We start from the raw sequence: 288,358 nt of genomic DNA on the forward strand, positions 1-288,358 counted from the left end.
TTGGTTTTTCTCCAGGTTCGTATGGGCTAGTTCCCATAGTTTTCCTATCCGTGAGCGGAGATGTTGGGTGTACTCTAGAAGGTCACTGGTTTTGTTGTTCTCCTTTTCCCAGGTCGCCCATGTCATCTCTAACAGGGTCCTAGGTTGCCGTCCATAGAGTAACTCAAAAGAGGAGCACCCCAGACTGGTCGGTACCTGTCCTCGAATTACAAAGAGAGCGAGAGGAAGAATACAGTCCCAGTTCTTCCCTTCACCCGAAAGCATCTTCTTCAAGGTAAACTTAAGGGTCCCGTTATATCTCTCGACTGGTCCATCAGTCTGTGGGTGGTATACGGAGGTCTTTATGTGCTTCACGTCCAACATCCCACAGACCTGGGACATAAGTGTCAAGACAAAAGGTGTACCCTGATCAGTTAAGATCTGATGGGGTAATCCCACCCAGGAAAAATACTCCAACAATTTGTCTGCAATATTAGATGTAGTGGGAGCTATAAGGGGGAAGGCCTCGGGACAACTTCTCGGGTTCCTTATTGGGCCTAAGGGGTTTACAGGGGGCAGGAGGCATCCTGTGGTCCTGTTCCTGTTCCAAGGGTGCCGTGCGAGGTTGGGCACGCATAAAGGAAGTCGCCATCTCTACCGCCTGCTCTGCCTTGAGGTTAGTGTGTTGTTTCAACCACCACTGAAAGGGGTAGGGCAAGGCCTCCAGAAACTGCTCCAGGTAGATGGTGTTCATTCTTTCTTCCTTGGTGCAGTATGAAGGCTTGAGCCATTTATCGGCTGCGAGTTTTAATTTAAAAAAACTGAGTTTGAGGATTGATGCCGGGGGATCCTTTCTTCTTTCTAAACCGGAGTCTGTACGCCTCCGAGTCCATCCTGAGATGATCCAGGATGATGGCCTTTATTTCTTTGTATGGGGTAACACCCACAGCATTGGCGAACTGATAGGCAGCCTAGGCGTTACCTGACAATAGGGGGGCCAGAAAGAAAGGCCACTTCCCCATGGGCCATCCGGATGCGAGCGTGGCTCTCTTATCTACACACACTGCGCCTAGCCAAGAAGCTGGTGGACGGCTGTGGTAGCTCGCCATTCAATCAATCAATCATAGCATTTATAAAGTGTACTACATACCTGTGAGGATCTCAAGGCACTAGGAGGGGAAGCTGCTACTGTTCAAAGAGCCAGGTCTTGAGAAGTCTCCTGAAGGTTAGAAGGTCTTCGGTTTGCCGCAGGCGGATGGAGAGGGTGTTCCATGTCTTGGTGGCGAGGTGGAAGAATGATCTGCCGCCGGCGGTCACTCTTCGGATGCGGGGGACAGTGACGAGGGCACGGTCTGCGGAGTGGAGCTGGCGGGTGGGGGTGTATAGGCTGCGTCGGCTGTTAAGGTACGCTCGTCCAGTGTTGTGGAGTGCCTTGTGAGCATCGGTGAGGAGTTTGAAGGTTATCCTCTTGTTGATGGGGAGCCAGTGCAGGTCTCTCAAGTGGGGTGTGATGTGGCTGCAGTGAGGGATGTCGAGGATCAGGCGTGCAGAGGCGTTCTGGATGCGTTGGAGCCGGTTCAGGAGTTTGGCCAGGGCTCCTGCGTAGAGTGCATTTCCATAGTCCAGTCTACTGCTGACGAGGGCCTGGGTGACCGCCCTTTTTGTTTCGGTGGGGATCCACTTGAAGATCCTGCGAAGCATGCGGAGGGTGTTGAAGCAGGAGGAGGAGACAGCGTTGACCTGCTTCGTCATGGACAGAGTGGAGTCAAGGATGACCCCTTGGTTGCGTGCGTGGTCGGTGGGTGTAGTGGGTGTTCCTAGTGCAGTCGGCCACCAGGAGTCATCCCAGGCCAAGGGGGTAGATCCGAGGATGAGGACCTTCGTCTTGTCCGAGTTCAGTTTCAGTCGGCTGTTTCTCATCCAGTCAGCGACGGCCTTCATTCCTTCGTGGAGGTTAGTTTTGGCAGTGTGGGGGGTCTTTGGTGAGGGAGAGGATCAGCTGGGTGTCCTCGGCATAGTAGATGATGTTGAGAACGTGCCGACGTGCGATGTGGGCGAGCGGTGCCATGTCGACGTTGAACAGTGTTGGGCCGAGGATGAGCTTTGGAGTACGCCGCAGATGAACTTGGTGGCTTCGGAGCGGAAGGGGGAGGGTGGACGCTCTGTGTTCTGCCAGAGAGGAAGGAAGTGGTCCAGTCCAGGACTTCTCTTGGATTCCGATGTCGTAGAGGCCTGTTCGTAGTGTGCTGTGGCAGACCGTGGCGAAGGTGGCTGACAGGTCCAGGAGGATGAGGGCTGCGGATTCTCCATTGTCAAGCAGGGTCCTGATGTCATCGGTGACTGCGATGAGGGCAGTTTCAGTGCTGTGGTTGCTGCGAAACCTAGACCGGGACGGGTCCAGGATGATGTTCTCCTTGAGGAAGCTGGTCAGTTGTTTTTTGACGGCCTTTTCGATGACCTTTGCCAGGAACGGGAGCAGGGAGATGGGTTGTAAGTTCTTGAGGTCCTTGGGGTCCGCCTTGGGTTTCTTGAATAAGGCGTTGATCTCTGCGTGCTTCCAGCTCTCCGGGAATGTCGCTGTCTCGAAGGAGATGTTGATGGTTTCCTGGAGATGGGTTGCAATGGTGTTGCTGGCTTTGTTGAAGATGTGTTGTGGGCAGGGGTCTTCCGGGGATCCGAAGTGTATGGTGTTCATGATCTTGATGGTGTCGTCGTCATTGATGTGGGTCCAGGCGAGCAGGCGGTTGGTGCGGGTGGTGGTTGTGGGAGCGGGGGTCTCAGCGGTTGCCGAGGTGGTGACGGCGTCGAAGCTGTCGTGGATGTCTGGGATCTTGCGATGGAAGAAGGTGGCCAGCGAGTCGCACAGGTCTTGTGCCGGTGGGATGTCATTGGTGTTGGAGCTGGGGTTGGAGAGTTCCTTCACGATGTTGAAGTGTTCTTTGCTGTTGTGTGCGTTGTTGTCTAGGTGGTCTTTGAAGGAGGTCCTTTTGGCGGATCTGAGGAGATGGTGGTTTCTGCGGGTGGCGTTCTTGTGGGCTGTGTAGCTTTCCAGTTTTTTTGGGGGTTTTCTGCAGGTTCGCTTGGAGTCCTGGAGGTCTTCGTGAACCAGCTGGTTCTCTTGCTGGTGTGGGTGTTGGAGGGTTTCTTGAGCGGGGCGAGGGTGTTGGTGCGGTTGAAGAAGACGTGGGAGCTTGCTGAGAAGATGGGGTCCAGCGTGTGGCCGGCAGAGTGGGTCGGTGTTTTGACGAGTTGTCTGAGTCTGAGGTTGGCGAGGTTGTCGATCAGGGTGGAAGAGTTGGGGTAGTTGTTGTTCTCAAGGTTGAAGTTCAGGTACCCAAGGAGGATGTAGTCCATGGAGGTGAGGGAGTGTGTGTTGATGAAGTCGGCGATGGAGTTGCTGAACTGTGGTCGGGGTCTGGGGGGGTCTGTAGACAAGGGTACCTCTGAGGGTGGTGTTGGGGTAGGTGTGGATCTGGAAGTGCAGGTGTTCGGCAGTGCTGAGGGTGTCATCGGTGTTGGTTGAGACTCTGATAGTGTTCCTGTGGACGATGATAATTCCTCCTACTCCGTTGATGCAGTCCTTGCGGGTGATATTGTAGCCATCCGGGATGGCTATGGCTATGGCGATGTTGGGTGCTGAGGAGGGGTTCAGCCAGGTCTCCGTCAGAAAGGCGACGTTGTGAGGTAAGTGTATGTTTGACCAGTAGAAGGGCACATCTGGCTACCCTAGTTCTTCTGTCCCTTAAAAATACAAAGGGCGCAGCCTCCCAGGCGGAGAGGTCTGTGAGTTTAGCGGCCTCGGAGTGTCTTGTTCATGTTGTGCCAGTAGCTGAGGAGAGCAGGCTAGGACCCCAAACTATGGCGGAGGTCTGCAGCCTACGGAGAGTAGCGGGTCATTGTAGACTGGTGGGAGGAAATAACGATTCAGCTGCGTAGGGGTTAAGTTAGCACGGTGTAATACATTTAACTGAATATTTTAAGCCTTGCATTTATATAAACATTATGAGAAAGGTCAGGGCTTCTGTACATTCAGCATCATTGAGTGTCCTACTCATGTCGCCCTCCCACTGAGCGTGTAGGGGCTCCCAGGAGATTTCGGTGTGGCCCCAGATGGCCTTGTAGAGTCAAGTGATTAAAGGGCCCCCTCCCGCACAGTCAGGAGCATTTTATAGACTGTTGTGTATGGTGCCTCATCTTTGGTAGACCCCAAGGTGAACAGGTATGGTGCCGTTGGTGACTGGTGAGGTCTTGGCTAGGTGGGTGGTCCTGCTCTGTTTGGAGTTGTTCGAATGAGAGGAAAGGTCACCAGGAGTGGCGATAAGCCAGCAGTGAACACGCTGTAGTACTCAATAGGGCGGCAGTCTAGTCCGGGGTTTGTATTTCTGGCCAGGGCCTGGGTCACATGCTTCACATCGATTGGTGTGATCATAGCATCCAGACTTTCACTCTGGGACGCTGTGATAGGTGGTAAGGGGAGGTTGGTGAGGAAAGATATCTCAGCGGTGGCCGGTATGGGTGCTTTGTAAATGACGGAGTAATAACTATAGAATTCCTGGAGAGTATTCCATCGTGTGCGAAGAGTTGTCCTCGTGGAGGAGGAGAGTTCAAGGATAGGGGTCACGTTGGGGCTGATTCACAGAACTAACTTAAGACAAAATCCTAAACTTACTACTTTTGGTATTCACAGAAGTTAGGGTTTTGTCTTAAGACAGACTAAAGAAAGACTTAAGACAGAATCCTAACTTAAGTCTGTCTTAAGATAAAATCCTAGGAGGGGCGCTAGAGGGCGCACTGCGGAATGGCTGGCTGAACTGTCGGCTCCGCCGGACAGACGCAACCATAACGGCCCTTTCGCCTTCTTAAACCGCCGACCCCGCTAAACAAAAGGCAGCGCCAGGTGTCGGAAGGTAAACCCGACATGATGATGTGACCTTGGTGGCGATCTACGAGCCACACAGCAAGAAAACAGCAGAAAAGCGGAGCGCCGCCTGAGCGCTTTCAGGATGGCCGCGCCTGGCGGCTGCCGGCTTGGAGCTGACATTTAGCCTGCGGAGCGCTGAACATTGCCACACGACGGTGCCCAGACGAGCCAGTGAAGCTGTGGAGGCAGTGGGGCCGCGGAACAGCGATGACCGGTAGCTGCGGAAGAATGCGGAGACTTGCGAGTTGCGTTCCACCAAATTCAAGATGGCGGCGGCGCTGGAACGCATAAGACCGGCGATTTCGGCTGCCCCCGGGACAGGTGAAATGAGACCTCAGCATACGGAGGAATAGCAGCAGACGTCGGATTAAGCACCAACGAGGTGAGCCAGCCCGGCGCTAGACGCTGTGTGACCAGACCAGCTGCCCCACTGAACAGCGCGCCAATTGCTCTGCATGCTCGGGGGAGGTGCATGGCGATCCGGGGACTCAGAAGCACATGGCGATCCTCCTGAAGCCACGCAGACCAGCAACTCACTCCACAACCAGTGAGCACTCGGCACCATAACGCGCCATTGAACGGTCCCGCTACGGACACTGCCACCAGTCCACCAACGGGAAGCCAACAATAAAGCGTCCATTTCTAGCCGCACCCGGGGTAGATGAGCAGACGTACCCAGAGGTGGGGGGCCCAAACACCAGCGGGACGTAACACGCAGACGGCCAACAGCCCAAAAACGGCCGAGCGCACCTCACCTCTGCCACTGCGGACTATGGGGAAGCCGGACAAACAGCAGTCCAAGCTCCCCTTCGAGACAAGGAAGCAGCCCAAAAATGTGACGACCACCCCTGAAGTCGAGGGGGACGGTGACATGGCGGAGGGGACTGCCATGGAATCGGTGCTTCGCGCAATCCAACAGAGTTTGCAGGAAATGAACGGGAAACTGGACAGTGTGGTGCAGAGGGTGGATAATATGGCGGCTAAAATAGAGAACCACGACGAGCGTCTTGTTGAGGCAGAACAGAGGATCTCCAAGGTGGAAGACGAACATAAGACCACGTCGAAGGTATGTGGAGGATTGGAGAAAACTGTGGAGACCCTTCGCGCGAAGGTGGAGGATCAGGAAGCTAGGTCCAGGCGGAACAACATCCGAATTTCCGGCCTGCCGGAATCCACCAACACAGGGAGGATGGAAACGTATGTCGAGACCCTCCTGAAAGACATATTTGGCGCCGACAAACTATCCTCGGTGTTCCTGATCGAGAGAGCGCACCGCTCCCTGGCGCCTGTTCCGAAACCAGGGGCTGCCCCACGAATGATCATAGCGCGTACACTCAACTACAGGGACAGAGACACAGTCCTCCGACTCGCCAGAGACATGGGAAAAATCACGCATCAGGGAAACACTCTGGAATTCTACCCTGATCATACTATGGCGGTACAGCAGGCGCGGAAAGAATTTGCGCCAGTGAAAAAGAAACTACGGGACCTGGGTCTCGAATACGCCATGTTGTACCCTGCTAAACTCAAAATCACGAACTTGGGCAAGCCGGTCATTTTGCAGTCGGTACAGGCGGCACATGACTTTATCAAGCAGCAAGGAAAGCGACGGAAAGAGCAGAACAGAGCGGAATCGACGAGCGATGTGGAATGAACAGAGGGGCAGAAATGGAGCTTCGAGGCCCAAGAAACGGCTCAGGTACTTCACTGGGCTCCAGAAACATATGGCTGGCAAACATTGACTCACCCCGAGGCACTCGGCTTGACACTATGGGACTACGGCGACGTATCTACTGGACATTGCAGCGGTAGGCCTGGGATGAATGTCCTCGCAGTGAGTATTTAGGGAGCGGGAGGCCTCCGGAAGGCACACGAAGAGACACCATGGTCGAAGGGCTGAGTAGCTCCCCTGACAGTTGTGTATTTAACGGGGGTACAAACACTGGGAGGTCACCGGGCTGGCCCCCACGGCCAGCGCTGCATTGAACTACTACTACCATGTGACACTGGGGTATATCGAATCTAAGGTGTTTGGAAATATTCGATGTCATACTCTTACTTTCTGGTGGCGGTTGGAGGGAGGAGGGTGAAAGACCTCACACACGACATAAAAGTCGGAATAGGCGTCTGTCCACGTCCACTACGTGGATGGAGATGTGTGAACCTGGCGACACCCCCAGGCGGATGCGCCCCACACTGAGTTTTCAAGTGCGGATACAGTTAGTTAAGGGATGGCTTTGGCAAAGTTCGGGTGCTAAAGTGGGTGGGGGGAGTGAGGGGGAACTGGGGTTGTTTGATTCACAAACTCTGTGTCTGAGAAGCATGGCGACCTTCATGACCATACATAACCATCTACATTGTATTGACGGTTTCACCGATTTGGCGTGGATCACGCACCACACACTCCAATGTTTAATGTCTGTTCAGAACCGTGCACAGCGGGTACACCTCGTGCGATATATCAGGATGAGCACATGCTACAATGTCAAGAGTTGATGCGTTGACCCTGCTCACGTGGAATGTCAGAGGGCTAGGCAACCCGAGAAAGATCAGGCAGATGTTTGCTTACTTTGACAGGTTACATGCGGACATAGTGTATTTACAGGAAACACACCAAGCCGCCACGCACACGTCTACACTGGGTACTAGATGGGCAGAATCAGTCACAAGCTCTAATTACTCGACGTACTCTAGAGGGGTTAGTATCCTAATACGTAAAGGGACACACTTTGAAATCACGAATGTGAACAGAGACTCGGAGGGCAGGAGTGTAATGGTAGAAGGGAAGGTCAGAGGGCAGAGAATCCTGTTACTAAACACATATGGCCCTAATGTAGACGACCCGGGGTTTTATAGGAAACTATGGCAGACACTCGCAGACAAACATATAGACCACGTACTATGGGGAGGTGATTTTAATGTTACGCTGCAAGACCAGTTAGACCGAGCTGCACATACCACGGAACACCATAGCAATGCAAGACACATGTTGCAGGACGTGATAGAAGACCTCCAACTGACTGACATTTGGAGGAATAGTAACGCTGGGGTTACAGCTGCGACTCACATTAATGCTGCGAACAATAGCTGGGCGCGACTGGACTATTGGCTAGGTACCCGAGAGATATTAACTTGGGTTCAACACATCTCACATCTGCCTAGGACATTATCAGATCACAACCCAGTTTTGCTAAAAATAGTGGTCCCGAAATATGAGCCGCCGCCCTTCGCTTGGCGTTTCAACGCGACTGCTCTGAAGGACCCGCTGTATGTAACAGCTATACACGCGGCGATCGTAGACTACTTCGACATAAACGGTCCGACAACGGATGACCCATGTCTTCTGTGGGAAGCGTTTAAGGCCACAATCAGGGGGGTATGCATTAGCACGTCCTCGGGTATACTGAGGGACATCCGACAACAACTACGCACACGCGAAGAAGCCATACAGGGGCTGGAGCACATATACACGCACACAGGGGACGCTAAGGTGCTAGGAGACATACAGACCCTTCTGACGGAACACAGACAGTTCGCCTCCGACGAACTCAAGTATGTAACTAAACGGGCGACTGCAAGGCGTTACGGGGAAGGTGGCAGACCGGGTAGGGCTCTGGCAGATAAGATATGCTCGGGGAGGGCCCCTCAAAACATAACAGCCATCTGTAAGGCCACAGGTGAAACGGTGAACGACATTAAAGGGATTATGACGGAATTTATGACGCACTACGGCGCTTTGTACAAAGCGCGCCCCTCACCCACACAGGAAGACTTGCTAGCATATATGTCAGATGTGGAATTAGCATGGCTGTCAGACGGTCACAGAGCATACTCAGCGCGACCTGTCACGGTAGAGGAGGTTACAGATACTATCAAGCGATTGCCAAACAACAAAGCACCGGGGCCGGACGGGTACGTAACAGAATTTTACAAAGAATATGCAGATCTGCTCGCGCCCCACTTGGTGAGGCTCTATGGGGCAGCACACGAGGCCCAAACCCTGCCAGGCTCCATGAGAGAAGCCTTACTCATTGCGCTCTTAAAGCCGGGTAAGGAGGAAGATAAATGTGACTCGTACCGCCCCTTGTCTCTATTAAACGTAGACACAAAAATAATCGCCAGTCTACTGGCAGACAGGCTAAAACCGCTCATGCCTCTTTTAATTAGACCAGACCAATCTGGATTCATACCTGACAGAGCTACTACACATAATACCCGTACACTATTTGCCCTGGCTCATTACCTATCCCCAGACACGAAAGCAGTGGCGGTGCTACTTGACGCTGCCAAGGCGTTTGACACCATAGGATGGTCCTTCATTCGGGCGGTCCTGGTGCGCATGGGATTTCCCCTGATGTTCCTGGGCTGGATTTCTATGCTCTATACCAATCTGTCGGCACGCATCAGAATAAACAGACATATTTCAGAGCCCATTCCGATATGCAGAGGGACGAGGCAGGGCTGCCCGCTCTCGCTGATGCTCTTTGCATTGATCCTGGAGCCACTGGCCTGTAAAATCAGACAGCACCATCACTACTCAGCCATACAGATGCCATCACGCCCCATCCACAAATCATTATACGCGGATGACATGGTGCTTTATGTCAAGAACCCGGCACAAAACCTGAATCTGCTGATGCGGGAGTACATCAAGTTTGGGAGCCACTCCGGACTACAAATCAACTGGGACAAATCTCTCGTCCTAGCACTGACGGACAGCACACGTCCTATACCCCTAGACTACCCACTCGAGTGGCAGGAAGATCCTACGAAGTATTTAGGAGTATGGTTTCACAGGGACCCAGAAATAGTCATACGCACCAACTATGGGCGAGTCATAGCGGCCTTGGAGGATAAAATAAAAAGATGGAATAAACTTCCATTATCCCTGGCAGACCGGACCGCAATTGTAAAAATGGTGCTCCTGCCCAAGTTTCTGTACTTATTCAACAACATCCCAATTAAGCCGCCAGCGGCAGTGTTCCGTAGTATAAACTCCTTAGTGATTAGTCTGATATGGGCTGGAAAGCAAGCAAGAATGGAGCTACACACCATGACACTTCCGTATGCCAGGGGGGGCTTCAAGGTGCCGGACTTTTTTACTTGTGCGCTCAAGCGCAATTCGCGCATTACTGGCACCACGAAGTACCCTTCTTAACACACGTGGCGGTGGAGGCGGGGGATGCGGACCCGATACCGCTGGCGAACATACTGCTACACAAACGCCCCAGGCTACATGAACGAGACATAAACACTGTGGACACCACCACGGAAGCATGGCGATTAATGGCTAAGGCGGCTAACGCTCTGCCACTGTACGCTCCGGCTCTTCCTCTGGCCCATAACCCGCATATCTCGGTAACACAAGAACAGGTTGGCATGGATCAACTGCGATGGGCAGGCATAGATAAAATGGGTGACTTGTATCTGAATGGGGTCTTCCAAACATTAAACACGATGCAATACATCAGCAACCCGTCCCTCCTATTCAAATTTAACTACTATAGGCTGCAGAGGGCACTTAAGGAACATTACCCGACACACCCGGAGGAACCAACGCCGCTGGCGCCACTGTAACTCCTTCTCACAGCACCTACGGCATCTCATCTGGTGTCTAAATTGTATACTAGCTTACAGGGAGCGATAGGGGGAGGCACTGACAAAGCTAGGAACAGGTGGAACGAGGGACTAGTGACACCCCTCACTGCGAAGGAATGGGCATCTGCATGCATGCTAACCGACATGCTGACACCAAACGGTAACTTACGAATCATACATTACAAATACCTACATCAAGTGTACTACACCCCTCAGAGATTACAGCGATATGGGTTACAAGAGGACTCAAAGTGCAAAAGATGTAAACAGGAGGGAGCGGACTTCATGCACCTAGCTTGGCACTGTCGTAGGGTGGCGGGATATTGGGAACAGGTGGTGCAAACACTGAATGACATGTTGGGATCTTCTTTGATATGCGATGCCAAACTGTGTCTATTGGGTATTGAGCCAAATTTGAGAGCGACGAAGCGAAAGTTCTGCGCAGTGGCGCTGTTACTGGCTAAGAGGAGGGTCTCCCTACACTGGAACAGTACACGAGGGCCAGAGGTTAAGAGATGGTTGGAAGATATGGTGTACTGTCGTGACACTCTGAACACCTATGAGGAGGAACTACCAGCTAGGTCAAGGCCCAGAGACTATTGGGAGTACCTCAGAACCTACTTACTGGAGCATGGGGCGGATGAGGAGGTAAATGCAAACAACTAGAAGAGATACATGGAGGGTGGCCAGCGGATGAACACTAATAACGTGGTATGGAAGGGGAGGGAGGATGCTGTGACACAGAGTATTCGTTACTGATAGACACAACTAAGTTGAATTCATGGACGGTTCCATCCAGTTAAAGTTGGGAGAAAATGTTACCAAAAAAGTAAGAACCCTAGCATGATTGTGAATGACTATAGCACTTAATTTTAGAAATATGATTCCGATGTAAGGCGCCGCCGGTCCTACGGATGTCGGCTGATGGGCTGTGTACATGAACAAACGAGCCCGGTCGGGCACACACAACTGAAGCCGGCCAATTATGGTTGTAGGCGAATCACATGTAACGTATTTTCTTATGTGGTAAGTGCAAATAAACTTCTTACACCAAAAAAAAAAAAAAAAAGATAAAATCCTAACTAATACCAAAAGTAGTAAGTTTAGGATGTTGTCTTAAGTTAGTTCTGTGAATCGGGCCCTTTGTTCTTGCCAAATCAAACACACGAGGAGGCAACCTGATTGGTCGCCCTCTCTGTGGATCATATCCACATCCGCTGTGATGTTAAAGCACCAACTGCATGGTGGCGTTTAGATTCCTCGAGTGTTGCCCTATGGGTCACATCCAGCTCAGCCTGGCGTTCCGGTGGCGGTAAGTGTCTCTCCGCCTCCACGATTTCCCTACCTATGGAAACTTACTATCTCCTGCATACAAATGCTGCAGGTTACCACCCTGAAAGCATCCCATTCAAAGGTTCGAGTGGAGGCTGTGCCACCATTCTCAGCAAAATATTTGTGTTTTTGCTTCACTTGGGATTTCCGAAACACGGGGTCTTCCAGGCAGTCGCCATGTGGGGGTTCGGCATGGGAGATTCCGCACTGCTGATCCACGGTGTGGGCATCAAGATTGGAGACCACCCTACCCAAGTAATCAGTGGCATGGATAATCACAACTTAGTGAGGGAGCATAATATGTGATTGAGACGCATGAATAAGTGGTGGAGTGTCTAAAGAAATGAGTATACCCTGTAATTGGGGCAGTATTCTCCATGCTTCAGCTAAAGCCCAGTGTGTCACCCAAATGGAAAATGTTTTGCCTGAGCAAAGGAGGGGGCACAGGGCAGTGGTGTATGAGAGTGACTGAAATGTATTATAAGTAGGGCTCCTGGTTTTATGGTTTTTTTTTTTTACATTTCCGTCTGTATTTATCCAAATTTTATTTTTTGCTAATTTTATCTGTATTTATCCATATTTATTTTGGGTTTTGTGGAGAAATGAAGCTGAAATTTCCACATTTATTTAACCAATAAATATGCACTCATGCTTGAATGCTTGCCAGGTTTCAATGCTGTGAACATCCAAAGAAGATAAATAAATGCACTTATATGAAAATATGCAAATTTCAGTATCAACCTTGTGCATATCTACTGCTTTTAAATCCTCTTTGCTAAAATTACTTTCTTTTTTAACCTTGTTACTTATCAATCCACATAGCTTTTGGCCTGGCAGTCATGGCAGACAGTATTTAGAATTACTCAAAAAGCAACCCAATTTCCGTTTTTATCCACATTTAAAAATAAATACAGACAAGAAAACAAATGTTTTCTGTCTTTATTTACCTGTAAAAATCAGTAAAAACGGAAAATAGGGAGCCTTAATTATAAGGACACAATTATAGTCACCCCCCCAGCACCCAAGGTAAATGTGTCTTTGTAGGAATAGCACTTAGAATATAGAATAATTGTAGCACCAAATAGCAACTGTAGCACACAACCAGTAACCACTGGTAATAGAGTAGGAACACACTACGCAACCCTAACCACCTTAGGCATATATCACGCAGGGAACCATGAACTCACTAGCATAACTATATTAGGTAACACAACCTCCTAAGCATAAACACATTTAGAGGTATAGGCAAAAAGCATTGCATATTATGCACAAATCACATTAGGCAAGTAATCACATTTGCACTAACCGTGGGCGTAGTACTTCGCTACACCCACAAAGTGGGCGTAGTGTTGCCTACTTCGCCATTTGCGAAGTAGGCGTAGCAGGCAACACTACGCCCACCCCGCGGGTGTAGCGAAGTTGCCCGCCACCCGCCTCCCTCCCGCCCTCCCTAAATACTTAAATTACATTTTAGAAATGATTAAAAACCACTTACCTTGTCCACCGCGTCCCCGGGGCTCCCGCTCGTCATCGCGCGATTCGCGCCGCCGTCTTGGATAGTAATTTGCATGCGCGGCCGCCCGCACGTTTTCCTCTGGGGGGTTCCGCACTCCGGTCTTGGCCTTTTTGGCACCATAGGGCTCTCTCACCCTTCTGGGAGCCCCGCTTCGCTTCGGGAGGTGCCACACGCAGGGCTCACACCGCGGCTGTGGGAGCCCTGCCTCTCCGATCCTCTCAGCTTCCGGTGCCACTTCTCCTCGTCCCGCGGCTGCGGGGTGGGACTTCCTGCCTCCTCTCTAAGTCATAGCTCCCGGCGACATCCCAGAGTCTCCCCGTAGCAAATTAGATCAGGTACTGACAGCTTTCAAAAACTCTCGGAAATCTATGGAGACCGTCATTGGATCGCTAATGGCAGAACTTAGCTTGCTAAGAGAAGACCTATTGGAAGCTTACTGACTGGGTTACTGAGGTGGAAAAGGCACTGGCCACGTTACAAGCCCAGACTACATGACCTACAGGAACAGGTTAGCTTACTGGCAGAGAGGGCGAAGGACGCTGAGGGTCGCTCCCATAGGAGGAATATAAGAATCCTGGGCATCACAAAGGGATTGGAAGCAAAAGGGCCCCCTGTCCTTTCCAGAGACATGGTTTAGTTCCTTTGTCCCTGCCTCTGATTTAACTGCATTCTTTTCTTTGGAGAGAGCACACTAAGCCCTAGCCCAGTGTCCCTACCAGGGGCTCTATCACGTCCCATGCTGGCCAAACATTTTCACTTTTGGGACCATGAGGCCATCCTATGTGCAGCCTATCTGGAACATCCCTTCAAAATGTAAGACAAGCACATTATGCTCTTTCTGACTATGTGCTAGCAGTGCAAGAAAAGCGCAATACCTTCCTGGAAGCCAAGCGTCGACTGCGGCACATCAGGGCCAGTAATTTTTATTATTTCTTGGATGCTCCAAAAATCATGGATCAAGGTACATCCCCATGTTTTACTGACACCAAAGATGTATGGGAATGGATTGATCAATATTCTGGCACCTCCCTACCCATGGACCCAGGCAAACTGCCTCATCTCCCCAGACCGGCCCGGAAATGACAGAGCAGCTCCTAACAGGGCCCATCCCCGAGATCACACCCCTAAAGACTCTGGCACTGTAACATATTATATTGCATCGCTGCTGCGCGGTGAAGGGAGTGACCCTTGACCCCGCTTCCAGGTAGGTCGCTCCCCACGCCACGAAGCTCCACCTGACTGCGCCCGTGTTCCAGCCCTGCTGCTGCTGAGTGTTCGAGGCTCGCCTCTACCCGCAGGCCACCAACTGCGCCTCATCCCTGGTGGCCAGTGTAGGCCTTAGGTTTGCTTTTGCCACTCTTACTGTGCTTGTTTTCTGCTTCTGCCCATTTTAGCATTGTTTCATTTTAGCATTGTTTTACTGTGCTTGTGCCTTTAGCATTGTTTTATTGTGCTTGTGACTCCACTACGACGCCAGTACCCTCCACACACTCAACACTGGACGAGACCACACCTGCATCCAGGCTTCCCCCAAGAACACCCAAGGACCCTACTCCTGCCAGAATTGCAGCTTCACCAGCACCAGAACCGCCAAGCTGCCAAACAGGACCGAACCCAACCACCTCCGCTGCAAACTCCTGAACACGCGCTCCGCACGCATACACGCCATCGAACTCTGGGACCTGCTCGACACGTCCTCCATGGATATCGCCTTCCTGACAGAGACCTGGCTGAATGCCACCTCTGCACCCAACATCGCCATAGCCATCCGGGAGGGCTACAAGATCACATGCAGAGACCGCAAATGGTGTGGGAGGAGGCATCGCCATGCACTTCCAGATCCACACCAACCCCAACGTCACCCTCAGAGGAACCATGATCTACAGACCCCCGGACCACAACCACAGTTCAGTGACTCCATCGCCGTCTTCATCAGCATGCACGCCCTCACATCAACAGACTACGTCCTCCTAGGAGACCTGATTGACAACCTTGCCAACCTTGGACTAAGACCACTCGTGACAATGCCCACCCACTCTGCCGGCCACACGCTGGACCCCATCTTCTCCGCAAGCTCCCACGTATCCTTCAGCCACACCACCGAACTCCACTGGACCGACCATCGCTGTATTCACTTCACCTTCTGGAAACCTACCACGCACCATCGCACCCAAGAGATTCCCCGCTGCTGGAGGAGCAAAGTCACCGAAGACCTTCTAACCACCACCCTCGCTCGGGGCCCTCCCACCGACCCGACTTTGCAGCCATAAACCTCAGATGATGGATTGAGGACTGTGCCAACACCATCGCCCCGGTCAAGAACCCCTCCGGTAGACGCACCAACAGGAACGCCTGCTGGTTCACCGCAGACCTCCAAGCAACACTGCTGGAAATAGGAGAAAAAGTGGTGCCACAAACAGATACCGGAGAACCTAGCGCCCCCCAGGAATGCCATGCGACAACACCATCACCTCATCAGAGCCGCCAAAAGGACCTACTTCAAGGACCGCCTCAACAACAACGCACATAACAGCAAAGAGCTCTTCAGCATTGTGAAAGAACTCTCCAACCCCAGCTCGAACACCAACGACATCCCACCATTGCAAGACCTGTGCAACTCCCTGGCCACCTTCTCCCATCGCAAGAACACTGACATCCATGACAGCTTCGAAAACCAAACCACAATGGGCACCCAACAACAACACCCCTGACACCACCCACAGCAACTCCCTGCTCACCTGCACCAACATTAACGACAACGACACCATCAAAATCATGAGCACCATCTACTCCGGCTCCCCGTCAGACCCGTGCCCTCACCACATCTTCAACAAGGCCAACGCCAGCATCGCACCCCACCTACGCAAGGCCATCAACCTCTCCTTCGAGACCAGGACCTTCCCGGAGAGCTGGAAGCACGCCGAAATCAACGCCCTGCTCAAGAAACCCAAGGCAGACCCGAGGGACCTCAAGAATTTCCAGTCCATCTCTCTGCTCCCGTTCCCGGTGAAGGTCTTTGAGAAGACCGTCAACAGACAGCTGACCCGCTACCTCGAGGAGAACAACATCCTGGACCCTTCCCAGTCTATATTCCGCAGCAGCTACAGCATAAAAACGGCCCTCATCGCCGCCACCGATGACATCAGGGCCCTGCTGGACAACGGCAAGACCACGGCCTTCATACTCTTGGACCTCCCGGGCGCTTTCGACATGGCCTGCCACCGCACCCTACGCACTCACCTCCATGACGCAGGAATTCACGGAAGAGCGCGGGACTGGACATCCTCCTTTCTCTCAGACAGAACACAGAGCGTCAGACTCCCCCCCTTCCAATCCAAAGCCTCCAAAATCATCTGCGGCGCACCCCAAGGATCATCCCTCAGCCCGACCCTGTTTAACATTTACATGGCCCCGCTCGTTCGCTCGCGTCGCCAGATGGCACAACCTCAACATCATTTTCTATGCCGACAAAACACAGCTGGTCCTCTCCCTCACCAAAGACCCCGGCACCGCCAAAACCAACCTACACAAAGGAATGACAGCCGTCGCAGACTGGATGAAGGACTGCCATCTGAAACTGAACTCGGTCAAGATGGAGGTCCTCATCCTCGGCTCCACCCGCTCAGCCTGGGACGACTCCTGGTGGCCCACTGCCCTGGGGGCAGCCCCCACCCCCACTGACCATGCACGCAACCTGGAATTCATCCTCGACTCTACTCTCTCCATGACCAAGCAAGTCAACGCCATATCATCCTCCAGCTTCAACACCCTCTGCCTGCTCCAAAATATCTACAGGTGGATCCCCACAGACACAAGAAAAAACGGTCACCCAGGCCCTCGTCAGCAGCAGGTTGAACTACGGAAACGCCCTCTACGCATACAGAACGCCTCAGGCCATTTGATCCTCAAAAGACCTGCACTGGCTACCCGTGAACAAGAGGATCACCTTCAAGCTCCTCACCCACGCACACAAGGCACTTCACAACACCGGACCGACATACCTCAACAGACGTCTAACCTTCTACACCCCGAACTGCCAGCTCTGCTCCACTCTGCCGACTATGCCCTTGCCGCCATCATCGGCATCCGAAGAATGACCACCGGCGGCAGATCTTTTTCCTACCTCGCCACCAAGACCTCCCCATCCTCCAATGGCAGACCGAAGACCTTCTAACCTTCAGGAGGCTACTCAAGACTTGGCTGTTCGAGCAATAGCAGTCCCCCCCCCCCCAGCTCCTTGAGACCCTCAGGGGTGAGTAGCGTGCTCTATAAATGCCTGATTGATTGATTGAGTGTAGCAGCAACAGCGGCTGTGGGTCAGGGCTGATTAGGCCGCCATTTGTCTCTGATGGTGCGGTGTGCAGTTCAATCGCCGCTCACCTAAATCAGCACATGCAAACTGGCTGTAATCAAAGTAGCAGCCTAATTACACTCCCTGGTGCAGGTCAGGTCAAAGATGAGTTTGGATACCAGGCCTAGGGCTCAGATAGTGGGGGATTTTGGATGGACAGTGCAAAGTGATGCTACAGTACGTCTGCCATAGGTGTTTGCTTGACCACGCCCCCAGTGCCAGAAGTGTTTTGCCAAATCCAACATGTTTTTCAAGCTTGTGCCCCGTAAACGGTCTATGTATTTCACCTCTGAACATTGTCCTTCCTCAGGAGTATGCAGTGAGGGACATGATGGCAAAAGAGCCTTCCAGAAGTTTCAGGCACTTCATATGGAGTGACAATTGCTCTTCTGATCGTCTGCTTCCCATCAAGATGTTGCTGCAGCTGACGCCACAACGGCTGGTGTAGATACTAATATCAATTCTGATGATGCTTCGAAGATAGCCCGGCCATTGTAGGCAACCATATGGTCTAGTCACCACTGGATCTTCGTCTTGGCTTCTTGCAATAACGGGATCAATTCCGAATAGTCAATCCCTCTCCTATAAGGGGACGTCTTGAGTCTCTGCAATGCTCTGTAATAAGGCAGGTCCGGAAAAATGCCCTGTTTTATTTTATGATAACAATCTCACTATTTTGGCAAATTGTTGGAGTGATATTCTGTCTCTTCTCATGACCTTCCTCAGTTCTTTCTTCATTTTCGTTATTTACTTGCCTGGAAGAAACAGTGAAGTGTCACGTCGACTGTGAGATGGTGGACACATATAGAGTGGAAGAGTGCCATTACCTATTGCGAATTTCCCCGTGGCGTGGTGTATTTTCCCGGTTACATTATATATAAGGAAAGGCCCCAGCATACAAAAAGTTATAAAAGAAAGGTGACGCACATAAAGAAGGTGTGCTTGAGTCACTAGTCAATGTGACCCCCCAACGCGTGGCCGGGATCGGGTTTTCTTCCTGATCCCCTCAATGATTTGACCAAGCGTGTCCTGAAGAAGCCAAAGAGGATAAGGCTGAAACGTGGTCAAAACGGCATTTCAGTTGGAGGGATCTGCATAAATTATAAACACACTGATTTGTTTTGTGCCATACGAGAGTCAGATTCATTGGTTGTATAGCCATATTAAGGCACACTGGTCAGATTTCCTCTAAGGGGTTTGCCTGGATTTGATAGGGGGACACTTGTGTGTGTTTCATTGTGGGTTATGGTATATGTGTTATTTTTTGCATTGTTTCTATGTATGTGTAAATATTTGTATTGAGTGGTTGGTTTCCACTGCTGATGGGTATCAGTCCCTGTGTGTATGTATAAGATATACTCATGATGAACAAATAGTTATCTCTAAGAGAGTAATTAAAAGTACTCGACTTACTTATATTTTACTGCATTTATTCCTTTGATTCAATTTTTTGCTTGTATAACAATTTGTGCTTTACCCAGGTATTGAAGGGTCATTTGGGTATTCCCCTGTTGTTTGTTCATGGAAGACACAGAGTAGCCTGGGTCGAATCTATCACAAAGCCTATGAAGGACATTGCATGTTTGGAATCAGGTCAGATTTCTTCTTGTGAAGACAAATCACAGGTCATAAAAAAGTGCCATAGTCGTGTCCACATTGGATTGAAAGTTGAGGGCTGCATTGATCCATCAAGAGAATATCGTCCCGGTATGTGATCAGTCTGATGCCTCTCATTTGAAGCACCTCCACCATGATCGTAAGTGTTTGGTGAAACACCCTGGGGCTGAGGATAATCCAAATGGGAGTGCTAGGAACTCTTTGATCTGGCCATTCCAGGAGAATTGGATGACATTCCTTTGGGGGGCATTAATAGGGAAGGTTAGGTAAGTGACCTTTAGATCCAACCTTACCATCCAGTTGCCTGGCAAGAAGACACCTTCTAAGAGGTGGGCCTCTCCATTTGAAATGGCGATACACCAGACATTCTCTGAACTCTTTTAAGTTTATGACGGGTCTAAAAACCTGTAAATCACTTTGGACAGGAGCTTGTTGACCTCATTGTCAATCAGGCTAATTTCCTGATCTGAAAATCTCAAGGGCCTTGGTACTGAGATCTGCACTGGGGAGCCATAGAACTCAAGGTGGAACCCCTATTCTGTTTCTATCATCCACGAATTACAAGATATCGCCCTGCATCTATCTACAAACCTACATAGCCTCTCCCCAAGTCTCAAGGAGATAACAGAATAATCACTACCAAAGAAAGCTCCTGGAGTGTTTGATCCACCTCTGTTTCCTCTGCCTCTGATGGTTCCTCAATTATGGAAGAAGGTCCCTTATAGGCCTGGGCCTAGTTTGTGGAGTTTTGCCATGCGGAACTCCGCCAAGTTACAAAAAAACTCTGCTTAGTTCCGAGAGTGGCGGAGTGCAGTGCGAACTGAAGCTTGTGCTGGTATTCCTGCGCTCGGGTAGAAATTCTACCCGAGCTGCAGCTCACGCTCACGAACTTACTGTTTGCGAACTTACCATTCACAATCGCGAGTGGGGAAAAAACTCCACTGCACATCGCGAAGCGGAGTTTTTATGCACTTTGTGATCTCCGCGGAGTGCAGAAAACTCTGCAAACTCCGCGAGCAGAGCGATGTTCACCGCCCAGTGCTAGTCCCTACCTGGCGTCTGTCATACTATTATATTCCATATAGGTACCCCAATATAGACTCAGGTAACATTGAAACCTTTCACCTATACTCTCCCCTACATTACACGTATAACAGCTCTTGGGGACTGACCTTTTACCTAGATACGACAATGCACACAGAATGCAGTTTTTTCCCTGGTAAAAGCGTCATACGTTATGCATGAGGATTCTTGGAAACTCAGCAGTACTGCCATCTCCTGCATAATATCAATGTATAAAGTCCATTCCTAACGTCATCCTAAGTCGGACAAGTGGCACAGCAAGGTAGAACTCCCGGGTAGACCTTTGGGTATATAAACATCACATCTTTCTGAGATAAGGAGGGATCTGGATTTCCCTGCAGACACATTGATGCGAAACGCTGAGGTTCCTGCATACAGATACTCCAGCTCGCAGTGGTCTAACATCCCTTGTGGGGTGTCCAACTCAAGAACCAAGACGGGCTCCCACATTCTCTCACTTCAGGTAATGGGGTTAATTTTATCCTAGAGGTATTCTTGGCTTAATACCTACATACATGCCAGGTACACCTAGGTACATCTAGTTAGGGTAGCTTCGTAGGAGTACACATTTTATTGTCATGTATTTTATACACTTGCCTGTATTCAGGGTTATAGGAAAATGGTAGAAATCTACCGTCCTTTTACATTCCTAGTGCTTCTAATCATTTATATCTATGTGTCTAATGGTTCTTTCAGCACACCTATTTTACACTAGAATAATGACTGTTCAATTAATGCTTACTTACCTTTTATTCTGTGTATCTCTCTGAGACTAAGTGCGCATGAGTGACTGAGTGAAAAGTAGTACACTGTTTACACGGTCCTGCGGGATCAGGGTTGTCATGTTCGATAGTTGCCAGAACTATTCTCTCCCTGGTAAGAGGAGTTTCTAGTGGCACTGTGAGCTAGCTGGTCCCCAGGCCAACATACCCGGTGTGGGTGTCTAGATTCAGTCTGACACCAATCCTACAGTGTATGTTGTCTAAATGTGCAGATCCTATATAGGTTTTATATGAACTACACGACATGGCGCCACCAATGTTGGTTGAGTACTTATTTAACAGTCAAATCTGAGTAGTTCAGTTGTGCTATTCTCAGAGACCGCTACTCACATTTCCCCAGAGACGTCTGGAGTGGGAGGTTACAAAAATCCGCTGCAGCTGAGTAAGCAAAATACTATTTATTGGCTGTTGGTTAATCAAGCTTGAAGGACACATTGTTCCTATTTGTGCATAGCACCTTATGTTGGTTCCCTTGGAAAACTCTTCTTACTAAAAACAATGACTGAGCAAGTGGATAACGCTCTACATGAGCTAAATCTCTCAGCCAAAGAAGATGCAGATGCAATACAAATTACAGATAATGTTAGAAATGCCATCACCCTAAAACTAGCTTCATATGGTTTAACAGCTAGGGGTGGGCCAATAACCTTCGTAACTTAGGTATTCTATACATGGATTATATTCCCACAGGCAAAGATCTGGGCCATTGTCTGACCTAGGGTGGTGTGGAGTGCAAAAAAAATGATGGATTTAGGCCCAGGTCTTTGTACTGGGGTGAATGTAAGACATTGTTCTGCATTCTGTCCATCAACTGTGTTTTTTGCAATTTTCACCCCGAGTGGGCTGGGTATGCTCAGACGTGAGTCCCAGGCTCTCCACATCACTGGAGTCAAGCTATCCAGGCTGAAGAAGGCTGATAGCCAGAAACCGGTCCTTGGATGCTTGATTCCGGTCTAGGAAAGACATGGCTTGGTAGTTCGGGCTGGACTGTTCCCATGAGGCACAGGGTCAGACTGATTTGCATATGGCCATGTCTGAACTGGGGTGGTGTGGAGTGCAAAAAAACGATGGATTTAGGCCCAGATCTTTGTACTGGGGTGTATGTAAGACATTGTTCTGCATTGTGTCCATCAACTGTGTTTTTTGCAATTTTCACCCCGAGTGGGCTGGGTATGCTCAGACGTGAGTCCCAGGCACTCCACATCACTGGAGTCAATCTATCCAGGCTGAAGAAGGCTGATAGCCAGAAACCGGTCCTTGGATGCTTGATTCCGGTCTAGGAAAGACATGGCTTGGTAGTTCGGGCTGGACTGTTCCCATGAGGCACAGGGTCAAGGCTGATTTGCATATAGCCGTTGTCTGACCTAGGCTGGAGTGGAGTGCAAAAAAATGATGGATTTAGGCCCAGATCTTTGTACTGGGGTGAATGTAAGACATTGTTCTGCATTCTGTCCATCAACTGTGTTTTTTGCAACTCTGAAGAAACTAAGCATGCACGATTGACTGAGTTAAACTGTTATCTATTGTTTCCATGATTCTGAAACTGTTCCAATTCTAAGGGAAACAAAGTTGTCATGTTTATGTGGTTGTCAGAAACTACTCCCTTCTTGTTTATTCGAGAAGTTTCTAGTGACCTCTGAGTTAGCTGGCACACAAAGTAATTAAGTTTAATGTACTCGATAGAGGAACACTGACCCCAGTCCTATGCCAAAACTATAGTGTATATTTTTCCAATGCGCAGAGCCTATAAAAGAAATAGGAACTACACTACACAGAGAAACAGTATCCAATAAAACAGGAAGCAAAAAAACAGGTCAGGGAGATCTTAGATCAACTTGAATACAAGGGTGTGATTGAAACTTGCACCTCTTCAATGAACAATCCTTTGTTTCCCGTAAGGAAACCTAACAACTCATATCGTCTAGTTTTAGACTATAGACATCTAAACTCATACACAAAAACTTTTGCGGTACAAAACACACACAGTGCCACATTGATAAATACCATTGTGTGGAAAAAATATAAAACAACACTAGATTTCTCAAATGGATCCTTCTGCCAAAATATAGCACCTGAGAGCAGATAGTTGACAGCATTCTCAGTGCTGGGGTCCCAGGGTCAATTTTGTTGACTTTCCAGGGGTATAAGAATAGCCCGGGGTTGTTTTCCGCCAGGGTAACTGAATTACTTCAGAACCTGGATGATGAGGCATTGTCCTATGTAGACGGGTTTTATCTGCTGGATGATGACCTAGAGAAACACTTGACCAGGGAGAGCACCATAATTTGGGGACTCGCCTCTGAGGGCTACAAATTCAACTTCAAAAAATCAAAAATAGCCCACCTAAATGTCCTATTTTTGGGATATGAGCAAGTGAAGGAAAAAGCGTGACAGCCAACTTTTTAGAAAGGCGTGCCCTGCTCAAACCTCCAAAATCATTAAAAAAAATTACAATCCATACTGAGATTCCTGAATTTTGGTAGAACATACATTTTGGAATACGCAGACAGGGTTAAACCTTTCTACGACCTCTTAAGTCGTGATTTTTCAGTTATCCAATGGACACAAGCTGACATGATGACGTTTAAACACTTACAAACATGCATAAATGTCCACAACCTAGTGATCTGTATAGCTGCGGATCAATCTGGGTATACCTTCTTAACACAATATGAAGGTGAAACAGTACCAATAGCATACAAATCACACTTATATACGAAAGCTGAGATGCGTTTTTCATCCACAGAAAAAATTCTGACAGCTGTACAGACTGCTGTAGTGAGAGAAAGAGCACTTGCTCAAGGGAAACAAATAATTGTTGTGACTCCAGTAGCAGCCTTAGAGGCTGCTATGAAGGCTAGCATTCCAAATGCAAAAGCTCTGCATCCGAGCTGCATACAATGGGCGAATTCTCTCACTGCATCAGATGTAGAATACAGATACGACCCAAGTCTAAAAACGCAAGCATTTTTGTAATATGAACAGGAATATCCTCTCCTGAATGAAATAATGGCTCGAGATCAGTATGAATACATATTTTACACTGACGGATCTGCTCAGTTGGCCGCGGGAAGTAAACAACAATACAGCGCCGCATGTGCGATTGTAAAAGGTCGTATGCAGGACAAAAAGTTCCATCCAAGCTGTACAAAAACACAGGGCCTTATTTATGAGGCCCCTTGCGCCATCGGAACGCCCCTTTTTGTGACGTTCATTGGCGCAGAAGCCTGCGTGATATTTATCAGGCAGCACTAAGCCACTTTTTTTTGGCTTTATGCTGCCTGATAAATATCAACCCCTTTAACATAGTGTTCTGCAAGGAGCGTGCAATGGGTGTTGCTGGGGGCGTTCCCAGCAACACCCATGGCCTTTTGACACTGCCCCGATTTAGAAAAAATCGTAAATCTGAGGCAGTGCCAAAAGCTTACGCCTCACCAGGGGAGGCGTAAGGGAGGCGCAACGGGGAGAAATATCTTTATTTCTCCTTGTTTTTCCTTTTTCTATGTGTGCGGCATTCTGCAGCACATAGAAAGAGGAAAAGCCTCTAGTGATTATTTTTGTACAGAAAGGTTTCCATTCCTGTACAAAAATAATCATCCTTGCAGCGCAGGCACCCTTGCACCGTAGTGCAAAGGTGCCTGCATTGGAGCGGCAGCCCATTGTGCGCTAGCACAGGGGAAAAGGACAAGAATGCGCCGTATCTTATAGATACGGCGCATTCCTGCCCTTTTCTTTTGCCGTAGGGAAGCGCAGCAGGAAGGCCTGCTGCGCTTCCCTACTGCAAAACCTCATCAATGAGGCCCACAGTCTTTAGGAGACTGCACGGCTCAGCTGGCAGAATTAAAAGCTCTATTACTGACACTGATTTGATAAGGATCTAGAATTCCCCACACTAATTGTGTTGATTCTTTTTAATTTGTACAGTCATACAATGAATATCCACCATTGGGGACAAAATGGGTTCAAAGACTCAAAAGGTGGGAGAGGAAAAGCCAGGACTTAAAGCTATCATTAACGGCTAAAGTATTAGGTGCGTGTGGCAGTTGGATCAATCATTTATGTGGTGTACAGCGGGCCTTAAATAACATGCCAAGAAGTTCTCTAGGGGGTGTAACTCCTTATGGGTGTCACTCCTTATGAGGTCCTTATTAGGACGAGAATGTGGGTACCTGACCCCGATTCTGAAGGCACAGTGGCAGATAAAAAACGTTTTGACATCAATAAAAAAGTGCCTGTTTTACAGGATCTGAATGAATTCAGGGCACTACAGAGTACTGTGCAAGTAAAGTGGACCACCACTGGGGCAGTCAAGTCAGTTACAACAAGACATGTCTGGATTCCAAAAGTCAGGAATCTGGCCAGGGAAAAGATAGTGGACAAAAAATAATTTGGGCCATCCTACAGTGGGTGCCTCGTTACAGGGGTTCTTCTTAAGGGAGCCTTGGGGATGTTGGTAAGGGAGGCAGGGGGTCTAGGGTGATATGGAGGGGAGGGGTCCCTTCTGAATCCGGTGATCACCTGGATTTTGGAAAGAGCAGAGGAGGGGATGAAGTAAGAGGCGGCCAGATCTGCTACTTTCCTCGGGGACATAGCTATTCTAGTTCTGCTTGAACGGTCAAGGTACCTATTTTGCTTTGCAGGGGAGTTGAGGTCACTCTGCGAAGGGGAGTAGAGGAGTGCTCATGGAAAGTAGGGTTGGTGAAGTGGGGATTAGGGAGAGGTTTACGGAGCAAGGCAAGGTTGGAAAGGATTTAATTGAAGCCCCTGATAACAATTGCTAGCTGGTTTTCCAGCGGGGTGAGGCGTTGGCCCATCTCATCAAGGGAGGGGGTAGGGGGGTTCTGAAAGGGGTCCTCCTTAGAGGGGGCTCCTGATGCTGCTGCCTTGATGTCTGGTGGATAGTGAGTTGTCCGAGTGTTCATTGGGTGGGGCCGAGGGCGCAGCGGGAGGAGGATTGTGTTGCGGTTGCCGTGTTCTTATGAGTGTGGGTATAGGGAAATAGCTTGTAGTTTTGGATTGAGTATTGCGGTTGACCATTTATTTATTATTTATTATTATTTATTTAAAATATTTATAGAGCGCGACTGTCACCTGGCAGGTATCCTGGCGCTGTTGGCTACTCCTAGAGGTTCTTAGACGGGGGTTGAACTGTGGTTGGGGATTTAAAGGGACGGAGGAAAGAGCCAGGTTTTAATTCGTTTTCTGAAGGGAAGGAGGTGAGGGATTTGACGAATATCGACAGGCAGACTGTTCCACAGCTTGGCAGCAGCTACTCTGAACGATCTTCCCCCAGTCCTGGCCTTCTTACATCTGGGCACTTTCACAAGGCAGGCAGTTGTAGACCTAAGTGTTCTGGTGGGAGTATACCACGAGAACAGACGTTGGAGAGGCCTGGGTCCGGCACCGTGTAGTGCCTTAAAGACCAGGCAAAGGGCTTTAAAGGCAATGCGTTGCTTCAACGGCAGCCAGTGCAGCTCGGCCAGTGCTGCAGTGGCCGAGGATCTCCTGGTCCACCCAAGGGCCAGTTTGGCTGCTGCCGACTGAACTCGTTGGAGTCTGTCCAATAGTGTCGCAGGGGATTCAAACAGCAGCGCATTACAATAGTCTAGGCGACTAAGAATAGTGCACCTGACTATCAGTGCTCGGGCAGAAGGTGGTAGTAGAGGCAGGACTTTGCGCAATGAGCGCATAAGGCCTGAGCAGGTAGCGACTGTTCTTGAAACCTGCGTTTCCATGCTTAGTTGGTGGTTAAGCATGACGCCCAGGTGGCGAACACTGGTGACCGGTGGCGGGTTGTTAGAGTTTTCCGGGGGCCAGAACTCAGCAGGCAGAGGGCGCGGTATACGGCTCGCAGGGCAGAACAGAACCTCGGTTTTCGAGGAGTTAAACTGGAGGGAGTTTCTGTGCAGCCAGCTTGCGGTGTCTCTTAGACAGTTGTGGAAAGCTTCTAAGGGGATGGAATCTTCGCCCTCCCAAGAGAGAAGGAGCTGAGTGTCGTCCGCGTAGTTTACTGTGGTCATGTTGTGTGATTTAATTAGAGTGACCAAAGGTTTCAAGTAAACATTAAATAAAATCGGGCTGATGGAGGAGCCCTGGGGAACACCGTGAGGGACAGGGGAGAAGGCCGATTGGAAAGGGGGGAGGGATACAGCCTGTTTTCTGTCACTGAGGTAAGAGTGGAACCAGATCAGGGCCGTGCCGTCGATCCCTGCCTCTCTCAGCCGCTCGAGCAGAATCCCATGGTTGACAGTATCGAATGCGGCAGACAGGTCTAATAGGATCAAGGCCACAGCTTGGCCCCTGTCTGCGCGCATTCGAAGCTCCTCCATGGTGGTGAGCACAGCGGTTTCGGTGCCATGGGCTGGGCGAAAACCAAATTGGAATTCGTCCAGAATGTGGTGCTGCTCGAGATGGGTTGAGAGGCAGTTACTGACCCAACGTTCCAGCACCTTCACCGGGAATGGCAGAAGTGATATGGGGCGGAAATTGGACAAGCATTCTGGATTGAGCGTGGGTTTCTTCAGAAGCGGGGTGATGAGCACTTGCTTCCAGGAGGTGGGGACGAAGCCACAGCTAAGGGATTGATTACAAATCATCCGGAGAGTATGGAATAATTCGTGCCCACATGCTTTCCAAATTTTCAGAGGCAAAGGGTCAAGGGGAGATCCAGAGGTGATGCCTTGTGCCACTTTGTCAAATTCAGTTTGAGAGAGAAGGGGGAAAGCGCGGAGCCTGTTCGTGGGAGGGCAGGCTGACTTCAAAGAGTCAGGATTGATGGGGCTAACTTCGGGAGAGGTGGGATGGATGTGTGGCGGGGGCGTGGCTAAGTTATTTATGATAGTCTCAATTTTGTCAGTGAAAAACTGAGCGAGGCTATCACAGAGGGTCTGAGATGGAGAGATAGGGTTTTTGGCGCAGTCAGGATGTAAAATATTGTCCAGGATCTGAAATATGCTTTTAGGACTGTTAGCCGCATTAGCTATGGTGGAGCAATAGTAAATAAATAAATAATAAATAAATAAATAAAACTAGCTTCATATGGTTTAACAGCTAGGGGTGGGCCAATAACCTTCGTAACTTAGGTATTCTATACATGGATTATATTCCCACAGGCAAAGATCTGGGCCATTGTCTGACCTAGGGTGGTGTGGAGTGCAAAAAAAAATGATGGATTTAGGCCCAGATCTCTGTACTGGGGTGAATGTAAGACATTGTTCTGCATTCTGTCCATCAACTGTGTTTTTTGCAATTTTCACCCCGAGTGGGCTGGGTATGCTCAGACGTGAGTCCCAGGCTCTCCACATCACTGGAGTCAAGCTATCCAGGCTGAAGAAGGCTGATAGCCAGAAACCGGTCCTTGGATGCTTGATTCCGGTCTAGGAAAGACATGGCTTGGTAGTTCGGGCTGGACTGTTCCCATGAGGCACAGGGTCAGACTGATTTGCATATGGCCATGTCTGAACTGGGTTGGTGTGGAGTGCAAAAAAACGATGGATTTAGGCCCAGATCTTTGTACTGGGGTGTATGTAAGACATTGTTCTGCATTGTGTCCATCAACTGTGTTTTTTGCAATTTTCACCCCGAGTGGGCTGGGTATGCTCAGACGTGAGTCCCAGGCACTCCACATCACCATAGACGCTTGGGGAGGGCAGTAGGCAGGGGTGTGAACAGGGAGATGCTTGGAGAGAGGAGCCGTGGTTTTAAGAGGCAGCTGAGAGGGTGGTGTCATGTGCCGGGAGGCTAGTGTTATTCTTGGGGCATGCGTGAGAGGTTGGGGTGCTCACCTGGAGGGACCGACTGCCCAGGGAGCGTGGGTGGGTAGGGCGGGGCAAGGGCAGGGGGGCATGAGAGGAGATAGAACGAAGTGAGGGGACGAGTGCGTCGAAAGCCTCACGGTTGTAAGCTTGGATTAGGACTGTGCCTTTGGGATATATGGTCACTGAAGTATTCCCCCTCCGACTCGAGCTATTGGGGAAAGCAATCGCTAGTTTGCAGCTGAGGGGTGAATTTGTCATTTTGGAAATGAGAAGTTGTGATCTAATGATGGACGTCCACTCATCAGGTCTTTCAGTGTGAAAGATGAAATCCAATTTAATCTGGCCTTTGGAGGAGCAGTGATATATGTCCACAAATAATGATTCAGGGTGCTGCCTAATCAGTTTGTGTTTAAGTTTATGTTTTGCGCTTTGGGAGAGAGTTTTGGGGGAAAATGATCGAGTGGGAGTTCGGGCCGTGGGGTTTTAGGTAGTTCGAAGTGGTATACATTATGATACTCTGAGCAGAATATAATCTCACAAATGAGGCCATAAATGGAGGAATTGTTACCATCCACAGTACCTCTGCACACTATAATACTCACAAAAAGTAACCGGTTGATCTACCGACTATACCTAAATAATGGTTGAAAAAATGTGAGACAATTATTTTTGTAAAGACGAGAATCCTCACTCACCCAAACGTGACATACTTCATCATGGGTTCCCTCTTGCACATTGCGACCGCAAGGTACACAGTGCGGGCTTCAACTCTCCAGTAGGAGAGGAGCGTGAGGTTTTTAATCATCCAATGTTGGTAAGAGTGAGGGGCAGAGTGCAAAAAAACAAATAAAGTGGTGAGTTAAAACTATCTCATCAGAGGATAAATTACATTTTAATAGTTGTCCCCAGAGGATAGAACTAAAAAACAGTGTGAGGAATAGGGATATGGATGTTCCCTATTAGACTAGGTCAACATGTTTCTGCCTTGATGACCAGAGGTTTGTGGCATTCTTCAGGACCAAGATCATGTCACTCTGCTGCCAATGTGAATGAATGAAATCACCATACTCAATTATATGGAAAATCATGAAACCAGCTGAATCTCGGCCGGATACAATTTCAGACCAATCGTCGACCTCCACCTTCAGAGGGTCCTTTACACGTGGATCTTGAGAATCAACTTTCCCAACTCCGCCAGCATGCGAGTAAAGGCCGAAGGGGCTGGCCGCCACTGTCCCCTTAGGGGAAGATCTAGGGCATTGAAAATTCAAATGAGCCCTCACATCCTTTTCCATAGGCTGGCTTATTTTATCTGGTTTTTTTAATTAAACTCTTGTTATTGAAGTTTTTTCAATTGTGCACTATGTATCAACAAGACAGTAACATTTGAATGGCAGCTTCTGAGTCCAAGCCCACTGTGGGGGATGGGAGTTCGTCTGGCTTCAGCAGGGCAGCAGTGTGTGGCACATGGAGTCGGATTGTGTCTTGGGGCCATGTAGCTGAAGCCTGGGTGAGTTCCGGCTTTGTGTGAGATATGCGCGCTGCTGGAAAGGTAACTGCAGGGTAAGGGGAGGGGTCAGACAGCAGCACGGGTGTGGCCGGTGCACAGTGTGTTAAAGGGTCAGCGATAGGTGGGGAGGCAGTCTTGCAGCGGCACGCAGGGGTCAGGGATTTTAATGGTCTCTGGGCATTAATTGGGGCTGTCCGCGTGGGCTGTGTATTGCATAGGGAATAGACCACCATGGGTCGTTAAGGAAGGGGGGATTATAATCATGCACTTGCTTTCATGGTGTTCCATGCTGCTGCGACGGGCCATTTTAGAAGGCAAGGCGCCTCCTCGTAGTGTATATTGGTGCTTTCGGCTTCACCCCAGCAAAGGAGAGGCCTGTGCCACAGTACCATGGATGGCCGCAGAGGTGCTCGCCCAATGCAGTGTAAGGGGATGCTTCACAACTAGCAGGGCAAGCTTCACAGAGCGGGCCTGGACTATATGCTTCTTGCTGTGCTTATAAATCCCAAGGGTGACTGCGCCTGGGTGTCCAGATGGGTGAGTTCTGTGACTGTGGCAAGGGTATCGTCAATGGCATGCCAATAGTGTGTCATGGTGGGCATACCCAGAGCATATGCTGAAAATCATCAGTGGGGGAATTGCACCCGGAGCATGTGAGATTGGCTGTTGGGAAAATGCAAGTAAACGTGGACAGTGTTAAGTAGGCCACATGTAGTATTGTGAATTGAATACTCTAGAACCGGGCATTACGGGAACCATTTTGAGGTGACTCGAGCGCCAATGTCAATTCGGAGTCGTCGAAAGGGCGTCCAATGTCACCCTCCGACACCTGCCTGAGAGGTGCAAGGGAGGTGCCAGCGTGCTCCCTGATGGCTTTGTTGAGCTATGTAATCAGGTGCGGCCACAACCCATGATGCATACGGTGTGTATGATAGCATGATGTTATAAATTGAAAGTCCTTGAGCCAGGTGTATACATAGGATAGCTTTATTTAAGTTGAGTTGCAGATCAGGTTCTTAAGATGTAAAGATAAAAGCCCCACCAGGAGTGACCTCCCTGTCACTCAGCCTGCCTGCCACCAACTGCCAGCTCACACACAGGCCAAGCCCCCAACATTCCACGATGTCGCCAAGCATTCTAGTAGTGACACCATGTGAGCCACGGGGAAATCCCAGCCAGGGAAAAGAGACATAGATCAAATATAACACATCTGAAATTAGAGTAAACAACATCAACATCAGTGTACACATCAACATCAGTGTACACCATGCCTTCCGAAAAATAAAGTGATTACATTGAAAGAAATAATTAACATTACATTCTCAGATAATTAATATTCGACATACATTCTCAAATAATTAGTCCCATCCCCTTCCTAGAGAAACACAACAGAACACAGACTGATATTGGAACCAACTATATGTAACAGGGTACACACCACCCGTGAACTAAAATCGGAGTACATACTGCTCCGCTACCAAACATGTAACAGGGTACACACCACCCTGTGAGCTAAATTGGAGCACTTTTCGCTCCGCCACTAGACATGTAACAGGGTACACATCACCCTGTGAACCATTACTAGGACACATATTGCCCCACAACCAAACATGTAACAGGGTACTCCACCCTGTGAACCAAAAATGTAAGCACTTAGCTTCCACGCCACACTGCAAAAGTGCACTCACCACCCTAATAACTAAATTGGGGCTCACAGCTCCCATTACTTCGCACAATCTCATTAATTTTACTGGGGCACACAACTCCCACTACTTCAGACACCACCACCCCATAACCTGTGAAACAAGGAACACCTCTCTATGAGGGCAAAACTGGAGCATTAAACACCCCCAACTTCACAGAGCAATAAGAATCACAAACCTGGTGAGCAGTGGCAGACCTTGCAAGGGGATCAAAGGTACATATGGTAGACATGGTAGACATGTAGCATTAATATGAGTACGCAGGCAAGGCTCTTGCAAGCCGTCCCGACATGTAGCAACTACAAGGGAATCATTTTCACAGATGACTGCAGGATATCAAATGGTAAGGGCCCATTGCCAGTACAGGTCTCGTATAGATTGCTGCCTGCCAACCAATGCAACACTCACTGAAGCTGGACCGCTGAGTAGTATGATTCAAAGGAGCGGGCTCCCAGCCCACCCCGGCCTACCAGTAGCTGCAGTTTATAGAGAGCTATTCAATCAGGGCTCGAGTCGGGGTGCCACGGGGGTGGACGGCGTCCCCCCACTTATTTTACCGGGTGGACGCCGTCCCCCTGCCAAACAGCTGGACTTCACTCTTTGGCCTCTCTGGAACGAGATCGGAGCTCACAGCATGCTGCTCACGCGCTGACTTCTCAGATGCAATCGCATCTAAGGGAGGAGCGAGGGGACGCAATGAGCCCGATGGTACAAGCCACCTTTCGTGACGTTACTTCCTGTTGTGACATCACTTCCGAAGACAGCGTCCCCCCACTTCTTTTTTTTAGGACTTGTGCCCTGTATTCAATGTTGTTTGTCAGCCCAGATGAGCTTCTTCCAACATGGAGTCTAACTCTAGGAAGAACGACTTAGATGGGCAAACTGACACGTTGGCAAAAGAGTATATGAGGTGGGGGAGGATCACCATCTTGGAGAGGCCAAGCAAACCGCCTCCAGAACTTGGTCTGGGAGTTGAGGGCCAAGAGGGCCAGTTTCATATTACCCTCAAAGAGGTCTCTTTGTGAGTATTGCAGTTGAATCCCGAGATACCGCACTGTATCCCCTGTCCAGGTCAGTTGAGCGTCTCCGAGTCGGATGTCTGTTGGGGGACATCACGGCAGAGGGCGTGGGTATGCCGTTTCGCTCAGTTTAACTGCAGGACTGCTGCAGCCTCAAACTCCTAGAGGGAAAGGAGGCAGAGATAAGGCGGCTGATTCCCACTCCAAGGTCGGTATCAAATAACTTGTGTATGCCGAGAGGCATTCACCGATGCCCAGACAATCCTATACATGGAAGAGGTAGTCCCTTGACAGCATGTGGAACGCCTTTTCTAATGTCAAGTATGAGATTTGTGGTGTAGGGGATTCTCAACAACCTGTGGTCCGTCACATGGAAGAAGCGCTGGAGATGCGCTGCGACCGTCGTGAAACCCTTTCTGGTCATGATGGATGATGTTAGGCAGTATTTGGACGTAAGAGTCGGTAAGAGTACAGGCGCAGGGGAGTTCTGCCTGGCTTCATCAGGGAAGTAATGCGGGATTTCCGAAGGGATGGTGGAAGCATTCCCATGACCAGAGCTTCTTTGTAAAAGGCCACTAGTTTGGGGGCTAGGAGAATATAGAAGTGGTCATAATATTTCAGCGGAAGTCTGTCCAGACCTGGTGTTTTGTTCCGGGTCGGGTCGTGGATGGCACTCCTCACCTCCTCCACCATAGTGTGGGCATTGAGCTCTTCACGTCAAACGCTGTGATGTGGGGAAAAGTGAGACCAGCCAGGAAGGCCAATGTCGCTGCCAGGTGTGTTGTGGGGGATGCCCTCTAGAAGGTATAGCAGTATTTGTAGAACACTTGAAGTATGTCTTGTGTATGCAGGGGAGGGGCCTGGCCGGGGCAATCTCCATGATAGGGGGTATGCTGACTTCTTGTCGCTCTAACCATGCCAGGAGGTGAGTTATGAGTATACACTGGCATATAGGCCACTAAACTGTAGCAGCTGTGGCGTTCCAGGAGGGCAGCGAGCGGTCTCTCGCCTCCCTGACGGTCGCACGGGTGTCAGCATCAGACGGGACTCGTTGCTCGAGATCTGCCTACGGTGTCTCTATCTGGGTCAGGTCCCCGTCCAATTCACAGCAAAACCTCACTATATTATGTATGCCGATCCCCCTGGTAATGACCGAATGAGTCCCATTGTATAGTGCATGTGGCGGCTGTTTCATGGTTCTCAGCAAAATAATGGCTGATTTGTGTGAGTTGGGCGTCTTCAAATGGCGGGTTTTCTAAGACGTCGCGGGGGAGCCTCCAAGTGGGGACCAGGGTTGGAGGTGTGTGCAAGTTGATGATGTGTGTGACATGGTCAGAGACTATACACCTAAGTAAGTCGGCGTGTATGAGTTATGTGAGGAAAGGGACAGAGCCCATGAAGTGATCAATATGGATGCATAAAGCGCGGGGGCTGAGTAGTGCCAATATTGTTTAAAGGTAGGATTGTGCACTCTCCAGGCATCTGACAGTGCCCTGTTTCGGGCCCAGTGGCTGAAGTGTTGGGCTGGGGCCTGGGGGACAGGAGGGTGTGGCAGATTGAGATGGATATCTAGGACACTGCTGTAGTCTCTCCCTTATATCCATGGGATACCCGTCTATTGCACCAGGATATCTGACAAGGAGATCCAGAAGTTGGGCTGGTCTGTGTTTGGCATGTAAACAGATCCCAAGAATACATACATACAGGCGGCCCTCAGCAAAGACATATCTGCCTTCATTGTTGATTGATGTGGAAAGAGGGTCAAAGGGGGTACTGGGGCAGATCCAGAGCAGTGCTCCTTGCATGTGTGCCTAATACGTGGCACCGTAAATTGGGCTTCCCCGCACTTACTCCATCTCTGAAGCTCCCCACGGGTGAGATGGGTTTCCTGAAGGAAACATATGTGTGCATGCTACTCCAGCGCCCACAACAAAAAATACAAATGGCTCACAGCAGAGAACATCATAGAGCAGACCAGCTCATACAAATATCTAGGAGTGGTGATAGACTCCAAATTCACACTTAAAGACCAACTGTCATGAGCGCTGGTCTCGCGCACGCTACTACCACTGACGCTGAGGCCATTATTCATTTCTGTCCGTGGCGCTAGAATACAGAAGCACAGCTGCGAACTACATTTCCCAGGGAGCAATGCGACCTTACACATGACGCCGCGCGGAACCGCCCATATAGGAAGTGACGGAACCTGCGAGAGCATTGGAAATTCTGCGTCCTTGCTGTTGTTGTAGTTCCAGGATCGTCGCAGTAGGGTAAGGGTGCTGTGCACCTACAAGCTCTTTGTTCCGTACTGGAATCTGGCTTCTGGCTTCTAAATTTCGTTGTGCCCTACTTTGTTGGACAGCCTCTCCTGACTCATGCAGAGTTATTGTTATTGTTATTGTTAACTGGGACTTAAATAGCGCCAAATCACCGTCAGGTCTCTAGGCGCTCAAGACAGATGGAAACAACAACAACTGAGTAGATGCCAACAAGAAAAACCTGTTTAGCAGCAGTATTTAAAAGTTGCAGAAAGCTTCCCTAAACAGAAGAGTTTTTAGAGATTTCCTGAAGTACAAAAGATTTCCTTCTCTGCGAATAGGCTCCGGCAATTTGTTCCATAGCTGTGGAACCAGTACAGAGAAGGATCTACCTCCTTTTGTTGCCAATTTGTATCGGGGGCAGGACAACAGCTGTGTGTTAGAGGACCTCAGTGTTTGTTTAGGGTTATAGACCTCAAGGCGTTCTTTAACATAGGCAGGTGCATGCCCGTAAATTGCCTTATGGGCAATGCATAGACTTTTAAACTCCACCCTTTGTTTCATGCGGAGCCAATGCAACCTACACAATAATGGGGAAGCGTGGGTCCGTCTAGGCAACCTGAAAATTAATCGAGCTACATCATTCAGTACTACTTGCAGTCGATTAGTCAGGGTTTTTGGTAGACCAAGATAAAGAACGTTCCCATAGTCCAGTCTTGAGATTATTGTGGCAGAAACAATTGTGCGAAGCATGGACGAGGAGAGAAAGGGAACCAGCTTACGCAGCTGTCTGATTAAGTTGGTACAAATTCCAACAACACAAGAAATCTGGCTGGCTATTGACAGCTCCTGATCAATCTTTATGCCGAGACTTTTGACATTGGGGCATTATTTAGGGGAAAGGTCGAGTTCCTGAGGCCAAAGCAGGTCACTCCAGGGTGAGACAGCAGTTGAGACCACCAGGACCTCTGTTTTTTCCGGGTTAATCTTCAACGAATTAGCTGTCATCCACCTCACCGTATGACAAAGAATATTTTGAGCAAGGGTCTGTGCGGATGCCGTATTATCAATACTAAGTAACAACTGAGTATCGTCGGCATAGTTAAAAATTCTACAGCCCATGCTAACCAGGGAGTCAATCAGGGGTTGCAGATATAGATTAAACAGAAGTGGGGACAGTGCAGAGCCCTGCGGGACTCCGCACTGAAGAGTACCCACATCAGATATCTGTTCCCCCAATTGAATCCTCTGAGTCCTGCCAGAAAAAAAAGATTTTAGCCACTCTTGGGCTAAATCTTGTATCCCAAAAGAAGCCAGTCTGTCCAGAAGTAGGGCATGGCTGACAGTATCAAATGCCGCTGACAGATCTAAAAGTATCAGGGCACTTGGTTTTTTACTGTCAGCCATACCTCTAAGCTCATCCAGCACCGAGAGCATCACTAGCTCGGTGCTGTGATGCGCACGAAACCCTGCTTGACGCTCCTGGAGAAGATGGTGTGACTCCAGGAATAGCGAGAGAGACTTCAGGACATGCTGCTCCAGGATCTTGGACAGAAAAGGCAGCTGGGATATTGGCCTATAGTTTTTCAGCATAGCAGGGTCAGCCCCAGGCTTTTTTATCAGGGGCTTGACTCGTGCTTCTTTAAAACTGGATGGTAAGTGGCCAGTGGCCAGTGAATTATCAAGGAGGGAGATGATATGGTTTTCTAAGGTAGGAAGCGCCAGACGGAAAATACTGGGGGGGCATGGGTCCGCTGGGGAACCTGACTTGGTTCGACTCACAAGCTGGCCAAGGATTATAGAGTCAATCTCTGGGAACTTGGAGATGGTACATTCTGGAGGGGTGACTTGAAAGGGCTTTCAGCGGTTTGACTGATTGCAAACCGGCTTTCTATACAGGCACGATACCTGCATTCTGTTCCCTAGCAATGGCTCTCTTAAGGTCACGCAGGGATTCAAAGATTCTACGCGCTTGGCGTGTTGACACTATTCTTGGGGTTCTTTGTGTTTTCTGGTTGCTCCAAGCGCTACAGACTATGTAGTAGTTTCCTGTTAATCTGAAACTGGAAATGTTGGTGAAGTAACCTTCTCATGGCTGTACCTCGGTACTGTTTGATAACGGACTCATGTTAATGAATATCAGTGCGTGTGCTGCAGTAAGCCTTCCTGTTCTACGTGTTTTCTTTCTGGCTCCGTTTAACAGGGGTACACTGAGTGGTAGAGGACTACGCTCTATCCCTGTGAAGTCTAAGAAAGGGTAGGTTCAGGATTTACACTTGTTGTGCAGAGTAATAGGTGCTTACTGTTGTGTATTTGTGTCATGTGTACAATTGTTTCCCTCACTACAGCCTTAATGGAGCAACTGGTACTAATACCGCTCTGCACGTTCTAGATAGAAGGTTCTCAAATAAAAAGTGTTCTTTTTATTTGTTACAGGGATATATGCCTTGTGTATTGGTTATATCCGTTCTGTGCTGGTGCTGTTAGCTAGAGAAAGCAATACTGTATTTACTATGGTTCTTGTCATTTCAGATCTCCCTTCCTGCTGTTCCCATCCTTTCCTTCCTTCACTTGATCGTCCCTTTGAACGTGGCCATTCCGGCTATCAAGGCTAGGGTATATCAAAAGGTGGACCCTTCCGAGCATCAAACCGATCCTGAGGACACACAGATCTGACACCATCTAATAAAAGAAGAGCCCAGGCGAACAAACTGCGTTTTGCACTAGACAGACTAAGACTGAAATTAATGTTCCCATCTAATTCCCATCTTCTACAAGTAATTTCTGCGAAGTATCTTCCAAAGCTTACCTATTGTTCTGAATTTTTCAAAGGCAAAGGCGAAATTTTTGAATTTACAACAATCTTGCCTTTTCAACAAAAAAAAATCAGATTCCGCAATTTACATTCCAGGTGCAGGTTCGTTGGAATTCGGACTATTCAACCAACTCCCGGTAAGGTCAGCAGCAATACCCAGACTATACTGGAAGCTGAGAGCAGCCTAAAAAGAATCCTTGTTAGGTCTCTGCACTCTGCTGGACGGAACTAAAGAACTTGCCCAAAAGCAAGAAAGAGTGGCCTATCGCGCCCGAGCAAGCGTTAACCACCTGAAACATGCATGAAGCATGGGACACAAAAGACAGCTTCCCAGTATTCCCAGTATTAAAAAAAGGAAAACATTGCTGCTAAGCACAAAGCCTGGCTACTGGACAAAGCAATGATTGTAAAGAAGAAACATGGATGGATGGTTCTATTCTCGTATGGAGCCTGGTCGCCGCAGCCGTACTTGTACATCACATATCCCCAACAATACAGTACTCACTGCTCTTGATTCGACTGGGAGCCTTTTGCTCAAAATATCAAGTCCCGTCATGGAGGCAAAAATGGCGACTCGTCCGTGTCGTCTCTGCGGACATGCGGAAGAGTCAGTATTTCATTTCCTGTGCATCTGTCCAGCGGTCAGCATATGGACAACACTTTTTACTTCCAGCCCTCCGTTTTCTTCAGATACAATCATGTTGTCCCGCTGTAATAGCATTACTAAATAGCCAGTTGCTACAGCTTGCATGCAGGACAACAAAGGTTTTGCAACAAGTCAGCAAACTGTTAAAGACCACATTGAATTAATTTGGCTGACTTCAGACCTAAGTCTTGCAGCTGCCCCACTCCAACTTGCACAGTGCAATCTCATTATCATTGGAAAAGAGGACAGCAGATATCTAGAACATCTTGAACACAGATCCAGCTCTACTGTGTCAGATGTAATTATGCTCCATTCCCAACTTTAAGATTGTTGCATGACTCGGTACTCCTGCATATCACTTTCAATCTTGTGGCAGCCACAAATTGCACAGGACAGGTTTGCAAATAATGTGAATGGAGGACAGTGGATACTTGGCATGCACTTGCACATAGTTGCTTTTTCCACCAATTTTAGATGCCTAATGCTTTATTTTTTAGCAGGGTTTCTTTTAAAAGGGAAAATGATGTTTTTGTACATGAGACCTTTGCCCAGTGGCTTTATAATCAACGTAAATGAGGCTAGTGAACACTATGCACTTTTTGTACACTAACAAGTCGTCTTGGTTTTCAGATGTAACGTCCTATTTTAATAAGGTCAAACACACTCGACACTTTGTACATCAAACCCCTGTCTGGATGTATCCCAAATGGCACGGTGTACGCACTTAGGGGCATATTACCAACAACTAGTGATAATTATCGCTATGTTGGCTTAGCGGCAATATTTTTATCGCCGAGCTGCGGCGATTTTTATCGCTTAGGAACCTTGCTATTATCAAAGTTTATCTCCTAAGCGATAAAAATCGGCCGAAATGCATGAATATCGCTGAAAAGTCAGCGATATTCATGCATTACCGAGCTAATGCTCTTAGCCATGTTATCCACCTACCATTGGATAACATGGCTAAGAACTGCTATGGGGCAGGTGTTAGCTTTTGGAGATAATCGCTCTTAGCGCGAATATCTCCAAAAGTTGATAATAGGAGATAGCAATGTTAGCGACTGTTTCCAGTTGCTAACATCTTGGCACGCCCACTTTGCATGTCATTAGTGATAAATATCACTGACATGCAAAGTGGGGCCAAGATGGTCGCTATCTCCTACTAGCTGTCGCTAACTGGTGTTAGCGACAGCTAGGTAATAGGGAGATCATTTTATCTCCGCTTTCTTGGCTTTTAAAGCCAAAAAAGCGGAGATAACCCCCCTTGATAATATGCCCCTTAGACATCTAAAGCCACACAACTCAAAGGGTAAATAAGTACGTCATCATATTTGGCGTATTTTATGCTAAAATTGTAATGGTTTTAATTAACTACAAAATGAAGTTGTTTTACTGTTTAGGTGAACATGCTATCTCTTGAGATATGAGCACACAGAGGACTGACAGCGCGCTGAGTGCATGCCTCCAATGAGGAGTGTTACGAGTCTGGTCTATAAACCATCTGTTAAGGGTATATGGTGATAGGTGCGAGGGTCGGCATCCTCCTTGGGTTGTCTTCCCAACACTACTGGGTCAGTGCCTTGCTTCACTCTTGCTGAAAGGGAAGGGAGGTAAAAGAACTGAAACAGGCTGAATGCCCAATCAATAGTTCAATAAACACTCTGTAGCTGGGGGGTTGGAGTCAACAGGCGGTCCTGGCGGAGGCCCCGAGAAGAGAGCAGTATCTTGAGGAGATGGTGAAGAATCCAAGTTCTGAGCTGGCCTGCAGAAGATCAGCAAAGGTTAGACTGTTGGGTTCATCACAAAAGAGTGGGGACCTAGAGCGCATAACTGTCCAGCGTACATGCTCCACTGTTCATTGTCAAAAGAAAAAGAAATGCTGTTCCTAAAGGGGACAAAGGACAATGGGAGTAGTACCTTTTTGGAAACGGGGCCCTCACACAACCTTGCCGGTGTCATGCTTCTTCATCGGGCTTGCTCCTTGTTGGGCCGACGCTGCAATGCCTGACGGGCACCCTCAAGGGGGCTCTTAATCTGACATCTTTTTCCAAAGCCGTGATGTGAAGTGCACGTTAAGGGCCCAATGTGTCGTTTTTGGAGATGTAGGTGTCGATAACGTGATTAGTGACCTAAAAAAGGCTAGGCATGTCTCAAATCAAATTTTAATAAATGAGTATGCCTGACTTATTAAAAACGTGATGTCACCAGTGGGGACAATGATCTCTGGTGACTTATAAGGTCAACATGTTTCATGCCGTCAATTAGTCAAAATGTAATCTAGGGCAATATCGCAATCATATGATAATTATGGCTCAGACTCAAAAGGTTCTCCTCCAGAATTTTGCCTACGCAATCAAGTTGTTGCAAGAACTGGGATTTGTCCTGAATCACAAGTTAGTTCTGACCCCTTTGCAACAAATGGAGTTTCTGGAATTCCAGGTGGATGCTGTCAAGACTCAGCTGTTTCTTCCCTCCCAAAAGCTGAAGACGATCATGAGGGAGGGAGCTGCGATCTGAGTTGAGCAAACAGACAGTCTTGTTGAGATACGTTGCCAGGTTGGTGGTTCTTTTGGGTTCCTCAGTTCAGGTGATTTCCATGGGTCCTCTACAATACAGACCCCTTCTCTTTGTCATGGACTAACTGACAACTCACAGATCCCGTTATCTCAGGAAGCAAGAGTAGAAGAAACCTGGTGGTTGCAATACATGGAGGCTTGGAGCCATTTTCAGGCCTTCCTGGATCTGATGATCGAATCAGATGCAAGCTGATGGGGTTGGAGAGCCAAGTCTGTAGCTTCTAGCAGGTTCCTTCACAACAAAAATGCTGTGCCCCTGAAAAACCAACTGTTGCATTCTTCTGAGAATGGACAACATATCAGCTATTTACTATATAAACAAGCTAAGCAGAACCAGATCTTGGATGCTGTCGGAAATCGCCAAAGACTTATGCTACTTTCGCCTATGCCACAGGATTGCAGTGGTAACAAAATATTTTCAGGGTCGGAACAAAGTAGCAGACTGGAACTCCAATTTTCTCTTGCATCCCAACAATCGGATGCTAAATTCCCAGGTCTGACCATGGGTCCATGCAGGGTGGACCTGTTTGCTTCCAGCTGAACTGCCAGTTGTTACGGCTTAGGGATCGGTACTGTAAAAGTGTAGAAGGGAGTTTTAGGGCTCAGGGATGGATAGCGTATTCAGGTTGAAAAAGGTCTGTATTAAGTTAACATGGAATTTAATTTAATGAAAATGAAATTACATTAAAACAATTACATAATTGAACTATATTAAATAAATACACATTTATAGGCACACAGTAAATCATCAGCGTGCGTCACCTCCCATAGGATTAATACAGACACAGGATACTGCTAGCAATTTCGTTTTCTTGTACTTGGCAAAAGTACGCAGTAGCGTGTTTCTGCCACCACTCACAGCTTTTATCACACAAGTGCACCGCCATCTTATTGTGTTTATATTCATTACATCAGCATAAAAACTGTCGAAATACTAATTAACATCATTTTTTAGTGGCCGTTCAATAATTTGTTTCTCATCTAGTGTAACATTCCATATATATATACAGCAGAGACGCACTCAGGCACAAAGAGCTTTTACCCCAACAGCTTTATTTTGGTAAGAACAACGCCCTCGCCAGACAATTAAGCATCAGACTGATGTCTGGACGCGTTTCGGGTACTTCCCTTCTTCTGCAGCCTTTCAGTCTTCGAAGCACTCGTCCACCTCAAAAAAGGACTAACATATATCTTGGTAGTACCTCTAAATCAGCGCCATCTTTAAATGACTAACTGATCCACTTTCGCATGCACAATTCATCCGAAAATAAATATAGAAAACTAATCAAGCCCAAGATGGGCAATCGTTAAGTTAATTTAAATCAGGATTGGACCAAACACATCGTAAGATGGTACCGCTTCATCGATGATTTATTCATCGTATGGGACGGACCACTAGCGATGGCTAAAGAATATATCCAGATTCTGAATACCAATATGGTTAATCTTGAATTTTCTGGAGAAGTCAGTTCTACATCAGTTAAATATCTAGATCTTAACATTTATGTAAAAAATGATAATTTGAAGACCAGACTTTTCCGTAAAGCCACTGCAGGGAATTCTGTCCTGCAAGCATCCAGTAGCCACCCCACTAACTTGGTGAGAAGTATCCCCTATGGGGAACTCCTCAGAATCAAGAGGAATTGTTCTGACGATAGTGAGTTTCATAGAGCTGCCAGAGAAAGCATACAACGCTTCCTAGTACGAGGATATAGCCAGGAAACTTTGACTGAAGCCTATGGAAAGGTTAATGTGATAAAAAGAAAGGATCTGCTGAAAGATAAAGTTTCATCTACGAGCGACTCCGGTACTAGTGATGGTAAATTCCGCCTCATCACTACCTTTTCTAGTGATGCAGGGAGTCTATAAAGGATATAAAAAAGAGCTGGCACATACTTAGGACTGATGAGGTGATAGGAGAGGATCTTCCCCCTAACCCCCTCATCACATTCAAGAAAGCTAGATCACTCAAGAATGAACTGGTGCGTGGTTACCCTCAGCCTGATTCATCAATCATATTTGTGCTCGCAAAGGGCCAGATTCTGAGAATCTGGCCCTTTGCGAGTGCAATTTTTGCATTTGGGATTCATCATCCCATATGCAAAAATCGCTATTTAGAAACTCGCAAATTTGCGAGGAATAGCATATAAGGAATCTCTATTAGAGATTCCTTAAATGCTATTCTTGAAACATTTTAAAATTGCGAAATCGCAAATTTCGGCCGCTATTTACCGCGAGGTCAAACCTCGTGGTAAATAGCGAAAACTTAGAAAAATGCTTTTAAAAGCATTTTTCTAAGTTGCATGTTACACACACACATGTCCTTAGGACATGTGTGTGCGCAACACCTGTTGAAATGTGCATTTAAGGGGTGCTACAGGGTGTCCTTTGGACACCCCTGGCACCCTTCAAATCGCTCTTATTTGCGATTAGCAAATTCCTAATCGCAAATAAGGAATACTCCCCATTCATTCCTATGGGCCTTTTGGCCCATAGGAATGAATGGGGAGTTATTCCTTATTTGCGATTAGCAATTTGCTAATCGCAAATGAGGAATCTGTAGGAATCGCATTTAATTTTGCATGAATCCCGTTTTGCGAGTCTGTAATAGCGATTCCTTATGAATCGCTATTTCAGACTCGCAAAACGGGTCTTTCATGAATCTGGCCGCCTGTGTCTAAATCACTGGGCTGGGATCAATGCAAGGTTTTTTCCCATGTGGGAACTGTAAAGCCTGCAGGGCCAGTAAACGTACTTTGTCTTATGAAATCCCGAGTGCAGCCATACGGAGACACATAACTAAATTTCTGACATGTGGAATACCTTATGTGGTTTACTGTCTCGTATGCCCATGCAGGTTACGATATGTCGGCAGCACCATCCATCCTGCCAAAATCAGAGTCCTGGAACATATGAGAGCAATAGCTAAGGGCGATGAGGCATATCCAGTCGCGAGACACTTTGATAAAGAACATCAACGGGATAGAGATGTCTTAGCCTACTTCTGTTTAGATCATGTTCCCGACAATCCCAGGGGTGGAGATAGGTTTGTGAGGTTTAGGAGACTAGAGTCGCGCTATATAATTGATCTGCGAACAAAAACCCCACATGGTCTTAATAGTAGCGAAGAACTGGCTATACATCTGGGTGAATAGTAGGAGCCTATGGTTTCTATATTTATGTGTCTGGATCCTTTAAATGAATTGAATTGAAATGAAAATAGTGTTAAAAAGTATTTAAGTGTTATTGATTGATGTTGAAGAGGCTTTAATCATTCAGTAAATGTAAATGTAAATGAAGTATACTTGTAAAGCGCACTGTTACTCCCTCTCGGAGTGTCCTGGCGCTGTATACCACTGGGGAACCCGTCCTGGCTTTCCCTGTGAGATAGTCCCTCCTCGGCACCCCCAAGGTGAGACCAGGCATCCCCGGGGTAGAAGGGGCCGCTGTGAAGATAAAGCAAGCTATTGCCCAGAGTTGCAGAGTGTAGTCCAAGGTTAGAGTAGGCACCGAGGCGAGAATTATCTAGTCCGCGGACATTGACCCAAGACCCTGCCTCGTTGAGAATTGAAAGCTGGTCCCAGGCCGACCTCTGCTTCTGGGTCTGCCGCCTCTACCCAGTGAGCCACACTCTACCCAGTGAGCCACACTTCTCCACTAGTATTTATTCAATTCTAGATATATGCCCATTCAGGGCTGGATTGATTTACATGAACTTAATAATCATTGCCCATCTTGGGCTTGATTGGTTTTCTATAGTAATTTTTGGATGAATTGTGCATGCGAAAGTGGATCAGTTAGTCATTTAAAGATGGCGCTGGTTTAGAGGTACTACCAGGATATATGTTAGTCCTCTTTTGATGTTCATGTCGAAAGTGATTATGTTTACATACTTTAAATGTACGGTGCTCTGGTAAACATGGAGAAAGGTTTACTCCGAAAAGTGTCTGTTTACTTGATGCTCTGTTGCTGAAATAAATTCATGGTGACAAGTCCTCGTGAGTGCGATTCTTTCCTGGCGGAAGCCGAGGTGGAGAGAAAGTGGAGCTGGAATATTTATGCGGGTGCACCCCACATGTATTCGCACCTGCCTGTGAGTGCGCTGAATTGTTTTGGTGCTGTGGAGCGTATACATATATATATATTCACTGAAAAAAACATAGGTTTCAGGCCTTATATAGTTAGGAATTAGCTTTAAAAAAAACTTTGAAATTCACTCTAAAAAAGTTTTGAGGGTGTTATAGTTTGCTGGACATTTCACTCATACAAAACCATTGAAGTTGGACTAACTATATTTCGCGCACCCGCAATGCACTGCTGATGATGTCACATATTAAAACATTCATGACATGGTCAGTGACATCACTGATGACATCTCAAATGACATCACTGATGACATCATCCAGTGAATTTGGTTTGCTTCTTTATTTAAATATGCATTATATATATAGCAATTTGCATTAAAGAATGAGTGGATATATATATAAATACAAATTTGGATGGAGGATTTAGTAGCAGTGTATTTGACTGTTTACTTGACCAATTTATAGTGTCTCACTAAATATAGTGGATAGTGACTAAACTTTGTGAATATCTGTATCACTTTGTCAGTTGTTGTGTAAACTGGTTCTCCAGTTGCTTACTAGCTATGTGAAAGTCTATATTAGTTATTGATTAGATAACTGAGTATTTGTACGGGAGAGTGAAAGTGTGTGTGGTTCGGTGGGGGGTGTGTGACTGTCCAAAGATGTGTGAATAGTTGATTCAGTAGATATATGAAGTTAAAATTACATGTTCTAACAGTTTTGGTGAGTGAATCTCTTTAAGGGTGTGGTGATGAGCAAATATATTTCTCAATGGTACATGTCCAACAAACTAGAAAAATAAAAGGCAGTGTATGTGTCAGTGCTTGTATATAAATAAGTATCCATAAGACACAATGATTGTGTGAGTGACTGTATGGATAACTATATACTTGTAATAATGATTTTATAATTCACTAAGTATGACTTACTATCTAAAGGAATAGATGAAGTGGTGTTTGTATAAGTGTGTAGCTAAGTAAGTATGTAAGTATGATCCATTGTTTGCCTAAGTGAGTAGGATGACTTCATATGTGAATAAGATGTGTGCTGCTGTGTAATGTTGATATAGGTGTATAAGTATTTTTGATAGTGTTCTATTGTTCATTGACAGCATATATGAGTGAATCTACAGGTAAGTGATTAGATGTGTGCATACATCTAGGAATCACTGAGTGGGTTTTTAGATACTTGTATTGCTGTGTTAGTCAAGTCAAGTCAAGTCAAAGAATTTATATAGCGCACTACATACCCAGAGGGTCTCAAGGCGCTTAGGAAGGGGAGGAGTATTACTTGTCAAATATCCACGTTTTAAGTTGCTTACTGAATGCTAGGTGGTTCTGGGTAAGGCGAAGGTAAGTGGGGAGTGAGTTCCATGTTTTAGCAGCCAGGTATGAGAAGGATCTGCCTCCCATGGTGGTCTTGTTGATGCGAGGTACAGTGGCGAGGGCTTGGCTGGAAGAACGTAGTTGGCGGGAGGGGGTGTAGAAGGACAGTCGTGAGTTGAGGCATTCTGGTCCGATGTCGTAGAGTGATTTGTGTGCGTGGGTTAGCAGTCGGAAAGTGATTCTCTTATTGACGGGTAGCCAGTGGAGGTCTTTCAGGTGACCAGAGAGGTGTTCGTTGCGCGGGATGTCTAATATGATCCTGGCTGAGGCGTTTTGGATTCGTTGGAGTTTCTTCTGAAGTTTAGCGGTAGTACCTGCGTAGAGGGTGTTTCCGTAGTCCAGTCGGCTCGTGACCAGAGCATGGGTGACTGTTTTCCTGGTTTCGGTGGGGATCCAGCGAAATGTTTTTTTGAGCATGCGAAGAATGTTGAAGCAGGATGAGGATACGGCGCTGACTTGTCTGTTCATTGAGAGTGAAGAATCCAGGATGACGCCTAGGTTCCGTGCGTGGTCTGTCGGGATGGGTGCTTTTCCAAGGGCTTCCGGCCACCAAGAGTCGTCCCATGCAGAGGGGGATGTACCTAAGATGAGGACTTCTGTTTTATCTGAGTTCAGTTTCAGGCGGCTGGGTTTCATCCATTCGGCAACTTCTTTCATTCCTTCGTGTAGGTTAGTTTTGGCGGTGCTGGGGTCTTTGGTGAGAGAAAGGATTAGTTGAGTGTCATCCGCGTAGGAGATGATGTTGAGGTTGTGTTGGCGGGCGATGGCCGCGAGGGGGCTCATGTATACGTTGAAGAGGGTGGGGCTGAGTGAGGATCCTTGTGGAACGCCACAGATGACTTCAGTGGCCTCGGACTTGAATGGTGGAAGGCGGACTCTCTGGGTTCTTCCGGTGAGGAACGAGGTGATCCATTCGAGTGCTTTTCCTTGTATTCCGATGTTGCTGAGGCGTTGTAACAGGGTGCTGTGGCAGACTGTGTCGAATGCTGCAGAGAGGTCGAGGAGGATGAGGGCGACTGTGTCTCCATTGTCCAGTAGAGTTCGAATGTCGTCTGTTGCTACGATGAGGGCGGTCTCAGTGCTGTGTTTTGCTCGGAAGCCGGACTGAGAGGAGTCGAGGGATTTGTTGGCTTCGAGGAAAGCGGCGAGCTGGTTGTTGACAGCTTTCTCGATTACTTTAGCCGGGAATGGGAGGAGCGAAATGGGGCGGTAATTTATGAGTCCGGTGGGGTCCGCTGTGGGTTTTTTCAGAAGGGCGGTGAGTTCAGCGTGTTTCCAGTTTTCCGGGAAGGTGGCGGAGTTGAAGGAGCAGTTGATGACGTCTCGGAGGTGAGGTGCTATGACGGAGTCAGCTTTGTTGAAGATGTGGTGAGGACATGGGTCTGTGGGGGATCCGGAGTGGATGGAGTTCATCAGGCAGATGGTGTCCTCAGTGGAGATTGGGTTCCAGTCGTTAAGGGTGTTCACGGGGGGAGAATGTTCAGCATATGGTTGGGTGGGTTGGTCTCCGGGCTGGTTGTCGAAGCTGTTGTGGATATCTGCAATCTTGTTGTGGAAGAATGAGGCTAGGGAGTCGCAGAGGGCTTGAGAGGGGGTGATGTCGTTGGAGTTGGCCGAGGGATTGGAAAATTCCTTGACGATGTTGAAAAGTTCCTTGCTGTTGTGGGCGTTGTTGTCAAGTCGATCCTTGAATGCTGTTTTCTTGGCCTTTCGGATTAGTTGGTGGTGAGTGCGAGTGGCGTTTTTGAAGGCGTCCTTGGTGCTGGTGGTTGGGTCTTTTTTCCAGGCCTTTTCAAGGGAGCGGCAGAGTTTCTTGGACTTCTTAAGATCATCGTAGAACCATGAGGCCTTCTTGTTGCCAGGTTTGCTTTGACGTTTTTTCAGTGGTGCTAGGGTGTTAATGAATTCAAATATGATACTCTGTATTTTACAAAGAGTGATGAAAGATTTTACTAGTGTATGAAAAGGTGTATGTGATTGTCACGTGGATGATGTCATCAGTGATGTCATCAGTGATGTCATTTGAGATGTCATCAGTGATGTCACTGACCATGTCATGAATGATCTAATATGTGACATCATCAGCAGTGCATTGCGGGTGCGCGAAATATAGTTAGTCCAACTAACTATATAGGAGCAATTTCAATGGTTTTGTATGAGTGAAATGTCCAGCAAACTATAACACCCCTAAAACTTTTTTAGAGTGAATTTCAAAGTTTTTTTTAAAGCTAATTCCTAACTATATAAGGTCTGAAACCTATGGTTTTTTCAGTGAATTTCAAAGGTTTATTAAATGCTAATTTCTAACTATATAAGGCCTGAAACCTAGGATTTTTTCAGTGAATTTCAAAGGTTTCTTAAATGCTAATTTTTAACTATATAAGGCCTGAAACCTATGGTTTTTTAAGTGAATTTGCAAGGTTTTTTAAATGCTAATTTCTAACTATATAAGGCCTGAAACCTATGGTTTTTTAATTGAATTTGCAAGGTTTTTCAAAGGCTAATTCCTAACTATATAAGGCCTGAAACCTACGGTTTTTAAGTGAATTTGCAAGGTTTTTTAAATGCTAATTCCTAACTATATAAGGCCTGAAACCTATGGTTTTTTCAGTGAATTTGCAAGGTTTTTTAAATGCTAATTCCTAACTATATCAGGCGTGAAACCTATATTTTTTTCAATAAATTTCAAAGGTTTTGTAAATGCTAATTCTATTAGCGGATAACGTTTATATATGTTATTATCCTTCTGGGACCGCCTGAGCAGCCATCTTGTTTCTCAGGAGAAATGAGGCACAAGAGAGCACAAAACAAGAGTGGAAAATGTGGAAAGGGGGCAGGGTAGAGACCCCCTGACCCCTAGCCCTTCTCAGGTTGTCCCAGAAGGACCCCCAAGGGCAAAAAAATAATTTTTTTTAAAAATAAAATCATGGGGTGCGCGCACGGTACGCGTACGTACGCGGGCCTGTTCGCATACCGTGCGCACACCCCGTGATTTTTTTCGGGTTTTTTTGCCCTTGGGGGTCCTTCTGGAACCCCCTTTTCTTGTTTTCCACTCTTGTTTCGGGCTCTCTTGTGCCTCAGTTCTCCTGAGAAACAAGATGGTGGCCAACTCTTCCTGGTTTGGACAGTTTGGAATGTTGACAGTCGACTGCCAGCCAATCAGGATCGCGCTCGCGCATGTAAGGGTACGCGTGCGGTGCGCAGACCAGTAAGCTCATATAGATATATATGTGTTTTTGAACCTAATTTTCATAAAAACAACTGGAGCAATTTTCACCAAACATAGCAAAGGCACATCTGCGTACCAGTCCCTACAATTTTGCCAAGTTTGGTGTAATTCCGTTCAGCGGTTCGGGCTGTAGACTTGTCAGATCGTCCTATGGAAATTAACATGGGGAAAACACGTTTTGGGACCCCCATTTTTTCTCAGCCCCCACTTCACGAATCCCCCCGAAACTTTCAGGGAAGGAGCGGAGCGCAGCGAGACCATTTTAAGGAAAATTACAGGCAGATCCCTCAATCGGCGCCAAAGTTATTCCCAATAGAATGTTCGGAATTTCCTATGGTAGCCAATCCTAACTATATATACTATCGCCAGTAGGTAATATATATATATATATATATATATATATATATATATATATATATATATATATATATATATATATATATATTACCTACCGGCGATAGCCAGTAGGTATATATAGTTAGGATTTTTTTCCTATGGGACTTTTGAAAATTCTATGTCTAATAACTTTGGCGTTTGTGGACGGAATCGGCTGAAATTTTCAGGAAAATGGCACATTTTGTTTCTGAGCAGCCCTTGAAAATTTGGGGAGGTTTCGTCAAGGGGGGGCCAAGAAAAAAGGGGGGTCCCAAAACGCGTTTTTCCCATGTTAATTTCCATAGGGCGTTTGGCCTCACTTTTAGCTCGAACGGCTGAATGGATTTGCACGAAACTTGGCAAAATTGTAGGGACTGTTAGCCCGATGTGCCTTTGCTGGGTTTCAATATATGTGCTCCAGTGGATTTTGTGAAATTAAAGTTTTAAAAAATTTATATATCTGTGACAGCGTCCCAGATAGCGCTCCAGATCGCGTACTTTTCGCGTAACGGAGCTTTGCGAAGCGATGCTGATTGGCTGTCCGGTGTCTGTCAACATTCTAAACAGTCCGGTGCGGTCGCCATCTTGTCTCTCGGTAGGATCGAGAGACAAGAAGAGGTGAAAAACGAAGGGGGAATTTAATGAAAGGGGGCAAGGTAGACCCCTCTTGACCCCCTAGGAATGATGTTGGGGTTATTAAAGGGTTCTGTGGGGAAAATTAAAAAAATTTGATTTTTCACGGTAGAAGCGGTTCTCGAACCGGGTCGCAAACTAACGGCTGAATGGATTTGCACGAAACTTGGCAAAATTATAGGGACTGTTAGTCCGATGTGCCTTTGCTGGGTCTCAATATATGTGCTCCAGTGGATTTTGAGAAATTAACGTTTTAAAAAACAGATATATCTGTGACAGCGTCCCAGATAGCGCTCCAGATCGCGTACTTTTCGCGTAACGGAGCTTTGCGTAGCGAAGCTGATTGGCTGTCCGGTGTCTGTCAACATTCTAAACAGTCCGGTGCGGCCGCCATCTTGTCTGTCGGTAGGATCGAGAGACAAGAGGAGGAGAAAAACGAAGGGGGAATTTAATGAAAGGGGGCTAGGTAGACCCCTCTTGACCCCCTAGGAATGATGTTGGGGTTATTAAAGGGTCCCGTGGGGCAAATAAAAAAAATTGATTTGTCGCGGTAGAAGTGCTTCTCGGTTCGCAAACTGGTAGCGAAACGTGAATTCGCCATTTTGTGTTTCGATTTCATTAAATTACTAGGTATAAGGGGGTACGGGAGACGTATCCTGACCCCTTTTGTTTTCTGAGGGTGGCTGAGGAGGCTGATATATGTTGATACATGTCTTCCAGCGGCTGTGAGTGAGCGTTTTTTTTTTTTGCTGCGTGACGTCTGTTAACGTTCGATTCGATGGAAATCAGGAAGTGTTGACCGCCATTTTGTCACTGCGAGTAAATATTTTATTTGTTATAAATAAATCATTATTGATAAACATTGTCTGCGCCATCTTGCCTTTTTTGCAATGCCACACTTTTGTCGAGCACAGCAGCCATTTTAGATGCCTTGACCAGACCCACTGTCTGCACCCTCGCAAGCATCTCCCCCACGCACTGGTCACTCCCGCTCTCTTTCTCAGGTATGGGCTAGAAACCTCCTCCCATCTGCGCTGTTCTTCTCTGAGAATCACACCCTGTGCCCGCCCGACACCTGCCTTTCACCCTATTCACTACCGCACCCTCTGACACTCCTCTTCCTTTGTGTCCGATTGTCCAGGCCGGTCCCAGGCTATCACCTAGCCCTGCAGATGTAGTTTATGGCCTCAACTGTAAAGAATCACCCCTCTTCAAAGGAGTTACAGTAGATCAAGGCCCCCACCCGATGAGATCCGTCACACCACACGCGTTCCTACTATCTGATAACCATCCTGTATTGTGATTGGGGAGGGGATTCTCACTGTGAGGGTGTGTGGGACCGAGCCTGAAGCGGAAGATTCCAGGGATGCCTTTTTGTACATCAAAGTCTTCACAATTATGTGTCACATTAAAAATATATAGCACTCCAACAAAGTAGTAGGTTTATAACACTTTAATAACTTATAAATATATACATCGCAACAAAAACAGTAAACACCTTAACATTTTTTTATTAAAACAGAAGCAACAATGGTCAGTAGCGGTCTGTTGTGCGAATAGTTCCAAGGCAGCACAACGTGCTGAGTTGTGGACGGCACCCAGGTGAAGAACCATCCCTTCTTTAAACGCCATGGTGACCAACTATAGTTTATTCTCTATTTCGTTCCCTTGCCATAACAAAATAAAAGTCTTGGGTTATTTATGGAAGGGAAGACTTTTTGTTTCTTCCAATTTTTTTTAAAAAACAAAGGTTTAAGTAAAGGCAACCCTTAATGTGCATGTTTTCCACAGAAATTTGCCCTTGAAAACTAGGGGCAATAAATAAGGTCGAAATCTGTATTTTGTTTTTGGATACACATGTTATTTGTGTCTGTGTATTCATTTTTATGCATGACTTTATATGGAATGGTTAAAATAACTTATGATGCAACTTAACAGGAAAGATCACAAACATTTCAATGAGTGCTATGTCCCAGGTTTACATAAAGTAGTGTTTACCTAGAGTGGTGCTGTGTAGGACACTCTGAATGGAAATTAACCAGAACTATAACCATAACAACAACAACAACTCTGAATGGAAATTAACCAGAACTATAACCATAACAACAACAACAACAACAACAACAATAATATAACTTTTATGCCCAAATTACGCAAAGATTTAGCTAATCTGCTAAAGGGTGGAGTCGCCATTTCTTTTGATAATTTATTCACCCATCCGTAGCCTCTCTAATCTCCATTACAATTTGTTTGTTGCTGTCGCTAGCTGATGAAAAAACTAAAGTGATAACTTCCTCATCCTTAATTTGTCTTTCTTTGTTCCTTAAGATGTCATCTGTGTCAACCTCTTCCGAGAATGCTGATGCGCTAGGGATTTCCTTGTGTTTCTTAATAGCATTGGGGTCTGCACACTTCTTTGTCAATTCTGTGAACATGACAGCTGCTTCATAGACAGACGATATCTTTGTTAAGTCATTAGTGTTAAGTGTGTCTGAAACTACAGTGCCCTTCTGTTTTACTTTCCTCAGACACTACAGAGTTTTGTGTGTTGTTCTTCTGAGCGACAATTATTTCAGAGGTTTCAGGTTCACTTGTTTTGTCCTGCAGTGAGTTAACAGCTTCAGAGACTTCATGTTTATTTGCTATGTCCTGCTGTGCGTCAACTGCTTCAGAGACGTCAGCCTCATTTGTTATGTTTGACTATAGCCTGGACCTGCCCAGCCGCGCCCAAAATGGAGCCGGTATAAATGGGACTCGTAACTCCTTGTTGTGTACTGGTTGCCCAACCTTGATATCACGAGATACGTATGCAGTTTTGAAGCACATGGCGAGCAGGGATGAGAATTGATTGAACATTTTGACATCCCTATTGATATTAAGTTCTGATGTGTTATTGATTACTGTACTATTGAAAGATCGAATTAACGTCACTCATGGTACTTGCCCGCTTTAGCTGCACTGTGCCTCGTCAGTAGCGGTCTGTTGTGCGAATAGTCCCAAGGCAGCAGAACGAGCTGTGATCTGGACGGCACCCAGGTGGAGGCTCGTCTGCTGTAGTGGGGCGCCCCTTTACCGTTTCAGTTGCCATTCCGCCCGCTTTTGCTACACTGTGCCTTTTCCGCCATTCAGCTGTTTACCGCCCGCTCTTGCGGCTACAGCGTCTCGCTCACCATGTAGTTGAGTTGCTCCCACTCTTGCGGTGCAGCGATAGGCGGCTGCCACAGGACTCTTAAAATGGCGGCCGGCTCTTCGGATTTGGGCCTGGTCCACTAAAATGGCCCTGGGACACCTTGGAACTCGGACGCTTGTCTGCTAGGGCTTGGGCTCCATTCTCGAAAGCGTCCCTTCAGCCTTGAAGATTCTACAAAAGTCTTGGGGGCCCCCGACTCCCGCAGGCTTGCGGTGGGGAGCGGCTGCCATGATTGCTTGCGGAATGGCCATGACGGAGCTACGAGATGGTGGTGCTCTCATGCTGACGCCAGCTTTAGTCTGAAACTTCCAGAAACACTGTAGACTATCAATTCGATGAGTTCCTGTGGTGCCCCAACGTGACCCGGTAGGGAAGAACTTGCCCTCCCCTTTTTTGAGTGATGGTTCTTGTTGCCTGTCCCCTCTGTTGTCATCTAACGGAACCTTTTTTGATTGCCGAGTGAGAAAAAAAAAGGTGGGTCTTTCATCGTTTGGGAAAAAAAATGTTTTAATCCAATGAAAAGTGTTATTTTTAGGTCATATGATCAAGCCTTCCATCATTAGGAAACCAAAAGTAAAATGAACCAATGAAAAGTTTTATTAACAAGTCACAGGACCTGTTATGCTTACGTTACACGCTGCGCGCCGCGCTCTGGATCGTTTCCAGGAAGCTGCGCCTTGCGCACCGGAGCACTTCCGGGTGCGCTAACGCGGCGCGTCATATGACGCATTTCGCGACAACGCAGGTCCAGAATATAGTCAAAATGTCTCCACCAACCAGCGGTCGGAATACAACCCCTTTCAGCAGTCCAAAAAGTTCTGTTAAATGACAACAGAAGGGACAGGCAACAAGAACAATCAGTCAAAGAGGGGAGGGCAAGTTCTTCTCTACCGGGTCACGTTGGGGCTCCACCGGAACTGATTGAATTGGTAGTCTACAGTGTTTCTGGATGTTTCAGATTGAAGCTGGCGTCAGCATGAGAGCACCCAATTCTAAAACAGTAAATGCTTCGATAACAATCAATCAAATGTAGAGGGAAGCAGGCACGACGGGTTACAATGGGGGCAAAGGCTTACGTTCCCTACCCTTCACTATCTGCAAAGAGAGAATACTCCTAAAAGAAAAGAGAAGGGGGGGGCAGCGTTCAAAGCACATCAGCGTGCATAAATACGAAAATGTTTTTACCTACCACGTACTTGACATTTTACAGCTTTTGATATTTGCTATTAAAAAACCATTGAAATTCACTGAAAAAACCATAGGTTATAGACCATATATAGTTAGGAATTAGCATTTACAAAACCTTAATTTACTCGCACAAAACCATAGAAATTCGCATATATAGTTAGTTGCAATAACTATATATCGCGCACCCGCAATCCACTGCTGATGATGTCACATATTACATCATTCATGACATGGTCAGTGACATCACTGATGACATCACTGATGACATCTCATTTGACATTACTGATCACATCACTGATAATATAATTCATGTGATAATACGATGAACCTCTTCAGACTCTAATATAACCTTAGATACAATCAGTGTAAACAGACACTCACAGATTGTCACTCATCCATGGAGTTACTCACATATCTAGTCAGTCATGAAAAGAATCAATCACTCCTCCATTTTCTCAACTATACAGTTATACACACCTTACTAATTCAAACATATTCTAACACATATTTACTCTTTTATACAATCTCTGATACAAGTTCACAATGATTCATAAAGCCACTCTCACATTCACTGGCTCTTATGCTCAGTTATTTATATATGTCAACTCTCACATGTACTGTGTTTTACATATGTACCTACTTTGACATGTAGCACTGAGATATCCATTCACTCACCAATACACTCATGCACACAGTCAACTGCCCATACAGCTGTTTCCACATGCACTTTTGAAACCATACATCTAGTGAATCAACTGCTCACACATCTATGCACAGAGTCATACACCTCCCAGCCACCCACACACATACTCAGTCTCCCATACAAATACTTGGGCAACCAATCAATAACCCATATTGTTACTCATATAGCTACTGATTAACACATGCAGCAGTTTACAGAACAACAGACATAATGATGCACAAATTATGACAGTTTAGTCACTAACCCATGCACTCAGTGAAACACATTTAATCACTCTCTCATACAGTCAGTCATGCACCTACTAAACCCTTCATCCAGACACTTAAGACACTTATACATCCACTCATTCTTCAATATGTAAGACATATTTTAACTTTACACAAACATACAAACACTGGTTGATGTCATCAGTGATGTCATCAGTGATGTCACTGACCATGTCATGAATGATGTAATATGTGACATCATCAGCAGTGGATTGCGGGTGCGCGATATATAGTTATTGCAACTAACTATATATGCGAATTTCTATGGTTTTGTGCGAGTAAATTAAGGTTTTGTAAATGCTAATTCCTAACTATATATGGTCTATAACCTATGGTTTTTTCAGTATATATATATATATATATATATATATATATATATATATATATATATATATATATATATACATTACCTACTGGCGGTCGCCAGTAGGTATATATAGTTAGGATTTTTTTCCTATGGGATTTTTGAAAATTCTATGTTGAATAACTTTGGCGTTTGAGGACGGAATTGGCTGAAATTTTCTGGAAAATGGAACATTTTGTTTCTGAGCAGCCCCTGAAAATTTGGGGGGGTTTCGTCAAGCGGGGGCCGAGAAAAAAGGGGGGTCCCAAAACGTGTTTTTAACATTGAGTTTTCCATAGGGCGGTTGGACTCACTTTTAGCTCGAACGGCTGAATGGATTTCCACGAAACTTGGCAAAATTGTAGGGACTGGTAGCCCGATGTGCCTTTGCTATGTCTCAAGATATATGCTCCAGTGGTTTTTACGAAAATTAACTTTGAAAAATATATATTGGGCTACATTGGGCTATATATATGTTGGAGCCCAAATGTAGCCCAATGTAGCCCAATGAAGCCCAATGAAGCCCAATGTAGCCCAAAGATGGCCGCCAGAGACAAAAAAAAACAAATGTAGCCCAAATATCAGCCAGATGTAGCCCAACTATAGCCCAGTGACAGAATGTCCCAGAGTGTTTTAAAGAACAACTAGAACGCTAACAGTCTTACTTATGACAAAAGTATGGCACACCTGAAGTCATCTTGATTGGAATAAAGTGGTAACACTTAATACATTTAATTTGAAAAGGAACAAAGTAAGGGGTTTCATTTTGCCATAGAAATGTTATATATATATATATATATATATATAATATATATATATATATATTACCTACTGGCGGTCGCCAGTAGGTATATATAGTTAGGATTTTTTTCCTATGGGATTTTTGAAAATTCTATGTTGAATAACTTTGGCGTTTGAGGACGGAATTGGCTGAAATTTTCTGGAAAATGAAACATTTTGTTTCTGAGCAGCCCCTGAAAATTTGGGGGGGTTTCGTCAAGCGGGGGCCGAGAAAAAAGGGGGGTCTCAAAACGTGTTTTTAACATTGAGTTTTCCATAGGGCGGTTGGACTCACTTTTAGCTCGAACGGCTGAATGGATTTCCACGAAACTTGGCAAAATTGTAGGGACTGGTAGCCCGATGTGCCTTTGCTATGTCTCAAGATATATGCTCCAGTGGTTTTTACGAAAATTAACTTTGAAAAATATATATTGGGCTACATTGGGCTATATATATGTTGGAGCCCAAATGTAGCCCAATGTAGCCCAATGAAGCCCAATGAAGCCCAATGTAGCCCAAAGATGGCCGCCAGAGACAAAAAAAACAAATGTAGCCCAAATATCAGCCAGATGTAGCCCAACTATAGCCCAGTGACAGAATGTCCCAGAGTGTTTTAAAGAACAACTAGAACGCTAACAGTCTTACTTATGACAAAAGTATGGCACACCTGAAGTCATCTTGATTGGAATAAAGTGGTAACACTTAATACATTTAATTTGAAAAGGAACAAAATAAGGGGTTTCATTTTGCCATAGAAATGTATATATATATATATATATATATATATATATATATATATATATATATATATATATATATATATATATATATATATATATATATATATATATATATATATATATATATATATATATATATATATATATATATATATATATTCACTGAAAAAACCATAGGTTATAGACCATATATAGTTAGGAATTAGCATTTGCAAAACCTTGAAAATTCACTGAAAAAACCATAGGTTATAAACCATATATAGTTAGGAATTAGCATTTAAAAAAACGTACTTTACTCACACAAAACCATTGAAATTCCATATATAGTTAGTTGTACTAACTATATATCGCGCACCCGCAATCCACTGCTGATCATGTCACATATTACATCATTCATGACATGGTCAGTGACATCACTGATGACATCACTGATGACATCTCAAATGACATCACTGATGACATCACTGATGACATCACTGATGACATCACTGATGACAACATCCAGTGACTGTATGTTTCTGTAAAGTTAAAATATGTCTTACATATTGAAGAATGAGTGGATGTAGAAGTGTCTGAACAAAGGATTTAGTAGGTGCATGACTGACTGTATGAGTGAGTGATTAAATGTGTCTCACTGAGTGCATGGGTTAGTGACTAAACTGTCTTAATTTGTGCATCATTATGTCTGTTGTTCTGTAAACTGCTGCATGTGTTGATCAGTAGCTATATGATTAACTATATGGGTTATTGATTGGTTGCCCAAGTATTTGTATGGGAGACTGAGAGTGTGTATGGGTGGCTGGGAGGTGTATGACTCTCTGCATAGATGTATGGGTTCAAAAGTGCATGTGGAAACAGCTGTATGGGCGGTTGACTGTGTGCATGACTGTATTGGTGAGTGAATAGATATCTCAGTGCTACATGTCAAAGTAAGTACATATGTAAAATACAGTACATGTGAGAATTGACATATATAAATAACTGTGCATAAGAGCCAGTGAATGTGTGAGTGGCTGTATGGATCATTGTGAACTTGTATCCAGGATTGTATAAGTGAGTAAATATGTTTTAGTATATGTTTGAATAAGTAAGGTGTGTTTAACTGTATAGTTAAGGAAATGGAGGTGTGATTGATTGTTTGCATGACTGACTAGGTGTGTGTGTAACTTCATGGATGAGTGACAATCTGTGAGTCTGTGTTTACACTGAGTGTATCTAAGGTTATATTAGAGTCTGAAGAGGTTCATCGTATTATCACATGAATGATGTCATCAGTGATGTGATCAGTAATGTCAAATGAGATGTCATCAGTGATGTCATCAGTGATGTCATTTGAGATGTCATCAGTGATGTCATCAGTGATGTCATTTGAGATGTCATCAGTGATGTCATCAGTGATGTCACTGACCATGTCATGAATGATGTAATATGTGACATGATCAGCAGTGGATTGCGGGTGCGCGATATATAGTTAGTACAACTAACTATATATGGAATTTCAATGGTTTTGTGTGAGTAAAGTACGTTTTTTTAAATGCTAATTCCTAACTATATATGGTTTATAACCTATGGTTTTTTCAGTGAATATATATATATATATATACATATATATATATACATATATATATTTACATATATATATATATATATACGCAAAAACAAGTCCCCAAGTACAAGGAGCCTCGACCCTGCAAGACGGCCTCTAAAACAACGAGCATGGGGCAGCCCGTCCATCGTCATCGCCGACAGAAAACACACAGAGGCCCTTTCTGGAAGCAGAGCTTTAATCACAGAGGTTTTGAGCAGCTCACTGATTTCATCCCTTACGTGTTTCATCAACAGCCTTGGTCACAGGTACGAAAACAGTTTAAAAAGGAAAGTGCATTGTGTCCGCTCTTTTGTACTAAGAGTCACATGACCAATAGTTAAAAATACAAGTCCCATATTGCTCTGTACTGCTGTATATTCGCATGAAATCCCAGTGGATCTTATTATTTCACAATATTGCATGGAATTTTCATTTTAGTACCTGCATTAACGTTGTGGCAGTATATTCTTGGTCATGCGTCTTTGATCGTATGCGTTTTGAGCATTTCCGATCTCCTGCTGAGATTACTGCTCGTACTCCAGAGTGGTCACAGTAGGATGTCACCCCACTCCAACGCCCTTCCTGCAGCAGACACTATGTTTCGCTTGTTAGCATCTCCCCAATGGGCTGGTGTCTGCGAGTCGGTCATGCTCCTGATTTGGATACGCAAAACAAGTCCCCAAGTACAAGGAGCCTCTGACCCTGCAGGGCGGCCTCTAAAACAACGAGCATGGGGCAGCCCGTCCATCGTCATCGCCAGACAGACAACACACAGAGGCCCTTTCTGGAAGCAGAGCTTTAATCACAGCGGTTTTGAGCAGCTCACTGATTTCATTCCTTACGCGTTTCGGCAACAGCCTTGGTCACAGTAGGAAAACAGTTTAAAAAGCAAAGTGCATTGTGTCCGCTCTTTTGTACTAAGAGTCACATGATGATATATAATGGCGAAATATTACACTAGCTATATATATATTTTACTACAAGCTTGTTTAAGGGAATTGATTTGATATAGCTTCTTTCTTATATATATATATATATCTGAGAATGAAGCTATATCAAATCAATACCCTTAAACAAGCTAGTAGTAAAATACATATTCAGCTAAAAACATTTAGGGTTTTTTCAATGTGAAGGCATAAACTGAAACTCTGGCATACAAAACAAAGAGTTCCAAGATGTTCGGAATTACAGTGATAAGATCAATAATGACCAACAAAAAGTTATCAGTGTCTAATTTAATTACCCCACATATTATAACTTAATTTACATGAGATTTGTGGATGAAATAAAGCAAAAATTCAGCGTCCAGTAGGGATGCAAGAGGGGCAATTACACAACACACCTTAGTTCCTTTTGCTATAACAGTTGGGAAAACTGTGTCAAAGTGAAATAAATTGCTTTAAATAAAAATGTATAATTAACATTTTCTGCAACCAGTGCAAAAATACTCATAGATAATGAAAAGGAACCAGCCTAGACTTATACATTACAAATGGGTTTAGTGCAGCTTTTCTCAAACTGTGGCTCGGGACCCACTGGTGAGTCTGAGCCGATAATTGGTAAGTCGCAAAAGTTCTGATCTGTATGTAAGTCATATTTAAAATGATTAGCCCAGGTTGTGCACTAGTTCAAAAGTGCTGAACAATACACCTAAGATAAGTTTTAAAACAAACATTTACAAGTATTCGCAAGAAAAATTCTAGGTACACCTTCCAGTATTAGTTGCTGCAGGTATTTTACTTCAGAAAGCCATTTCAAAACAGACTGTGATCACTATACATGATAGACAACCATTCCACATGTGTATGACTTTGTCATAAATTGAGAAATATATATGTGGCCAAACTACTAGAGCTGCCAATTTTGGTTCTGGGGAACCAGGTTTGTGTCCTGGTGTTGACTCAACGTCCTTTAATTCTGGGCAAATTACTTAATCTTCCGTGTATATGATAAAACTAATCTGACCTTCTGTAATGTAATCTGGTGCTCATGTAAAGTGGTCCAATGCACTTGGGCCGTGTTTACACAAGACAAAACTATAAAATATACACATATATATGGAGTCTAACTGCATCACAAAGCCTCATTTGAACACAAAACTAGCTATTAGGTCTTACCTCATACTCTGCCGCCAAAGGGGTTTCTCAAATTTCCTAAAATCATTGGTATCAACCCCAAAATTTTCAGAAGCCTTACGATTTTAGTGTATGGATGCCACAGGTCAGCACCCCGCTTGGAATAGTGTTCCAGCTTCAGACTCCAGTGCAGTTCTCTGTCTATGGGCAGATCATTATCTTGGCCACAGTCCGATATTGAAGGGCTAGGTCAAGGTCATGACATTTAGAAACAATCCATTAAAGCTAGGTAGGTCGCCAAAGTTTGTGGTATAAAAACGGTAGGGAAGCACTGGTGTTACTGGATGATAATCTAGTCTCTAAATATAGAATTGATCATAAGAAAAACTGGCTCAGATCACTTTTAAAAATGTATGGGTCCAATGCACTAAGAGACAGGTCACAAACAGTGGTTTCAAATTGCAAACGAATATTTTGCAATTTGTTTATGATTTAATATCTTATGATAAGATTTCTGAGTGGAAATACAATGGGGCCCAAGGGGACAACTTTTCGAATCTGTTACCACTTCCCCTGAGGTCTGGGCAACTGATCAATGGCTTGCGACTAAAATGGCAGTCATAAACTATTGATACATATCATTTTGATTCAGAATGGATCGCAAAACCCATTTCGAGAATCAGAAAAACAATTCGTAAAATGGGTTTAATATATTGCACAAGTGGTGTGACTTTGTGATTAACGGATTTACACATGTTTGGAAAGCTGGGCCCCTATTTGCGAACATTTTTGTCAGTATTGCTTAATAAAACAAAAAGGGCTGAAATGAATTGCATGTTTATGGTCTTAATCCTGTTTAGCTAGGACAATAATTAGTGCCTCAACAAAAGAACCCAAAATAGTATCAATCTATTACTGAACAAACAATTGTCGCAAACATGGAACCTTTGTGTGAAGAAAAACTTTATCAAACTCAATTGGAATACCGTCATGCCCACGAGTTGGCCACTAGCCAAGAACACCGAGATTAAACTGTCTGTTGTCAGCATGCTAGTACTTGGAGAAGTTTTGTTTTTTTAACGTAATTTATTTTTCCTGATTTACATGTTTTTTCTGTGCGCACAGTAACTATTTTATGTTCACGCCACTATCGTGAACAACCATTATTGGTCTCTCTTCTCCAACCAAGATTTAACAGCTCACTACATAGCCGCTCAGTCATCTGCTATTTGTCAGCATGGGATTGATTTCTTCAAATGATCCTGCTCTCTGAATGTTTAATATGGAAATGCATTGTTTTTTTTCTCAATTAACTTACTGAGTTCCAATAAATCCCTTGTGTCCGGACGATGAGGCTTCAAGACGGAAAATAATTGGGCAGACTTTATTACTCTGAGCTATGACTTTCACTTTCACTCGGAGTAGCTACAAAATTGCTTTAAGAGTTTAATGTACCTTGTATTATATTCTTGTGCTCTCTTACAGGCATTTGTATTATGGTCCAGTTTTCTTGCACGTTGCTTTTAATGTGTTGTTTCTTCTTTTTCTCCTTGGACTGAAGAGTAGTTGTTCATCCTTTGCATTTTGTGACATGCCTCTGCAAGCATAGAGCTACAGTTTGGGCTCGGTTTTTGGTTTTTCTGCAGTGTAGGCTCTTTCGCAGTATAAGACAGTAGCTTTTTCACTGATGTATTTCCAGTTTTCAGGGCAATGATAAGGTACTTCGCTCGCATGGGCTCTTTCATGTACAGTCAGACTGAAACTTTTGTGGCACTCAGAACAGAGGTACAATTTAAGCCCAGTATGGCTTCTCTCATGCACAGAGAGAATGGATTGACAACAGAAGCTTTTCTGACTATCAGGGCTCTGATAGCATTTCTGTCCATTGTGTTTTCTCTCATGCAGAGTGAGACTGCCTTTCTGACTGAAGCTTTTCTGGCATTCAGAGCACTGATAAGCTTTTTCCCCAGAGTGTTTCCTTTTATGGCAAATGAGATTGACTCTCTGAATGAAGCTGTTCCAACAATCACAACACTTATAAGGTTTTTCCCCCGTGTGAGTTCTCTCTTGTCGAGCAAGTCTACCTGTAACACTAAAGCACATCTAGCATTCAGAGCAGTGGTATGGTTTCTTCCACAGCGTGGGTTCTCTCATGTTCAGTTAGACTGACTTTAAACCTGAAATGATTTTGACATTCAGAGCACTGATAAGGTTTCTGTCCATTGTGGTGTCTCTCATGTAGAATGAGACTGCCTTTCTGAAGGAAGCTTTTCTGGCATTCAGAGCACTTATAAGGTTTTTCCCCAGTGTGTTTTCTTTCATGGTAAGTGAGACTGACTCTATGACTGAAGCTTTTCTGGCATTCACAACACTTATAAGGTTTTTCCCCAGTGTGAGATCTTTCATGTCGAGCAAGGCAAACTTTAAGCCTGAAGCTTTTCTGGCACTCAGAGCACTGATAAGGTTTCTGCCCAGTGTGTTTTGTCTCATGTTGAGTTAGACTGCCTATCTGACGGAAGGTTTTCTGGCATTCAGAGCACTTATAAGGTTTTTCCCCAGTGTGAGTTCTCTCATGTCGGGCAAGGCTATCTTTAACACTAAAGCTCATCTGGCATTCAGAGCACTGGTAAGGTTTTTCCCCAGTGTGAGTTCTCTCATGTCGAGTGAGATTGTCTTTAAGTTTGAAGCTTTTCTGGCATTCAGGGCACTGATAAGGTTTCTGCATACTGTGTTGTCTCTCATGTCGAGTGAGACTGAATATCTGATTGAAGCTTTTCTGGCATTCAGAGCACTTATACGGTTTTTCATCAGTGTGAGTTCTCTCATGTTGAGTAAGGTGCGATTTAACACTGAAGCTTCTCTGGCATTCAGAGCACTGGTATGGTTTTTCCCCAGTGTGAGTTCTCTCATGTCGAGTGAGACTGTCTTTAAGTTTGAAGCTTTTCTGGCATTCAGGGCACTGATAAGGTTTCTGCACACTGTGTTGTCTCTCATGTCGAGTGAGACTGCATCTCTGACTGAAGCTTTTCTGGCATTCAGAGCACTGATAAGGTTTTTCCCCAGTGTGTATTCTCTCATGGTTAATGAGATTGCCTTTCTTACTGAAGCTTTTGTGGCATTCAGAGCACCAATAGGGTTTCTGCCCAGTGTGAGTTCTCTCATGGTGTGTGAGAGATATTTTCCTACTGAAGCTTTTTGGGCATTCAGAGCACCCATAGGGTTTTTCCCCAGTGTGAGTTCTCTTGTGTTCAGTGAGACTGCATTTGTGCCTGAAAGTTCTCTTGCATTCAGAGCACTGGTATGGTTTTTGCCCCTCATGTGTTCTCTCATGCTGAGTGAGAGAATTCATAACAAACACGTTTCTGGTAATCTGAGAACTGTAAAGGTTTCCCCCTATTTGTGCTCTTGCATGTTAAGAAAGGTTTTTTACAAATAAAGCTTTTTTGACATTCAGATTAGTTAAAGGATTTATCCAGTCTTAATTCTCTTTAGTGAATCATATTTCTGCCAAAAGAGTTTCTGACATTTAGAGTAATTGTAAGGTTTTTCCTTAGTGTATACTATCTTGGCGAGAAAATGCCATCCTCACATTTTGAGCACTTAAAAGATTTCTTTCTTGGGTTATTGTCTCCAGGTTAGTTTTTTCTTGAGTACACAGCAGATTAAGTCTACCCGATTTCAAAGTCCGGACGTGTTTAAATAATTGTTAACAGAAACCTCTCAATGTGCTTCACGTGTTATTCTTAACACTTGTATTGAGTCTACTAGAAAATCTATCTAGACTTGTAGTGTTGTGACCTCTTTAAGCAAATTAGGCTAATCCATTGAACTTTTCAAAATTTCTCTCAGGGAAATATGGTCTCCATGTTATGTCTATATGAAGTCTGTCCGGCAGAGTTAGGATCACTTTTTGACTGGAGCTTAACAAGCATTTATTTAGCAGGTTATAAAACACTGACAAAGTTATTATCTTGATTTAGTGTAGGCTATTCATGTGCAAAGGAAGGAACATTACAGTACACACTTCTCAGTAGCAGAATATTGTTTCTCTTCAATGCCCAGGGTATGGTCTCCAGAGCTGTGGCTAACACCTGAGCACTGGTGGCGTCACATTTCAACGTTTAGCATGGCTGAAACAAACTTTGGAAAACTTCATTGTTTTTACTAGAAACTGGAAAGGACCTTTTACAATGACTTTCTTTGTACTTTCTTTTCCACCAGGTGTGTTTCTTTTGTACCAGAAATGTCTTAACTTCTTCCGACTAAAGTGTGTTCACTACCGTTGAGGTGATTTGTCTTTCTGACAAAAATTCTCAAGTTCTATGCACAGATATGGCTTGTTTTTCTCCAGGGCTTTCCTTATGTAGACTGAGTTTACAAAAGAGGTTATTTTCAGTCGACCTGTCTGGACATTAATTTACTCATTTTTATTTCTGGAGCTGAATAACCCTAATAACCCACATTTGAAAGTGTTTGCGATAAAAAAAATTGTTGTTCAGCAATGTATAATGAATGCTTAGAATTAGTGATATCAATTTCACATTGAGTAGGGTTCTCTGCTTCTGTTTCCTCTTCGGCTTCTTGGTACTGTTTAGTTATTGGGGCTCTGAGACATTTTCACCTCTTCAACATAAACCTCTTCAATGAAGTGATTTCCGCTTCATGTTATTAAATTACGCTTCCCTTTTTAATCATACTTCAGTGACCTGCAAAATAAAAATGGGAGTTGGTTACTGCATGTAAATGAGTAGAAATATACAATATCTATGAGCATATTCAATGCAGAGCGGCAGCCTTTTGAGACGTGAGAAGGAAAATCAGACTCGGAGTTCAATTTCAGGTTTGGCTGTAAGGACCGTGCATCAAAGGTGTGGGTTTTGTATGTGGAAACTAAATCTACATATATGTTGCAAAGAAATACCACAAGCTTCCAGAGACAGTCAGTGTTCCCAAAATAGCATACATACTTTTGGGTCCTTAATCTTAGGACTTGCATAGTGATGTAGGCGGTTTCTAATTCATTGGAAGGTGTATGTCTGAATTGACTAGGCAGCTGCTGATTCACTCGAGCAATGCTGATCGCATACATGAATGCTCACAAAATAATTAAAGTTTACCGCATGTGGACAGCATCCCTTCATATACCACCAAGCACATATGGAAAATCTCAAATGGCTAATTTCTTAGCCAACTGATCTGCAATGTCCTTGTAGTAAACACATCACCATAAAACCAATAAACTGGGTTCCACCCTTGGGTAGACATTGAATCTGCTCTGATCTCCAACGTGGATGACCACACAACCACAGTTTGGAAGAATGATACTCCTATACTTTTACTACTGGGCTTATTTGCCATGTTAAGCACATTTCATCACACTGTCTTACCTCACTGACAACATGAGCATTACCTGGCTTTCTTTATTCATGTCAACATCATATCAACATCAAAGCCGGAGGTATACCTCCAAAGAGCAATCATTGCTCTGCTTTTCTCAAGCCCTACCTTAAACATTGCAACCGGGCGTACTGCAGCCAAGCAGATGACACACCAATCCCTCTGAAACTGGGGAGTCTGAGTGGTCTGAATAGCTCAAGTCTAGATGACTATGTTCAAGGTATCGACCAATGGATGTGACTAGTGAAGTTAAACGCAACTCATCCACAACAGAGATCCTCACATGCAGACACTGGGAGAACTACCATCCTCTAGGTTGCTCAGACCTCAGGAAGTTAGAGTAACTCCTAAAAGATCGTGGATTTCCCAGGCTCTACGAGTAAACCAAATGATGAGAAGCACTTTTGATCCTATGTGAACCATAAGACTAATCTACCCTGAGCTAGAGTTCCCTCCGAAGGTCCAGGTGACCACCTATCATCCTTTCACATCCTGATTTTGTGAACTGACTCTACTATGGAGCTTCACTCTCCCTATCAATAATGTTACAAAGTACTAAAAACACAGTGGTTATACAACTACTACCAGATCATCTTTGTGACCACATTTCCCAGGAAAGAAAATCTCTTCATTGCCTTCACATCCTTAGATGTTCATCTTTGCTGAGTCTCTGTTTAAAGCATAGAGGCATCTGTGACAAAGAATCATCCACCTTACAGGCTTAAATGTTGTGTACAGAACACAACACTCCGGTCTAGACTGGCGCCACAACTAATCGCCATTTACAAGGAGAATGCAAGGGGCGAACCTCCGCTTCCCTACAGGCAGCTGAGCTTCAGCTCTCATGTCCAAGAACCATCAACAACCACCTGTAATAGAGAAAGACAGTGAAGACCTGCCACTTCGGAAAGTAAAACCATAAGGGCTCGGCCTAAACAACTCTCATGAAACGGATGGCGAATGACAGTCTCTATACTGCACTGGCTAGATCCTGCAGGGCACGTGCCAGGGCTGTACTTTACCCATGAAGCTCACATGAAGCTGGGGTGAAGTCCATACACCTGCTCTGGAGCAAGCAGCTGGCAAGACCCAGGCCATCAACGGTGCTGATTTCTTTGAATGTTATGCTGAACAGTTTGTAACTAGATTAACCTCTTCTAGGGGAAAAGTAGAGCTGCTGGTGTCTCCATGAACTTGACCACAGGGAAAATTTGTAATTACTGTACTTCTTTAGAGCTCAGTTGAAATGTAATTAAACTGCTTCCAAGAACGTGACCACTCAAAACTGATAAAACATATGTGGTACAGTTAATCCAAATAATCATTTGAGTACAAAGTTAGGCTCAGCATCAAAAGGAACTTTTACAGAATGATTACAAATTTAATGGGTGGCAATGGACCCAGCGTTTATTCAACAGCGCAGTCTTAATGTCACAAAACTTGGTGACTTTTGCCTCTCTATTCTTCCTTTTTTTGTAACTTTTGGGGTTCTCAGGCAGTGGACCTAAGAGGTGGGCAACATATGCAAATAAGATTTTGCTGTGACCTTTGTGTATATTGTGGGTAGTGCAACTTGTAAATCCTTCCTGCCATTCTTTGCTTTTTCTGCAATTGATACCTGCAAAGTCCAAATTATGTCTTCCATGGATCCAATATTTATCAATATTAAAATTGGGTGTCTCAAAGGATGCAGGGAGGGGAAAGAGCAGGTGAAGAGCATGGCAATTAGACATTGAATGACAAATGTCCTCCTTCTCTCAACCACAACATCTAAATCAATTGCAGTGAAAAGCAGAATTAGACCATGCCTCATGAAACATATTTGTAGTACATGCATTCAAGTGAAAATACAAATATTTATAGTGGCCATTCAGACATGTTGCCGTAAGGACAAGTCTCATGCGTAACACTAACATTTTTCGATTCATTCTCCCTTTATTGCAAGGTTGGATTGAGCCGAGTGAAAAAGTTCCGCTGTCTCAGTGCTGGCACTACACTCTCAGCCAATGTGAAGAGAGATTACTGTCAGTGGCTTATTTCCCAGAGAGTGCCTGGTTCCAACTGGTTCTGTCAGATCATTGGCCGCTTCTTGTTGGTTATAAATTGCTCAGCATGGCAACGATATGCTTCATGGAAGGGTTTTGCATGGTCCACACACCTGGCCCTGGTTCTGCTTGCGGCTTTTTAGAAGAGGAAATAATTATTCTCATAAATGTCATGTGGCAGTGGGTTCCTCTGAATCTGCTCTGTTCTAGCGAGAACTATCAATCCCGTAGGAGGAAACAGAACCAGTGAGACAGGTGGCAAATTTGGGCATGGCTTAGTATTTGAGACACAGCGATAGTGAAATCAGTGTCAAACCTTACAGATGTCCAAGGAGATGACACATCTGTGGTGACACTCGCAATTCTAACTGACGGATCTGGCCTTCTGCTAACCAGTCAGCAACCTTTAGCCCCTGAAAACAATCCTCAGCACTGGGAACCTCTGAGTCAGCAACTGATAACTTGTGAGTCAGCAATCCTTAGCATCTGAAGGTTTGTAAGTCAGCGATCCTTCACACAGCAGAACACATGTGAAAAAAGAAAACACAAATCATTTCAGCGATTACTTTTTTGCCATTTGCACTTCCCCATTAGATGCTACTTACCTTGCTTGGAATCCTGAAAGTATACATCAGCTGACACTGTTACAATTAGGTGTACCAATCTGCAGGAGAACAATAACAGATACTTTAGCCAGCACTCACATATGGATGACATTGAATTAACTGATAAACCTAATAACAGCAGGACGTAATCAATATAGTTTTGTGAAATTAACAGAACTAAGAAACAACAAACTAAAGTTACATCATCCTGTTTGCAGCAACAAACTAAAGTTACATCATACAACTTAAGATAGACAAGTGGCAATGTCATAGGATTGCACACAAACCTGTGTATCCAATGTATCTGAAAGAGCTAACTCATAGAGGTGCTCCAAGTAGAAGAAGTGGCCACTATACACTCAAATAGGGAGCCAAGGCTTCTGAAACTAAATTATAAGATCCCCTGTGCTCCATAAGTAAGAGTTATTCAATATCCAATAGACTAGTGTAATCAGTAGTGCTTTATTTCATATTACGACATGCATCCAGCAGTCTTGATAACCTTTGAAGCAAAACACGTGTTTCGTCAATATGGTATCTAGTAAACAGAGTAAAACATACTTGATCACATAATCTCATTCTCATGTAGTAATCAACCACCGTATACCTGCTGCACAAACGTTTGTGTTACCCCGTATGCCAAAAGAATATTTCTTGAGATTAAAATTACAGTTAAGAACCGTGCAACCACAAACAAGACAAACCATCATAAGGAAAGAGTGTGAGTAGTGCGTCCTTCGATACCATAGAGAAGACACCTAGTGACCACTCAAGAAAACACCAGTGTTAGGAGAATAGTTATCCAGAAAAAGATTGTAAAAAGAAAACTCGGTGAACCCCTAGCATGCACCCTGCGAGAATACCACGGAAACGAGGGCATAGGATTCCCGGGCTATAAAATCATAGTGTCGATGTACGCAGACGACACTCTGCTGTATATACGCGACCCTGATAACAACCTACCTCGGTGTTCAGGGAGGTGGTCCGATTTGGGGCGCTCTCAGGCTTGAGGGTCAACTGGACCAAATCGTTGGCTTTTCCACTAACACCGATCACGCAACCAACACCAATGGAATACCCTCTTCAATGGACCATAGATTCGGTCCGCTATCTGGGGATTCAGTTACACACGGACGCGGAAGTCCTCTTTAGAGCCAACTATGGTACTGCCGTTAGCAAGCTAGAAGATGACGTGATTAACTGGAGCAAACTCCCTCTGTCCTTAATGGGACGCATATCAATAATGAAAATGGTTGTTCTCCCCAGATTTTTGTTTCTGTTCATGACTATACCAATGGTCCTCCCCAAATCGTTCTTTGCTCGGCTGCAACAACAGATGACCAAGTTAGCTTGGGCGGGCGGACAACCACGTGTCCGGTGGGCGACACTCACTATGCCATATTCAATGGGGGGGCTTGGAGCCCCGGACCTGGAGGCATACTACCGAGTAGCCAAGGCGTCACATCTCCACATCTGGCTGCATGGAGACAGGAACATTCCACATGTCCGCATGGAGACTCTCTTTGACTCTCTTTGCAAGCCCAGACTCACTCCAACTTCCGACCGCTCGATCGCAGAACGGGCCTACTGGACTCAATAACAGCCACTAATCATGCATGGCATAGCCTCTTGCAGATGCAAAACGGTGTGCTGCTATATTCACCTGAGATGCCAGTAGACTGGGCCAGATGGTTGCCCCCGCTCGAGGAAAAGGGAGTAGTCACTGCCTTACATAAACTGAACATAAAAACGGCAGGAGATCTATTCGTGATGGGGTTGCAAAGACATGGGAACAAGCACTGGGAACCTGCGATTGCGAACCCACAATTCTGACACGATTCCAGTTCCACAGGGTGCGCCGCGCTCTGGGCGACCTGCTGGGCGGGTCATGGCGGAGCCCCCTGAGGTCCCTGAGCTTACACATGTCATTAAAACTGCTTCTCCCCAGAAACTGCTGTCCAATTTACACAAACTGACACGGGCAAGCACACGACAATCATACACTAAGGCGCGATTAGCTTGGCAGACTGACTTAGACACCGTACTAGACGATGACACATGGCGATACTGCTGCACTAGCACCAAGAAAGTATCACTCAATGGCCGGCATCGACTGGTCCACTTCAAATTCCTATATCGGGTGTACTACACCCCAGCCCGACTCTGTAGGTATGGCTTGAGGGATTCTGCCGGTGCGAGAGGTGTAGTGCCCCAGAAGCAGACTTCTTACATCTTACCTGGCAGTGCCCTGGCATCTGGGACTTTTGGGACAAGATATTTGCTGACATTAGCGAGCTGACGGAGGTTGCAATTACGCCTGATCCCCTGATGGCCCTACTAGGGTACACTAAAAAACTGCTGAGGGCGATTAGACGTATGGTAGACATGGGCTTGCTCGTGGCCCGCCAGGTGCTGGCTTGTTGCTGGATGAGAGGCCCGTTGCCAACACCAAAACGCTGGGTACTCGACATGCTCAACTGCTGCACTCAATCTGAAAATTATAGTGAGCTGCAGCCCCCCGCTAGTAGACCAAAGAACTTCTGGGGTGTTGGACAGGCCACATGACGGGCCGCTCTCCCCCGGCTCGACCAGGCCCGAGCCCAGTCACGCAAGCACCACCCACCACCATTGCACGCCCTACGTCCCCTCAGGGACCCCTGCCCTCGAACATGATAACCTCGTGGGTCCGATCCACTGCCGACCCATGCGCCCAGCCCGGGCCGCCATCTTGGACACTTCGCCACAAGGCCACCTGGCCCCCGATCGACCTCAACCCTGGGCCTAGCCCAGCCTCCGACACTCCGGCACCACCCTCCACCCAGGAGGTGAGCGGGCTACTTGGCAAGTCAATGGGAGCAAGAGGTGCCGATGGCTCTCCCCCGCCCAGTGCCGCTCGCCCATCGCCTCCCCGGGCGCTGGCTCCACCCCCCTGCTGGGTGTCTGGACTCCCTCATCCCGGACCTCCCGACCTCCAAGTGCGAGGGTCCGGACATCAAAGCACGCCAGCCCTATAACTGGGGCAGCTCCAGAGCAGGAAGGCAGTTGTATCTTGGAGTCGAGAGACGTAAGAGGAACTCATCCTGGACGGACTACTGGCGCTGCCGTAGCTCTGTCCTGTGCACCATCGTCCTGCCTGTTGGCGCTGCCACAGCCGTCGTAACCTTCATCCTTCACCGTCGTCCGGATCTGCTGGCGAGGCCGCGGACCGTTGTAACCGTCATCTTCATCGGGACCTGCTTGGCTTCTCCACGGCCCGTCGACCATCCTTCATCCATCTCGGGACCTGCTTGGCTCCTCCACGGCCCGATCAGCAAACACGCCGAGCTCGAGGATTGAGAGCTATCTTACGCATTGGTAACTAAGACTGTCCCGCTACCCTTTTCCTCAACCAGAGATCAGAACCGAGGGGACCCCTGAGTCCAGACCTCCTTGTATCCTACCAACGTAACCTAAGAATTGCATATAAAGTCTCGTTAACCTTCAATCTTGTGTGGTGTCCGTCTGTGGGGGGGAAGTTACTTATCTGTACAGTCGTTGGAGACGGCTCTCCCTGGAGACCTCTCCCCGTAATCTCGGCCGACCCTCCCGGTCCGTCTAACATTGGTGGCCAGCGGCGCGATCCGAATCACCGCATAACGTACAGAGAGTAGCTCACCCCACAACGAACGACAATGTCGACTAAAGAGAGCGGATCAACTGAGAAGTTCCAAATGGAAAAACTAGAGGAATACAGCCATCGTGAACTAAAGCAGTTCTGCATCGAACTAGGTATCGCTACCACCGGACTAAGTACCAAGGACGATTTTAAGCAGGCCCTAGAATCTTGGGCAGAGACCGGGGATGTCGAAGCCCCTGAGCAAAGCACCGCGAAAAATACCAACACGGCCCCTGAGGGGCAAAGAACCAGTCTCTCGCAAGACGAGATCCAAGAAAGAGAAAAAGCCCGACTACACGAACTCGAAATGGCCCGACTCAAGATGGACATAGAACTCAAATTGGCCGAGCAAAAAATAAACTTAGAGCACCTTCGCCTCCGAGAAGAAAGAGAGGAGAAACAGAGGCAAAGGGAGCTCGAAGAAAAAAGACTAACGTACGAGCACGAGCGGAACCTAGCCGAGATCAACCTGCGCAAACAGAATAAAGAGTTAGGGGTGCCCGACAGACCGTCCACCCCAGGGACCACGGAGAAAAAAGTGCACATCCCCAAGGATGTGGTCCGAGAATATTTTCGAGAAGACGACATCCAGCAATGGTTTAAGGCCTATGAAATCGCGATGACTGCGCACCGGATCGATAGAGCCGACTGGGGAGCCGGCCTATGGGGCAAATTCCTCAATGAGGGCCGCGATACTCTGTTACAGCTCCCAGACCACCAGATGACCTCCTACGACCATATGAAAGCGGCCCTCCTCACCCGCTATGGCCTCACGCCCGAGATGTACCGTCAGAGGTTCCGAGACTGCACACGCATTCCAGGTACAACTTGGGTGGACTATGTAACGTACTTTAGCCGAGCCTTCGAAGGCTGGATCAGAGGGAACAACGTCACGACCTACGAGCAGCTGTTCAATCTGATGGTATGGGAGCATCTGTCCAACAATTGCTTCATTGAACTACGCCAACACCTCCTCGACAGCAAGTTAACCGATCCCCGGCAGCTCGCAGCCGAAGCTGACCGGTGGGAGATCACCAGAGTGGGCCGGAATGGGTCCTACGAGCAGAACAGGAACAACAATGGTCACCACCGATCCAGAGGAGGAGGAGGGGGCCAAGGACGAGGAAGAGACAATACTCCGGCCGCCCCCATTACCAGCACCACCCCCCCGGCCAACCGGGGCAGCACCCCGGCGCGACCTGGATACAGAGCCAATGTTACATGTCACCGATGCCAACGGGTCGGCCACTATGCCAACGACCCAAGCTGCCCGCAGTACCAGAGTCCAAGACCCCGCCAGGTGGCCGCCGCGGCACTAGGGGAAGAACAGATTTCCGAGGAACAAGAAACAGGCGAGCAGGAGTATCAAGAGTGGGAGCCAGCCGCCATGACTCTCGCGTGCTTAGGGGGAAGAGACATGGTCCCGCGGGTCCCCCTACCCGCTAACACCCAGAAGTACAGCCAATGGGTGAGCATCAATGGACAACGGGCCGAGGCCCTTCGAGACACCGGGGCCAGTGTGACAGCCGTCCGCTGTCATCTGGTGACCCCAGAACAATATCTACCGAACGTTCTCTGCCCTGTGCGATCAGCCGACAACTCGGAAAGTCTGTGTCGGATGGCCTGCGTCCCCTTTGAGTGGGGAGGGGTCTCCGGCATGTTGAAGGTAACGGTCCGAGACGACGCCCCCGTGGACTGCCTCCTCGGAAATGACCTGGAAAGCTCCCCGTGGGCAGCCGTGGAGCGAAAAGAACACTTGGGGATGTTGGGCGTCCCAGACTGGGCGTGCGTCACCACCCGGTCCATGGCCGCCCGTGCCAACCATCACCCGGAAGAACCAGAATGGCCGGCGCCACCGCCTCCGGTCGCCCCCGCCGAGACCCCCGACCATGGCATCCCCCTCGAACTTGCTCAACCTTCCGACCTCGCTAATCTTGATCAGTGGGCTCAAGAAGGGGGACCCACACAAGAACAATTTCGTCAGGAACAGAAGACCTGTCCCTCCCTTGAGGGACTCCGACAACAAGCGCTCGCCCAAAGCGCAGGGGATACCTCCGGAACTCATTGGGTCTACTGGGACAATGATCTATTGTACAGCGAGCAACGAATCGCCGAGCTGGGGGCCAACCGAGTACTAGTGGTGCCCCTCCGCTTTAGAGACTTCCTGCTAAATCTGGCCCACGATGTCCCCCTGGCAGGGCACCTGGGACAAGATAAAACCTACAGCCGCCTAGTGACCCACTTCTTCTGGCCCAAAATGAGAAACGATGTGCACCAGCATTGCCGATCTTGCCCCACGTGCCAAGCCAGTGGGAAGAGCGGCCGCAAATTAAAGGCCCCCCTGCAACCCTTTCCAGTAGTCACGACCCCATTTGAGAGGGTCGGGATAGACATTGTGGGACCCCTGGACCCGCGTACAAGACAAGGCCATCGCTTCATCCTAGTACTAGTGGACCACGCCACCCGCTACCCTGAGGCTATTCCTCTCCGGACCGTGACAGCCCCAGTGGTCGGCCGGGCCCTGATGGGGATCTTCTCCCGTGTGGGGTTCCCCCGAGAAGTCGTCAGTGACAGAGGCACGAACTTTATTTCTAAATATATGAAGTCCCTCTGGCAACAGTGTGGGGTCACCTACCGCTTCACGACCCCCTATCACCCCCAAGGAAACGGACTTGTTGAGCGGTTCAATCGCACGCTAAAAGGGATGATCGGGGGATTGGAAGAGCCCCTCCGTCGCCAGTGGGACGTGCTGCTGCCGTGCCTCCTCTTCGCCTACCGGGAGGTCCCACAGAAGTCCCTAGGCTTCAGCCCATTCGAGCTGCTCTATGGGCACCCAGTACGGGGGCCACTCAGCCTGATCAAAGAAGGCTGGGAGATGCCTCCGGCCAAGAGTCCTCCAGATGTCTTCCGGTACCTCCTCACCCTCCGCAACCAGTCCCGGCGGTTCAGAGACCTAGCAAAAGCCAACCTAGAGGCCAGTCAAGAGGACATGAAGAAATGGTATGACCAGAACGCCTCATCCATTGAATTCGAGCCGGGGCAACAGGTCTGGGTAATGTCCCCCACAGAACCGTGCGCTCTCCAAGACAAATGGACGGGACCCTTCAAGGTAATCGAGCGCAAGGGTCCTGCCACCTATCTGATCGATATGGAGTCCTCCCGGAACCCCCTCCGAGTCCTCCACACCAACAGACTGAAACCCCACTTTGCACGAACAGAACTCAGCCTCTTGATGGCCACAGACAATGGGGTTGAAGACGACTCCGAGCCTCTCCCTGACCTCTTACGGACCCAGGAGCAAGACGGCTCCGTGGATGGGGTCCGACTCTCGGAGACCCTCACCAGAGAACAACGCCAAGAGTGCCAAGCCCTCCTATCACGGTTCGCCAGTCTGTTCTCCCTCACCCCAGGTGTCACTTCCTGGTGTGTGCACGATGTGGACACCGGAGACAGTCCTCCTATCCGCCACCGGGCCTACCGCGTACCTGATCGGGTACGGGCCTGCATCCAGGCGGAAGTAGCTAAGATGCTCACGCTCGGGGTCATCGAGCCCTCAGACAGCCCATGGGCCAGCCCGGTCGTACTGGTCCCCAAAGCAGCCGCCCCCGGAACCACACCAGAACTCCGGTTCTGTGTCGACTACCGGGGCCTGAATGAAGTCACCAGAACGGACGCACACCCCATCCCCCGGGCAGATGAACTGGTCGACCGAATGGGCGCTGCCCGCTACCTCAGCATCTTCGACCTGACGGCGGGTTATTGGCAGATCGGCCTCACACCCCAAGCACAAGAACGCTCTGCCTTCTCCACCCCCGATGGCCACTATCACTTTACGGTCATGCCCTTCGGCATGAAGAATGCCCCAGCGACTTTCCAACGGCTCGTCAATCAGGTCCTGGCGGGGCTCGAAGAGTTCAGCGCCGCCTACCTGGACGACATCGCTGTGTACAGCCATCATTGGACCGAGCACCTCCACCACCTCCAAGCAGTGCTGCAAGCCCTTCAGCGAGCTGGCCTCACGATCAAGGCCAGCAAATGCCAAATTGGACAAGGGTCGGTGACCTACCTCGGACACCAGGTGGGAAGCGGCCTAGTGGCCCCTCTACAGCTGAAAATTGCCGCCATCCAGAACTGGCAACCCCCTATCACTCAAACTGAGGTGCGAGCCTTCCTGGGCCTCACGGGCTACTACCGAAGGTTCGTGAAAGACTATGGTACTATCGTGGGGCCTCTCACCGAACTCACGTCAAAAAATCAGCCCAAGAAGGTGAACTGGACCCCAGAGTGTCAAGCGGCATTCGAACAGTTAAAGGCCGCCATGTGTTCCGCTCCTGTGCTCCAGGCCCCAGACTACAGCCGGGAGTTCGTCGTCCAGACGGACGCCTCCGACCAGGGCATTGGGGCGGTCCTGTCCCAAGTGAACACCGAAGGCCTTGATCAACCGGTGGCCTTCATCAGCCGGAGACTCCTACCCCGGGAACAACGCTGGAGCACCATAGAGAGGGAAGCCTTCGCTGTGGTATGGGCCCTCAAAAAACTCCGGCCCTACCTTTTTGGCACCCACTTTCGGGTGCAGACTGACCACCGACCCCTGCAGTGGTTGATGCATATGCGGGGGGAAAACCCAAAATTGCTACGCTGGTCCATCTCCTTACAGGGTATGGACTTCACAGTCGAACACCGGCCTGGGTCCGACCACGCTAACGCCGATGGCCTGTCCCGGTTTTTCCGCCTCGACGAGGAGAGTCCCCAAGAGGATGGGTAACTCTCCCCGCCTTCAGCTGGGGGGGACGCATGTTGGACAGGCCACATGACGGGCCGCTCTCCCCCGGCTCGACCAGGCCCGAGCCCAGTCACGCAAGCACCACCCACCACCATTGCACGCCCTACGTCCCCTCAGGGACCCCTGCCCTCGAACATGATAACCTCGTGGGTCCGATCCACTGCCGACCCATGCGCCCAGCCCGGGCCGCCATCTTGGACACTTCGCCACAAGGCCACCTGGCCCCCGATCGACCTCAACCCTGGGCCTAGCCCAGCCTCCGACACTCCGGCACCACCCTCCACCCAGGAGGTGAGCGGGCTACTTGGCAAGTCAATGGGAGCAAGAGGTGCCGATGGCTCTCCCCCGCCCAGTGCCGCTCGCCCATCGCCTCCCCGGGCGCTGGCTCCACCCCCCTGCTGGGTGTCTGGACTCCCTCATCCCGGACCTCCCGACCTCCAAGTGCGAGGGTCCGGACATCAAAGCACGCCAGCCCTATAACTGGGGCAGCTCCAGAGCAGGAAGGCAGTTGTATCTTGGAGTCGAGAGACGTAAGAGGAACTCATCCTGGACGGACTACTGGCGCTGCCGTAGCTCTGTCCTGTGCACCATCGTCCTGCCTGTTGGCGCTGCCACAGCCGTCGTAACCTTCATCCTTCACCGTCGTCCGGATCTGCTGGCGAGGCCGCGGACCGTTGTAACCGTCATCTTCATCGGGACCTGCTTGGCTTCTCCACGGCCCGTCGACCATCCTTCATCCATCTCGGGACCTGCTTGGCTCCTCCACGGCCCGATCAGCAAACACGCCGAGCTCGAGGATTGAGAGCTATCTTACGCATTGGTAACTAAGACTGTCCCGCTACCCTTTTCCTCAACCAGAGATCAGAACCGAGGGGACCCCTGAGTCCAGACCTCCTTGTATCCTACCAACGTAACCTAAGAATTGCATATAAAGTCTCGTTAACCTTCAATCTTGTGTGGTGTCCGTCTGTGGGGGGGAAGTTACTTATCTGTACAGTCGTTGGAGACGGCTCTCCCTGGAGACCTCTCCCCGTAATCTCGGCCGACCCTCCCGGTCCGTCTAACATGGGGCTTATACCAAATTTACTTGGCGAACAAAGAGGGCACCGATGTGGCTGCACGGAGATAGTGTATGGTGTGGTATACAGACAGGAGTGGCCGGGATGGAACTCAAAGCGGTACCTTTGTATTGCTACTGCGAGCTGTGCAGAATGTCTCTTAATAGAAGTATGATTTGCAAACATGGTGAAGTGCCGCCTGCCCTATTACGGGTTGCTGGCTAAATGGCTGTGTATACACTTCTTAGGAGGATGCAATGATACCGTGTATGCAGAGGAAGTCAGCAATGTCAGATCGGGGGGAGGGGGGACATTGAGTGGGATTGTTGTTTTATATTGATGTTCTCAATGCAAAAACAATAAAGAAATTTAACAAAAAAAAAAAGGAAAAGAAAGCCACACAACTACGCCTACTACTCAAAATAGTGACTAATGTTCAATTTATACCTCTTACCTAGGTGGAAGAAATAGCTCATTCCAAGACAGACATCCTGTGCCTATAGTATCACAAGTATTCAGATATACAATATCTGAAATGAAAACCAACATTTTATATCTTATGATGTGTCTATTAAACTCACACTGTGCTCATATCCCAAATTCTCAAAGCTTTCCACATCAAATTATATAGTTGAAAGTGTATAGGAGAGTTTCACAAAGAAACAAGACTTCCTGTAAAGAAAAACAAGCATTTGCAATGCAATCGGTCTCGCATTTGTGGAAGTTTGAATTTTTGGATTTGTAAATGATTTTGTTTTTTATTTATGTTAGTTGTTTGGAGTGGAGTGGATGTATGTAGTTTGAAGTGGAATTATGTGATTTGAATTGGAACTGTTAGTTGTTGAATTGTGTGAGGTGGAATTTTGTGGTATGTAGTGTATTTGTGTATTGTAAATATGTGGTAAGGTGAATAGATAGGGCTGAGAGCTGTATAATATAGATAGAAAGTTAGAATGATAGGGATAGGTAGTTTGTGTATGAAGGAAGAAAATGAAAGGAGAAAAAAGAAGGAATCAGTGAACGAGAAAGAGAGGGAGTATGAGGCGAAGAGGAGAGTGGGGTTGAGGTGATGTAAGTAATGAGGAGAAGGGAAGGAGGACAGGAAAAGTGAAAGGAGTGAAGTAAGAGAAGGAGAGAGGAATGAAGTGACTGTAAGCAAGTAATAGCTGATGAAGAGGAAGAACATAAGGCATTAGAGAGTGGATGTTGTGGAGAATAATGAGAGAGAAAAGAGGACTAGAGGATTGTATCATAGAAAGGCAGGAAGGGAGTGGAGGGGAGGCAGAGGGAGGCCAGCAATGCTGTGCGAAGTATGCGCTTCATACTTTGATTTTTCTTTGCAGTAAGTAGGCTGACATTATATCGAATCCCCTGTTCTGAATCTTACGTTCACAGAACTAAAGCCTAATTGTAATTTTATGCCATGTCCAAACACTGTTTCTGAATTTCTTTTTTGAAGATCAGAGCCACAACATATAAACCAGCAGACATAGTGGGACTATAGAAACTGTAGAAGTCACAAAGAGATAGACAAATAAATATCCATAGAAAGTAGGTGCTCATCCACAAAGCAGGGAATTTAATTTAATTTAGCATTTAATGTATGTCCTACGTTTTCTAAACTTAGAAGTTATAGGTGAATACTTAGGAAGCGCGCAGCAATGGTGTGGCCTGCGTCATGTTAAATTGCAGCGCCTAGATTAAAATTCCTTTTTTAACTCATTAAGGGCTGTGTTGGATTATGGGTATTTCATGACATTAATTTGGGGTTGTTGTATGCAAGCCGTGCTCACTTCAATGACACATAGGTGCAGTTCAGGAGTGCACAACAGGTGGTGCAGTGACAGGACTGCAGCATTTAAAATGGTGGGTGCCCCAGAGTTGGTATTTACATTACGTATGAGTAGGGTCACTGAAAGTATGCGTCAGGGGAGGACCAAGTTATGCGTTAGGTCTGACTAAATTAGGCACAAAGAAAAGGCAAATTCTGCAGCATAATGTGGCACATTTTGGGTCAGTATTACCTTACAATGTTGGCATTTTTACAGGTTAACATTACCTCATTTGTAACAATGTGACACCCAATAACAGCTAGTTGAAGCACGCCTTGGGCCACTAACAGCTTTTGAGAGCAGCCGGAACCAGTGACAGCATCTTGACGAGGACGGGGTATTATTTCTGAACTTTTGGCTGATCCAGGGGAGAGGGGTGGCTACTGCCTGCGATTGTGTTTGGAGAGCATGGAATACTCTGCAGGAAGTGGGTGCCATGGCAAGTTGTTTGGTGCTGAGGTGAAATGGCACAATGGGGCTAGGGTAGAGGTGCAGCGAGCATTAGGTGATAGAAGCGAATATTGAGGAGTGAACGCGAAGTTGTAGGTGTGTGGTAGATGTAGTGCTTTTATTGTTGAAGCACCAGGCATGGAGCTGCCCCGAAAGAACAAGGTGTGTTTGTGTGGGTTTGGATTCAGTTAACCCAAATATGGTAGCTGCTTATAAGCCTGAGAGCCCAGCAATCTTACAAGGAGTAGACAGAAATAACAAGCAGCCTTGCTTCACAGGGAGCAGCACAAGCTTTACGAGCAGCCGGGCCCCTCCTAGGGCCAGTTTTCATATAGCAGGGACAGTGCAAACAGCCTGACTCCCCAAAAAGTGCCAAAGCATAGGCATCATGGGCTCCTACACCAGTGTTCGCCAGAGCACGTACATAACAAGCAGCTGAGCTGTTTCAAGAGGTCAGCCTCTGCCACTTCTGAGAGGCTGGCACTGCACCTTTCAGCAGTGCCTGAACCCCTATGAGCAGCAGCTGCGCCTCCCCTCCTCTCCAAAGGATTCACGGCCTGAGCACAAGAACGCAGACCTCACACCTGAGCGAGACCTCCACTTTACAACTCTGCCCTCGGGCTAAGGACTCACTGAGCCGTCTTGCCAGCTGGCATGTTTGTTCTTATGCATCTTGTGGTCTGAATTGCATACCATGAAATGTAATGATGCTCAAATGCCTCGACTTTGGCAAAATGAGAGCCCGAGTCAGCATGGTCTTTGTTTTTTCCTCCCACTCAAAGAGGATCCAGCCCAGGGCTCTTCAAGATTTTCAGTAATTAGAGGTAAATATTCTCAATTACCTCATCCCGAGCATCAATGGTGCAAATGTGACAGTTTTTAATGCATTGATTTTTAAACGCTTTTTAAATTTACAACTTAGGTTATCTTCAGGATTCAAAGTTCGTTTTAGTGTCTAAAATTATCTAATAATATAATCTATTTTTTTCTACATTGGTGTCCGGATTTTTTTCGAGTGGCGGTATTTACTTATTGTCAATGTTGACACTGTGAAATGCTCAACACATGTTACTAAGTGTGCCTGACTGCTCTGTGACATACTACCAGGACCAAGCTAAGTGTAATTTAGCGCTCCTCTCCTGTGTATCGTGGTAGTATTGCCCGATAAGGCCTCCCAGCCATATCATACAATACTGCCACCTCACATTGAACCAGCTGCCCCTCCTGCCAGAGCAACCCCAAAGCGCCCCTCCAAGGAACTTCAGCGCTTGTCCAAAGCCACCAACCCTGAGTGGCATGCACTGCACCCTCAACAAGTGGACAAGCCACGCAGCCCACATCCACGCCACCTCCGGTACTAGCACCACAAACATTGTCCACCATCCACTGCGACGTCATCCCTGGTAAGGAGGCAAAGCCATGTCCTGCGCTGCCATCGCACCTGCAAAGTGCCTAGTGCCCGCTACACCAACAACCGAAACGCAGGCTTCCCTGGGCCCACTCTACTCCCCAGCAATGGGCACAGCACCCCCGCGTCTGGCACCGCAAACCCCAACCCAGACGCACCAGAAATGCGGAGGGCGAGGAACCACTGACCCAACTGAACCCCCGTTTCACCGCCAACCAAAGCTCTCCAACCCCTTCCGGGCACTCCAACAACCGCGTCACATGCATTCTGCAAAACAGTGAAGCGTAGCTCTAGGGTGCTACTCTGATTATAAAACATAGACCATGGTCGGATCAAAAGTGACAGTGTTTGCAGCCTGACAGCCATAAGCCACAATGCCACTGCGGGCTTCCAAAACCGCCTGTGCGCCATCTCCCCCATCGTGACACGATCTGTCTGAGTGCCCATAACTCCCCCCTCGCATGTGCCCACACTCCCCATAGCCTCCCTCCAGGCCTACCCCCATGGCACATCGATGCTGCACATCGAGTTCACAGGAATTCATTATCATTTGTTCACTATTAATATACACTCAAATTCACATCATTGTTATTCAACAAGGCATTCAGAGTTGAGAAGAATATCAAACATACCAAGCGGTTCTCAATAGTCACTTAATGGTAATATGCTTCACATAATTGGCCTTTTGTAGCCGCGTAATTTACTGAAATTGGCCACATAATTTGTTACTTTGGTGCTGTATAACTGTTGTGGAAAGCCACATAAATTTATTGAATGTGAGTATACTAAATACGAGCGGCCTGAAAAAATGATCAACACTCCGTCCTTTACGAGACTACAGAAATAACTATATTGCCAGTCGTAAGGCCTTTGGAAACAGAAGACACAATGGACGACAGGCCTAAGCTACGGGACAGTATTCCTATTGAAGTTGTAGGTGTGGCTTAGAAAATACCCCAGGTGCTAAAACCTTCAGAGCCTAACACAATCTATTAATGGGTACTGCAGAAATAAATAACAGTACAGGTTACAGGCCTGGAAGAATGTACAGCATGTCATGGCAGAACCAAACATCACAAGTCTAGCAGAAGCGGATAATATTCTCCAGGTGGGAAGCCTGACAGACGTAGAGTAAACTCTCCAGGCGGCAGAGCCAACATAAGGTGAAACAACTCTAAGCCATTCAGAGGCGGGCGGCTTAAAAAACAAGAAACACTGCACACTACTTTGGACAAGTGGTCCACAAAATACTCTACCTGGGATGCCCCAAAAAACGTATGACATGAGCAGCCACATAAATGACAGCCCTTCAGGTGAAAGGCCTTAGGAACTGCTGGGATATGCTTCCTACAAAAGGGGATGCATGACTAGTAGATAATTTACGGAGTTTGGGAGAAAAACCCGGCAGTGTAGCTCTCTCTGTTGTGTTATCACAAATTGTGCAGCGCCTTCTGCAAGTAGTGTCGACGGCACCGCTTTGGGACATACCAACTTCCGATAACAACCCAAACTGATATACCGCTCAGTACACTTTAAGACGAGACAATGACACGGAGGTGCCTTTACAGACAGTTCTGAGGTTTGCATCTCAGCCGGAATCAGAAATCAATCAATCCTAGCATTTGTAAAGCGCGATACTCACCCGTGAGGGTCTCAAGGCGCTAGGGTGGGGAATGCTGCTACTGCTTGAAGCGCCAGGTCTTGAGGAGCCTCCTGGAGGTCAGCAGGTCTTGGGTCTGCTGTAGGTGCATGGGGAGGGTGTTCCAGGTCTTGGCGGCGAGGTGGGAGAAGGATCTGCCTCAAGATCTGCCTCGTGGATGTGGTCCGTCGGCATAAACGTCCGACGCTGGTGCTGGAAACCAGGGTTCGAGCCTCGGGGTCGCGTCCGCATCCTGTGATTCTAGGGAAATCACTTCATCTCCCCGCGCCTGAATGTGTCATGTAAATATGGTGCTCATGTAAAGCGCTCCAGTACCTTCGGGTTGAGTTCGCGCTGTATAAAAATATCCGCAATAAAAAATCCAGGTTTTCAGGGCCCACAGCCGGCTTTGTCTATTCTTTCAGTTGCGCTGGCATTGTCCCGCTTTAGGCGCCTCCACAGATATTTTACATTTCGTTGGTGCCTTTTCCTGTCACTCTTGAATGTTTGAAAAGCTGTAGACTATCCATTCACGATTGTACTGCGCATGCGCACAGCAGGAACACTAATCACTGATGAACATCCTGTATATGTGCAGTACACGGTTTGGGATCCCTCAGGGCTGTACTGCGCATGTCTAGCGCGGGTATACTATTCATTCACGATTGTAGTACGCATCTCCACAATATGTTATATGAATCCTTCATGATTGTAGTGCGCATGGGCGTAACACGGAATACTAATTATTCACGGTTCTTGCACATGCGCACATTCTACTGCGCATGCACTTCTCCTAGACCTACAAGCGTTGTACTGCGCATGCCCACATCTCAAAGGCCGTGTACATTTCTTCTGCGCATGCCCAGATTGTTGTTTTCACTCTGCCGTTCCATCCGTTCTCGGAGACCTCGGTCTTCCTGTTGTTCTGCGCATGCCCATATCTCAGGGACACTTGAACCAACAGTGCGCATGCGCGGGGCCGGAGACACTATTCTGCACAATGATACTGTGCCTGTCCAAGAGGCTCTGCCAATGCTATCTATTGATGTATGTATTTATTGTATATTTACACGGTGCGGACGTCGCCCAGCGGTGCTCGAGCGCTTTACAGGAGAGTCTCGTGTCACATGGGAGTTACAGTTGTGGTGATATGGTCGGCACAGCCGTGGGAATGACAGAGGCTGGAAGTGCATCAGATGCATCAGAGGTCTGCATGTCTCTTTTTAACTCGAGCCCTCGTGCCCAAAATATGTTGAAGTTGGCCGCTTGGGACCTTGGGTAATCTGGAGTGTTTGGACGGAGCGCAGGGGCAGCCCTGCCAAGGTCACGCATCCGGCGTTTGACTCACGCATTTTCACGCTGGTGACTGGCTCACTGCACTAACATGCATCAGCCTGCCTGTATCGTGCTCTTGACCCCGGCACGAGGCGCTCTCTATCTGCTCAGCTGCACAGTATTGCCTGATCATCCTGGCCTGCGCTGCTATCAGCCTGCTGTCTCGCCTGGCAGTGACAATTTACACTGCAGGGCCTCATAAGGGAATGCTGGAGGGCGTCTGTGTCATAAACAATTCCAGGTCCTGCAGCCAGCACCCCCTTGGATCAGGGAGCCCGCGCCTTCCCTGTTGCTTCCCTGTGCCCGCCCCAGTCAGAGTGGTACAATAAAGTCCATGCACTTCACTGGTGACCACCAGCATTGAGAAGGTCATGGTCACGCTGAAGTGTGGCAAGGAGATTCTGTTTGCAGGCACGATGTTTTCATGAAAGTAATCCTGCAGCCCCACGCCTGAGCAGCTCCCAGCACGGGCAGACAGACTCCCATGCGCTCTCTAGCAGTGGGAGGCCTTTGGTACCCATGCACTTTTCACGTGTCCATTCATTCATGCCCGCTAGGGTCCGTCCCAGTGGAATCTGAAATCAAAACAGATTCACCCGCACTTGGCACGTGTGTTCTGAGGACAGGGATCTTTGTCTCACTGCAGACAGGATATTTTTAAATTCTACAGCTGAGCAGCCCCAGGGGGCCGCACTCATGTTGTTATTCTTGGACTAGACAGGAGCATCATTTTCTGCATCTGTTGAGAGTAAAGAAGGGATCAAATACATCGCTCAGCAAGTCCCAAGATGAAACTGCTTAAGAGTGCAACGTATGTGCATGGTGTGTAGGTATCCCATGTATTATTGTGGCTTCTGCAGGAAAACACCTGTCGTGTCTTCCTTGTAATAACGACTGACTACTTATTCATTTATCTAAGAGCTTTATTCAACAGGTGCTCTCAGGTCCCCGTCCCTACTCTAACTAACTAGCCCATCCCCAGGATCCTCCTCTTCCCCCAGCCCAATAACTCCGCCCACCCAGCTACTAGACCACTCACAATCCCACATCTCCCCCTTTCTTAACAAAATGTGATAACCAGTTAGTTCATAGTTCCTCAATTAGTCGTTTAAGCCGTTAAACATTTCGTCGAGGCCGTTGGGAGCCTCCATCATAGGCAGTCTCACTCTCAGGATGAGTGTCCACATTTGGAGGACCTCTTATTTGGTCACAACCCTCACTGCATTCACCACTGGTTGGTTCAACTGTTCTAGTGAGAGCATCTCTCAGAGCTGGAGTACATCTTTGGAAATGGGATATATTCCTGGTGATTCTCCGGTTGTCAGATTCTGCAGTCACCATGGTGCCCTTCTGGCGCGTGATGGTCAAAGGATCATCTCGGAATCAACAGTCCGTTTTCCTTTGTTGCTCTTGTTTTACCACCACAGTATCTTCTTCCTGCAGGGAGGAGGGTCTGGCTCGCCGGCGTCGATCAGCATATGATTTCATGATCTCCTTGTTCGCACCATCGGCAGCTCGGACTTCGGAATCAATGCGGGCAGGGGACACGGGCCTCAGCGCGCCTTCCCATGTGGGAATTCTGGTCCGGATAGGTCAACCCAGCATTAATGTCGCTGGGCACTTGCCCGTGGTGGCATGTGGGGTGGTTCTATAGGCTCTCAGCACTTCATTGAGAGCCACTTGGAGATCTCACTTGTTCAAAGTTGCTTGTTGAAAAGTCTTCTTGAGAGTGGCCATGAATCATTACACAGTGCCGTTAGCCTGTGGCCACAACGGGGTGACTTTACGGTGGTGGACATTTAAATGCTTTGCAAAGTCCTCAAACTCCTGACTAGTGAATGGGGGACCATTGTCTGTTTTCAATTCTTTAGGAACACCCCAGGCGGCAAACACCTCATCTAGCATTTCAATTGTGCTGGACGCGCTGGTGGACGATACAAATTTAGCAATTGGGAATCATGAATATTCGTCAATCACTACAAGGACATATTTGCCAGATTGCAGAGGGCCATAAAAGTCCATGGCCAGTTCCTGCCACACTCCTTGAGGGAATTTAGTCATTTGCAGTGGCGTCGGCAGATCTCCAGACTTGACCAATTGATATTGAGGGCAATCCCTTAATGTGAGTTCGACCATGTGATCTAGTAGAGGGAACCAGACTCTTTCTTTCAACGCCCTTTTAGTTGCTACAATGCCACGGTGACCCTCATGCGCCAGATTGATGACTCCCTGGCGTAGTTTCTTGGGAATGACAATTCTCTGATTCCTTAACAGGAGTCCCTCAGAGGTGGAGGACAATTCCTCTTTGACGTGCTGGAATGCCTGCAGTTCTTGCCAGAGCTGTGGCTCATTCTCCCCTTCTTTATCAATGACTCTCCACCGGTTGTTTCGCAAACAGCTCATGACTTTTTGCAGCGCTGCATCATCTCTAGTGGCCTTCTGAATGACCTCAAGGGAAACTGCCGGCAGCCTGGCCTGATCCACCACAAAATAAATATACTCCTCAGCCATAGATGGCCCAGTGGTCTGAGACAGCTGTGGATGGCGTGACATATAGTCAGCAGGATTGGCCGACTTCCCAGGCTTATGCACAATGGTATAGATGTAGTCTTGCAGTCTCAAACACCCACCGTTCAATGCGAGGCGTCTTCGCTCGAGGGTTTCCAAATATCGTCACAAGGGCCTGGTGATCAGTCACCATCGTGAAATGTTTGCCATATATGAAAACGTGAAAAATGTTCACACGCCCACACAACCGCCAGGCTTTCTTTCTCTGGTTGTGTGTATGCCTTTTCTGGGTCTGTCAAACTGCGACTCGCATAGGCCAAAATTTACAGGAATTTATATAGCGCAAATCACCAAGCGGTTTCTAAGCGCTTGCTTAGGGAACCCGTCCTGGTATTCCCCTGTGAGATAACCCCGGCAGGGTATCCGCAAGGTGAAAGCCAGGCATCCCGCCGCGAGGGGCCGTTGTGGAGATTAAGCAAGCTATTGCCCAGAGTCACAGAGTGTGAACCCGTGAATCGAGTAGGCACCAGAGCGAGAATTGTCGAGTCCATGGACATTTTAGGACTCAAGACCCCGCCGAGCCGGGAATTGAACGCTGGTCCTGGGCTGACCTCTGCTTCCAGGTCTGCCTCCTCTAACCAGTGAGCCACACGGCTCTGTTCAAAGACACAATGTGTCTTTGAACAGATTCGTTATCATATTGTGCAAGTATGGCACCTAGTCCCACCGGACTGGCATCCACAGTGATTTCTGTCTTACGCTTGGGGTCAAAATATGCTAGGTCGGAGGCAGACTCTACTGCCTTCTTGATCTCACAGAAGACTCGCTCACATTGGGGGGTCCATTCAAACGGCTGACCCTGCTTAGTGAGGGTTCTAAGGGGATGACTGATGGTGGCATAGTCTTTGATATACCTGGCACAATAACTGGCCATGCCCAGGAATTACCTAATACCTACCTAGCATCATTCATGGCAGCTACTTTGTCAGGATCAGGCTTCATCCCGGCTGCTGAAAAGATGTGCCCGAAGAACTTGAGTGTGGACTGGTGAAACTCACATTTCTCACGATTCAAGGTCAGGTTGGCATCCAATAATGCATGGCAAACTCGATCTAGTGCCTTGTCGTGTTCTTGAGTGGTAGACCCATACACCAGTATATCATCACTGTAGTTCAGGGAGTTGGGTACATGGTGAATGGTTTGACAAATGGCCTCCTGAAATATTTCCGCTGCTGAGGATATGCCAAAACTCAATCGCTTGTTGCGAAATAACCCCAGGTGTGTGACAAAGGTTGTGATATATCGCGACTTGTCATGCAGTTCTAAGACCGAGACCGCCCTCATCGCTGCCACCGATGACATCCGAGCCCTGATGGACAACGGAGAAACTGCGGCCCTCATCCTCCTAGACCTCTCAGCGACATTCGACACTGTCTGCCACCGCACCCTAGTGCAGCGCCTCAGCAACGTCGGAATCCAGGAGAAGGCACTGGAATGGATCATCTCCTTCCTCGACGGAAGAACACCGTACAAGTCAGAGGCCACCGAAGTCATCTGCGGCGTCCCTCAAGGATCCTCGCTGAGCCCCACCCTCTTCAACGTCTACATGCGCCCCCTCGCGGCCATCGCACGCCAACACAACCTCAACATCATCTCCTACGCTGACGACACCCAGCTGATCCTCTCCCTGACCAACGACCCCGCCGCCGCCAGAGCCAACCTTCACGAAGGGATGAAAGACGTAGCCGAGTGGATGACGACCAGCCGACTGAAACTGAACTCAGACAAGTCGGAAGTCCTCATCCTGGGTTCCTCGCCCTCCGCCTGGGACGACTCCTGGTGGCCCCCCCGCCCTGGGCACCGCACCCAAACCGACAGACCACGCACGCAACCTGGGCTTCATCTTGGACTCCTCCCTCACCATGACCAGACAAGTCAACGCCGTCTCCTCGTCATGCTTCAACATCCTGCGCATGCTACGGAAGATCTTCCGGTGGATCCCCACCGAGACCAGGAAGACGGTCACCCAGGCCCTCGTCACCAGCCGACTGGACTACGGCAACACCCTCTACGCCGGAACCACCGCCAAGCTCCAGAAGAGACTCCAGCGGATCCAGAACGCCTCAGCCAGACTCATCCTCGACATCCCACGACACAGCCACATCTCCGGACATCTGAGAGACCTGCATTGGCTCCCCGTCAACAAAAGAATCACCTTCCGTCTCCTCACCCACGCACACAAAGCCCTACACGATCAAGGCCCGAGCTACCTCAACAACCGCATCAACTTCTACGCTCCCAAACGTCATCTCCGATCAGCCAGCCACGCCCTCGCCGCCGTCCCCCGCATCCGAAGAACGACAACAGGAGGAAGGTCCTTCTCCTACCTGGCCGCCAAGACCTGGAACTCCCTCCCTCCCGACCTGCGCCTGACCCAAGACCACCTCTCCTTCAGGAAGAAGCTCAAGACCTGGCTATTCGAGCAGTAGCAGCACACCCCCCCCCCCCCCCCCCCCTCCCCAAGCGCCTTGAGACCCTCCGGGTAAGTAGTGCGCTCTATAAATGTCTGTGATTGATTGATTGAATTGGTGATAGCCTTTATTTAGATCAAGTTCGGAGAACACTTTTGCGCCGTTTAAAGCAGATATCATGTCACTCAGATGGGGCCCTGGATGGCGCTCTCGTTCTATGGCCATGTTAGGCACTCGCATGTCCACGCACACGCGTACTCTCTCAGGCGTCCCTTTCTTGGGAACTATCACAACCGGTGACACCCAGGGCGTGGGACCATGCGTACGTTCAATGATGTCAGCTTTCAGTAACTCTTGCAGTTCATCTTCGACGGCCTGCTGGAGATGAAATGGCACCCTGCGAAGATGTTGAGCAACAGGACGGACTTGTTAATTTATGTGAAGCTTAATCTGGCACTTATTCATCTTCCCCAGTCCAGAGAACAACTTTGGAAATTTATGAATTATATCAGGATCATTGTTGACTTGATACAAAATTTCTACTAAGCGAAGGCGTTCAGCGGTCGGCAAGCTGAGAAGGCAGTCCACCTCTGGACCCTCAATAACATGTATAACAGCTGATATGGACGTAGTCTTATATTTAAGGGTCGTAGAGAATTGCCCAAGACAGTTCAGTGGCTCTTTGGCCATCCAAGTGTACACCCGGACATGTGCTGGGCCAAAATGGGCATTGGTTTCATCTTTCTATACTCAGTCACTGGGAGATAGTTTAGCGATGCTCCGCTGTCTAGCACAAGCTTGGTGCTGTGGTTTCCTACAAGGATATCAAGTCGGGGGTACTTTTTCAACTGGTCCGGGTTAGCCACCATGCTTACATATTCATTGGTGTATTTAGGTTTCCAAGATGCTGACCGAACTTCTCAGGACGGCGATCTGCAGACCCATTGAGATCGTCTCGACTCTCTACTAGAGTTTGGGGACTCAGGCAATGATTGAGTGTGATCTTGTGAGGTTCGCACGTGGTGACGCCGAGCGCCCAGCCTGGACGTTCGAGCTGCCTCATTTTCCCTTTCACCCCGATGATCTCCACACATAGTTTCCAACTGGTCCTTATGCTTGCACTTCCGACACTGTTGGTCCATCGCAGGACAGACGTCTGTATGTGGGGGATCATAACCACACCAATAGCATTTCTTGGTACGATCTGCCCTTTTGTCTGGCCGACGGCTTTCAGAGCGCCGGTGTCCGGCTTGCTGGTGCCAGACCGATGACCTGTTTCTTTTGGGCCTTTCTCTGGAGCACTTGCGAGATCTGACGTTCTGAACTCTGTTGGCCTGCTCTCTTTTCTCCGCATGCCCTGACTCCATCTTCTTGGCGTGCTCCTCGGCCTGATCGTGCACCCTTGTCATCTCCTCAATTTCATCAAGTTTGCGACTTTTCTTTAACAGCTTCCTTCTCAGTGCTTTGGATTGACACCCATTAATGATTCGAAGCCGTATGGCATCTTCAGTGGAAAATGTGTCAAAATCGCAATATTGTGATAGTCGGCGCAGTCGTGTTAAGTAAGTGCTCATCAGCTCCTCTATGTCCTGTCGAGCCTGATGAAACATGTATCTCTCGTAATCAACATTATGCTTGTGCAGGAACTTTTTGTTTAAGGCTTCACGAACTTTGGCATACGTCCCGATTTCAGCCGGGGCAGTTCTTTTATCACTTTGCTAATGTCTTTTCCACCTAAATTACGCAAAGCATCAACTGGTCTTCACCACCGTCACCTTGGACCCTTTGATGTAGTCCTCGAAGTCTTCAACCCACTCCTGCCACCGTGGACCCATGCTTTCACCAGCTATCAGAGTCAATGGCTCTGGGGGCCTCAGGTGGTTCATGCCCACCAGGTTGTGCATGGCTTTGCTTTGTGGTGAGTTGTGCGTTGACATGATGAATGATTTATCTAATGTTCCTGTTTCCTGTACCACTCTATCTCTCTTGGATTGTCTTCTGCTTGTTCAGGAACTCTGTCACTGCCCCTGGGCAGTCGGGTGATTCACTGTTCACAGTTTCAAGTGATGCCCTTATTCACGCTGAGCAATCATCTCATGTTATTCATGTATTCATCAGTTCACTACCATGTGGCTTGGAATGTCTCAGGTCTGTCTTCATGCAACAGGGTCACCTCATTCATGTGACTCGTCGCTACACGGTACTCGTGACACTTTATGTCTGTAATTCTGTGCAGCACTACAAACGCTCGTGTCCCTTTTTTTTCTTGCCTCTTGGGGTGATGCGCTCTTGGTATAGTCTGTTATTCGATCATTACTATGCTCGACTTTCTTTAACTGAATGGCGCGCACTGATGCCTGACTCCAAAATGGCCGATTCACTATTGACCAGGGGAGTCCTTCCCGTCTTGCCTGACTTCAAAATGGCCGCTTGACTGGCAGCTTGCACTCTGCGATGTCCGACGACATGCACTCTTCCCTCGCATGATGCGTTGCAACAGGGACTCACCGGCTGCTATCACACTGCTGGCACAACAACCTCTCCAATCGTCTGGTTGTCTCTAGCTGGCCACTTCGCTTCACCAGGTACGCTTGGGCCGCAATTCAAGCTTCGGCTTTTCGCGTGCATGCCACTTCGCACGCTTTTGGGGTGAGGTTCTCTCATGGCGGGCTATCTCATCTGTTCAGTACTTTTCCACGCATTCATCCTGATCTCACACTTCTTATGATTTCGTAGCACGGTGGTACTGGGTGACTTCAGAGCTTGTCAGTAGGCCTCACACCATGCCGGGCCTCTTAGCTTCTCACCGCTTCAGGCGCAGACCGGCGCCAAATTCAAAACTTCACCAATGCTCGACTGCGCTTCTTCTCTGGAGCTCTACGCGATGTCCCGATCACGGAACCGATACAAACTGCTGGCCTCTCTTCTCTGGGCGGCAATTCTTCTTGGGGCACTTGCGTCGCAACAGCGACTTCCTTCCCAATTTCTAGGGACGGGACCAAATGTCGTTGCGGGTTCAGGGACAGCAAGCTGTGCATCCCACCCTCGTCGCCAGTTGTTGTGTCTTCCTTGTAATAACGACAGACTACTTATTCATTTATCTAAGAGCTTTATTCAACAGGTGCTCCCAGGTCCTCGTCCCTACTCTAACTAACTAGCCCATCCCCAGGATCCTCCTCTTCCCCCTGCCCACTAACTCTGCCCACCCAGCTACTAGACCGCTCACAATCCCACAACACCCTATGGAGAAACGAACACTTTCGATTTACATGATAAGCTCCCATTTCGTTCAAGCTAAAATAAGTGCTTTAAATGGGCCGGTGCTCACAGGTACTGAGTACCGGCACTTCTTAGTTTTATCACTCTGAGTACCGGCCCGTCTCTACTGCCGAGGAGAGTACCAGTACTCATGAAACACTGGTGCTGGCGGCCTCTCTGACAGCCAAGGCACTTCTGTAGACCTGAGTCGAGCCCCCACTGAACTAATCAGCTTGGGCTCATTTGCATACCGTCCAAGTGTTCACCATCATGCTGTGTTGCAAACACAATAATCGAGGCAGCCCGGTGACAGCGCTATTAAGAAAGCCATGGGAGGTAACCAGGCTCAAATGGCTTTAATTCCACCTGACTCTTTTGTGTAAGTGTCTGCTATTGTTTGTCTGCTTGCCTGTGTGCTTGCCTGTGATTGTTTTTGCGTGAGAGAAATACGAGAGCAAAGGGGAGTGAATAGAGACACTCTTGAAAAATATATTAAAGGAAATGTGTGGAATGCTTGTGTGTGCACGTCTGCTTGTTTCTTTCTGTGTCGCTCGAGAATATATAGCATTGTGCCAAGCAACAGCAATTAACAGTATTGATGTTGCAAATATTACAAAACAAGGAAATGTAAAAATGTCACTTCGTTTGGCTCTCGTTGTGTAATGAGTAAACAAACCTTGTTTGTTTATTGTAAGGCATTTCTCATGTGTTTTGGTAGGTGCTGCAAGTAGTATAGAACTCAAGAAGTATCGGCATGTCTTCACCTAAGCCCCGCCCCCAAGCCTGCCCACTCACCACATTTAAATGAGTACCTGCTTTCATTTCCCCCCATTTAAAGCACTGGCAAAAAATAATCTAGCTTTATCTTTCATCAATTCAAATGTAGGCTATATTTAAATTACTTACCAAGTCCATTTTGCCTTGTTACAGTCTGCAGCATATGGGGACTCGGAGACAGGCATGTTTCTCCTAATTTATTTTTCGGATTGAGATGCAAAAAAAATCCAGGGTTACTTATTTCACACACAAAATAAACAGTATTAATGTTGTAATTACCAGGAACGATGTTACACAACTTTCATCTTTAGGCAGGCACAAGGGCAAACCTCTTAGCATTCCATGAAATATGCCCTGCACCAAAGACAGTCAAAAATATGTAGTGAAATTCGAGGCTGCGGATACCACAATGCATAAATGCACCCTATGTCACACAGCAGAACAGAAACAACGAAAAATATTCTGAAACTATTTTATTAGTTTTCTTTTTTAGTCAACTACATACAAAATATGCACGCATATAAATGAAAGATGATGAATCGTTCCAATTAAAGAAATTGATGGGAAATGCATGCTGGGAAATTGCAAATGGGAATAGTATTATGTTTACTTTATAAAACAGCAATCGATTAATGCAATCACTGTAGAGATTTTCTGTGTAAGCAGACAGAAACAGACTTCAGGCCTGGTAGGCACAGGGAGGAGTTGTGACTTCTGTATTATAGCGCGCCGTGATTTTGGCTGACCCGGGAGACGTTCATATGGAGCAGGGAGGCTGTAGCTCTCACATCGGATTTTACCCTCAATGTCTTATTATTGCTAAGCAACTTAACCAGCATCGTCAATTATTGAAAACAACGATTTTTAAATGAACAGAGCCAAAATCACGGCGCACTGGTTATGCTAAGTACTGACCAGTTTGTAAGTGGTCTCAATTTTAATTCGATTCACGTCTTTTTCATCGGTGGCTCCTACGAATGCAAACTATAAGAATTATTTACCAATATGAAGGTTATTGTTTTTTCTAAACCAAACAGATGAGAGTCCTCCTTCCGTTTCTATCAAGTAACATAAAACCCTCGATACATTGAAATTCTATTTAGAAAACTCTGTTCTGAAGAAGGTGAAGAAGTTACATCTCACCGAAACTTCGCGTCAACATTTTTGTAGTTTTCTTGTGATGTATAATTTGTATCCATAAGAATGAATAATAATGAACTTCAAAAATGAGATGTTTTTAAATCTATATGCAATTGTATTGTCTAAATTTTATAAAGTTTTGATACTGACAAATACATTTGAATATTGTTTTTATATATCTTTCTATCTTTTGTTTTTAATTGATATCCACTGCATTTTTGAATTTGTTGCCTATGGTATTTTATAGCCTTTTTTCCAACATATGATCCACATATTTTCTTGTGTATAGGTTGGGGACTTTTCTGTTTCTTTTGTTGACCCATATTGCCCTTCCATGTATGTATTTGACTGGGTTGTTGCCGCCAGCACTATTCTTAGGTGTCAATAAGAAATCAAACAATTGTTTATATATTGATGGGTAACGTGCTAATGTCTGAATATACAAAAAGACGCATAAATATTAACGACCCTGGCACGCGTTTGTACTGTTGGTACAGCAGAAGGGAACGGGTTTGTTTCAAATAGTTTCATTTAATTCAAAGCTGCCAAGTTTTCAGTTTGCAGATGAGTGACATTTTCATCATTTTAGTGTGTGCATTTGTGACATTTCAATAAGTGGGTGACACTTTGAGTGACACTTTATCCCAGATATCTGCATGTAATGCGATGGATTTAGAAAAAAAGATGGAATTGTTGCCCTGCACTCTTTAGGTTGGACACAACCCCTGCCTAATAATGTCACAGACAGAGCACTGCCACGTCTCCCACACGGTGTTACTTACAACCACACACAACCTTAGAAAACAGCTGTAAACAACAAACATTCATGCTCAACACAAGCTTTTCAATAAAGTGGAGGCACCCTTGTTGCTGTTCTCAACAGTTATAGCACTGGCTGCCTTTTGTTAAAGAAACAAATGTAAAAAAAGAAAGAAACTGGGTCTTGTATGTGACCCGTGGAAACTACGATTATGGGGCTGTGGAATGAAGCCTTTTGTAGGGGGTTAAGTTGACAGCACTTCAAATCTATGATTATTTTCCATTTTCTCCTTCATAGTAGTCCGTGGGATGCCCGATCTCTTAAAATAGGGAAGGATGTTTTCTGTTATACGTTTCTAATCCAAAGTTCTTTTAGAAAAAAAACAAATTTAGTGGCAAAGAAGAAACTTTTATCTTTTGACAGCAGAAGTTTCTGAAGAAGTAGGGTCTTACAACTGTGGGGAAAAACACAGCTTTTTTTAATGAAACATTTCCATTTGGATATTTTCACAACAGGATACGACGTGACAGACGCACATTTACGTGTAGGAGAGCATGTCTTACGTTAACTGCCACTCAGACCATTGCTCGGGAGGCTGTGGTCTGCTCAGAGGTGACAGATCCCGCCAACTCAGCATCTGCTGTTGTTTGAGGCAGTGCTCTCTGCACAGTGAAAAAATACTTCGGATGGGAACACACTAAGGGGCATATTACCAAGGGCCCTATCGCCGCTTTAGCGGGAATTTTTCCCGCTAAAGCGGCGATAATTTAATCGCCCTATTACCTAGCTGTCGCTAACACCAGTTAGCGACAGCTAGTAGGAGATAGCGATCATTTTGGGGCCCACTTTGTATGTCAGCGATAATTATCGCTAATGACATGCAAAGTGGGCATGCCAAGATGTTAGAGACTGGACACAGTCGCTAACATCGCTATATCCTATTACCTACTTTTGGAAATATTCGCGCTAAGCGTGAATATCTCCAAAAGCTAACGCCTGCCCAGAGCAGTTCTTAGCCATGCTATCCAATGGTAGGTGGATAACATGGTAAAGAGCATTAGCTCGGTAATGCATGAATATCGCTGACTTTTCAGCGATATTCATGCATTTCGGCCGATTTTTATCGCTTAGGAGATAAACCTTGATAATAGCAAGGCTTCTAAGCGATAAAAATAGGCACAGCACGGCAATAGAATTATAGCCGCTAACCAAGCTTAGCGATAATTATCGCTTATGCTTGGTAATATGCCCCTAAATTCTAATGCTGGGTGTAGGAAAGTAGGATCTGCTGCTATGGTTACCACCACTTTTTCCTTGATGCTAAGCTGTTTTTGACTAGTCTGTAGGCGCGGAGCTCACGGCACTGTTCAAAGTAGAGAGGGGGTTAGGCAGGGCTGCGTCCTGGCTCCCTTCTTTTTTAAACTCTATACAAATGGTCTTGAACAGGCCATGTTGGAGGGGAGTCAGGACCTACCTCTGCTTCAGACGCGCCCAATACCCGCCCTACTCTACGCGGACGATGCCGTGATCCTAGCACGAACTTCCCTAGAACTACAACGTGCTCTTAACAGGTACTACACTTTTATGGCAAACTTAGAATTACAAATTAATATTAAAAAGACATTTGTAATGAGCTGTGGGGCGGGGAGAAAGAAGCAGAAGGGCATATTTATAGAAAATGTAAAATTTGAATCAACCGCTACATACCCTTATTTAGGTTTTCTAATTGACAATAAGGGCTCCTGAAAACAAGCAATAAATGCCAGGAAACTCCTCTTCATGAGGACCACCACGTCATTGGTTAGCTTTGCACAGAGGCTAGGCAAGAGGCCCCCGGTAGAACTGCTCCCGATATACCAAGCCAAATGCATTAGTACGGCAATATACGGGGCTGGAATCTGGGGATTTTGTGGGGTGGATGCCATACAGAAAGTGGAAAATGCCTTTTTGAGGTATTTGCTGGCAGTTCCGCGAGGCACTTCAACGTACAATTGCCATGTAGAACTGGGAATACCTTATATTACTGATACAATAACGGTTCAACCAGTCCTACTGTGGCACCGTATCTAGTCATCCCCAAAAACAGTATTAAATCGGGAGCTTCTGGAGGACTGCCTTGCCCTTAACAATGCTGATAAGATTGGGTGGCTCATGTATGTGAAAAAGTTTCTATCTGATCTGGGTCTCCTAAAGTACTATCATAATCCAGCGTTGATAGTACAGATTCCCAGGAAATCGTTTAAAAAACAGTGCATGGGCCATCTGGAGGGGCTCAGATTATTTATTGAAGTAAATAAATGTTCAGTTCGGCACAACCTAATGATTCAAACCACTTTAACAATGCAACCTTACCTTACGAACAATCTGAGTGGATATGATAGGTTTGTTCTAACACGGTTCAGGCTGAACACATTCCATCATCTGACAACCTTTCCTAAAATGAATGATTGGACCAATGCTTTGCCATATTGTCCCTGTGATGATGTATCGGGCCAATCGACAATGCACGTGGTGCTGTTTTGCAAACTGTATAAAGAGTGGAGGGGAAGATGGATGAAACCAATTAAAAAAAAATTGGGTTTGAGATCATGCTGCCCAGCATTTATCGCACTGCAATTTCTGGATACAGAGTGTTTTGCGAATAATATTGCACGATTTTTGAAAATTTGTATTAAGCATAGGAAAAACTTATAATAGTGATTAACACTGTATATCTTGAGGGCGATCAATGTTCGCTTTAGCTATGTTAGAATTAGCTGCCACTTGTTCCCAATTACAGATTTTTAAATTTGTTTGTATTTTTTTGTAATGGTATAATGCATTTCAAATCCTGAATAAGTAGATATTTTAAATTATTTATTGTAAATAGTAAATGAAATGTAAATTTTAAATATAATGTGTATTTTTTTATATTGTACTTTTATGGTTTTTCGAAATTTTATGAAAACCGAATAAAGGAATTGAATTGAATTAAATTGAGTTGAATTGACTAGTCTGACTGGGATCCTACTAATCTGGACTCTAGTCTCTCTGCTTTCTCCCTAAACTGTTGTGTTCAGTACTTAGATTGGCTACTGGGGTACCCTTGTCAGTCCCTAGTATATTGTTATTGTTATTGTTATTGTTATTATGGGTTTATATAGCGCCGGGTCACCTACAGGTCTCAGGGCGCTTTGACCACAGAACATAACATCCGAGAAAGAGAAAGGGTGGAGTGCCTAAGCTGGACTAAGTGCTGTTCGGAACAAGCTGGTCTTCAAGGCTTTCCTGAAGCGGAGTAGATTCTCCTCCTTTCGGAGTGTTTCAGACAGGGCATTCCAAAGCTTCGGTAATAAAACCGAAAAAGATCTCCCTCCCATTGTGGCCAGCTTAAAACGAGGACATACAAGGAGTTTGGCATCAGAGGACCTGAGATTTCTTTCCGGTCTGTATATCTCGATCCGTTCCTTGATGTAGGTCGGGGCCTTCCCGTAAATGGCTTTGTGGGCTATGCAGAGGCCTTTGAAAACAGACCTCTGTCCAATTGGTAGCCAATGTAGATCTTTTAATAATGGAGAGGCATGCGTTCTCCGCGGGAGATTGAAGATAAGTCTTGCGGCGTCGTTTAAGACTACCTGAAGTCTGTTTGTTAATATTTTTGGCAGGCCTAGGTATAGCGCATTGCCGTAATCGAGTCTTGACACTATAGTGGCCGAGACCACTGTGCGTAGCATCGATTGGGAGAGAAGAGGGACCAGTTTACGCAGCTGTCTTAGAAGACCTGTACAAGTGCCAACCACGGTGGAAACCTGGTTGGTCATTGAGAGGCCACTGTTCAGTTTAATGCCCAGACTTTTGACCGTGGCTGCCGGCTGTGGGGTTGGGCCCAGCTCCTGGGGCCAGTACATATCGCTCCAGGAGGTGCACTTAGATGGTATTATCAGCACCTCTGTCTTTTCCGGGTTGATTTTGAGCTGGTTGATGGACATCCAGTGGACCGTGTATCGGAGTATATCTTGCGCGTGCAACTGGGCATGTGTTGTATCATCTATGCCCAGCAGCAGCTGTGTGTCATCAGCATAATTGAATACTCGACAGCCCATTCCCGCTAGTGTGTTAATCAGGGGCTGTAGATATATGTTAAACAGGAGTGGGGATAGTGCTGAGCCCTGGGGGACACCACAGGTCAGACTTCCCACTCCTGTTACACTGTCTCCCATCTGGATTCTCTGCGTTCTCCCAGATAGAAATGATTCCAGCCACCGAAGGGCTAGACCCTGGATCCCAAACCCAGCCAGCCTGTTCAGCAGGATGGGATGGCTGACAGTATCGAACGCCGCCGATAGGTCTAACAAAATCAGGGCGCTCGGTCTTTTACTGTCAGCCATCCTTCTGAGCTCATCCAGCACCGAGAGCATGACCAACTCGGTGCTGTGGTGTGCACGAAAGCCTGCCTGCCTCTCATGGAGTAGATGGTTAGACTCCAGATAGCTTGACAGAGATTTAAGTACATGCTGTTCGAGTACTTTAGACAGGAAGGGCAGCTGGGATATAGGTCGATAGTTTTTTAAAGCATTGGGATCTTCCCCCACTTTTTTTAACAGCGGTCTTACACGAGCTTCCTTGAAGCTAGTTGGGAGCCTGCCAGTACTCAGGGATTTATTAAGTGTGGCTAGAATATGGTTCTCTAGGATTGGTCCTGCCAAGCAAAAAATGCTTGGGGGGCATGGATCTGCTGGGGAGCCAGATTTCGTCTTTCTCATCAATGACTCAAGGGTTAGTGGATCCATGGGGGGAAATGATAATAAGCAGCTAACCGTTGGCTTTAGATCGGTGTGCTGCTCAATTAAACTGCACCCCGTGCTTTTTATTTCACGCCTGATAATGTCAACCTTATCCAGAAAATATTTCTGGAAGGTGTCACAGTCTATGCTGCTTTCTGCATCTTGGGCTCTTTTTGTTAGTTCTTTCAGAATTTTGAATGTTTCCTTTTGAACATTATTCGCCTTATTTATACGGGCCTCGTAGAAAGCAGCTTTAGTTGTCTGGATAGATTTTTTATAACTACGGAACGCCGTTTTGTATTGTTCGCAAGTGGCTATATCCTTATTCCTCCTCCAGTTTCTCTCTATGTTACGCAGGGCCTTCCTTTGGTCCCTCAAAGCAGGTGTAAACCAAGGGGCTCCCTTTTTCCCACTATTTTTTGTCTGGAGTTTCTCAGGGGCTATCTGATCAATGGCCTTTACCAGATAGTCCATCATGTTTTTACAATCCTGGTCTACATCTTGATTAAGCATTATTGGCTGGGCAATTCCTCTAAGTGATGTAGTCAGCGTATCTTGGTCTACGTTTTTCCACTGACGAGTCAGTCTAGTTTTAGGTACTGGACGTGAGGGTATAGTGTCCAAAGGGATGTCACAGTAGATCAGATGGTGGTCTGACCACATACAGGGAAAAATTCCAACTAGTACCACCCTGGGATATGTGGTCCATATCAAATCCAGGGTGTGGCCTTTAGTATGGGTAGGGGCATTCACAAGCTGCCTGAATCCTAGAGAAGACATGGTTGTCTCTAGGGTGTTGGCTGCAGGCTGTTTCCTATCTTTGTCCCAGTGAAAATTAAAGTCTCCTGTGACTATGACGTTTCTATATCTAGAGCACATATCAGATGCGTAGGTCATAAAGGAGTCATTAAAGCCTGGGGTTGCGTTGGGGGGGCGATAAACTGTGAGAACTATAACACACATGTTATCGAACATAATTTTTATCGCCAGCAGGTCGGCTAAATCCGCTGACTCCGCCAGTATTTTAGTCACTGCTAGATGTTTTTTAAAAATTATTGCCAACCCTCCCCCTCGGGTGTTCCCTGTACGATTCTGCCAGTGGATGTCATAATTTTCAGGGACAGCGGCTATAATGTCGGGTAGGGAGTTATCCCCCAACCAGGTCTCAGATAGGGTCAGGATGTCAATGTTTTCGCCCTGTAATAGAGTGCAAATCTCGAGGCTATGACAGCATAGCGACCTAGTATTAAGGCTGACAAGCTTTAAAATATGCGGGGGGGCTCGGGACATACCTATCAGCGGTGCCTGAATAGATAGTTCCTCAATGCGAGTGAGTGTAGGCAGGTCTAAAGATGTCATGGCCCCATTTAGATGGCGAATTTCCTCACCAGAGTATGTAAGCCATTTGGTGGGGGGCCCTGCCCCTGCGCCCCTCCGTGCGCGGACGGGCGCAGACGGGCAGGACTCTGGCACGACTCCGGCACAGGTCCGGCGCGTCCGCTGACCGCGTCCGCTGCGCGGAGACATAGCCGACCGTTTTTATGCTGGCAACTACAGCCCAACCAAAGATGGCCGCCACGTAATCCGGGACCCGGGGCTTCACCAGCCCTGCCGAGCACCTTGGGATTGTGGAAAGAGGAAAATACAGTCCTCAGGTCTTTCACGAAATTCGATCTTTCAGGAAAGCGCGTGGTCAAAAAAGTGCAATAGTGCAAGCAGCGAGGGGAAATTTTAAAAAAGGGTCGGACTCAAGGGAAATACAATTTTTAAAATGCACAGATAAAATAAACGTCCCGCCCGACTCAATCTCGGGGGTGTAATGCAATGCTGATCTCTCGAGTTATGGCTCCCGCCTCCCCTTTTATGCTGGCAACTACAGCCCAACCAAAGATGGCCGCCACGTAATCCGGGACCCGGGGCTTCACCAGCCCTGCCGAGCACCTTGGGATTGTGGAAAGAGGAAAATACAGTCCTCAGGCTATGGTGCCAATTCCCCAGGTAATTTACTGTCTTTCACGAAATTCGATCTTTCAGGAAAGCGCGTGGTCAAAAAAGTGCAATAGTGCAAGCAGCGAGGGGAAATTTTAAAAAAGGGTCGGACTCAAGGGAAATACAATTTTTAAAATGCACAGATAAAATAAACGTCCCGCCCGACTCAATCTCGGGGGTGTAATGCAATGCTGATCTCTGGGTATATGGTACCCATGTACCCAGGGCATAGGTACACCAGGAGTCCCCCATGGGCTGAAGCATGTATTGTGCCATCCATGAGAGACCATTCAAAATGGAGTTACAGGCCTGCCATTGCAGCCTGTGTAAGCTGGTGCTAGCACCACTTAATAAAGAAATAAAAATCTTATATCTAGGGTCACTGCACTTAAAACCTATAAGTCACCCCGATAGCAGGCCTTTGCAATCCTGAAGATAGTGTGCTTGGTTCTAAGTGACAGGGTGCACCTGCATGAGCAAGACACCCTGGCAGCCTACGGAGTCCATTCTCCCGGGTTGTCAGTGAAGCAGCCGTATACTATATAGAGGGGCACCACATAATTACGCAATGACCATCTCAAAAGCGGCTGCAACGAATCCTGTCATGTTTGGTATCAAACAAGTTGGAATAATACCTCCCACACCATAAACGGTGTGGGAGGTATGATTCCAAGCACTGGAAGAGTCCTCCGTTAGTCTCCCAGTGTTCCCAGTACCAGCCTTCTAGGCCCAGACAACACAAAATGGTTGCTGCAACCCAGGGACACGATTCTGCCCTCCTGCTGCTGAGCCAAGCTCGCGCTGGGGAAGGCAGTACAAAAGGCATCCTGTCACAGAGACATGCGGCCACCTCTCAGGCAGGATTTAGTGGATTGGGATGGGGTGGGTGCACTTACCAGCATCACTTAGTCTGCATGAGGGGCACATTTGGTGTCCCCATGCATAGTCCAGTTCAAACCAGTCCTGGGAGCCATTGGCTCCCGCTCTGGCACGAAACTGGATAAAGGACATGAGATTAACCTCCCCCTGTTCAGACCCTCCACTGGGAGGGTCCCCATAATCTTCCCAACCCATTCCCTATGGTCCTTAAGGGCTTCCTGGGTGTAGGTCCCTAGATTTGTCGTGGGATAAGATTCAGATCAGACACCACTTCGACTTCTACCGTCGGGGCCCTCTGAACTTTGCTGGACTTCGTGTGGACCTGACTTTGTCCCCCTTTCAGTCTGCTGCATTCTCTGTGCCTGTTGTGCATCGTACAGGACCCTTCCAAGGATGGTGACGCATCAAAGACACTTGAAGAAATGTCCATTGGAGTGAAGGAGTCACTCTCCTGCATTTGCAGGCACCGCAACTAAGTCGACCTTTCTGCAGTTCCTGAGCTTTTCCGGATACTGTGTGCTCTGCAACACAGGTCATGGTTTTCTACAGCTCCAGAGGCTTGCCCCACCCTCTCACTAAGTTTGAGGCCAGTATCCCTCGTGGGGGTTGCAATAACTGAACCCCTATGCACCGCGTCCAACATGCAGTTGGAAAGACATGTTGGCTTCTTTCCAAGAAGATCTTTGAGCTCCAAATAGTTCCAACCTCAAGCACCTCCAGTAACCAGAATCTTCAGCCACACCGCATTGTGTGCCTCATGGCCTGCATCTTTTGGTGAGCTGCTTGAGGTCCTCTCACGATTCCAGTGCCTCCGGCCTGTCAGTCCACTTGAGGATCACACTAATGTCTTCTGGGCCCCTCCCTGATTGCTCGAGGCCTGCCCGGACTCTCCTGCCTTTGGTGAGTCCCCTGGACCTTGCTAGTCCTGATGTTGCTCCTTCTTTGATTCCTGCGTTACTTGCCATTGCCAAGGCTTGTTGTTGCTCCCGCTCCTTCGTTGGAAAGCTTGTGCATAACCCCTGGTCCTCCTCAGCATTGCCTGGTACTCACAGCTGCAGAGTCAAGGTTATGGCATTCATCTTCCAAGTCTCCTGGTCACTCCTGGGTGACATAGACTCTGTCCCCTCTGCTTTCAGGTGCCTCTCATCTAGAATCCATCTTCGTATTCCACTGGACACTTCCCCCTTCCTCACCAGCGGCACTTTCCTGAAGTCCTCCATTGGGTTCAACAGCGGTTTCCAACACCACTTCACACATATGCACCCGGCTTCCCTGGTGTAGGTAACGTGGGTACTAGGGTATCTATGGGTGGGGTGGCTCTCCAACCTTCTGTCTTCCACAGGGTTTCTTCAGGGTCCACTGGGAAGGATCCTTAATCTTTAAAAATTGAACCACGACTTACACATAGAGTTGTACGGAGCACGCAATTGTGTTCCCACACTGCACACGCTCTCCGTGGGGTCCCTATCTACTCACCATGGGTGGATCCTTGGGGTCCCAGAACTTCTGCGTCCTCTCGACACTGTCTTGACCCGAGTCGTGGTTCTTATACTACTTTCTTAATATATAGTTTGGTCCCCCCCTGGGGGTATGGTGTATTTCGTGCTATTTACTGTGTTTCTTTGCTAAAGTATTGTGCGGACTGTTCATATCACCGGGCAGGGGATATTTTTGTGTGTTAGAGAATATTATATAATAAATACATATTTTTATAAATACTTTGTGTGGTTCTTTTTCACTTAATTTATAATATTAGATTGCTTTCGGGCAAAACAAGCTACTTTACACTCCTGGACTAAGCCTGAGGGCTGCTCTCCACAGCTACCACTCAGAGAGCTTTCTGAGGTTGTCCAAGACCTCTTAAATCATCACAAGGGTTGTCTGGACTGGTGCAGGGTGCCCACTTACATAAGTGTACATCATATACCAGGCCAGCCTCTCACATTGGTGTGCAGCATTTGGGATTCAAGCCTGCATTGTTTTACCAGATAAATCCTTGTGTTGATTAATTGTAAAACCATCACTAATACTAGGCACATATAATACAAGCTTACAATAAGTAAATTCTACTGGGTTAGGGTTAGGTAAGTCAAGGGCACACCCATTCTCCAACCTCAGAGAGTTTAGTTACCACTAGGTTAGTTAGGTGCAACACCACAACACAAGTATGTTCTCCCAAGGAGATGCCAGTGGCTCTCTGCCTTCTAGATCCATTGAACTTTCGTTCCAAGAACATGAACGCTCTGTGTGCCTCTAGAAAGTTGAAGACAGGGAAAGGCGCCAACGCTCAACGCCTCTCAGAGATGTTACTGTTGGATGACCTCCGGAAAACCAGTGGGTGAGATGAACAGGAAAGAGTGGGTGGGGCGGTGCATGAGGATAGGACAGGAGGGAAACTCTCTTTGACCTGCAATCTAACCCTGATCAGGTGGAGGCTGATGACTCCCACCTGGATAATTCAGACCGGCCAGATGAGAACACAGGTGGCTTCGAGGATGACCCTTTGATCCTCCTGGGAAGGTGCAGAGTAGACCAAGGAGGTCTAAATCCTTCTCTGCAGAATCCGCTGCCTCAGGACATTCAGTAGGGACCTCCATTTCTAGTAAGAGGGTGAACTCTCTGTATAGGGGGTACCAATGTCTTGAGCTTGAGAAAGCTAGGCTCAGGCAAGAGTAGTTGGCCCTTGACAGAGAGTCCCTGGAAGCTCAGAGCGCAAGGAAGAAACTGGGACTAGAGTCCCACGGTGGCAGCAACAGCGTCCCTAGAGTTAAAGAACCTTCATTTGATATTAGGAACCTGAAGAAGGTTGTCTCTCCCTACCAGAGCTGGGATGACATCCACAAATGGATCACTGCACTGGAGAGGGCCAGTAAAGTACAGAGGGTCCCTCAGGAGCAGTGGGCAGCGATCTTGTGGCTCTCCTTTGCAGACAAAGGTAGAGACAAGCTCCTCACTGTAAGAGAAGAGGATGCTGATAATTACACTGTTCTGAAGACTGCTCTGATAGATGGGTTTGGCTTAACGACTGAGTAGTATAGGATACAGTTCAGAGATGCCTAAAAGGCACAGACCCAGGACTGGGTACACTTTGTGGCTCGTGCCATTAGGGCTCTGGAAGGTTGGTTGCTTGGCAGCAAAGTGCATGACCACCAAGGTTTGTATAACAGATCCTTAATAATTGTCAGAACAAGCTTTTGCATCAATACCCGGTGGACTCAGATCTGACTTCTCCCCAAGAATTGGGAAAGAAGGCAGACAGATGGGTCAGAACAAGAGTTAAGCAGAGAAACCAGACCAGTGGTGCAGTCCTGTCAAGTATCACGCATCAGACATGACACCAACGCATTTCAGTGTGGTTATCCGCATCACCACACTGAAATGGAAAGTCACGCATAAATGGCATAGCGCCTTCTCGGCTGTCAGCCCGTAGCGCTGCTAATCATGCACCAATATTTAATACAGACTGAAAATAAAGCTACATTTAACAGTGTGCTATACGCCCTGCTTCTGGAAGGCTTCGGAAGTGGCTGAGCTACAGTGCTACAATGTAAAACTAGTATGAACCACGTGGTGCCACAATCCTGATAGATGATTCAGAAAAGGGGGTGGTGATGAACAGAGTGTCTAAATTAAGCAGACCACTCTTACCCAGTCCAAAGATCAGGGCTTGATCCATCACCGTTTTTTAGCTCACTGCACCATCCCAGCTCAGAACTTGGCTATATGCAAATTAGTCTGACCCTGGCCCAGTGCATCATGGGAACAGGGCAGACCAAACTACCAAGCCAATTCTTATACTGGGAAGGAAACAAGCTACCGGGGACCGGTTTCTGGCATTACAGCCGTCTTCGGCCCGGCTTGCTTGATAGATGACATCAGTAAGAGGGCGCCGTCGTGAGCGGGTGGTTGTGGGAGGGAAGCCTCACTTGTATTGGCAGTGCTGCTCGTGGTAAATCATATTGAAATAAAACAAAATGAAAATGCAGACCCCGGCGACCGGTTGGAGCAGCCCCAACCCCACCGACCGTGGCAGCTGCTGGAACTCTCACCTTTTGCTGAGAGTCACGGAAGTGTGCCCGAGCAGATGACATTTGCGGCGGAAGTCGCTGTAGCTACGAGGCGGCCCATACTGAATTGCTGCTCCTCTCCTCTCACAAAGTGAGTAAGTGCCTGCAGTTAAAGTAAATCAAGAATAAGTGTGTAATTCCTTGAAATAGCGAAGCGCCGCCCTTCAGATGTACACCAAAGAGCAGGGATGGCAGAGAGGGGCACTTGACCCGCTGTATGCATATGGGCTCATGGGGCACCGGTTCATGACCGGAGCAACAAGTGTAGCGCACTGCAGCGCACAGGGTCGTGTCATTAAACAACCCTAACCCCCCATTCCAAATGACATATTTGGAGCAATGTTTGATTAAGATGGCAGCAGGTTTGAGCACCGACGTTTTAACACATGACATGACCAGTGTGCACAGCTGTTCCGTGCTCACCCAATTGCTTCATTTGACTTGACAGAGTTTAATTCAAGGCCTTCCAGACATCCCCGCAGGCCACCCGGGCCTTCTCTTGGATCAGGGGTATTATACCCACCTCCTTTTGCACATATACTGGCCTTGGTGAGGGGCACTAACCTCACGTCAGCCAATAAATATCCCACGCCCGCCAATGTGTCTGGCACATTCCAATGGCACCTGACAGTTTTCTTGCCTCCAGTATGTTTCGAGCACCAATAAAACTGTCAAGAAAACTCTGGTGACTAACGGACCCGCTGGGAATCCATCAAGGTTTGTCTAGTGGAAATTTTACACAGAAGGTTAATGTGCCTGCTGCAAAGCACGAGCATGATGTAGCTCACAGAAGTGAATATCATGTAAATAGGTTATTTGGTTACTGCTTTATCGGAGAGATCCTTTTAATAGTTGCCATTTACAAGTGAAACTCTCCCCCGATCTTTTATTATCCAATTGTTGCGAAACGGGTTCAGTTGGGTAGAAATCAATTGGTAATTAGTAATGATAACCCTAATAATCATGGTGGGACATTTTAAATTCTGAGTTTGTGCTTCTTCAGATCAAGCACTCTTAAATTATACCCAGTATGAATGACGTATGACTCCTTTCCTATACCTCTTTTGCAACATTTAATTTACACTGCTTTACAACACGTATGATTTATTGTCTCCATGTTTGATGTACAGTTCTCTGACACCCTAAAATGGTACAAGTAGCTCTAAAAAGCAAAACAAAAGCGTGTGAGAGAGAGTGGTTATGGAGACTTGTGGGTCACTGTTAAAGGGTGGTAAATCGCAATCGTCTTCATTGATGGATTTTGCTGGCAAGAGAGTGTCACTCATAGTCGTTGAAATGTCACTCATAATTACACTGAAATTATGAAAAGGTCACACATAGCAATCTGACACCTTGGCAGCTATGGTGGTGGTGACTAGAAGAAGCAGGATGCTTCTAAAACTCAAGATACGGGTGGGGACAAGGGCAAAGACCAGAAAGAGTCTTCTCAAGGACCCCAAAAACCTGCATGTTGGGGGGGTGTGGGGGGGAGTCACAATCTAACAAGAAATAGGAGGCATGGTAAGGGGTGGCAGTCAACTATTATGTTCTTATTCAGTGTGCGAAGGTCCACACAGAGACGAATTTCGTTATTCTTTTTTTTACGATAACAATTGAAGAAACCTTGGTGTTACTTTTGTAAGGTGAAGCCCATTGGACAAAGGATGCTGATTGTCCAATAGCCAAGTAGAAGACTCCTACTACCACTGCCCCTAAGGTAACTGCACCCCCTAGCAAGGGTACAAATGGTGGTTCAGGAAACAAGGGATTAGTTGGGTTAACCTTGGGTTTCTACGATGGGTTCTGACTTAGTCAGAACTCCAGCTCAGGCTGTGTTGGCCTGTGATGGTGGCATGGATCTTGCCACCTTATTTGTCAGTCCCTGTAAGCTGGGCAAGTACAAAAGGCAGCCTTTGATTAATGGAAAGGAGGCCATGGCCTACAGGAACACAGGGGCCAGTGTCACAGCGGTGACAGCGAAGCTTGTGTCTCCTGACCAAATCACACTTGGCCAGATGCACCAAGTGACCAATGCTAACAATGTTAAGACTGACCATTCCTTGGCAGGTGTTAATTTCAACTGGGGAGGGGTAACTGGACCTGTGCCTTGGTTGTTGGGCAATGATTTGGGAACTGCATTCTGGGCTGAAGTTCAGTTAAGGGCTCATGCAGAAATGTTGGGCATCTCTGCAAGTGTGTTTGCTGTGACCAGGTCACACGCAAAGGAGATTTCCACTGTACAGGACCTGGGTCCTGGAATAATTGACCAAACGCCTTCCAAGAAAGGGAGCAGGAAAGGTAAGGCTGTGCCTTCCCCCAGACTCAGGTTGAGCATCAATCTCTTGAGGGAAATAACCTCAGCATCTGTGAAGGAACACCCCAAAGGAGCTTGAACCTGATCAGGGTGAGTTATTGGGGCAGGGGTTGGGCCCTTCCAGAGCAGACTTGAATTTGGAACAGCAAACCTGCCCCTCTCTTGAACCCCCCAGACAGCAAGCTGCTGCTGAGGCTGCTGGGAATGTCAGTGGGTCCCACAGGATCTACTGAGATGAAGGTCTTCTTTACTCAGAGGATAGAGACCCCAAGCCTGGTGCCACCAGGAGGTTGATTATACCCCAGAAGTTCAGAGGGTTCCTACTCACCCTTGCACATGACATTACCCTAGCAGGACACTTAGGGCAGAGTAAAACTTGGGACAGGCTTGTCACTCACTTTCACTCGCCCCATATGTCTAAGGACACTAAAGAGTTTTGTATCTCCTGAGCAAGCTGCCAAGCCAGTGGCAAGTCAGGTGGCATCACAAAGGTACCCTTAATTCCACTTCCAGTGATTGAGGTTCCCTTTGAGAGGGTTGGGATTGATATCATTGGTCCCATGAACCCTCCAACAGCATCCGGGCACAGCTATATTCTAGTGGTGGTGGACCATGTCACTAGGTACCCAGAAGCCAATCCCCTTAGGACCACTACAGCTCCAGTGGTGGCAAGGGCCCTCTTAGGAATTTTTTCCAGAGGGGGCATTCTCTAAGGAGGTTTTAACTGACAGAGGTACAAACTTCATGTTAAGTTATATTACTGCAATTTGGAAAGAGTTTGGAGTGAATTACAAATTCACCACACCCTCCCATCTTCAATGCAATAGGTTCGTTGAAAGATTCAATAAAACCATAAAGGGTATGATCATGGGCCTTCCAGAAAAGCTTAGGCAAAAATGGGATATCCTTCTGCCCTGCTTTCTCTTTGCCTACAGAGAGGTCTATGTGAAAGTGGAAATTAGGCACTGGAAGCGTAGCACTTAAACCGTAAGTGTTTATTGAACAAGCATGAGTTCAAAGTAATGAGCCCACAACCGACTCCTGCAGCGTCCTCGTCGCAACTGCCGTCATAAACTGTAAAGGCAGTTACAACGAAGACACGCAGACAAGGACATGTTTCAAAGGATAACATTGCATGAGATATGCAAACATGTGAATAACAACAAAGGTATTTTAAATAACAACAGAGCGTGAAGGCATGCTCAAGATGTAAACATAATGACGTGGAGATTGCGAGCCGCTCTAAAGGGGAAAGAGCAACTCCAACTCCAACACATCCTCCTTATTAAAAAAGAAAAGTAAAGAAATAAACAGCAGAATACAAAGTCAATTACATAAATGAGAGTTTACATCAAATAAAAGTCCTTAAACTTCTGGGGAACAGAAACATTGTGATGTAACCTTTGATGACCTAAAGATGGAGAAGAAATATTAGATGATGTTCGGGCTGCCGGTAGAGAATCACAACTTGTGGAAGAAGTTGGTAAAACAGCAGAAGGAACAACATTAGACGTAGAATTTGTAAATGCAACATAATCACTGTCAACATTAGTTGCAACATGATCCCTGTTAACATTAGTTGAAGATGACGTATTAACACAGAAATCCATACCAGAACTTAACTCATCTGAGTCATAATCATGAAGACCTTTTCTTTTGGTAGAGATGATCTTGGAAGCTTGATCATTAGTAATTTTGACCAAACATCTTCTATTCCACCATCCCCTTCCTTTTAACAAAACAGCATTTTTAGAAACCTGTATGACCTTGACTGGTAATGTGAATTTAGACTCTCCTTTTCTAACTCTTGCAGGTTTTTAAATAGAACCCAATCCCCAACAAACAACAAAATATCCTTAGTATTTCTGGTATCCTGATGATGTAAAGAAACAGCATCATGTTTAGACCTAGGAAGCTCCTTAATTTTGAGCAAATCATCTCCAAAAGGAACACTGCTGTTAGTCAAGTCATTCACCCAATGAGGACAAAGGTTTGAAATGGCTGATCTGTGACGCAGCATTTTGAATGGAGAAACCCCTGTAGTGCTGTGAGGAGTGTTATGGTAAGCCCAAAGTTTTTTCCTCAAGAAATCTTTGTTGGACAGGCCACATGAAGGGCCGCTCTCCCCCGGCCCGACCAGGCCCGAGCCCGGTCACAACAGCGCCACACACCACCACTGCACGTCTTCCGTCCCCTCCGGGACCCCGGCCCTTGAACATATCGACCTCGTGGGCCTCGATCCACTACTGGCCCACGCGCCCAGCCCGGGCGCCATCTTGGACACTCCACCACGAGGCCACCTGGCCCCCGATCGACCTCAACCCTGGGCCTAGCCAGGCCTCAGACATCCCGGCACCACCATCCACCCAGGAGGTGAGCGGGCTACTTGGCAAGTCAATGGGAGAAAGAGGTGTCGATGGCTCTCCCCCGCCAAGTGCCGCTCGCCCATCGCCTCCCCGGGCGCTGGCTCCACCCCCCTGCTGGGTGTCTGGACTCCCTCATCCCGGACCTCCCGACCTACAAGTGCGAGGGTCCGGACATCAAAGGGCACTAGTCCTATAACTGGGGCAGCTCCAGAGCAGGGAGGCAGTTGTATCTTGGAGTCGAGAGACGCAGAGAAGAACTCATCCTTGACGGACTACTGGCGCTGCCGTAGCTCTGCCTTGCGCACCATCGTCCTGCCTGTTGGCGCTGCCGCAACCTTCGTAACCTTCATAATCCTTCATCGTCGTCGGGACCTGCTGGCGTGGCCGCGGACCGTTTGTAACCACCATCTTCATCGGGACCTGCTGGCTCCGCCGCGGACCGTCGCTTCCTTCGTCCATCTCGGGACCTGCTGGCTCCGCCGCAGCCCGATCATCTAGAACGCCGAGCTCGAGGATTGAGAGCTATTTCCATCTTTTGGTAACAAGACTGTCCCGCTACCCTTTTCCCAAACCAGAGACCAGAATCGAGGGGACCCCTGAGTCCAGACCTCCTTGTACCATTCTATCGTACTTAAAGAATTGCCCATAAAAGCATCGTTGAACTTTATCCTTGTGTGGTGTCCGTCTGTGGGGGGGAAGTTACTTGTCTGTACGATCGCTGGAGACGGCTCTCCCCGGAGACCTCTCCCCTTATCCTCGGCCGTCCCTCCCGGTCCGTCTAACATTGGTGGCCAGCGGCGCGATCCGAATCACCGCATAATCGTACAGAGAGTAGCTCACACCACGACGAAATCACGATGACAACTAAAGAAAGCGGATCCACCGAGAAATTCCAGATGGAGAAGTTGGACGAGTACAGCCACCGTGAACTAAAACAATTCTGCATCGAACTAGGTATCGCTACCACCGGACTAAGTACCAAAGACGATTTCAAGCATGCCCTAGAATCTTGGGCAGAAACCGGGGCTGCCGGAACCCCCGATCAAACCACCACAGCCCCTGAAGAGCGAAGAACGGGTCTCTCGCAAGACGAAATCCAGGAACGAGAAAAAACCCGACTACACGAGCTAGAAATGGCCCGGCTCAAAATGGATGTTGAACTTAAGTTGGCCGAACAAAAAATAAACTTAGAGCACCTGCGTCTCCGAGAAGAAAGAGAGGAGAAACAGAGACAAAGGGAGCTCGAGGAAAAGAAACTGGCGTATGAACACGAGCGGAAATTAGCTGAGATCGACCTACGCAAGCAGAATAAAGAAGTAGGGGTGTCCGAGCAACCCCACACCCCAGGGGCAACAGAGAAAAAGGTACACATCCCCAAGGATGTCGTTCGAGAATACTTCCGAGAGGACGACATCCAGCAATGGTTTAAGGCCTACGAAATCGCTATGACTGCCCACCGGATCGATAGGAGCGACTGGGGAGCCGGTCTATGGGGGAGATTCCTCAATGAGGGCCGCGACGCCCTGCTACAGCTCCCGGACCACCAGATGACCTCCTATGACCATATGAAAGCTGCACTCCTCACCCGCTATGGCCTCACACCCGAGATGTACCGTCAGAGGTTCCGAGACTGCACCCGCATCCCGGGTACAACTTGGGTGGACTATGTAAACTACTTTAGCCGAGCCTTCGAGGGCTGGATCAAAGGAAGCAAGGTCACAACTTACGAACAACTCTTCAATCTCATGGTATGGGAGCATCTATCGAACAATTGCTTCATTGAGCTCCGCCAGCACCTCCTCGACAGCAAATTGACTGATCCCCGGCAGCTCGCAGCCGAGGCTGACCGGTGGGAAATCACCAGAGTGGGCCGAAATGGGTCCTATGAACAGAGCCGGAACAACAACGGTCAGCACCGTCCCCGAGGAGGAGGAGGAGGCCAAGGACGCGGGAGAGACAACGCTCCGGTCGCCCCCGCTACCAGCACCACCCCCCCGGCCAACCGGGGCAGCACCCCGGCGCGACCGGGATACCGAGCCAATGTTACGTGCCATCGATGCCAACGAGTCGGCCACTATGCAAACGACCCAAACTGCCCCCAGTACCAGAGCCCAAGACCCCGCCAAGTAGCCGCTGCTGCCCTGGGGGAGGAACAGATCTCAGAGGAACAAGAAGAATATGAGCAAGAGCATCAAGAATGGGAGCCAGCCGCCATGGCTCTAGCATGCTTAGGGGGGAAAGACATGGTCCCGCGGGTCCCCCTACCCGCTAACACCCAGAAGTACAGCCAATGGGTGAGCATCAATGGACGCCGGGCCGAAGCCCTTCGTGACACCGGGGCCAGTGTAACAGCCGTCCGCTGTCACCTGGTGACCCCAGAACAGTACCTACCAAACATTCTCTGCCCTGTACGTTCAGCCGATAACTCGGAAAGTCTGTGTCGGATGGCCTGCGTCCCTTTCGAATGGGGAGGGGTCTCCGGCATGTTGAAAGTAACGGTCCGAGACGATGCCCCCGTAGACTGCCTCCTGGGGAATGACCTTGAAAGCTCTCCGTGGGCAACCGTAGAACGAAGAGAACACCTGGGGATGTTAGGCATCCCGGACTGGGCGTGCGTCACCACCCGGTCCATGGCCGCTCGTGCCAACCCCCGACCAGAGGAGCCCGAATGGTCGGCACCTCCGCCTCCGGTCGCCCCAGTCGAAACCACCGACCGTGACGTCCCTCCAGAACCAGCTCAACCTCCAGACCTTGCTAACCTCGACCAGTGGCCTCAAGAGGGGGGGCCCACGCAAGAACAATTTCGCCAAGAACAGAAGACCTGTCCCTCCCTCGAGGGACTCCGCCAGCAAGCCCTCGCCCAAAGCGCGGGGGATACCTCCGGAACACATTGGATCTACTGGGACAATGATCTGCTGTACAGTGAACAAAGAATCGCGGAGTTGGGGGCCAGCCGAGTGCTAGTGGTGCCCCTCCGTTTTAGAGACTTTCTGCTAAACCTGGCCCACGATGTCCCCCTGGCTGGACACCTGGGTCAAGATAAAACCTACAGTCGCCTGGTGACCCACTTCTTCTGGCCCAAAATGAGGAACGATGTACATCAGCATTGCCGATCTTGCCCCACGTGCCAAGCCAGTGGAAAGAGCGGCCGCAAACTAAAAGCCCCCCTGCAACCTTTTCCCGTGGTCACCACCCCGTTCGAGAGGGTCGGGATAGACATTGTGGGGCCCCTGGACCCGCGTACAAAACAAGGCCATCGGTTCATCCTGGTGCTAGTGGACCACGCCACCCGCTACCCCGAGGCTGTTCCCCTGCGAACTGTGACAGCCCCGGTAGTCGGCCGGGCTCTGATGGGGATCTTCTCCCGTGTGGGCTTCCCCCGAGAAGTCGTCAGCGACAGAGGCACGAACTTTATTTCTAAATATATGAAGTCCCTCTGGCAACAGTGTGGGGTTACCTACCGATTCACAACCCCCTATCACCCTCAAGGAAACGGACTCGTTGAACGGTTCAACCGCACGCTCAAAGGGATGATCGGGGGGTTGGAAGAACCCCTCCGTCGCCAGTGGGATGTGCTGCTGCCGTGCCTCCTCTTCGCATATCGAGAGGTCCCCCAGAAGTCCCTCGGCTTCAGCCCGTTTGAACTGCTGTATGGACATCCAGTACGGGGGCCGCTCAGCCTAGTCAAGGAAGGCTGGGAGATGCCCCCTCTAAAGAACCCACCAGATGTCTTCAGGTACCTCCTAACCCTCCGCAACCAGACCCGGCGGTTCCGAGAGCTGGCAAAAGCCAACCTAGAGGCCAGTCAAGAGGACATGAAAAAGTGGTATGACCGGAATGCCTCCTCCATCGAATTTGAACCTGGGCAACAGGTATGGGTGATGTCCCCCACCGAACCCTGCGCCCTGCAAGACAAGTGGACGGGGCCCTTCAAAGTAGTCGAGCGCAAGGGTCCTGCCACCTATCTCATCGACATGGAATCTTCCCGGAACCCCCTCCGGGTCCTCCACGCTAACAGACTGAAACCCCACTTTGTGCGTTCAGAACTCAGCCTCCTGATGGCCACAGACAATGGGGCCGAAGAAGACTCCGAGCCCCTCCCTGACCTCCTACGGACTCGGGAGAAAGACGGCTCCGTGGATGGGGTCCGACTCTCGGAGGCCCTCACCCGGGAACAACGCCAGGAATGTCGAGACCTTCTGTTGCAGTTCGCCAGCCTGTTTTCCCTCACCCCAGGTGTCACTTCCTGGTGTGTGCACGATGTGGACACAGGGGACAGCCCCCCTATCCGCCACCGGGCTTACCGCGTGCCAGATCGGGTACGGGCCTGCATCCAGGAAGAAGTCACCAAAATGCTCACGCTCGGGGTCATTGAGCCCTCAGACAGCCCCTGGGCCAGCCCTGTAGTACTGGTCCCCAAAGCAGCCGCCCCCGGCGCCACACCAGAACTCCGGTTCTGCGTCGACTACCGGGGCTTGAATGCGGTCACCAGAACAGACGCCCATCCCATCCCCCGGGCAGACGAACTAATCGACCGCATGGGAGCTGCCCGCTACCTCAGCATTTTCGACCTAACGGCGGGCTACCGGCAGATCGGCCTCACACCCCGGGCCCAAGAACGTTCTGCCTTTTCCACCCCTGATGGCCATTACCATTTCAAGGTCATGCCCTTCGGCATGAAGAATGCTCCAGCAACATTTCAGCGGCTCGTCAATCAGGTCCTGGCAGGGCTCGAAGGATTCAGCGCCGCCTACCTAGACGACATCGCTGTATACAGCCACCATTGGCCCGAGCACCTCCACCACCTCCGAGCGGTGCTACAGGCTCTTCAGCGGGCTGGCCTCACGATCAAGGCCAGCAAATGCCAAATTGGTCAGGGGTCCGTAACCTACCTCGGACACCAGGTGGGAAGCGGCCTGGTGGCCCCTCTGCAGCTCAAAATTGCCGCCATCCAGTCCTGGCAGCCCCCCATCACCCAGACCGAGGTACGCGCCTTCCTGGGCCTCACGGGCTATTACCGAAGGTTCGTGAAAGACTATGGTACCATAGTGGGGCCCCTCACAGAACTCACGTCCAAAAATCAACCCAAGAAAGTCAACTGGACCCCAGATTGTCAAACAGCCTTCGAACAATTGAAAGCCGCCATGTGCTCCGCCCCTGTGCTCCAGGCCCCCGACTACAGCCGGGAGTTCGTCGTCCAGACGGATGCCTCCGACCATGGCATTGGGGCAGTCCTGTCTCAAGTGAACACCGAGGGCCTTGATCAGCCAGTGGCCTTCATCAGCAGGCGACTCCTACCCCGAGAGCAACGCTGGAGCACCATAGAGAGGGAGGCCTTCGCTGTGGTATGGGCCCTCAAAAAGCTCCGGCCCTACCTCTTTGGCACACACTTCCGGGTGCAGACCGACCATCGACCCCTGCAGTGGCTGATGCAGATGCGGGGGGAAAACCCGAAACTACTACGTTGGTCCATCTCCCTACAGGGGATGGACTTCACTGTTGAGCACCGGCCTGGGCCAGACCACGCCAACGCGGATGGCCTGTCCCGGTTTTTCCGCCTCGACGAGGAGAGTCCCCAAGAGGATGGGTGACTCTCCCCGCCTTCAGCTGGGGGGGACGCATGTTGGACAGGCCACATGAAGGGCCGCTCTCCCCCGGCCCGACCAGGCCCGAGCCCGGTCACAACAGCGCCACACACCACCACTGCACGTCTTCCGTCCCCTCCGGGACCCCGGCCCTTGAACATATCGACCTCGTGGGCCTCGATCCACTACTGGCCCACGCGCCCAGCCCGGGCGCCATCTTGGACACTCCACCACGAGGCCACCTGGCCCCCGATCGACCTCAACCCTGGGCCTAGCCAGGCCTCAGACATCCCGGCACCACCATCCACCCAGGAGGTGAGCGGGCTACTTGGCAAGTCAATGGGAGAAAGAGGTGTCGATGGCTCTCCCCCGCCAAGTGCCGCTCGCCCATCGCCTCCCCGGGCGCTGGCTCCACCCCCCTGCTGGGTGTCTGGACTCCCTCATCCCGGACCTCCCGACCTCCAAGTGCGAGGGTCCGGACATCAAAGGGCACCAGCCCTATAACTGGGGCAGCTCCAGAGCAGGGAGGCAGTTGTATCTTGGAGTCGAGAGACGCAGAGAAGAACTCATCCTTGACGGACTACTGGCGCTGCCGTAGCTCTGCCTTGCGCACCATCGTCCTGCCTGCTGGCGCTGCCGCAACCTTCGTAACCTTCATAATCCTTCATCGTCGTCGGGACCTGCTGGCGTGGCCGCGGACCGTTTGTAACCACCATCTTCATCGGGACCTGCTGGCTCCGCCGCGGACCGTCGCTTCCTTCGTCCATCTCGGGACCTGCTGGCTCCGCCGCAGCCCGATCATCTAGAACGCCGAGCTCGAGGATTGAGAGCTATTTCCATCTTTTGGTAACAAGACTGTCCCGCTACCCTTTTCCCAAACCAGAGACCAGAATCGAGGGGACCCCTGAGTCCAGACCTCCTTGTACCATTCTATCGTACTTAAAGAATTGCCCATAAAAGCATCGTTGAACTTTATCCTTGTGTGGTGTCCGTCTGTGGGGGGGAAGTTACTTGTCTGTACGATCGCTGGAGACGGCTCTCCCCGGAGACCTCTCCCCTTATCCTCGGCCGACCCTCCCGGTCCGTCTAACAATCTTCCACCTGACAACCAGCAGATGAAGCAGTTTGAACTCCTTCCTTTAAAAATCTATTAATACGTTCAACCAGACCATTTGACGAAGGAGAATAAAGGGCAACAGTAAGATGTTTAATTTGTAAATTCTGAACAAAACTCAACATGTGATGGGATCTGAATTGTCTGTGACAATAAGTTTAGGAGGGCCCTCAACATCAAAAACATTCTTCAAAAATTTGATAACAGCAGTAGTATCTGGAACTGAAACAAAACGAAAATACACCCATTTAGAAAAATAATCGATCAAAACTAACATATGTCTCATATTTGCAGGAAGAAGCTCAAATGGTCCCGCAAAATCCAAAGCGACCTTTTCCCAAGCAGAACCAGGAAGTGGGACCATATTGATATGTGGTTCAAAAGTTCTCCAATGCTTGTCAGAGATAAGACAAGTGCTGCAATCAGAGATCCACAACCTGACCTGAGAATCCAGGCCTGACCACCAATAAAATTGCTTTAAATTTCTAATGGTCGCAGACACACCCATATGTCCCTCATGGCTCTTCTTGAACAACAAAAATCTTAGCTTAGACGGAGGAACCAATGAAACATGGCGAAATAAAAACCCAGAGACAATAGATAACTCATCAGAGACCCGAGCAAAGGGTTTAACATTTGAAGGGATATTTCTCTCATGAGGCCAACCAGATCTGACATAAGACATAACACTTTGCAGAAGGGTATCTTCAGCAAGTTCAGAAACCCATGAGTCTTTAGACAATGGGGAATCTTCATGCAACATATCATCAATAAGGGCTACCACGCACTCCACTTCATATTCCACAGTGGATGATGCCTCCTCAACAGGCATCCTTGACAGGCAATCTCCCGAGCATTCTTTCTGCCAGGTAAGTACTTGATATCAAAATTGTACTCATGTAACTTGTTGTGGATCCTGACGAGCCTAGCTGAAGCCTTTCCAGTGCCGTTACCATTTAACATAAAAATGAGAGGCTTATGATCAGTAAAAATCAAAAAATGAGTCCCCCAAAGAAAAGTCTTAATTTTCTCCACTGCCCAAGTGCAACCTAACGCCTCCTTCTCTTTTGTACTGTAATTCTTTTCTGAGGAGAGTAAAGACCGTGAAGTATATGCAATGTTATGTTCTTTGTTATCAAAATGCTGAGATAAGACCGCACCTATGCCCATTTAGCTGGTATCAACAGACACACAACAAGGTTGCCCCAGAGTAAAGGGAGACAGAATGGGTGCAGAAGTAATCAATACTTTGATTTCAGAGAAAGCTCTCTGAACCTCATAAGACCAAATAAAAGCCTTCCCCTTGCGCAACAATTTCCTCAAAGGCTGAACAATTAAAGAATATCCTTGGATGAAACGAGAATAATACTCGCAGAGTCAAAGAAATGACTTAAGTGTATCTTTATCCTTGGGAGGAACAGTGTCTCTAATAGCAGAAATGAGTGACTCTTTAGGTTTGATACCATCCTTGGTGATACAGTGACCAAGGTAGTCTAGTTGATTTACCTGGAATCTACATTTTTCTTTCCTGAGAGTAATTCCAACATCCTTAAAAGCAGATAAAACCCTTTCCAAGGCGAGATTGTAGTCTCTATCTGATTTGGCAAAAATGAGAACATCGTCCTGAAAGGCTTGTACCCCAGAGATATCCTTGAGGATGGTATCCATAAATTTCTGAAACACGCTTTCCGCAGAGGCAAGACCAAATGGCATGCGTAGATACTTGAAAGCACCAAATGGTGTGATAAAAGTGGTAAGGTCTTGACTCTCTGCGGCAGCGGTATCTGATGATACGCTGATCTGAGGTCCAATAAAGAAAACACACTTGCTCCACCCAAGTTTGCTAACAAATCTTGTACCTTGAGTAAGGGGTGGCAGTCAACTATTATGTTCTTATTCAGTGTGCGAAGGTCCACACAGAGACGAATTTCGTTATTCTTTTTTGTTACGATAACAATTGGACTTACCCATTCTGATGAGTCCGAGGGTGTAATGACACCCTCCTTGCAAAGTTTGTCAAGCATAGCTTTGAGATCCTGCCTTGCACTGAGAGGAATGGACCTCACTTTGTGCAGAACAGGCGAAGCATTCTTTTTGAGCTTAATTAAATGCTCAAACCTTTTTATGTTACCAATTTTATCACAGAAAATCTCACTAAATTTACTTTCAATAAAATTATTTGATTTTTCTACAAGCCTAATAGGATTGTCAGACCCAGGAAGAAGTCCAATCCCTAATCTGGCTAAATCTTTCCAACCAATTATGTTTTTTCCTTTGACAGCTACATACATTTTTGTAGTTATTTTCCTACCCAAGCATGAAAGGATGTCAATGAAATAACCAGACATGTCAATGTCTTGGTCCCCAAATGCTTTTGGGTGAACATCAGTCTGAGACAGCTGTCTATCTTTCCAATTTTCCATAAACAACCAGTCAGGAATGATTGTAATGGGTGCGCCCGAGTCAGCCATCACATCAATAAGGATATTAGATATCATAGCCTGGCAATAAGGTCCTTTGATTGACAGTTCCTCCACATTGTCATCTGATAATGCTAAAAACATTTTCTCAAAATCTTGTGAACATGTATGGGGAGTGGCTCAATAGAACTGACTCTCACAGTGCTCTTTTGAGATTTACAAACAGACATAAAATGGCCTAATTTACCACATTTTGAACATTTTTTGAATGAAGCTGGGCAATTGGGGTTGTTTCCCAAATGATTGCGAGATCCACACCTGAAACAGAAATTGTTAGGTTTCTTAAAAGGTACTCTATTAAATCTGTTTCTGGTATCAATGGCTGAAACTTGAAGATCCTCATTAGATAGCAATGCTACTGAGGAGCCTGAGGAGGGAAAATCATTAGTAATAACCTTGGAAAAGACAAAAGATCTTTCTATCCCCATAGCTATGTCAATAGTTTCACTCAAAGTCGGGTTCGCACAACCTAATAATCTTTCTTGTATTTTCTTTGAAGCACAATGGTATACAAATTGATCTCTGAGACAGGTATCTAAGACCGCCCCAAAATCACATGTGGAAGCCAAATGTCTTAAAACTGAAATGTAGTCTTCTATAGATTCATCTACGTTCTGCTTCCTCTTCATGAAATTAAACCGTTCCAAAAGTATACTGGGTACTTCTGTAAACTTCATCGAGAGTCTAGCTAGACCCTCTGAATACACATTCCAACCTTGTTCAGCATCTGCAAGAGCAGGGATTTGAGGTAAATTGTTAAAGACTTTTTGTCCTTCAAAACCCAAGTGCCCATATAATAAAGCGAATTTCCGCTTTGGATCATACTCAATAGCATCATTGGCAACTAGGTAGTTTTGAAATAAATTAAGCCAATGTTTCCAGGGAATTGCAGGTTTACCTGGTGATGGGAGAACGGCAACTAACTTTAAAAGTTAGTTATTAGATGCCATGAAAATGAAAAAGTAATAAATTGACCTTGTAAATTGCACTTGAGTCAAGTAGAGAAATAAGAAAGTCAAAATATACTTGAATATAGTTTTTGCTTCAAAATATTTATACTGCACACTTGTGAATAGCAATGCCTTTGGTCTGTACTAGTCACTTATATCCAAGAAATTAGTTGTATTGCTATATGCTTTTTGAATAAATAAGTAAGATTGAAAATGGTGTGCCTGTCACCGAAGGGCAGGCAAATTTTACCCTTAAAATCTTCCTAAAGTTGGAAACTGGGACTGAATTCCTTTCTTCCTTCAAAAGAAACGACGATCCGTAGCTGCGTTGCTAGACAACTGCTGCCTTTCTTTACCGGAGCTTAAAACACGCCCAAAATGAAAAATCAACCAACCAGAGCACTCATAGCGTGTAACAGGAACTTGTCACCTCGTGAGGGGGCTGATCCAAAGCTCTCCTTCAATTGTGGCGCGTCGAGCGTAGTAAGCCGGCGAAGGGTTGGAGGAAGATTATTTTCTGAAGAAGACTTGAAAAATGGTTTTCCCTCTCCCTGTCAGTCGGTGGGCTGCAGTGACCCTCGTCGCCAAATGTGAAAGTGGAAATTAGGCACTAGAAGCGTAGCACTTAAACCGTAAGTGTTTATTGAACAAGCATGAGTTCAAAGTAATGAGCCCACAACCGACTCCTGCAGCGTCCTCGTCGCAACTGCCTTCATAAACTGTAAAGGCAGTTACAACGAAGACACGCAGACAAGGACATGTTTCAAAGGATAACATTGCACGAGATATGCAAACATGTGAATAACAACAAAGGTATTTTAAATAACAACAGAGCGTGAAGGCACACTCAAGATGTAAACATAATGACGTGGAGACTGCGAGCGGCTCTAAAGGGGAAAGAGCAACTCCAACAGTCTCTCAGAAGGGGGTTGGCTACAGCCCTTTTGAACTTCTGTTTGTTCATCGAGTTAGGGGTCTCTTGTGTTTGGTGAAAGAGGGATGGGAGTTACCTCTCAATCCTCCCAAACAGGGCATAGTGATCTATGTACTTGGTCTGCGCTCCCACATGGCTGAGTACATGAAGAAGGGCAGCAAACAACTTGAGGCAAGCCAAGAACTCCAGAAAGCTTGACATAACCAAAAGGCTGTCCTGACTGTTTATCAGCCGCCAGGTCAGAATCTGTAGGTGTTGGAGCCAGTGTCCCCAGCAGCTCTCCAAGACAAGGAGAGCAGGCCCCAAACCATACTAGAACAAAAGGGTGAGGTCACCTTTCTGGTGGACCTTGGCGCCCCCAGAAGTCCCCATAGGGTACTGCTTGTGAACAGGCTAAAATCTTTTGACAGGGCTGACATGGGCTTGCTCATGACAACTGATGAGGGTCAGGAGGAGGAGAGCGACCCTCTCCCTGATCTCCTCTCACAAAACCATGATGAAGGATCCGTAGATGGAGTGGCCTCGGCTGGCAGCCGCAACAATCAGCTGCAGATTGATTGCAGGAAAGTCCTCAATCGATACAGGCATATGCTCTCTCTGACTCCAAGTCAAACCACCTGGTGTACCCATGAAGTGGACACAAGTGAGAGTCTACCTGTTAAGAATACAATCTACAGGCAACCGGACCATGTCAGAGATTGCATCAGGACAGAGGTCCAAAAGATGCTGGAGTTGGGAGTGATTGAGCCCTCAGAGAGCCCCTGGGCCAGCCCAGTAGTCCTAGTACTTAAACCTCACCCCAAGGGTGGTAAAAAAGAGCGATGGGGTTTTGTGTAGACTACAGGGGACTCAATGCAGTCACCACGACTGATACTCACCCAATTCCAAGGGCAGATGGGCTTACTGACACTTTGGCCTCAGCCAAGTTCTTAAGGGTATTTGACCTTACTGCTGGCTATTGGCAAATCAGACTATCTGAGGATGCAAAGCCAAAAACAGGATCTTCAACCCCTATTGGGCATTATTAATGTATTGTTATGGCCTTTGGCTTGAAGTATACACCTGCCACATTCCAAAGGTTCGTGAATAAAGTTCTCACAGGCCTGGAAGCCTATCGTGCAGCATATCTAGATAATTTAGCTGTCTTTAGCTCCACCTGGGAGGATCACCTGTTCCACCTGAATAATGTTTTGGAGTCTCGGCAGAAGGCAGGCCTCACTATCAAGGCTACTAAGTCCCAGATAGGACAGAGTAAGGTTGTGTACTTGAGCCACCTGGTAGGTGGAAGCCAGGTTCAACTACCACAGAGCAATATCCAGACCATAATGGACTGGGTTGCTCTAACTACCCAGACTCAAGTCAGTGCTTTCTTGGGCCTGACTGGGTATTACAGGAGACGTGGGTCCCTTGCTCTCTTTGCCACTGGATTCAAGCTAGCCTGGCTGACGAGGGCTGCTAGCTCGAAACTGGTCCCAGGATGCTTGTTTCCGGTCCAGGAAAGACATGGCTTGGCAGTTCGGGTTGGAATTCCTATGAGGCACAGGGTCAAGGCTGATTTGCATATAGCTGTGTCTGAACTGGGGTGGTAAAGTGAGCTAAAGAATGATGATGGATTCAACCCTGACCTGTGACTGGGGGTGAGTGTCTGAAAAGTTTCAGCGTTCCGTCCATCATCTACTTGTGTTTGTTTTTTTCCCCCTAAGTTGCCAGGGTATGCCCAGAAGTGGGTCCCTTGCTCACTTTGCCACGGGATCAAGCTAGACGGGCTGATTAGGGCTGTTAGCCTGAAACTGGTCCCAGGATGCTTGTTTCTGGTCCAGGAAAGACATGGCTTGGCAGTTGGGGCTGGACTGTTCCCAGGAGGCAGAGGGTCAAAGCTGATTTGCATATAGCCATGTCTGAACTGGGGTGGCAGAGTGGGCTAAAGAACGGTGATGGATTAAACCCAGATCTTTTGACTGGGTGTGAGTGTTTGATTGATTCAGATGCTCCGTCCATCACCACCCCCTTTTGTACTGCTTTTGGCCGCCATAAGTGTGGCAGGGTATGCTCAGACGTGAGTCCCTTGCTCACTTTGCCACTGGATTCAAGCAATCCGGGCTGAAGACAGCTGGAATGCCAGAAACCGGTCCTCGGAAGATTGTTTCCGGTCCAGGGAAGACATGGCTTGGCAGTTTGGGCTGGACTGTTCACAAGAGGCCCAGGGTCAGACTGATTTGCATATGGCCATGTCTGAACTGGGATGGCAGAGTGGGCTAAAGAACGGTGATGGATTAAACCCAGATCTTTTGACTGGGTGTGAGTGTTTGATTGATTAAGATGCTCCATCCATCACCACCCCCTTTTGTACCGCTTTTGGCAGCCATAAGTGTGGTAGGGTATGCTCAGACGTGAGTCCCTTGCTCACTTTGCTACTGGATTCAAGCAAGCCGGGCTGAAGACGGCTGGAATGCCAGAAACCGGTCCTTGGAAGCTTGTTTCTGGTCCAGGGAAGGCATGGCTTGGCAGTTCAGGCTGGACTGTTCCCAGGAGGCAGAGGGTCAAAGCTGAGTTGCATATATCTGTGTCTGAACTGGGGTTGTAAAGTGCCCTCCTTATTACATTTGTCCCGATGCTCCACTCTCTGGCCTCCTTCTTAACTGCCGTTCAGCTGCGAGACACGCCTCGGACATCGCTGCCCTCATCCTAAGCCATAAAACGGATGTAGCTATCCTAACTGAGTCTTGACTCAATGATTCCTCATCTCCTTACCTTGATTTATTGGTCCCACCTAGCTATAAATAAATTAGAATTGATAGAAAAATAAAAAAAGGGGGCGGCATCACATGCATCTACCGCGCGGATCTTCTTGTCTCAGAACTTCTTGCAGAACCCCCGACTTCTGTGAAGATCTTGCTCTCTCCATTAGTACCAACACTACTCAGTTATGAAAATTGCACATCTTCTACCACCCTCTGGGCAAGAACGACACTTTCACGGATCTCCTCATGGAAATTATCACTGCTAAGGTTTCCCCCCACTCCAATGCCATTTATCTTGGTGACTTTACTCTGCATTGGAACGACCCCAATGATTCCTAAGTCAACGCTATCAAAGTCTTCCTTGCTGACCAATCACTCACCCAGGCCTGCACCATTCCTACCCACACAAAAGGCGCCACTTTGGATTGGATAATCGCTATGACATTATCGGTCAGGCTGAATTCAATTGAGCCATGCGAGCGGTCAGACCACCACTCCATCACCTTCACAATGAAACGTCTTGGGCAACCGGTGAAACCAAAACGCTGGCTCAGAGACACTAAGAGCCTTGACCTCGAGAAGCTGATAGCTCACTGTGAGAGGGACCTTCACCCCCCCCTTAATCTTTCTAAGGTCAACAACCTCACGAGCACTACAATTCGACCATGACTAACATTTTGGATGATCTGGCCCGGTAAAGCTCAAAGGGTCCCAAATCAAAGGCAAAAACCCCTGGTTCAACGGACCCCTCGTTAGCCAAAGGAGAGCTCTCCGACTTAAAGAAAGAATCAGCACCCCTCAGCCTCCCATCTTAAACTTCTCCACCGGGCAAGAAATACTTACAACAAGAATATCCTCATGTCCAAAAAAGAGTTCTTCAAATCAGAACTGGAAAATGCCAAGAACAGACCCTGCAAACTCTTCGAAATAGTCAAACTTCAAATAGACAAACTAGTGAAGTCATCAAAAGAAACAACTAAGGGGCAGATTTACAAGCCCTTTGCAGCACTTTTGTGGCACTTTTAACATGGGAAAATTGATGCAAAAGTTGGGCAAGGGGCTTGTAAATCTACTGCCCCTAAATCCCTAATAACCTGCGATGAGTTCTCCTCCTTCACAACCAAAATGAACTGGCTAGGTAACGAACTCAATGCCACCTCAAACTGCCTTTCTCCTCCTACTGGAGGCCTTCTATCCTCTCGTCCCCTCCGAACAACACCCAAAAACAAGGCTCACTGGTCCAACTTCAAACTTTACGATGACAAGTCCTTAAAACCGAACACCCACTTCAACGACCCACTCCCGGCCAACTGCTTGGCAGCGAACTCCCCACTCATTGTTCCCACCTGAACTACAATTATCAACGCTTCCCTTCTTCAAGGGTCCATACCTGACTCCCTGAAAAGCGGGTAAGTCATCCCCATCCCAAAAAAACCCTCTCTGATCCAGGGAATTCCAGACAGCTTCAGACCTATTTCGAATATTCTGCTTCTTGCGAAAGTGCTGGAGAAATGCGTGCAGCTACAACTAAGCCAACACATCGCTGATTTGAACTTGTTTGATGATTTCCAATCAGGGTTCAGGCCTGGACATAGCACTGAAACCACTATTCTTCACATGGTAGATGATGCTCTCCAAGCCCTTGACCAAGGCACTACCTGTCTCCTGATCCCCCTGGAGCTTTCCTCGGCATTCGACACAGTCAACCATGAGAAACTTCTTGAACACCTCGAACACAGGATGGGTCCGTCATTAAATGGTTTGGTTCCTTCCTCCAGAACCGCACCCAGAGATTCTTAGTCAACAGCAACCTATCTGCGCCTTCCCCGATCTCTATCGGTGTCCCTCAAGGCTCTACTCTGTCCCCTACCCTCTTTCATCTCTGCCTTGAACCACTATCTGAAATTCTTCGCACGGCCAACACCTCCTTCGTCATGTACCCCGATGATACTAAGATTTACATCAAAATCTCTTCTCTTGTGGAGATTACCTATCTGAATGACGCCCTGAAACTGACTGTTCAATGGCTCGCCTACAACCAGCTGAAATTGAATGCCCAAAAAACTGAGTTCCTTCTCATCTCCCCCCAAAATAATCCAAAGACATCCCTGAATGGATTAACTTGATCACAGCACCCAACTGCACGCCAACCACAGTGGATTCTGCCAAATTGCTTGGGATAACGTTGGACAGCAACATGAATATGCATGGACACATCAATTTGAAGGCCAAGACTGCCAGGTTCCATCTGAGCTACTTTATTTACAGCCTGTTTAACCGCATCGCTGCGGCGGCTTTTCCCGCTGTGCGCGGCATTTTTAAAAATCCCGCGTAACGTGACAAAGCCAGCTCGTCATCCGCGCAGCGCAGGTAACGCCCATGACGAGCTGGCTTTGTCATTAGCGTCGAAGGGGTTAACTTACTATGAGTACGCCTGTGAGACTCAGCCCGCACTAACATGCGTTGCAAGAGGCTTCTTGGAATGCAATGCTCAGAGTAGTGGTATGAAAAAACAAAGAGTTCAGGTACGTGGGAGCTGATACAGACACTCTAAAGACAGGTATGGGGGTCTGGGAGTGTTCCCCAACTGTTACGTAGAATAATTTCAGAATAAGAAGAATAAGGTGCACAGTCTAAGAAAGAAATCTAATCGACTAGGATTTCGTCAAACGCATAAGCAGATCAGTCTCCAAGCAATGCAGTACAAAAGCGCACGCTGCAGTGCAAGGCTATCTCTGCAGGACAAATTACATGTCTACAGCCAGTGGGTTTAGAACACGTATAAAGACAGCAAGAGCTCAGAGAATCATGTACATGAGCTTTGCCTCTATTAACCCCTTCGATGCTCATGACGGAACCGTTCCGTCATGACCAGACCCATTATCATTGGGGCCCAGCACAGGGTGTAAATCTGCGCAGCATGGAAGGTGTTAAGATATACAAAGCCCGGGCACAGGCGTGAGGGCCCAATGCCGGGGGTAAAGCAGGTGTGGGTCCTAGGGCGGCTCTAACTCAACGATAGAATCTAAAGGGCCGAGTCCCGTGTGGATACATCACAGCTGGAGCGCAATGAAAGATTATGGCATTTGGCAGGGCCTGGTCACATTATCAGGTACGCAAACATGAAAATAGCTGCGTCTAAGAGCGGCGTCCACTGCGCAAATCAGCGATCGACAGAAAACTCCAGGCGCGGCGGAGCGCGTTGTCAGCAGTAACCAACAGTCCCGGCACGGCAGTAGAGTCCGTCGTTGGTTCCAACTCAACAAGCCTTCCAAGAAGGAAGTGCCACAATAGCATGGTATGCAGACCTCAAAAAGGCCTCATGTCGGACAGCCAAAGCCAGCGCCATATTGGAGTGGGAGGAATATCTCAAAAAGTAATCATAAAGGTATAAAAAGGGAAACGAGGATTCAAACACGTTGGTAAGGAGAAATGGCAAATGACCCCCATAAATACTTTTCACAAGGGAGGCAAAAATATGTGAGAGGAATGTGAATAAATGATAACACAGAAGACACGTCGCTGTATCCAGTGACATACAGAAATAATGTTGAAACATGTATCATTCATAGCACACCTAGGGGCAGATTTACAAGCCCCTTGCGCCACCGGTTTTCGTTTTTTGTGTTGTACCGGTGGCGCATGTAACTGCTACATATTTACAAGGACAGGAAAAGCCACCCTGCGTGACTTTTTGTGTCCTTGTAAATACGGCCCCTTTACACGCAGCACTTTGCATTAAAGGGGAGTTCCATGGGGTTTGCTGTGGGTGTTCCCACGCAACACCCACGGAACCAGACACATTTAAAGATTTACAAGGTATCATGAACCTGGAAATGCGTGTGAATACCACGCCTCCCTATGGGAGGCATAGGGAGGCGCAACGAGGAGAAATGTATTAATTTCTCCTCGTTTTTTTCCCCTCTTTCTATGTGTGCTGCATTCTGCAGCACACATAGAAAGAGGACAACACCTCTAATACTTGTTTTTGATCAGGACGGGTTCTCTTCCTGCACATAAACAATCATTGAAACAATGCCGTTTTTCAACTTCTAGCTGTGCTAATGCAGCACACATAGAAGTTGAAGTAAGGTATTTCTGATTGTTTTTGTGCAGGAAGGGAGCCATTTCTTAACAAAAACAATCTCCCCACGACACAGACATCCTTGCACCATAGTGCAAGGGTGCCTGCACCGGCGGATGGCAGCAGTTTGTGCGCCAGTGCAGGGGAAGCACAGAGATGCGATATATTATTGTAAATATGTTGCATCCCTGTGATTTGAAAGTAACTTAGTAGGGCACATCCAATGGCTTGCGTTCAGCACTTAGCCACTTTCTTGTAAATCTGCCCCCTTGTGTACGGACCGGTATATTCACAAAAATAAATACAAATGACCCAGAAAGAGTGATGGAAAGAAGCCAGGGAAGATCGGACCCTACTGGTCCTCTGCTGGTGAGTCGTGGCTGCTGTGTGGACGCATCGCATCACAGCGCACGTCGACCCCTCGCTTTCACTTCCGGGTCGGAGGTGCTGCTGCGGGACGCGGCGACGCGAGGAGAGAACAGCCGGGAGGCTGCAACGTGAGAAGGAACAGCCAGGAGGCTGCAACGTCGGTTTTGGTTTAGCGTCTGGTGGGAAAAATAGGGCGAAATCAAAGGAGCGCCCCCCATAGAGAAAATAAATGAAAAATAAAAAAATATCAAAAATTCAGCAAAGTGGGCATTTGGCCGGGTAAAGGCAAAAAGGAAGTGCTCAGTCACTGGTACCCCTGAAGGGGAAAAGGAAAGAGCCAGCATGAAGGGGGCTGGAGGTTTATGAGCTGAGAACGGAGACAAGTACGACAAAGTAAGGAATAATTCCTGAAAAATTGGTATCACGGCATGCCTGACTGACTCATTACAGCAGAGGTAAGTGATTTTGGAGTCAAATAAAAACCTTACCAACTTGCTTCTATGAATGCTGAGCTAATTACTGATGAACTGGTCCCGATTATGATATGGTGGAGGGTTTGATTTGCCCTCATAATTATTGGAGGAACTAAGGATTTACGGTGGGCAAAGTGGCGGAGTACTCGTAGCGCAGACCTAATTTCAGTTATACTTATACATTTACCACACTCGCTATCCTCGTTGGATCCACTTATTTACACCGGTTCTCCCTCCTTCGACGGTGCATATCATTAAATTAGTAAAATGAATCACTAGATGGCTCCAAAGAAATCAAAACCAAGTAAATTAAGAAAAGACATCCCTATTCCGAATAACCAATTAATGGAGCAAAACATGTCGCTTGTAGGAAGTATGGACTGTCGGGATGAGAAGGTTAAGAAAATGCAAAGTAAGACCACTAAGAAGAAATCGACACTCGACAAGTCGCAAGGTAGAGGAAAAGGGGGAAGTCTTGTGACAAAATCAATCAAAGACTTTGTAGGTAAACATTTTAAGAAGATACCAACACCCCAAAACCCCAAAAAATCCAAGCCCAGGATAAGGATCAACCTATGACGCAAGAAGTTAGTATTCACTGTGTTTCAAGTTTAGAAAATTCCCGGGTTGAGCAAAGCATTAGTAGCCAAAGTGACATTAATCTGGAACCAAGGCTTTCCTCGTCACCAAGGATATTTTCTAGGACCGGTGCAATCGAAGAAGAGTATGAGGACAATGTCTCAAGAGTCCGGCAAATTCAAGAAGATATAATGGACTTGGAAATAAGGTCTAGACTAGAGGAAGCCTTGGGGCAATCGATAGTCCAAGGTCCTAAGGGTAGAGAAGAATTAGAGCGTAACAGTACGCTGGGCCTGGACATTTCACCAACTTCTTCTGCTTCAATGTTGGATATAATGTTATTGATGCAAAAAACCCTGCAAGGTCTGCTCGAAGTGACATTGTCTAATAATAAAACACTAAATTCCCATGAAATGTACTTAAAACAAACCGTAAGAGAATTACAAGGCATCAGAGGTTTAATGCCATCGATGGTTAGACCTGTACTTGACAGTCCTTCTCAAGGTGGCGATGGGGACCCAGGGCAAATGAATAACTGTCACGATGTCTATATCTCCAGATGTCCAATGTTAATCAGAAGACGGGGGAATACCCTTGGTATAGGGGAACTAGCTCAAGGATTCATCCAAAAAGACAAATCTACCAGAAGGGGAAACAAAAGGGCCTAAAGAAAGGTGGGGAGAAGGGAACGAATCCCTGTGAATTAGATCATGAAAGGGGGACTCTCCGTCAGAATAAGAGGTCAATTAGGGTGACAGACAGTCCCTAAACTAATAGACAAGTGGCAACCCGGGGGAAAAGAGCCCATCAAAAATTCCCTCCTAAAGTGGAATGCAAAGTGAAAAAAGGTGGCAAAGTGGGTAAAATTGCAGGAGGAGAAGAAATGCCCTGAGAGTTCAGGGAGGGATAGAAAAAACCTAGAAAACCCTTTAAATCCTACCTTAAAGAAAGATATAAGAGAAAAGGGAAATGCGGGTCCAAGAGTATTAGATTCAGGTGATAAAAAATGGATATACTTTGAACCCTCTGAAGTAGAGAAGGGGAGGAAAAAGTTGATGAGGCAGCAGGCAACTAAGGTCGCTGCAATCTGTTTTAATACTCTACGCTGGCTGCAGAAGATCATATGGATGTTGCCTGAGTCCACTCGAAGAACTGTCGTACAAGCCCTTGTGATGTCCCGCATCGACTATGGCAATGTGCTCTATCTAGGAGCAGATAAAGCCACAATCAATAAACTCCAGGTTGTACAGAACTCAGCTGCTCGCCTGCTGCGCAATGTTCCACGTAGAACGTCCGCAATGCAAGCTCTGCGTGACCTTCACTGGTTAAAAATTTCTGATCGTGTGGTCTTCAAAACTTTGTGCTTCCTATTTAAGATTCGTCAGGGTTTTGCTCCCATCTACCTGCACAATCTTGCCCAGCCATATCAGCCTGGCCGCTCTCTTAGGTCATCCAACAATGGCAATCTTGTGATTCCTAGAATCCGACTGGCAAAAATGGGAGGCCGTTCATTCGCATATCTAGGACCTAAGATGTGGAATGCTCTCCCGTTGGCGCTAAAAACAGAAACTAGTCTTCTTGCTTTCCGCAAAAAATTGAAGACTCTTCTGTTCTAAGTTCTTCGGTTCTGTTTTTCTTCTCTTTCAGCAATTGCTTGTTTTCTTCTTCAGTCTGTCCCTGGCGCCGGGAAACCCATTGCGGGTAGCTGTGCGCAATACAAGTTCAATAAATAAATAAATAAATAAATAAGAAAGATTATCCCACTTAATCGTTCAAAACTCCTTTTCGCTTTCTCAAAATGCCCTAGCCTGAAGGAAATTGAGACAAAAGACTTGAGACAGGTAGGATTTAGCTTGAACAATAAAGGCACGGGAGTTACAAAAGTCAGGGTGGTAAAAACGGCAATTCTAAAAGCCGAAAAAGAAATGTTGAAGGAAGGAATAAGATTAATAACAGAAATTGAAGTGGATAGAGCAAACCAACCAGTTAGTGCCTTTCTGAATTGTCATGCGGGCCTGGGGAGAAGGCAGGCAGGAATGATAACAGTTGTAGAGAACCCCGAGCCAAGAAATAATTGGGGAAATTGAAGTTTAGTAGAAAACCTCACAAGTACACCCGTATGGGGTATGAACGAGTCTGGTAGCCTTAGTGAGAATGATTAGGGAGGCGGGTTGTCCCATAGCACAAAAGTCATTTCATGGAATATAAATGGGCTGATAGGGCAAGTAAAGATTGAGAGCATAAAATCAGCCTCCCAGCAGGCAGATATTATCTGTCGGCAGGAAACCTGGCTATGCGACAACACCCAGACATTTGAAGGATTTGTGCAACATCATAAGCCCGCCAGTAAAAAAAGATTTGGTCGTCCTTCCGGGGGGATTATGACACTTATGTCTACCAGAATGGTAAAAAAGGTGAAGCCTATATCTACAACCTGTAAATGGGTGTTGGTCAGTGAGCTAACCCTGTGTGTCTCTGAAAGGCCAAATGAACGACTGATTCTGGTGAATACATACATACAAGAGGAGTATGAAAAGGAAATGGCTCTGTGCTCGGTGTGTGATAAATATGGGAAAGATCTGCTAATTATTACAGGGGATTTCAACCATAAATTAAACCCTAAAAAACTAGATCCCTGGTTAAAAGAATTTGTAAAAGCATTTGAGGTAATGCCAACACTATTCCCCACTTGTACTATGACTAAACAAGATGAAGCCTGAGGGAAACTCGCGGGTTCAAAGGGGTTAATTAGTTTAAATGGCAGAGCAGACTCTGATCGGCCGGCAAAGCAGACGTTTAGAAAAGGTAACCAACACTGCCCCATAGACTATGTGTTCGTGAACGCATGGAACTTTGACAGGGTACAAAAATTCGTAGTAACCCAGCGAGAGGAAAGTGACCATAATGCCCAATATTACGAATTGAGGAGGGGGCCCTTAAAATGCAGTGAAAGAGTACTCCCACAGACTATGTCATATACAAAACGTCTGACTACAAAATTAACAGATGGATGTCTAGCTACATTAGCAAGCTTCCAACAGAATGTAAGCTTGAAGGAAGCTACTGATCAGAAGGTTTCATGGTTTGAGGATAAAATTAAGCAGATTGTACAATGTCTTAGCGCTGACCAGAAAAAGAAGGAAACTGAAGTTAAAAACAAAAGATCACCTCTTCGAAAGCAAGTTAGTTGGTTCGATCCTGTGTGCAGGGGACAAAAAGAATAATTAGGAGATTAGAAAGGTCCATACGGTTAAGGTATGATCAGGAGAGTCTAACTAAACTAAATACATTAAGGAAAGAATATAAAATGTTGGTAAGGACTAAAAAGAGAATTTTTAAAGAAAAATGCTGGGAGAACTTATTGGAAACAATAGAAACAAAACATGTGAAAGGGTTCTGGAAGTTGATACAGGATGCCTCGGGTCGAACTCCAGTAACCCTGAGCTGTGTAGTCGACGAGGATGCATGGGAGGAGTATTTAGGTCAATTATATATGGCTAGTAAAGTGCCAGCAAAAAGCAAGGGTAGGGTCCTTAAAGGAACGGAGGTAAAAGAGTCAATTGAATCCTTCTCTGTAGAAAAAGTGAAGAAAATAATTAGGAAGCTAAATCTAACTAGAGCTGCTGGGCCAGATAATTTGCCGGCTGTGATCATTAAAACTCAGCCAGACTGGTGGGCACAATTTCTTTCCAAGATGTTCTTAGCTGTTTTGGAGTCAGGGATTATCCCAAAATGCTGGAGGGGGCTGTTATTAGGCCTCTGCACAAGAAAAGGTGATATGAATGATCCTAAGAATTATAGATTAATTAATCTGCTAGATATTGGAGTGAAAGTGTTTGACTTGGCCCTTTCCACCAACATTTTTGGCATTTTGCCCCCCTAATTTGGGATGTCTCCCCCATGGGAATAAACCTGTATAGGCCATGTGTGGTGTGAGACACCTTGTTAATATGTAATGTCATGCAATGGTGTGAGCACTTGTAAATTCCCCCATAGTGTAAACTGTACCCTGGTGAAATGTTGTGTTTTTAAAATGGCTGCCATGGCTGTGCGTTGTGCCACCTGACTGCAGGAGGTTAGCAGTCTAGTTGTTAGGTACCCAGCCACCCCTGCATTTGGAGGGAAAGCCTGGCACCCAGGGTGCTCTACTCCTCCCTCTGAGCCAGTTAGAACTTGTTCGCCTGTCTGAGGTGGGTTAGCGGTCTAGTTGTCAGGTACCCAGCAATCCCAGCATGTGGAGGGACCTTCTAGAAGCCTCCGGCCTTTCTGGTATAGGGAGAGCAGTAGAGATGTGATGTGCAGAGACAGAGCAGGGACAGGAATGTGAGGGGACCTGCTGCCAGGGGATACGCCACTTGGGCCTGTGTGCTGGACCCAGCACCCATCTAGGACCCCTCTACTGTCCCCAGGGCTTGTAAAGCCCCACTTCAGGAGTTCAGGCTGCCGTGTGGGAGGAGGGCCACGCTGCAGTGGAGGATGGTGAAAGCCTACCACCCTGCTTTGATGATGCCCCCACTACCTGCTGACCTGGCCCAGTATTGCCTACAGCTCTGTCCCCCGGGCCCCTGAAGAAGGAGGGCCCTCCTAGGTCCCTGAAACTGCCGGGACCTTGCGCCACGCAAGCGCTGCGCCAAGAAGTGCCTGGAAGGGAAGGAGCACCTTGGGCCCCCCAGGAGGTGAGAAGAGTTACCCTGGGGCTTGCTGCTTGGACTGTCCGCCCCCCTTTCGCTGTGCGCCTGGAAGTGTTGTACCTAGGGGAAGCGCTGTGTGCTAAAGCACTGTGCCTAGAAGAAGCGCTGTGTGCCTGCAAAGCGCTAACCTTGCCCAGGACTGTTGCAGCCTGCTGTGCCCTTGAAAGCGCTGGCCTGCAGAAGACTGCTTGTGTCCCCAGAGCGCTGTGACCAAGACTGCCCTGCTGATTGCTTGCTAAGCGCTATAATCTGGGAGCGCTGTACCTGCTAAGCGCTGTGTTGCATGATCCTACAGCGCTGTGTGAGGAAGATTGTTCCCTCAAGGAGCTGCGGGCCGGGATAGTTTCTGCCTGTTGTGCCCCTGTCAAGCGCTATACTGCCTGGGACTGCAAGAAGCATTGAGCCTCCAAGCGCTGGGGCTTGAGAAGCTGCCTGCCCCCACCTCCAAGGAGAAACCTGCCAAAACAGCCGAAGCCCGGTGAGTGTGGGCGACCTTAGACTGTGGGGAGGGTGGAAAGGGCAACGGGGCACAGGGTCGGTGCTCGCCCCCCCCCCTGACTGACCGGAACTCTGTGGCCCCCTAATTCTTGAACGTAGAGTCCCAGGATACAGGGACTCCGAAGGTGGAACTGAGATTGTGGGGCATTAAAGGCACCTGTTAGGTACTGTGAATCTTGCCCATCATGCCAGTGTGGAGTGCCCTAGGGAGTCCATTAGAGGCCTGTAGGTACTCCTAGTGCAGGGTGTGGATGCCTATGCCCCCCCCCTGGTATTGCACCTAATGTAGGGGCCGGATGGTGCCCATGGAAAATGTGATACCGGCCTGGTTCATATGTTATTGATGCCAATGCACTGCCGGATGTTTGTGTTGCAGGTTGGGGGCTGAGGAGTCGTGTTCCCCAGGTTACCTTTGATGCCTAGTGTGTATACCTAAGGCTTTATTCAATGCAAGGTGCCTACTTACCTGATGGGATGGTTATCTTCGTGGCCTAATGTGGTGTTGCCGGTTGCTATTGTTATTGATGGCCCTGGAACAGTTCAAGCATCACAAGCTCCGCCTGATGTCTTATGCCCGCAGGTTGAGGGTGGAGTAAAACCCTGGTGTGCCCTTTTACTGCAGGTGTCCTGCCCCTATGCTGGCCTGACGTGTCATTCCAGGCCCCTGGTTATATCCTAAGTTAAAGAGCAAGCCTTGCTGCTTTATTACAGGTGCTCCTGTCTGTGATCATGTGCTGTGGTCGGGTTGGAGTTATAGTGCACGGTGTGTACTTATGCTAATGTTGTATTTTGCAAATTATAGCCTACTACTAAGGATTAGAGCCTGAGTTGGCCCCGCCAGATTGATCCCAGGTTTAATATCAATTTAATCACATTCTTGTCATTTCGGCCACAGACTCATGGACTCAACCATTTTTCCCATTGTCCCCCTGTAAATAATCCCCCCGGATACACTTGGCTCTGGCACCAGTTGGTGCCCTGTTGTGATTACCACTGTTTTGCATTTTTTCGCCGTGCAGGTTGGAGATATACTAAACTACTTATTTTTCCAACTCAAGCTGGTGTCCTGCCTCTTTTGTGGTGTGCCTGGTGTGTCGTCAGTGGGTACTGCGTGAGTGCTTCACATGTCCTCCGTAGTTTGGCCTGCCCGCTCTGCTTCATGCTACCCCCCCTGGAGATTTGGCAACCCCATTTTTTACAGAAAGTATTTTCAAAAATAATTTTGGGCAGATTAAAAGACTGGGTGAATGCACATTCAATCGTACCGGTCAAACAAGGAGGCTTCAAAGAGGGGCACTCAACTAGAGATCATTGCTTTGCCCTGTGGGCATTGGCACGTAAATCTATGGAACAGCAGGGCAGTTTATACTGCTGCTTTGTTGATTTCAGTGCAGCATTTGACCTTGTGGATAGGGAGTGCCTTTGAGAAACATTAAGAAGGTATAATATTCCGAAGGAGCTCCTAGCAATAATTCAAGCTTTGCATGAACAGAACTGGGCACAGGTCATTAAAGATTTAAGAGGGGGTTTGACCCCGGAAATAGCTATAAACAATGGCCTAGACAGGGTTGCGTATTGGCCCCACTTTTATTTCCGATATTTCTCGCAGATCTACCATCTTCCTTGATGACCGATAGAAGTGCAAGCCCAAAAGTTAGTGGGAAGCATATATCCTGTTTGCTGTATGCGGACGTGTTGTATTCTTATTTCAGGTTGTATTTCTTTAAGAAGCTTGGTCATTGTCGCATGCCACTGCATGCGACATGTTTCCTTTCAACAGAGCTCTACATTCCACATGCTAGTGGAACTTACATGTTGCTGTTATAGAAATCAGTTGTAGCTGTACTCTGTAACCTGTGGATGGATGGCCATGCTGCTAATAAATACATCTCAACCTTACAACTCTTTCCATGATTATTCAACAAAATATGGCGACGAGGGAAATCACCACTAAGCAGCATGGATTTCAGTGGTGTTGAACCCACTATTTTCTTTACTTTTGCTGAAATTCTGGTATGTACTCTGTTTAATATTTTTTCATTACATGTACTTTGATTGTACCTGCGGCTGATATTGAATATCTATGTGCTATGATCGCACCTGCGGCTGAATTCTACTTTTACAGCCTTTAATTTCAAGATTATCACTTCCACAAACAATTCTTTACAAGCCTTCATTCCATCGTTTTTTTCTTGTTTTATTTTTTTTTCAACCGATAACACTGTGGCTTCACCCGAGTTCATAGCGGCACTCGCTCAACTATTTAGCTCATTTTATTATTATTTTACCTGTTTTCAAGCCGGAATTTGACTGTAAACAATTCCCGATGCCTGTTGCTCGAGCGCACTTGAATTCCTCAGCGCTTGCGCAATGAGCTCTATGACGTATGACGTTCACTACGCGTCCACGTCATTTCCAGCTGTAGCATCGTTGCCTTCATTGTGTTTCCTTGACAACGCTACGAAACTCGGTAAATCTTTTATGAAGGATTTAATATACTTAGAGGCTTCGTTTTTCAATGCGCTTTCACACAACGCGCCAAAGTAAGTTCTTACTTCTATTTATGTACTTTTCTTTGAAATTTTAAAAATATTATTTTGAGACTTTTACTCAGTGAAATACAGCGTGTGTTTGATACTACTGTTATTTATACATCGTTTCTTCAACTGAAAGATTGGAAAACACAACAAACAAAAAAAAAACAAACATTTTTTACAGAATTTCAGCATTATACTTTATTTTCCATCTACAATTTATAAGTTAATTTTACAAACTACTTATCTACAACATGCAATTTGATCCTCCTGCTAAGTTTTTGCAGCTAAAAGGAGATCCACCCATGCCGTGGACTAGGTGGAAAGAAGAGTTCATGACTTATATGAAGGCCATTGATGGTGAAAGAATGGGCTCTGAGAGGAAAAAGAGTATCCTATTACATTGCCTTGGTTCAGAAGGACAAGTTATTTTTAGATCTTTACCACAAATTATTTCTCAAAGTGATGGTGGTGGAGATTCATTGAATGTATACACTGAAGCTTTAGCGAGACTGGAGAAAAGGTTTAAACCCACTGTCAGCATTGCTCTTAATCGTTTTAAATTTTATACTAGGAAACAGAAAGAAGATGAAACGTTTGATGACTTTTTAACCTCTTTAAGATCGTTAAGTTTACATTGCAATTTTGGTATGATGACAGATGAAATGATTCGAGACCAGATCATTGTTCATGTTAAATGCAAAAAGATACAGGACAAACTTTGGGTTATGGGTGATCCCAATCTTACAGAGACAATTGCAATTGCGAAAGCACAAGAGCAATCTGACTTATGGATGAAAACTATTAGAAATGATTCAGAAAAGAAAATTCCTGAGGAAGATGTCTGTGTTCTCAGAAACAGACAAGATAACAAATTTGTGGCTAATCAATCTTCATCTAAATATGTGCCTTCCAGATATAAGACTAATTTTACACAAAAGCCCAATGAATATAATAGTATGCAAGGAATGTGTTTTAGATGTGGAAACAAATCTCATTATGCTTCCTTTCCAGGTTGTCCAGCACTTAAAAAAGAATGTAATTTTTGTAAAAGAATTGGTCATTTTGGAAACATGTGTAGGGACAGACGATTTCAATCTCATAATAAGGGTTCTGTTTCTTCTGTAGCAGAAGGTAATGCTGATGAAATTTGTAACCTTGAATCACATTCTTCTGGTTTTGTAGTATCCATCATTGATGAACAGGCTTTGTTACATCTTAAAGCACCTGATTGCATATTCAACATTGGTAATGTTGAATTGTCTCTCATGGTGGATTCAGGTTCGCCTTGGACTATCATCACCCTAGACTTTTTCAACCAGATTTTAGCTAATTATTTAATGTTGAATGAAATTAATGAACCTGATATCTTTGCAAAAAATTTCTCTGGTACAAGAATTGACATTATTGGTTTTTTTCACGTAACGATTCAATTTAGAAATAGGAAAGCTGACATAAAATTATATATTTCTCTCAAGGGCGTTAATGTTTTAGGATGGTGGGATCAGTGGCAATTAGGAATTTTGATTAATCCACGTGCCAAAGATCCCATTTCTCTATGTGATGACAGTCTCATGGGTACTGTTTCATTGATTAAACCATCCAATATTGCTATTGAACCATCCAATATTGCTACTACTTATACTGAAAAAGCTGATAATCTAGTAAAGTCTTTTGGTTCAGTTTTTTGCGAAAAATTAGGAATGCTCAAACATTTTTCACATAATATTGTCCTCAAGAGGAACCATACACCAATTGTACAAAAGCTTAGAGGTGTACCTATCAACATCAGGGAGGAACTTAAAAGTATGTTGAAAGAGTTGCTAGATGAGGGCATCATTGAACCAATCGAATCCTCCGAATGGGTTTCGCCCATAGTTCTAGTAAGAAAACCGGACCAAAAATTAAGGCTATGTGTAGATTTAAGAGCACTAAATGCTAATATCGTTATTGACTGTCATCCCTTACCTAATATAAACGAGCTAGTGTCTATGTTAGAAGGTGCAAAAATATTTTCTACATTAGATTTGAGATCGACTTATCACCAGATCCCTTTAACAGAAACATCTAGGAAACTTACAGCTTTCATTACACCTCAAGGTCTATTCCAATATGTACGTATGCCGTTTGGGTTAGCATCGGCTGCATCCGTGTTCCAAAGAACAATGTTCCATATTTTCAGAGATTTGGATGGGTATGTCAAATGCTTTCAGGACGACATCCTAGTATTTTCAAAAAATGTGAATGAACACGAATCTCATTTGCAAGAGGTTTGCAGAAGATTAGAGTCAAATGGGCTAACACTTAAAGCACATAAGTGTAAATTATTTCAAGAATCTGTGGAGTACTTAGGACACACGTTGTCGGGTGAGGGTGTTGTTCCTAAAAAATCAAATGTAGATGCTATTATTAAGGCTCCTGCTCCAATAAATAAGGATCAGTTGCTATCATTTGCTGGAATGTGTGAATATTACAGTAAATTTGTAGTAAACTTTGCAACTAAGATGGAACCCCTGAGGAAATTATTAAGACAAGGTGAGGAATTCAAGTGGTCTACTACACAACAACAAGCTTTTGATACCATCAAAAATGATATTATAAGTTCCCCTACCCTTAAGCCTTTCCGCATAAACAAGGAATGTATAATTACGGTTGATGCGAGTTTGTATGGATTGGGCAGTGTTTTATCACAGAAAGAGGGTGATAATGAGTGGGTTGTAGCGTTTGCATCCAGAACTCTCAATGAGTGTGAGAGAAAATATGCAGTGATAGAAAGGGAACTCCTTGCTTGTGTCTGGGCGATTGAGCACTTCAGATTGTATGTCTGGGGTTCTAAGTTTGTTCTTAGGACAGATCACAAACCACTGGTCAACATTTTATCAGTTGGTGGTGGGTGGAACTCAACAGCCAGGATAGCCAGACTTTCCTCTAGATTACAAGAATACAATTTTGTCACTTGCTATGTACCTGGGAAGAAGAATGTTATGGCTGACTGTTTATCGCGTTTACCGTGTCAACAAGATGTAGTGGGCACTTTACATGAAGGGGATTTTGTGCTTACGGTTCAGGATGTTTTACAAGATTCTTTTCAGGATATTTCTGAGTCGTTGTGGTTGGAGTGTGTACAGAAGGATGATAAATGGGAGGAACTCAAAAATTATATCAATGGGGGTTGGCCTAGCAAGGACAAAATTAGAGCGGAACTTTTGCCTTTCTATAATGTGGAAGAAGAATTGGAACTAGAGTCTGGTTTTATTTTTAAGTCAGGCAAGTGTGTCCCTCCAGAAGGTATGCAGGATGTTATACTCAAGGTGGCACACAGGACCCATCCGGGAATCTCATCTATGAAAAGATTAGTTAGGTCGTATTTTTGGTGGCCTGGAATTGACCGATTCATTGATAGGATTGTCAGAGAATGTCAGGATTGTGCATCCAGTGATAGGATGATGAAAACCATTACTCCACCCCTCAAGATGGTTAAGTGGCCATTGGAACCCTGGGAAAAAGTTGCATTTGATATTTCTGGGCCTTTTCACATGTTGCCAGAATCTTCAAAGTATGCGTTGGTCATGATAGACTACCATTCTAAGTGGCCGGAGGTTAAATTTGTACCCAAAGCTTCCACAGAAGCTGTGATTGGTTTTTTCAAGGACATTTTTACTAGAGAAGGTTGTCCATCAGTAATGGTGTCTGATAATGGGGTGCAATTGACCTCTGTGGATATGTCCACTTTTCTTAAAGAATGTAATGTTGTCCACAGATTGACATCTTTGTACGAACCACATGAAAATGGGCAAGTGGAGAGTGTTAAAAAATTTCATTGTGGAGTCTGTCAAATTTGGAAGAAATTGGGTAAGTGCTTTGCGAGAAAGGTTGTGGACGTATCGTATCACGCCCCACTCTACTACAGAGGTGAGTCCTTTTAAACTGTTTAAAGGTCGTAATCCAGCTTCCACTGTTCTACCTTGGTGGTTAAAAGAAAAGTATAGCAAGGGTGTTTTGGATGATAAGGAGAATATTGTTGAGGTGGCTAAACGTGTGGAATGTAAACAGTTGAGAACCAAATCATGGTATGACAAGAAATGGAATACCAAACGTTTATTTTTTCAAGAGGGTGAATGGGTCAGAATTCTTAAACCTGGTCTTGTGCCCAAAGGATCCAGCAAATTTACCGATCCAATTAAAATTAAAAAGGTGTTTACCAACAGTGTCATGACCCAAGACGGTAGGATTTGGAATATGTGTAGGTTAGCCAAGTGCACTAAGCCTTATAATGTTTCCAATAGTTTGGCTGATAAACATGTTGATGCTGACACAGAGGACTCTATAGCTCATAGAGTCAAGGGTGGAAAACGTGTTGTCAACTTACCTAAAAGATTTTCTGACTGAATGTAATTTTGTATTTTTTATGTTACTTTCTTTGTTATTCAATATTGTACATATTTGTTCTTCTCTTTTTCTTTTTGTTTTGAAAAGGGAAGATGTTGTATTCTTATTTCAGGTTGTATTTCTTTAAGAAGCTTGGTCATTGTCGCATGCCACTGCATGCGACATGTTTCCTTTCAACAGAGCTCTACATTCCACATGCTAGTGGAACTTACATGTTGCTGTTATAGAAATCAGTTGTAGCTGTACTCTGTAACCTGTGGATGGATGGCCATGCTGCTAATAAATACATCTCAACCTTACAACTCTTTCCATGATTATTCAACAGGACGACTTAGTAATTTTAGACCAAACGGAGCTGGGTCTGCAAAGAAAGTTAAATGCATTCAATATATATTGTGCTTCTAAGCGCCTTACAGTGAATATGGATAAAACAAAAATCCTGTGCTTCGGTGAGGGAAATCAAAAATTTGAAAAACAGCTGTCAGGCAGTTTTTTTGCCTCCACTGTAGAATACTCCGATTTGCCCCAGGTAAACAGGAGCTGTGTGTTATTGGCGTATGCCACAATGTTGGTTCCAAGATCCTCAGCAAGCTGGATCAGAGGAGTGACGTAAATGTTGAAGAGAAGGGGACTCAAGGAGGACCCTTACGGCACTCCTGTGGTCACCGATTGAGGCGGGGATGCAAACGGTGGGAGCCAGACCTGCTGCTAATGCACCTCCAAGAAGGATTTCAGCCAACCCCAGGCCGTAACTGAGATACCTATGTCCGCCAGACGGGCCAAAAGCAGCGAATGGGGAACAGTATCGAGCGCTGCCGAAAGGTCCAGCAATATAAGGGCAGCCCTTCCGCCAGCGTCCGGGCAATCCCGGATAGCTTCGGAGACTTCAACTAGAGCAGACTCAGTACCATGCGATGCTCTAAACCCGGATTGGGCTGGATGGAGTGAGCCCTAGCTTTCAATATATTAAGTAAGCTGTTTATTGGCGGCCTTCTTGTAAATTTTGGCCACATTAGGCAGGAGAGAGATAGGACGATAGCTCCCAGGGTCCCGTGGGTCCAGGGACAGTTTTTACAAAAAGGGGCAACATCTTTACCTGTTTCCATGCCGCCGGGACAAGCGCATCATGGAAGGACATATTAATGGGCCTGTTGACTTTAGGATTGATGGAGAACGACCTTTAGAACGCGGTCGTTACACCGCAGTATGTTTACATCACGGGCATTACAATGCAAGCCGTTACAATGACTTGCGCTGGATGGTGCTCTAAGCTAAGGAATAGTATGATTCCAACACCTTCCCTACTGTTACGTAGGCTGGAGTTGGAATAGTAAATCATACTATTCCTAAGTCTAGCGCCCTCCAGCGCAATTCATTGTAATAAATCGCGTTGTAACAAACGCTACGTAAAATACAGCGTTGTGAATGTATGCGTTGTAACGTCATACATTCAGATTAACTGTCTCTGCAACTGAGGCCAAAAGCCTAGCAGCGCAGGGGTCAGACGGAGAGCCTGATTTCAGGTCCATAAGAATTTTGAGTGAATCCGGCAAATAAATAGGTGTAAAAGCCACCAAAGAGGGAGATGAGAGTGGTAGAGCGCAGATACAGCAGTTAGCTGCCTCTGACCAATAAACGTTGTCTGTATAGAGCGAATCTTATTAATAAAAAGTTGAAGAGTTTCTCGCACCAGGCATCAGAAGCAGGGAGCCTAATTGACTCAGCTCTAGGAGCCAGAAAACTCTGGACAATGGAAAAGCTTTCCTTAGAATTATTTCTAGCTGACTCTATGTGATCTGCATAATAAAGGCCTTTAGCCTGTACTATGGGTTTTGTGTAGAGTTTTAAGACCGTATTGAATTTTCCCGTTTCATGCCCTTATATAGGTACAATTTTCATTGCCCTAATATAGGCATAGAAATCATACCCATATTTAGACATAGCCCATGCAGTCCAAATACAGGCATGGCTACTTCCACTAGTTCCAAAAAGCCACAATGATTTCCTAGAAAATCGGCTTAAGAGGCTAGGGAACCTCCCCTTGCTTGAATATTGATTTGTCCAAGAACTCATGGAGTTTTCAAAGAAATACCATTCCCTTGGGTTTCTTTGATGACGTTATTATGTCCGACGTTACGTCAAACTAGGCACCTTCAAGGTATAAATATGCCTTCACTTGCTCTAGCAAGACACGGTGGTTCGGAACAGTTCGACTATCTACTTGCCCGACGCAGCTTGCTACAGCAAGTGCCAAAGGACGTCGACCCTCCAGCTGACGCACTGATCAAGAGGCTGCCTTTCTCTCGGCAAGAATCCAGCTCCAGTGTTTCCAAGCTCCCCTTGTGGGGTGTTGGGAAATCGAGTCCCAAGACAGAGATACCAGACCTTTTTTATTCTAAAACCAAGGTACGGAGCTGATTAAACCCTAAGAGAAATCTTGGATAGATTCTTGGCAAAGAAAACTAAACCTATGCTATACCTCACTTACTTCTTCCCTTGTACTAGACTTAGGTTAGGCACATTGGGGTAGGCGTATTTTAGAAGCACCAGTTGAGTACTTTTAGCCTATGTTATTTATGTATGTACTTTTATATGGCTTAGAAACCATAAAATGCATCATAAATTCATCGCTAGCCACAGAAACAATTCCCAATGAATGGAAGCTTGCAGCAGTTAAGCCCCTTCATAAAAAGGCCCTAGCTGACCCAACGACCCTCTCTAACATGCGACCTATATCCCTGCTCCCTTTGGTGTTCAAACTGGTGGAAAAGTTCGTTAACAGCCAACTTACGAGCTTTCTGGAGGAGAATAATATCTTACATCCCAACCAGTCTGGGTTTCGGTCGAAACATTCTACAGAGTCTGCCCTGTTGTTCACAGCAGAGACCCTTCGAATGGCCATAGACCAGGGAAAGATGGCTGTCTTCATTTTATTAGATCTGTCGGCAGCCTTCGACACGGTCTCACACAACATCTTAGTGGACCGGTTGGCGGCCGCAGGAATAGGAGGGACGGTCTTGGGTTGGCTTAGGAACTTTTTAAACAACAGACGCCAAATTACAGTTCTGGGCAAATTTCAGTCGCAAGCTAAGGTCATCAACTTCGGGGTCCCCCAGGGCTTGAGGTTAAGCCCTGTTCTTTTCAATCTATATATGGTACCCCTGATTGAGCTAATTGCATCATTTCATATCAGTACAATATCATATGCAGATGACACTCAGCTCACTCTGGTACTGGATGGGGAACTGTCTGGGGCGGAGGAAAACCTGAAAAATTGCTTAACAGCCACATTCAAATGGATGACTGAGAATCATCTCAAATGCAATTCCGGCAAGACGGAGATCTTGCCTTTCGGAAATCAAAATCTGTTTTCCCCCAAAAACTGTTGGCCGGACGATGCTGAAGCCCCCCCCCCCGATACCATCTTGTCCGCTCGAAACCTGGGCATTAAATCTGATGACCAACTGTGCTTTAAACAGCAAGCGGTGGCCGTAGCTGGTATGTGCTTCCACATAATTAAATCTCTGAGGAAGTTTTTTGATCTTCTTCCTCTGTCAGCCAGAAAGTCAGTCGCAGTTGCCTTAATAACTTCGAGGCTGGATTACTGTAACAGCTTATATGCTGGAGTCAATAAGTCCGTACTCCATAGGCTACAGATGGTCCAACATGCGGCTGCCCGGCTGGTGCTACGTTGGCCCCGTAAATCATCTGCGTCAGCTGCGCTTAAGGCACTGCATTGGTTACCAATTGGTAAAAGGTGTTAGGGGTGGTCGAAATAGACCCCAATCATAAGTGTTCAATATGAATTCCACAGGGCGTAGAATGCGCAAGTATAGAAACCCTCTTGTGTTCCTGCAAGACTTTTGCTCCTTTCCCTAAAGCCTCTTACTGTGTATGGTATGGAGTTTTGTGACGCTCCCTAGGCAGGTTAAAGAGGAATCTCACCCACGAATCAGTGCTTGGCTTACTGTTCGATTAGTGACCACGCCCCCTCTACTCAGCGTTCTGCTCCGTGAGGTTCCCGTAGTGTTCAGAGCTCCTGCTGAATTCTCTTGTTCCCGTTTGTGCTCCTTTCCAGTTCCTGACATTCCCACCTTTGGGTCACGGTATTTTTCTGTTTTGGATTTGTGTCCTGCCTGTTGTTTTGCCTTCCGCCCTGTTCCTTTGCCCTTCCTCGTCTCGGCACCCCCTTCCCCGGTGCCTTGCGTCCCCTTCCGCCTGGATTCCACGCCTGCCCTTCTCTCCTCTGTAGTGTCAATGTCCTAGCGGGCAAATCCTTCACAGTGTGTTGACTCCGCGGTCATTTTGTGATCGAGGAGGTTTTGTGTATGTTTGTGATTTGCGTTTCACTCCGTCCTTAGCTTACGAGTGGAGCGTATTTTGGCTATCACGTCTTGTTGTAGTTACGCCCACTCCGTTCTGATCTTCAGTACCTATTCAGACGGGGTGTGTCTATTGTCCGCGTTTCATGTTGTTTGTTTCCTTTCTCCACTTTGTCTTAAGTTTATGAGTCGGAGGAAGGAATTGTCTGTGTTATATGTTTGTCACTCGCTCCACGCTGTCTTAAGTTTATGCGCTGGAGTGGGAATATCTGTATCACTTTGTCTTTAGCTTTATAAGTGATACTATTATCATCAGCTGCCCTTGTGGCGCCCAGTCCTGCTCTGTCTTAAGTTTATGAGTAGAACGGGCATTGGTGCATTCTACCTTGGAGATATCCTTGCTAGGTGTCCTCCAGATTCTCTGCTGTATCTCCTGGTTCTTGCCTGGACTTCTAGCTTAAAGCCCTGATACTCACCTATGTGGTAAGTGGAATGTTATTTTGAACACTTGTGTATCAGCCTTGTAAAGTACTGGTGAGGTTAGTATTGTTGTCTATTTATTTTCCAGTCTCCTGCCATCAAGACTGCAGCTACGCTACCTTGCTGGGGGAGAGTGGTATACTCCCTGGGAAAATTCCCCCCACACTTTTAGGTAGCAGCTGCCTGTTAGCGAAGTTATACCTTCTCGCTGTGGTAGTTGTTGTCTGGAAGTGTGTGGGACATTCATCTTTGCTCCTGTGGACGAACTACCTTCTCTCTCGAGGGGGATCCTTGACAAAAGGATCCTATTTAAGATCTTGCTGATCACATTTAGAGCCTTCCAGCAGCAAGGGCCTAAATACTTGTGTAACGGCTTTAAACGGTACCATCCTACTCGTTGCCTGAGGTCTGCTAACCAGAACTTGCTAATAATCCCCAGATTCAGACTGGCTACCAAAGGAGGAAAATCTCTTTTCGTCCTGGGTGCTAGGGCTTGGAATAAGCTTCCACTTTACCTTAGGTCACTGTCCCATGAAACTCAGTTTAGGAAAGCTTTAAAAACTTGGGTGTTCTCTCTTACAGATACGGCCTGCATAGCATTGGTGTAAAGTGTAAAGCGTTTCCATTAAGTTGATCTCTTTCCCTCAACTGTGTCATCTGGTTGTCTGAGCGCCAAGATACTCCTTGGAGTGATAGGTGCGCTATAAAAGTGTCCCTTACATTACATTACATTACATAAAATGCTCTTACAGTATTATTTTATAATATTGTTCTCATTGTACGCATTATTCTGTTCATTGCTGCTAACAGCTGATTTGCGCATCGCTCGCTTAGCTGGCATTGTCTATTGTAATATTGTTTGTGCTTGTTTGTTATATCGTAGCGCTGTATTGCTTTAGCATTGCTCTCATTGCCTGCATTGTTTCTAGGAGCTGCCTGGTACGATCGTTGAACTACATTGTATTACACTGATCACATTGCTTTGTGAGTCATTTGTGCCCGATTGTGCCTCTGCCCATATCTCTGAGACACCACAGACTGTGCCCCAATCTCGCCCTGTTTCGCTTTTGCTTTGCAGCCATTTTGTTGTTGTTGTGCCTCATAGCCCGTCCCTCCGCCCAGCTCCCGCCTCCCACCTGCTCCTCCCTTGCCCTACCCCCCTCCACTATCCACATATGACGAAGACTTTTGCGCGCAGCGGACGCGCCCCATGCCGAAGGCACGCCAAAGGTAAGCCCGTCTACGCCCGTCCGCGCCTGGACCGTGTCCAGCACCAGACCCCCTGGCCCCGCAAAATCCACTCCACCCGCATAACGTACGACTCCGCTTCCCTCTCAGCACTTAATCCCGGCCGACTGCCAGACTGCTATCAATCCGCCCCAGGACACACCCATGGACCCTTCACCTGCCACTCCTGCAAATTCGACTGCATCAGAACCCACACCAAATCCACAAACTCCAAACAGAGCTCCGACACTAACAACCTGAAATGCATCCTACTCAACACCCGCCCGGTCCACAGACACGCCATTGAACTTTGGAACCTACTCGACACCACATTGCCGGACGTCGCCTTTCTTACAGAAACCTGGATGAACGCCTCATCAGCGCCGGACATCCCCATAGCCATCCCGGACGGCTACAAGATCATCCGAAAGGACCGCATCAACCAAAAAGGAGGAGGCATCGCCATTGTCCATAAGAATACCATCCGCATCACGACCAGTTCCGACGATAACCTCGCAGACTCCGAACACCTTCAGTTCCAGATCCACACCGACCCCAAGACCACACTCAGAGGCACCCTCATCTACAGGCCACCAGGACCCCGCACACAATTCAGCGAAGACATCACTGGCTTCATCAGCCCACACGCCCTCCCCTCCGAGGACTACATTCTACTGGGAGACCTCAACTTCCCAACCATTTGCACAAAGTTCCCCTGATGGTAGTGTCTATGTAATCAAGAGTGGGCTATCTTCCTCTCTCACCAGCTGCTTGACTGACCGAGTATCGCCGGCCAGTTGGACGTAGGTTTAGAGGCTCCTTCTATGCGTGATCGAGGTCACTAATTGATTACGCAGGTCCTACCAAAGCAGCCTGGGGGAAACTATCTACAGCGACTGTGGGGCGGACAACATTACAGGAACTCCTCCTGTTCCAGATCCTGACCCCACAGGTTGTATCTACTTAACCCTGCAGCCCACAATGGGCTCCTCCTTTTTTAGTTTATGAGCACCCCTTTTGGTCCTGATGAATTGCTGTGATGGCATGAAACATGTCGACCAGATCACTTTTGAGGGTTGAACGGGCTTCCCACACATAGGTTGGTTGAAATCCCATACCCCTCTTAGTTTTAATAAAGTAGGTAGCTACAGGAATAAAATACCCAGAGTAGACTACACTAACTTTTTTTAGAATCACCACACGCCACGCTCACTACTCCACTATTAGGGCCCCTCACACCCACTCAAACATCGGCTTTGGAATAAAAGATCTCCGACAAAGTGTAGCACTAAGTACTACCCGTCAGGCATTGCAGTGCCGGCTTGACGCAGGAGCAGGAAGCCGATGATGACACGAAGCGACCGGTTGGGAATGTGACAGCAGCCATAGAACCAACCTGTTGTGTGAGGTTTCCCTAAATTCCGAAAAGGGACAATTGTCCCTGATTTCCAGATACAGCCTCCCTTCCTGAGAGAGGAACATAGCCCACTCTTGATTACATAGACACTACCACCAGGGGAACTTTGTGCAAATGGTTGGGAAACAGTTCGTTGAGACATGCACACTGGACCCCTATAAATATTGTCCCCTCACTGTCCCCCTCTTTTGTTGTTAAGACCTCAACTTCCACCTGGAAAAGAACAACAACAGCAACACCACCACCCTTCTGGACAACCTCGCCAATCTCGGACTCAAACAACTTGTAGACACCCCCACCCACTATGCCGGGCACACGCTCGACGCAATCTTCTCCTCTAGCAAGCACATCTCCTTCAACCATGCCACAGGACTCCATTGGACGCACCACAGCTGCATTCACTTCAACTACAAAAAGACCACGACCCACAACCACCCACAACCAATCCCCCGCAGAAACTGGAATAAAATTACCACCGACCAGCTCTTCACATCGCTTCACCAAAACCATCCTACCAAATCATTGGACCCTAACCAAGCAGCCATCAACCTCACACAATGGAACACCCACAGCGCTGACAAATTAGCACCCTTGAAAAACCATCAAATCATACAAGGTAGCAAAAAAGCCCCCTGGTTCAATGATGACCTCAAGAAATCCAAAAAGATCTGTCGCACCCTCGAGAAAGCATGGCGAAAAACCCAACCACTGACAACTTGACCACCTTCAAGAATGCCACCCGCAAACACCACCAACTGATCAGAACCACCAGAAATCAGCATTCAAGGATCGACTCGACAACAACGCCCACAACAGCAAGGAACTATTCAACATCGTCAAAGAGTTTACCAACCCCACTGCCGGCACCAACAACATCACTCCCTCTCAAGACCTCTGCGACTCTCTAGCCTCGTTCTTCCACAACAAGATCGCTGACATACATAACAGCTTTGGCGACCAGTCCACCCCACCTACCTCTGAACAAAAACCCCCCACCAACAACCTTTGCGCCTGGAACCCAATCACCACTGAAGACACCATCCGCTTGATGAACTCCATCCACTCAGGATCGCCAACCGACCCATGTCCCCACCACATTTTCAACAAGGCAGACTCCATTATCGCACCCCATCTCTGAGATGTCATCAACTGCTCCCTCAACTCCGCTACCTTCCCGGAAAGCTGGAAACATGCCGAACTCAGCGCCCTCCTGGAGAAACCCACAGCTGACCCCACTGAACTTAAGAACTACCGCCCCATTTCGCTCCTCCCTTTCCCTGCCAAAGTCATTGAGAAAACCGTCAACAGTCAGCTCGCCGCCTTCCTCGAATCCAATGGCTCCCTCGACCCATCACAGTCCGGCTTCCAAGCCAAACACAGCACCGAGACCACCCTCATCGCAGCAACAGACGACATTCGAACTCTACTGGACAACGGAGAAACAGCTGCCCTCATCCTACTTGACCTCTCCGCAGCCTTCGACACAGTCTGTCATAGCACCCTTATACAACGCCTCAGCAATGTCGGAATACAAGGAAAAGCATTGGACTGGATCATCTCGTTCCTCACTGGAAGAACCCAGAGAGTACGCCTCCCCCCTTTCAAGTCGGAAGCCACTGAAGTCATCTGCGGCGTTCCACAAGGATCATTACTCAGTCCCACCCTCTTCAACGTATACATGAGTCCCCTCGCATCCATCGCGCGCCAACACAACCTCAACATCATCTCCTACGCAGACGACACCCAGCTGATCCTCTCCCTCACCTAAGACCCAAACTCCGCCAAAACCAAGCTACACGACGGGATGAAAGAAGTGGCCGAGTGGATGAAGAACAACAGTTTAAAACTGAACTCGGACAAAACGGAAGTCCTCATCTTAGGATCATCCCCCTCCGCCTGGGATGACTCATGGTGGCCACCGGCCCTGGGAAACGCACCCAAACCAACGGACCACGCACGTAACCTGGGCTTCATCCTGGACTCCTCCCTCTCGATGACCAGACAAGTCAACGCCGTCTCATCATCATGCTTCAACATCCTACGTATGCTCAAAAGAATCTTCCGTTGGATCCCCACCGAAACAAGAAAGACAGTCACCCATGCACTAGTCACAAGCCGACTGGACTACAGAAACACCCTTTATGCCGGAACCACAGCCAAACTACAGAAAAAACTCCAACGCATCCAGAACGCCTCAGCCAGACTCATCCTAGACATCCCCCGCCAAGCTCACATTTCCGGTCACCTGAAAGACCTCCACTGGCTCCCCATCAACAAGAGAATAACGTTCCGTCTCCTCACCCACGCACACAAAGCCCTTTACGACCTAGGACCCGAATACCTCAACACGCGCCTGACCTTTTACACCCCCACCCGCCAACTACGATCGTTCAATCAAGCCCTCACTGCGATTCCACGCATCCAAAGATCCACCATGGGGGGAATATCCTTCTCCTACTTAGCGGCCAAAACCTGGAATTCTCTCCCGACCCACCTCCGCCTTACACAGAACCACCTCTCCTTCAGAAAACAACTAAAAACCTGGATATTCGATAAGTAACGTACCCCCACCCCCATCCTTAAAGCGCCTTGAGACCCTCTGGGTGAGTAGTGCACTATACAAATTTTTAACTTGAACTTGAACTTGAACTTTAATGTTTTTAGTTCAGATGCGAAGCAAGGTTTAGTTTAGTCCACAGTTGGCAACTGCAACCACTCTCAACCACCATGGATCGACGAGAAAGGAGTGCTCAAAAATTGGGAACTCGGACTGCTTCCGGCATCCAATTTAGTTACATGCATGCAGGCCTCGAGCCCAAGGCAGAACACCATACCAAGCCGGCTGCTCAAAGCAATCTAGTGGTAGGCGTCAAAGTGTATGATGGAATGGGGGAGTTGGCTGAAGAGGAGGAGCCAGCCCACATCATGGCCGCTTGGAGTTGTTGCTCCATGGTAAACCGTCCTTCCAACTTCCAGAGCGACGTACTGCTGCACTGTTTTTCCACCTAAAACAACGATTCCGCCACCGGAATGCAGGCAGGTCACCTGGAGATCAATCTCGCCCTTCTCCGATCGAGCATCGCAAAGATATTAGAGCAGACAGCATAGATGGTCTCAGACTGTTTAAGCAGCTGCTGCCGCTAGCCTAAAACTCCACAGCCATCTGTCTGAATCCGTCCAAATTTTAGGAGCCGACCTTCCGACAGCAGTGGAGGGTCATTGGACCCTTGGGGCAGGAGAGATTTGGCCCCAGCGACAGACTGCACAGAGTTGCACAAAGGAGTGAAGCCACGAAGCCAAATGACAAGATGGCGGCTCCGGTGTGCTGAATAGAGAAGGAACACCCAGGGAGACCAGTCCGGACTAGGGCGGACAAATGAAGGATTTGTGGCTGAGTCCATGACATCGGTGACTGCGGAGGTCGTCTTGTGCGGCCCATTCCTGCTACAGCCTGAGGACACTGTGCGAGTCCCTGAATGTGCGGCATCAGAGACGTGACCCACCATCCCCCTGGGGCAGCAAAGCGCTCGGCTATGCACAAAGGTGAATCGTGCCAGCAGCAGGATGCGCCTTGTGGGATCTCGAGTTCCTGAACACAGCTGCTACGCGTCGGCCCAGAGGATCAGTTGGCCAGCGTTGGAGCGGACGTCAGCCCGATGAGTGAATCCCCAATCCCTATAACAGTGCCCTCATTGCTGGCCTGGGGCCTCTTGGCTGAGGAGAGTAGATTCACGTGGACATGAAGTGCTCCGTAATATCAGCGATCACCGCCCCAACCAGCAATCTAAGCCCCCACCCCTTGACCCTCACCCTTAAGTGCCTGCTGCTTCCACTGGGGTGAAATCCGCCACTTCGACCCATCTCGTGCTCCTGCTCTGCCAACATCGCACGCCTGCAGCTGGAGAAGGAGGAGCACTTAAAATCTATCGAGTTTCTCAACAGACGCTCTCCTGAGGCGGTAAGTGGGGGCACGTTAAACAGCCTTTCACGACCTGAACGCAGGTTTTGAGATTCTGCTAGTACCTAATTTAACCCCTATTAACTCTGACCTTACTTACTAAGCTGAACCCATGGAGCCTGACTCTAAAATGGGGCCCACCGATGTATTTTCACCGGTATGGGAAGATGTCCCATCTGACAAGGGGGTCCTGATGTTCCACTAGGACAATGGGGTAAGATCTAGAGACAATACCACCTACAGAGTCTTGATTTGCCTGACTTCAAGATGGATGCCAAGCTACACTCCCCTTCCTATCTTGCCACCCTTGCCAGCTCCACCAGTGTGTCTTCGGACTTTAGACTTTTGGTCCCTTCCTGATCCTCATTTTTATCCGGCGGAGCCCGAAATGTATGACCGATTCCCGGTGGAGCTGCTCGGACAGCTATAGGGGAGACAGGCTACTCGTCCCTCAGGTAAAGCTTGTGGTGGTGTCGCAGCCATCATTAGGCATCCAATCCGCTTCTCCCCAGTGGCCACTACTAGTATTCCCATGACTGACTGCCTGGTGCTCAGACTGGAGCAGCCAGGGTCATCTCTCATATGCGCCCTGATTTACCGCCCCCCTCAATCTATGCCCAGTTTCCCGGCCAGGTTTGGCGACCTCATTTCCCAGCTCACCATTAACAACACTAATGTCCTGGTCCTGGGAGACTTTAATTATTGGCCTTCGGATGCCCACGAAACCCTATGCTCTTTGGCCTTTTCGGATCTTATGTTAGGTTTAAACTGCACTCAACACATACACTCACCTACTCACGTTAAGGGTCACATTCTGGACCAGGTTTGGACTTCCTTCCTGGACATTTCTGCGCCCCTTATTCTCCCCTGCCTCTGGTCAGATCATTTTCTAATCACTTTCACCCTAGCTATGCCCCCCCCTGTATCCAATGTCCGAGAAACCAACTTCTTAGCTCGTAATTGGAACAGGGCTGATCTGAACAAATTCACCTCCCTCCTTAGCACATCCGCTCCACCCAGCACAGGATCTTTTGTTTCTATTGACTCTCAAACACAGGGTCTGACTCGCTGGCTCACTTCTGCCGCTGACTCTTTGGTACCTTTAAAACTAGTTAGAGCGAGGCGCTGTCACGACGCCCAAAGGTGGTTCACCGAGGATCTCAAAGCACAAAAACTTGGGCTTCGACAGGCAGAACGGCGCTGGCGCCGGGGGTACTCCCCTGAGACCAAACAAATATTCTCCTCCCTGCTTAGACAGTATAGGTTAGCCATAGCCTTGGCTAAATCTCTCTACTTCTCCAACAGAATCTTGGATTCATCCAACAAATCCAAAGATATATTTTCAATCGTTGAGGAGTTGTCCAATCCAGCGAGAGTCACTATTGCACCCCTCCCTTCTCAGTCTCTATGTGACTCCCTGAACCAATTCTTCGTGGAAAAAATTATCAAGATTAAAAACAGTATTTCTGTCCAAGCCCCGCCAGTCCCTCCTCTGCTTGCTGTTTCTTGCCACCATCCCAATACTCACATCCTAACTCAGATTCCCCTCATTTCGAAAGACAATTTTCTTGCCCTCTTGCACAAAGTTTCATCTGGTTCACCTAGCGACTGTTGCCCCCCCTCGGCCCTTCGGGAAGCTTTTACCGCCTGCCCTGAACCCCCCTGGCCCTTTTGAACAATTCTCTTGCCACGGGGGAGGTCCCTTGCTCCTTTAAGCAGGCCGAGGTGGTTGCCATCTTGAAGAAACCCTCGGCAGATCCCTCCATCATGAGCAACTTTCGTCCCATATCCCTTCTCCCTTTCCTCGGTAAAGTCTTGGAGTCACATGTAACCCAAACTCTCAGCTCTTTTGTTGAGGAATCGTGCTTTTTGGACCCCCAGCAGGCCGGATTCAGACCTGCGCATTCCACAGAGGCGGTCATCCTCTCTGTGATGGAGGAATTGCGCAGAGGGGCCGACGCTAACATCTATCAGGCCCTGGTTCTCCTGGATTTGTCGGCCGCCTTTGACACGGTCGACCATGGCATTTTGATCGACCGTGTCAGAGAGGCCGGCATCCAGGGTACCGCCCTGGACTGGGTTCAGTCTTTTCTGACCAAACGCCAGCAAGCAGTCAGACTGTCCCAGTTCTCCGCCACTCAGGTCGGGCTGACCTGCGGCGTCCCGCAGGGTTCCTCTTTGTCCCCTCTTCTTTTTAATTTATATCTGGTTCCTCTAATCCGCTCCCTCCGCGGGTTGAGTGTCACCGCGTTCAATTACGCGGACGACATTCAATTGGTCTTCACTATTGATTCCTCGGATGAATCAATCTCCACTTTTCAAACCACGCTTTGTTTTATTAGTAATTGGATGAGCTCAAACCATCTGAAGCTCAACCCCGACAAGACCGAGCTGGTTCTTGTCAGGGGACCCTCCAACCCTTGGCAACCATCCTTTTGGCCGGCAAGTCTGGGCAGCTCCCCTTGCCCAGTCAACTCAGCCAAAAGTCTGGGAGTCGTCATTAGTAGCGATCTTTCTATGATGCCCCAGATCAGCGCAGTAGTGTCCTCTAGCCACTTCCAGCTCAGGAAAATCCGCAAAATCTCTCGCCTACTCACTACCGAGGCTCTTACCTTGGCTTTGCTTGCGTTAGTCATTTCCAGACTCGACTACGCAAATGCACTGTATGTAGGCATCCCTGACTATCAAATCAAGAGACTCCAGTTGATCCAAAATCAGGCCGCTCGCCTGATTTACCGCCAACCTAGAGATCAACATGTTCGCCGTCTCTTAAAAAGTCTCCATTGGCTTCCGGTCTCTGCTTGCTGTAAGTTCAAGCTAGGCTGCATCATTTCTAAATCCCTTGCAGGTCACGGTCCCCTTTTCATTTCTTCCCTTCTCCACCCGTATGTTCCTCTTCGCAATCTCCGGTCATCTCAGATGGCTCTGCTATCAGTTCCAAGATTCAAGAGGAACAAGCATGGCGGCCTCAGGTTTTCATTTTTAGCTCCCTCTTTTTGGAACACCCTTCCCTTTCCTCTTAGGTTGCCCTCCCCACACACCAGGTTCAGATCCCTTCTCAAGACTTTCCTCTTCATTGAGGCCTACAATTAGTTCTCCCCCTCACGTTTCTTTCACTGTCCTCAGCACAAGCGCCAAGAAACCTTAAGGTGTTAGCTGCGCTTTACAATTTTTTTTAACATAACATAACATAACAGGCTCTGGCACATCGCTATGGCAGTCACCTACCCAGCCGGACCTTGGACTTACGTCTCGTCTCTTTCTCCGCTGCTGACTGACTTCGTCCCGTGGACTCCCTGCTCTCCCTGGCCTTTTTCTTTTTTCTTTTCTGTGGATCTTGTTTTTAATGGTCGCTAATAACTCCTGTATTGAATTTGTAACCTTTTCTGCAATTATTGTGATTATTTTTGTAACTTGTAACACGTTGTTTCCTTATGTAAAGCACTCTGATACCTCCTGGTCTAGCCAGCGCTATAGAAAACTCAAGTAAATAAATTGGCGAGCAGAGAGCAGGCACCACATGGGTCCCGTGTGAGAGACCGGGGTACTCAGTAATCCCAGCAACAATTAAAATAGTAGCAATATAGGCACTTCACAAAGCAAATCCTCAATAAAGTGTTTCATAAATAAATGCATAAATTAGCAAACAACACCACCAGAGTGAGAAGTACAAAACTGAGAGACACTTATCTTGACGGTCAAGCAGCTCAGAATGGGGCAGCAAGATGTTGTTTCTCGGTTTTGAGGACGTGGAGAGGCTATGATTGGTGGACTGGGGAGGAGGTGTTAAAAGGGGGGTGTTTTGATACTCATGGGATTTGTAGTTTAGTTTCAATTCTATTAAGGACTCTGAGGCGAGAATTATGCATATCTTTCTTCACCCGCTTTGCAACCCAGAGGTTGGCGACACTGAGAAGAAGTAGGGTTCAAAGTGCCCCCCCCCATGATTGTCTGTTTGGGCCAGAGAGTCCATTTTGTTTGTTGGTGGTGCCATTTTGTTTGATAATGCTGCAGCTGCCATAGGACCAAGCTGCTTTGAGGTAGGCGCTGCTCTAGCTCCACCCTGTACCTCTGCCAATAAAGTTGGGGATGGTGATGGTGGTCAAGGTCATAGGCTGTGGAAGAGGAGGGCTTGTGACGGGGGGGCATGGTCTATTAGCAGGGATGCGGTCAGTGCGGCAGGGTTATTTTCCAGCGCAGAAGGTCGAAGTAGGATGGGGCCTAATTTAGTATCAAGTGCTGACAGCAAGGCTGCTTTGAACGTTTCTAATGTAATAGCTTCTGGATTAATCGCCGCTGGTTCTGCCGGTGCAGTTGACTGTGATGCAATGTTCTTTCAGCGTTGACATGGGCCTGCCACTGTAGGGCGCTTCCGCTTGGCTCCTCCTGCACCCGCCCCAATACTGGTAGTCACGCCAGGCCTTAAAGTTGGCGCTGGTGACTGAACACCGACACAAATGGCACAATTGGTGACAGGAAAACAATACCCCGGCCTGGCATTGTGACATGTCTGCCAAATCTAATTCGGGGGAGTGTAGCTGTGATTGAGCCCCTAACGGTGGGGCAACAGACGAGACCAGTGGGGGCTGATAGAGAGGGGAGATCAATCTCCTTGTCCAGTACCCCAACAGCACGCTGCAGGAAAGCGTCCATAGTGCTCACCGTATTCACTGGCTCTTTACTTGTGGGTCCAATCACCCCCTTGCGTCTCCCCATTGACGCAAATCTTACTCACTTAATCACTTAGCCCAGTCCAACACCCCTGTCGTTCTCTATGGTTACAGCAAGAGAACATGAGGTAAGTAAGTACCACACTGATCAAAGTGATGCACGATGATGCACTTGACCTATGGGCTTTGATAAAGGCAAGAGAGGTAAGAGAGGAGGCGGCCCAACAAAACCAGCTTGCCAACACCGGGCTTATAGATGGAGGCAACAGGCAGAAGAACAAAATCGTTCAAAATAGTTCACTCTTACCCTAAAAGAGCAGCTCAAATTCAAAAAGTCCCTGAAATCCTGGGGTGATGGCTGCAAGCTCGATGAGGGTCAGGGGCTAATAAACGAGAGTTTTGCGACAACACCAATCAAGAGGGGGGGTGCCCAGCCTCCTTCGGTCTCCGCGTCTGCTTGACCCCCTGTTATCTATGCACCACCAGGCCTCCAGGCACAATGATGATTGCAATCATTATGGAGCACCGGGGGAGTTTGGGAGTTGGAGTCACACTGCCTAGGGGACCACAAAGACCTCCGGTGCCTTCAGAGTTTTCGGTCAGGCTACCCGCGGACTCGTGCTGGGAACCCACGCAGCCTCCCATGGGTTCCAGGGACCCTCATCCTGGATCGTGAACTATCTGCGAGTTGCCCAGAGATGAACGATTCTTTTCCATTCCCCCACCTAAGCTGCCGATCCTTAAGAAATGGGTGCGCCATCATGGAGGGTGGACTCACGTTGCTATATTTTTTACATCGGATAATGGAAATGGCAGGCACTCTCGGGCTCTTGGTCAAATCTTTTTAATGCACGACACCTAAAGTACAAACAGGCATGTTTCGGCTGAAAGCCTTTGTCAATGTAGTAACGCAAAAAATGGAAACCCTTTCTCATTAAACACAAAGCTCTGATGCTCATCAGTTGTAAGGTATAAACAATGAAAACAAATTACAATGGCAATGGCATAAAGCCGAAATGGTAAACATCCTTTACAATGCGGTGTTTACACCGTGTGCCCTTTACTACACAGCTGTTACAACGCAAGTCGTTACTACGACTTGCGCTGGAGGGTGCTCTTGTTAAAGGAATAGTTTGATTTTCTATTCCAACACCTTCCCTACTGTTTTTGTGGGCTGGAGTTGGAATAGAAAATTAAACTAATCACAATCCAGCGCCCTCTAATGCAAGTCGTGCGTTGTAATGGCTGCGTCGTAAAGTACCGCGATCATTTTGATCGCGTTGTACTGACGTACATCCAGCCGAAACATGTCTGTTTGTTCTTTAGGTGTCGGCACACTAAAAAGATTTGACCAAGAGCCCAAGAGTGATCGTCGTTTCCATCGTCTGGAGCATAAAAAAAATGTAAACATTGTATAACAATGTATAATATCTCAGAATTTTCATTGAAATTATGAAAATAAATATCTGCACTTTAAAAATGTCTAGTTTGTATGAAAACTGTTCATGTGGATATAAGAGAACTCTTTACCATTAGTATGTGCTCAGAAATCCACAGGTGAAAAATGTATTCTAAGGAGAAGCTTTTGATTTTCGTGACTGTTTTGGAACAGGCCTGGAAATAATCCACAACTCACACTAGTTGTGTTCACTCTGACCCTTACTTAAATGAAGCACTGCGTGCACTTACATTTTCGCTTAATACTGCGCTGGTATCAAAAGTGTGCATGAAGTAACTTTTACCATACTGAACGAGATTTGTTTCTAGTACTACAGTTTCTATTTTATACATCTACTCATGTACATATAGTCAATCTAAGCTGTATATGTTTATGGGTCCTTTACTACCTATGTTATTTTTCTAAAATGATCTATTTGTTTATAGAACAATTTGAGGTGGGGCAGACTGCATACGGTCCTCGTGATATCATCTTTGATGTCATTTGAGATGTCTCATCAGTGATGTCAGTTGAAATGTCATTAGTGATGTAATATACGAGGACAAAAGCAGTGCATGGTGGGGGGCAGATTATAGTTAGCTAAGTTAATTATAACTTGTGAATTTCAGTGTTTTTCAACACCTAACTATAACGTCACTGTAACCTATGATTTTTCAGTGAACATATTTGTGTGCATGTGCATGAGAATGGACAAAAATAATAATATATATATATATATATATATATATATATATATATATATATATATATATATATATATATATATATATATATATATATATATATATGTATCCACAAAAGTTAAAAAACGCCGCACTCCAGGAAAGTAGTATATCCAAAAGGGGTTTATTCACCAAGTACAGTTATCACCATCACCACCACCAACGCGTTTCAACCAGAAAGGCCTTGCGCACGGTAAAGTGAGTGCCTTGTCTCTTTCTGCTATTTATAGTCCCTTCAATTTACACCCATTAGGAGGCATTATGGGAGTTGTAGTTTATACATTCCACAAAATAAAAAATTTCAAACAACTCAAAGAATTCATTGTCATTGTTTTTGTCTCAAGTTCTGTAGTGTGGCCTAAGGCCTGCGTTGAATGCATGTTATGTTAGCATGGCTTGTTAGAAGTTTAAACGCCATTTTACCTTTTGCCGCTTTTGCACATGACACTGCATGTAGCTGTTTTTGCAAGTTAAGCATCGTGAAGGTCTACACATGAGAAAAGGTTTGTTTTCGACGTCTCTAGACTTACATCGTGCTCTAGTCTGCACACTGAGTGCTGAAGCCGCCAAGGTTATCATAACAGAAACGATGTTGCTCGACATGTTCGAGTGACGCTCTTAGACACAACAATTTGGCAGCTGTGAGGCAACTGAGATTCTGGCGTCTTTATTATTGCACACTTGCCGTGATTTCACACACTTGGAAGATTTCGTTTCCAGGGATGCAGAGAGCTACTTACTGATCCTCACGTGATTTACTCTTACTGAGCGGAAAGGTAATGGGTGTAGGAAGGTGGATATCTGACTATATGGTTACCTCAACTTTTTGCCTAGTGTTTTGCTGGTTTTCGACTTAGTTGGCCTGGGATCCTGCTATTCAGGGCCCCAGGCTAGCTGCTCTCTCTTTAAAATGGACTCCATGTACTTTAGGTACATACCAGATTGGGTATTGGGTCGCCTCTGTGAGCCTCTGTATAGTGTACCATAGGTACCCAGGGCATAGGTACATCCAAGGCCTACCAGGGGCTGAAGCATGTATATGCCACCCCTGGCTGGCCCTCCAAACTGATACCACAGAATGATCACTCAGCTTGGGTAAGGCGTTGTGTAATCACCCCTTACTTAGATATAGTATCCCTATATCTACCTTATATATAGACATATATGCACCTATAAGTCACTCCTATGGTAGGCCTTGACAATCCTGGAGGCAGAGTGCTTGGTTTTATGTGAGAGGGTGCCCTAGCATGAGCTGGGTCCTTCTGCAGCTTTCGGAACCATCTCCTTATAGCTGTTCTTTGATATAGCCATACCATATACTCTTAAGTGCATTATAATCCTCGCGGTTAATGCTAACCTTGGTTTGGCTTTATCAAAACATGTTGTGTAAGGTGTCAAACACTTTGGAATACTACCCACCACCAATTCTGGCGACGGGGGTAGCATTCCACCCTTCTAGAGGGAAAAGACATGCATGTTACTGCTTTACCCGGGTAAAGTTAAACAGAACCTCAGCATCACATAATGGATGCTGCTGCCACAGATACGAGTCTGACCTCCTGCTGCTGGACGAAACTCAGACAGGGGAGGCCTGGACAATAGGTTTCCTGCCTTGGGAGGTGCTAGCACCTCCCCAGACAGGCTTTTAGTGTATTGGGGCAGTGTGGGTTGAGAAATGAGACACTGCCTGGGGCACACAAGGTGCTTCATGCATAGCCCGGTTCAAACCAGTTGCTGGGGCACTCCAGCCCCGCTCTGGCATGAAACTGGGCAAAGGGAAAGGGGTGTAACCACCCCCTTCTCAGGGTCCACCCATAGGAGGGACCTAGCAGGTAATCCAGCCCTTTAGATTAGTATAAAGATAGGAGCTGTGTCTAGAGACATTAGATTATCCTGGAAAGAAACTCTGAAACAAAACTCTTCGACATTCTACATCGCTGGAAGGCTGAAGACATCTCCCTTGTGGTCAAGGAGTGACCACCCAGTGCAAACAGGCACCACCAGTGACTTGCCGGTTTGCCTTGTCGATGCTCCTGCCGGAACCCGAAGACTCAGCTACTCAGGACTGGACTTCCAGACTTCTCCGACCCACACCCACAGCAAAGCTGAGACCCGTGGCGGACACGAGAGACGTGGGACCAGATTCCCTGGAGATCCTGCTTGTTGCTAACTGTGCAACTACCAAGGCACCCTTGCAGTTGTGCATTGGGGTTTAAGAAGCCCCAGACCCAAGCACCATTTGTGCTGAAGCTCAACCCTCCACACTCCACGAGTGCTGCGTGGGGCCTGCTGGCACTTTTCAGCTCACTGCGTCTTCCCGGTTGCTAGCCTGCTGGCTAGTCAGCCCTCTGAAGACCTTCCTTTGAATTTACACTGCTGGCCTGGTTGCTCCAGGCTCCCCCCAGCTTCCCTGCAAAGGTGAAGCTCCCCAGACCTTGCTGGTCTGAACAGAAGCCGATCTTCATCTCCTGCGTGGATTGCATTAGCCAAGGCTTGTTGGGTCCAATCTGGATACCGACACCGCAGTCAACAAGATCCTTCATGGGACGGTCTGCCTCCAGCTCTTGTTCATCGTCGACACCTCCTGGACCACGTGGCTGCAGAGACAAGCTTCACCTCTTTACCTGAACACCACTCAACATCGCCTGGTTCCTTCCTGGTCACTGGCTAGTGACCCAGACTCTGTCCCCTCTGCTTACAGGTTCTTCACTTCTTCGATCCACCCTTGGATCCAAACAGACACTTTTCTCCTGGTCGCCTGTAGCACTTCTTTGCAGCTCTCCATAGGAAACAGCGACGGAACCTGACATGAAAGAACACCTATGAACCGGGCTTCCCTGGGTGAGGTAACTCGAGTGCTCCGGTACTCACGTGGGTGTTAACTATCCAAGTGTCCTAGCTTAAAGGGGTTTTACCGTAGTCCATCCGGAAGTGTCCGAAATCAACTACTTTGTAACTTTTACGTTCCCATTGAAACTCTATGGCAACCCGCGTCCATGTTTAAACACTGCACACGTCTCCCGTGGGCCTCCTACTTCCAATCCTTTGGTTGTTCAGTGTAGCCCCAGTGATTCCTTAGGCCCTAGGCCTATTCACCTTTCCTGAACTGATTCTTATAACACTTACTTAGTATATGGTTCGTGAGGCCCCTAGGGCAGAATTGTATTTGTGCAACTTATAGTATGCTTAAAGAGTAACTTGTATTGTATCTCAAACTCTGACCTTATAAAGAGTCCATAAGGGTTGTGTTAGTAATAAATACATCTATATTTGATATATACCTTGTGTGGTGTCCTTTCATTTGGTATTCAAGGGATTTTATATGGTAAAACAGCTGGCTTCACATGCTCTCTGAAGTTTTAGCCTAAGACTGCTGGTCCATGCTACCACTAGGATAGCTTGTCTATAAGGTTGACTTTACAACCACCATCAATAAGGGTTGTTTAGACTGGTGCAAGGTGCCCACTAGAATAGTGGACATCATATAACTGGTTAACTTCTCACAATGGGGTCTCCCAAGCCAGCCTAAGAGACCTTCGTTAGTTTCCAAAACATAGTTCCTATATAGGGAGTGTGTTAAAACTAGGCGCTAAAGGACCTGTTTTCACCATCATTGTAATATGATTTCTCCTTTTGTCTTTTATGGAATTGTAACCATGCTGACCATATTATTTCTGATCATATGTTTGCTTATGTTCGCTAAGATACTGCACCTGGGTTCACGTCGTTAAAATACAAATTTTAACCTTACTGTGTCTCTTATTTACTTCTGTTGTGGACTGGTATGAGAGTATAACGAAAGGCTGTTCTCACTTCCCGCCATTCCTGAGATTGTCCTAAGTCGCATGTTCTAGATTGTCTAATCATTGGTTACTTTGCTGAAGGACGAAGAGCTAATGTGACACTGATGCTAGCTGGTTGGGGTTTTTCTAGGTGCTGAGGTGAGTTTCTGGCACACCACAATTCACTGATGTCCTAGGTCTCTGTGCACAGTTCTGTGTATGAGCAGGTCCCTGCAACATGGCGCCAACAATGTTGTGGTCTTCATTTGAGACTCTCGAGTAGTGCTTATATCTGTCCACGACCCCCTCACTATTGTTTCCGGATGACGGTGGTGTAGGGATAAACCTACCTATAGTTACTTAGGTCTGTTCAAGCTTGATAATATAAAATGGTTTTCTATTGAATTACAACCCAGTTGTGCTTTTGTATTGCATTGTTCTTATATTACACTGTGCCGATATGGCTGCAGTGAATATTTCAGTACACAGTTAAGTGGCTGTGCACAATCATTTGCGTGATTTACAAGTCTTTACAGGGCATGGTGGGGGTTTTTGTTGAATCTGCTCATGCAGCGTACCCTTTTGAATTGTTTTACTCATGGGTAATGTTTCCTGCGATAGATGCTGATACTGGTGTTTTTCACACCTACACTCCGACTGCTGTGCCTTTAGAGTACACTCCATATCGGACATAGGAAGTTCTGATTTCTGTTTGGCAGCATGCCGTTTGGTTTAATGGCGCCCTTCCCTACACTCAGACGGCGGTCAGACAAGGACCGTTGTCAATTGCAGGTGCTTCTTGGCCTGTTTTAGCTGGTTATACTTCGTACCCTTATGTGGCACGGTGTACAGCTGCAGAATTAAGGACCCTTTATGCATCTACTGTGACAGTGATAAGGGGTCTGGTTCATTACGTTTCTCGCAACTTCCTGGGTGGGGCCCCGGGTGGTGCGGCGCATCCAGTTGGGCCGAACGGGCTGAAACTTAGTCCCGTTATGGTTACTGCGGTTATGGGCAAGCGTCCCCAGGATAAGGATGAGATGCCTTTCTGGCTGGCTAAGAAATTTGACCAACTGGAGGCAGTATTCCTGAATACCACTCCTGTGGAAAAACACAGGATCCTTACAATTAGTTTGCAGAAAGACTTAGAGCCGGAGGTGAATGACTGTACCACTTGGGGTGTGATTTTTGCGGCAGTCTATACTAGGTACTTCAGCACCCCGTCAATGGTTGTCCTGCCCTCTATCATTCGGCGCGTTCAGTATGAACACGGACCGGAAGCGGCTGTAGAGTTGGGAATGCGACTCGTGGGAGCGTTTGACATGGTTCGTCCATGCTAATGTCAAGGGAGATGCATTGAGTTTCCAAGTGTCTAATGCTTTACGCGATGTTCCCAATTAACTCCGTCAGTTATCTAGAATTATTACGGAGGCTTATAAGACCGTTGGCCGTAATAGTTTGGGCGTTAAGCCTTTCGCTAAGAAACAAACACAGCAGCAAACTCAGCAGGCGTCATCTGATAAAGATAACTGCCAAAAAGTTCCAAAACAAAATGGGAGTAAGAATAAAAAACAGGGGAAATAGCAACAGAAACAGGGGTCCCGTCCGGCTTCACCTGCATCTGTCTCTACTGAGCGTGCTTATGAGTTGCGCGACCGCAGTACTATTAAGTCACCTGATAGATTTCAGGTTCCTGAACAACGTTCTCCTCGCTCTTTGCAGAAAACATCGGTCTTGCCCACCGGTGGAGGAGGTGGTGACAGAGGACAAGGTGCCCAACAGAGCCGTGAGCAGCCTCGTAAGGCTGACGGAAAAGGCAAGCAGGACGACTCACCACGTCAAAGGCCTCAGTTTCAAAAGAAGAAAGTTGCTGCTTTAACAGTGAGATATGCCACAGATAGTGATAACGCAGCTTCGGAATCTGACATGGGCACTGACGCTGTTGGACAGCGTGGCGGAGATTACCAAAGTGGGAGAGGCGCTGCGTCCACTACTGAAGGTGACAGCGACTGACACCTATGTTGTAGTAGAGGCAGCAGACACCAGAGTGGCTCCCCCTGATAGGATTTTTGAAATTGACCTTTTAATTGAAGGTGGCATACAGCGTACCGTAAAAGTTTTTTTGGGGGAAAATCTGACTACAACTTATGACATTTTGCTGGCAGAGATCGACTGGCCCCCACCTTTTGTCTTGGCCGCTCCACAAGGGGAGGAGGTGATCCTCCCCAGTTTCGCGCACACTGTCCCGAAGGAGCAGGCCCTGCGTTTTGCAGAAGATTGGGCTAAGGCGCATGCGCCGGCGTTGCACCGTACTCATTATGGCTGGGATAAATTTTCCCCCAGGCATGAGATTCCCTAACGGTCTATGCAACAGCCTCAACCCCAATACCCCATGCAACATGAGGCTAAAGCTCCTGTGGCAGAAATCCTTGAACAATTGGAATATCAAGGTGTAATTGACATGTGTGTGTCTCCGATGAATAACCCTCTTTTTACTGTGACAATGCTGGATAGCTCATACCGTTTGGTATTGTATTATAGCCACCTAAATTCTCATTTTCGTATGTGTGCGGTCCGTAATACTCACAGTTCCGCTCTTGTGGATAGTCTCATGTGTAAAAGGTTCAAAACCACACTTGACATATCCAATGGGTTTTTCGCCCACAACCTGTCCTCTATTAGTAGTCTATGGACAGCTTTTACCTGTGGTGGTAAACAAAGCCACTTTCGTCGTTTGGCAAAGGGCTATAAGAACAGCCCTGGTGTTTTTGCCACCCGCATTGTATCTCTCTTGGAGAGACTCGACCCAGATGCATGTTCGTATGTGGATGACATTAATCAAAAAAGGAAGGAGAATGGACACTGGTTTCTACAAAACCATTAGTTTTTTATCGAGAACCCTCATAGACTTCCTGGTATTATCGTTGCGGTATATCTTTTTTCCGCCCCATCAGGAGTCCTGGCATAGTCATTGGGTACTCGATTAACGTGCTGAATGCCTGCCTCACCCGAGGCTACCTCTGGTGCATGTAGAAGTGTCCAGAGATCAAAAAGAGGGGAGAGAAAAAATAATAAACTAAAAAATAGTGTCTAATCAAAAAAAGGAAATTTAATGTTAATAACTAGGCACTATCGTTAAAAACCATTTCGATATGTTGGTAGTTGAGTTATTGAACTACCATATCTTTTAAGGAAAGTGTCGACATGTTTCAGCTCTCAGGGCCCGAACGGGTCTAGGGAGCTTTCGTCAGGACAAGGAACAAATAAAAAACAAACATACACAAAGTGTTTGGAAAATTGTCACTCACACCATTTGTGTGTGGTTCACTGTAGCATTCGGAATTCCCATGCTGTGAAAGAAACCAACATCCACTGTTACATAGGTTGGTGTTATTGCCATATGAGCAGGCAAACATATACGAATAAACCAGCGCTATTGTATGCTCAAAAAATACGCCATAATTATGGACTCAATATGAGATGAGGAGGAGGTAGGAGAAACATTTATCGGTCTGAAGGAGGAAGTTACACATAATGTATCGCCCCAGAGACCCCTTATTTTCGAAAAGCGTAATTGTTCGAAAATGTACTGGTCCTCTAATGGATACAACGGCACTAAGTTTTACCCCATATACAGTGGTCACATGACTATGCTATCTACAAGATGGTCTATTGCTAAGCCATGACGGGGTTTAATAAGATGTTGCGTTACATAGTCATAGATTTGCTCGCAAGCCAGTGCAGTAAATAGACATTGCTCGTTTCGTTACAAAATGTAATAGTTATTTTTGTGACCCATATAACGCCCAAAAATTACCTTAAATTTTCAGGCTTAGTACTTCAACAGGGGCTCCAGAGTTGCTTCTGGTTTTATACTGTTAGATAAAAATAGGGAGCCGCTGATTAGACCCGTTGGCAATCTTACCCGTTCCACTGAAAGGTATGGAGCCGCCATTTTTACCCATGTGGTCCGGTTTTTCGTCCCTTGTGCTGACTCGGCCCCTGGCTATGGGCGGGACTCTGTTTCCCCGTCCTAAGTACAGGGCCTGAACACAAAGAAAGGACAACTCTTTCGAAAGAAATTACACATGTAAGATGGAGGGTGGCTGGATATTTCACCTCGATCAAGAAACAGAAATGTGTCAAAAAAGAGTCTGAGTTGATGTTACTTACACCTTTAAGTGGAAAGGTAAATGCGGTTATTCCATTCTTAAAATAAGTGTGGACGGTGATTACCTATGGGCTGAAGTCATTCCGCAATGCCTCTAGATGTTAAATGACATGTACCTCTTGTTCGGAGCATGGGGGTCAATACAGATCCTTCTCTTGATACAAAAAGTTAATGTCAGCACATATGCTCTGCCGTATCTTATATTAGGTTAAGTATCATCTGTAGATAATTGAACAGAAGTGGTTTTTAATCAGGAATCAAATTTTACTTCCACATCTGAACAGATCAAGTCAATAGAATTGGTGCCATGGGATGTGATTGTTCATCCCCACTATATCTGTCTTTAGCCGATCCACCCATCTTTGTTCTTTATTGAACAAAATTTGTTCTGCATTCTGATCTTTGAATTCTAACATTTCAAGGACTGTCCACTTCAGATCGTCACAAGTATGGCCTGCCTCTACAAAATGTGTACACAGCTTTGTTGTATTTCTCTTTAACCTGACATTACTCCGATGTTCTCCTATACGGAGTTTGATCTTGCGGCAGGTCATGCCAATGTATTGTCGTTGGCACGGGCACGTGATTAAGTAAATTACGTGCGTTGAATTACAATTTGTATGGCTTCTTTGAGTCCATAATATGTTGTCATTTAATTGTAGGGTCTTCGTGCTTGAGGTGAATTTGCAGACTCCGCACGTGCCACAGGGATAGTGTCCGCTGACTGGCATCATGTGTATATCTCTGATGGTTGATTTAGGTGGTTTCCTCTTTGGCCTGGTATGCACGAGGACGTCTTTTATATTTTTCGTCCTTCTATTCGCAAATCTTGGTTTTGGCCAATTTAGGGTTCCTGAAGTTAGTATCTGCCAGTTCTTCCTTATGAGTCTCTGGACGTCACAGGTGGCAGGGCAGAAGGTAGTGACGCAGGTGACAAGGTCCTTTATTGGTTCTCTGTTCGTATTTTGTAGAAGACAGTCTCTGGGCTGGTGTTTTGCACGTTTTTTGCACTTGGATATTATTGCCGGGGTGTAATCTCTTTTTTGTAACTTGCGGCTCAATTCTTCTGCTTGTAGTGTATAATCTTCTTCTTTGCTACAGTTCCGTTTGTGCCTCAAGAATTGACTGTAGGGGAGATTGTCTCGCAGGGGGTGAGGATGGTAACTGTAGTAGGACAATAGGCAGTTCTTGGCTGTAGGTTTAGTAAAAGTCTTGGTTTCCAGTCTCCCATTTTCAGAGAAGATAGTGAGATCTAAGAAATCAATTTTTTGGTTGTGTGCAGTGAAAGTAAATTTTAACCATTGGTCTCTGCCATTTAGCCATTCCATGAAAGTGATGAGGTCGAGTTGTGTGTCCCAAACCAGTAGGACATCATCAATATAACGTTTCCAGTATTTGATACTGGAAACGTATGGGTTGGTGTTATGGAGGACACATTCTTCTTCCAGGCGGCTCACATACAGGCCCGCTACCGAAGGCGCAAATGCGCTGCCCATGGAGGTACCATGGCATTGCAAAAAGAGTTGGCCATTATACTCAAAATAATTCTCCTGTAAAGCAAGTCTGCAGCATTCAAGTATGAAATGGCGGGGAGTCTTGTGCGTCCAGTCTTGCATGAAAAGCAGATCTTCAAGCATCTTTAGAGTGTCTTCTTGGGGTAAGCTAGTGTAGAGGGACTCTACATCCAATCCCACCAATAACATAGTTTCTTGGTTGAATTCCACATCTACAATCTGATTTAAAAGATCTCTCGTGTCCTTCAAATAGGTGTTTTTTTTTTTAACCAATGGCTTTAGATATTCATCTGCAAATTTTGAAAGGGGTTCCAATAAAGATCCAATTCCCGATACTATCGGGCGTCCAGGTGGGGGGGACTTATTTTTATGAGTTTTGGGCAATGAGTAAAAAAACGGTACTTTAGGTCCCTTCGGTGTTAAGAAATCAGCCTCTTTTTTTGATATCCATCTATTAGTCTCTGCCTCATGTACCATAATGGCAACTGTGTTGGTTAGTCTCTCCGCGGGATCAGGGTCCAATTTCTTGTAGAAGGTTTCATTCGACAGTAAAGACAAACACTGTTCATTATATCCTTCTTTTGTCAGGATGACCACCCCGCCCCCTTATCAGCGGGTTTGATTATAATGTTCTCATTGTCTCTTAGTTCAATTAGAGCTTGTTTTTCTTTGTTGTTCAAATTTTGGTAGATCTTTTTCTTATTGTCCATTTTGTCAATCCCTTTCATAACTGCTTGTTCAAAAGCTTGAACTTCAATGGGTACAGCAGTTGATGGTGGACAGAACTTGGATTTTCTTCTTAGATTAGTGTCGCCTTCCGTCACTTGGTTTTGGGAATCTTTGAAGAATGCTTTTAATTTAAGAGTTCTACAAAATTCAGACACCTCACATTTGAGTTTGAAACGATCTGTAGAGGGTGTCGGTACAAACCCTAGTCCTTTATTAAGGACATTCGTCTGATCTTCAGTCAGTCATGTGGATGACATCTATCTCACGGACGACGAATTATGGCCACACCTGCTTTGCGTTGACTGCATAATTTGTCAGTTTGCGGACTTCGGATACAAATTTAACTTTGAAAAGTTACACATTGCAGTGTACACAGTGTTGTTCCTGGGCTATGAGCTCAACAATGAAGGACGAGGCTTAGCTCCTCACTTTCTAGAGAAATGCGCACAGTTGCAAGCTCCCACAACACTGAAGAAACTACAATCTTTACTGGGCTTTTTGATTTTCTGGCGTACCTACATTCCCGATTATGCCCAGCGTATCAAGCCTCTTTACGCTTTGATACAACCAACTTTCTCCAAATGGTGTTGGCTGCCGGAACATTCAGCCATCTTGCAATCTTTGCAGGCTGATCTACTAGAATCTAAATTCTTGTTGACTCGTGATAACCACACTAACCTGGTGATAAGAATCGTACCAGGGGTAGTGGGTTTCACGTACCTCACTTTTAATGAGGGTGACACTGTCCCTATCGCTTACAAGTCACACTTGTACATTTCGGCTGAGTTGCGGTTTTCCACTGTGGAAAATTTTTTGACAGCAGTGCATATTGCGATTCATAAGGAACATGTACTGTCGCAGGGAAAACGCATTTTGGTTGTTACTCCGTTTCCTGCCTTGGAGGCAGTGACGAAAGCCAGTGTACCAAATTCCAAAGCTTTGCACCCAAGGTGGATACAATGGGCCACGTCCTTGACATCCCCGGATGTCAGGTTCATTTTTGATTCCTCTCTGCAGACTCAGGAGTTCTTGCAATATGAATTTGTTCATCCTGCTCCTCTGACCATGCGCCCACTTGAGAATTTCCGCAAGAGGCTAAGGGTTCAAAGCACGCATATTCTTCAGCCTGCGCAATTGTGGTTGGTACTATGGTGGACGGTAAATTCAAGTCCGATGTTGTGCATATACAGACATTAGGGGACTGTACCGCCCAATTGGCAGAGCTTCGCGCTCTAATGCTTGCATTAGAGAAGGCAGATCCTAGTGTGACTACTCTTATTGTAAGTGACTCAGAACTACTATGTTCAATAATACAATGACAATCTCCCCTTTTGGACTCAAAATGATTATCGTGACTCCAAAGGTCGCACAATAAAACATAAGATGATCTGGGTTCGAGTGGCTGAACTTAAAGAACGGCTGCCACTCGTGTTTGTAATTCATACTCTGGGTCCTCTTGCTGACGGGGAGCCAGTGCAGTTTCCTCAGGTCGGCGGAAATGTGGCTGTAGCGACGGATGTCGAGGATGAGTCGTGCGGAGGAGTTCTGTATGCGTTGAAGGCGTTTCTGGAGTTTGGCTGTGGTTCCTGCGTATAGGGCGTTCCCGTAGTCCAGTCGGCTGGTGACGAGGGCCTGGGTGACCATCTTTCAGGTTTCGGTGGGGATTCAAGTCCGATGTTGTGCATATACAGACATTAGGGGACTGTACCGCCCAATTGGCAGAGCTTCGCGCTCTAATGCTTGCATTAGAGAAGGCAGATCCTAGTGTGACTACTCTTATTGTAAGTGACTCAGAACTACTATGTTCAATAATACAATGACAATCTCCCCTTTTGGACTCAAAATGATTATCGTGACTCCAAAGGTCGCACAATAAAACATAAGATGATCTGGGTTCGAGTGGCTGAACTTAAAGAACGGCTGCCACTCGTGTTTGTAATTCATACTCTGGGTCCTCTTGCTGACGGGGAGCCAGTGCAGTTTCCTCAGGTCGGCGGAAATGTGGCTGTAGCGACGGATGTCGAGGATGAGTCGTGCGGAGGAGTTCTGTATGCGTTGAAGGCGTTTCTGGAGTTTGGCTGTGGTTCCTGCGTATAGGGCGTTCCCGTAGTCCAGTCGGCTGGTGACGAGGGCCTGGGTGACCATCTTTCAGGTTTCGGTGGGGATCCAGCGGAAGATCTTTCGGAGCATGCGCAGGGTGTTGAAGCACGAGGACGAGACTGTGTTGACTTGTTAGGTCATCGTGAGGGAGGAGTCCAGGATGAAACCCAGGTTGCGTGCGTGGTCCGTGGGTGTGGGTGTGGTGCCCAGTGTCGTGGGCCACCAGGAGTCGTCCCAGGCGGATGGGGATTGTCCGAGGATGAGGACCTCCGTTTTGTCAGAGCTGAGCTTTAGACGGCTGTGCTTCATCCAATCTGCGACATCTTTCATTCCGTCCTGGAAGTTGGCTTTGGCGGTGAGAGGGTCTTTGGTGAGGGAGATTATCAGTTGGGTGTCATCGGCATGGGAGATGATGTTGATGTTGTGTTTGTGTGCAATGGTGGCGAGGGGGCTCATGTAGATTTTGAAGAGGGTTGGGCTGAGCGAGGAGCCCTGGGGTACACCGCAGATGATCTTGGTGGCTTCGGAGCAGAAGAGAGAAGGCGGACGCTCTGGGTTCTGACGGAGAGGAACAATGTGATCCAGTCCAGGGCTTTTCCTTCGATCCCAGTGTTGTAGAGGCGGGTTATTAGGGTGAGGTGACAGACGGTATCAAAGGCTGCCGAGAGGTCCAGGAGGATGAGAGCGGCTGTCTCTCCGTTGTCCATCAGGGTCCTGATGTCATCGGTGGCTGCGATGAGGGCGGTCTCGGTGCTGTGGTTAGCTCGAAATCTGGACTGGGATGGGTCGAACGAGTTGTTTTCTTCCAGGAATGCAGTCAGCTGTTTGTTGACGGTCTTCTCTATGACTTTAGCCGGGAAGGGGAGAAGAGAGATGGGGTGGAAGTTCTTGAGGTCTTTGGGGTCCGCTGTTCTTCAGAAGGGCGTTGATTTCTGCGTGTTTCCAGCTTCCAGGGAAGGTGGCTGACGTGAAGGAGCTGTTGATGTTCCGGAGGTGGGGTGCGATGATGGTGTCGGCTTTGTTGAAGATGTGATGAGGGCATGGGTCGGATGGGGAGCCGGAGTGGATGGTGTTCATGACGCAGATGGTGTCTTCCGTGCTGATGGAGTCCATACGTGGAGGCTGTTGGTGGGGGTCGTTGGTTTGGTAGCTGGAGGTGGGGTCTGGGGGCCGAAGCTGTCGTGTATATCGGCGATCTTGCGGTGGAAGAATGTGGCGAGGGAGTTGCAGAGGTCTTGCGATGGTGTGATGTCGTTGTTGCTGGCGCTGGGGTTGGAGAGCTCTTTGATGATGCTGAAGAGTTCCTTGCTGTTGTGGGCGTTGTTGTCCAGCCGCTCTTTGAACGATGTCCTTTTGGTGGTGCGGATCATCTGGTGGTATTCGCGGGTGGCGCTCTTGAGGGCTGTCATGTTTTCTGATGTCTGTTTGTGGCGCAAAGCTTTCTCGCGGGTTTGGCATGATTTCTTAGCGGCTCTGAGGGCGTCTGTGAACCATGCGGTTTTCCTGTTGCTGGTCTTGCCTGGGGGTTTCTTCAGAGGGGCGAGGACGTCAACGCAGTTGGTGATCCACTGTGCGAGGTTATGTGCTGCGTCGTTGGTGTCGTGGGTGTCTACTGGCGGGTTCTGGCTCAACGATGTGGTCAGTTGGTCTGCGGTGACTTTGCTCCAGCTTCTGCGGGGGATCTGTGGTGTCTGATGGTGGGAGGTGGTTTTCTTGAAGGTGAAGTGGATGCAGCTATGGTCGGTCCAGTGAAGTCTGGTGGAGTGGCTGAAGGAGACGTGGTTGCTGGCGGAGAAGATGGGGTCGAGCGTGTTGCCGGCGAGGTGGGTGGGCGTGTCCATCAGTTGCTTGAGTCCGAGGTTGGCGAGGTTGTCGAGCAGGGCGGTGGTGTTGCTGTTGTTGTGTTTCTCTAGGTGGAAGTTCAGGTCCCCTAGGAAGATGTACTCTGGTGAGGCTAGGGCGTTCGGGCTGATGAAGTCGACAATGGTTTCGCTGAATTGTGTCCATGGGCCCGGGAGTCTGTAGATGAGTGTTCCTCTGAGGGTTGTCTGGGAGTCGGTGTGGATCTGGAAGTGTAGGTGTTCTGCGGTGGTGAGTGTGTCTTCGGAGTTGGACGTGATGCTGATGGTGTTCGTGTATATGATGGCGATTCCTCCTCCCGGTTTGTTGGCGCGGTCCTTCCGGGTGATTTTGTAGCCGTCCAGGATGGCTATGGCGATGTCAGGGGCCAAGGAGGCGTTCATCCAGGTTTCCGTGAGGAAGGCGATGTCTGGTGCTGTAATATCAAGGAGTTCCCAGAGTTCGACGGAGTGTTTGTGGACGGAGCGGGTATTGAGCAGGACGCACTTGAGGTGGTTGTTGTTGTCGTTGCTGAGTTCGGTGGGCGGGGTGCAGGTTCGGAGGCAGGAGAATTTGCATGCTTGGCAGGTGAAGGGTCCGTGGGTGAGCCTCGGGGTAGCTCGGTGGCAGGTGGAGGTCGTCCGGTGTTGAGTGCGATGAGGGTGGCGCTGTCATACCTCAGACGGGCACGCTGGCAACGGCTGGGGCCAGGGGTTCTGGCACTGGGCGCGGTGCAGGCGCGGACGGGCGCAGGCGGGCTTGCCTTTGGCGCGCCTTCGGCGCGCCAGCGGCCTGCCCGCTGCGCGGCCACTTCGTGGTCTGCATAAGAGTGTTGATGGGAGGGAGGAGCAGCTGGGTGGCAGGAGAGGGGCGGCGAATGGGCTGTCAGGGAGGCGGGCCTCAGGGAGGCAGCGGCGGGAAAAGTGCGGCGAAGGTGCCCGGCTCAGCAGCGGCTGTGACCGGGTGCAGGCGGAGGCAGCAAGCGTGCAGGCCAAGTCAACTGGCAGCGGGAGACCAGGGTGAGCAGGCAGCAGCGGCGTGGGGGCGACCTAACCTGAAGGCAGGGTCAGAGGTCACAAAGACAGCAGTTGCAACATACACCGTAGCAGCAGTTACACATTCCAAAAGTAAGATTGATGATGACATCTTGGCAGCTATTGCCGCAACAGAGAAGGGAGGTAATTACCCTAGAGGTTTCCCTTATAAATACTCTTATCATTTAAGTCCTGATAAAAGTTCCTTACTTAAGAATTAATGAAGTTGATGACAGGTTAATACCCAACGCGGACCGCAGGCAGACTTTGATTATAGCAGCCCACGCTGGGATGGCCTCATCGCATGCCGGCATGTCAGCTGCTGTATTTCTTCTACAACAGCGATATTGGTGGTAGGGTTTTTACAAACAGACGTGTGATTATGTCCTTCAATGTGACATTTGTCAGCAAATTAAACCTTCTACAGCTGCACGCCTGTCCCAAACTCAGTTGTACATATCTAATAAACCACTTGCATGTTTTTACTTAGATCACTGCGGTCCTTTCTCATCTGATACTGCGTATAATTACATCTTAGTTGCAGTTGATTTGTGCACCCGCTTTGTTTGGTTGTGGTCCCAATGCAGTGCTGATTCCAGAACTGTTGTAAGGGATTTGCGTGTCTTTGTGGGAATTTTTGCGTGTGGTAACTTCCATTCGGACCAGGGTCCAGTGTTTTCCTCGAAGGCATACAAGGATGCCATGAGTTCATTGGGGGGTCCAAGTCAAATTTTCGTCTCCATACCGACCTGAGGATAATAGTGTTGTGGAGCTGATGAACAGTGACTTAAAGCAATCCATGACAGCTAAGATATTAGGCACTGAGAGACTGGCTGAACCACCTCAATAGCATACAGCGTGCACCTAGAAGGTCTCTGGATGGGTGGACCCCAAACCAAATGCTCTTTCGCATCAAAATGTTTGTTCCGGACCTTGAGGGTCTAGACATGGCGGCGGCAACCGCATCCTTTGACGTAGATGAACATTCTAATGTTTTACAGAACCGACAAAAGACCAGAGACAGTCTTGCAAAGGAACATTTGCCCTCCACATATGAAGCTGTGTTGCAGATTCCGGTAGTCGGCTGGCTACCCCAAGTTGGCGAACTGGTCCGAGAGAAGATTGAGAACAAGAAGGAATTTGGTCCCTCCTATCGAGCTCCAGTTCCTGTTCCTGGCTGAAAGGGGAACAGGTACATTTCCATTGACAATGTCAAACTACACAAGGTGGCCGATTCTTCTTAGTAAGATACTTTAGTAAGACACCTGCGGTCTCATGTCCAGCAATGGTAAAACAGTCTGTTTTGGCCTCGGATCCTGCCATCGGGACTGATGTTGTCATTGAAATGGATACGGTTGCAAATCCTTTATTGGAGCCACCTGCTGGTGATCCTCTTAATGATACTGAATATACTTACCCCACTAACTTGTTAATGCCCGATTTGGAGACCCGTGTGGCAAATCAATCACGTTTTTCATTTGACACTGGCTCGACCACATCGAAGTCCCCTTCAAAAGTTTCTATTTTTGCTACCTGGTGCATAAAGCATGTTTTGATTCCCCCTTGGACTTACATTTGGCTGGTGCTTTTTTCAATATTTTTATTCATGTCTATCGGATTTGTGGTGTATTTTTTTCGTTTTGTAAATGGACACTACGTTCAAGAAAGAACTTCCATTAGACTGATTGATGGAACTTTGGCTCCCCACTCCTCTTCGCACATCATGAAGAGGGACCAGACATTTGTGAATATAACTGCTTGGCATGTTTTAGATGGGATTGTATGGGATGCTGTAAAGATCCAGATTCATGGGCCCACAGAGGTTATTAATGTTCCCAATGTACTCCGTGTTTCTATGGGGGATGTAGTTAAACAAAATATCCGCTCTGATGATTGATACGTCCAAGTCGTAGAGGCTTTGTTTTCTGATTTGAAATATTATGCTGCTTTTGATGCTGAAGATTTATATCTTGAGTCTGCGAACTATGGGGAATTATACTGTTACAAACATTTTGGCAATCACTTTCTGCATAAGACAAATACATTTAGAAATGTGGTTAACTACAACCAGTGGGAACATTGTCCCGCACCTGTTGAAGGCAGCTCCAAAACTCTTTTAAAAAGGTTTTCACATTTTACTAATTTAATTATGATCAATCAAACTGTGATGCATTTTATTTTAAGATGACCAAGAAGTCCTCTTCCAAGTTTAGACACAAAATTGCTTTATTCAAAGTCCTTTATTGAACAGTTTTCTGTTGGGGGCTATGAACTGTGGAAAGATACTGTTGATCTTAAATCTGTTTGGGGTTCTAAAAGTTGGCAAGTGCAAGGAACTGAGGCTTTGCATCATGCATGCCTCATCCTGAACCATATGTTGTTTTTGAATGCTTCTATTTCACAAACCACCTGCTTTGGATTGGCTACATGTAAAACATTAAATGCTCCTTTGTTTCCTGATTTGGGTGAATTTCCCCATTGGAATAATTACACCAGTTCTTCCCTGAGTGGTTTACAGGCCCTGTTAAGTAATGCCTCTTTTAATGTTTCCAGCATTAAACCCGAGGGCTGGTTGCTATGGCAGAAAGGTGCTGATTCCTGCCAACATCGTTTTCTGGGTCTCACCACTGGCTATACAGAGGTTAGAGTGGATCCCCGCTTTCAGAGCCATCATTCGGTCACTACCTTTTCTGTTGGCAAATGATGTCAGAGTTGGCTTAAACAGTCTAACTTAGCGTCAGTTAAGTTGCATTTGTCTAAAAGGTGTATATATGCTGTTTATAACTAAGTTTGGAAACTGTCCCAGATTGAAGCTGCTTCTAGGCTCAGAGCTATAGATCAGGCCAATTTAGAACAAGCATTTACAATGCAATGGTTTTGCCTTTGTTAAAGTTAGAGCTATTGGCATTGCTCTTGACACTCTGAAGCTCCACTCTGCATTCTGAAGCTCCACTCTGCACTCTGAAGCTCCACTCTGCACTCTGAAGCTCCACTCTGAAGCTGCACTCTGAAGCTGCACTCTGAAGCTGCACTCTGAAGCTGCACTCTGAAGCTGCACTCTGAAGCTGCACTCTGAAGCTGCACTCTGCACTCTGAAGCTGCACTCTGAATCTCCACTCTGCACTCTGAAGCTCCACTCTGCACTCTGAAGCTCCACTCTGAAGCTCCACTCTGAAGCTCCACTCTGAAGCTCCACTCTGCAGCTCCACTCTGCACTCTGAAGCTCCACTCTGCACTCTGAAGCTCCACTCTCCACTCTGAAGCTCCACTCTCCACTCTGAAGCTCCACTCTCCACTCTGAAGCTCCACTCTCCACTCTGCACTCTGAATCTCAACTCTGAAGCTCCACTCTCCACTCTGAAGCTCCACTCTCCACTCTGAATCTCCACTCTCCACTCTGAATCTCGACTCTCCACTCTGAAGCTCCACTCTGCACTCTGAAGCTCCACTCTGCACTCTGAAGCTCCACTCTGCACTCTGAAGCTCCACTCTGCACTCTGAAGCTCCACTCTCCACTCTGAAGCTCCACTCTCCACTCTGCACTCTGAATCTCAACTCTGAAGCTCCACTCTCCACTCTGAATCTCAACTCTGAAGCTCCACTCTCCACTCTGAATCTCCACTCTGAAGCTCCACTCTCCACTCTGAATCTCCACTCTGAATCTCCACTCTCCACTCTGAAGCTCCACTCTGAATCTCCACTCTCCACTCTAAGCTCCACTCTGAATCTCCACTCTCCACTCTAAGCTCCACTCTGAATCTCCACTCTAAGCTCCACTCTGAAGCTCCACTCTGAAGCTCTAAGCTCCACTCTGAAGCTCCACTCTGCACTCTGAAGCTCCACTCTGAAGCTCCACTCTGCACTCTGAAGCTCCACTCTGAAGCTCCACTCTGAAGCTCCACTCTGAAGCTCCGCTCTGAAGCTCCGCTCTGAAGCTCCACTCTGAAGCTCCACTCTGAAGCTCCGCTCTGAAGCTCCACTCTGCACTCTGAAGCTCCGCTCTGAAGCTCCACTCTGCACTCTGAAGCTCCGCTCTGAAGCTCCACTCTGCACTCTGAAGCTCCACTCTGAAGCTCCACTCTGAAGCTCCGCTCTGAAGCTCCGCTCTGAAGCTCCACTCTGAAACTCCACTCTGAAGCTCCACTCTGAAGCTCCACTCTGCACTCTGAAGCTCCGCTCTGAAGCTCCACTCTGCACTCTGAAGCTCCACTCTGAAGCTCCACTCTGAAGCTCCGCTCTGAAGCTCCACTCTGCACTCTGAAGCTCCACTCTGAAGCTCCACTCTGCGCTCTGAAGCTCCACTCTGAAGCTCCACTCTGAAGCTCCACTCTGAAGCTCCACTCTGAAGCTCCACTCTGCACTCTGAAGCTCCGCTCTGAAGCTCCACTCTGCACTCTGAAGCTCCACTCTGAAGCTCCACTCTGAAGCTCCGCTCTGAAGCTCCACTCTGCACTCTGAAGCTCCACTCTGAAGCTCCACTCTGCGCTCTGAAGCTCCACTCTGAAGCTCCACTCTGAAGCTCCACTCTGAAGCTCCACTCTGAAGCTCCACTCTGAAGCTCCACTCTGCACTCTGAAGCTCCACTCTGCACTCTGAAGCTCCACTCTGCACTCTGAAGCTCCACTCTGCACTCTGAAGCTCCACTCTGCACTCTGAAGCTCCACTCTGAAGCTCCACTCTGAAGCTCCACTCTGAAGCTCCACTCTGCACTCTGAAGCTCCACTCTGCACTCTGAAGCTCCGCTCTGAAGCTCCGCTCTGAAGCTCCGCTCTGAAGCTCCACTCTGAAGCTCCACTCTGAAGCTCCACTCTGAAGCTCCACTCTGAAGCTCCACTCTGAAGCTGCACTCTGAAGCTCCACTCTGAAGCTCCACTCTGAAGCTCCACTCTGCACTCTGAAGCTCCACTCTGAAGCTCCACTCTGCACTCTGAAGCTCCGCTCTGAAGCTCCGCTCTGAAGCTCCGCTCTGAAGCTCCACTCTGAAGCTCCACTCTGAAGCTCCACTCTGAAGCTCCACTCTGAAGCTCCACTCGGAAGCTCCACTCTGAAGCTCCACTCGGAAGCTCCACTCGGAAGCTCCACTCGGAAGCTCCACTCTGAAGCTCCACTCGGAAGCTCCACTCGGAAGCTCCACTCTGCACTCTGAAGCTCCACTCGGAAGCTCCACTCTGCACTCTGAAGCTCCACTCGGAAGCTCCACTCTGCACTCTGAAGCTCCACTCGGAAGCTCCACTCTGCACTCTGAAGCTCCACTCTGCACTCTGAAGCTCCACTCTGAAGCTCCACTCTGAAGCTCCACTCTGAAGCTCCACTCTGAAGCTCCACTCTGAAGCTCCACTCTCCACTCTGAAGCTCCACTCTCCACTCTGAAGCTCCACTCTCCACTCTGCACTCTGAATCTCAACTCTGAAGCTCCACTCTCCACTCTGAATCTCCACTCTGAAGCTCCACTCTCCACTCTGAATCTCCACTCTGAATCTCCACTCTGAATCTCCACTCTCCACTCTGAATCTCCACTCTGAATCTCCAATCTCCACTCTGAATCTCCACTCTGAATCTCCACTCTCCACTCTGAATCTCCACTCTGAAGCTCCACTCTCCACTCTGAAGCTCCACTCTGAAGCTCCACTCTGAAGCTCCACTCTGAAGCTCCACTCTGAAGCTCCACTCTGAAGCTCCACTCTGAAGCTCCACTCTGAAGCTCCACTCTGAAGCTCCACTCTGCACTCTGAAGCTCCACTCTGAAGCTCCACTCTGAAGCTCCACTCTGAAGCTCCACTCTGAAGCTCCACTCTGAAGCTCCACTCTGAAGCTCCACTCTGCACTCTGAAGCTCCACTCTGCACTCTGAAGCTCCACTCTGCACTCTGAAGCTCCACTCTGAAGCTCCACTCTGCACTCTGAAGCTCCACTCTGAAGCTCCACTCTGAAGCTCCACTCTGAAGCTCCACTCTGAAGCTCCACTCTGAAGCTCCACTCTGAAGCTCCACTCTGAAGCTCCACTCTGCACTCTGAAGCTCCGCTCTGAAGCTCCGCTCTGAAGCTCCGCTCTGAAGCTCCACTCTCCACTCTGAAGCTCCACTCTGAGGCTCCACTCTGCACTCTGAAGCTCCACTCTGAAGCTCCACTCTGCACTCTGAAGCTCCACTCTGCACTCTGAAGCTCCACTCTCCACTCTGAAGCTCCACTCTCCACTCTGAAGCTCCACTCTCCACTCTGAAGCTCCACTCTCCACTCTGAAGCTCCACTCTCCACTCTCCACTCTGAAGCTCCACTCTCCACTCTCCACTCTGAAGCTCCACTCTCCACTCTGCACTCTGAATCTCAACTCTGAAGCTCCACTCTCCACTCTGAATCTCAACTCTGAAGCTCCACTCTCCACTCTGAATCTCCACTCTGAATCCCCACTCTCCACTCAGAATCTCCACTCTGAATCTCCACTCTCCACTCTGAAGCTCCACTCTGAATCTCCACTCTCCACTCTGAAGCTCCACTCTGAATCTCCACTCTCCACTCTGAATCTCCACTCTCCACTCTGAATCTCCACTCTCCACTCTGCACTCTGAATCTCAACTCTGAAGCTCCACTCTCCACTCTGAATCTCCACTCTGAATCTCCACTCTCCACTCTGAATCTCCACTCTGAATCTCCACTCTCCACTCTGAAGCTCCACTCTGAATCTCCACTCTCCACTCTGAATCTCCACTCTCCACTCTGAAGCTCCACTCTGAAGCTCCACTCTGAAGCTCCACTCTGAAGCTCCACTCTGAAGCTCCACTCTGAAGCTCCACTCTGCACTCTGAAGCTCCACTCTGCACTCTGAAGCTCCACTCTGCACTCTGAAGCTCCACTCTGAAGCTGCACTCTGAAGCTCCACTCTGAAGTTGCACTCTGAAGCTCCACTCTGAAGTGGCACTCTGAAGCTCCACTCTGCACTCTGAAGCTCCACTCTGAAGCTCCACTCTGAAGCTCCACTCTGAAGCTCCACTCTGAAGCTCCACTCTGAAGCTCCACTCTGAAGCTCCACTCTGCACTCTGAAGCTCCACTCTGCACTCTGAAGCTCCACTCTGAAGCTGCACTCTGAAGCTCCACTCTGAAGCTCCACTCTGAAGCTCCACTCTGAAGCTCCACTCTGAAGCTCCACTCTGAAGCTCCACTCTGAAGCTCCACTCTCCACTCTGAAGCTCCACTCTCCACTCTGAAGCTCCACTCTCCACTCTGAAGCTCCACTCTCCACTCTGCACTCTGAATCTCAACTCTGAAGCTCCACTCTCCACTCTGAATCTCCACTCTGAAGCTCCACTCTCCACTCTGAATCTCCACTCTGAATCTCCACTCTGAATCTCCACTCTCCACTCTGAATCTCCACTCTGAATCTCCACTCTCCACTCTGAATCTCCACTCTGAAGCTCCACTCTCCACTCTGAAGCTCCACTCTGAAGCTCCACTCTGAAGCTCCACTCTGAAGCTCCACTCTGAAGCTCCACTCTGAAGCTCCACTCTGAAGCTCCACTCTGAAGCTCCACTCTGCACTCTGAAGCTCCACTCTGAAGCTCCACTCTGAAGCTCCACTCTGAAGCTCCACTCTGAAGCTCCACTCTGAAGCTCCACTCTGCACTCTGAAGCTCCACTCTGCACTCTGAAGCTCCACTCTGCACTCTGAAGCTCCACTCTGAAGCTCCACTCTGCACTCTGAAGCTCCACTCTGAAGCTCCACTCTGAAGCTCCACTCTGAAGCTCCACTCTGAAGCTCCACTCTGAAGCTCCACTCTGCACTCTGAAGCTCCGCTCTGAAGCTCCGCTCTGAAGCTCCACTCTCCACTCTGAAGCTCCACTCTGAAGCTCCACTCTGCACTCTGAAGCTCCACTCTGAAGCTCCACTCTGCACTCTGAAGCTCCACTCTGCACTCTGAAGCTCCACTCTCCACTCTGAAGCTCCACTCTCCACTCTGAAGCTCCACTCTCCACTCTGAAGCTCCACTCTCCACTCTGAAGCTCCACTCTCCACTCTCCACTCTGAAGCTCCACTCTCCACTCTCCACTCTGAAGCTCCACTCTCCACTCTGCACTCTGAATCTCAACTCTGAAGCTCCACTCTCCACTCTGAATCTCAACTCTGAAGCTCCACTCTCCACTCTGAATCTCCACTCTGAATCTCCACTCTCCACTCTGAAGCTCCACTCTGAATCTCCACTCTCCACTCTGAAGCTCCACTCTGAATCTCCACTCTCCACTCTGAATCTCCACTCTCCACTCTGAATCTCCACTCTCCACTCTGCACTCTGAATCTCAACTCTGAAGCTCCACTCTCCACTCTGAATCTCCACTCTGAATCTCCACTCTCCACTCTGAATCTCCACTCTGAATCTCCACTCTCCACTCTGAAGCTCCACTCTGAATCTCCACTCTCCACTCTGAATCTCCACTCTGAATCTCCACTCTCCACTCTGAAGCTCCACTCTGAAGCTCCACTCTGAAGCTCCACTCTGAAGCTCCACTCTGAAGCTCCACTCTGAAGCTCCACTCTGCACTCTGAAGCTCCACTCTGCACTCTGAAGCTCCACTCTGCACTCTGAAGCTCCACTCTGAAGCTGCACTCTGAAGCTCCACTCTGAAGTTGCACTCTGAAGCTCCACTCTGAAGCTGCACTCTGAAGCTCCACTCTGCACTCTGAAGCTCCACTCTGAAGCTCCACTCTGAAGCTCCACTCTGAAGCTCCACTCTGAAGCTCCACTCTGAAGCTCCACTCTGAAGCTCCACTCTGCACTCTGAAGCTCCACTCTGCACTCTGAAGCTCCACTCTGAAGCTGCACTCTGAAGCTCCACTCTGAAGCTCCACTCTGAAGCTCCACTCTGAAGCTCCACTCCGAAGCTCCACTCTGAAGCTCCACTCTGAAGCTCCACTCTGCACTCTGAAGCTCCACTCTGAAGCTCCACTCTGCACTCTGAAGCTCCACTCTGAAGCTCCACTCTGCACTCTGAAGCTCCACTCTGCACTCTGAAGCTCCACTCTGAAGCTCCACTCTGAAGCTCCACTCTGCACTCTGAAGCTCCACTCTGAATCTGCACTCTGAATCTCCACTCTGAAGCTCCACTCTGAAGCTCCACTCTGAAGCTCCACTCTGAAGCTCCACTCTGAAGCTCCACTCTGCACTCTGAAGCTCCACTCTGAAGCTCCACTCTGCACTCTGAAGCTCCACTCTGAAGCTCCACTCTGCACTCTGAAGCTCCACTCTGAAGCTCCACTCTGCACTCTGAAGCTCCACTCTGCACTCTGAAGCTCCACTCTGAAGCTCCACTCTGCACTCTGAAGCTCCACTCTGAAGCTCCACTCTGCACTCTGAAGCTCCACTCTGAAGCTCCACTCTGCACTCTGAAGCTCCACTCTGAATCTGCACTCTGAAGCTCCACTCTGCACTCTGAAGCTCCACTCTGAAGCTCCACTCTGCACTCTGAAGCTCCACTCTGAAGCTCCACTCTGCACTCTGAAGCTCCACTCCGAAGCTCCACTCTGAAGCTCCACTCTGAAGCTCCACTCTGCACTCTGAAGCTCCACTCTGAAGCTCCACTCTGCACTCTGAAGCTCCACTCTGAAGCTCTACTCTGCACTCTGAAGCTCCACTCTGAAGCTCCACTCTGCACTCTGAAGCTCCACTCTGAAGCTCCACTCTGAAGCTCCACTCTGAAGCTCCACTCTGAAGCTCCACTCTGAAGCTCCACTCTGAAGCTCCACTTTGAAGCTCCACTCTGAAGCTCCACTCTGCACTCTGAAGCTCCACTCTGCACTCTGAAGCTCCACTCTGCACTCTGAAGCTCCACTCTGCACTCTGAAGCTCCACTCTGCACTCTGAAGCTCCACTCTGAAGCTCCACTCTGCACTCTGAAGCTCCACTCTGAAGCTCCACTCTGCACTCTGAAGCTCCACTCTGAAGCTCCACTCTGAAGCTCCACTCTGCACTCTGAAGCTCCACTCTGAAGCTCCACTCTGAAGCTCCACTCTGAAGCTCCACTCTGAAGCTCCACTCTGCACTCTGAAGCTCCACTCTGCACTCTGAAGCTCCACTCTGAAGCTCCACTCTCCACTCTGAAGCTCCACTCTGCACTCTGAAGCTCCACTCTGAAGCTCCACTCTGAAGCTCCACTCTGAAGCTCCACTCTGAAGCTCCACTCTGAAGCTCCACTTTGAAGCTCCACTCTGAAGCTCCACTCTGCACTCTGAAGCTCCACTCTGCACTCTGAAGCTCCACTCTGAAGCTCCACTCTGCACTCTGAAGCTCCACTCTGAAGCTCCACTCTGAAGCTCCACTCTGAAGCTCCACTCTGAAGCTCCACTCTGCACTCTGAAGCTCCACTCTGAAGCTCCACTCTGAAGCTCCACTCTGCACTCTGAAGCTCCACTCTGAAGCTCCACTCAGAAGCTCCACTCTGCACTCTGAAGCTCCACTCTGAAGCTCCACTCTGAAGCTCCACTCTGAAGCTCCACTCTGCACTCTGAAGCTCCACTCTGAAGCTCCACTCTGCACTCTGAAGCTCCACTCTGAAGCTCCACTCTGCACTCTGAAGCTCCACTCTGAAGCTCCACTCTGAAGCTCCACTCTGAAGCTCCACTCTCCACTCTGAAGCTCCACTCTGAAGCTCCACTCTCCACTCTGAAGCTCCACTCTGAAGCTCCACTCTGAAGCTCCACTCTGAAGCTCCACTCTGAAGCTCCACTCTGCACTCTGAAGCTCCACTCTGAAGCTCCACTCTGGCGCTCCACTCTGAAGCTCCACTCTGAAGCACCACTCTGCACTCGGTATAATCTTCATGCCTCCTACTTTCCCTGCAGCCAACCATCTCCTCGGATGGCGGGCTGCCGGCGATACCTCCCTGCAGCTTGGTTTGACCTTCATGCCCTTTCCCGGCGGGTGCCCTCAATCCCGGACCAGATTCGGGGGCGTTCCCGAGAAGAGGCTTTCGGCTGACGTAGCCAAAAGCCAAAGAATCTCGGGAACGCCCCCGTGTCTGGTCCGGCATTGACGGACAGGCCCCTCATCCAATGGCTAGGCTCCATTTATGGAGCCAGCCAATGAATGACGAGGGCCGACCCAAAGCCACACTACAGTTCTCATTAGGTTTTTGCTGCGCAAAAAAGATGCGCAGCAAAAACCTCTCTGAAGCTCCACTCTGAAGCTCCACTCTGCACTCTGAAGCTCCACTCTGCACTCTGAAGCTCCACTCTGCACTCTGAAGCTCCACTCTGAAGCTGCACTCTGAAGCTCCACTCTCCACTCTGAAGCTCCACTCTGAAGCTCCACTCTGAAGCTCCACTCTGAAGCTCCACTCTGAAGCTCCACTCTGCACTCTGAAGCTCCACTCTGAAGCTCCACTCTGAAGCTCCACTCTGAAACACCACTCTGAAGCTCCACTCTGAAGCTCCACTCTGAAGCTCCACTCTGAAGCTCCACTCTGCACTCTGAAGCTCCACTCTGCACTCTGAAGCTCCACTCTCCACTCTGAAGCTCCACTCTGAAGCTCCACTCTGAAGCTCCACTCTGAAGCTCCACTCTGAAGCTCCACTCTGAAGCTCCACTCTGCACTCTGAAGCTCCACTCTGAAGCTCCACTCTGAAGCTCCACTCTGAAGCTCCACTCTGAAGCTCCACTCTGAAGCTCCACTCTGCACTCTGAAGCTCCACTCCGCACTCTGAAGCTCCACTCTCCACTCTGAAGCTCCACTCTGAAGCTCCACTCTGCACTCTGAAGCTCCACTCTGAAGCTCCACTCTGAAGCTCCACTCTGAAGCTCCACTCTGAAGCTCCACTCTGAAGCTCCACTCTGCACTCTGAAGCTCCACTCTGCACTCTGAAGCTCCACTCCGAAGCTCCACTCTGAAGCTCCACTCTGAAGCTCCACTCTGAAGCTCCACTCTGAAGCTCCACTCTGAAGCTCCACTCTGCACTCTGAAGCTCCACTCTGAAGCTCCACTCTGCACTCTGAAGCTCCACTCTGAAGCTCTACTCTGCACTCTGAAGCTCCACTCTGAAGCTCCACTCTGCACTCTGAAGCTCCACTCTGAAGCTCCACTCTGAAGCTCCACTCTGAAGCTCCACTCTGAAGCTCCACTCTGAAGCTCCACTCTGAAGCTCCACTCTGCACTCTGAAGCTCCACTCTGAAGCTCCACTCTGAAGCTCCACTCTGAAGCTCCACTCTGAAGCTCCACTCTGCACTCTGAAGCTCCACTCTGAAGCTCCACTCTGAAGCTCCACTCTGAAGCTCCACTCTGAAGCTCCACTCTGAAGCTCCACTCTGAAGCTCCACTCTGAAGCTCCACTCTGCACTCTGAAGCTCCACTTTGAAGCTCCACTCTGAAGCTCCACTCTGAAGCTCCACTCTGAAGCTCCACTCTGAAGCTCCACTCTGCACTCTGAAGCTCCACTCTGCACTCTGAAGCTCCACTCTGAAGCTCCACTCTGCACTCTGAAGCTCCACTCTGAAGCTCCACTCTGAAGCTCCACTCTGCACTCTGAAGCTCCACTCTGAAGCTCCACTCTGAAGCTCCACTCTGCACTCTGAAGCTCCACTCTGAAGCTCCACTCTGAAGCTCCACTCTGAAGCTCCACTCTGAAGCTCCACTCTGAAGCTCCACTCTGCACTCTGAAGCTCCACTTTGAAGCTCCACTCTGAAGCTCCACTCTGAAGCTCCACTCTGAAGCTCCACTCTGCACTCTGAAGCTCCACTCTGCACTCTGAAGCTCCACTCTGCACTCTGAAGCTCCACTCTGAAGCTCCACTCTGCACTCTGAAGCTCCACTCTGAAGCTCCACTCTGCACTCTGAAGCTCCACTCTGAAGCTCCACTCTGAAGCTCCACTCTGAAGCTCCACTCTGAAGCTCCACTCTGCACTCTGAAGCTCCACTCTGAAGCTCCACTCTGAAGCTCCACTCTGCACTCTGAAGCTCCACTCTGAAGCTCCACTCTGAAGCTCCACTCTGAAGCTCCACTCTGCACTCTGAAGCTCCACTCTGAAGCTCCACTCTGCACTCTGAAGCTCCACTCTGAAGCTCCACTCTGAAGCTCCACTCTGAAGCTCCACTCTGAAGCTCCACTCTGAAGCTCCACTTTGAAGCTCCACTCTGAAGCTCCACTCTGCACTCTGAAGCTCCACTCTGCACTCTGAAGCTCCACTCTGAAGCTCCACTCTGCACTCTGAAGCTCCACTCTGAAGCTCCACTCTGAAGCTCCACTCTGAAGCTCCACTCTGAAGCTCCACTCTGCAGCTCCACTCTGAAGCTCCACTCTGAAGCTCCACTCTGAAGCTCCACTCTGAACTCTGAAGCTCCACTCTGAAGCTCCACTCTGAAGCTCCACTCTGCACTCTGAAGCTCCACTCTGAAGCTCCACTCGGAAGCTCCACTCGGAAGCTCCACTCGGAAGCTCCACTCTGAAGCTCCACTCTGAAGCTCCACTCTGAAGCTCCACTCTGAAGCTCCACTCTGAAGCTCCACTCTGCACTCTGAAGCTCCACTCTGAAGCTCCACTCTGCACTCTGAAGCTCCACTCTGAAGCTCCACTCTGAAGCTCCACTCTGAAGCTCCACTCTGAAGCTCCACTCTGAAGCTCCACTCTGCACTCTGAAGCTCCACTTTGAAGCTCCACTCTGAAGCTCCACTCTGAAGCTCCACTCTGAAGCTCCACTCTGAAGCTCCACTCTGAAGCTCCACTCTGCACTCTGAAGCTCCACTCTGCACTCTGAAGCTCCACTCTGCACTCTGAAGCTCCACTCTGAAGCTCCACTCTGCACTCTGAAGCTCCACTCTGAAGCTCCACTCTGCACTCTGAAGCTCCACTCTGAAGCTCCACTCTGAAGCTCCACTCTGAAGCTCCACTCTGAAGCTCCACTCTGAAGCTCCACTCTGCACTTTGAAGCTCCACTCTGAAGCTCCACTCTGAAGCTCCACTCTGAAGCTCCACTCTGAAGCTCCACTCTGAAGCTCCACTCTGAAGCTCCACTCTGCACTCTGAAGCTCCACTCTGCACTCTGAAGCTCCACTCTGAAGCTCCACTCTGCACTCTGAAGCTCCACTCTGAAGCTCCACTCTGAAGCTCCACTCTGAAGCTCCACTCTGAAGCTCCACTCTGAAGCTCCACTTTGAAGCTCCACTCTGAAGCTCCACTCTGCACTCTGAAGCTCCACTCTGCACTCTGAAGCTCCACTCTGAAGCTCCACTCCGCACTCTGAAGCTCCACTCTGAAGCTCCACTCTGAAGCTCCACTCTGAAGCTCCACTCTGAAGCTCCACTCTGAAGCTCCACTCTGAAGCTCCACTCTGCAGCTCCACTCTGAAGCTCCACTCTGAAGCTCCACTCTGAAGCTCCACTCTGAACTCTGAAGCTCCACTCTGAAGCTCCACTCTGAAGCTCCACTCTGCACTCTGAAGCTCCACTCTGAAGCTCCACTCTGAAGCTCCACTCTGAAGCTCCACTCGGAAGCTCCACTCGGAAGCTCCACTCGGAAGCTCCACTCTGAAGCTCCACTCGGAAGCTCCACTCGGAAGCTCCACTCGGAAGCTCCACTCGGAAGCTCCACTCTGCACTCTGAAGCTCCACTCGGAAGCTCCACTCTGCACTCTGAAGCTCCACTCGGAAGCTCCACTCTGCATTCTGAAGCTCCACTCTGAAGCTCCACTCTGCACTCTGAAGCTCCACTCTGAAGCTCCACTCTGAAGCTCCACTCTGAAGCTCCACTCTGAAGCTCCACTCTGCACTCTGAAGCTCCACTCTGCACTCTGAAGCTCCACTCTCCACTCTGAAGCTCCACTCTCCACTCTGAAGCTCCACTCTCCACTCTGAAGCTCCACTCTCCACTCTGAAGCTCCACTCTCCACTCTGCACTCTGAATCTCAACTCTGAAGCTCCACTCTCCACTCTGAATCTCCACTCTGAAGCTCCACTCTCCACTCTGAATCTCCACTCTCCACTCTGAATCTCCACTCTGAATCTCCACTCTCCACTCTGAATCTCCACTCTGAATCTCCACTCTCCACTCTGAATCTCCACTCTGAATCTCCACTCTCCACTCTGAATCTCCACTCTGAAGCTCCACTCTCCACTCTGAATCTCCACTCTGAAGCTCCACTCTCCACTCTGAATCTCCACTTTGAATCTCCACTCTCCACTCTGAATCTCCACTCTGAAGCTCCACTCTCCACTCTGAATCTCCACTCTGAAGCTCCACTCTCCACTCTGAAGCTCCACTCTGAAGCTCTACTCTGCACTCTGAAGCTCCACTCTGAAGCTCCACTCTGAAGCTCCACTCTGAAGCTCCACTCTGAAGCTCCACTCTGCACTCTGAAGCTCCACTCTGAAGCTCCACTCTGCACTCTGAAGCTCCACTCTGAAGCTCCACTCTGAAGCTCCACTCTGAAGCTCCACTCTGAAGCTCCACTCTGCACTCTGAAGCTCCGCTCTGAAGCTCCGCTCTGAAGCTCCGCTCTGAAGCTCCACTCTCCACTCTGAAGCTCCACTCTGAAGCTCCACTCTGCACTCTGAAGCTCCACTCTGAAGCTCCACTCTGCACTCTGAAGCTCCACTCTGCACTCTGAAGCTCCACTCTCCACTCTGAAGCTCCACTCTCCACTCTGAAGCTCCACTCTCCACTCTGAAGCTCCACTCTCCACTCTGAAGCTCCACTCTCCACTCTCCACTCTGAAGCTCCACCCTCCACTCTGCACTCTGAATCTCAACTCTGAAGCGCCACTCTCCACTCTGAATCTCCACTCTGAATCTCCACTCTCCACTCTGAATCTCCACTCTGAATCTCCACTCTCCACTCTGAAGCTCCACTCTGAATCTCCACTCTCCACTCTGAATCTCCACTCTCCACTCTGAATCTCCACTCTCCACTCTGAATCTCCACTCTCCACTCTGCACTCTGAATCTCAACTCTGAAGCTCCACTCTCCACTCTGAATCTCCACTCTCCACTCTGAATCTCCACTCTGAATCTCCACTCTCCACTCTGAAGCTCCACTCTGAATCTCCACTCTCCACTCTGAATCTCCACTCTCCACTCTGAATCTCCACTCTCCACTCTGAAGCTCCACTCTGAAGCTCCACTCTGAAGCTCCACTCTGAATCTCCACTCTCCACTCTGAATCTCCACTCTCCACTCTGAAGCTCCACTCTGAAGCTCCACTCTGAAGCTCCACTCTGAAGCTCCACTCTGCACTCTGAAGCTCCACTCTGCACTCTGAAGCTCCACTCTGCACTCTGAAGCTCCACTCTGCACTCTGAAGCTCCACTCTGCACTCTGAAGCTCCACTCTGAAGCTGCACTCTGAAGCTCCACTCTGCACTCTGAAGCTCCACTCTGAAGCTCCACTCTGCACTCTGAAGCTCCACTCTGAAGCTCCACTCTGCACTCTGAAGCTCCACTCTGCACTCTGAAGCTCCACTCTGAAGCTCCACTCTGCACTCTGAAGCTCCACTCTGAAGCTCCACTCTGCACTCTGAAGCTCCACTCTGAAGCTCCACTCTGCACTCTGAAGCTCCACTCTGAATCTGCACTCTGAAGCTCCACTCTGCACTCTGAAGCTCCACTCTGAAGCTCCACTCTGCACTCTGAAGCTCCACTCTGAAGCTCCACTCTGCACTCTGAAGCTCCACTCTGAAGCTCCACTCTGCACTCTGAAGCTTCACTCTGAAGCTCCACTCTGCACTCTGAAGCTCCACTCTGCACTCTGAAGCTCCACTCTGAAGCTCCACTCTGCACTCTGAAGCTCCACTCTGAAGCTCCACTCTGAAGCTCCACTCTGAAGCTCCACTCTGAAGCTCCACTCTGAAGCTCCACTCTGCACTCTGAAGCTCCACTCTGAAGCTCCACTCTGAAGCTCCACTCTGCACTCTGAAGCTCCACTCTGAAGCTCCACTCTGAACCTCCACTCTGAAGCTCCACTCTGAAGCTCCACTCTGAAGCTCCACTCTGAAGCTCCACTCTGAAGCTCCACTTTGAAGCTCCACTCTGAAGCTCCACTTTGAAGCTCCACTCTGAAGCTCCACTCTGAAGCTCCACTCTGAAGCTCCACTCTGCACTCTGAAGCTCCACTCTGCACTCTGAAGCTCCACTCTGCACTCTGAAGCTCCACTCTGAAGCTCCACTCTGCACTCTGAAGCTCCACTCTGAAGCTCCACTCTGCACTCTGAAGCTCCACTCTGAAGCTCCACTCTGAAGCTCCACTCTGAAGCTCCACTCTGAAGCTCCACTCTGAAGCTCCACTCTGCACTCTGAAGCTCCACTCTGAAGCTCCACTCTGAAGCTCCACTCTGCACTCTGAAGCTCCACTCTGAAGCTCCACTCTGAAGCTCCACTCTGAAGCTCCACTCTGAAGCTCCACTCTGCACTCTGAAGCTCCACTCTGCACTCTGAAGCTCCACTCTGAAGCTCCACTCTGCACTCTGAAGCTCCACTCTGAAGCTCCACTCTGAAGCTCCACTTTGAAGCTCCACTCTGAAGCTCCACTCTGCACTCTGAAGCTCCACTCTGAAGCTCCACTCTGCACTCTGAAGCTCCACTCTGAAGCTCCACTCTGAAGCTCCACTCTGAAGCTCCACTCTGAAGCTGCACTCTGAAGCTCCACTCTGAAGCTCCACTCTGAAGCTCCACTCTGAAGCTCCACTCTGCACTCTGAAGCTCCACTCTGAAGCTCCACTCAGAAGCTCCACTCAGAAGCTCCACTCTGCACTCTGAAGCTCCACTCTGAAGCTCCACTCTGAAGCTCCACTCTGCACTCTGAAGCTCCACTCTGAAGCTCCACTCTGCACTCTGAAGCTCCACTCTGAAGCTCCACTCTGAAGCTCCACTCTGAAGCTCCACTCTGAAGCTCCACTCTCCACTCTGAAGCTCCACTCTGAAGCTCCACTCTCCACTCTGAAGCTCCACTCTGAAGCTCCACTCTGAAGCTCCACTCTGAAGCTCCACTCTGAAGCTCCACTCTGAAGCTCCACTCTGCACTCTGAAGCTCCACTCTGAAGCTCCACTCTGAAGCTCCACTCTGAAGCTCCACTCTGAAGCACCACTCTGCACTCGGTATAATCTTCATGCCTCCTACTTTCCCTGCAGCCAACCATCTCCTCGGATGGCGGGCTGCCGGCGATACCTCCCTGCAGCTTGGTTTGACCTTCATGCCCTTTCCCGGCGGGTGCCCTCAATCCCGGACCAGATTCGGGGGCGTTCCCGAGAAGAGGCTTTCGGCTGACGTAGCCAAAAGCCAAAGAATCTCGGGAACGCCCCCGTGTCTGGTCCGGCATTGACGGACAGGCCCCTCATCCAATGGCTAGGCTCCATTTATGGAGCCAGCCAATGAATGACGAGGGCCGACCCAAAGCCACACTACAGTTCTCATTAGGTTTTTGCTGCGCAAAAAAGATGCGCAGCAAAAACCTCTCTGAAGCTCCACTCTGAAGCTCCACTCTGAAGCTCCACTCTGAAGCTCCACTCTGAAGCTCCACTCTGCACTCTGAAGCTCCACTCTGCACTCTGAAGCTCCACTCTGCACTCTGAAGCTCCACTCTGCACTCTGAAGCTCCACTCTGAAGCTCCACTCTGAAGCTCCACTCTGAAGCTCCACTCTGAAGCTCCACTCTCCACTCTGAAGCTCCACTCTGAAGCTCCACTCTGAACTCTGAAGCTCCACTCTGAAGCTTCACTCTGAAGCTCCACTCTGAAGCTCCACTCTGAAGCTCCACTCTGAAGCTCCACTCTGAAGCTCCACTCTGCACTCTGAAGCTCCACTCTGAAGCTCCACTCTGAAGCTCCACTCTGCACTCTGAAGCTCCACTCTGAAGCTCCACTCTGCACTCTGAAGCTCCACTCTGAAGCTCTACTCTGCACTCTGAAGCTCCACTCTGAAGCTCCACTCTGCACTCTGAAGCTCCACTCTGAAGCTCCACTCTGAAGCTCCACTCTGAAGCTCCACTCTGAAGCTCCACTCTGAAGCTCCACTCTGCACTCTGAAGCTCCACTCTGAAGCTCCACTCTGAAGCTCCACTCTGCACTCTGAAGCTCCACTCTGAAGCTCCACTCTGAAGCTCCACTCTGAAGCTCCACTCTGAAGCTCCACTCTGCACTCTGAAGCTCCACTCTGAAGCTCCACTCTGAAGCTCCACTCTGAAGCTTCACTTTGAAGCTCCACTCTGAAGCTCCACTCTGAAGCTCCACTCTGAAGCTCCACTCTGCACTCTGAAGCTCCACTCTGCACTCTGAAGCTCCACTCTGCACTCTGAAGCTCCACTCTGAAGCTCCACTCTGCACTCTGAAGCTCCACTCTGAAGCTCCACTCTGCACTCTGAAGCTCCACTCTGAAGCTCCACTCTGAAGCTCCACTCTGCACTCTGAAGCTCCACTCTGAAGCTCCACTCTGAAGCTCCACTCTGAAGCTCCACTCTGAAGCTCCACTCTGCACTCTGAAGCTCCACTCTGCACTCTGAAGCTCCACTCTGAAGCTCCACTCTGCACTCTGAAGCTCCACTCTGAAGCTCCCCTCTGAAGCTCCACTCTGAAGCTCCACTCTGAAGCTCCACTCTGCACTCTGAAGCTCCACTCTGCACTCTGAAGCTCCACTCTGAAGCTCCACTCTGCACTCTGAAGCTCCACTCTGAAGCTCCACTCTGAAGCTCCACTCTGAAGCTCCACTCTGAAGCTCCTCTCTGAAGCTCCACTCTGAAGCTCCACTCTGAAGCTCCACTCTGAAGCTCCACTCTGCACTCTGAAGCTCCACTCTGAAGCTCCACTCTGAAGCTCCACTCTGCACTCTGAAGCTCCACTCTGAAGCTCCACTCAGAAGCTCCACTCTGCACTCTGAAGCTCCACTCTGCACTCTGAAGCTCCACTCTGCACTCTGAAGCTCCACTCTGAAGCTCCACTCTGCACTCTGAAGCTCCACTCTGAAGCTCCACTCTGCACTCTGAAGCTCCACTCTGAAGCTCCACTCTGCACTCTGAAGCTCCACTCTGAAGCTCCACTCTGAAGCTCCACTCTGAAGCTCCACTCTGAAGCTCCACTCTCCACTCTGAAGCTCCACTCTGAAGCTCCACTCTCCACTCTGAAGCTCCACTCTCCACTCTGAAGCTCCACTCTGAAGCTCCACTCTGAAGCTCCACTCTGAAGCTCCACTCTGAAGCTCCACTCTGAAGCTCCACTCTGCACTCTGAAGCTCCACTCTGAAGCTCCACTCTGGCGCTCCACTCTGAAGCTCCACTCTGAAGCACCACTCTGCACTCGGTATAATCTTCATGCCTCCTACTTTCCCTGCAGCCAACCATCTCCTCGGATGGCGGGCTGCCGGCGATACCTCCCTGCAGCTTGGTTTGACCTTCATGCCCTTTCCCGGCGGGTGCCCTCAATCCCGGACCAGATTCGGGGGCGTTCCCGAGAAGAGGCTTTCGGCTGACGTAGCCAAAAGCCAAAGAATCTCGGGAACGCCCCCGTGTCTGGTCCGGCATTGACGGACAGGCCCCTCATCCAATGGCTAGGCTCCATTTATGGAGCCAGCCAATGAATGACGAGGGCCGACCCAAAGCCACACTACAGTTCTCATTAGGTTTTTGCTGCGCAAAAAAGATGCGCAGAGCGCATCTTTTTGGCGAGGCAAAACCTAAAAAGGGCTTGCCTTTGTAGAAAATAGCATTAACACCCTTTCTTCCTGTATTTACACGTTAGATAATATTGTTTCATCTGTTGTTGATATTGTACAAGAAGACGTTGCTGTTCTGTACCATGGACAAAATCAAGTGCGTTCTGTTATGCAGTTTGCATGGACTCTTCAAACTTTAAAATCTGGGAGGGTTCCTTGTGATTACATGAACATATCGTTATTTTTGCCTTTTAATTTGACTGTTAAACAACAAGTTATGTCACGTTTTCACTGCTGCATATTGAAAAACTGGAACTGTTACCATTTTCAGTGGCTGAGTCGAATACGGCAGTTTGGCTCATCCATGAGTTAATAACTCTACCTTTCCCTCTGTTTAAATTTGAGTCCTGCATGAAACACAATGCAATAGGTAGATTCGAACCTTTGGGTGGTGCTTATCTTCATGAAGTCTGGAATCTCTCGTTTACATATAGGTGTTTGAGGGAAGGAAAGGAAGATCATTTGAATGGTGAAGACTGCACATCCACTCCTGATCACTCAGTCTGTAGAATTGTAATGTAATGGCACTGAATCTTACGTGTGTTTTGAAAGGCACTCCCACCCCGGCTATTACACCAACTTTCACATTGCTTGCAAAACTGTAGTTATTTGTTAATAAATAATGAAGATTGCTGTGGTATGCTTGCGGGAATTCCATACATCGTTACTGTTTTCCAGCGTGTGGTTTGCTGTAAGAATGTCCTGTTTCCTCCTACACATGGGAGGCTTGATGTATCCATCTGGCCTTCTATCCCGACCTTGAAAGCAGAGTTCAACAAGATGAGCCGAATGAGAGCTCTGTTGTCCCAAAGGGAAGTCGCCCTTACATCTGTGCGTGAAACATTCGTCCTTCATTTTGCAAACACTTGTACTGAGGTACATGCCTTATTAAATACAGACCAGCCCCTGCATTTTGGTAGTTTGATTCACACAATCTTTAATGCCTCGTCTACCACTGGCCTGGCACATTTTTTTAAAGTAGTAAGGTCTGGCCTTGTGACCTCATTCCAATCTATATTTGGGGTGATACCGGCATTTTTTCATTCTATTTTTTCCAGCCTGTTTGGCGGTTTCCCGTTAGTTCTCGCTTTGGGAGCCGGAGTACTACTGTTGATTTTCTTGCTGAAAAATGGTTGCACATTCTGTGCCCCTGACAACCAGCTCCGGCTGCTCCAGCTTGGTCTCTGGATGCTTGAATACTATGGATCACTACCTTTGGCTTCTTTGAGTGTGGCGTATGGTTTATCCTTCCGGTTTTCATACTTTACATGTGTGCAGCCAGTTTTCCACTGCCTGGATTGAATGGGCCCTGGATTTGTTTCTATGCAACACAGTGTCTCCTAACCCGGATTATGATTTACTAATGAGCCCCTTAGTTGCTCATGAACTAGACTGTTTTGGGGGACTAGGTTCAACGAGTCCCAAGATGGCTGCCAACCCATCCTAGTTGAAATGTTGGCAACCAATCAAATTTCAGTAGGGTTTAACCCTTTGGATGCGTCGGACGGTTAGGGGCTGTCCGACGTCAAGGTGGGTGAGTGCGTCGGTCGGCCAGTAGCCGTCCGATCTGCGCATGCGTAAGATTTTGCCGTATCGCGGGGGAATTCTGCCCGCACTCAAAGGGTTAAGTAGACTGTTGGGCTCCCAGATATCTATATTTTTTAAACTTAAATATCTCTGTAACTATAAACGTATTTACACCAACATGACCAACATCAAGCTTTCTGCTAAATTTGGTGTCATTTTGTTCAGCGGTTTGGGCTGCAGTCGCGATTTGGGGCACCCTTTTTTTCTCTGTGCCCGTCTGACTGATCACCCGGAAACATTCAACACAGTGGCTGAACAAAACACAAACTTTTTTTGAAAATTTCATGAAGATTTGTCAAGAGGCACCAAAGTTATTGACAAAACAGAAAATGCTTTTCCTATGGAAACTTTTGTATTAACTATAACTACCTACTGGGGACTGCCAGTAGGTAATATATATAAATAGTGAGGGATTTTTAGGGTTCAGGGATGATGAGTGTATAGGAGCGGGGAGGAGTTTGGAGGGCTTTAACAGTTAGTGCATAGACGTAGTAAGACATTTTTAGGACTCAGCAATGGGAATTCAATAATTGAACTATATTAAACATATATTATACATAAAATATATATATTCACAAAAAAACAAAGGTTAAAGTGAAGTTATAAGATAAATTGACGTTAAAGTTATATCTTACTTTACATTAGAAAAACCCTAGAAATTCCCTGAAAGAAACAAAGGTTAAAGGGCCGTTATAGTTAGGAAAAACTATCAGTTAAAACACACCGTTTTAAACAAGCAAAACCACTGAAATTCACCAGTTATAGTTATCTCAAATAACTATAACTTGTGTGCCCTAAAGTAACTATAACTTACACCCTCGCCATTACATCACTCATGACATGTGGGATTACATCATTGATAAAAAACAACTACTGCAGCATCTGAAATGAAAGCACTGATGACAACAAAGTGCATAGTGGGGCATGAGCTATAATTACTTTAAGGCCAGATATTTGGTGACAATATTTTGTCATTGCGAATGTGTGTTTTGTCACTGTTGATGTGTGTTTGCTGCCTGTAAACTGAAGTGAAGTAAAACTTCTTTGTTGAATGTTCATGGTGTTATGCATATTATTTTAATCAAAGGACAGGTTGAAATTTAATTTAACAGCACACATGCACATCGTTGTTTAGCACCAACAGTTTTTGGTTTTACAATTTCTTTTTACTTCAGAACTTACTGTCTCAGGATAAGGGCCTTCTCTTTATGTTATGGAGAAGAGAAACAACATAGTTGCTTGATGATGCAGGTTCTGCCATGCCATGAACTTCCTAGCCCTACCTGAGTTCTGCATCAGACATTTTTAGGCAGGCAGTACATTCTGGTTGTTTTCATTCTCTTGCAGACCTTCTCTGTCAGTCCACAGAGGAGCCACAGTTATGCTGAGTCGCTTGTACCAGTAATCCTTGTGACCCACATCCCAGGCAGTAAGCTTGCGGTCTCGATTCTAATTTATGGTCAGGGTCAAGTCACGTACAACAACAGCCTTCACAAAGCTCAAACAGTCTATGTTTGGCCGCCTGTGCAATTAGTCTCTTGATTCTCACTGTGTCTCTTGGGTACAAGGGCTGGCACTGGCACAGACACTAGCTTGCAAGCAGTGATGGTTCTCTGGTAATCCTTAACCAAATACTTTTTTTTTAAACTCTTTATATTGTCATTATAATCAAGGTACAAATTGGTCGAGTAGTTCATACAGACAATTAATTCTGACATAATCAGCAATATTGCAAAGTGCGCAACTGTGGTTTATACATAATAGTTGAGTGCAGTGCTCCCCTCATGAATTTCCCATCTCCCCATCCTTGTCCTCTTCCGACTAACTGTCCTTCTGTGTCCTTGGCAGCTCACAAATGTATCCCCTGAATTTGTTCCATGCCTCCCATATCTTGCTCTACTTCTGAGGACATCCTCGATTAATGAAGGCTGCTTTCACGGCCACCATTGACGTGTCTAAATTCCCACACCATGCTGTGAGTGTTGGTGACTCTCCCGCACCCTACGTTTGTGCTATATTCCGCTTCCCTATCATGATTCCCAGTGTGGGCCACGTTTCGCCGGGCGTGTTAAATCATTCAGTTTCCACACATTCAGTAAGCATCGTCTAGGCTCAGGCGTCAATGAAATTTCCACAGTCTGTGATATAGTCCTCATGATTTTCGCCCAATATTCAGCAATCCTTGGACATTCCCACCCACTATGAAAAAATGTTCCCTCCTCCCCACATCATCTCAAACAGTACGGGCGTGGTGCTGTTCCTTCCAAATCCTTTCTTAAAGTGCGAGCAGGGTCTTTAGGTATCAAGGGACCGTGCCATCCTCCAGTTATCATAGGCACACTGAAGTTTTCTAAGTGAGTGCCATCTCTGTACCAAACAGAGTCGGGTAAAATCAGGTAGACCTATAGCATCATTAAATGTATTAGTACATAGGGCCCTAGCTTGAGTTTGGTGAACAGGATACTCACAGACATGGCCGATGTCCCGTCTCCTGTATTACAAGTCCATTGTTGTCTATAGTACTTGTCATACTGTAGAAACCAAATTTGACGGGTTAGCTAAACTCTAAATAAGGCCCTTTATTTTTTATGACCAATCCTTAGAAATTAAGTGCTCCAAATAAATTTAGAGATAAAATCCCAACCATGTTTTCATAAAAGGAGGATGGAAATTGCAATTGTAACATTGATAATAGGCATAGTGGTTGTGGTACAATAACAATTTATCTTTTGAACTGTACTCCACCAGTGTAGAAACAAGGAAGGTCATAAATCAATATTGTGGATATTTGGCAATACAATTGAGATTCATTGTGTATTTAATAGTATTGAGGAGTTAATGATTAAATATTTCAGTTGAGACGGATGCTGTATTAAATCGATGCCCGGTAACATGTTTGTAGTAAAATTCATATTCAGATAAAACAATTATTTATTAGGTGTGAAGGCACAAACTGAAACTCTGGCACACAAAGCAATGAGTTCCAAGACGTTCTGAATTACAGTGATAAGATCAATAATGAGCAATAAAAAACATAACATAAGATTTATGGATGCCACAAAGGAAGAGTTCAGCGGCTAGTAAAGATGCAAGATGGGCCAATAGACTACAAAACTTAGCACCTCTGAAGAAATTTACCATCAGCTGACCAACCATTTCTCTTGCTGTAGGTGTAATACAGAACATTAACAATAGTTGGAAAAGCAGTTTCAAACTGAAATAAATTGCTATAAATAAAAATGCATAATTAACATTTTCTGCAAACAGTGGCAAAATACTTATGGATGATGAAGAGGAACCAATCTAGACTTATAGGTGACAAATGCGTCTGGCACAGCGATTCTCAAACTGTGGCTCGGGCTGCGGAGTCGGAGCCGATTCTTGGTGGGCTGCGAAAGTTCTGTTCAGTAGATAAGTCATATTTTAAACGATTAGCCCAGGTTGTGCACTAACGCAAAAGGGCAGTACAATGTTCCTCGGATAATTTTTTTAATAAACCTTTACAAGTATTCCGAAGCAAAACCCTGGGTAAATCTTCCAGTATTTATTGTAGCAGGTTTTTTTTTTTTACTTCACAAATCCATTTCAACAGAGAATGTGATCACTATACATGATAAACAACCATACCACTTGTGTATGACTTTCACACTTAAATTGATTAATATATATGTGGCCCAAATACCAGAACTGCCAATTTTGGATCTGGGAAACAACGTTTGAGTCCTGGTGTTGGCTCAACAACCTTTGGTCCTGGGACTATTACTAAATCTACTGTGCTTATCATAAAACACTCTGACCTTCTATAATGTAATCTGGTGCTCGTGTAAAGTGATCTAATGCCCTTGGACTGTATTCAAATGAGACAAAACTCTAAAATATACACAATATACTGAGTCCAAACTGCATCACTAAGTCTCATTTTGACACCAAAATCAATACAAGTTCTTACCACATACTCTGATGCCAAAGGAGTTTCTCATATTTCCTAAAAGCATTTGTATCATTATCAAGATTTTTCAGTAGACTTGCTGTTTTAGTGAATGGAAGCCACAGGCTAGCATCCCCCTTGTATAGGTGTTCCAGCTTCAGACTCCAGTGCAGTTCAGCATCTGCCCCTTCTATGGGCAAATCATTATCTTGCCCACATTATCTTGGCCACAGTCCAACCACAGTACGGAAACCGCCCTCCTCACCGCAAAAGACGACATCCGTCATGGGTTTTGAAAGTTAACTAATGGGATTACCTAAACTTCTTTGCATCCAAATTACAAAGCTAGACAACATAACAGGAACAGTGAGACTATTTATTCTGTAATGCACTGGTAATGATCACTTCACAATTTGTTACATTTGCTATACTATTCTGCAATGTTCACTGTATTTTTCTGACATTCATACTGATAAGGTTTTTCATTAATATGGGATTTTGTATTCTCTGAGATGGGGTACATGACTTGAACATTAATGAGAGTTAGATCACTAATAGGGTTTGATTGCAGTGTAGGTTTTGTCGTGGTTGAGTAGAATTTATCACTAAAGCTTTCAAGGCACTCAGAGCACTGATCAGGCTTTAGTCCAGTGTATGCTCTTTTACAGTATGAAAGGGTAGCTTTTTCCCAGAAGTATGAGGTTCCGTGACGATCGTAAGTGGTGTTTTTGACTTGCACGAATATGGTCGAGTCTGGTATCTACGAACCGCAAATGACGAGTTTAGTGGGTGTACGCAGTTTCGCTGTATTAGCCTAAACCGTTCGTCTGTTTCGTGGGTATCCCTATCTGTACCCACGGGTTCCATCTTAGATACGGCATCCATTTTGTCTCTTGCCCTCAAGTAGCCAGCGAACGGACGTTGTCCGCTTCGCGACCCTGGGATTCCCAAGACTTTTGCGGAAGACACGTTTCCTTTGAAAGTGTCTTTATGATGAGGGAGATGGCACTGTGAGGGAGATGGCACTGTAAGGCAGATGGCCCCGCTCGAGGCTCATCTTGCCGTGCCGGTCTATTATCTTAGTTGTGCATCTCATTAGGCACGTCCCTTTGATGCCTGCAGCTCGTGTTTCCCGATACCACCCCTTTTACACCCTTTCCGATCTCCCCACTGTTTCTGCCTTCCTCTGCACCTGTTTCTGTTCCTTCTTCGATCTGTTTACTGCCAATTGGAATGTACTAATGGTGGGAAGATGGGTTTTACAGTTGGGAACCACCAAATGTTTCCGTACTTACGTTCTGGGCCCTGAATGCATCAAAGCAACCCCTCTTGGTGATTATGATGGGAACCAAGTTGTAAACCTTTGTGTACCATGTTAACCTATGAGAGAAATGTGTATAAAAGGAGCGACCCACAGTAGCAATTCGAAGCAGGCTCCGCGAACCTACATGTGATGTACTTCTCGTGACTTCTGTGTTCCCTGCAGTAATAAACCTCGAATCTTTGACGCCGAAGGAAGTGTCCCGTGTCTCTGTCATTTGTACGCCAGAACAGGTTACCCACGAAGGTTTCAGGTGTTGTCCCCTGGCACCGCTGGGTCTTAGAAAAACCCAGTCCTTCAGTTGGCCCCCAATGTGGGGCTGCATCAGTGGTACCGGTCCAAGCCCGACGATCGTGAGGAACTTCGTGTGAAAACTCCGAGGGAAGGTGCACCCCGCTTCATCGATCCTGTTGTCGAAACAAGTGGCCCGACGACTTTTCCCGCGAAGATTCCCGCCTCCTGACGGCTGCGACGGACTGCTGCCCTGACTGTAGACCTGTTTTGGTGCCTGGCGTAGACCTTGGTATAGCGAGACGATTGACGGGCCTTCCTGGTGACGCCATCGATCTTTGAGTTAAGTATTTGTGGGTCGCTCCCAGAGTCCTTAGTTGTGGTTGCTTAGTTGTTGCATGGTTCCATTGCATTTGTGGTTCTTAGTACTTGGTTCTTTGTTGTGATATTTGACGTCTGCAGTCGCCAAAAACCGAGGGTTTTTGCTCTTTGCAGGGACTTGGTAAATCCCGTAACCCTTGAAGTTTGTGAAACTCGGCTAGTGTGCAAGATGCCTGGTCGTAGTACTTTGTTCAGTTGTTTTCGACGTTGTGGTACGGATTCCCGACTGGAGGACTCGTGTCCGATACCTCCGGTTGGAACTCCAACTTATGAGCTCTATAGTAAGCACGGGTTAGGTCCGATTACCTTTAATGAATATTGGATTCGCTATACTAAAAAGGATGGTGTCCTTAGTTGGCCACCTCATGGTAGTTTCGAAACCCCGATCTTAGATAATCTTGAAGCTAAATTGTTCCAAAGAAAAGCAAGGCCGGCCATGTTTGATTCTTTTCGGTTGTGGCGCAAAGAAGCCAAACAGAGAGAAATCAAACAGGAAAAACGCAATAAGAGAGAAGGAAATGTTACAACGGTAAAGAACGCAGAGCAGTTCCAGCGAGATAAGGAGGAAAAGGAGAAGGAAGTTTTCGATAGATTGCAGCGTACGTCTATAGATAAATGTTATCCCGCTTTACCGACGGGTACGGATAAGAAAGAGGAATCAGTTGAGGACCCTTTACTGTCCTATCTTCTGAAGTCACCACCTCCGTACGCACAGGGTACCGCAGCTCCTGTGGTTCCCCCTGTACCTGCTCCTGTGCCTGCTCCTCAACCTGCTCCTCAACCTGTACCCGCTCTTCCGGTTGTTCCTGTTCCCTTGCCTACTTCTGTCCCTACTGCTCCTCCGCTTGTACTTCCTCATACTCCTACTGCTGCTCCTGTTCTACTCACTCCTGCTGTTTCTTCTGTTTCTGACACTTCTCTTGTTAATCCCTTATGTTATACTTCTCCGTCTGTTCGACGTCGTACTCCTTCTGTTGCTGCTAACTTTTTCAATTCCCTTGGACCTATTCTTGAGTCCGCTGGTTCGGACGGTCCTCAAAGACGTAGTCAGCTTCCTGGTAATCGGGAACGTGCCGCACTGTATAATATGGCGATGGCTTGGATGAAATACCCCATTAGGAATCCTCCACGTTCAGTGTTAGATACGTTTTGTCAATTCAATATACCGACACAAAGATACGTTTTTGAAGAAATGTGTAAGGTTTTACGTGACCAAATATCGGCTGATGCATCTGACGAGGTTTTGACTGCTTTGACTGATCTTCAGCTTCAGTTTTCGAGCGGAATGTTAGTAGGCACCAATGTTCGACGTGCTGTCGAGCAGTTGTTATCTTTTCGTCCCTCTATAATGCCTCGAGCATTATTCGTGGAAGACATTGAGGGACCGCAAGACGCGCCCGGTCAGTATCCCATGCGCGAAGTACCACCGGTGTATATGCCTGGTAACCCTGGTGCTAATCCTCCAATACTGCCATTCTTCCAGAGAGTGTGGATACACCTCCCGTGGAAGCGGTCAGAAGTTCTGCAAGTGAAGCAATCTTTGCCGGACCCTCGCAAAAATCCTGCAGGGTATTATAAATAATTATCGCAGCTCGTAGATGCTACGATAATGAATCTTGCCGATATCGATATGCTGTTTGGCAATGTCGTACCGCAACCGGTATGGGCAAAGATTCATCAGGAAAATCATGCAAACGAATTAGGTGGTGATTGGGCTGCTATCATAGCGGCTGATGGTTTGCAAGTTGGTGGTGCTAAACCTGAACAGTTAATTGTTGATCTCCCTCAGAGAATAATTACCCTAATGAAAACGCTTATGCCAGCTATGAAGGTGAATTGGGATAAGTTGTCCGCTTGCAAACAGAAGAAGGACGAGATTGTCTCTGATTTCTTTACGAGATTTGAGGAGGCATTCATCGATCATAGTGGTCAGGATATGGGTACCGAGGGTGGTCAGAGATTGTTCGTGGACAAATTTGTTTCTAACTTGCTGCCTGACTTGAGCAACAAATTGAAAAATTCTGAGAGTACGTGGGCTGTTTCTACGTCTGCTCAAATATTGGCTACGGCACAGTATTATGAGAATAGGGAGAAAGAAGAAAATGATTGTGCCGATAAAAAGACGAAAGAACTCAAAACTAAAGTGTTGTTGCAGCAGGCGTATCCTCCGCGTTCGAATCAGAATGATTCGCAACAGCGTAATCGATCGCAGTCTCAGTCTAATAGATCGCAATCTCGAAATGACTCCTCTTCGCAGAGATCTTCGTTGGGGTACAATCAGTGTGCCTATTGTAGGAATGAGGGTCATCTGAAATTCGATTGTCCAGTTCTTAATGAGCGTAATAGTGGTACTTCGTCTAGAGGAGGACGTGGTGGTTCTCAACAGACATCACGTGGTAGAGGTCGTGGTACTCAAAATGATCGTTCCACTAACACTTCTGACTCCAATAATTGTTTTGATCAACGTGGATCATCGCAAGGAAGATCTTCGCAGTATAATGTAGATGATTATTACGTCGATCAGAGCACTGACGACGGTAATTACTAGGACAGCCATAGACAAGGAGAGGGAGTAGTATCAGTTCCGGTTGATCAGAGAGGGCCTTACGTCGCAGTTGCCACCTCGGGCGTCGTTGAGCCTTTTCTGTTGGACACTGGTGCAGCGAAAAGTTCCATCATGCATTCGAAACTCCCTGGCGCACCTTTGTCTGGCTTAACAAATGTTTCCGTTGGATTCTCTGGCGCCCCTGTTAGCAATCCAGTTTCGCGCCCTTTGCCTCTTACCGTTGGGCCTTGTGAGCTGAAAGCTCCATTGATTTTGACCACTGGTTGTGGTGAAAATCTTTTGGGCCTGGATTTGCTAAAACGTCTGTATGCGACTTTGTATTGTTCTCCTGCGGGAGTAAAGCTTACTTTGGGTGAGAGAGTTATCTCTCCAATGTACTTGTCTCTCGATAAGCTTCCACCGGAATTGAGTTCTCTTCCTCCATCTTTGTGGGCGACAGGTCCCAATGACGTGGGCCTGCTTGATATCTCCCCTTATATTGTTCACTTGAAATCTAACGTGCGACTGCCACGTATTCCCCAGTATCGTATCTCTCTTGACGGTGAACGAGCATTGTTAGCGATCATCTATGATCTGATTGAGAAAGATGTCATTGAGGAGACTCGGGGAAACGTGTGCAACAGTCCTGTACTGCCCATTTTGAAACAAACTGATCCATCGAAGCCACCTGTTTATCGTTTTGTTATCGATTTACGGGAGGTGAATAAAATTGTGATTCCTCAGTTCCCTGTGGTGCCTGACATTACGGCTCTACTGACTCTGATTCCAGCTTCTGCATCTTGGTTTTCAGTGATCGATCTGAAGAATGCGTTCTTCAGCATTCCGATTGCTCAAGAGAGTAGAGACCTTTTCGGTTTCTCTGTTGGTGGCCGCAGCTTCCGGTTTAAACGTGCTCCTCAGGGCTACTGTGAGAGTCCATCGATATACAGTCAAGCCTTGAAAGGTCAACTTGATGCATTTGTGTTGCCGGCTGGTGCAGCCTTGATCCAATACGTCGACGACCTATTGGTGGCCGCAGACACTCAGGACATTTGCAAACTTGCTACGGTGTCGTTGTTGCAACATCTCTGTGACTTACATCACAAGGTGTCACCTTCTAAACTACAATATTGTTGTCAAGAAGTAACCTATCTAGGTCACTTATTGTCAAAGGAGGGAAGAAGGTTGACCCCAGAGAGAATTGCAGCGATTGCGCGAATGACTGTGGCAACGACTCAGAGAGATGTGCGTGCCTTTTTAGGTATCACGTCATACTGCAGGCAGTGGATTCCAAATTTTTCATTGCTCACGAAACCATTGGTAGCTCTTACGTGCAAGGATGTTCCAACTCCTTTGCCATGGACGGAAGAATGTCAGAAAAGTTTTACTGAATTGCGTGACGCGTTGTGTTCGGCTCCTGTGTTAGGTACCCCTGACTACAGTAAGCCGTTCACATTATACGTTCAGGAGAGGGAAGGTTGTGCGTTGAGCGTTTTGACGCAACCTTTTGGCGGTAAACAGCGTCCATGTGCATATTTTTCCTCGACCTTGGACCCGGTAGCTAGAGCATTGCCGAGTTGTTTGAGAGCAACAGCGGCAGCTGCGGTGTCCATCCGACAATCTGCAGGATTGGTCATGGATAATATGCTTACGGTAATGGTTCCGCATGCGGTTGACACTCTTTTGAATCGTACAAAAACCCAACACTTGACGAGTGAAAGGTTGTCTGGGTACGAGTTGACGCTGTTGGCAAGTCACATTCAGATAAAACGTTGTAATGTCCTGAACCCGGCGACTTTGTTGCCAATTAGTATGGAATCAGATGAAGTAGCACCTCATGATTGCTACTTACGAACGGAAGAGGAAACAAAAGGTCGTGTGGACCTTAAAAACACTCCTTTGGAAGATCCCGATGGGACCTTGTATGTGGATGGTTCATGTTTTAAACTGCCGAATGGTGATGTGACGACTGCGTATGCTGTGGTAACTTTGAATACTGTTGTGGAGACTGCGAGATTGAATCAGAATTCTGCCCAAGCTGCAGAACTGATCGCTTTGAATAGAGCGTGTGTGTTGTCGAAAGGGAAACGGGTGAATGTGTTTACCGACAGCCAATACGCTTTTGGCGTCGCGCATAGTTTTGGACGGTTGTGGAGAGAGAGAGGTTTTATGACCTCGCATGGCACTAAGATACAGCATGGACAGCTGGTGAATGATCTTTTGGACGCACTTACATTGCCTAAGCAAGTGGCGATTGTCAAATGTAGTGCGCATCGTAAGGTGACGGATGATGTTGGTCGTGGTAATGCGTTTGCGGATGAGACTGCTAAGGAGACTGCCCGAAACATTAGCACGAGAATGTATGTGACGAGTTCGGTTAGGTGGCCTGCAGAAACTAGTATGTGTGAGGATACTATCGAGAGTGTGAAAGCGATACAGAATGAGGCCACTGAGACTGAAAAGACGAAGTGGAAAGAGAGTACGGGAAAGTTGGATGCGAATGGTTGTTGGATTGATTTGTCGGAACATAAGAGATGGATGTTGCCAGATGCGTATGTGCTAGCTGTTGTGACGATGGCACACGGTTTAGCGCATATTAGTGCGAAAGGTATCTCCAAGTTGTTGTTCCCTGTGTGGAAGAATGATGGTATTACTAAATGTGCTGAGAGATTGGTTAAGAACTGCATGATATGTATGATGTACAATCCTGGTAGGGGAACCCCTACACCTCCTGGCCATTTTGCTCCCCCTTCATGCCCCTTTGAGGTCATTCAGCTAGACTTCATCCATATGGAGCGATGCAATAACCTGAAATACGTTTTAGTTGTGGTTTGCGCATTCTCCCGATGGATTGAAGCCTACCCTCTCAAAGACAATACTGCTCTGTCCACTGCGAAAATCCTACTGAAGGAATACTTCCCTCTGTATGGAATGCCACGGATTGTATGGTCTGATAACGGAAGTGAGTTTGTGGGGAGTGTGATGAAGAATGTTTGTAAGGGTCTTGGAATTACTCAAAAATTCCATAGCGCCAATCATCCCCAGTCAGCAGGTTTAGTTGAAGGGTATAATGGCACCCTTAAACTAAAACTAGCGAAGATTCAGGCTACGACTGGTCTCTCGTGGCCTGATGCTTTGCCTTTAGCCTTGTTGTCAACAAGGGCGACTGTACACTCCCGAGTAGGGCTCAGTCCCTATGAAATAGTGTTCGGCCGTCCTGCGAATGTTTGGGGGGTCCCTAGACCGAGTGTGTTTTCTGATCTTGAGTACCCAATGTTGATTGACTATCTTCATGATCTGACTGCTAAACTGAGGTTAATTCACCAACAGGTCTTTGAAGCACTGCCGACGCAGACGGAGGGTCCAGGCCACCAGCTCCAGCCTGGAGACTGGGTGGTGACGCGGAATTTTGGACGTAAAAGAAACCTTGAGCCCCGCTTTACTGGACCCTACCAAGTTCTTCTCGCCACGAGGACTGCTGTCCGTTTGGAAGGTCGAAAGCACTGGGTGCATGCCACCCATACCAAGAAGGTACCTATACCTTTACCAGCGGACTCGTGGGTGAGGAAGGGCATTGCCTCGTCTGAAACAGAAACATCGCAGACCTTTGCACCTTTTAGCGACGCTCAGCCTGCCGAAGAATCCTCAGTGCAGCAGAAAGACATTGTCGAACATTTGTCATCACAAAACTCGAGATCTGAACAATTGACTGATCAACAGAACTCTGTTCCCTCATCGGATCCATTGTTTGACGAACAGACACGTCCTAGGAGAAGTCGCTACTTCTTGCGATCCAATACCAAGGACTAATAAAAGCTTGTTTTTGTCCCTCGACATCTACGTTACCCCTTTGCCACGATCAGTCTAAACACATGTACAACTGAGATTTTTGTAAATATTGAGTTTTTCCACATATGTGTTTTTGCTTTCACAGCTGAGAGACTTTGTATATATTCGTGAATAGAATACCTTGCATCCAGGTGAGCCGTAGGGCCGCGCGTGTACTTCCTTCTGGTTAGTAGGTCTTGACACTAGGTCGAAGACCGTCGGTTCCTGGGAACTCCTGGGGATTGACTACTGCTACACAGAACGAAGTGCGTCAAGAAACGTTGCGGACGGTTTTAGAGGATGGCGTTTTCAAAGCTGATGGACTTGGAAAAAGCTCAGGCGCAAAGATTCAAACTGCAGCAGATTACTCGTACAAAATGTTTTATGTTTCAGGTGTTCCTTCTGTTTCTAATTGTTTCATTGTTATTGGCGGGTGGGGTGTATTATATGATACAGTACTTCCTACCTTCTGCCATACCTACGCCTACTTTTGAACCTAAAACTACCTCCACTGTGTCCCCTCATTCCTTCCATATCCTACCCCAACACGAACAGGCTAGACGTGCGGAATTCAGGAATAATTCCTTTATTCAGCTCCTTCATCAGCATCAATTAGTGGTTAACACTACTAATTGCTGGGTGTGTGGGTTAATGCCACATACCACGGATAAGGGAATTCCATATCTGGTCCTTCCTTATAGTTCCCAGGGTTCAGCTCGAGCATTGCAAACAATGTTTCGAAGTGCACTAGATTCCTACCCCAATCAAGAGCCCCGTCCTCCGCGCTTTGGTCCTGGTCCGTACCACAAGCCTTTGGCTATAGCGATCACTGATTTAGATAGGGATATCTATGAGCCGTCGCTCATCCCAGAAGAAGAGGTGCGAGCCTATAGGGATCTGAGTGAGGCGGAGTATAGTGCGCTCGTGGGTGAAAGACAGCTTAAAAGCTCGTCTCCAATATGGATCGTACCCCACCTTGGTAATTTCTGTCTAAAAGGTCGTGACCGAAGCCCGAGAGCTCATCTTGGAGAGAGTGCTTGCTCCGAGACGTATGTCTTGCCGATGCTCTCTTCCCCTGTGTTTCTGACTGCCAAGGGTACGTACTTTGTCTGTCATGATCGTGTGTATACGTGGTTGCCTTCTGACTTTGCGGGCACATGTTATATCGCAAATTTGTTGCCCCCGACGTTTACCGTTGATGCAGATTACCACAAGACTAGAGTTGTGAGGGGCGTGATTAGCGAAGAGGACACTGCCGGTCAAGAGGCAGGAGACTTTTTCAAGGGTTTCTTTCAGTTTTGGGGGCCTATGGTCAATAGTAGGAACCTGAGACAGTTGACTCGAGTGGTGGAATCGACAGCTAATATCACTGCCAGTGCCCTTGGTAATATTACAGCAGAACTTCAGGCGGACAGGCTTATGACGCTACAAAACCGTATGGTTTTAGACGTTGTTTTAGCAGATCGAGGTGGAGTATGTAAGGTGATCCATTCGAGCTGCTGTATTTTCATTCCAGATAACGCTCCGACTTTCTATCAAGCCATCTCAAAGTTGCATAAGATCTCTGAGTCCATACACGTGGACGTAGGGGATTGGACGCTACTTGGGTGGTTTTGGGGCCTGATGTCGACTTGGGGTTGGAAAATTCTGATGATCATCGGAGTTGTTGTAGCATTCCTGTTCACGTGTTTCCTTTGTGTGCAGTGCGGTCCTGCCTTATGTGGCCTCTGTGCTACAACGTGTATGAGACAGCCGCCTGTTACCAAAGGAGCTCTGATGGATAGAATTATGTTGCAGCAACATCTAGATGGTCTGATGAATATCGAATATGATTCCGACTAGTGCTTGCCTACATGAGGGCAAAAGGAGCGTCTGAGGTTCCGTGACGATCGTAAGTGGTGTTTTTGACTCGCACGAATATGGTTGAGTCTGGTATCTACGAACCGCAAATGACGAGTTTAGTGGGTGTACGCAGTTTCGCTGTATTAGCCTAAACCGTTCGTCTGTTTCGTGGGTATCCCTATCTGTACCCACGGGTTCCATCTTAGATACGGCATCCATTTTGTCTCTTGCCCTCAAGTAGCCAGCGAACGGACGTTGTCCGCTTCGCGACCCTGGGATTCCCAAGACTTTTGCGGAAGACACGTTTCCTTTGAAAGTGTCTTTATGATGAGGGAGATGGCCCTGTAAGGCAGATGGCACTGTAAGGCAGATGGCCCCGCTCGAGGCTCATCTTGCCGTGCCGGTCTATTGTCTTAGTTGTGCATCTCATTAGGCACGTCCCTTTGATGTCTGCAGCTCGTGTTTCCCGATACCACCCCTTTTACACCCTTTCCGATCTCCCCACTGTTTCTGCCTTCCTCTGCACCTGTTTCTGTTCCTTCTTCGATCTGTTTACTGCCAATTGGAATGTACTAATGGTGGGAAGATGGGTTTTACAGTTGGGAACCACCAAATGTTTCCGTACTTACGTTCTGGGCCCTGAATGCATCAAAGCAACCCCTCTTGGTGATTATGATGGGAACCAAGTTGTAAACCTTTGTGTACCATGTTAACCTATGAGAGAAATGTGTATAAAAGGAGCGACCCACAGTAGCAATTCGAAGCAGGCTCCGCGAACCTACATGTGATGTACTTCTCGTGACTTCTGTGTTCCCTGCAGTAATAAACTTCGAATCTTTGACGCCGAAGGAAGTGTCCCGTGTCTCTGTCATTTGTACGCCGGAACAGGTTACCCACGAAGGTTTCAGGTGTTGTCCCCTGGCACCGCTGGGTCTTAGAAAAACCCAGTCCTTCAAGTATTTCCAGTGTACAGGGCACTGATAAGGTACTTCCCTCACATGGGTTCTTTCATGTACAATCAGATTCTTTCTCTGACTGAAACATTTGTGGCAATCAGAACAGAGGCAAGATTTATGCCCAGTAAGGCTTCTCTCATGCACAGTGAGAATGGATTGATAACAGACGTTTATCGGGCATTCAGAGCATTGACAAGATTTTTCCCCAGTGTGTTTTCCCTCATGTTGAGTGAGATTGCCTTTCTGACTTAAACTTTTCTTGCATTCCAAGCACTTATAAGGTATTTCATCTGTGAGTTCTTTTATGTCGATTAAGGCTATTTTTAACACTGAAGCTTCTCTGGCATTCAGAGCACTGGTATGGTTTTTCCCCAGTGTGAGTTCTCTCATGTAGAGTGAGATAGCCTTTAAGCCGGAAGCTTTTCTGGCATTCAGAGCACAGATAAGGTTTCTGCCCAGTGTGTTTTCTCTCATGTTCAGTGAGCTGGCTTTTCTGGCTGAAGCTTTTCTGGCATTCAGAACACTTATACGTTTTTTCCCCAGTGTGAGTTCTCTCATGTTGAACAAGTGTACCTTTAACACTGAAACTCAGGTGGCATTCAGAGCACTGGTATGGTTTTTCCCCAGTGTGAGTTCTCTCATGTAGAGTGAGATTGGCTTTAAGCCGGAAGCTTTTCTGGCATTCAGAGCACTGATAAGGTTTCTGTCCAGTGTGTTTTCTCTCATGTTGAGTTAGATGACCTTTCTGACAAAATGTTTTCTGGCATTCAGAGCACTTATAAGGTTTTTCCTCAGTGTGAGTTCTCTCATGTCGAGTAAGGTTCGCTTTAACATTAAAGCTTCTCTGGCATTCAGAGCACTGGTATGGGTTTTCCCCAGTATGAGTTCTCTCATGTCGAGTGAGATGGTCTTTAAGTATGAAGCTTTTCTGGCAATCAGGGCACTGATAAGGTTTCTGCACACTGTGATGTCTCTCATGTCGAGTGAGAGTGCCTTTCTGACTGAAGCTTTTCTGGCAATAAGAGCACTTAAAAGGTTTTTCCCCAGTGTGTATTCTCTCATGGTTAATGAGACTGGCTCTATAACTAAAGCTTTTGTGGCATTCAGAGCACCAATAGGGTTTCCTCCCGGTGTGGGTTCTCTCATGGTGTGTGAGATATATTTTATTAATGAATCTTTTTGGGCATTCAGAGCACAGATAAGGTTTTTCCCCTGTGTGAGTTCTCTCATGGTTTATTTGACTGGCTTTCTGACTGAAGCTTTTCTGGCATTCAGAGCACTTATATGGTTTTTCCTTAGTGTGAGTTCTCTCGTGTTTAGTGAGACAGTATTTATACTTGAAATATTTCTTGCATTCAGAACACTGGTAAGGTTTTTGCCCCTTATGTGTTCTATCATGCTGAGTGAGAGAATTCATGATGAAAACTTTTCTGGTATTCTGAGCACTGAAAAGGTTTCACCCTATTTGTGTTGTTGGATGTTAAGAAATATTTTTTACAAATAAAGCTTTTTTGACATTCAGATTACTTAAAGAGTTTTAGCAAGTCTTTATTCTCGTTAGTGAGATCAGATTTCTGTCGAAAGAGTTTCTGACATTTTGAGTAGTTGTAAGGTTTTTTGTCAGTGTACATTATCTTAGTGAGATGGAATTGATAACTAATGCTGTACTCATATTTTGGGCATTAAAAAGATTTCTTTCTTGAGTTATTGTCTCCAGGTGTGTTTTTTCTTGTGTACACAGCAGATTACGACTTTTCCTGATTCCAAAGTCCGGACGTGTTTAAATCATTTTCAGCACTAACCTCTCAAAGGGGCTTCACGTGTTATTCCTGACACTAGCATTGAGTATATTAAAAATTCTGTCTGAACTTGTAGTGTTGTGACCTCTTCAAGCAATTTAAGCTATTCCACTGACCCTTTCCAAATGTCTCTCATGGAGTTATGGTTTCCATGTTATGTCTATATGAAGTCTGTCCGGCAGAGTTAGGTTCACTTTGTGACTGAAGCTTTACTAACATTTATTCATCAGGTTATAAAAGACTGACAAAGTTATTGTCTTGATGTATTGTAGGCTACACATGTGCAAGGCAGGAATAGTATATTACACATTTATCAGTAGCAGAATATTGTTTCTCTTCAATGCCCAGTGTGGTCTCCAGAGCTGTGGCTAACACCTGAGCACTGGGGGTGTCACATTTCAGCATTCAGCATAACTGAAACAAACTTAGGTAAACTCCAGTGTTTTTGCTAAAAACTGGAAAGGACGTTTTACTATGACTTTCTTTTGTGCCAGGTGTGTTCTTTACCACTTCAGCAGATGAGTCTTGCAACTAAAGTGTGTTCACTACCGTTGAGGTGAGAGGTCTTCGACAAAAATTCTCATGTTCTGTGCACAGGTATGGTGTGGATTTTCTCCAAGGCTTTCCTTATGTAGACAGAATTTACAAAAGACGTTATTTTCAGGTGCACTGTCTGGATACTAATTTACTCCTTTATATTTCCGAAGCTGTATAACACTGATAACCCATTTTTTTTAAATGTTTGTGATAATTGTATTTAGTTACTCAGCAATGTATAGTGAATATAACGAATTAGCGATATCAATTTCACATTCAGTAGGGTTCTCTACTTCTGTTTCCTCCTCGGCTTCTTGGTACTGTTTACTTATTGGGGCTCTGAGACATGGTCATCTCTTCAACATAAACCACTTCAGTGTGGTGATTTGTGCTGCGTGTTATTAAATTACAATTTTCCTTTTTTTATCCATGCTTCAGTGACCTGCAGAATGAAAATAGGAGTTTGTTACTGATTGTAAATGAGCAAAAATACACAATACTTATGAGCTTATTCAATGCAAAATGGTAGCCTTTTGAGACGTGAGAAGAGAAGTACGACTGAGTTGAATGTCTGGTTTGGCTGTAAGGACTGTGCATCAAAGTAAAGATAAGAAGCTTAAGGACGCTCAAACACAAGTTTTACAAACGATTACACCTAAAGTTGAGGGTTTTGTATGCAGAAACTAAAACTATACATACCTTGTAAAGAAATAACACAAGCTTCCAGAGGCATTCAGTACGCTCAAAATATCATACAAACTGTTGGGTTTTTACATAGTGATGGAGGCGAGTTCTAATTCATGGAATGTGTATGTTTGAATTTGCTAAGAAGTTGCTGATTTACTCGAACAGACTTCAAACATTACAACCAGGGGCCGTATTATGGTAAATGCGCTTTTTCATTATTTGCGGCAGGCCACCTTTTAAAAGATGCGCCGGGCGCGAACAGTGAAAATGTGCCCCATTACCATGAATGCGCTGCCCTCAGTGCAGCTGCAAACTGGTGCTGCCTGGGGACAGCGCATGCCTGTGAAAAACGGAGCAGCTGATTTACAGCCGCTCTGTGTTTTCACAGTGCAGGAGGCAACCAGGCTGCACGTTTGAAGGGGATTTGAGCTACCCTTGCCGGCGGACTGCATCCACCTGCAAGGGGATGCCTGGGGGTCCATGGGACTCCCTATCCCCCTCCAGAGGGTTTCCACCGGGCAGGGGCACACTGACAGTGTGACACCTTTTAGAAGGCGCACTCTCAGTGAGCCTCATGAGGACATCTTTGTGCTTGTAATATGTCATGGGCGCAGAGGCAAAGGCATTCCTTCACTTGCATGCAAATGAGGGAATGCCCCCTGTATACAGCACTGGCACTTTATGTGCGCCAGTGCTATTGGTATTACAGAAGGCGGCACACAAGTGTCTGCGGCCTCCCTCTGTAATACCTAAGTGCCCAGAGAGCACACAGAGTGGGTGCAAACGCCTGTTGCACCCCCGGGGCACTTTATGTAATACGGCCCCTGATGTGCTGCAGCCAGGCAGATGACACATAAATTCCTCTGAAACTGGAATATCTGAGCAGTCTGAATAGCTCAAGTCTAGATGACTATGTTCAAGGCATCGACCAATGGATGTGACTAGTGAAGTTAAACTCAACTCATCCACAACAGAGATCCTCACATGCGGACACTGGGAGAACTACCTTCCTCTACATTGCTCAGACCCTCCTAAAAGATCAACAGAAGTAAGGAACATTGGAGTGCTCATGGATTTCCCAGGCTCTGAGAGTAAACCAAATGATGAGAAGCACGTTATATCATATTTGAACCAAAAGACTAATCTACCCTCAGCTAGGATTTCCAGAGAAGCTCCCGGCGACCACGTATCATCCTATCACGTCCTGATTTTGTGAACAGACTCAACTATGTAGCTTCACCCTCCCTACCAATAATATTACAAAGTGATTAAAACACAGTAGCTACACAAAAGCTACCGGCATATGACCACATTTCACCGGCCAGAAAATCTCTTCACTGGCTTCACATCCTTCGATGATTCTCTGCTTAAAGGACATGTCTTGCAGCTATTATCTATTGCACTAGCACTTTATCACTCTCAATGTGGGTGCCTGCATTGGCACTTTGTTACAACTGAACGTTAGCTACGTTTATTGCGATGCACTTACCCGTGAGTGTATTTCTAACTTTGTCGAGATGTTACCATTGTCAAACCCTTCAAACAGGAAGTGCTTCTCGATATGTGACGGTGACTTTAGACAATATTGCCGGACGGTACTCTTAAATGTACTTTGTGCTGCTATTACCCTTTGCACCAGCACTGTCAGTGTCAATGCGGATTTTTCCAAGTGCACTTTGTTATAACAAAACGCCTGTTTTCCATTTTGCGATGTCCTTATCGGTGAGTGCATTTCTATTTGACTTGAGATTTCAAACCCCTTGTATGTTTTTAATAGTTTTAACGGTTTTAACTAACCATACACAAACTGAAATTAAAATGTCACTGGAGCAGTTGTCTGCCCCATCATTATTGTCAAAGGCAAAATGTAAACAAGGCACTTGCCCCAGGTGCTGGCCTTAATTAGGCTCTCGTGCCTGTCCCCTGTTGATGAAAGGCTGTTGTTTCTCTATATATTGCACTTTGCACTTTGCTCTCATTATGCTCTGCAGCTGTTGTCTACACTAGTAGTTTCAACAATTGTAATATGCTTTAAAGTCCTTTTGAGGCAAGATGGCGGCCGTGTTTGCGGCTGTGTGAGTGGCTTGTGAGGCGTGCTCCCCACGGAAAACTTCCCCGTGAACTTTCCTCACCCGTGTGCTACTTCTTACGCACTGAGATGTGTGTCCTGAGCAGGTAATGCTGTGGCGGCATCTTCTTCGATTTTCAGCGAGTGCAAGAACCGGCACGAGTGTAAGAAGCAGTCCGTGGCGTCTAGCTTTCCTGCAGCAGTATTCGGCTCTGGTTCAGTGGGGCCACCTGTGGCGGAAAGGCTCTTAAAGCTACAGGACGGCAGGTAGTGAGCGCAATGGACCCGAAAGGGAGCAGCTATCGTGCTAAGACCCGGAAGCAGCATCTGCCATGCCGGCAGCAGCATCGACGCCTCCCTCCTTCACGGAAAGAGAAAGACATCATGCTGGTAGTCGATCCAAGGACGCTGGTGGCAGACGGCGGATTGATGGAGCGGGGGCTGTTTTCTCCCCGCCTCAGAACAGTGATCTGCAACAAGGAGGTATGGTGCAGAAACTGTGAACGGTACCGGCTATTTTTTTTTTAAAACCCACTGGGAAAGGTAAACCGGAGGGAAATAAGCTTGTGGGTCAGGAGAAAGTGGGGGCTGGGGGTAACAAAGTATCTGTAGCTCTGGAAGATCAGTTGTTCATTCCGCCTGGGAGTGAAACAATGATGCCAATTGTAGAGGCGACTAGTAACTCAGCTAGAAATCGTGGAAAGGAGGTGGGGGAAGACTGCAGCACCATATCAGGGGCTAAAGCGCCTGTGATGGCGGAAAATCTACAAAATTTTGATAATCACCAGCCTGAGGGGGGGTATTGAGATGAGAAGATACTCAATGACATGGAATATGGAGACTCAGGTGGGAAGTTTTATTCAATGTCTGATCCTTCCAACTCCTCGGAGAATGAAAGTGCTACAGGGGACTGGGCTGATGATAAAAGTTCTCAACGAGATGAGGATGAACAAAGTTTTGAAGTATCCATGAACCAGGGGACAGTTCGAAAAACTCAAGACCCTGTTAGCCCTTCTGTGAATAGAAAGCCGTCCCCGCTGGACCCTTAGTTTGGGACTGCTCATTTTCCCCTAAGGGGTCGATGGATGGTGAAGTGGTTAATTGTTCTGTGGCAACGCTCAATAAAGCAAAAGAGGGTGAAAGCGAATTTACTCTTAGTATAATATACCAAGTGATAATGGCACATAGAGAAGAGACTAAAGCTGAAGGTTTGCGGACCCAGGGTGCGGTTCGCAAATTGCAGAACACAGTGCGACGAGTTGCGAAGACATGTTCCAAAATACCAACCAGGATTGGGGAAGCAGAGGAGAGGATATCTGCTATGGAAGATCAAATAGTGCAGCAGAAGGCGACGATAGCATCATTGCAAAACTTGAGAGATTACTCTAACTGGAAGCTAATTGATTTAGAAAATTGTTCCAGAAGGAATCATTTACATGTTTTGGGTATTCCAGAGGGACGGGAGGGGAAGGATGTCAGGCAATATGTTATTGAGGTATTTTCAGAAGCATTTCCTGTTCTTAAACAGTGGAATTGGGAGACAGAGATCCTAAGTGCACATAGATTTCCTTTCGCTCACCGAGGTAGGGCAGGGGGATCTAATGAAAAACCTAGGGCAATACTCATTTGTTTGAACAATTATTTGTTACAAGAGGCAATGTATGATTAGGTCAGGCCAGACAGGAGGAGGACTGGTAAGGGTTGTGACTTCTTTGTCCGTCCAGACTTCTGTCAGGCTACTGTTCAAAAGAGATGGAAGCTATGCCAATTGATCTCGTCTTTTCAGTCTAAAGGGGGGCAGGCCTTTCTGCTGAATCCTGCTAAGCTAAAAGTAATTTATAAGGAGAAGACTCAGTTTGTTGTGTCAGAAATACCAGCAGAGCAATTTTTGAAGGCAATGTGACGATAACATGTAACTAAGTTTAGTATAGGATCTCCATTAGTGTGGCTATTTGATCCAAAATGTTTGTTTTTGCAGGGTGTGGGAGGGTCACAGGTGTTTGGGGGTACAGTTTCAATCTACTATCCATCATTGAGGACTCAGTCCTTTTGCCTAATTTGGGTGGGAGTGGGTTGGTGGGGGGGACAGTGGCAGGGGGTGGGGAATGTGGGAGGTGAGGGGGGAAAGCACGGAGGGTTGGTGGTGGTCGCTTTCACGTAGAATGGTTATGGTACCTATTTGTTCGAGGCAGGATATACTCTGTTTGTGATTAGTGTGGGGGGAGGGAAGGGCAGACAAGACTGCATGATTGAATTTGCTGATTTAATTTGATAAGGTATATGGGTCAATTTTCTATTTGTTCATGGAATATATGTGGCTTAAATGATAAAAGGAAAAGAGGGGTGATGGCTCAAATGTTGCGGAAGCAGCAATATGATTTGTTATGTGTATAAGAAACACATGTAGCGTGGAACAATCAAAAATAGTTTAATGATCTAGGCATGGAAATGTTAGGATGCACTAAACAAAGTTCTAATACCAGAGGTGTAGCAATTTTTATGAGACATGGGTTAGGAGTTAGGAGGCGGATAAAAAAGGATGTTTGGGGCGCTGGGTAATTGTTGAATTGGCTGTCAATGGTTCTCCATTGACAGTTTGTTCAATCTACGGATCTAATTTGGATGATCCGGGGGTGCTACATCCTTTAAGCATTGAATTGGCAGCTTAGCCAGCCCCTTAATTTTTTGTGGGTATTTTAATCTTCATTTAGAGGGGGACTTTGACATCATTAGTGATAGTCCATACATGGGAAAAAAGGTCAAAGTTTTTAAAGCCATTAAATGTTTAGTTAAAGAGTTTGGCCTGGCTGATGCATGGCTTGCTCAGAAGAGGAGTGCTCCTGGTAATACTTTTTACTCCGCTCCCCATAAGAAGCATGTTCGCCTAGATTATTTTTTTGTCTCTACTGATGTGGTGGCAAATACAAAAATAGAGATTATACCAAGGATAATATCAGACCACAATCTGTTAGTATTTGAACTTGATATAAGAGCAAGGGTGCAATCAAAGGTATGGACTTTTGAACACAATCTTTTGTTAGATCCCGAATATTGTAAATATATAGGTGAGTCTATCTCAGAATTCTTTAAAATTAATCGGGGAACAGCTTCAGACCCTATTGTTTGGGATACATTTAAGGCTGGAGTGAGGGGAGCAACACTGAGTTATTCGATAGCCAAACAACGTAAACTACTTACGGAAACTAAGGAGAGGATAAAGCAGCTTAGGCTTTTGGAAATTCAATTTATGGGTGAGCTGACACATCAGCAAAATACGGATAAAACTTTAAAGGCTATTGCCATTTTGAAAATGAAAATTCACCTACATTTTGCGACAAAGATCGTGACAAAGTTGGCCACATATAGGGCTCAGATTTATGAAGCAGGGGAAGATGCCAATAGAATTTTAGCTAAGAGATTGCAGCAAAGGGAAACTTTGAATCGAATATGTGGGATACTGGACCATCATGATAGGATACAGGATTCACCAGCCGAAGTTTTGAATGTGTTTCGCAGATTTTATTCTGGTCTTTATACAGAGGGTGTAATAACTAAAGCAGGAGGTCAAATGAAAGAATTTAGTGGCAATATTTAAACGAATACAGTTTCACAAGATCAAAATGCTGTATTAGCAGCAGCTGTAACTTGGGAAGAGGTGGAGGTAGCAATATTATCATTATCTGTGGGCAAAGCAGTCGGTCCCGATGGAATTGCGTTGGTATTTTATAGAACTTTTCATCGGGTGCTAATACCAGAGCTCATGACATTATTTCTTGATGCCCAACACGGTATAGCACCAGAGTCATGGCGAAAAACTACGATTATTGTTTTTTTTAAAAAGGGTAAGCCCAAGCTTTCTCCCTCCTCTTATAGACTGATATCGTTTATCAATTCAGATAGTAACATTTTTTCGAAAATTCTTGCCTTAAGTTTAGGGGTAGTTATCACCCCTCTTGTTTCTGATGTTCAGCACGGGTTTATCCCAGGGAGGGATACTGCCGACCATGTAAGACGGGTTATTGCTCTTCTGGATTGGGCTCAGGCAACTGACTTCGCACTGGTGTGGTACTGAAAATTCTGGACCCGTGTTATAAACATTGTCGTATCATGACGATTTTGGTATCAGCAGACCGGAAATGACGAGTACACTACATACGTGCATTTCCGGCGTGTTCAAGTGCTGGGATCACCCTTAAACCAGAGTTTCCGTCTCGAACCCTCGGGTTCCATTTTGTGAACGGCAGCCATTTTGTGATTGCCCTCACATAGCCAAATGATTAAAGGCCAAACCAGAGTCCGAAGGGCACGTACACCTTTGCTGACTCCTCTGTGACCTAGGCAAGCTGACTCCACTGCCTAAAGCCAAACCTGTTCGGCCAGCTCCTTTTCCAGTGGCCAAGTGAGATTAGTATCAAGGCACAGCATATCATAAACCTTTCATCACACACAAACCATGCCTAATCTTACACACACCTGTCCCTGTTTCTTTTTTTATGACTTGCTTTACGAGGAGGAGGTTCCTGTTTTTATTGGGGGTCCGCCGATATCTCATGGAAATACTGAACCTATCTAACCTTTCCCCCAGACCCTTAACTTGATCAGTAAGCGAGACCAGTAGGGACTTAACCAGGTTCTCAAGTATCTTAAGGGAAGGCAATTCCTGTGGTGCTGCTAGTGAGGCAGTGGGGGTAGACAGTGCCTGCACAACTTCAGGAACATTTCCTCCTACTGGGTCAGGGAACCGCGTAGCAGGACCACAGCTATTTATTACACCGGGGCCTCTTGGTGCATGCTTCCTCTGGCGCTTAGGAAGTGATGTCAAGCTTCCCTTCCTAGTGGTCGCCGCCCTTTTCCTTTTTATGCGAACCAAGGAGTCATGGGCCAAGCACGGCGGGTTCGAGGCCGAGGGAGGATCTTGGAGCGGTAGGTGGCAGTCCTGGCTGATGGAAGGGCTCGGTAGCACAAGGGAGCATGGTCCCCCGACTGCAGGACTGAAGCTAGGGGACAATGATTGTACCACCAGACCTTCTAACCTGTCAATACTTGCCCCTATTGCAGCAAGCCGTGGCTGCTCGGACACAATCCTAGGGAGAGGGGAGGTGGAATGGATGGTAGTTGGAGACAGGGCCTGTGCCACCGCTCCAATTGAGGAGCGTCTCGCCGGAAAAAAATCTTGTGAGAGGCGGCGCTCCGTCATCACAATCTCTTTTTCTATAACAGCGGCTACTCTGGTGATGAATTTATCCATCATGCCTATTGTGGTGCTCCTTGCAACCCCCTCTCCCCCACCCCTCAATGCTTTCCCTGAGCGGGTAGACATTAAGGAAACTAAACCCCCAACCAAGAGACAACTAGCTTTAACTCAAAAGGTAGCAGATGACAGGAGGGTGGCCCAGCCCAGCCTCTGACAACCCCTGACTGCCACAGACTGCCCGCCCTTTGCCCGGGCTTCGCTCGGCGTCCCGCTCGCGTCCCGCTGAGCGCCAGGCGAGCTGTTAAATAAGGGGCGTTGCAGGCGAGCAGCGGCGGAAAGCAGCGGTATCCCAAGGGATAGAGGGCAGGCTACTCCGTAGGTCCTCCAACACAACCCAGATAGAAGTCAGCGTTTGTGGCATCCCACTGGAACCAGGAAACACCCGCCTTTTGATCTTGGTCAGGCGGGGAGGTGTGTCTCGCTGGGGGCGTGGCCATGCACACCTGAGCAGCGCAGGGACTCCTGGTCTTGAGAGTCCCTGCTAGCACACGCCCTTTGCAGATCCTGGAATACTCCTCCCGGCAACTCCGACCGTCCAAGCAGCACCGCCCCTCGCTACTAACCGCGAAGCTGCACCCGCGAAGCGGGTGCGGCGAGCAGCGGCGGAAAGCAGCGGTATCCCAAGGGATAGAGGGCAGGCTACTCCGTAGGTCCTCCAACAACACCCAGATAGAAGTCAGCATATGTGGCGTCCCCATATAATGATGACAAAGACACGATTTTTTATATTATGTATTTTCCTGTTGCTCAGTGTAATGACGTTTTTAATAGGATATGTTTTGTTCACTTTTCATGTGACATTTGCACCCACTACACAGCCTTTACCTTTTTCTACTGTTTCCTCGCATTCTTTTCACCCTCTTCCTGAACACGAGTCAGCTAGAAGATCAGAATTTGCCAACAACTCATTCATTCAGCTTTTACACCAGCACCAACAAGTAGTGAACACGACTAACTGTTTGGTGTGTGGTCTTATGCCACATACTACTGATAAGGGTATTCCATACTTGGTTTTGCCATTCAGCTACAATGGTTTTTGTGGGCGTTTCAGACTATGTTCATATATGCCATCGAACCATACCCCCCACGTTCCACAAAAAGTAACTCGAGTAACAAGGCATTGGTGGTGGGAATTACAAATATGAGCAGAGACATTGACTCGTATAAAGCAATTCCCAGAGATGAGTTGCAAGCATACACTAGATGGAACATAACAGGATATAGAGTTTCTTTGAGTGAGAACCAGCAAGCCCAGATATCCTCCCCGATTTGAATTGTACCCCAACAGGGTCACCTGTGTCTGCAAGGAAACGGCAAAAATCCCAAAGCTCAGTTAGGGAAAAGTGTCTGCACTGAAACATATGTTTTTGCATCCCGAACTTCCCCTTCGTTCGTAGCCTCTAAAGGTACCTATTTCATCTGCCATGATAGAGCCTACACGTGGTTGCCCCCTGACTTCTCGGGCACATGTTTTGTTTCGTTCCTGCTGCCTCCCATCTATACGGCCGCAGCAGATTACCATAAGACAAGGATAGTTAGAGGTGTCATGAGTCAAGATGACACTACCGGACAGGAATTTGGTGACTTCATAAAGGGTTTTCTGCCGTTCTGGGGGCCTATGGTGAACAGCAGTAACATAAGACAACTGACAAGGGTGGTTGAATCCACTTTAATTGAAACAGCCGGTGCCCTGAGCAATTTGACTGCTGAGCTTCAGTCGGACCGCCTTATGACTCTCCAGAACAGGGTCACCATAGACGTCATACTTGCAGACCGAGGTGGGGTATGTAAATTGATCCAATCAAGTTGCTGCATTTTCATCCCAGATAACGCCCCGACAGTTTACCAGGCCATCTCCAAACTGCATAAGATTCTATCCACATGGACAAAGGAGACTGGTCATTGATGGGGTGGTTCAGGGATTTGATATCCGCCTGGGGATGGAGGATTCTGATAGTCATTGGGATGGTCTTAGCCATTCTTTTCCTGTTCTGTCTATGTGTACAATGTGCTCCTGCAATATGTGGCCTCTGCGCTACATCGTGTGTAAGGAAACATGTATCACGAAATAAACTAAGTAATAGGATGATGCTACAGCAACATCTCAATGACTTCATGAATATAGACTTGGACTCAGATTAGCATGAGTACAGGTTATTTGCCTATGTAAGGGCAAAAGGAGGGTCTGTGGTACTGAAAATTCTGGACCAGTGTTCTAAACATTGTCGTATCATGACGATTTTGGTATCAGCAGACCGGAAATGACGAGTACACTACATACGTGCATTTCCGGCATGTTCGAGTGCTGGGATCACCCTTAAACCAGAGTTTCCGTCTCGAACCCTCGGGTTCCATTTTGTGAACGGCAGCCATTTTGTGATTGCCCTCACATAGCCAAATGATTAAAGGCCAAACCTGAGTCCGAAGGACAGGTACACCTTTACTGACTCCTCTGTGACCTAGGCAAGCTGACTCCACTTGAATTGGGGTGAGAGGAGCACTCTGCTTTTAAACTCAGAAGATCTCAACTAGTTTTAAATTTCTCCAAATTTAAACCAAGCGTGCAGCTGAGGTAGCACGTCTGTCCTGTACCGTGCCTGACTATAGAAACCTTATCTTACGTGTATACAGCACTTAACCTCTGCGCACTGTTACTATTGGCGGAAAACCGCTACACGTTTATAAATACTTGAACACTTATGGGATTTCAAAAATAATTGTATTTATAACATATTTCAACAACAAATATATCCTTTCGTTTTACATTGATAAACACAAAATATGTTATCACATTTCAACACAATATATACAATATGAACGTAAGTAGATGTCGAATCTTTGATTTCTGGCGACTTTTTCTTTTTATGCCCAATGCATTTCGAGCTCAATGGAGCTCTTCGTCGGGGGCCTGTGAAACTGAATGTAATTTTCAATTAGTGGATTCATACACCTCATCATGGCATCACAATCTTACAATGCAAAAAAGTAAAATATGGTAACATTAAAATACCCTTCACCAACACCTCAGTGTGTGTGGAAAATAACAAAGAAAACAAACTCACTGAAGTCGCAATGAACCGGAAATCTCCTCTTCTAAAAGGAATTGGAACACAAAAACAAACTCTGTCTTTTCTGTCGCTATGGAATCAACTAACCAACGAAAGATCACAAAACGCTAAAAGAATCTCTTACCTTGAACACTCTATTCACTGTGCTCAAACCAAAAACTCCAAAACACCCAATCGTCACTCTTCTCCTGTAAATGCATAGAAAACATCAGCTATACACCAGGATCCATAACCCTGTAACAAAACTATCGGCCCAAACACCAATATGCCAGAAGCTCACCTCGCTAGTAACTCCTGAGTGTAGAAAAACCGTCTCCCTCTCTCGTTCAAAGACTCTCGCTATGGGAACAGCTGACTACGTGAATCAACCACTCCCAGATCTTAAAGCGGTGACCAAATGTTCAACACTGAAAACGGACTAAAAAACGAACTGCTACAAACCAAACCACGAGCGCCATGTTTTAAGAAAAGGATTTCAAAAACCAACAAGTATAAGACCCGAAAAATCACAGAAGTAATAGCTATACACGTGATTTAAAAATTAATAAAGAAAACAGAAGAAAATAAATTACAGCAAATGTTACCATTAAGTCGAATGATACAGCAAAAATACAGTTAAATGCAGTTAGGTGCAGACATCAATCTCGTACAGTATTTTGGCGAAAGAGGAGTCATAGAAAACATGATAAATCAATTTTCTCATTTAAACCTTTAGGTTCTTGTGTGGCAAGGTGTTTTATCCAGTGAATTTCTCTTTGGAGGAGGGATCTGGTTAGATCAACCCCCTCGTATGTTTTCACTACCTCTAGAATGGAGAACCTGATTTGGGCTATGCTGTGATTGTTTTCATTCCAGTGTTTGGCTAAATTACTCTTTACGTTTTTATTTCTTATTGTACTCTTATGTTCAGAGATCCTTGTTTTGAGTTTTCTTTCTGTTTTTCCTGTGTAAATTTTTCCGCAGGGACACTTTATGTAATAGATTAAATTCTTGGAATTGCAATCCCCGTTTTAATGTAGGATCAGTTCTTTGCCTGTTTGAGGATGATGTAACACTTTCCCTTCAATCACATTTGAACAATGGACGCAGTTTTGACATTTCTTCATACCTCTGTAAGTTACTTCTGTGTCTCTTGTAGGAGTCATCAATAACTCTTTTAAATTTTTTGATCTCTTATAGGCAAAAATGGGCTTGTTGGCGAAGATCCCATTGAAGTCAACTTCATTCTTTAAAAGGTCCCAATGTTTGTGTATGATGGTTTTCAGTTTCTGTGATGCAGTAGAAAATTTAGATACAAACACGTGTCTGTCCTGCGATTTCTTTGGTTTCTGCGTCAAAAGGTTATCCCTACTGTAAACTTCTATCCGGTCTCTTCAAAACGTCATCGGGGTATCCTCTTTCTTTGTATCGTTGTTGTTGCAAATTGAGATTCTTTTTCAGCTCATCCTCATGTGAACAAATTCTTTTCATCCGCATGTATTGGGATACGGGTAAGTTGTTTTTGAGATTTTGCAGGTGAAAGCTTTGATAGAATAGCGAGTTGTTTACATCAGTGTCTTTTCTGTGTACTGTGGTTTTAATCTGCAAATCTTGAATGTTAATCAAAACATCTAAAAATGGTAGTTCCTTTTCACTGATCACATGTGTGAATTCAATATACTCTGAACATTGGTTTAGTCTTTCAATTTCAGATTCAAGGCTTTGCTTAGTTCCTGACCACAGCACAAAAATATCGTCAATAAACCTCCTGTATAGGGTTGCGTGATCATTCCAAAACTTGTTGGTGTAAATGTAGTCAGCCTCAAATTTAGCCATAAAAGTATTGGCGTATGCCGGAGCCCTGGCAAATCCCATCGATGTTCCATTTTGTTGAAGAAAAAACTTTGATGACCATTGAAAATGACTATGATACAAACAAAAATGTAAGAGTTCCAAAATAAATACTTTCTCTGCTTTAACCGATGTTTGTTGTAGCAGAGCCCACTCCACGGCTTCCAATCCAGCTTGGTGAGGAATAGAAGTGTACAATGACGACGTCAATTGTACACATTATTGTAGGACTGGTGATGTTGATGCTTTTTAATGTCAAGAGAAAATCGTTGGTGTCCTTTATGTACGATGGCCATTTTTGAACAAATGGCTGCAAAAATTTGTCGAAATAATGACCGAGTGGTTCAAAAATAGTACCACATCCGGTCACGATGGGGCGCATTGGTGGATCTAGAAGATTTTTGTGCACCTTCGGGAGCATGTAGAGGGACGGTCTTCTCGGATTTTGTACTGTAAGGAATTGTTTAGTCGTGGTCGATATGTGACCTAATTCCAAGGCTTTAGTCAAAATTTAATTGAGAGGAGTTTGTAGTTCAACTGTGGGATCTTTTTCCAGTTCAAAATAGGTTGTGGTGTCTGCCACATGTTCATTCACTTTTGAATTATACATTGATCTGTCCATCACTATTATGGCACCTCCCTTATCTGCTTTTTGTATGAAGATGTTCTGGTTTTCTTGAAGTCCTTTTATGATTGACCTGTCGTAAACTGATAAATTCTTCCTTTTGGATTTTCTCAGATTTAAACTATCCAAATCATTGATGACAGAGTTTTCAAACGCATCCAAGATCTTGTGTGATACTGGAGCTTGAAATTTGGATTTTGGTTTAAATTCCAGAAATTCTGATTCTTCTTTATCTGTTTGAGATGGTACCACGTTGGTAAAAAAGTGTCTAAGTTTCAGAACACGCATGAATTTGTAAAAGGCAACCTCGCTCTCAAGTTTGTTGGTATCATACGTGGGGACAAACCCTAAGCCTTTGTTCATCACAGTTCGTCTTTGGTTAGTTGAGTTTTGGATATATTCAATACCAAATTTATTTCGTGCTTCTTGTTCGAACCCCTTCTACCTCCTCTCCTTGTTTTGATGGCTTTTTCTGTTGTTTCCCTGGTGGTTGACTCGCATCCCCTCCCTGGGCTAAAAAAGACTGGCTAGTACCAGGTGTTTTTGATGAATCAGTTGGAGTTTGGCTTGAAGTTGTTTCTACTATTTGGGTCTGGGCTGCAGGTCTCTTGGTGTTCAATTCGCTGTCAGAGACTAAACTCTCTTCTGATGTTGTAGCTGCTTTTTTCTTTGGAAATGTTCTACGTTGGGCATAAACTTCAGCCCAAGTATAGACTTCCTTTAATTTATAATCTAACGTATCTCGTTTGAATTTTCTCAACTTGCCTTCTTGTAACTCCTTAGAATATCTCTCAAGTTTTGAATTTAGATCCTCCAATGATTTATCCCAGTCTGTTTTATCCATTCGAGACTCCAGGTTGTGTTTAATCTCGTCGATCTCATTCGAAAGTTCGTGGATGACTTTAGCTAATTCCTCAATCAGTAGAAGGATCAAGTCCAAAGAACATTTATTGAGAACAGAAAACCATCTCTCCATAAACTCCTTGTTTAGGTGAAATCTATGCAGCATCGGTTTGATTGACATCCTTAGGCCGCGTGGAATCCTCTTCACCCTGTGATACTGCACCAGGGTTGATGCATGCAACTTCTGATTCACTTCACGTTTTGCTAAATATTCAAGTTGCTTTAATTGCTGAATGATGGTGTTGCCTTGCACATTCGAAGATTTGACATCTTGTATTAATGCATAAATGCTGTCTGCTTTTTCACTCGTGTATGCTAGAGTTTTAGCTCTATTGTCTGTCATGCTTGAAATTTGCTCGTATGCCATGTTTAGGTGCTCACTCCGTGTAGACAGAATCTCAAAATGAATTTAGTGTTTATCAATGTAAAACGAAAGGATATATTTGTTGTTGAAATATGTTATAAATACAATTATTTTTGAAATCCCATAAGTGTTCAAGTATTTATAAACGTGTAGCGGTTTTCTGCCAATAGTAACAGTGCGCAGAGGTTAAGTGCTGTATACACGTAAGATAAGGTTTCTATAGTCAGGTACAGGACAGACTTGGTACCTCAGCTGCACGCTTGGTTTAAATTTGGAGAAATTTAAAACTAGTTGAGATCTTCTGAGTTTAAAAGCAGAGTGCTCCTCTCACCCCAATTCATTTTGAGATTCTGTCTACACGGAGTGAGCACCTAAACATGGCATACGAGCAAATTTCAATTTCAATGAATTGTCGATTTATAGAACTAAAGGGAGAAGGAAGAGAAGATTGGGTGCTAAAATTTGGGCTCCCAGTCTGGATTGGATTTCTTAATGGCTGGGGGGTCAGAGCGGGGCGACCAAATTAACTGAATTTTAAGGGTTTCATTTAGGGCAGGCAGGAAGGTCTTATTAGAGTTATAATAATTTGTTATATGCTATTGTTTATTGTCTCTACTTTATGTTTGAATTGTACCATAATCATGTTGAGTCATTTGTATGGTTCCTTATGTGCCTGGGAGAAAATGGGGATACAAACTCAATAAAAAATGTACAAAAATAAAATGAAAGTCATTTTGACTTGTATTTTAAGATATCTTACGTGATTACTGTTTGGAATGGAACATTGCTTAACGTAAAAGTGCTTTGAAAGCCATCTGACTGCGAATTTTAACACTGTACATGTTATTGTTAATTGTAATTGTTTTAGGTAACCAAACAATAAAATTATTATTATTAATGCATAGAGCAACCTCACAAGCTCAAAAGATGTACATAGAGCACAACACTCCGGTCTAGACTGGCGCCATCACATCATTTACAAGAAGAATGCATGGGGTGAACCTCCGCTTCCCTACAGGCAGCTAAGCTCCGGCTCTCATGTCCAAGAACCATCAACAACTACCTGTAATCCAGAAAGACAGTGAAGACCTGCCACTTCCCAAAGTAAAACCATAAGGGAGCGGCCGAGTCAACTCTCCTGAAACAGATGGCGAATGACAGCGCACATGCTGCACTGGCTAGATCCTGCAGAGCACGTGCCAGGTCTGTACTTCACCCATGAAGCTCACACAAAGCTGGGGTGCAGTCCATACACCTGCTCTGGAGTAAGCAGCTGGCGAGACCCAGGCCATCAAAATGTGCTGATTTCTTTGAATGGTCTGTAACTAGATTAACCTCTCCTAGGGAAAAAGTAGAACTGCAGGTGTCTCCATGAACTCGACCACAGGGTAACATTGTAATTACAGTTGGAATTATTGTACTGTTCTAGAGCTCTGTTGAAATGTAATTAAACTGCTTCCAAGAACTTGACCACTCAAAATGAGAACTGTTCCACTATTAGTTCCTGTTAGTGGTAAAGTATAAGAGAAGCAATAAAACCTATGTTCGTTCCCTACTACTGGCATTGATGTTTTTACTCAAGCATTTAAAAATACGACAATGATAAAGGACTTAATTTATTTGATAAATGCTGGTGAACTGCTATCACTAGAACATGATCCCAAATCACCGATATCATAAATTCATTTGAAACTAATTCAAGATATTGAGTCAACAGAAACAAAACCTTGAATTGAAATTCCCATAGCTTTGCAAATTATAGAAGAAGTTACTTACCTTCGGTAATGATATATCTGTGAGAGACATAAAATGTAGTGTATCCTGCTCTGAAAAATGATCACGGGGCAGGGTTTAAGTGAACCAGGTTTGGAAAAGCCTTGGGGAAATGCCAGAAGCCAGGGGGCCAGATTCAAACGAAATCTGGTCAAAACAAAGTGATGATGTGCTTTGTTAACATAAGATAAATATGGCTGCTTCTGTGGACCCAGGCTCAATATGGCAAATCTACTCACAGACGGTTTGGCTAATTCCGCCTCCTCCCTAAGCCTCTGCCGCTTGTCCAGAAACTGCTTTTTTTTTTTATTCTCTAATGGCAGTCTTGCCCAGAGCCCCTGGACTCAGGAACAGGTCAGGACGGCCGACCCATGCGGTCTGTTCCTTTATGTATTTCAGCCAGGAACACCCCCTTCAATGCGATGCAGTCAGTAATTATAAGTTGATTTAAACTTGGGCTCGGACTTGCCCAAATTCTGAGCCAGTGCAGCAGTGGGGCAACCACGATCTGGCCTGAAATGTAACCCGCTCCCAATTCTTCATGTAGGTTAAAAACAGGGGTTGCAGTAGGGACCGCAAGGAGTTTTCGCATGCAATTATTCTCGGCCACCTGAATCCCCTTCACATCCTTATAACCCCAAATGTCACTCTTGTACGTTGCCATCGGATACAGTTTGCATTATAGACCTTTAATAGTGCGGGAAGTGGCTTTGACCCCAGTCTTTTGGGAAAATTCAGGGTGGCCCTTGCTGCTCAGGCTAAGATGTTCTTTTTAAGTAAAAGTTGCGGGCACCAAGATCCTCATCAAAGATTACCGCTAGGTAAGGAAACATTGTCACTTTGGTTAATTCGACCCCCTTGCAATAAAATTTGGCCTTGGCTATCTTTCCGTAAAATATAGTCATAGTGTGTGATTTCCTATAATTCGTAGTTAAATCTAGTGACTCTCTAAAACTTATAGAACAATTTAAAAGACGTTGTAGACCCGATGCGGTTCTAGCCAGTAGAAGCGTGACATCGGCATACAAAAGTGCAGGAATCATTTTGGAACTAGCTCGGGGTGTATCTTTGCAACACACTGTTAGGGATTCTCCCAATTTGTTAATATATAACGTGAACAGCAAAGACGCCAAATTGCACCCCTGCCGGACGCCCCTTTTTTCACTTTCCAAGAGCTTGTCAAACTGCCATCTGTGTTGTACCTTACCACTGCTGTGGTGTTTTCATTGTCAGTATGCAACAAGCATTTGCAATGCAATAGGTCTCGCATTTACGCAAGTTTTAACCATTGGCATTGTACATGAAAATGCCTTAAATTTATGTTTTAAAAAACGAAAACAAAAATAAAAGGCATTGTTATTTGCAACGTCAATAGCCCAAACTCGCGTAAATGCGAGACCTATTTCATTGCAAATGCTTGTTTTTACTACCATGAATGCGGTCTGGGGCCCATTTTCCTTCCGGACTAGTATTGTGGTCCGTGACACCCTTGCTACACCAGAACCCCATACTTGACTCGCAGTTTCCTCTTATGACCTGACTTCCTTTCACGTGGTAGAAAACAACGCATCTTCCCCAGGCTGTGCAGTCTGATCCGGGAAAGGGACGCAGCCACCTCCTGCAGGGCAATAAAATATGACTGAAGCGAACACACCAAGCACGGAACAGGTTGTGCATGCAGGAAAATGGTGTGGGACCGGAAGGCAGATTAAGACGCTGCGAGGGCAGGGGAGGAGCTGCGCGGTGGCATATGGCATTCAAGTGAATTTTTCACCATAGCTGACTAGTCGGAAAGGAGCCGATACAAATCGCTTAGCTTACTCAATAGAAAGGAACCAGGGGAGCGCCCTCAGCTATGTCAAGCAGCACAATTTAGAGAATTTCTTTCACCCACTATTTTGAATCCCTTGGCAGTGGGTCACTGCTGAGGTAGGGGGAAGGGAGTGTAAGACGGGTGGAGGAGTAGTGGGGTATCCCTCTGGCTTAGGAGTGCCCCTTTGAGTTCTAACAATGCCACAGGAATAGCTCTTCCGTGCACTAATCTGGCCCTGCTTGGTGCATGAAATAAGCATTCAAACCCCCATGGGGCTGCACCTGGGGTTTCCCTTATCCTGATGAGCTTACCTAGCGGGGTCTCTTGCGACGCCCACCCAACCATCACGCTCATCTGGCAGGGGTCCTCTCCTTCATTCATCGCCAATTAGCGAAAGAGGGTGGGGGTGTATTGGAGCCCGTGTGTAGCCCTCTCCTCTGAGGTGGGTCTCGTGCTCCATATTCAGATCACGAGGCTGTGCCGCGCAGGAGGACACCTGCCCGGGCACGGTACTAAGCAGGACCAGAGTCTGCCCTCGGAGACGGTGACGCGGGAGTGTTACCAATGCCAAAGCCCCCCAGCTCTGCTCAGTGGACCCTCCGTCGTCCTCACGTCCCCACTTCCGGAGGAGGCAGGGCACCTCGAGCGTGCCTCGCTGCCGCACCACATTAGTCTGCGGTCTGAGCGAGGCGGGTCGAGGCTGGGTGGGAGCAGTGCGCGTCCGGCAGCAGGACTCACAGGGCACTGCACCACCGTACGCTGGGCTACAGGGATGAGCGAAGGTGCTTGGAGTGGCGCTACCTCCAGGAGGACCCACTGGGCGTGTAATCGGCTCAGCGGCAGGCAGGTTAGTGACTGAGTCTCTTGGAAGTCGGGATGAGGATTCACCAGCACCTGCCTGTTCGGCTGCTAGCTCCGGGTTGTGGGGGGAGGTCAGTACCACGCGTGCTGGTAACAAGGCGGACGTTACATAATCAGCGTTGTTGCCACGCATAGCTTTACATCGCAAGTTGTTTCAACGACTAGCGCTAGATGGCGTGCAACACCAGGGAATGTGTTGGATTTTAAGTCCAACACATTCCCTGCTGGTGCGCTAACTGGAGTAGGAATAGTAATTTATACTATTCCTAAGTCCAGCGCACCATCTAGTGCAAGTCGTAGAAACGGCTTGCGTTGTAATGCCATGCGTGGTAACAACACAGACGATGTAACGTCCGTGTCTTTACCTACCGCGATGTAATATGTTACGTTGTAACGTGACATATTCGGGTGTGGAGCGCTAACCAGTCTCCTTCAACGGGCACCGTGTAGGTGACGTCATAACAGAGTATATGCTGAAAGCATTCTGCACTAGAGGCTCTAAGTGATCGCGCTCGCATTGGCCATTACAGCGCACAAAATGAAAGAACAACACTTCAAATGAGCAGGAAAGTGAAAGCGTGCGCTCAAACAACGCGAGCGAGCCGTACATATGCACATGAAAACTTGTATGGGCGCGTGCCCGCAGTCTCTGGGGTCGTGCGCGCTGAAAGAGACGCCGTGAGCATGTACCTCGGCTGTCCAGCCGCACGCCGAAAGAGACGCCGTGAGCGTGCAAATCGGCTGTCAGGGCGCTAGCTGGAAGAGACGCCATGAGCGTGCACATCGCCTGTCTGAAAGATACGCCGTGAGCATGCACATCCCTGTCCCCCTTCGGCCACCAAACCGACGACAATAGGGCTCGCCAAGGCGAGCAACGCATACGCTGCGTCGCTAGGCAAGACATTAAAAGGAGACCAGCTCCGAAATCTATCCCCAGATCTTAGACCTGTTGACAAAGTCAAATGCTGAGGTTAGGTCCATCAAGGCCAAATGTAAGACTCCCCTCTTGGCTATGGTGTACATCCCGATAACTAAATGCAGGTTAAGGCACTGGTCTAGGGTCCCTTTCCCTTTCCCCTGCCTGAAGCCATACCGCAAATCCGAGATAATATTGACCTGATCAAGATAGCCGGTTAGGTGATCCAGAATTACTTTCCCTAGTATTTTAGCCGCAGAATCTAGGAGGCAGATTAGTCTATAACAGGCAGGATCATACCGGACGCGCTTTTTTAATATGGGGATAATAACTGCCTTAGCCCAAGAGGAGGAAAACCGCAGTAGGAGGCTCCATTGAAAACATGAGTTAAAATATTGGCCCAGACTTTGGGATCGGCCTTATAGAGGTCTGCTGGTACCCCATCTGGATCAGGCGCCGTTTCTGCCGAGGTTGAGATGATAGCTTTGTAAACCTCATCTATGTTGAAATGGAGAGGGTTGCTAGGTGGGCAAGGAACTGATTGTCCCACCGCAGATTCCAAATTTACATCGCTATATATGTTACCAAAATGCTGGACCCAGAGATAAAGCAAGTATCGTACAATCACTGCTAGAGTTTGGTGTATCTGAGAAATAGGGGCTGTTGACCACCGACCAGAATCTGGTGCTGTCAGCCAGGACACTAGCTTGGCTGTGCGCTTCCCAGGCCTGCTCCTTTATCTGCTTCTTCCTTTCCTGGTTTGCAAGTTTATAGGCCTTCCTGGGGCTCCTAATTAATATTGCGGCCCTTGGGTTTTGCATAAGGGCCTGTTTTAATTCCTTATGGGCAGACAAACACGTATTGTCAAACCACCTCTTGGCTTTTGGGCATCTGGCTCTGGTTTCGAAGGTTAAATCGGATGCTACCTGCTTAATCATTCTGTCAATAGCTTTAAGAGTGGCTCTGTCGTGTGAGACGGGATCCATGCAGACTTGGAACTCTGGGGCACATGTGGAAAACAGATTGTCTAAAAAAACTCTCCGGAATGATCCTTTCCCACTTCAATCTCCTTACTTGATGTTTAGTACTGATGTTTGCATTAGAGATTTGACTCGGAACCCCCCCTTTTATGGCGGTCGAGAGAGAGAGATCCAGTATTAGGGGGGTATTATGATCACCAAGACTATTCTAAGTAACGCTTAAGTTATTGACAGTCAGCACTAAAAATGCGGATAACATTATATAGTCAATTACCCTAGGCCTACCACTACCTACATAGGTGGGGACCAGAGGGAAGCATCTGAATGCTGTAGGCATTGCAAATTGTGGGCTGAGAGAAAACTTTCTAAACAGATGCCCGATGGTGTATGCTCAAAACGATTCGACAAATCAGAACCATCACCCACCTCCAATATGGGGGTACAGTTGAGACAACACCAATGGATGTTAGAATCCCCTAAGATTAGTGTGTCATGATAGACTTCCCCAAATCTTTCTAGGATATCCTCTAAGGCTGATAAATGTTCCGTCTCATGAGATCTGGTGAAGGAGTAAAAAAAATTATTCACTAACAGAGTGGGGAGATTCTTGCATGACAGTTCCGCTACTAATACATTGGGTGATCGACAATCAATCCATTTGGCTTTGTAGGAGAGCTTAAGTGAGAATATTAAAAGAAGACCCCCCCAGAATGTTTACAAAAAGTGATAAAACCATCCAAATAAAAACAATTGTTGGGCTCTCATGATTCCTGTAAAGCAATAATGTGGTGTGTACCAAGAAACAGTTCCCAAAAAATGTTATCCCGCTTAGACCTAAGGCCGGCTATGTTCCAGGACAATGCTTTCCCGAAGGGGTCAACAGGGTTGGCAAAGGTAGAGATAGAATTGGAGAGATTGTCCAACAATGGTGGAGGTGTAGGGGCAAATATACATAGCTTAGTAGAGGTGTTCAATGACAACATCTTGCCCTGGCCCAGAGGACAGGCTAGGGGTAGATAACGATTAGTCAGAGAAAACCATGGATTCACATTACTTTCTTGAGTAGACTTAACCAACTTAAACAGGAACTGCTATTGGTGATTGGCTAGGGGCCATTTAAAAGGGTGAAAAGACAGTAAGGCGATTATTCTGATTCTGGTCTTGATGCCGTCCTTAAACTGGCAACCTGCCAATGCTCTAACCTTCCTAGGATTGTTGAAGTTAACAATAATACAATCTCCTTCAACGTTTTTCCTGGTCCCATGGCCTATCCACCCCACTCTTCTAGCCATGATGATGTTGGAGGTAATATTAGGACCGTTAATCACATTGTTATTTCACCAATGAGTGGTCTTATGGGTGAGATCCAGAGAGGTTTCCTTAGTGCCAGGTGTAAGCACGGGGACCTCTGTTAAGACGGCAACTAAAGGGGGGGGAGGTCAATTATACCAAGGTTATTAGCTGTGGCCATATTAGAGACTGAAAAAGGATATATAGATGGTGGGCCCTCGTTAGAACTTTCCTGCCCTTCTGTGTGGGCCATCAGGGGTACAATGGTCGGTTCCCCAGGTGTGTGATTGATATAGTTAGTGTTGGACTTGCTAGTTAAAGATGGTGCTATCACTTCTTGGGAGCTGCTCATCTGAGGAACTTGGGTCACACCACCAGATCCCAGGCAGGAGTCCCACCTCCCCCTGGCTGTTGTGTCATTTCCAGAGGGACAAATATTATGCAGGCAGACAAAATAATACATTTTCAGGTCAATCTCTTCTAATTTAAAAAATATGGGTGCTAACAAGTCTTTGGTCAGGCTCCCTAACCTTACTGCGAGATTGTCCAACAAAAGTTCCATATTACAATCAGCAGGAGGTGTGGTGATTTCCTCAGTGCTCCTTTGCCGCCAGTTATTTTTCTTTTGGTGGACGGGCAATCCAAGTCTTCACCCAGAGTCAAAACAGCTGCAGGGGTGCAATAGGTGCTTCCAGCTCTTCTCTTTGGCCTACTATCAATGGTGTTCGAGACGTGAGCAGGAGCATTTCTCCTGCCAGTTCTCTCGAAGCACTAAGTGTAGCTTGGTTCGATAGCGAGGATCAAAGGGCCTGGCCCAGCCCAGCCTCATTCAGCTGCTGCTGGGGCCCTGGACGATGATAAAGCGCCTCCCGGGCAGACCGTGGGTGGCGTGCTTAATGCTTGGTAGTGCCGAGAGATGTAGTTCCTCTCCCCTGTCAGGCACGGGTTTGTGGCAGGCAAGCTAACAAAGATTAACGGGCTCCCGTTTCAAAGTCAAAACAGCTGCAGGGGTGCAAATTGGTGCTTCCACCTCTTCTCTTCTCTTTGGCCTCTTCGGCGATCCGGCTGAGAGGGTAGGAGTGTGCTCCCTCTTTGTTTCCTGTTAAAGGGCTCCCGTGAGCCTCCGTAGCTGACGAGCTATTGGTGATTCACCTGCATGCCCGAGAGGCAACAAAGCCTGTTAGGGTTGTTTGGCAGCCTTCAAAGCCACCCCAAACTGATCTCTACTGATGAAGGATATGATCCAGAAACACAAGTCGTGTCTCGTGTCTAGAGATACCTTATACCAAGTACCTGCTTGCACCAACCTTGGTGAAATACTTACGAACTTTGTCCTGAATCATATGAACTGCATGTACCAGAATGCAAAGGGGCGATCCGGCTGAGAGGGTAGGAGTGTGCTCCCTCTTTGTTTCCAGGCACAGGTTTGCGGCAGGCAAGCAAACAAAGATTAACGGGCTCCTGTTTCAGTGCAAGACAAATTACCCGAAGCTCTAGAAGGTTGACGTAGAGCCCGGACTCCGCTGGAGACCAGATGTAGGAGAGTAGGGTCTGCAATCCTATGATCACACAGATTTTTTGCTTTTGTTTCACTGGTTTACGACTTTCTCTGGCTGTGGGCCTGCCAATCAGACCCACAGCCTAGCTGTTCTCTCACTAAATTGACATGTGTACCTTAGGTGCATTCTCCAATTGGTACTGGGCCACCTTATCAGACCCTGTAACTCAGGGCATAGGTGTACCCAGGGCCTACCAGGGGCTGAAGCATGTATTATGCCACCCCTGGATGGCCATCTAAATCTGACACAACTGGCTGCACGACAGCTGGGGCAAGGTGGTGTAATCACCCTTTGCTTTAGATATAGTATACCTATATCTAACCCTAAAAAATGGACACACAGATTCCTATCAGTCACTCCTATGGCAGGCCTTGACAATCCTGAAGGCAGAGTGCTTGGAATCGTGTGAGATGGTGCTCTGGCATGAGCCGAGCCCGTTTGCAGCTTGCGGAACCAAGTCCTAATAGCTGTTCCATGATAACGCATACCATATATTCTTAAGTGCATTATAATCCTCGCGGTTAAATGCTATCTTTGGTATTGCTTTATCAAAACATGTCGAGTAAGGTGTCATACGAATTGGAATACTAACCCCTCGCCAATTCTGGCGACGGGGTTAGCATTCCATCCTTCTAGAGGGACACGACATGTACGTAACTGTGAACCCCGGTTAAAGTTAACTGAAGCCTCAGCTCTACAAAATGGATGCTGCCACCACAGACACGAGTCTGACCTCCTGCTGCTGGGAGTCCTTCCAGCGAGGAGAGCTTGGACAAAGGGTTTCCTGTCAGGGGCGGTGCTAGCACCATCCCAGACAGGGTTTTGTGTATCCTGGGTAGGCAGGGCTTTACAGGAAGGTGACTGCAAGTGGCACCCCGGTGCTCACTACGCATCTGCCGGCTAGAACCAGTTCCAGGGGCACACCAGCCCCTGACCTGGGGAAAGTCCGGCATGGGAGAGGGGTGTAACCACCCCCCTTCCTGGTCCCACCCCTAGGGAAGGACCTAGTCGCGTACCCACCCCTTTCTTTAGGATAAAGGCAGGAGCGGGGACCCTTCCAAATTAGATCATCTTTGAATCAAGAAACTACTTTCTACGAAAGGAACTCTCGACTTCTTCTCAAGATTTTTCCCTTGTGGCTAAGGAGTAGTCACCCTGCATCCGCAGGCACCATCTAAGAACTCTACGGTTTGCTGAACGTCCTTCCTCAGGAATCCGACCGACCAGCACGACGAGACCCGGCTTCCCTGGCACCTCTGACCTCTACCTACCTCTACAGCTAAGCTGAGAACCGTAGGTGCGACGAGACCTCGAGGGACCGGCCATCATCAGAACTGCACGACTTCTATCCAGCACGACCGCCGAGGGATCCTCTGGTGAGTGCTTTGGGGTCCGAGAAGCCCCGACCCTGAGCAGCTCCAGCACCGAAGTCCAGCCCCCCAGCATCTCCACGATCTGCGTGGGGCCCTTCTGCTTTATGGCTGCTCACCGCGTTGTCTGGCTACTAGCCCGCTGGCTTGTGGCCTTCCCGACGACGCCCGACGACATCACCACTGCTGGTCTGGTTGCTCCAGACTGGCCCTTGCTCCCTTCCAAAAGAGGAGCACCCCGGACCCTCCTGGTCCACTCCAGACGCCATTTTAGGTCCACCGCGTGGGCTTGAATTTGCCAAGACTTGTTGCCCCAATCCTGGGTCCAGCGACGTCGACAGCATCAACCATCGTGGGACAGCTCGCACCTCCATCCTGGTCGCCAACAACGCCTCCTGGTCTGTGAGACTGCAGAGCCCAGCGTCGCCCACTCACCTGGTCGAGGTGACTTCGCCCGGTGCCATCCTGGTGCCCACATAATCACTGGCTAGTGATTAAGAACTTGGTCCCCTCTGCTTTCAGGTGTCATCCATCTTCGATCCAGGCTTGGATCACTTCGAACTATCTTCACTGGTCGCCTGCCAGCAACTTCTTTCTTCAGGCTCCTGGTTCGTCAACGAGGATTCCCGACGTCTTTTCAGACCTATGCAGCTGCAGCCCCTGGGCTAGGTAACTTCGGCATTTCGGTGCCCCAGCATAGCCTCACAATCCAAGTGTCAGGATCCACTGTCGTTTTCAGCCTATCTTATCGGGTTCGCCCGAGAACACTAACTTTGCTTTTACTAGCTCCCATAGACTTTGTCCCACATCCCGCGTGAGAGTGCACACTCTGCACCCGAGTCCCCTAGGCCTCCTACTAGTAATCTGAAGGTTCAGTAACGTAGTCCTAGCGAATCCAAAGCCTATTAGTACAGTACTTACCTGCTAGTAATTTCACATTCCACTTTCATAGTATATGGTTTTTCGTGCCCCTCGGGCATTTGTGTAAATTGTGCAACTTAAAGTATTTTCGTAAGAGTTTTGTTGTGTGCTTAGTAACCTGTCCTCATAAAGAGTACAGGGCTGTTGTGATCTAAATAAATACACTGTTTATTTTCATAACACTTGTGTGGTGTCCTTTCACTTGGTGTTCAAGGGGTATATGTGATGGTATAACAGCTGGCTTAACACGCCCTCTCGAGTTTAGCCCGAAGACTGCTCGTATCCATGCTACTAGGATAGCTGGTCTATAAGGTTGACTTACAACCAATCACCATAAGGGTTGTTTGGACTGATACAAAGTGCTCACTAGAATAGTGAACATTATATATCAGGCCAACTTCTCACATTGGTGAGCAGCGGTTGGGATTTGAGCTTGCTGTTGTTTTACCACACGTATCCTAAGAATATCTTGTGAAAGATCACATAAGTACTCCAGGTACATATAACTTAGCTTAGAATACTCTGAGTTCTACTGAACCAGCTGTTGTAGCTCCTCAAGGCTTAGCACACCTTGGCTACAACTCTTAGCAAGGGATCAGTAGGCAAACAAATAGTGTAGGTAGGTGCATCACTTACACCACACTAGAATCAGCATGTCAGACAAAGGAGAAAACTCTGAGTCTCCCCTTGTGTCAGTGGACCCTCCACAGGTCGCTTCCAGATATGCTGCTCTTAGCTTCCAGGAGATGAGACAAGTGTGTACCTCCAGGAAGCTAAAACAGGGTTCTAAACCTACAATCCCATTCCTGATTGGTCTCTTAGAGACTTATGATGCCAGGAGGGCTGGTAACCCAGACCCTTTTAATCCAGATGGGACCATGCCTCCCCTAGAGGGATCCTTAGGTGACCCTGACCTTATCCATCTCTCTGCAGAAGGTGAAGAGGAGGATGAGGATCTAGAGCCATCTGAGGACGAGGCAGACAAAGGCCAAGAAGTAGTTAGCCAGCTAACTAGGGCCAACTTAAGCAGGCATGAGGATGGTACCAGGAGACCCCTGGGGCCCCTCTCAGGCCAGCTTAACATTGGGAATGGACGAGTTAGGTCTCTATCCAGAGGCTCTAACAGATCCATTCGAACCAATGGCTCTCAGGCCTCTTCTCACAGAGGGATGACATCCCCTCAGAGGAGAGTGTATGAGGCTAAAGTAAGGGAAGTCAATCTGAGGATTGAAAGGGAAGAACTTGCCCTGGCCAAAGAGAGACTTGCCTTTGCTAGAGAGCAAGAATTGAGTGAGACAAACCCCACTGGTGGCAGCATTCTCCCAAGAGAAAACAGGAGTTTAGACACTAGACACCTGAGTAAGATAGTGCCCCCCTTTAAACAAGGGGATGATATCCACAAATGGATAACTGCTTTGGAGAGGGCCTGCACTGTACAGTGTGTCCCCCAGAGTCAGTGGGCAGCTATCTTGTGGCTCTCCTTTGAAGGCAAAGGGAGAGATAAGCTCCTCACTACTAGAGTTGAGGATGCTAACAATTACCAGGTCCTGAAGAATACACTGATAGATGGGTTTGGCCTAACCACTGAGCAGTACAGGTTGCTGTTCAGGGATACCCAGAAAACTCAGTCTCAGGATTGGTCTGATTTCGTAGATTGTGCCACTAAGGCTTTGGAGGGCTGGTTGCTGGGCAGTAAGGTTACTGATTACACAGGATTGTATAATCTGATCACGAGGGAACAGATTTTAAACAATTGTCAGAACCAGTTGTTGCATCAGCATCTTGTTGACTCAGATCTGACCTCTCCCCAAGAATTGGGAAAGAAGGCAGACAGATGGGTCAGAACAAGAGTTAAGCAGAACCAGGGCCAGAACCAGGGTGGTCAGAAGCAAGCAGACCAGAAGGGTAAAGATAGTAAAGGTGAACAAAATGACCAGAAGTCTTCGACAGGTCCCCAACAATCCAAAGAGGGTGGGGGTCAGGCTTCCCAGAAGAAGAAGACTCAAGAAGGCCAGTCAAAAAGGTGGTGCCAGTACTGTAAAAGTAAAACTCACTGGTTTAGTGAGTGCACCAAGAAAGGAGGGCAGACTCCTACTACTGCAGCCCCTAAGGCACCTGTGCCCCCTAGTACAGCCAGAAGTAGTAGTGCACCTCCCAAGGGTTTAGTTGGGTTAACCTTGGGTTCTGAGGGGTATGACAACTAAGTTGGCACACTCACTCAGGCTGACCTTGTCTGTACAGGGGATGTGGATATATCCCCTGATGTCAGTCCCAATACTTTGGGCAAATACAGACAGACACCTTTTATCAATGGCAAAATGGCTCAGGCCTATAGGGACACTTGTGCCAGTGTCACAATGGTGACACCTAACTTTGTGGACCCTGGACAGATCATGCCAGGTACAGATTTCCTGGTGACCAATGCAAGCAATGTCACTACCAGTCATAGTATGGCAATTGTTGCTTTCTCCTGGGGAGGGGTAATTGGCCAAAAGAAGGTTGTGGTTAGTTCAGACCTCCCAGTGGATTGTTTGTTGGGCAATGATTTGGAGTCATCACAATGGTCAGAAGTGGAGCATAGGACTCACATGGAGATGTTAGGCTTGCCAGCACATGTGCTTGCTGTGACTAGGTCACAGGCCAGAAGATTCCCCACTGAACAGGTGCTGGATCCTGGAACAATGGACCAGCCACCTTCCAAGAAGAAGAGCAGTAGGGTTAAGGCATTGCCTTCCCCCTTGCCCCAGGTTGAGGATCAAGTCTCAGAGGAGGCTGGCCTACAGGAATTGAGGGAAACTGAGCCTAAAGAATTTGAACTTGATCAAGTTGAATTTCTGGGCTCAGGGGGACCCTCAAGAGAAGACCTGGGGAAGGAACAATTAGACTGCCCTTCCCTTGAACCCCTCAGACAGCAGGCTGCTGCTGAGGCTGCTGGGAACGCCACAGGTACCCACAAGGTATACTGGGATGATGGACTCCTGTACACTGAGGCAAGAGACCCCAAGCATGGCATGGCCAGGAGGCTGGTTATCCCCTTGTCTCAGAGAGGTTTCCTTCTTACCTTGGCCCATGAGATTCCCTTAGCAGGACACTTAGGCCAGACAAAGACTTGGGACAGACTTGTCTCACACTTTCACTGGCCTCACATGAATGAAGATACCAAGGAGTTTTGTCGCTCCTGTGTCCCTTCCTAAGCCAGTGGTAAGTCAGGTGGCACAACAAAGGCCCCCCTTATACCAATGCCTGTGGTGGGGGTGCCCTTTGAAAGAGTGGGGATTGACATTGTTGGTCCAATGGAACCCCAGACAGCATCAGGGCACAAGTTTATACTGGTGGTAGTGGATCATGCCACCAGGTATCCTGAAGCTATTCCCCTTAGGACCACTACAGCACCTGTGGTGGCAAGAGCCCTAGTTGGAGTGTTCTCCAGAGTGGGCTTCCCTAAGGAGGTTGTCTCTGACAGAGGTGCAAACTTCATGTCAAGCTACTTAACTGCTATGTGGAAGGAATGTGGTGTCAACTACAAGTTCACTACATCCTATCATCCACAATGCAATGGGCTTGTTGAAAGGTTCAACAGGACCCTAAAAGGGATGATTCATGGACTACCTGAAAAGCTCAGGCGTAGATGGGATGTCCTGATTCCCTGCCTTTTGTTTGCTTACAGAGAGGTCCCACAGAAGGGGGTTGGCTTCAGCCCTTCTGAACTTCTGTATGGGCATCCTGTGAGAGGACCCCTGTGTCTGGTTAAGGAAGGATGGGAGAGACCTCTCAAAAAGCCTGCAACCAGCATAGTGGACTATGTACTTGGTCTCCGCTCCAGGATGGCTGAGTATATGGAGAAGGCATCTGAAAACCTTAAGGCCAGCCAAGAACTCCAAAAAGCTTGGCATGACCAAAAGGCTGTCCTGACTGTGTATCAGCCTGGACAGAAGGTGTGGGTGTTGGAGCCAGTGGCCCCAGCAGCACTCAAAGACAAATGGTCTGGGTCCCACCCAATTCTTGAGTAAAAGGGAGAGGTCACCTACCTGGTGAACCTTGGAACTCCCAGGAGCCCCCACAGGGTACTCCATGTAAACAGGCTCAAAACATATGTCGACAGGAAGGACATGAGCTTGCTCATGGCCATAGATGAGGGACAGGAGGAAGAGAGTGACCCTCTCCCAGACCTGCTCACTCAGAATCCTGATGATGGATCAGTAAATGGTGTTGTCTTTTGTGGCAGCCTCTCTGAACAGCCTCTCTGAACATCAACAGAAGGATTGTAAACAGGTTCTTCAATCCTTCAGGCATATGTTCTCTCCAACACCCAGTCAGACCAATTGGTGTACCCATGAGGTTGACACTGGTGACAGCTTGCCAGTTAAGAGTAAAATATACAGGCAGCCTGATCATGTTAGAGACTGCATCAAAACAGAAGTGCAGAAAATGTTGGAGTTGGGAGTCATTGAACCCTCAGATAGCCCTTGGGCTAGTCCAGTAGTAGCTAGTGCCAAAGCCTCACACCCAGGGTGGTAAGAAAGAGATGAGGTTTTGCGTAGACTACAGAGGTCTCAATGCAGTCACTAAGACTGATGCCCACCCAATACCAAGGGCAGATGGGCTTATAGATAGATTGGCTTCTGCCAACTACTTAAGTACATTTGACCTGACAGCTGGGTATTGGCAAATCAGGTTAGCTGAGGATGCCAAGCCCAAGACAGCATTTTCTACCCCTGGTGGGCATTATCAATTTGTGGTAATGCCCTTTGGTTTGAAAAATGCACCTGCCACCTTCCAAAGGCTGGTGAATCATGTTCTCACTGGGCTGGTGACTTCTGTGCAGCATATCTAGATGATATTGCTGTCTTTAGCTCCACCTGGGAGGATCACCTGGTCCACCTGAGGAAAGTGTTAGAGGCACTGCAAGCAGCAGGTCTCGCTATCAAGGCCACAAAGTGCCAGATAGGGCAGACACAGGTTGTGTACTTGGGCCACCTTGTAGGTGGAGGCCAAGTTCAACCACTGGAGAGCAAGATACAGTCAATCAGGGACTGGGCTCCTCCAACCACCCAGACTCAGGTGCGAGCTTTCTTGGGCCTGACTGGTTACTATAGAAAGTTTGTCAGGAATTATGGATCAATTGTGACTCCACTTAATGAACTGACAAGTAAGAAAATGCCAAAAAAGGTTCAGTGGACAGCAGGCTGTCAAAAAGCATTCGATGACCTAAATCAGGCCATGTGCACAGCACCTATCCTATCTCAACTGAATTTTGACGGTCAAGACCAGCCCATTGCTTTTATAAGCAGAAGGCTGACCCCCAGAGAGAAAAATTGGTCAGCTATTGAGAGGGAGGCCTTTGCTGTGGTTTGGGCCCTGAAGAAACTGAGGCCATACTTGTTTGGCACTCATTTCAAGATTCAGACCGACCATAAGCCCCTCTTATGGCTAAATCAGATGAAGGGTGAAAACCCCAAACTGCTTAGGTGGTCCATTTCCCTACAGGGGATGGATTTTACAGTGGACCACAGACCTGGCACTGATCATGGCAATGCAGATGGGCTCTCCAGGTATTTCCACTTAGAGCAAGAAGACTCACCTGGTCAAGGTTAGTTTATTAACCCAAAGTTTGGGGGGGGGGGGGTCATGTAGGAGAGTAGGGTCTGCAATCCTATGATCACCCAGATTTTTTGCTTTTGTTTCACTGGTTTACGACTTTCTCTGGCTGTGGGCCTGCCAATCAGACCCACAGCCTAGCTGTTCTCTCACTAAATTGATATGTGTACCTTAGGTGCATTCTCCAATTGGTACTGGGCCACCTTATCAGACCCTGTAACTCAGGGCATAGGTGTACCCAGGGCCTACCAGGGGCTGAAGCATGTATTATGCCACCCCTGGATGGCCATCTAAATCTGACACAACTGGCTGCACGACAGCTGGGGCAAGGTGGTGTAATCACCCTTTGCTTTAGATATAGTATACCTATATCTAACCCTAAAAAATGGACACACAGATTCCTATCAGTCACTCCTATGGCAGGCCTTGACAATCCTGAAGGCAGAGTGCTTGGAATCGTGTGAGATGGTGCTCTGGCATGAGCTGAGCCCGTTTGCAGCTTGCGGAACCAAGTCCTAATAGCTGTTCCATGATAACGCATACCATATACTCTTAAGTGCATTATAATCCTTGCGGTTAAATGCTATCTTTGGTATTGCTTTATCAAAACATGTCGAGTAAGGTGTCATACGAATTGGAATACTAACCCCTCGCCAATTCTGGCGACGGGGTTAGCATTCCACCCTTCTAGAGGGACACGACATGTACGTAACTGTGAATCCCGGTTAAAGTTAACTGAAGCCTCAGCTCCACAAAATGGATGCTGCCACCACAGACACAAGTCTGACCTCCTGCTGCTGGGAGTCCTTCCAGCGAGGAGAGCTTGGACAAGGGGTTTCCTGTCAGGGGCGGTGCTAGCACCATCCCAGACAGGGTTTTGTGTATCCTGGGTAGGCAGGGCTTTACAGGAAGGTGACTGCAAGTGGCACCCCGGTGCTCACTACGCGTCTGCCGGCTAGAACCAGTTCCAGGGGCACACCAGCCCCTGACCTGGGGAAAGTCCAGCATGGGAGAGGGGTGTAACCACCCCCCTTCCTGGTCCCACCCCTAGGGCAGGACCTAGTCGCGTACCCACCCCTTTCGTTAGGATAAAGGCAGGAGCGGGGACCCTTCCAAATTAGATCATCTTTGAATCAAGAAACTACTTTCTACGAAAGGAACTCTCGACTTCTTCTCAAGATTTCTCCCTTGTGGCTAAGGAGTAGTCACCCTGCATCCGCAGGCACCATCTAAGAACTCTGCGGTTTGCTGCACGTCCTTCCTCAGGAATCCGACCGACCAGCACGACGAGACCCGGCTTCCCTGGCACCTCTGACCTCTACCTACCTCTACAGCTAAGCTGAGAACCGTAGGTGCGACGAGAACTCGAGGGACCGGCCATCATCAGAACTGCACGACTTCTATCCAGCACAACCGCCGAGGGATCCTCTGGTGAGTGCTTTGGGGTCCGAGAAGCCCCGACCCTGAGCAGCTCCAGCACCGAAGTCCAGCCCCCCAGTATCTCCACGATCTGCGTGGGGCCCTTCTGCTTTTTGGCTGCTCACCGCGTTGTCTGGCTACTAGCCCGCTGGCTTGTGGCCTTCCCGACGACGACCGATGACATCACCACTGCTGGTCTGGTTGCTCCAGACTGGCCCTTGCTCCCTTCCAAAAGAGGAGCACCCAGGACCCTCCTGGTCCACTCCAGACGCCATTTTAGGTCCACCGCGTGGGCTTGAATTTGCCAAGACTTGTTGCCCCAATCCTGGGTCCAGCGACGTCGACAGCATCAACCATCGTGGGACAGCTCGCACCTCCATCCTGGTCGCCGACAACGCCTCCTGGTCCGCGAGACTGCAGAGCCCAGCGTCGCCCACTCACCTGGTCGAGGTGACTTCGCCCGGTGCCATCCTGGTGCCCACACAATCACTGGCTAGTGATTAAGAACTTGGTCCCCTCTGCTTTCAGGTGTCATCCATCTTCGATCCAGGCTTGAATCACTTCGAACTATCTTCACTGGTCGCCTGCCAGCAACTTCTTTCTTCAGGCTCCTGGTTCGTCAACGAGGATTCCCGACGTCTTTTCAGACCTATGCAGCTGCAGCCCCTGGGCTAGGTAACTTCGGCATTTCGGTGCCCCAGCATAGCCTCACTATCCAAGGGTCAGGATCCACTGTCGTTTTCAGCCTACCTTATCGGGCTCGCCCGAGAACAATAACTTTGCTTTTACTAGCTCCCATAGACTTGGTCCCGCATCCCGAGTGAGAGTGCACACTCTGCACCCGAGTCCCCTAGGCCTCCTACTAGTAATCTGAAGGTTCAGTAACGTAGTCCTAGCGAATCCAAAGCCTATTAGTACAGTACTTACCTGCTAGTAATTTCGCATTCCACTTTCATAGTACATGGTTTTTCGTGCCCCTCGGGCATTTGTGTAAATTGTGCAACTTAAAGTATTTTCGTAAGAGTTTTGTTGTGTGCTTAGTACCCTGTCCTCATAAAGAGTACAGGGCTGTTGTGATCTAAATAAATACCGTTTATTTTCATAACACTTGTGTGGTGTCCTTTCACTTGGTGTTCAAGGGGTATATGTGATGGTATAACAGCTGGCTTAACACGCCCTCTAGAGTTTAGCCCGAAGACTGCTCGTATCCATGCTACTAGGATAGATGGTCTATAAGGTTGACTTACAACCAATCACCATAAGGGTTGTTTGGACTGATACAAAGTGCTCACTAGAATAGTGAACATTATATATCAGGCCAACTTCTCACACCAGAGGCCTCTGATCTCCGCCTCTCCCATGCAGCCACCCCACCCCAGAAGTGATGCATCTATCACCATTGAGAACTCGGGTTGGGGAAGGGAGGGGGATCTGCCGTTGACCCAATTGTGGTTCGTTACCCACCACTGCAATTGCTGTGCAGTGCCCTCCGTAATCTGGACACAATTGGAAAGATTCCCTTGATGTTTTGCCCACTGGAACTTCAGATCACACTGCAGAGCCCGCATATGCCACCTGGGATAATCCACAAGCCAGATGCAGGAGGCCATGAGGGTCATTCTAACTGAAACCCAGGATAGAGGCTGAAAGATCGGAATCATAGCCCGAATGTCCCGGACTCGCTGTTTGGAAGGATAAGCCCGAAACCTCTCCGATGAAAAGGAGCTTCTGAGAGGGAATCAGGTGTGACCTCGGCACGTTGATTGTGAACCACAGCGAATGCATGTCCGCTGTAGTCTGGAGGAGGGAGACGACAGCCTGGGGCGAGCCCGCCTTCAACAGTCAGTCGTCGAGATAGGGGAAGACTGAAACCCCTGATCTACACAGGTGATCTGCGACCACCGCCATCACTTTCGTGAACTCCCGCGGGGCACAGGTAAGGCCGAAGGGGAGCACAGTAAACTGAAAATGCTCATGGCCTACCGTGAACCGTAGTTAATGACTGTGGGCCGGCAAGACGGGGATATGGAAATAGGCGTCCTGCAAGTCCAACGCTACCATCCAGTCTGCAGGGTCTGGAGAAGACAAAACTTGAGCCAATATCAACATCTTGAACTTCTCCTTGCGGAGGAAGTGGTTGACGTCCCTGAGATCTAAGATAGGACGCAGGCCTTTTTCCTTCTTGGGTACCAGAAAGTAGTGAGAGTAGCAACCACAACCTACTTCTGGCACAGGGATGTGCTCGATGGCTCCTTTGGCCAAGAGAGCAGTAACTTCCTGGTGGAGAAGGGTCGAGTGATCCTCCATCATGCAATGGAATGTAGGTGGCATTGATGGAGTAGTAGTCTCAAAGGGGAGGGGGCAGCCCCTTCGGACTGTCTGCAAAACCCACCTATTTGACATGATGTTCTGCCAGTGGGGGAGGTGATGGTGAATCCTGCAGCCCCTTCGCCCATTGGCCCTGGAGGGTCGGACTTTGAAGGTTTAGAGGCTGCTGCAGAGGGGGCACTGGTGGACTGGCCCGCACGCTGGCACCCTGACCACGACGCTGCGTTCCACATCCTTGGCTGTGTAGAGGCTGAACAGTATGCGCAGGCCTGTAGCTCTGGGCAGAACGTGGTGGGGCACTGTTTCCGTAGCCACGAAAAGAGCTTAAAAGCAGACTGTGCTGGGCGAGAGGTAGTAGCAAGGCCTAAGGATCTAGCCTTAGCCCTAGAATCCTTAAAGCGTTTGAGCGCATTGTCCGCTTTGTCACCATACAAAAGACGACCATCAAAGTGCCTGTCCAAAAGAGTTGATTGGACATTGCCTGAAAAGCCAGTGGACCTTAGCCAGGCAAAGCGGCTCAGGGCTAATGACGTTGAAATCGTTCAGCCTAGTGAGTCGGCGGTGTCCAGCCCACATCGTATGGTGAACTTTGTTGCACCTCTTCCCTCTGCAACTGCAAGGGAGAGCACAGCTTGCGACTCTTCCGGGCACTGAGGCAGCACCTGCGGGACCGTGTTCTACACATAGTGGGTATAAATGCCCAAGAGACATGCAGTGTTCACAGACCTCTGTCCTAAGCTGGCAGAAGAAAACATCACCCCATGATGGTCCAGCTTCTTGGATTCCCTATCTGGTCCGGACATCAAAGGGCCACTGTACTATATCAAAGCCCGCCCAAGAACTAGCGCGCAGTTGTATCCTGGACAAGAGAGCCCTGCTGATCTGATTGCGGCTCAACCCTTGGGGAGAAGACTGATACGTGGAACTTATCGAGCCCTGCTGACGCTGTCGCGGCTCATCTTCGTGAAGAAGGAACTGGAACCACGGAGCCCTGCTGACCTCGTCGCGGCTCATCCTCGAACTCTAAGGACATTCGTTGAACACCCTGAGCCCTGCTGACGTGGTCGTGGCTCCTCAAGAACTGACAGACACTCTGTTCCCTCTGGATCGAGCCCTGCTGACCTCGTCGCGGCTCGAGGAGTACTCTGGTCCGGCTGGACCATCGACGCTACCAACACGACCTGGTTCGAGAAGAAGTGAGTGGAGCAACCAGTACGATCGCCATCTTCCGTATCCCCCGGCTCGAGGATTGAGAGCTGTGCGCAGGGTACGCTTTGTGCTGGCCTAAAGATTGAGACTGTCCGGCTTCCCTCTTCCAAATCACAAAGACTTTACGATCCCTCGATCGCTTGTAGATACGTGTGCATCTTGCCTAAAATCTCTATTGTTGATAAAGAACTTGCTTACTGAAATCCACGGTGTGGTGTCCGTTCATAAGTGTGGTGTGAGCTCAGTGTGTACGATCCTAGACTTGAATTCCTCACCGGTGAGGACCTCACGTTAAGACTCAGCATTATTTGTGGGAGAGGTGGGTCACGTGAGGTTACGTGGTTTTCGACTCCGCTTCGTATCTAGCCGCCATCTTGTGTTTAGCCGCCATTTTGTGTTGCCTCACTCAGGCAGCACGGTGAACGCGGTGTTTTTGCTTTTTCAGCTGCTACGTGTCTCGTTTGTTAAAGAGTAACCCCTTGTCCTTGATTATAAAACCGATGCTAGGGCCTGGCCGAGTTTGTTAAAGCCATGTCTAGATTGATTAACCCTTGCTTTACTCCACTGTTTGGGTCTCACCATTCTTTCTGACTTTATCTTATTTGACTGGCCTTCGCTATTCTCTCCGTGTATTCTCTTGTTACATAAACTATCCTTTGAAGCATTCAAACATGTTCTACCACTTGCAAATTGAATTACGGGCACTAGTGTTGATTAACTTGATGGGAGGAGAGCACACAGGGTTTGAAAGGAGGGTGTGTTTTGGACATTCGATAGCTTGTTTTTGAACTATTCCTATTCGTCAGTTTTGTATGTTTTGGGAGTAGGTATTGTAAATGTATATACTATAAAAGATTGTGCGCCACGGAATTAAGTAGCAGTCTCCTGAGAATCTACATTCTGTAACTTCTAGGACAACTGTGCTTGGCTGCAGCCAATAAATCTGATTTTCTACGCCCAACAGAGTGTCTCGTGTCTCTGTCCGACAAGGCAGGTGAAACCGGAGATATTAGGCGTGCCCTGCGCCGCCCGGCGCATAAGGCCCGATTCTCCAATTGGCGGCCCAACGTGTGGGCGACTTCAGCGGTAGTGGTTCAGCCCGAGGGTCGTGAGGAGCTTCGCAAGAAAATTCTGGAGGATTCGCGAGCTACGTGAGCGACCCCTGTATGTCGAAGTGGACCGAAAGTCTTTTACAGCGCGGCTACTCCTTTCCGACGGCTGCTGACGACTGCTGCCCTGAATGTCGCCTTGCCTTGGCCCTTTGGTGATGATTGGTATCGCGAGACGTTAGACGGACATCTGTTGGCGTCAGAGAACATTTAGTTAAGTATTCGTGAGTAGCGCCCACTCTTTGGTTTGGTTTTTGTTATTCGATCAGTGCACTTATCGAAGCCGAGGGGTAAGTACGTTTGTGCTGTGACTATATTGTCGCAAATCTCTTGACGTTTGAAAAATCCAGTTTGTTACGAAATGCCTGGATTTAGTAAGTTTAAGAAATTTTGCTGTTTTGGTTGTTCTAGGGATTCCCAGCTAGAGGATTCTTGTCCGATTCCTCCGGTTGGAACTCCCACTTACGAGCTCTATTCGAAACATGGTCTCGGTCCTATTATTTTTAATGAAACATGGATTCGATACACGAAGAAAGATGGTGTCCTACAGTGGCCACAAAATGGTAGTTTTGAGCCTGATATATTAAATAATTTGTAAGCGATTTTGTTTAAGAGAAAAGCCCGGCCAGCAATGTTTGACTATTTCCGCCTCTGGCGTAAGGAAGCCAAACAGAAAGAAATTAAGCAAATGAAGAAAGATAAAAAGGAACAAAATATGACGATCTTACAGGCTGCCCAGCAGTTCAAAAATGATGAGACTGATCAGATGATCGAAGTTTCAGAAAGACAGCATCGTATGGCAATAGATAGATGTTATCCTGTGTTGAGGGCGCTAGAGGGCGCACTGCAGAATGGCCGCCTAAGGGTGAGGCTCCTGTAGCCTGGTACATTATCCGGCATTTATCCTATCTAACCGGTAATGGAACTGTGCACGATTGTGCATCATACTATAACCTACCCTCAGTGAAAGTTTCATGAAAATCGGACCGCGGGAACTATCGCGTCGGAGCCCTTGAAGGTCCCCCGGGACTGGCGCTGGAGGTCAGCGAGTGGCCGATACCGGGGACTGCAGCTAGGAAAACGCCGTGGCTGCGCACGTGTGATGTAGGCCGCACTGTGCTGCAGACACCCTGAATTATATGATGAAACAACGGCTCCTGTGGTATGGTACTATATAATATATTATTCAATGTATAGCTTAATAGAAGATTCTAAAGACACAAAAGGGCTAGCAGGGATGTCAAAAAGAAATACACCAACAATTTGAGATAATTCTCAATACTGTTTATATACTTCAAAACATTAGTTGCAAAATTATGCAAATGTATTCAGTTTGTCACATAATCATGTGAACACAAGAAAAAGGAGGTGCACAGTGTCCCAAGTGTACACATGAAACCAAAAAATAACTATACAAACAACATACATTAAATACAGGCACAATGGTTTCTCGTAGAATAACAAATAAGAAGGAAAATGACCAAAATAATAATAATCAATTATTTTAGTGTCTATACATAATCCTAGGCACTAATTGTTGGTTCAACTCCTTGTGGCGTCGACGGCGTTTCGACCCTCAGGAATACGGGTCTCATCAGGACAAGGCATTGAGGGACATGCTCTCAGGTAGTGTTTTCTGAAACAGACCAGCAGAGAGTCACTGCGGAACGCTATCAAGCGGCACTCATACCGTCTCCGGCATCATCCTGTAAATAATATCCAATTCATCCCTGTTAAGCCAAACAACGAAGTGGGTGCACCGTGCGCTACTCCCATGTTTGAAGGCTTCATCCTGTATACATTGAAAACACTACCTGTGAGCATTACACCTTTGACTCTTACCACTACAGTGTACCCGGCTGGGCTACCTGTAAGTCATTCTCAATTCTTTACCACGCATGGGTGAGAACAAGTTATTATTCAGATGATTATGTGACTACTGAATACATTTGCATAATTTTGCAACTAATGTTTTGAAGTATATAAACAGTATTGAGAATTCTCTCAAATTGTTGGTGTATTTCTTTTTGACATCCCTGCTAGCCCTTTTGTGACTTTAGAATCTGCTATTAAGCTATACATTGAATAATATATTATATAGTACCATACCACAGGAGCCGTTGTTTCATGATATAATTTAATGCCCTGGTTCCTATATGAGTAGGGTTCTCCTTGTTCCTTTTTGAGGCAGACACCCTGAAGGCGAGGGAGGACTTCGGCGCTAGCGGGCTTGTACGTGGCCCAGAGGAGAGTGCTGAGCATTGCGCCTGCCTGGTGCTGGACTGTTGAGTGCGCTGGGCAGCGGACACGTCCGCTGCCTGAGGGGATACACGCTCGGAAGGCTGTGGCTGACCCGTGAGCGCCATTTTCCCTTACCACGGCGGTGCGTGGCCGTACACAGAATCGGGACTTTTCCTATCGTTCTGAGGAGTGTACACTCAGTGAGAGGCACTTCGGGGATCCCGGTAAGGCTGCGTGTGTTGCTGGAAGGCGTTAGAAGTGCATGAAAAGACTGCTGGGAGCGGCGGTTTACCGGTGGTTGTGGCGCATTGGTCGGAGAGCTGATCCCGGACGTGGTATGCACCACTACATGTCTGGCCTGTTTTCCACGCAATTGCGGTGAACCGGGCAAAGTGTTTGGTATATGGAACTATACGTTGGTGGCACAGAAGAGTACCCGCTGAGCTGGCTGAGATGCACTAGTTGGAGGAGGGGAGTGTAATGTGGTGCTCGGACGCAGTGGAGCATTGCGGACGACCTACTTGATTGAACCCCGGCACGATTACTGTGAGGAGTTGCATTCTGAACTGACCACTGTGCCCGTGCACGCTACAGAGGGGGCTGCCCGTCGTGAATTTACAACCTGGTTGGCCAAGACGTGTGTGACTGCACATCGCTGCACAGGGAAGTGCCTACATCGGAGCGCCAGGATTTGCGGCAGTTTTTTTCTTTCCTCTTCCTCTTTCCCCTTCTGTGTCCGTCGCTGGCCCTGGCATTGGGATAACACAAGGGGTGATATGTGACGTGCTGCCCTCTCTCCAACAGAAGAACTGGAGTGACGGTGGAAAGGCGGACATTGCTGGTTGCACAAGGGGCCAACTGCTTGAATAACACCTGTAAGTGTGCAGACATGGGACGTCCGGATTCCCGCCAACTGAAACTTACTTTCGATAACACAAAAAAAGGCTCGACCACTAGTCAGGACAATGCACAATCACAGAGGGCTGACCAGGCGACGAGTGGACCATCAACCGCGGAGATGAATAACCAGCAACTCCTACATGAAATTAGGCAAGGTTTTGCCACGGTGGTGGACAAGGTGGATAAAATGTCATCCCGGATGGACGCCATAGTGCATAAAATGGACCAGCATGAAGAGCGCATTGTAGAGACGGAACGGCAGATATCTGATAATACTGACATCACTGCGGGACATACGGCGCAGCTACAGAGAATGGAGAACCTACTGCGGGTCATAGCGGCGAAGAACTAGGATTTGGAGGCCCGCAGTAGATGCAATAATATACGCATAACGGGGGTGCCGGAGTCCACAAATACTGGACGTATGGAAGACTATGTTGAGAAACTGCTGTTGTCCGCGATTGGTTCTGATGCCTTCTCCACTCAATTTATTGTGGAATGGGCCCACCGCTCTCTCGGCCCAGTGTCGAAGCCTGGTACGCCGCCTAGGCCAATCATTGCACGTTTACTGAATTACAGAGATCGAGATGTAGCACTGCGAGCGGCCTGTACTAAACAAACCCTAAATTATGATGGAGTATCTTTTTCCATATATCCAGACTTCACCCCGATGGTCCAGGAAGAAAGACACAAATTCCTAGAGGTGAAGAGAAAGCTCAGGACTGCACAGATAGACTATGCTTTGCTATATCCGGCCAAGCTTAGGATCACCCATCAAGGGAAGCAGAGATTCTTTACTAATCCGCAACAGGCAGAAGATTACCTGCACTCACTGAAGCCGTCACCAACAATGATGAATAACGATGATGCGGGGAGGGTATCGGTGATGTCCTGGAATGTGCGAGGGCTTAAATGATGCTAGAAAATGTAGAAATGTGTTGGCATATCTGGATAGGCACGGAGTGCAAATAGCCATGCTACAAGAGACACATATACACCCACGCTCCAGTCACACCTTCGCAGCTAGATGGGCCTCGGTTAGGAAATTTTCCTCATATTCTTCATATGCCAGAGGTACAGCAGTGTTAATTAAGAATTCAGTCCATTTTCAGGTACTTGGGGATATGTTAGATCCTGATGGTCGCTATGTGGTGCTGTGGGGTAGACTTGGCACTGACACGATTACTATTGTGAATTGCTACGCTCCAAATGTAGATACACCTGACTTTTTCACTACGCTGTGGGGTAGGATGGTCAGCATTGGATCAATGCATATTATTTGGGGGGGTGATTTTAATGTGGCATTGAAGCCGGGCATGGACAGATCGGATGGGTGTGTGCAATATAACAGGAGAGCCAGGGAGGTTTTGAATGGAATTGTAGATGAGAGTGGAATGATAGACGTCTGGCATTTTGCTCACCCTATGCAAAAAAGAAGGGACACATTTTACGACATATGCCAATACATGGGCTCGCCTGGACTAGTGTCTACTGTCTCTGGTTTGGTTGTGGATTTGGGAAAAGTTGCACACATGGCTAGAACCTATTCGGATCACTGTCCGGTTTTGGTACAGCTTGCTGTACCTGGATATGGCAGGACACAACCCCTGTGGCGGCTTATGCCCACGGCACTGCTGGATCCGGTTTTTAAAACTGAGCTTGGTGAGGAGATCGCGGCCTTCTTTCCCAGGAACAAAGGCTCTGTTGATAGTGTGGAAATGATATGGGAGGCATTTAAAGTCATGGTGAGAGGGTACTGTATATCTAAGTGTTTTGGGATACTGAAGGACATAAAGAATACTATCAGAAAATTGGAGCTGGACTTGAGAGGTTTGGAACTGCAGATGGCGAAAGGCGCGGATGCAGGGTTACATAGGGTATTTAGAGATAAACTGTCACAATATGAAGAGAAGCCGACCAGGGAAGCAAAGTTTAAGGGGAAACACTGGTCTGCAAGGAAGTATTGTGAGAGGGGAAGGCCGGGTAAGGTATTAGCAACAATCACGAGGAACCCATGATGTAATACACACATTTTGGAGATACATACATCAGTCGGCGGGAGGTGTCAAGATACTAAAGGGATACAAGACCTCTTTCTGGCGCACTATGGCCAACTATACACCACGAACCAAATAGGAGTAGAGAGCTACTGGGATTTTTTAGATGATATAGCATTATGCTGGTTGAGTGATCACCACAGATCATTCCTTGGTGCTCCACTTGAAGTGGATGAGATAAAGGATGCGATAATGTCACTAAGTAATGGTAAAGCAACAGGCCTCAATGGTCTGCCTGTAGAGTTCTATAAATGCTATATAGACATCATGGCACCAGTATTGAAGGAAGTATTTGATGAATCGTTAGAGGTAGGTGTGTTGCCCTGCTCAATGCGGGAGGTGGTGATAACATCGCTTTTGAAACCCGGTAAGGACCCGGCGGAGTGCGATTCCTATCGACCACTCTCGCTCATTAATTTTGATGCTAAAATACTTGCAAAAGTTCTTGCGACACGATTGACCCTCATTATGCAGAAGATTGTGTTGCCGTATCAAGACGGATTTGTCCCTGGTAGGTCCACCAATCATAATCTACGCACTCTCTTCTCTCTAGTTTACACTATAGCTCCCTAGCTCCCGGTAGCTGCGATATTCCTCGACGCTACTAAAGCGGTTTGACTCAGTAGAATGGGACTACCTCTTCGACATATTACATAGGATGGGTTTCCCTAGAATGTTTGTGGCATGAATAAAATTGCTTTATACTCAGCCTGTAGCGAGGGTTGTTATTAATGGAGGATTATCTACTCAGATGCCCATCACAAGGGGCACCAGGCAGGGATGCCCTCTATCCCCATTTCTCTTTGCGATAGCGATTGAGCCGTTGGCATGACGCATTCGGCAATTACTTAAAGAGAGTGCCTCTAAATGTTTTCAACGACAAATAGGAGTGTCGCTATATGCGGATGATGTAACCCTGTATGTTGTGAACCCTCAAACTAACCTTAACCCTATCTTACGGGAATTTCTGGTGTTTGAGCGCCTCTCGGGTATACATATCGATTGGAAAAAAATCGCAGTTCTTTCCACTCACACCGGCGGTTATGCGATTTACGCTGGATTACCCGCTTGAGTGGTGTGGGTCAGACCTTCGCTACCTGGGTATCATGGTGTCTACGGATAGGGAGGAGACACTTCGACCGAACTATGGCACTGCTATTACCAAATTGGCAGATAACGTTACCCGTTGGATGGCGATGCCACTGTCTATGGCGGGTAGAGCATCCCTAATCAAAATGGTGATACTGCCACGTTTTTTATATCTCTTTCAGAATATTCCATTTTTTCCAGGTGCATATTTTTTTAAAAGATTGAGATCGGAACTCCTTCGTTTGTTCTGGGGCAGCAAACAGCCGCGGTTGAAATGGTCCGTCATTACGCAGCCTTATTGCAAGGGAGGATTTGATGTCCCAGATTTTGAGATATATTATATGAGTGCACAAGCACAATACGCTTATCATTTGATTAATCCGACGCCGTTCATGCCGCAATTAGCGGTTGAGGATTGGATAGCAAAGCCTCTTCCACTAAATGGCTTGATTCATGGCTCAGTGGACGTACTGGAGACTCCGTACACAACAGTGACTTGCACTATAGATGCCTGGAGGAGGGTGGCGAGGGTCTTAAACATTGTTCTGCTGCATTCTTCACGTATGCCACTCGCCTATCACCCGCGGATGGTACTTTTACAGGAAACGGGTTTCCAATTGATGTGTAAACGCCTTAAGATCGCCACATGGGGAGACCTGTTTTTAAATGGGCAATTTCTCACACAAGAGCAGCTGTTCCAGGATGTACACCCTACATCTTCAGAGGTTTTTTATTATGTACGATTAAGAAAAGCACTGAAAGAAATATTGCCGCACTACCCGGACGAGCCGGAAATAGTGCTGCCACTTCACACTATGCTAATGACGTTGGAGGGTAGTCATCTGGTTTCCAGACTATACCATGCTATTAGAATGTAACGAAATAGCGTTGAGAACAATGCTTGCCGGTTATGGAGCGCGGATTTAGGTAGTGAAATTTCTGAAGAGCAGTGGAACTACTGTTGTGGCATTACTGCCAACATCTCATCTAGTTGTGGACTTAAAATTATTCATTTTAAGTTCTTTCAGAGGTTCTATTACACGCCAGCCAGAAAATTACGATTCCAACGTTCAGATAATGATAGATGCGAAAGATGCCACGCAGAGGGAGCGGGATTTCTCCACCTGGCATGGGAGTGTCCAGGGGTATATGAGTATTGGACCCATGTACATGCTGCACTGCAAACCATGCTGGAAGGGTAATTAGACAGGAACCCACTCATCATGCTCCTTGGCTACACTTTGCAGACACCCAGGCCCACCAGAAGGTTTCTTGATCTTGCTTTATTGCTTGCTAAGCGAAGGGTTGCATGTCGGTGGGGGAGGGGGAGAGCTCCGAAATTTAAGGATTGGCTGAAAGACCTTATCTACTGTCAAGACCAGAATACTGTTTATGCCGAGCTACAACCTGTTCGTAGTAGGCCCAAAGATATTTGGGGCCCGTTACAGGTGTATCTCACAGAGCGTGCCGGAGGACAAGAGAGTGCAGAGCTTGATGACAATGATGGGGGGATACATATATAGTTCTGATTGTACTAGGTCCATCGGCCAGAAGATTATACACATTGGTTTTTTAGCAATTGTATTTTCTGGTGGGTACGAAATGGTTACACTATAGATGTATACAAGAGTTTATTCCCGCTAGCTCGATGATAACATGTGCACACTGCATTTGAATTGATCACTGCACTTTCATGATGAACTTTGAATGACCAAACCCGGACTTACGTAATACCTCCCTGATGTATTGCACTACATGTATTATTGCAGACTTGCATATGTCGTTTCTTCCAAATGATTGCCATTTCTGAGAATGTACCGTAAACTTGTAGCTGAGTGATGAGAGAATGTAATGTTCATGTTTCTTATGACACAAAAGCAATTAATAAAGTTTAAAAAAAAAATGTTATCCTGTGTTGCCTACTTCCTCAAAGAGTAAGGGTCTTGACGGAGATCCTTTCATGTCCCATCTATTGACATTACCTCCACCTTATGTATTAGGTGCTAATGCACCCCCATTACAACCTGCTGCTAACCCAGTTATTCCGGTTCCTGCACATTTGCCTCTTCCAGTGATTCCACTTCCACCTCCTTTGCCACTGACTTCTCTACCTCAGTCTTCCGTGCCTCAGTCTCCTTCACCTTCAGTTTATTTTGCTACTAGCTCTTCTTCTGTTTTACAGAATACATTGTCTCCTGTTCTAGTGTCGGATTCCCCTACAGCTCGACAACGATTAGTTAACACTGTTTCTAGTCTCTTGTCACCTTTTCTTGGGCCTCTTAATTTTTCTCCTGCTTCGTCTCGAAGGCAATCTCGTAGCCACATTCCAGATGGGAAAGAGCGGATTAAGTTAGACTCTCTCGCTCGTAATTGGATCATGAGTGGTCTACAGTATAGCGTGCGCGATATTTTAGACACCTTTCTACAATGGAATGCGCCTACACAGAGGTATGTCTTTAATACCATGTGCAATACTCTTATCAAAGGGTGGGGAGATATGGATTTGGACTTACCTCCTCAGGGTTTGTTCGAGATACAGGATCAATTTGATAAGGGAATGATTGTGGGTCCTGATGTAGAGCATGCTGTTCAAAAACTTTTTACTTTCCGGTCTTCCTTTTTCTCTCGAGCTTCTTTTGAACCTGATCCTGCGGTTCGTCGTAAAATGGCACAATATCCTATGCGAGAAGTTCCTCCAATATGGAGGGATGCAGATCCAAACGCTAATCCGCCTATCCTTGCTCATTTTCAGCATATATGGGTACATGATCCTTGGAAAAGTTCGGAAGTGTTGGCGCTTAAACAGTCTTTACCGGACCCTCGTAAGAATCCTGCTGGGTATTATAAAGAGTTGTCCTAGACTGTTGATGCGTGTATCATGAATTTGGCAGATATTGATTTACTGATGGGAAATGTAGTCCCACAAGCTTTATGAGCTAAAATTCGTAGGGAAGACCATGATCAAGCTTTAGGTGGAAATTGGGCTGCTATAGCAGCCGCAGATGCAGGACAAATAGGTGGTGCTAAGCCTGATGATTTCATCACAGAATTACCCGGTAGAATAATAGCTCTTATGAAAACGATGATGCCTGCTGTACGCGTTAACTGGGATAAGTTAGCGGCGTGCAAACAAAAGACGGATGAAAGTGTCTCCGATTTCTTTACTCGTCTCGAAGAAACTTTCATCGACCATAGTGGTCAAGATATGAGTACTGAAGGTGGACAGCGATTATTTGTGGACAAATTTGTCTTTAATTTACTTCCAGAATTATCGCATAAATTGAAGCAATCAGAGAGTTCATGGGCCGTTTCATCGACTGCCCAAATATTAGCTACTGCTCAGTATTATGAGAATAGGGATAAGGAAGAGAAGGAAAAAGTGGAGAAAAAGACTAAGGAATTGAAAACAAAGAATCTTCTGCAACAGGCTTATCCCCCTCGTTCTGGTCAGCCCCTATCGCAACAGCCCCCACAGTTTCAGAGATTGTTGCAGAAACCAACACCTTTCGTTCAGCGACCTCCGTTGGGTCCTAATCAATGCGCTTATTGGAAAGAAGAAGGTCATTTTAAGGTTAATTGTCTGGTTTTACTACAACGTAATGGTGGACAATCCGAGCCACGAGGTCGTGGTGGTTTTCAGTTAGCACCTATGGGTAGAGGGCGAGGTGCGTTGCCTCAAGGACAGCGTTCCTTACCCCCGCAGAACACTATGAATTATTTTGATCAACAGAATTCTCAATCCGCGCAATATTATAATGACGATTATTGTGCAGAAAGTGAAAGTCCCGATTTTCACACTAGCTAGGACAGCCATAGACAAAGCAAGGGAGTCGTATCGTAGATCAGAGTGGACCTTGTTATGTTAAATGTGTTAAAATATTTTAATAATGACCCTGTCTCTACTTCTTCTTCTTCTACGGCTCCTCCTCCTTCTTAATTTCTCTTCCACAAATCTTTTTTCCGTTTCTTACCATTCTTCTTACTCCCATTTTTCTCTTCATAACCAGTTTGTTACTCTGGGGTCCACCCTCCTTTTTTTTTTTTTTTTTTTTTTTTCTTCTTTTCTCCTTCCCCCTTCCCCCTTCTTCCCTTTCTCACTTTTCTTCTCTTTTTCACTTCTATTTTCTGCCTTATGAATTCCAGAGGATGTATTGTTTTATGCCTTCTTTATTATACTTAATTAATGTATGGTTTCCTCATCTATATTATGTTTCATTTTTTCCTCTGCATTTGTATCTATCTTTGCAATTTATTTATAATTTTCTTAATAAAAAATTTCAACACAAAATATTTTATACCGCGCACGTTCACCGAAACGGTTTCTTGGCGCTCATAACAAATGCGGAGGGCAAGGGCAGAGGTTTACTCATATGCTAACTGATAAAGAAACGTCTTCAGTGACCTACGAAAACAGTCGTAGGTAGGGCAGTGGCGAAAAGAGGACGGAAGGGAGTTCCAAAGTTTGGGGGCTAAAAAAGAGAAGCGGAGACCGCCATGTTTTTTGCGACGAATTTGAGGGATAAGCAGAAGGATGTCGGCGGAAGAGCGAAGATCTCTTGTGGGTGTGTATCGCTTCAGGCTAGAAGAAATGAAGACAGGCGCAAGATTGGAAAGGGCTTTGAATATTGTACACCCAAGCTTAAAAGTGCAGCGTTTGGCCACCGGGAGCCAGTGCAGGCTCCGTAATAGCGGCGAGACGTGCTGATGCTTAGGCTGATGGTATACTAAGCGAGCAGCCTGGTTTTGTATCAGCTGCAACCTATGGAGCTGGTAGGCGGGGATCCCTGCATATAGGGTGTTAGCAAAGTCAATTCTAGACATTACAAGAGCCAAGATGACAAGGATAAGTGCATCTCTGGTGAGAAATCTACAGATTTTGCGTATCCTGCGCAGGTGGAAGAAGCAGGATGATGTTACAGCACTGATCTGAGGCTTCATAGAAAGGTCACCAGAGATGACTACACCGAGGCTTTTCACGGAATTGATAGGACGGGGAGGGATCCCAAATGTATGGGACCAGAAGCTGTCATTCCATGGATTGATGGATTGACCTTATGTTGATGTTGTAGCATTAGGTGTTAAAGAACCATTTCTTTTGGATACTGGTGCAACGAGAAGTTCTATTATGCATTCTAAACTCCCTGGGGCACCTTTGTCTGGCTTAACAAATGTTCCTGTAGGATTCTCTGGCGCCCCAGTTAGTAACCCTGTTTCTTGTCATTTGCCTATTTCCATTGGTCCGTATGATTTAGAAGCTCCGCTTCTTTTGACAACTGGTTGCGGAGAAAATTTGTTGGGTTTGGACTTGTAGTGTAGTTCCTAGTTTCCCACTAGGCCCTGCGCATTGGAATAACATAAACAGTAGTATCGACGTGGAACTGCTTATATTCCAGGCCTCCACTGACTATGCTAAACTTAATTGGGTTGTGTTACCAACTAGCTCAGAGGTCACTGGAAACTTTCTTCTCTGCATAGGAAGTGATCAGCTTCCTTGGCACAGACAAGAAGGGATTCAGTTTTCCAACAACCGTGCAACATGACAACTTTGCTCCTCAGATCAAGAGTCGATCTCTAGGGTCGTGTGAAACAATAGACATAGATTTCACTCAGTCAGTCTAGTGCAGTTTACTTTCTCGAGATGTAGAGAATAGAGAGACGGGCGCTTGTCAATAAAGGGTTAACATTTATTGAACAGTCTTTCTTCTCGTACAAGAGAAATGTATTGCCACAATTGCAATAACTGTTATTATAAAAAGTACGTACAGTAAGATAAGTATTGCGAAATAGAACTGTAAAAGCATTGATATGGTTTCTTAGCCATACAATGGTTTAAAAGTAATAAAACATATATACAGTCATATATACATTAGGCTAACATACTCAACTGGTGCTTCTAACTAAGCCTACCCCAGTGTGCCTGACCTAAGCCTAACACGTGAGAAGGGGAGTAAGTAAGTAGCTTAAGTTAAGTTGGTTTTGCCAAGGTTTGTTTCAAGAATTCTCGTCTAAGGGTTTAGTCAACACCATACCTCTGAATAGAATGATGGAGGATTGGTATCTCCTTCAGGGGTCTCTCTCGATATCCCAGTCACCCGCGAGGGTAAACCGGAAGCGCCGGGACTGGATTTCTCTGCACGAGAAAGGCAGCGGCTCTCTTCAGCGCGTCGAGGAAGGAGGGGGGACAGCGTCCGCGGGCAGCTGGAATCTGCTGGATGTCTTCGCAGAGGACGGCTGTTCAGCTCCTTAAGCGTACTGCACCATAGTTCGCGCTGTAGCGGCGATAACGGTAATCAGCAGCTTCACCACCACAGGATAGCAGGCTGCAGCAACAGAGTGCTAGATTTACCAACACAGGGTCATGCAGGCAGCTGGCATCAGCAACAGGCAACGAACATTGCTTAAGGCAACGTTGGTAATATTTATACCTGACAGGTGCCGGGTTTGACGCAAGTTTGCTGGACATAAGACGTCAATTAAAGATGTCACTAGGAAGTGACAGTTATCAGTTGCTCATTAGAGTTCCATTACTAATCAAAACATAGCAAGCGGGGATTTCCAGGTTTGCTAAGTTTTTATCTTGTTGAAGAACTCGGAGTGTTATCTAGGAATATCAGATAGTGACTGCTGCTCTGTCATTGCACTAATTGGTCGCAAAGGAAGTAGCAGAGAGTCATGCTGGAATGTGGCTCTGTTCGTGTGAGGCCAGAGATGACTTTTCAGAAAATCGCACTTGAACGGTTATGCCAATATAGGGAATAAATGGATTTATAGCCGAATAGGGGCATAAGGTCACAGTATCGATCAGGAACCTAGATAAGCACGCAACACCCACTCCACGTTTTCATGTCCATCAAAATTACTAAAACTAAGCAATTAGATGCATGTGTAACATTGCCCACCCCAAAATACATAAATGCATTCGAAATAGGCGTACTTGTAATACATGGAATTTAGGTACTGTACGTTTTTCTTTAAAAGCATAGTAATCATTCAAAATATTATTGCATATGAAATCAATGAACGATTATGCAAAAGGAATTACACATGAAGTATCTCTGACAGAAGAAAAGCGAGATAAATCATCACATAAAAATGCATTGTAATAACATGTGTGCTAGAGGCTGGTGTTATGTTGTTATGTCTCTAGAAGTGTTTAGAAATAGAAGTGTGAAGCTTCTGTTCTCTAAGAATAGTTTTTACGTTAAGCAAAGAATTGTTCGTGCCAAAAAAGGTCAATATTAGAAAAATTGTCCAATTCAAAGAAAATAGATTTCCAAAGCTCCTGGCAGTTTTTGTTGATCAAAACTGAAGGCCGAATTCAGAGTTCATGGGAACACTGTGTGTCGGAAAGCTTCTCAAAAGTTATTGTTTCTCTGTGGGTGAGAACATCGTATCAGACAGGCTCTCAAAGAATTGGTCTACAAATTCAGGTGATAGTTCAACCAAATTAGATAGCGCTGTAACTTGGCAGGTGTGAGAATGATTGCTGTCATCATATTCGGGAGCAGCAATGCTCACAGAACGTTGTACCTGGATGATGTTGCTTTTGTCACTCGCTCCACTGTTACCACTTGGCTGTAGTACAGGAGTCTCCACAAATGCCGTCATCAGGATTGGTAGCCGCTGGGGACAACACAATGCGTGAGCCGTTATTGGACTGAGCAAAGCATCGACGTCCATTGGTACTGCTGATGGAAGTGAAAGACAGATGTCCAACACGCATTCATCGCCGCAAAGCATACACCGTAGCACAGGTAAAATGCAATTTTGCCATATTGGTCTGAATGAAAGGAACCAGGTCATGTTTAGATCTCTCAGCCTGGCCAATCCGAGGGCGTCAGTTATCCTGTCCCTGTAGCGCATTGCTAGGATTGTCTCTTCCATTCCCATGGGAGCTATGTCTGAGCCGAGGCTTGCCATAACGTAGCAGGAGGGTCAAAAATAGAATCCCTGCAACGAGTCCCAAAAATAGTGGTATGCCGCCAAAAATGGAGTGCACAAAATTAGGAAAGATTCCCAAAATTGCCTGGAAGGGTGTTAGCAGTCCCGTAAAGACTGTCTTAAATATGCCTGGGATGCTTGTAGCACTAGACATGTTAAGGAGTTGGCTGAACATTTCTACGAAATGCACGGGGCAATTTGTTGATAAAAGGTCATGGACTTCAGTAGCCGTCCTTGCGACTAGAAGATCATACGTCTCCTTAGATGACGTTATAGGCACTGTTGTCTGTAAAAGTACAGATTTAACTTTGCTTAAAGTATCAATTCGTATAGAATAGAGATTCAGACGAGGCCAGATGGGAGTCACTATGTCTGGAGGCCCGCTCGGAAACAATGCTTGCATACAGCATTTGACCATGGATGTTACTTGTACTAGATAACTTGTCCCTGGCGCGAGGCCACAACACCTGTGATCCGTTCTAAGAATGTAACTCCCGTTTGCGAGTTGCATAAAGAAGGGCTCTATCTGAGTTGCAGGTGTGACTAGCTGGTGGCATGAAAGGTTGTTTGAATTTCCATCACATGCTCCGTGTAAATTAATACCCTGACACAAAAGTATACCGCTTAGTGAATGTTTACAGTTCTCACCACTAAGAAATACATTTTTGTCGCTGTCACTATAGCAAGAATGAGTGTATGGTAATTTCCATTCGGATTTTACATATCCTTTACCCAATTGTTCATATTGGCCAGCAGGTATGTATTCAAGGCACTTTTTAAATCGGAAAGTTGTTATCGGGATTGTGATAATTCCGTGTATTATCCATTCAATGACAGGACTCTCTGACATTGTCAATGGTAATCTCTCGAGTTTTCCGATGCTCAGGATTGTATAGTCTGCTCCTTTCTGTGCCAAACTGATCTGTTTATCAGTAAGGTTAAAACTGGAAAATAATGACGTTGTGTTGATTAAACGCCAAGGCACATAGCCTGAACGAAGATTTTGCAGCGTCCAGCCTAGTTCTATAATAGAGCGTAATTGAGACTGGCCATGTTGTAACATAAGCAAATCTCTGTCTATCACATCAAAAGCAGAGGATACAATATTGTCCAACGAATATATTCTGGAAGACAGAGTCGTTAACCCATTGTCTACCACAGAAAGTGATTTCTCCAAATTAATACGATCAATTTCTCGTATTTTCTCAGCAGTTTCAATTTGCTTTACTTTCCAAGCCTCGTTGTAAGCAGCATAGATGCTGGTCGCTATGAAACGCTTTTGACGCTGTTTGCGTGGTCCAAGAATGAAATCGCGCAAATCAGCACCATCTTTTAATAAAGATAAGTGTTGCTTAATTTCAGCCAGTGTGGATGAAGTTAGCCATTCTAGGCAGAGTTTCCCTACACTGTATGTCGTTATAATCCCTGGATGTTGTCTCTGGGAATATCTTGAGTCTAATCTGGTCATTTTTAAACCCTGTGTTTTATTCAGGAATCTATCTTGACAGCTGTTTGTGTCTGTAGGCCAGATTAACCACTTTTTCCAATCAGGATGTGTTCTGTTGAAATGTAAAATTTGTGACACGTCTAATTCAATATCTGCGGTTACATTTTCAGGTATTGGCTTTGGTATAGACGGTGTTTTAAGGTCTTTGTTCTTAGCTAGGCCAAGACAAGATGTTTGGTGTACTGTGTCATTTAAAAACAACATTTGTTCTGGTATCATGCAGGTTCTAAATAGTGCTTCAATGCCTTGCACCTGCCAATCTTTTGTACCCCAAATTGTTTTCGTTTCAATATTATTTTTCCAATAATCAAAACCAAATGTCATCATTTTGTCATAAAATGCTTCTGAATATATCAATTTAGAATTTGTCAGCATTGTTTTCATTCCTGTTTTATCTAACAGTTTATAATAAAACGTCTCTGCATTACTGGTGTTAAACCCTGAGAAGTATTTGAATTTCTCAAAAAATGCTTTAGAACTGCTTTTAGGTGGTGTAGAACAATGTTCCCATTGATTATACATAAAAACATTTCTAGGCTGTGCAGATTTATGCAAGTAATGATCCCCATAGTGGGTGTAACAGAATAATTGCTCATAACTAGATGAACCTTGTAAATAATCATGATCTGTGAATCTAGCTGACATTACTAAATCAGACATCATGTCATTAATACTGTTAAAGTCCCAATCATCAGAGAATGTACTAGGTGTCACAAAGTCACTTAAGGAAACCTTTAGTTGATGAGGATACTTCAGGATTTCGACCGGACCATATATCTCATAGTCTGTTTTCTCCCATACTACCCCACCAGGTATTGGAATTGCTGTGACATTTACTGTTGACAGTTCTCTTTTCTTCACGTGGGATGATCTGTGTGGTTTCAGGACTAGGTTGATGTTCTGACTTGCTGTGTCCATTGTAATATATTTTCCTTCAATGAATTTTCCCAAACACAGTACCATGATGAGCCAAAGCAGGAGGAAAAATACACCTAGACCGAACCAGAACTCTAGCCAAGGGGAAATGAGGTAGATTTCCTTCAGTTCATGAAAGAGTTCCGTTGCTTTTTCTTTAAAAGACTTTTTTGATTCTGGCATCACTTCGGGGTCATTTAAATCTTCAGAGAAGTTGTCGAAGTTGATGAAATAACCAGAGGCAGTTCTGTCAATTGATGGGATTGTTCTTTCAATCTGTCTCTCGGTAGCACTTTCTGATGCCACATCATTGTAGACTGGTGTTGTTTCTTGAAGAACTGTTTCAATCTGTGTTTCAAGAGGCACGAGTTCCATGGCATTATTGCATAGTCCTTCATTGTGCACTGCAGGCTGATCGAATGTGATGAGTCTTTCAGTTTGAACCTCTTGGATTGTTGCAAGTTTGGGTATTCTGTTGTTTCTTGGGAGTCCACTGGGCCTACTGTTGATTATAGGCCACATGCTTGTGGTTTTACCAGATCGATAGACACGACTCTGTTCTCCTTTTTACCAGCAAGGGGCGGTAGCACAACTGATCTTGTTCCGGTGACTGCCAAGACAGGTACTGCTTTTCTGTAAGAAGGCCCAAATTCCTTCTTAACCCCGATCTTTTCTCTGACTAGGTCCCCAATCTTTGGAATCCAGACAGGCCTTGCTGGGGCTGTTGCGGGTGGTGCCTCGTCAGTGGTACTTGGCTGTTGCTTTAACTTTATGTTGCTTAATGATTTTCTTGTTTCATTCAGTTCCTGTAAAACAGCCAAACGATCCTTTACATCAAAGTGCTTTGTTTCTTCTTGTACCACTGACATCTGACTATCGAGGTCCTGAACGCGCATTCTAATTCCGAACAATAGTTCGTATGGCCTGAATTTCTTGGCATGTTGTTAAGACTAGTCTGGACACTTATTAAATGTTTGACCCACCCAGCGCCTGAACCTAATACCTTAGCTGTTATAGATTGCTTTATGCCCCGGTTTTTTCTTTCTATCACACTATTCCCTTCCGGGGTGCGACGGACAAGAATACCGCAACCCAATTCCCATACTGGCCATGGCCTCCTTATAGGCTCGAGAGCTGAAAGCAGGACCCTGGTCAGAATGGAACGTGGTAATTGCGTATGTGCCGATAAAGACTCGCAAATCTTTTATAACCGTTCTAGCGTCAGCCGAGCGCCGGAGGCCTCATTATTCTAAGTGCTTTTCGTCTTAATGGTGTACACTGGGACGCGCTTCTCTTCTTTGATTGCGCAGATAGACCGCCTTATGCTGTCTAGAAGGGATCCTGAAACTACACTGGCCTGTTCATTTCTGCGATCTCGGTTGCAGTTTTTACAATTTTAAGCAAAATATTGGATATCTATACTCATTCCTGGCCACCAGTACTCTGATTGTAATTCTTTCAGAGAGGCTTTAATTGTTTGGTGTTTCAGTCCCAACCCCATGTGTGCTTCCAGTAATAGGAAGCCCCTCCTGCTCCTGTTTGGAATCACTCTGTCCCCCACTCCAGGGATTCGAGCAAAAGGAACGGAGTTTGCATCGATTATGTATGCATAATTGAGTGGATAGTTTATGGGTAGTGCTGCACAGTCGCCTTTTACGGTCGTTTTTACTGCCAGCATGGTTTCCCCGTCTATGTATTTATCTGTACGCTTTTTTGTGGCTACGGAAGCCGGTTTAGTTGCTTCCGCGGTGGCTGTATTAGCCAATGAATTCCCTGCAACGTGAACGCCATCACGTTGAAGACTCTGTGCGTGAATCACGTGAGTCTTTTGTAGTTCTTTACATAAAAGAGCTACCTCGTTCCAGAGCTTTTTATGCTTTATTGTGGCACCGGTGTCATCTTTGTAGTCGTTTTCGATCCAACTCTGCAGTTTGTTATTGTAAGAATTGACGCAAAAATGAGAATCGCACACTATAAGTGTGGGGAATTCGCGTTCTGCATTTTCGAGCGCCATCTTTAAACATCTGATTTCAGTTCTTTGAGCCGAACAGTACTTTACTGATTCAGTTTTTGTTATTTTCGGTTTGATTTTACCGCACAGCCAACGACATTTAATGATCGCACATGCTGCATCGTAGGATTTTCTCTCTACGTTGAAATGCTGTACAGAGCTATCTGTATAGATTATACAGGCATATAGTGGGAGAGGCAGAATTTCGATTGGCAGAGGATATTCTTCTTCATACTCTAAATCATTCAGTTCTTCGTATTGTGGGGCGAAGTAGTATTTCACGTCTTCCGCTCCTAGAGAATCTATGCACTGTATCCATTTCGGATCCAGTGACACTGTAGGCAGGTTTACTGGGCTGAATAGCGCTTCGAAGGCGGATTCCGCTGTGAGGATATTAATCCGTTTGCCGTGTGCTAGTTCTCTTTCATTTGCTAATGCGATTTGCACTGCGTTCACAGTTCTTTCTGTGTGACTGAATGTTTTTTCTGCTTGTGTGTACAAGTGAGATTTAATTGAAATTGGTACCTTTTCTCCCTCATTAGAGGTTAGGTACGTGAATCCGCATCTTCCTGGGATGACTCGGATTACAAGATCACGTGTGTTGTCACGTGTGTCTAATTTTGTTTTTGCTAACATGTCTGTTTGCAGTGATCTCAAAATTTCTGTGTGTTTTTGAGTCCAATTGATTTGTTTTAAATCAGGTTTAATTAGTTCGTAGAGAGGTTTAACCCTCTCTGCGTAATTTAGGATGTAAGTTCTTCCGAAATTCAGAAAACCTAGTATTGATTGTAAATTCTTCCGCGTTTTTGGAGCTTGGAGTACAGCGCACTTCTCTAAGAAGTTGTCCGCTAGGCTTTTCCCTTCACTTGATAATTCGTACCCTAAAAACAGTACTGTCAGATGGGCAATTCGAGACTTTTTAAAGTTGAATTTGTAACCCTCTGCTGCGAACCCAAGTATAATGGTGTTCACTCTTTTCAAATGAGTATCCAAGTCGTCGTCTATGAGATAGATATCATCTACGTAAGATAATGCCTCATCATCATAGATTTGTAGTAACTCTGTTACCCTAGCTGAGAATAGTCCTGGGCTGTTCTTGAACCCCTGTGGGAGTCAACAGAATTTTTTCTGCGACCCAAATGCGGAGAAAGCGGTCAAATATCTGCTTTCTGGTGCAATGTTTTGACAAAAGAAACCATTAGAAATGTCTAATGTCGTTTTATATTTTTTCCTAACTATGTTATTCATCAGGGCTGCACTATGCGAGTTTTGTACTGCAAAAGTTTTGCAACATGTATTAAGATGTCTGTAGTTCAAAACTAGACGATATGAATTGTCTGGCTTGGAGACAGGAAACAAAGGATTGTTCATTTGAGAGGTGCATGTTTCAATCACCCCCTGGTACTCAAGTTGATCTAAGATCTCCCTGACCTGTTTTTTAGCTTCTTGCTTTATGGGATACTGCCGTTGGGCAATTGGTTCACATTTTAATTGGATTTTGTGAGGAGTTGAATCCTCATCCCATCCTACATGATTTTTATATAATGCAGGTGCCTGGGCTACTGCCCATTTTCTTGCATATGTATATTTTTTGTGAATCGGTATGTGATTCGAGAAGGCAGGCATAATCACTTCTTCGCCACGAGGGCACTCCCTGACAAACTCTGGGGGCCAATCTTTTTCAGCTAACAGAATATCATAGCCTTTTGAGAGCTTATCCCAAAATAGACACTTAATTTTCCTAGTCTTATCACCCTCTATACGCAATGTTATTTCGTATATTTTATGGGGCTCGCTAAGTCTGGCGTCGGCAGTTTCAACCTGAATGTATTCATTCGTGTCCACTGTCTCCAGATGACTCATCAAGTTCTTGCGCGCTATACTGATTTCTGCTGCACTGTCCAACATTGTCAATGCCCACTCCCCGTTTTTCAACTGTGTCCTCAGTATTCTCGGCATGGTTGATTACTCTAATACTGGCTACCTTCTTTTTAGGAAATTGAGATTTTTTACTCTGAGCAGGTTCCTTGTCTTTGGACTTGGTGTGCTCTCCTGGGTCTGACCGTCCTCTTCTTTCCGAATTCTGTGGAAAAGATCGAGAGGGACGTGTATCAATACTTTGATATCTATCAGGTTTTTTCAGATTATCCCTATTTCTAAGGTTATATCTTTTCTCAGAGGGCTCCCTCTGGGGAGACTGGCGTTCTCGAGTCGGAGTTCTTTCCCTCCGTCGAGGAGACCTTCCTCTGGACTGGAAAACTTTTTCCTTGGGAGTGGATTGTTTATTTCCATCCCAGCTCTTTTTAGGAGTGTTTAAATTATTTTTAATAAATAATTTTTCAGGATTTTCGAGCAGTTGGGGCTATACCGGTTTCCCACCCAAGCTGTCTCTACCTAATTCTTCATAGCATTTTTCTATGATTTTTGCAAGTTCAACAGGATCTTTTATATCTGTTTCCCTCACCATCTGGCGAATCGCCACAGATGCTGCTTCTCCTTTAATGTTGGCTAATAATATAGCCGAGACCTGCTTGAAGTCTTTCAGTAATTTCATACCTAGATTTAAAGCGGGCTCTGGACCGAATTCATTTTGAATCTGTTTTAGCACTTCTGGTATTACCGCCATAGACGGAACACCGTGCGTTTTTGTGTAAATGGAAGCAAAGACTGTACCCCAAGTGTCGCAGTCCTCCACGTGTGGTGCGATTCCCATAGGAAGGCAGATGGTCAAGATTCTGTGTTTCTCAATAGGGGTAGTATCAGGAAATACTGCCTCTATTTGAGTGATTTTCTGTGCTAACCAGAAAGGAATTTGTTCCCGTTTTATGGGTGTTTTAAGACATGACTGTATGTTCTGTGGTGTAATTTTATTTGTGTTCCCCTGATGAGGGGTCAGCTGGTGTGAATTAACAGCTGGCTGGACTGTTGCAGTCCGCATTACATATTGGACTAATTGCCTATGCATTTTTATTAATGTGTTTAGCTGTACTAACAGCTCTTCTCTTGACATTCTTGCAATGTCAGGATGTGGTGTGTAGCTGGCTAGAACCGGCCACGTGGCTCCTGGTCTACCTAGAGGACCGAGCCTAGTTATGTGATTATTGTGTTTTAGGGCACCATTAAACCAGAGCAGGTGCTCTTGAAATTTAAGTGGGATTTCAATCTCCTCGAAAGGAGCGTACTCTCCCGGAGGTTCCTCTATTTTGTAATAGTGAAACTCTTGTGTTGCAGCGTTTGCCGCTGGAAAGTTTATCCATGAATAGAATACCTCTGTCTGCCGATACTCGTGAGCCTCTATCACGAAAATTACTGTACCACCTTGAGGTGTCAGTCCGTTTTCTATAAGTTTTAACGTTATAGATCTTCTTAAGTGGACCGGGATGATAATAGCATCCGGGTCTGCTTGTTCGGGACCTTGCTGAGTCGCGTCTACTGCGGCCCCAGAGGTTCCATTGTTTTCTACTGACATTTTAAAAATGCAGGTTTGCAGAGTAGGTCTCCAAGGAGACAAAGATTAGGTGCACAATATTTTGGAACACTGTATCCTTCAACGTTGAATAAACCGGAGCTTTACATAGGAATCTCTTCCTACTAAGGTCGGGCGGATTTTAACCTTTCACCCACTCCAGACGTCTATTGGAGTATTTACGGGAGAAAGGGGTGTGAAATATGCACGACTGAGTTACTCTACAAGTCTTGCGTTAGTTTATCGCCTTACCAAACGTTGGGCGCCATGTAGTGTAGTTCCTAGTTTCCCACTAGGCCCTGCGCATTGGAATAACATAAACAGTAGTATCGACGTGGAACTGCTTATATTCCAGGCCTCCACTGACTATGCTAAACTTAATTGGGTTGTGTTACCAACTAGCTCAGAGGTCACTGGAAACTTTCTTCTCTGCATAGGAAGTGATCAGCTTCCTTGGCACAGACAAGAAGGGATTCAGTTTTCCAACAACCGTGCAACATGACAACTTTGCTCCTCAGATCAAGAGTCGATCTCTAGGGTCGTGTGAAACAATAGACATAGATTTCACTCAATCAGTCTAGTGCAGTTTACTTTCACGAGATGTAGAGAATAGAGAGACGGGCGCTTGTCAATAAAGGGTTAACATTTATTGAACAGTCTTTCTTCTCGTACAAGAGAAATGTATTGCCACAATTGCAATAACTGTTATTATAAAAAGTACGTACAGTAAGATAAGTATTGCGAAATAGAACTGTAAAAGCATTGATATGGTTTCTTAGCCATACAATGGTTTAAAAGTAATAAAACATATATACAGTCATATATACATTAGGCTAACATACTCAACTGGTGCTTCTAACTAAGCCTACCCCAGTGTGCCTGACCTAAGCCTAACACGTGAGAAGGGGAGTAAGTAAGTAGCTTAAGTTAAGTTGGTTTTGCCAAGGTTTGTTTCAAGAATTCTCGTCTAAGGGTTTAGTCAACACCATACCTCTGAATAGAATGATGGAGGATTGGTATCTCCTTCAGGGGTCTCTCTCGATATCCCAGTCACCAGCGAGGGTAAACCGGAAGCGCCGGGACTGGATTTCTCTGCACGAGAAAGGCAGCGGCTCTCTTCAGCGCGTCGAGGAAGGAGGGGGGACAGCGTCCGCGGGCAGCTGGAATCTGCTGGATGTCTTCGCAGAGGACGGCTGTTCAGCTCCTTAAGCGTACTGCACCATAGTTCGCGCTGTAGCGGCGATAATGGTAATCAGCAGCTTCACCACCACAGGATAGCAGGCTGCAGCGACAGAGTGCTAGATTTACCAACACAGGGTCATGCAGGCAGCTGGCATCAGCAACAGGCAACGAACATTGCTTAAGGCAACGTTGGTAATATTTATACCTGACAGGTGCCGGGTTTGACGCAAGTTTGCTGGACATAAGACGTCAATTAAAGATGTCACTAGGAAGTGACAGTTATCAGTTGCTCATTAGAGTTCCATTACTAATCAAAACATAGCAAGCGGGGATTTCCAGGTTTGCTAAGTTTTTATCTTGTTGAAGAACTCGGAGTGTTATCTAGGAATATCAGATAGTGACTGCTGCTCTGTCATTGCACTAATTGGTCGCAAAGGAAGTAGCAGAGAGTCATGAATGTGGCTCTGTTCGTGTGAGGCCAGAGATGACTTTTCAGAAAATCGCACTTGAACGGTTATGCCAATATAGGGAATAAATGGATTTATAGCCGAATAGGGGCATAAGGTCACAGTATCGATCAGGAACCTAGATAAGCACGCAACAGACTTATTGAAACGTTTGCATGCCACATTGTATTGTTCCCAATCTGGTGTAAATCTTGCTTTGGGTGATAAATTGACTTCTCCAATGTATGTATCTAAAGATAAACTGCCACTCGAATTGCGTTCACTTCCTGCTACGCTTTGGGCTACGGGTCCGAATGATGTTGGTTTGCTCCAAATTCCGCCTTATGCGATTACTATTAAGCCTGATGTTAAGTTGCCAAGCATTCCTCAATACAAGATCTCTAATGATGGTGAGAGAGCTTTGTTGGCTATTGTTTACGACTTGGTTCAGAAGGGTGTGGTTGAAGAGACGAGAGGAAATGTTTGCAATAGTCCTGTTTTGCCAGTCCTTAAACGTACTGATCCTTCTCAGCCACCTGTGTATCGTTTTGTGATTGATCTCCGAGAGGTCAACAAAATTGTTGTCCCTCAGTTTCCTGTTGTTCCGGATATTACTGCTCTGCTTACTATGATTCCTGCTTCAGCAGCTTGGTTTTCGGTTATTGATCTCAAAAATGCTTTCTTTAGCATTCCTATTGCTGAGGAAAGTAGGGATCTCTTTGGCTTCTCTCTCGGAGGCCGAAGCTTCTGATTTAAACGTGCACCTCAAGGCTATTGTGAGAGTCCCTCCATTTATAGTCAGGCTTTGAAATCTCAGCTCGACACTTTTTCTTTGCCTCCAGGTGCTACTCTTAATATGTGGATGGTTTGTTAGTGGCTGCCGATTCGGAAGATGTCTGTAGAAATTCGACTGTGTTACTTCTGCAACATTTGTCTGATTTACACCATAAGGTGTCACCTTCAAAGTTACAATATTGTCGCCAAGAGGTTACCTATTTAGGTCATCTCTTGTCGAAGGAGGGAAGGCGATTGACCCCAGAACGTATTCATGCAATTGCACTAATGTCTGTGCCATCCACACAAAGAGAGGTGCGTGCTTTCTTAGACATTACCTCTTATTGTAGACAGTGGATCCCAAAATTTTTCCTTGTTGGCCAAACCTTTGTTGGCACTTACTCTGAAAGATACACCCTAACCTCTTCCTTGGACTGATAAATGTCAGAAGAGTTTTTCTGATTTACGCACTACTTTGTGTTCCGCTCCTGTGTTGGGTACTCCAGATTACAGTAAGCATTTCACACTCTATGTTCATGAGAGAGAAGGTTGTGCATTGTCAGTCTTGACACAACAATTTGGAGACAAACAAAGGCCATGTGCCTATTTTTCGTCTACATTGGATCCAGTAGCCAAGGCATTACCTAGTTGTCTCAGAGCAACAGCAGCAGCGGCGATCTCCATTCGTCAATCTGTTGGATTGGTGTTGGATCACACTCTTAATGTTATGGTGCCACATGCAGTAGATACCCTTTTGAACAGAACAAAGACACAACATTTAATGAGTGATCGTTTGTCTGGATATGAGTTGACGCTTTTAGCTAGTCACATACATATCAAGAGATGTAATGTTCTGAATCCAGCAACATTGTTACCTGTTCTAGATGAGCAAAATGTACAAGACCAGCATGATTGTTTTCTTCGTACAGAGGAAGAAACTAAAGGTCGAATTGATTTAAAAGACACACCGCTTGTAGATCCAGATGGGATCCTGTGGGTAGATGGGTAAACTGCATGTATTTCACTGAATTCAGCGCAAGCTGCAGAGTTAATTGCATTAACGAGAGCATGTGTGTTGGCGAAAGGAAAGAGAGTGACCATTTATACAGATAGTCAATACGCCTTTGGCGTTGCTCATAGTTTCCGCCGTTTGTGGAAGGAAAGAGTATTCTTTACCTCCCACATGTTTTCTAATGCATACCAGAATCAACTTCGATATCCTCCTGGTGGATCCTATAATGGTGGAGTAGATTTTAGTCACAGTCCTTTGATAAAGGGAATAGTGACCATGGCAAAAATTGCTGACATTAGTAGGATTCCCATGGATGAGAAACGAGCATATGATGGGTGGAATGTGACTCGTTGTATCACTAGCCTCACTGATAAGGTTAAGCAGAGAAGATCTTCACCGATCTGGACTCTACCTCATAAAGGTAATTTGTGTTTGCAAATAAATGGCCAGAACACTAAGATCAGACAGGAAAAGAGTAACTGTTCCCATACATACGTTTATACACCCTTGGTTTCTTCACCGTTAGTACCATCCCAAGGTACATATTTTATCTGCCACGATAGAGCCTACACCTGGCTTCCCACCTACTTCTCGGGAACATGTTATATAGTTTTTCTCCTTCCTCCGAAATATACTGCTCCTGCAGATCATCATAAAAAGAGATATGGCAGAGGGGTTATTGATTCTGAAGACACGGCTGGCCAAGAGGGAGGAGATTTTCTGAAAGGGTTTCTTCCCTTTTGGGGTCCAATAGTTAATAGCAGAAACATCAGACGTCGATGCTACCTTAATGTGACTTCTGGAGCATTGAATAATTTGACAGCTGAACTTCAGGCGGATCGTCTCATGACTTTACAAAACCGAATGGTTTTAGATATTGTCCTTGCAGATAGAGGAGGAGTCTGTAAATTAATTGGGTCTAGTTGCTGCGTTTACGTTCCTGATAATGCCCCTACAGTATACCAAGCCATTTCTAAGCTACATGTAATTTCCGAGTCCATTCATCAGGACACTGGAGATTGGTCTGTGATGGGATGGTTTTGGGGACTACTGTCCACTTGCGGATGGAAAGTGTTAACTTTCTTTGGAGTGGTTCTAGCAATCATCTTTTCTTGTTGCCTCTGTTTCCAGTGTGGCCCAGCCATCTGTGGACTTTGTGCCACTGTATGTGTTCCAAAGCCGGTGTCACAGAAAACAGAGAATATTAGAATGATGTTACAGCAACAACTCAATGACCTCATGACCATTGACATCGACTCAGACTAGCATGAGTCCTTTGTGCTTTGCCTGAGTATGGCAAAAGGAGGGTCTGAGGTTACGTGGTTTTCGACTCCGCTTCGTATCTAGCCGCCATCTTGTGTTTAGCCGCCATTTTGTGTTGCCTCACTCAGGCAGCACGGCGAACGCGATGTTTTTGCTTTTTCAGCTGCTACGTGTCTCGTTTGTTAAAGAGTAACCCCTTGTCCTTGATTGTAAAACCGATGCTAGGGCCTGGCCGAGTTTGTTGAAGCCATGTCTAGACTGATTAATCCTTGCTTTACTCCACTGTTTGGGTCTCACCATTCTTTCTGACGTTATCTTATTTGACTGGCCATCGCTATTCTCTCTGTGTATTCTCTTGTTACATAAACTATCCTTTGAAGCATTCAAACATGTTCTACCACCTGCAAATTGAATTATGGGCACTAGTGTTGATTAACTTGATGGGAGGAGAGCACACGGGGTTTGAAAGGAGGGTGTGTTTTGGAAATTCGATAGCTTGTTTTCGAACTATTCCTATTCGTCAGTTTTGTTTGTTTTGGGAGTGGGTATTGTAAATGTATATACTATAAAAGATTGTGCGCCACGGAATTAAGTGGCAGTCTCCTGAGAATCTATATTCTGTAACTTCTAGGACAACTGTGCTTGGCTGCAGCCAATAAATCTGATTTTCTACGCCCAACAGTGTCTCGTGTCTCTGTCCGACAAGGCAGGTGAACCCGGAGATATTAGGCGTGCCCTGCGTCGCCCGGTCCATAAGGCCCGGTTCTCCACACGTAGCGGTCGGGAGAGCATAGCCTGGCCCTCTGGGATCACCCCTTCTAACATTGGTGGCAAGCGACGGGATAAGAGCCTGCGTCTAGAGATCATACAGTAAAACGACTGACACACTACCTGAACGAAGAACAACCATGAGTTCCACCGGAACAAGCGAGAAGCCCACATTCCAAAAGGACCGTGTGGAAGAGTATACCCACAAAGAACTAAAATAATTCTGCAAGGAACTTCACATCGCTACCACTGGTTTAAGCACCAAAGAAGACTTCCAAAAAGCCCTGACAGCCTGGGTAGAGGCCGGGGCCCTCCTACCCCCACCAGAAGGAGACAGCGGAGAGGGAGGGCCACAGACCGAAACCAGCAGCCAAGAAGGTGAGAGAACAGACTCCCTGACACGGAGTCCCAGCGCGGAAAGGGGTTTGTCGCCAGAGGGAATGACAGACCGAGAACGAACCCGAATCCACGAGCTGGAGCTAGCACCTCTTAAAATAGAAGGAAAGCTCAAGTTGACCGAGAAAAAACTGTCCGTAGAACAATTACGGTTACAAGGGGGACTAGAAGAAAAGAAGCTCCAGAGGGAGCATGAGGGAAAGAAACTCCAGCTCGAACATGAGCGCAGCTTAAAAGAACTGGAACTAAAAGCCAGAAGCGAAGACACCCGACCCCCGGGGAACCGAGAAACCCCTTCCCCGGTGGGGACCAAAGTACACATCCCCAAGGATGTAGTAAAAGAGTACTACAAGGGGGACGACATCCAGCAATGGTTCAAAGCGTACGAGGTCGCCATGACCTCCCACCGAGTGCCCGAGAAGGATTGGGGGGCCGGATTGTGGGGCCGCTTCCTCAGTGAGGGAAGAGACACCATGCTGGACCTGCCCTCCACAGTCATGAATTCCTACACCCATATGAAAGACGCTCTGCTATCCCGTTATGGGCTCACCCCGGAGATGTATCGGCAGCGGTTCCGAGACTGCAAACAGATCCCCGGCAACACATGGGTAGATAATGTGAATTTCTACAGCCGGGCCTTGGAAGGGTGGATCAAGGGCAGCAAGGTGACCACCTTTGAAGGACTATTCGACCTCATCGCATACGAGCACCTATCCACAAACTGCTTTGTGGAACTGAGACAGCACCTTCTGGACAGCAAATTGGCAGACCCCCGGAAACTTGCTGTCGAGGCCGATCGCTGGGTGAGCACCCGAGTCCCAAGGGGGCCCGTGGGAGACTATGGCCGAAACGAACAAGGGTCTTCCCGCCATAGAGCAGGGGGAGGTCAAGGTAGACAGCGGGGGTCCCAGTCCGGGCCCCAGCATAGCCCCCCGAAACCAGTCAGGAAGCTCTCCTCCCGTGACTAGAGCAGGGCCCCCCTCAGGCAGACCGGGCCCCCGGACCCAGCATAGCCTGCTTCAGATGCCAGCAAACAGGGCATTGTGCCAGTGACCCCCAATGCCCCCTTCTCAAGAAACCCGCTGCTGCGAGCCCACCCCGCGCGCCAGCTAGCCACAGTGGCCCTGGCAGAGGAAGAGATAGAGGACCCAGAGGGGTGGGAACCAGCAGCCATGTCGTTAGTCTCCCTTGGGGATAGAGAAATGGTCCCAGGAGCCCCCCTGCCCGACAACACTGAAAAGTACAGACAACAGGTGACCGTCAAAGGGCACCACATAGGGGCCCTCCGAGAGACAGGAGCCAGCATCACCGCAGTGCGCTGTCACCTGGTCACAGAAGACCAAATTATACCCCACGCCTCCTACAGGGTGATCTCAGCCGACAATTCCGTCCGCACCTGCCGAATAGCTCAGGTCCCGTTTGAGTGGGAAGGAGTCTCCGGTGACTTACGGGTAGCGGTCCGCACCGACATGCCCGTGGACTGTCTACTGGGCAACGATCTGGAGGGCTCCCCGTGGAAGCAGGTAGAGCGAAGGACTCACCTAGAGATGGTGGGCCTGCCCGAATGGGCCTGTGTGAGCACGCGATCCATGACTGCCCTAGTGTCCAACCCCGGAGGGGTGGAACCCGAGACCCCTCGCCCGGTCTCTGACGACCTGGAAGGCAGCGAGCGACCCGAGGTCCCCGAGCTGCCCCCCGGTGAAGACATTGACCCCGACGCAGGTCCCCTAGGCCCTGCCGTCGAACAGACCCCGAACTTGGACGACCTCCCCGAGTTAGCCCAGTGGCGCCAGGAAGGAGGACCTTCAAGAGAGGAGTTCTGCCTGGAACAGACCTCCTGTCCTTCTCTAGTTGGGCCGCGGCAGCAGGCCGCCGCCGCCTAGGCGGCCAGTGACCAGTCCGGCTCCCACTTTGTCTATTGGGAAAACGGCCTCTTATACAGTGAACAGAAGTCCGCCGAACTAGGGCCAGCCCTGGTGCTGGTGGTACCCCTAGGTTTCTGCAGCTTCCTCCTGAACCTGGCCCATGATGTGCCCCTGGCGGGACACCTGGGACAGGACAAAACCTATCACCGCCTGGTCACTCATTTTTACTGGCCCCGTATGCGCGCCGATGTGGAGACCCACTGCAAGTCCTGCCCCACGTGCCAGGCCAGCGGGAAGAGCGGAGGGAGGCGCAAGGCTCCCCTCCAACCCTTCCCCGTTGTCAGTACCCCTTTGAACGAGTAGGAATAGACATCGTGGGGCCCCTGGACCCCCGGACCTCCTTAGGCCACCGGTTTATCCTCGTCCTGGTAGACCATGCCACCCGGTACCCGGAGGCCATTCCACTCCGAACGGTGACGGCCCCCGTAGTAGGGCGGGCCCTCATGGGGATGTTCTCCCGGGTGGGATTCCCGCGAGAAGTGGTGAGCGACCGAGGAACGAACTTCATCTCCAAGTACATGAAGTCCCTATGGCAACAGTGTAGGGTGATGTACAAGTTCACCACCCCATACCACCCCAAAGGTAACGGCCTGGTTGAGCGATTCAACAGTACTCTCAAGGGGATGATCATGGGTCTCGAGGAGCCCCTGAGGCACAAGTGGGACGTCCTCCTACCCTGCCACCTGTTCGCCTACCGAGAAGTTCCCCAGAAATCCTTGGGGTTTAGCCCCTTCGAGCGGCTCTACGGGCACCCCGTCCGGGGACCCCTCAGCCTGGTCAAGGAGGGTTGGGAAGCGGCACCCCAGGATCCACCCCCAGATGTGTTCCGATACATCCTGGCCCTCCGAAACCAGACTCGGAGGTTCCGGGAACTTGCCGAGGCAAACCTCGAGGCGAGCCAAGAAGAAATGAAAGGTTGGTATGACCAGAATGCCACTCTGGTCGAGTTTCAGCCCAGCCAGCAGGTCTGGGTGATGGCCCCAGTGGAACCTTGTGCCCTTCAGGACAAGTGGACCGGGCCCTTCAACGTGGTGGAACGCAAGAGCCAAGTGACCTACCTCATAGATGTGCAGTCCCCCAGGAACCCCTTGAGGGTCCTCCATGTGAACCGCCTCAAGCCCCACTTCATGCGGTCCGAGTTGAGTTTGCTCCTCGCCACCGACGACGGAGTGGAAGAGGACACGGAGCCTCTCCCCGATCTCCTGTGTGAGAAGGAAATCAATCAATCAATCAATCAATCAATCAAAGACATTTGTAGAGCGCACTACTTACCCGTAGGGTCTCAAGGCGCTTGGGGGGGGGTGCCGTTACTGCTCGAACAGCCAGGTCTTGAGCTTCTTCCTGAAGGAGAGGTGGTCTTGGGTCAAGCGCAGGTCGGTCGGGAGGGAGTTCCAGGTCTTGGCGGCCAGGTAGGAGAAGGACCTTCCTCCTGTTGTCGCTCTTCGGATGCGGGGGACGGCGGCGAGGGCGTGGCTGGCTGATCGGAGGTGGCGTTTGGGAGCGTAGAAGTTGACTCGGTTGTTGAGGTAGCTCGGGCCTTGATCGTGAAGGGCTTTGTGTGCGTGGGTGAGGAGACGGAAGGTGATTCTTTTGTTGACGGGGAGCCAATGCAGGCCTCTCAGATGTCCGGAGATGTGGCTGTTACGTGGGATGTCGAGGATGAGTCTGGCTGAGGCGTTCTGGATCCGCTGGAGTCTCTTCTGGAGCTTGGCGGTGGTTCCGGCGTAGAGGGCGTTGCCGTAGTCCAGTCGGCTGGTGACGAGGGCCTGGGTGACCGTCTTCCTGGTCTCCGTGGGGATCCACCAGAAGATCTTCCGTAGCATGCGCAGGATGTTGAAGCACGACGAGGAGACGGCGTTGACTTGTCTGGTCATGGAGAGGGAGGAGTCCAGGATGAAGCCCAGGTTGCGTGCGTGGTCCGTCGGTTTGGGTGCGGTGCCCAGGGCGGGGGGCCACCAGGAGTCGTCCCAGGCGGAGGGTGAGGAGCCCTGGATGAGGACCTCCGTCTTGTCTGAGTTCAGTTTCAGGCGGCTGGTCGTCATCCACTCGGCTACATCTTTCATCCCATCGTGCAGGTTGGCTCTGGCGGCGGCGGGGTCGTTGGTCAGGGAGAGGATCAGCTGGGTGTCGTCGGCGTAGGAGATGATGTTGAGGTTGTGTTGGCGTGCGATGGCCGCGAGGGGGCTCATGTAGACGTTGAAGAGGGTGGGGCTCAGCGAGGATCCTTGAGGAACGCCGCAGATGACTTCGGTGGCCTCTGACTTGTATGGTGGTAGCCGGACTCTCTGTGTTCTTCCGTCGAGGAAGGAGACGATCCAATCCAGTGCCTTCTCCTGGATTCCGATGTTGCTGAGACGCTGCACTAGGGTGCGGTGGCAGACCGTGTCGAAAGCCGCGGAGAGGTCTAGGAGGATGAAGGCCGCTGTAGAGGGGGTGAGTCTCTCCTCCTCCCTCACCCCCGAGCAACGCGAGGACTGTCGCCAGTTACTTAGACAGTTCTCTGACCTTT

General features: G+C 47.2%; 1 protein-coding gene across 1 annotated transcript; it reads right to left on the reverse strand.

Annotated features, from left to right (window-relative positions):
• Nucleotides 1-63,146: 63,146 nt before the first annotated feature.
• Nucleotides 63,147-217,145, reverse strand: LOC147736969 (uncharacterized). The gene is given in 4 exon segments (XM_086954274.1): nucleotides 63,147-65,356; nucleotides 202,779-202,781; nucleotides 215,718-215,967; nucleotides 215,969-217,145. Coding segments are annotated over 4 exon segments (2,580 nt in total). The 5' UTR covers nucleotides 217,093-217,145; the 3' UTR covers nucleotides 63,147-64,153.
• Nucleotides 217,146-288,358: the final 71,213 nt, after the last annotated feature.

The sequence above is a fragment of the Lissotriton vulgaris genome, chromosome 1_1 (genome assembly GCF_964263255.1).
Source record: "Lissotriton vulgaris chromosome 1_1, aLisVul1.2, whole genome shotgun sequence".
NCBI lineage: Eukaryota > Metazoa > Chordata > Amphibia > Caudata > Salamandridae > Lissotriton > Lissotriton vulgaris.